The 239,402-nt window shown below is 38.7% G+C and overlaps 1 protein-coding gene across 17 annotated transcripts; it reads left to right on the top strand.

Annotated features, from left to right (window-relative positions):
- The first annotated feature begins 107,000 nt into the window (after window positions 1-107,000).
- Window positions 107,001-229,632, top strand: CSNK1G3 (casein kinase 1 gamma 3). Of its 17 annotated transcripts, none has more exons than XM_004008672.6 (14): window positions 107,001-107,385; window positions 141,695-142,120; window positions 152,213-152,253; window positions 157,648-157,717; window positions 170,170-170,318; window positions 172,446-172,680; window positions 184,046-184,131; window positions 184,250-184,334; window positions 191,228-191,373; window positions 196,445-196,537; window positions 200,341-200,436; window positions 210,492-210,598; window positions 211,112-211,135; window positions 226,857-229,632. In XM_004008672.6, exons 2-14 carry the CDS (start codon window positions 141,943-141,945, stop codon window positions 226,909-226,911), a joined length of 1,365 nt encoding a protein of 454 aa, XP_004008721.1. In that variant the 5' UTR covers window positions 107,001-107,385; window positions 141,695-141,942; the 3' UTR covers window positions 226,912-229,632. The 17 variants fall into 17 exon arrangements, with proteins under 17 accessions (XP_004008721.1, XP_042106229.1, XP_012033604.1 ...); XM_042250295.2 differs by having other exon boundaries at window positions 191,225-191,373; XM_060415657.1 differs by lacking the exon at window positions 107,001-107,385 and adding an exon at window positions 107,646-124,215 and having other exon boundaries at window positions 191,225-191,373.
- The last annotated feature ends 9,770 nt before the right edge of the window (window positions 229,633-239,402 follow it).

Here is a 239,402-nt window from a genome sequence, read left to right as displayed (position 1 = left end):
CCCCACAGTAAAGAGACATACGAGGCTTCATTCCAAGTTTCTCAACCTAGCAGCTTTGTGGCTTAGCCAAATCACTTTGCCCTGAAACTCGGTTTTCCCATCAGTAAACCAGGGTTAAGTAGTCCTCAGCTCACATGATTTTTGTGAGGATTAAATGGTATTGCCTCTTTTAAGGGCCTAGGATGTGATGCAATCTCTGAATATGATAGCCATTTTTATTATGAATGTAGAAAGTGAAAGTGAAAGTGAAGTCGCTCAGTTGTGTCCGACTCTTTGTGACCCCCCGGACTGTAGCCCTCCAGGCTCCTCCGTCCATGGGATTCTGAGAGATAATTTATTCTGCTATTATTTTGTAGTTTGTTCCTCTTCCGGTTTTTTAAAGATAACCAGATCTTCTATACTTATGCCTATATTTATGTTCTACCCCTTCTGCTTGCCTTTTGTGAAAAATCACAGCAGAACATTCCAAAGTCAGATACTCCTGAGGTCAGGCAGGTGCTGTTAACTAGTGCAATGGGCTGGGCTTGGCCTGATCAGAAGAAAGGAGAGCACTTCTCTTCCCCTGCTGGTTATTGTCATGCAATAAAAGCCAGATTTTCCAAATTTCCATAAGCAGCTAACATTTATGTGAACTCAGTGGTAAAGAGTCTGCCTGCCAATGCAAGAGATGTGAGTTCAATCCCTGGGTTGGGAAGATTCACTGAAGGAGGAAATGGAACCCACTCCAGTCTTCTTGCCTGGGAAATTCCATGGACAGAAGAGCCTGGTGGGATACAGTCCATGGGGTCTTAAGAGAGTCGGACAAGACTGAGCACACGCAACACCCACCCTCCCACCCCCACTTACTCCCTCTCCCTGTTCTAAACTCATTAAAGTGGTCATCATAGCTGTCCCTGGAGGGCAGAGGAAACAACGTAGTAAGGGAAGGAGAAAAGATTGCCTTCAACTGGGAAGAAGAAGATGAAGGGGAGTGTGGAAGGGACCCACATTCCATTTCATGACAGAATCTTCAGGAGGGGACTGAGAACTTCAGCTCAGTTCAGTCGCTCAGTCGTGTCCGACTCTTTGTGACCCCATGAATCGCAGCACCCCTCCCTGTCGATCACCACCTCCCAGAGTTCACTCAGACTCACGTCCATCGAGTCAGTGATGCCATCCAGCCATCTCATCCTCGGTCGTCCCCTTCTCCTCCTGCCCCCAATCCCTCCCAACATCAGAGTATTTTCCAATCAGTCAACTCTTCACATGAGGTGGCCAAAGTACTGGAGTTTCAGCTTTAGCATCAGTCCTTCCAAAGAAATCCCAGGGCTGATCTCCTTCAGAATGGACTGGTTGGATCTCCTTGCAGTCCAAGGGACTTTCAAGAGTCTTCTCCAACACCACAGTTCAAAAGCATCAATTCTTCGGCATTCAGCTTTCTTCACAGTCCTACTCTCACATCCATACATGACTACTGGAAAAACCATAGCCTTAACTAGACAGACCTTTGTTGGCAAAGTAACATCTCTGCTTTTCAATATGCTGTCTAGGTTGGTCATAACTTTTCTTCCAAGGAGTAAGCATCTTTTAATTTCATGGCTGCAATCACCATCTGCAGTGATTTTGGAGCCCCAAAAAATAAAGTCTGACACTGTTTCCACTGTTTCCCCATCTGTTTCCCATGAAGTGATGGGACCAGATGCCATGATCATCATTTTCTGAATGTTGAGCTTTAAGCCAACTTTTTCACTCTCCACTTTCACTTTCATCAAGAGGCTTTTAGTTCCTCTTCACTTTCTGCCATAAGGGTGGTGTCATCTGCATGTGTGAGGTAATTGGTATTTCTCCCAGCAATCTTGATTCCAGCTTGTGCTTCCTCCAGCCCAGCGTTTCTCATGATGTACTCTGCATAAAAGTTAAATAAGCAGGGTGACAATATACAGTCTTGATGTACTCCTTTTCCTATTTGGAACCAGTCTGTTGTTCCATGTCCAGTTCTAACTGTTGCTTCCTGACCTGCATATAGGTTTCTCAAGAGTCAGGTCAGGTGATCTGGTATTCCCATCTCTTTCAGGATTTTCCACAGTTTGTTGTGATCCACACAGTCAAAGGCTTTGGCATAGTCAGTAAAACAGAAATAGATGTTTCTCTGGAACTCTCTTGCTTTTTCCGTGATCCAGCGGATGTTGGCAATTTGATCTCTGGTTCCTCTGCCTTTTCTAAAATGAGATTGAACAGCTGGAAGTTCATGGTTCATGTATTGCTGAAGCCTGGCTTGGAGAATTTTGAGCATTACTTTACTAGTGTGTGAGATGAGTGCAATTGTGCGGTAGTTTGAGCATTCTTTGGCATTGCCTTTCTTTGGGATTGGAATGAAAACTGACCTTTTCCAGTCCTGTGGCCACTGCTGAGTTTTCCAAATTTGCTGGCATATTGAGTGCAGCACTTTCACAGCATCATCTTTCAGGATTTGAAATACCTCTACTGGAATTCCATCACCTCCACTAGCTTTGTTCATAGTGATGCTTTCTAAGGCCACTTGACTTCACATTCCAGGATGTCTGGCTCTAGGTGAGTGATCACACCATCATGATTATCTCGGTCATGAAGATCTTTTTTGTATAGTTCTTCTGTGTATTCTTGCCACCTCTTCTTAATATCTTCTGCTTCTGTTAGGTCCATACCATTTCTGTCCTGTATCGAGCCCATCTTTGCATGAAATGTTCCCTTGGTGTCTCTAATTTTCTTGAAGAGATCTCTAGTCTTTCCCATTCTGTTCTTTTCCTCTATTTCTTTGCAGTGATCACTGAGGAAAGCTTTCTTCTCTCTCCTTGCTATTCTTTGGAACTCTGCATTCAGATGCTTGTATCTTTCCTTTTCTCCTTTGCTTTTCGCTTCTTTTCTTTTCACAGCTATTTGTAAGGCCTCCTCAGACAGCCATTTTGCTTTTTGATCCCTGTTTCCTGTACAATGTCACGAACCTCTGTCCATAATTCATCAGGCATTCTATCAGATCTAGTCCCTTAAATCTATTTCTCACTTCCACTGTATAATCATAAGGGATTTGATTTAGGTCACACCTGAATAGTCTAGTGGTTTTCCCTACTTTCTTCAATTTAAGTCTGAATTTGGTAATAAGGAGCTCATGATCTGAGCCACAGTCAGCTCCTGGTCTTGTTTTTGTTGGCTGTATAGAGCTTCTCCATCTTTGGCTACAAAGAATATAATCAATCTGATTTCAGTGTTGACCACCTGGTGATGTCTGGTGATGTAGAGCCTTCTCTTGTGTTGTTGGAAGAGGGTGTTTGCTATGACCAGTGCATTTTCTTGGCAAAATTCTGTTAGTCTTTGCCCTGCTTCATTCCGCATTCCAAGGCCAAATTTGCCTGTTACTCCAGGTGTTTCTTGACTTCCTACTTTTGCATTCCAGTCCCCTCTAATGAAAAGAACATCTTTTTTGGGTGTTAGTTCTAAAAGGTCCTGTAGGTCTTCATAAAACCGTTCAACTCAGCTTCTTCAGCGTTACTGGTTGGGGCATAGACTTGGATAACTATGATATTGAATGGTTTGCCTTGGAAACGAACAGAGATCATTCTGTTGTTTTTGAGACTGCATCCAAGTACTGCATTTTGGACTCTTCTTTTGACCATGATGGCTACTCCATTTCTTCTGAGGGATTCCTGCCTGCAGTAGTAGATATAATGGTCATCTGAGTTAAATTCACCCATTCCAGTCCATTTTAGTTCGCTGATTCCTAGAATGTCGATGTTCACTCTTGCCATCTCCTGTTTGACCACTTCCAATTTGCTTTGATTCATGGACCTGACATTCCAGGTTCCTATGCAATATTGCTCTTTATAGCATCAGACCTTGCTTCTATCACCAGTCATATCTACAGCTGGGGATTGTTTTTGCTTTGGCTCCATCCCTTCATTCTTTCTGGAGTTATTTCTCCCTGATCTACAGTAGCATACTAGGCACCTACCTACCTGGGGAGTTCCCCTTTTAGTATCCTATCATTTTACCTTTTCATACTGTTCATGGGGTTCTCAAGGCAAGAATGCTGAAGTGGTTTGCCATTCCCTTCTCCAGTGGACCACATTGTCATACCTCTCCACCATGACCCGCCCATCTTGGGTTGCTCCGCAGGCATGGCTTGGTTTCATTGAGTTAGACAAGGCTGTGGTCCTAGAGTGATTAGATTGACTTGTTTTCTGTGATTATGGTTTCAATGTGTCTGCCCTCTTGCAACACCTACCGTCTTACTTGGGTTTCTCTTACCTTGGACATGGGGTATCTCTTCACGACTGCTCCAGCAAAGCGCAGCCGCTGCTCCTTACCTTGGACGAGGGTTATCTCCTTACTGCCACCCCTCCCGACTTTGAACGTGAAATAGCTCCTCTAGGCCGTCCGGCGCCTGCGCAGCCACCGCTCCTTGGACGTGGGGTCGCTCCTCCCAGCTGCCCCTGACCTCGGATGCAGGATAACTCCTTTCGGCTGCCGTCCCTGACCTCAGACGTGGGGTAGCTCCTCTCAGCTGCCACCCCTCAGGCGTGGGGTCCTCCCGACTTCTGCCCCTGACCTCGGAGTCAATTTATAGCCCTCAATGTATCGCACTTGCCACCAGTTCTCATGCCCCTAATTTGACACTGAATCATCAAACTCACTAGAATTCAAGGAACCGTGGAGCCTGGGCTGATAGACAGCTGAACAGAGACCAGCAAGGGCAAAAACTTCCAAGGCCAGTCTTTGCTCAGTGTTAGCGCCCTAGAACCTTTGCACAACACTCTGTGAGGGGAGCTACAATGATAACTGAGACTGAATTTCTGCCTGTTGGAAGGAACTTCGAACTGAAGTTAAGAGTCTAAAGAAAAGCAATATTTCTGGCATGCATACGTGCTTGCTAAGTTGCTCCAGTCATGTCCAGTTCTATGACCCCATGGACCATAGCCCGCCAGGTTCCTTTGTCCAGGGGATTCTCCAGGCAAGAATACTAGAGTGGGTTACCATGCCCTCCTCCAGGGGATCTTTCCAACCCCAGGGATGGAACCCTCATCTCTTGCATCTCCTGCATTGGCAGGTGGGTTCTTAGCCACTAGCCCCAGCTGGGAACATATCTGGCACTCCCTCCTACGTGGAGTAAGTTTCATGGGGTTACTTTAGGCTGGGATGAGCTTTGAGCCACTGAGTCATGGTAAGTTGTCACAGCGGCTCTCTGTGGGGCAAAGTGTAAAGGGTGGGAAACTTCCCCCTACTCCAGAGAGACCAGAAGAGTTGGAGACACTTCTGGAGCTCTGGGGAAGGGCTGCAGGCCAACAAAAATGCCGCTGTCTTGCTTTGGAAAGACTACGCTATCTGTAGAGTGCCCACGTCCTAGGGGCTGCTGACTTTAAGGGGTCCCTTTAAACATCATAGAACAGATGGTAGACGCTGGGATGAAAGAGCTGCCATGGGAACACTGTGACATCGAGAAACAGTACGTGACATTTTGGGACTTTGCTTCACCTATTATGTAATGTCTGATGTGTGTTGATATTTCTTTCCTTCTAAAAAGCTCCCTTTTGAAACACTGAAGCCAATACTGGAGGAGGAGCTTGTGCCAGCCTACTCAGCTGTCTGGTGGCAAAATTCCCCAGGCTTCTGGGTGATTGGCCCATAGAAGTCTGACTCCACTAAATAGTAACACAGAGTCTTCTGTGCTACAAGAAATTCCTGGCACAAGAGCTCTGTTTTTTGCTGCTATTACAAGTATATCTGAAGGGAATAAAACCATCCTCTACCTCACTGTGTTATAGTGAACCAACAACAAATTACATACCAATAATTACAGCCCCCCACCCTTGAATTAAGAGAAAGTTTCTAAACACATGGCCTGGATTCAAAGAAAACAGAAGCCTCCTTCTCACATGCATCCCTAAGCCATAACGCAGCAGCTTCCCCAGGCAGCAGCTAGCAAACTTTGTCATACCACAAACGGTACAACAAAACTCTTATCCCATGTGATTCCGCATAAATCACAGTACTGTCCCTCCTGAATTTTTGCGTGTATCCCTGCTGCCAATGTAATACTTTGTGTGTGCATAAGTGAGTACTCTTCCCAAGCAGTAATGAGCATAGCAAGGTAACAGGATATTGCATGGGGATTTCACTTGTTGCCATGGAGTTGACACCCGTGAACCAAAGGATGGCAAAGAGGTGTCATCTGTCCATCTTTCTGAAGAGCACCCTGGGCAACTCAGGTCCACACCCCTCTCTTAGGTCTTGTAAGAGGTGACTACAACAGCTTTGCTACCCACTACCATCAGTCCAGCTCCCAGCTAACACTATATTCAAAATGGTGGGCTGAGGGGGAATGAGTGATAAGCCTGACATCCTTCCCATTGTAGAGTGGAAATAGCCACACACACGCACACCCCTGCCCGCCTCATCCTAAGACAAGTAAAAGGTGGCGAATCCGAAGGAACTTCTCAGAGACATGGACAGACTTGCTGGTCAAAGCTCATTGTGGATACTTGAGTTGGAAGGACATAGAGACTCTGTGTGTATATATGAGAGAGCGAGAGATGGAGAAATGGGAGAGATTCAGATTCAGATTTTGTTGCGGCAACAATGTAGAGGGAGATTCCCATGGTTGAGATGAATATGGTGGTAGGTCACTTTGATGGAGATATTTGGTGTCCACAAAGAGAGGCCATAAAGTGAAGAGGCTGCAACCACCAGAGGCTGTGGGGTCTAGAATCTGAGGTGGGAACAGATCTGGTTTCAGAAGCATTTGAGCAGGAGTCAAAAGTGACCAAGTCAGGCTGATCTCCCAGAAGAGAATATAGTGCACTGGAAAGCCCCCCACATCACTCCCACCAACATCGCCCCTGGAAAACTCACATACATATCCCAGGAGAGACTCAGCATTTAGCTGGGAGCTACTCAGAAGGCCTCAGAGATAGATGGATCTTGAACTAAGAAAGAACGACAGGCAAGGGAAGACTGACATCTGATACTTGCAGTCTTTCTCCATCTTTGATCCCAATTCTTTGGAGGAGAAGGGGTCCCAAAAGAAAGAGAGGTGAGGGTGTAGGACAGCTGATCCCATTCCTTTCCCAGTCTAAATTACTTAAATGCAAGCTTCAGTGGAATGGGGAGGTTGGGAGCCAATAAGATTTCAAACATATGAATAAGGTGAAGTTTTAAACTGGAATAAGTTGAATTAAACTGATATTTTAATAGCTGAATGATCAGAAAGCTGTAGGGTCTGACTAAGCTGTCTTGAAGGGATGGGAGAAGGAAACTCAATGTTGCATAGTTGAAAGCAATAATTGGAGAAACATGGAACCATTCATATTTCTACACTGACCTAAGCACTGATTGTTGAAGAAATCAGTTATTTAATAATAATATTCTATTGACTCTTCTGATCTTTCCAGCAGCAGAGTAAAGCACAGGTTGGAGAGTAAACCAGGGGGTTTTACTACTTTTTAACAGCTGAGAAAATCTGAGGTTGGGTAACTTGAATAATTTGATAACAATCAGATGTCAGGGTGTCTGAGTGCTTCTGTTAAGCCAGTGATGTTCAAATGCCCTGAAAAGTGAAAAATGAAAGTGATAGTCACTCAGTCGTGTCCAGCTCTTTGTGATCCCTTGAACTAAACCCACCCGGCTCCTCTGTCCATGGAATTCTCCAGGCAAGAATACTGGAGTGGGTTGCCATGCCCTCCCTCCAGGGGATCTTCCCCACCCAGAGATCGAACCTGGGTCTCCCGCATTGCAGGTGGGTTCTTTACCACAGGAGTCCCCAGGGAAGCCCCCTACCAGGTACACCTATGACCTGAGAGCATGAATCAGTGCTGGGGCCCTGGAGTCGAAACTTCTTTACACTATGGATGGGGCAACAATGTTAATAAGCAGTAAGAAATGAAAACATTGTTTTTATATTAAAATAAGTGTGAAACTGTATGGATCCCAGAAATATTTTGCATGATTTTCAAAGACAGAGCATAACACTTCAAAGAAATTTGCTTTGGAGGATACTTTCAGCCTCCAGGGACTTCCCTGGTGGCTCAGTGATAAAGAATCTGCCTGCAACTTGGGAGACAGGTTCAATACATGGGCTGGGAAGATCCTCTGGAGAAGGAAATGGCAACCTGATCCAGTGTTCTTGCCTGGAGAATCCCATGGACAGGGGAGCCTTCTGGGCTCAGACATTGAGCGACTGTGACTGTTAGTCGCAATTAAGCGACTAACACACTTTCAGTCTCCAATGCCACTGCCACCCCCCCAACCCTGGCCCGCCAACTCCGTTCATGTCAGCCCTCCTCTCCAGCTGGTTGTTTACTAGACCCTTAGAAAAGGGCCTCACTTATATTCTTGAGCTAGATTCATATCTTAAAAGCTATTTGCAATAATGAAAGGAGGAAACATAATGTCTTTTTGTTGTTGTTCAGTTGCTAAGTTGTGTCCAACTCTTTGCAACCTGTGGACTACCTCGGGCCAGGCTTCCCTGTCCTTCATTAATTTCTGGAGCTTGCTCATCTCATATCCATTGAGTCTGTGATGCTATCCAACCACCGCTTTCTGCCATTAGAGTTGTTTTATCTGCGTATGTGAGGTTGAATATAATGTCTAAGTGGAAGTAATATCATACTTCCACATAGCACTCTATGAGGTTGAAAAGCAAAAGTGAAAGCCGCTCAGCATGTCCAACTCTTTGTGACCCCGTGGACTATACAGTCCATGGTATTCTCCAGGCCAGAATACTGGAGTGGGTAGCCTTTCCCTTCTTCAGATCTTCCCAACCCAGGGATCGAACCCAGGTCTCCCACATCACAGGTGGATTCTATTCCTGCTCAGCCACAAGGTTAGCCCAAGAATACTGGAATGGGTAGCCTATCGCTTCTCCAGCGGAAGTTAGAGAAGATTAAAGACTAATTATACATTGAAATCATCATTATTTCAACGTAGTAAATGAAGTTCTGAGGTTGGTTGACTTTGATATTCTAGTCATGCTAGATTTAAATGGTTGGACATTTAGCTGAGAGGTGCTCTTAGGACTGTTGAGTGTGATAACAGAACAATAGTGTACTCTGCAAATTTTTACAATTGTGAATTGGTTTTTTATCATAAAAATGACTACTGTCCCAGACAAATTTGAATACAAGGTAAAAATCAGTGGGGTTTTTTTTTTTTAGTTTGTGGCTAAAAACTGCAATGTCAACATTGACTGACTTATCCTCACATTAACCAGAAATATATAATCTTCCAAATATCAGTGAATGTAAATCCCAGTAAGTTAGAAAGCATGTCTATCTTGTTCATTATCCTATTGCTAGTGCTTGGAAGAGCGTCAAGTCAATTTGTAATAGAGGCTCAATAGATTCTTGCTAAATAAATAGAGCCAAATTTACTGCAATCATAGAATTATATCTACACCAGTGATAGAGAGTAATGGAGATGTAATTCATCCAAGTGTAGAGTACTAAAGTGAATACATAATTTAGTACAGGTCAAGAAATGTAGTCTTGAAATTTTCCTGATCAGATTGCCACAGTCATTCTCCAATACATTAAAAACACTTTGTAATCCGCTTGATCTCAGGAACTTTTAACAATATGAAAAGAAATAAAAAAAAATAATTTATTGAACTGAACTGTGTGTGTGTGCATGCCCACTCAGTAATATCAGACTCTTCAACCCCATGGACTATCGCTCACCGGGCTCCTCTGTCCATGGAATTTTCCAGGCAAGAATACTGGAGTGGGTTGCCATTTCCTCGTTGCAGGGGATCTTCCCAGCCCAAGGATCGAACCCACATCTCTTGTGTCTCCTGCACTGGTAGGCAAATCCTTTACCACAGGGCCACCTGGGAAGGGCTTACTGTAGTACTTTGGGAAAGTCTCAAAGGTCAAGATGACAGTAATGAAATGATTTTGCAAGGATGTCAGAGATAAGAGTGACTGAATTAGCCTTGAAAAGGATAATTATTCAACATGTGTTAAAAGGAGAAAAAAAGAAAAATCTAAGAAAAGGAAAAGGAGATATTAAACTACTGTGTTTCCTTAGTGTCCTCACTGGCAGTGCCATAAGAAGTCTGAGAAGGAAAAAGGAATACTCCATCAGGGAGTGAGAAGGATAGATAAAACAAGGGAAAAGAAATATTTTAATAGACTTCCACAGAATTCTTCTTTATAGTTTTGTCCACCATCCAGCAGTAACAAACTGGTTTCCATCATCTCTATTAACCAATATGAACACACCAAAATGATGGCTATTCAGCAGGGTGAAGTTAAAAGGACATTTTATAACTTGTTTGTTACTATTTTCTAATTGGAAATGGTAATAGCTTTGGTATAGTTCATTCCAAATCTTTAACAAGTCATTATATAAGTTGAACAAGTGCCAATAAAAGACAATCTATAAATTAAGTTCCATGGGACAGGATCTTATTTGTTTTATTTTCTTTATCTCCAGGGTCCAAAATAGTGGTTGACACACAGTAGGCATTTAATAAATATCTGTTGAATGAACTGACAAAACTAGAATGTATTTTAGCCAGCAGATGGACTCTAAACCTAACATGATATGACATATTTGACTAATATCCTCCATTATAAAGTAAATTTATCAAAATATTAAATATTTTCTTAGAATATTTACTTCTTCAAAATAAAATACTATAATACTATTTTGTTATATTTAGCTAGTAGCTTACTTTTGTCAAACTTTTACACTTCATGTGTTTTTTTTTAATGTAGAAATTAAGTTTTCAAGGACTTTCTCTTATTTCTTAAGTGGACCAAATTAGAACCATAAGATTCCCAGGAGTTTCTTCAGATTTCAAATACCCAACTTCGCATTGCTATCTAGCCTGGAAAATTTACCTCTGAACTTAATCAGGGCAATTATATAAATTTATCATATATCTCTGTTCCATCAAGTTCACTGTTTTTTTTTTAAATTAATGTAAGCTTCTAAGTTTTAGGAAAACTGAGCAGACATTCCAGAGCTTAAATTGGTTTCCATTTAAAAAGTATTAAATGATATAACAAATGCATTGCAATGGAACCCAACTATCAGTCCATCCAAATGGTTAATTTACCACTTCTCAGAATAGAGCTGAGGGAGTGCTCATTTTACACACAGGGCCAGGTTTCTTTTCTTCTTGTCCTTTCCCCTGAAGGTTTTCTGCCTAGATCAATTAACTTTCTCCCCACCCAGCCTGGTTCTCAAGAGTATGGGTGCCTAATGTTATCATTTTGATAAGAAAAAGGTGGAACTTCATAGTAGTTCCCTGTATTCATTAACTTTACATCCATTTAAATCAAACAATTTAATCTGATATCCAATAATGAGGCAACTATTCCATGCATTTTTTTTTCTCTCCTTCTCCCTAAATCAACCATGGTTATATAAAAAGATAGTAACATATCCAGATACGTTATTTACATTAGTCAAAACTTCACTCATTGGGGTAATTTGTTTATAAATCTTCCTCCTAAAACAGTCTCATTGGATTAAAATTTTGGAAACAGAACCTATAAATCAGCTTATATTAGTTATTTGGACTTTATCAGCTACTGTTTTCTCTGTAAAAATCTCCTATGTGAATCAAACACACAAAAAATAGTTAATTTAATACATTTCCCTTAATTAAAGAGCTTTCTCTTTCAGTGAAGCTCTTTCTTTTTTCTACTTTCTTATGTCAGCAAAATAGAAGTCAGTTTAAATCTAGATGATCAATATTCAGCCAGCTTGTATACTTTGTTTCTTCTGTGGCTACATGCTATTATAATATGTAGGAAATATGAATCTAGCAGATTAAATGCAAGTAATAATGAAGGAAGAGAAGGCAATGGCACCCCACTCTGGCACTCTTGCCTGGAGAATCCCATGGATGGAGGAGCCTGGTGGGCTGCCGTCTATGGGGTCGCACAGAGTCGGACACGACTGGAGCGACTTAGCAGCAGCAATAATGAAGGATAGATGCCAAAGCACTTATGGATCTGTAGTCTGCAGAATAATTACTGCTGAATTTAATGGAAAATGGAAATGTCCAAAATAAGTATCTCTGAAGGACAGAAGATTTTCTATCAAAATATAACACAAGTTTTCCATAATCCTTTTGGCATCTAAGTAATTTTCAAAACATATACTTGTAGCGCAGTTACCTTTCTGCTAGAAAACAATCATTTGAGTCACCTTGCATTTGTTTTTTATCACCTCCTCCTCTTCCCATGCCCCTAAAAGGTACTGATTTCTTAGACATACAAACTATGGAACAAAATATGAAACTTCACCAAAGAAAGAAAAAATTGAGTTCATTTTTTTAAATTACCTGCTTCTATTTTTTTTGTTATTAACGTTATTTTTAAACATTTCAATAAATGTAAAGGAATGAATTATTTGAAAAGGACCACTAAAAAAATGTAAGGATTGTTTTTATAAATAGTTATTGAACGCTCTTCAGTGTAATTCTTCAACTTGATGATGTGACACGTAAATTATTCAGGAAAAAATGTATCTTAATCACTTATCAGCAATCATATTTTAAGATTAGATCTCAAGGACATTGCAGGTAAAACGTAGTTTAAGCACAAATCCTATTATTGAGATTTGCTTTAAGATCTTTGGTATTTTGTGATTGTTAAAAGCCTTTTATAACCAACCATATTTTATGCTGTATTTAATGGAAACTTTTAGAATGAATATTTAAGATGCTGTTAAAAGTGATTAACTTAAATCAATAATTACAGAGAGTCAAGCAGCTTCTCTTTCTTTATTATTCCAGCCTGGGAAGACTTCACACTAAAATTATAAAACTGTATTTTGAGGAATTCTTCTATATTACATATATTGTATCAGTATGCTTTCAGCTTCAAGAGGTGGAAAACTTGACCCCAACTGGCTTATAGCATTAGACAATGTTTGTACCTGGTACTTTGGAAGTAGAGAGAGCTTCAGGGTTCATGCAGTCCCTTCTGGTGTGTTATTTGTGCTCTTTGTTTTATTTCATCCTCAATCAGCATCACTCAGTGGGAAGAGACTGTAATAACCCAGAATGATTTCCAGAGAAACAGCACCTATCAGAGGGGCTTTCTCCTAACACTGAGGACATTCCTTTTTAAGCAGCTAGAGTCTCATTGGCTCACACTGTCCCTCAGGCTCATTTCTGAACAATCCTATGGCCAGGGGAATGTCACAGCTGACTTGCTTAAACCAGACACTGTTGCAAGAGTTTCAGATTCACTTTGAACCAGCCAGGCCTGACCCTGAGGCTGGAGATGAAGTCACATTTCCCTGAAGCACATGAACTGTGGAGAAAGGACAGCAAGATAGGATACAGTTAGGAAAGGAGAAGGGAGAATGGACTAGCATTAACAAAGTTCGTGGGCTTCCCTGATAGCTTAGTGGTAAAGAATCTGCCTTCCAGTGCAGGAGATATGGTTCGATCCCTCAGTAGGGAAGATCCCCTGGAGGAGGGCATGGCAGCCCACTCCAGTATTCTTGCCTGAGAAATCCCATGGACAGAGAAGCCCGGCGGGCTACAGTCCACGGGGTCATAAAAGAGTTGGACGTGACTTAGTAACTAAACAACAATAAAACCAACAATGTTTAGCAGAATAAAGCTTTTTTTTTTTTTAACAGGTAGTTGCCTGCGATGTTGAACTACATAGTCAATAAAAGATAACAAAATAACAGAAAGCAGTAATTACCCATGTGGGGGATATCGGAAGCATCTAAAAATATTTTTTTTTATCAAAGTTACATTCCCCTCCCTATTCTGATCTGTACCTGTATGAGGCTCTTTTACTTGTCACACTGAAAATTAGTTACTGTAGGGAGCCTTGTTGGATCTGAAGGATGACCACATCAAAATTACTGAGAAATATGGCTGTAGAAAAAGCTTTTTAATGTGAGGGGCCAAAAACAAATGCTTGTACAGGAATAAAATAATGTAGTTGGTTGTTCATATTTCATCCTGATGTCAGCCTCTTTTCACTTGCTGTTTTGGTTTCACAAGTCCACAAGTCCTGTGATAAAGACTGTTATTGTTTTTGTTTTTTAAAAAAACAAAAACGGATTTCACTTAGCCTAGTGATAATACGGAAAGCAGCCTAACTTGTATTGTTTCATTGACCCTGTATCTCATCTAAGACTATGTCTCTTTGGTAGAGGTTCAAGACTAAGCATTGCCATCCTTTTTCTCATTAAAAAAAAAAAAATGCAGACATGATTTCTTAAAAAATCCTGGCCAGCAGTAGTCACCTTTTTACATGGTATAGACGTCACCTTTGAAACATTTGAATAACAGAATTTTTTTTTACATAAGCTAATTTAATGGTTTCTTCTTCAAATTTTAAACAAAATAAAAATTCAGTGCAGAAAATTAAGATACCTTCATACACTTGCTGGGAATGGAAATTGGTATAGCGACTGTGTAAAACATTATGGAGGTTTTTCAAAAAACTAAAAACAGAACTAGCATATAACCCAACAATCCTGCTTCTGGGTATATATCTGAAAAAAATGAAAACACTAATTTGAAAAGATACAGGTATCCCAATGTTTATAGCAGCATTATTTATAATTGCCAAGTGTCCATCAACAGATGGATAGATCAATACATACTGATATAGACCCACACACACACACACAATGGATTACTACACAGTCATAAAAAAGAATAAAATTTTACTATTTGCTACAACAAGGATGGACTTGGAGTGTATTAAGCTAAGTGAAATAAGTCAGACAGACAAAGACAAATACTGTATAGGATCACTTATATGTGGAGTCCAGAATATAAAAACAGTGATTATAATAAAAAAGAAACAGACTCATAGATTCAGAGAACAAACTAGTGGTTACCAGTAGACAGAGGGAAGAAGGGAGGGGCAAGATAGGGGCAGGGGTTTAAGAGTCCAAACTACTATGTGCAAAATAAATAAGCTACAAGGATAGCTTGTATAACATAGGGAAGATAGCTGATATTTTATTAAAACTGTAAATGGAGTAGTACAACCTTTAAAAACTGTGGATCACTGTCACACCCCTAAAACTTGCATAATTTTATCAACTCTTCCTCAATTTTTAAAACTGCAAATAAAAGGTATAGTCCAAAAAAAAAAAAAAAGAACATATAGAAAAGTAAAAAGACTAAATTTAAAATCCTCATAATCCCTCTAGCTAAAGAACCATTGATAATATTACAGCATAGTCTTTCAATTACATATGAATAAACTGCAATGTGTATGTGTGTGTGTGTACAATGCTTTTCAAAGTAGTGCTTTACCAGAAACTCTGTTTTGTAACCTGTTTTCTTTATTATACCATAAGCACTTCCTCCATGTATTAATAACTCTTTTGAAACCAGTATTAAGCCCATCTCTAGTGAGCAGATAGCTTATTCTTGCAAATAAAACATTTTACAAGTGTTTACAAAGCTCAAATGTCCAACACAAACATAAGCCTAGCCTCCTATTTGAACTACCTGACAAAGTTAGTATTAAACCAGAAATCGAGAACGGAAGCTAGGAATGAAACTCCAAATTGTGAAACAAAAGTGTGACAGAGGAAACAAGCAAAGGAAAGAATTATGAATCAGATACATACTGGAATTTCCTGGAAGTTTTCAGATTCGAGTCAAAAATACTTTGTCTATGTGTGTCTGCACTAAACTTCTCTTAGTAGCTGCTCCTTAACTGAGATGAGGGCCTTACACATGTCAAGGTTGGAACTAAAGTAAAAGAGGGAGGATCTAGAGAGCAAACTTCTGTCCTGGGGAAAGAGACTGTTTAGATACTAGATATGGCAGTTGTCAACAGAAAAAAAAGGGACTGGCATCTCTGCCCCGCTCTATCCCCTCTTGGGCGCTGGTGGAGAAGAGACATCACTCTGGGAAGTGAACCAGGCCCTTGGCAGTCAGACTGATGACAATACTGGCGGTGGAGGCTCAGGGTGGAACCAGAAGTGCCATTTTTCCAAGGAGTGTCCCTTAGGTCTCTGCTTATCTTACCTGTTGTTGTTCAGTTACTAAGTTCTGTCTCTTTGTGGCTCCATGGACTAGCATGCCAGACTTCCCTGTCTTTCACTATCTCCCAGAGTTTGCTGAAACTCATGTCCATTGAGTCAGTGATGCTGTCCAACCATCTCATCCTCTGTAACCCCCTTCTCCTTTGGCCCTCAATCTTTCTCAGCATCAGGGTCTTTTCCAATGATTCAGCTCTTCACATCAGGTGGTCAAAGTATTAAAGCTTCAGCATCAGTCCTTCCAATGAATATGCAGGGTTGACTTCCTTTAGGATTGACTGGTTTGATCTCCTTGCTGTCCAAGGACTCTCAATAGTCTTCTCCAGGACCACAATTCCAAACTATCAATATTTTGGTGCTTAGCCTTCTTTATGGTTCAATTTATGGTCCAATTTACATGTTAGAGCTGCATTTCTAAGACTTCAGATCTCTTGCAGATCACCTTCCTGATTTTTTCATATCTGCTTCCTACCTGTGCCATTATGAATATTTTTATTTGAATTGATCCACTTTTTTTTTAACTTATATACTTTGTGTTAAATAAAACACATATCAACAGTTTGAAATGGAAAACAGAGTCATTTGCCACCAATGCAAATGTGGGTGACCTCGTGAGTTCAAGGAAAACAATTAGGCAAGATGCCTAGGGCTGGATGCTGGTGCTTGACAAAGGCTCTTGAGCCTAAGCCCTGATTTCTGTTTGTTAGGGGAAAAAATGTAGGGTGCTTTGCTGGAGCAGCCATGAAGAGATACCCCACGCCCAAGGTAAGAGAAACCAAGTAAGACAGTAGGTGTTGCAAGGGGGCATCAGAGGGCAGACACACTGAAACCATAATACTCACAGAAAACTAGTCAATCTAATCACACTAGGACCACAGCCTTGTCTAACTCAATGAAACCAAGCCATGACTGAGGAGCAACCCAAGATGAGTGGGTCATGGTGGAGAGGCCTGACAGAATGTGGTCCACTGGAGAAGGGAATGACAAGCCACTTCAGTATTCTTGCCTTGAGAACCCCATGAACAGTATGAAAAGGCAAAATGATAGGACCGAAAGAGGTACTCCCCAGGTCAGTAGGTGCCCAATATGCTACTGGAGATCAGGGAGAACTAACTCCAGAAAGAATGAAGGGATGGAGCCAAAGCCAAAACAATACCCAGTTGTGGATGTGACTGGTGATAGAAGCAAGATCTGATGCTGGAAAGAGCAATATTGCACAGGAACCTGGAATGTCAGGTCCATGAATCAAGGCAAATTGGAAGTGGTCAAACAGGAGATGGCAAGGGTGAACATCGACATTCTAGGAATCAGCGAACTAAAAGGGACTGGAATGGGTGAATTTAACTCAGATGACCATTATATCTACTACTGCGGGCAGGAATCCCTCAGAAGAAATGGAGTAGCCATCAGGGTCAACAAAAGAGTCTGAAATGCCATACTTGGATGCAATCTCAAAAATGACGGAATGATCTCTGTTCGTCTCCAAGGCAAACCATTCAATATCCCAGTTATCCAAGTCTATCCAACCAGTAACACTGAAGAAACTGAAGTTGAACGGTTTTATGAAGACCTACAAGACCTTTTAGAACTAACACCCAAAAAAGATGTCCTTTTCATTATAGGGGACTGGAATGCAAACGTAGGAAGTCAGGAAACACCTGGAGTAACAGGCAAATTTGGCCTTGGAATGCGGAATGAAGCAGGGCAAAGACTAACAAAGTTTTGCCAAGAAAATGCACTGGTCATAGCAAACATCTTCTTCCAACAACACAAGAGAAGGCTCTACACATGGACATCACCAGATGGTCAACACTGAAATCAGACTGATTATATTCTTTGCAGCCAAAGATGGAGAAACTCTATACAGTCAACAAAAACAAGACCAGGAGCTGACTGTGGCTCAGATCATGAACTCCTTATTACCAAATTCAGACTCAAATTGAAGAAAGTAGGGAAAACCACTAGACCATTCAGGTGTGACCTAAATCAAATCCCTTATGATTATACAGTGGAAGTGAGAAATAGATTTAAGGGACTGGATCTGATAGATAGAGTGCCTGATGAACTATGGACAGAGGTTCGTGACATTGTACAGGAGACAGGGATCAAGACCATCCCCAAGGAAAAGAAATGCAAAAAAGCAAAATGGCTGTCTGGGTAGGCCTTACAAATAGCTGTGAAAAGAAGAGAGGTGAAAAGCAAAGGAGAAAAGGAAAGATATAAGCATCTGAATGCAGAGTTCCAGAGAATAGCAAGAAGAGATAAGAAAGCCTTCTTCAGTGATCAATGCAAAGAAATAGAAGAAAAGAACAGAATGGGAAAGACTAGAGATCTCTTCAAGAAAATTAGAGACACCAAGGGAACATTTCATGCAAAGATGGGCTTGATCAAGGACAGAAATGGTATGGACCTAACAGAAGCAGAAGATATTAAGAAGAGATGGCAAGAATACATGGAAGAACTGTACAAAAAAGATCTTCATGACCCAGATAATCATGATGATGTGATCACTCACCTAGTGCCAGACATCTTGGAATGTGAAGTCAAGTGGGCCTTAGAAAGCATCACTACAAACAAAGCTAGTGGAGGTGATGGAATTCCAGTTGAGCTGTTTCAAATCCTGAAAGATGATGCTGTGAAAGTGCTGCACTCAATATGCCAGCAAATTTGGAAAACTCAGCAGTGGCCACAGGACTGGAAAAGGTCAGTTTTCATTCCAATTCCAAAGAAAGGCAATGCCAAAGAATGCTCAAACTACCGCACAGTTGCACTCTTCTCACACACTAGTAAAGTAATGCTCAAAATTCTCCAAGCCAGGCTTCAGCAATACGTGAACCGTGAACTCCCTGATGTTCAAGCTGGTTTTAGAAAAGGCAGAGGAACCAGAGATCAAATTGCCAACATCCGCTGGATCATGGAAAAAGCAAGAGAGTTCCAGAAAAACATCTATTTCTGCTTTATGGACTATGCCAAAGCCTTTGACTGTGCGGATCACAATAAACTGTGGAAAATTCTGAGAGAGATGGAAATACCTGATCACCTAACCTACCTCTTGAGAAATCTGTATGCAGGTCAGGAAGCAACAGTTAGAACTGGGCGTGGAACAACAGACTGCTTCCAAATAGGAAAAGGAGTACATCAAGGCTGTATATTTTCACCCTGCTTATTTAACTTCTATGCAGAGTACATCATGAGAAACACTGGACTGGAAGAAACACAAGCCGGAATCAAGATTGCCGGGAGAAATATCAATAACCTCAGATATGCAGGCGACACCACTGTTATGGTGAAGAGGAGCTAAAAAGCCTCTTGATGAAAGTGAAAGAAGAGAGTGAAAAAGTTGGCTTAAAGCTTAACATTCAGAAAACAAAGATCATGGCATCTGGTCCCATCACTTCATGGGAAATAGATGGGGAAACAGTGGAAACAGTGTCAGACTATTTTGGGGGGCTCCAAAATCACTGCAGATGTTGACTGCAGCCATGAAAATCAAAGACGCTTACTCCTTGGAAGAAAAGTTATGACCAACCTAGATGGCATATTCAAAAGCAGAGACATTACTTTGCCGACTAAGGTCCGTCTAGTCAAGGCCATGGTTTTTCCTGTGGTCATGTATGGATGCGAGATTTGGATTGTGAAGAAGGCTGAGTGCCGAAGAATTGATGCTTTTGAACTGTGGTGTTGGAGAAGACTCTTAAGAGTCCCTTGGACTGCAAGGAGATCCAACCAGTCCATTCTGAAGGAGATCAGCCCTGGGATTTCTTTGGGAGGAATGATGCTAAAGCTGAAGCTCCAGTACTTTGGCCCCCTCATGCGAAGAGTTGACTCATTGGAAAAGACCCTGATGCTGGGAGGGATTGGGGGCAGGAGGAGAAGGGGACGACTGAGGATGAGATGGCTGGATGGCATCACGGACTGGATGGACGTGAGTCTGAGTGAACTCCGGGAGATGGTATTGAACAGGGAGGCCTGGCATGCTGCAATTCATGGGGTCGCAAAGAGTTGGACACGACTGAGCGACTGGACTGAACTGAACTGAGTATGGAGGAATTAACAAGTATTAAAAAAAAAAAAAAAAAACAGCCAACATACCCAGACTGCCCATGGATTTCTTCAGAAGAACTGCAAGGGAATGGCATCACTTTCATGAAATGATTCACCCTCCTGGTGGCTCAGACAGTAAAGAATCTGCCTGCAATGTGGGAGACCTGGGTTCAATCCCTGGATTGAGAAGATCCCCTGGAGGAGGGCGTGGCAACCCACTCCAGTATTCTTGCCTGGAGAATCCATGGAGAGAGGAGCCTGAAGGGCTACAGTTCATGGGGTTGCAAAGAGTCAGACACGACTGAGCAGCTAACACTGTACACACCAGCTTCCTGTCCAGGGTGCACATACCTCTGTAGCAAGCACTGTGCCAGGGGAAGCCGCCCTCTGTAAAGGGATGGGGGGGAGACCCCCGTGTCACCCTTAGGCCATATTCAGGAGCTATCAGGAATTGAGGAGTTACCATAAACCCCTATACTCTGTAAGTGAAGAATAGCCTTGGCTGGGTACCTCTCATTTCTTATAAACTCTCCTGTTACAAGCTCTATTGTGTACCTCTCCACCCTCAAGTTCACATGTTGAAATCCTAACTCCCAGTACCTCAGAATGTGCCTATATTTGGAGATAGGGCCTTTAAAGAGGCAATTACCATGAGGTCATTAGGGCGGCCCCTAATCCAATATAACTGGGGTTTTTATAAGTAGAGGAGATTAGGACACCCACAAACATAGCATCACTGACTCAATGGACGTGAGTTTGAGCAAACTCTGGGATGTAGTTGGACAGAGGAGCCTGGTGTGCTGCAGTCCATGGGGTCTCAAAGGCAGACAAGACTTAGTGACTGAACAACCAACACACACATACACGCATATATGGAAAACCATGGGAAGACACGGAGGCATCACAGACAGCAGCAAGCCAGGAAACAGGCCTCAGAAGAAACCAACTGTGCCAACACCTTCATCTCAGATTTCTAGCCTACAGAACTATGAGGAAACAAATTTCAGTCATACCTGCTCTACTGTACTTTGCTATGGCAGCCCTAGAAAATTAATACACCTTCCTGCTGCTAAGTCATTTCAGTCGTGTCCGACTCTGTGAGACCCCAGAGATGGCAGCCCACCAGGCTCCCCCATCAATGGGATTTTCCAGGCAAGAGTGCTGGAGTGGGTTGCCATTTCCTTCTCCAATGCATGAAAGTGAAAAGTGAAAGTGAAGTAGCTCAGTCATGTCTGACTCCTCATGACCCCATGGACTGCAGCCTACCAGGCTCCTCCGCCCATGGGATTTTCCAGGCAAGAGTACAGGAGTGGCTTGCCATTGCCTTCCTAGCAGTACAAAATTCATGAGAAATGAATGGTGTACAACTGCTTTGACTTGTTTCCTGAAATATCACAAAGGTACTAAGGTCCAGACCTCCTGGGGAAGCTGTTTGGATTTGCTTCCTTGGGTGGTAATGGGTATTTTTAAGGTTATTGATGAAACGTAAGTATAAGGAAACTTCCACTAATATATATATATATAAGGGACCTGTTCAAGTCACGAGATTAAAAGCAAGCCTGTGTACTGTCTAGTCAAGACTATGGTTTTTCCAGTGGTCATGTATGGATGTGAGAGTTGGACCGTGAAGAAAGCTGAGCACTGAAGAATTGATGCTTTTGAACTGTGGTGTTGGAGAAGACTCTTGAGAGTCCCTTGGACTGCAAGGAGATCCAACCAGTCCATTCTGAAGGAGATCAGCCCTGGGATTTCTTTGGAAGGAATGATGCTAAAGCTGAAACTCCAGTACTTTGGCCACTTCACATGAAGAGCTGACTCATTGGAAAAGACTCTGATGCTGGGAGGGATTGGGGGCAGGGGGAGAAGGGGACGACAGAGGATGAGATGGCTGGATGGCATCACCGACTCGATGGACGTGAGTCTGAGTGAACTCCAGGAGCTGGTGATGGACAGGGAGGCCTGGCGTGCTGCGACTCATGGGGTCGCAAAGAGTCGGACAAAACTGAGCGACTGAACTGAACTGTGTACTGTTATATCATCAGGTGTGTACCTCAAATGAGGAAACAGTCTTAGGTAAAAATGGAGCCATGAGTCTGATTGACAGTATTCTTTGAGGTGCAACCGTTGCCTCAAGATGCAACTGGAATGTATTGAAATATAAGGCCCCTGTAAAATCATGTGTTTGTGCGCACTCGGTCACATCCAACTCTCTGTGACCCCATGGACTGTAGCCTTCCAAGCCTCTCTGTCAGTGGGATTTTCTAGGCAAGAATCCTGGAGTGTGTTGTCATTTGCTTACTCCAGGGAATCTTCCCAGCCTGTATCTCTTATATCTCCTGCATTGGCTTTACCACTAGTGCCATGTGGGAAGCCCATAAAATCATAAAATAGGCCATAAATGGGATGGTAATTGGGTTGTTTCAATCAGGTGGTAGCCATCTGTTCTGGTATACACATTTTAAAAGTCTGACCCTGTCTACCAGGTGGATCTGAGACCCAGTCTGGCCACTTTGAGGAGTGGCATGACTCTAGACGCTGGCAGCAAGCTTCTGATATGGAATGGGATCATCCATCCTGGCATATAGCTCTCTAGTTTCCTTTATCGTTGGAGGAATAGTCCCACTGATAGATTTTTCAGTGTGCCTGCGTGCATGTGTTCTAAGTCGCTTCAGTCGTGTTCAACTCTCTGCGACCTCCTGAACTGTAGTGCGCCAGGCTCCTCTGTCCTTGGGATTTTCCAGGCAGGAATATTGGAATCGGTTGCCATGCCCTCCTCCAGGGAATCTTCCCAACCCAGGGATCAAACCCACAAACCTCCTGCATCTCCTGCATCGGCAGGCAGATTATTTACCACTGAGCCACCTGAGAAGCCCAGATTTGTCAGTAATACACCTCGAAGACTTTTCTGTTTCCTGCTATTTCAGCTTCCTTGAGAATGAAACAGTGCAGGACCACAGAATATCAAACAGATGTTACTGCATAAACCAGATGACCCAGTTACGTCAGGGAGAACGGCCTAACTCAGCAATGCGCGGTTCCCAGGAGATATATGTTTGTGCTACACTGCTTCTCACAACTGTAATTATTTTAGTCATTTGTCTGTTAGATTTTTTTCTTTGTCTCTCCTGCTTACCTTCATTGAGATCAGGAATTTCCTGGTTGATTACCTTATCCTCATTATACAGTAGGGTGCCTGACACATAGTATATGCCCAAGAAGCATTTTTTAAAGTAATAAATGAGAGCTAAGGGCATAGGCTTCATACTTATGAGAGCAACTAGATTTGTATCTTAGGTGTCCCCTTGTGACCTTGGGAAAGTTATTTAACTTTCTGAAGCCTTAATTTCTTCACCTGTGGTTATAGGTATTACCTACTTCATAGTGTTATTTTAAGAATTCAGTGAGCTAGCATAAGAGCTTCCAAGGTTGCTCAGTGGTAAAGAATCTGCCTGCCGATGTAGGAGACTCAGGTTTGATCCCTGGGTCAGGAAGATCCCCTGGAGGAGAAATGGCAACCCAGTCCAGTATTCTTGCCTGGAAAATCCCATGAACAGAGGAGGAAGGCTACAATTCATAGGATCACAAAGAGTTGGACATGACTAAGCAACTAAGCTTATACAGAGCTAGCATAGTACCTGGCACATAAGTGCCAAGTAAATATTAATATCGTTATAATTATTATAAGATAACAAAAATGGAATCTATGTAATTGACAAAGAATGGGTTGTTTAGGCAAAAGTAGATCATGGAAATCATTGATCTCATTGCTACATTTTTTTCTTGTATGCCTTGTAAACTTCAATTTTAAAAAATCCCAACTACCAAAACATATCTTTGGAAACATTCATGATACTATACTGTACTAGTTATAAGAGTCAGAGTCTATTATTTTTATTCTAGAATGTTGGTGTTCAAATCTATTTAACCTATTTTATGCAAAATTAACTATTAATTTATTATGTAGGGTAATGAAGACATTTACTAAAAATAGTCTATTACGCTATAAAATGTATAAAATATTTTTAAACTATGTTTTTAACAGAGCATTCCATATCTTTGTCCATTATTAATTGTCTATATAGGATATTGACATTAATGCAAATCATTAGGAAAACTCCAGATTATGACTGACTTATCATTTCAGTTCACTTGCTCAGTCATGTCCAACTCTTTGAGCCCCCATGGACTGCAGCATGCCAGGCTTCCCTGTCCATCACCAACTCCCAGAGTTTATTCAAGCCCATGTCCATTGAGTTGGTGATGCCATCCAACCATCTCATCAATCTTTCCCAGCATCAGGGTCTTTTCAAATGAGTCAGTTCTTTGCACTAGGTGGCCAAAATATTGGAGTTTCAACTCCAGCATCAGTCCTTCCAGTGAATATTCAGGACTAATTTCCTTTAGGATGGACTGGTTGGATCTCCTTCCAGTCCAAGGGACTCTCAAGAGTCTTCTCCAACACCACAGTTCAAAAGCATCAATTCTTTGGCGTTCAGCTTTCTTTATAGTCCAACTCCCACATCCATACATGACTACTGGAAAAACCATAGCTTTGACTAGACAGACCTTTGTTGGCTAAGTAATGTCTCTGCTTTTCTTTTTTTGACTGATTTATAGAAGCATCTAAATGAAACTCTTCTATTTTAAAAAATGCATGTAGTAAGACATCATTTAATCACCTGTTATCTAGAAGCGAGTGTGAGTGTGTATTTTAGGAACATAAATGCTCTTTTCTCTGCTGAATATAGATGGTGTAGTTAAAGAGAGAGGCTAATGAAACCTGAAGTTCCAGTTTAGCTTTAGAGATATGTCTAATGACAGTCTTTTATGCAAGAACAAATAGCTAGTGGTCAGTTTTCTATTTGATTGCTACTTTTGCATAAAATAAAAGCTTTTAATAATGTATTTTTTACCTAGGAAACAAACTTATAAAATGCTGTGTGCTTTATCCTTAATTATTTTTCATATCTTGGATTAAAATGGATTTTACACCATGGTAGAGAATGCATGCAGACATACACACACACACACACAAAGAATATATAGTAATGGCCTGTTTTCAGAAGAGATTCACTATAGTCCATTAAAACTATTAAATATGTCTTTTTAAATTATTTTGAGGTACACCCTGTTTTGCAGAATTCTTTGAGTTATTTATATCATCCTCAAGGCACTATTTTATTATAAATAAATGTGTCACATAACTGTAGATACGTTTCGCTCATTTTCCCAAAGTCATGCAAAGCAATCTATTATAACAAGCAAATACTCAATGCATACACTGTGAGATAACACAAGAAAATTATTAGTCTTCAATCTAATTAGCAAATAAGATATTCTCATAAAACCAACAGAGAACATATGAATAAGACAGGCTTTTACATGAACACAAAAATCACTTTTTCTGATTTTATACAAACACTGGAGACTTCTCCCACATATCCTTTCTCTGAAAGACAACTAGAGGAAGAAGAAACTCACACTTTTATTTCTCATCTCGTATTACTTATGGCTCGAACAAGATGAATCATCCTATGCTTTTCAAGAGCAGAATATTGTGTCATAGACTTGCACACCGAGTAGAGAGCTCATGCTTCCCACAGAAAGGGATGAAAGAGAGAACCCGATTAAATATGATGCTGTCTCTTTGAGAAGTGTTCTTTTATAATTAGGAAAGGCTAAGAAATTTTGTTGTAGATCTGTTTCTTGGTGACCGAAATTATAAGCCTAAGTCTCTACTCAACATTTCTATACAGGAAATCCACATATATTGTAGTATATCCTTGATGGGTTAAAAAACTAATTCCCCCCAAAATTGAATCCAGTTTCAACAAACCCACATGTTATACTTCTGCTGTCTGTTTCTGACCCTTCTCTAGAGACCTCAGAGGATGACACCCATTTATTTTCTAGGCTCAGAGATGAAAAGAAAAGCTTTTATCTGCCAGTAAATCACATTCTTTAGGGACCCTGGAATAAGGCAGAACCTGGAGACTTAGTTGAGTAAGTGTCTGAATTTACTATGCTCCTCAGGAAACAATGTAGAAACATTAATTTAGGGTAGCTTGCTCTCTGGGGTGACATGGACTGCCCAATTAAAAATAATCAGGAACACACGTGGCTCTGTGATTTTCACAATGGGGGCATGCTTTTATGCTAATTTACTTTCTGAGTTCAGGTTTTTTTCTGCAAGAGATACAATAAGTAGACCTTACATACTATCATTTTAGAGTGCAAAAAAGAATTCATAGGGACCATCCACTAAAAGTGGTATACATGCATACACAAATTAGTTCTGTGTTCTTTGGTTTGCCTTGATTTTTATTGCTAGTGAACAACTGACTATCAGAAAGTGACTATTAGAAATTATTTTTTTACAACTGTCATTTGGACTCTCTTTAGGCAGTAGAAATGAAAGTCATTTAAATCATTTTATCCTAGCAATATGGGTTTTTTTCCTTAGAAGAATTTAAATAATTTCCCTGTACAGTTACGGATAAAATCTAAAATTTAAGGCTTCCAATCCCAAATGTAAGAAAAGCAGCTCCTCTAACAATTCAGTAAACTCATTTTGCTTAGTTTAACATAGAGTGAGATCTTCAGCCAACCAGGAAAATATTATCTAATAGAAGAAATATGGGCAAAGGACAAAATTAAAACAAATAATCAACAGGCAAGTGAAAATATGTTCAGCTTCAAATTTAAATAAATAGGCGTGCTGCAATTCATGGGGTCGCAAAGAGTCGGACACGACTAAGTGACTGAACTGAACTGAAACAGGCATATCACTGAAATATAATTTTTTTACCTATAAGTACTTTTTAAACTTATCAAATACCCATGGTTCTTAAGTTGGTGAGAAAATGGCAACTCTTTCATATTGGTAAGAGTTCAGTTCAGTTCAGTCTCTCAGTCATGTCCGACTCTTTGCGACCCCATGAATTGCAGCACGCCAGGCCTCCCTGTCCATCACCAACACTCGGAGTTCACTCAGACTCACGTCCATCCAGTCCATGATGCCATCCAGCCATCTCATCCTCGGTCATCCCCTTCTCCTCCTGCCCCCAATCCCTCCCAGCATCAGAGTCTTTTCCAATGAGTCAATTCTTCACATGAGGTGGCCAAAGTTAGGTGGGTACAAATCTTTTGGAGATAAGTTTGGCAAAATATAGTAACTTCAAAATATTACACAAGTTTAGAGGATTTCCCTGGTGGTTCTGTGGTTAAGAATCCACCCGCCAGTGTAGAGGACATGGGTTCAACACCTGGTCCAGGAAGACTGCATGTGCTGTGGAGCAAGTAAGCCCAGACAAGCACTACTGAAACCCATGCCCCGAGTCTGTGCTCCTCAACAAGAGAAGCCGTCACAATGAGCAGCCTGCACACAGCTAGACAGGAGCCTCTGCTCACTGCAGCTAGAGAAGGTCTGGGCTCAGGAATGAAGACCTAGCACAGCCAAAATTAATTACTTAAGAAACATACAAACAAGTTTAACCTGATAATTACAGTGCTAATAATTTATTGGAAGAAGATAATAAATCCTCAAAATTATTTTATAGGTATATAATATTTGCACATAAAAATAAGAGATTAGAATAAGCTAATTGTTAATCAATAAGAGCTATAAAATAAACAATATAACCATGTAATGGAATACTACGCAGCCATCAAAAACAACAATGATTAATTACATTTGTATCTACCTGGAAAGAAGTATAGAACATAATACAGATTTTTAAAAATAGATTATTAAGCATAATATATAATGTTATCCTTACTTTATGAGCCTATATGTTGAAAGATACCTGAAAGTATGTTACCCAAAATATTAATAGTGATTATTTCCAGGTGTTAAAATTTGCAGTGGTTTTTATCACATTCTTATTATTTTTCCACATTGTTAAAATTATTACACTGAACACACCTTACTTTTATAGTTTGAAGAAAAACCAACTGATACTTCCTCAGTTTTAAGGTAAAATCTTTCATTGATTGATGACAATGATACTTTAAAATAAAACTAGAAAACACCTCAGTTTCTTTACACTCTGTAGAAGGACATGCATATTATAATTATGCAGTATTTTTAGTAAATCGGTGTGAGCCTTTTGTGTTTGAAGCTTTGTCTGACTAAGAGTAACCAGTAAAACAGGTGTGCTAGGCAGGGTAGACCATCTGTTTCTCTTTATAGAGATTTTTTTTTAAGAGGATGGAAAAGGATTTAAAATCCATCCTCACTGACTGAAATCCTAGGAGAAGAAAATTAATACCTTTCCTGCATTGCAGCATTACCTTCTGTTGTTATTTTCAGTGAATGCATATTTAAAAACTACCAACAATACTGTTCACGAGGTTTTGGAAATACAAGCTTTGACTAAGGCCAGAATCTCAGAGTTTACTTGCCAAAGGATGTTAATTAGTAGCTGAGGTGAAGATGAAAACAACCATAACACTGAGTTCTTTTCTGAAATTGCCAATTACGATTAAAGCTCTGTGTTGTGCAACAAAGGCTTTGGGGTCTCTCGAGCAGAGAACATTTCTACCTTTCCTTTCCACTTTATTATTTCCTTCTGCTACCTGAAGACAGAATCACATTTGTGTCCCTAAGAGAGAAGTTGATAAGATTTCACAAAGGTATTACTTTTGTTTTTTTAAAGAGGCCACACAAGACTCCCCTATTAAAAAACCCATTAATGTGGTACAGCCACTTTGGAAGACAGTTTCATACAAACACACTCTTGCTGTGTGGCCCACCAGCCACAGTCCTTGGTATTTATCCAATAAGTTAAAGACTGAAACTGAATGGTATTTTCCCAAATGAGTGAAAAACTGCGATATGAATGTTTATAGAAGCTTTCTTCAGAACCACCCAAACTTGGAAGCAACCAGATGTTCTCCTGTAGATGAATTTATAAACTAACTTTACATCCACACAGTGAGGAAAAGACATGAATCTTAAGATATGGAGAACCAGAGACATTAAACGTATAACTGAAAAGATGTGAAGGGACCTTGAACACTTTTTGCCAAGTGAAAGACGCCAATCTGAAAATGCTACCTAGGATGTAATTTCAACTATGTGACATTTCGGGAAAAAGCAAATTATGGAGACAATAAAAAGTTCAGTGGTTGCCAGGGGTTTGTTGGGGAGGAGGGGAGCCAGAGATGAATAGGCAGAGCACAGGGTATTCTTATGACAGTGCAACTATACTGAATGATACAATAATGGTATTATAGATATGTCTCGTTATACAAGGCTCACGGAACGAGCAAGACAAGGAGGTGCACCCAAATGGAAACTATGGACATTTAATAACATATCAATACCGATTCATTAAAGGCACAACAGATTGAATTTGAGCAAACTCCAGCAGGTAGTGAAGGACAGGGGAGCCTGGTGTGCGGCAGTCCCTGGAGTCAACAAAAAGTCAGACATGACTTAGCGACTGAACAACAACAACAAATACACTACACTAAATTCAGACATTAACACCAGGGGAAATTACGGGGGGTAGGAATGGGGAAAGAGTATTTGTGAGTTCTTTATACTTTCCACTGAATTTTTCTGCAAAGCTAAACTGCTGTAAAACATCAGTTCAGTTCAGTTGCTCAGTCGTGTCCGACTCTTTGCGACCCCATGAATCACAGCACGCCAGGCCTCCCTGTCCATCACCATCTCCCGGAGTTCACTCAGACCCACGTCCATCGAGTCCGTGATGCCATCCAGCCATCTCATCCTCTGTCGTCCCCTTCTCCTCCTGACCCCAATCACTCCTAGCATCAGAGTCTTTTCCAATGACTCAACTCTTCACATGAGGTGGCCAAAGTACTGGAGTTTCAGCTTTAGCATCATTCCTTCCAAAGAAATCCCAGGGCTGATCTCCTTCAGAATGGACTGGTTGGATCTCCTTGCAGTCCAAGGGACTCTCAAGAGTCTTCTCCAACACCACAGTTCAAAAGCATCAATTTTTCGGCGCTCAGCCTTCTTCACAGTCCAACTCTCACATCCATCATGACCACTGGAGAAACCATAGCCTTGACTAGAGGACCTTTGTTGGCAAAGTAATGTCTCTGCTTTTCATTATGCTATCTAGGTGGGTCATAACTTTTCTTCCAAGGAGTAAGCGTCTTTTAATTTCATGGCTGCAGTCACCATCTGCAGTGATTTTGGAGCCCAGAAAAATCAAGTCTGACACTGTTTCCCCATCTATTTCCCATGAAATCTATTAATTAAAAACAAACAGGTCATTAATGACTGCTAGAGAACACTTGGATCCGTCCCAGAGTTCTGAAAGTTACTGGTGGCTTTGCTTTTGCAGACGCTGCCAGACCTGCACTGCAGCTTTGAGTCCTGAAGTGCACAGCACACCACATGAATGGTAGAGACATTGAAGAATGACATTGAATGCATACACACAAGCTGTTGTATTAATTTTTATCACATGATACATTAGAACATTCTATGAATAGCTTGAAGCCATATTTTTAAAATTTTGACACTAAATTCCTTTAAAATACCTTAGTGGCCATTTGTTGTATTCATGTCCGAGATTTTCAAGTATGAGAAACGTGATTCGGAAGATCTGAAGTGCAACACCACTATGTCTTGATAACTATGTAGTTAGAAGAGGCAGGCGTGGGTGCACGCGTGCTCAGTCGTGTCTGACTCTTTGCAACCCCATGGACTGTCGCTGGCCAGGCTCCTCTGTCCATGGGATTTCCCAGACAAGAGTTCTGGAGTGGGTTGCCATCTCCTCCTCCAGGGGGGATCTTGGGATCAAACCTTCCCAACCCAGGGAATGAATCTGCGTCTCCTGCAGCTCCTGCATTGGCAGGTGAATTCTGCACCACTGAGTCATCTGGAAAGTTCTTGAACAGACAGAGCGTATAGTATGTTCATTATTAAGACTTTTGTGGTTTTGAAATCACTTGGATGAAAACCCCAGAGGTCACAAAAATGCACCGCCCAGGTCTCCTGCTACAGCAGGCATTGTTGATGGACAGCCATCTAAATTCACCTCAGTGTTCCCAGTGGCTAAGCACAGAGTGCAGAGAACTTGCCAGTGCAAGCCTGCTCTGCCAGAAGATGGACTCATCTCCAAGGACTCACCCTGGGAATGCAAAACTCGCTTAGGTCCCTACAGTCTGAGACTTCTTTCCAAACCTCTTCGCCTTCCCCTCACCTTTCACAGGTGTCAGACCTACACTGTGGTCTGATGGCTCTCCCCGAAACTCCTGCGTCCACCCCTTTATCCCTCACAAGCATCTCCTCTGTAAATTTCCTGCTTGTCTGATCCTACCTTGGCACCTGCTTCGGAGAAGACCTGAACTAATACAAAGACCAACCCCTAACACATGGTCATTTTTATCCTTAGAAACATAAACACGTCAATGAAACTCTATAAAGCTCACACATCTACTTTTCTGATTTAAACTCTAATAGGGGCTTCCCTGGTAGCTCAGCTGGCAAAGAATCTGCCTGCAATGCAGGAGACCCTGGTTTGACTCCTGGATTGGGAAGATCCCCTGGAGAAGGGATAGGCTACCCACTCCAGTATTCATGGGCTGTCCCTGGTGGCTCAGACAGTAAAGAATCCGCCTGCAACCAGGAAGATCTGGATTCAATCCCTGGTTTGGGAAGATCCCCTGGAGGAGGGCATGGAAACCTACTCAAATATTCTTGCCTGGAGAATCCCCATGGACAGAGGAACCTGGTGGGCTACAGGCCATGGGGTCACAAAGAGGTGGACACAACAGAGCGACTAAGCACAGCATAGCACAGCCACAAAATGGGGGCTTCCCTGGTGGTGCAGTGGTAAAGAATCCTCCTGCCAAGGCAGGAGACGTGGGCCCGATCCCTGGATCAGGAAGGTCCCCTGGAGGTGGAAATGACAACCCACTCCAGTATTCTTGCCTGGGAAATCTCATGGACAGAGGAGCCTGGCAGTCTGCAGCCCATGGAGTCGTAAAGAGTTGGACACCACTGAGCGACTGACCACACAGTACAGCCACAAAACTCTTTTTGTTAAGATAATCACATATCCTGTATAATTCTCAATTTTGAAGAATACCAATTTCATTGATTATGGCTGGTCGTGTAGTTCCCAAGTAGATACTGTACCTTTGGAACTCATGCATTTCTCTCTCTCACCACTAGTATGAAGAACAAAAGTAAGAGAGAGGTTTCGATACAACCCAGGCTGCTTACTAAGCATCACTGTTTCCTCATGTAAGTGCCACTAGAATATTTTATCTTTTCCATGTAAATACAACTTGAAAACTACTCCTCTTATTATCTGTAAATGTGCGACAGAGAAGATGTGGAAACAATGAAGTTTGGCCAAGGCGCAAAGTCAGATCTTCAATGAGATTAAATTACTACAAAGCGATTGTGACACAGATGTGAAACCCAATCGATGAACTGTAATCCGTTGAAAGAAAAAAGTTATTCACAGAGAAGGAGTGGGTTGTAAAGATTCTGGAAAAAGAAATCCTTCAAGATCGAGAAAAAAGTTTGGCATTATCCAGAAGAGAGCAATGTGACTAATTGATATGAATATTCAACAACCTAGAGTAGCCATGGACAAATCGGACTGGATGAATCTAACCACTGAGAACACAAAGTTATCTCTTAGATTATTACAGCTGACTTCATATGAAAGAGAGATGTATTTGCCTTTCTCTTCTGGGAAAATTCTGACCTACTTAGAAATGATTTTTTTTAATATAAATGAATAAATCACCATTATGGACAATGTCTCAGGCTCATCTGAACTGTATCAACTCTCAATTCAGTTAAGTTCAGTCACTCAGTCATGTCCGACTCTTTGTGACCCTACGGACTGCAGCATACCAGGCCTCCCTGTCCATCACCAACTCCCAAAGTTTACCCAAACTCATGTCCATTGAGTTGGTGATGCCATCCAACGATCTCATCCTCTGTCTTCACCTTCTTCTCCCACCTTCAATCTTTCCCAGCATCAGGGTCTTTCCCAGTGAGTCATCTCTTTGCATCATGTGGCCAGAGTATTGGAGTTTCAGCTTCAGCATCAGTCCTTCCAATGAATATTCAGGACTGATTTCCTTTAGGATGGACTGGTTGGATCTCCTTGCAGTCCAACGGACTCTCAGGAGTCTTCTCTAACACCATAGTTAAATTCTTTGGCACTCAGCTTTCTTTATAGTCCAACTCTCACATCCATACATGACTACTGGAAAAACCATAGCTTTGACTAGATGGAACTTTGTTGGCAAAGCAATGTCTCTGCTTTTTAATATGCTATCTAGGTTGCTCATAACTTTTCTTCCAAGGAGTAAGCATCTTAATATCGTGGCTGCAGTCACCATCTGCAGTGATTTTGGAGCCCCCAAAAATAAAGTCTGACACTGTTTCCATTGTTTCCCCATCTATTTGCCATGAAGTGATGGGACCAGATGCCATGATCTTTGTTTTCTGAATGTTGAGTTTTAAGCCAACTTTTTCACTTTCCTCTTTCACTTTCATCAAGAGGCTCTTTAGTTCTTCTTTGCTTTCTGCCATAAAGGTGGTGTCATCTGCATATCTGAGGTTATTGATATTTCTCCCAGCAATCTTGATTCCAGCTTGTGCTTCTTCCAGCCCAAAGTTTCTCATGATGTACTCTGTACGTAATTTAAATAAGCAGAGTGACAATATACAGCCTTGATGTATTCCTTTCCTGATTTGGAACCAGTCTGTTGTTCCATGTCTGGTCCTAACTGTTGCTTCCTGACCTGCATATAGGTTTCTCAAAAGGCAGGCCAGGTGGTCTGGTATTCCCATATCTTTAAGAATTTTCCACAGTTTGTTGTGATCCATACAGTCAAAGGCTTTGGTATCGCCAGCTCTAAGAACCAGCAATACAGAATTTCTGGGTGAACAAGTACTGCTACCCATATGGGCTTGTTAGTCATCAGACTCTATACGCACATTCCTCTCTCTATTGTACACATCCTGAAAAATCATTTCAAATACAAAAAGCTTTTCCACTGCTTACCAAGACTCCAAAGAGAAGAGACCACTATGTTTGCAATGTAAGCATTTATATAAATATAAGCATTTATATGGAGAAGGCAATGGCACCCCACTCCAGTGTTCTTGCCTGGAGAATCCCATAGATGGAGGAGCCTGGTGGGCCGCCGTCTATAGGGTCACACAGAGTCGGACACGACTGAAGCAACTTAGCCTCAGCAGCAAGAATTTATTGTCAAGACCTATGGAGGTTCTTACTCTACCTGTGAGCTCACAAGTTAGCCTGGCATTGTGTCATGGATGCTGATAGAAAACACAAGATCCCCAGAACAGAGCTAACACAATAGCAATAGCCAGTGTCGGCATGTTTGTGCTGGTTACCTGAACCCCACCTCCCGCAGGACAACAGGAAGAGGGCCAGGGGACAGCTGTAACTCACAGTTGGTTGTGTTAAAGTAAAGGAACCCTGAGTCTAGGGAGCCAGAATCTTTTCTTATGGGCAGTGACCATGCCTGGGTTTTGCTCTGGAGACTGATACTGTCCTTTCAAGGCTGTAAGTAAACCCGTCCTTTGCTCCAAAGGGCAACACTTTCTATATTTTTCAGGTGTGCCCATTATGTAAACATCCTTGAGATCGTCCAGACATGAAGGGCAGTGCCTCACTTACAATAGGTACAGAAATATGAATGACCTCTAAAGAATTATCTCCTAATAAGTATGTATTGCAAAAATTCTCAGCTCTGAAAACATTAATTGATAGACTAATAGTTTGCTTCTAGAAATCTTGTCTTTCTCAGTCCTCTTAATATAAACTAGGGGTGAAAAGTTATTACCCAGTCTAGTCTACTTTAAGATAAAAGCAGATTTGTTATAATAAAAACAAAAAATGGCATATAGATATAAAATGCCATGTCCTTCCAAAAACTGACTCTTGGGCTTTCCTGGTGGCTCACTGGCCAATGCATGAGAAATGGTTTGATCCCTGTTTCAGGAAGATCCCACATGTTGTGCAGCAGCTAAGCCCGTGCACCACAGCTAGCAAGCCTGTGCTCTAAAGCCCGGGAGCACAACCACTGAGCCTACGCGCCACAGCTACTGAAGCCTGAGTGCCCTGGAGCTTGTGCTCCCCAGCAAGAGAAGCTCCTGCAGTGAGAAGCCTGGGCACTGCATCTAGAGCAGACTCCATTCACCCAACTAGATAAAAGACATAGCACAGCTAAAAATAAACGAAATAAAGAAATCGATTTTCAAAGACTCTTTTCCCCTTAATATTTCCATATTTCCATCACTGTAAGTTTTCTTAAAGATTATTTGGTTTCTGTTCTTTTCACCTTTAGAATTGCTAGAAAATGTTCTCATTTTATCTTGCAAAACAACTCACTAGTTCAGAGTCACTCCTGAGTCTTGGCTAGTTTGAAAGTTTAGCAAACTGTTATGTTGTTTCATTATTACTATAGTGGTTACAGTTTTCTTCTCCCTTCTGCTTTCAGAGCTTTCATGTCAAGCTGCAAAGTACTTTTAATCCTTCCTTGATAATTTGTACCAGACATAACGTCTCCCATCAGAGATCTGAGACTGCAGTAGAAAGGAAACTCTCTATTGTCTGTTTATGCTAATTTGAACACGCTGTCTCGCTCTCTTTTCCTCACTGAGATGTAGAAATGGTAATTTTATCTTAATTTTTTAAAAAAGCATTTTTGCATTTTACACAGAATAGGAAAGTGATTGTCTTTAAAATATAAGTGGGTAATTTTGAAAACATTCCCTGTCATAAATGGTTAAACTTGAAGGGACCATCATTTCTAAGTCTGCAATAATTGTGGCAGCTTCATTTGATGTGGATATTAGATTTGTAGGCAGTGGAACACTCTCAACTTGGAGTCTGCTTTCCTTTGTTATAACAGGCTGCTCACTGAAAGAACAAAAACGGTTTTGGCCTCTTCAATGGCTCCTTATTTGGAGGAGCAGGCTTCAGCTTGGTAACTGGAACCAGTTCTGGCTCTTGGCCAGGTTTGTCTCCTTTGACACACACATATGCAGCAGCTGACTAGAATCACAGACCCATGGAATGATCCGGTTTCATGGGTTCTCAACACTTCATGCGGTATACATCTACAAGCTCTAAGTCCCACCATAATAGGAAAAACAGAAACCAAAGCCCCAAATGCAAAACTTTCTCTGAGAAGTTTTGTCCTTTCTACCATTATGATGATATCTTAGAATTGGTTCTCAAGACCGAGGCATGTCTTCTATGCTACATCTATGCTTGTCTTAGTTGAGAGCCACTGCTGGTTTAGATGAGGAGATAGGCCTTGACTGGCCAAGGTCACACAGCTGGCTGGTGGCCGAGTCAGAACCAAGGTCCGCATCTCAACTTGGAGTCTGCTTTCCTTTTTCAAGATATTGCCTCCTGGGGCACTGGGCAGGTACCTACCTGCCCATTCAGCAACCTAACCCTGTTTTTCCTTATGCTCTGTTCTCTGGGCAGGGCTTCACTTGATGAGTGAGCTAGCCTTGGGCGTAAATCAGGCAGTTTTCATTAATGCTTAAAGGTCATTTGGGTACCATTAGCAAATGAGAGTTTAACTCAAAGGCACCCTAGCAGCCTGAAAGAATGTTTGTACTCCTATATACATTAAGCCAGAATTGAGGACCTTTAATCTAGTAATTTAACAAATAATCCAAACACTGTCTTCTCAAAACTTATTTAAGAATCTACACTTTTCCACTTGATGAAAGTTCTGTATTTCCTTCACATGTTCATTTTTGTGACTATTAATGAATCATTGATTGGCATATTCATTCATTGGCATCACATATTTTATTGAGTGACAGGAATTTCAGAATAAAGATAAATCTAATGCTCCCTGAACTCAAGTCACTGAAAATCTAGGAAAGAATAAAAAATATATAAACCAAAAGTCATTTGGCTTGAGTAAAAACGCAGTCATGTTGGAAAACCTTTTTTCCTAAAATATATTGTAAAATCCCTGCTTTTGCTACTAATATAGAACCCTATTATATTAAGATAACCAAAACTATTAAAGAAAAATGGTAATAAATATAAAATTGTACATTTCAATAACTGCTTATTAAAAGCAACATTTTCATAGTTTTCTAAGAATTCACATATATATCACCTTATTTAACCTTCCAAAAAACTCTGTAAGTAGAATATATAATAATAATATGTAATCTATCATCATTTTATAGGTGAGACACTGAAACTCAAACGTTTGGCTTCTCGCATATGGTAACCAATGCAGTTATGGTGGTCTGTCTCTCTTCTGATCTCTGCCCTTGCCTAAGGTCCTATGAGCTGGGACTAAAGCTTAAGGCAGCTTTTTAGACCCAGGCAATGTTTGGTGGGGCGGGGGCTGGGGGGGGACTGAATTCTTTCCTTTTTGCCTATCATGGGAATTCAGAAAGAAAAGTAAATTCACTTTTGCCTCTGTCTCTCAAGCCTAGAATAAAATTTGAACAGAATGTAGCCCAATGTGTGTTCTTGGCACCCTTGTCAAGGATCAGCTGACCATATAAATGTAGGTTTATTTCTGGGCTCTCTCTTCTGTTCCATTGGTCTGTATGTCTGTTTTTATGCCTGTACCATACTTTAACAGATAAACGAATAAAGATTACGTGATATATAAATACAATGTGTGTGTATTTCTTACTAAATATATATATATATATATGTGTCTGTACACATATATACACACATTCTTTTTAAATATTATTTTTGATAACTTGTTTCTTCTCCATTCTTATTCCATACATCAAGCTACCTCAACTAACCTCTTTATATTTAATTTTGCTTCACTGATTTGATAGTTATTGAGTATCTAGCTGTAGGGCTCAAATTAATAAATAAATGATTCCAGTGTTTTTATATACTGTTTAGTCACCCTCCAAAATCACTGCAGATGGTGACTGCAACCATGAAATTAAAAGACACTTACTCCTTGGAAGAAAAGTTATGACCAACCTAGATAGCATATTCAAAAGCAGAGACATTACTTCGCCGACTAAGGTCCATCTAGTCAAGGCTATGGTTTTTCCTGTGGTCATGTATGGATGTGAGAGTTGGACTGTGAAGAAGGCTGAGCGCCGAAGAATTGATGCTTTTGAACTGTGGTGTTGGAGAAGACTCTTGAGAGTCCCTTGGACTGCAAGGAGATCCAACCAGTCCATTCTGAAGGAGATCAGCCCTGGGATTTCTTTGGAAAGAATGATGCTAAAGCTGAAACTCCAGTACTTTGGCCACCTCATGCGAAGAGTTGACTCATTGGAAAAGACTCTGATGCTGGGAGGGATTGGGGGCAGGAGGAGAAGGGGACGACTGAGGATGAGATGGCTGGATGGCATCACTGACTCAATGGATGTGAGTCTGAGTGAACTCCGGGAGTTGGTGATGGACAGGGAGGCCTGGCGTGCTGCAATTCATGGGGTTGCAAGGAGTCAGACACGACTGAGCGACTGAACTGAACTGAACTAGTCACTCTTAAGTTAAAGAACCATTTATCTTTCAGCCTATTCTTAGAAATCTTTCATCATTATCAATTTATAGTAATATAAGCAGTCTCTAATTCTGACTTGGGTTTACAGGGGCTAGATGATTTTCCTAAAATAAAACAGATCATCACATATGTAACCTGATTGTTGTTAGACTCATGGGATGTCTATGATGGGACAGTGTAGTAAAGGGATAAAGAATGGGTTCCAGAGTCAAATTGCCTAGGTGGGTCTGATCTGGGGCTCTATCATTGATTCACTGTGTGATCTTAGGCAAATTATTTAATTTCTTTGTGCCTTGGTTTTCTCATGTTAAAAAAAATGGGGGTAATAATAGATTGAGGATTTAGGATGTGTAGACTGCTGACGAGAAATGCTATCTATGGTCATTGCTATGTGGGAGAACACTGATTCATTCCTCTCCCTCTTATTGCAGGAATTCAGCCCTCTATTTAAATTCTCACCAATTTGCTTCTGGGATTTTCCAATTATGGTTCTCAGGAATTCACAAGAAACTCACATTCTTCTGCTTTGGTTTACACCGCTCAAGGGCATCTTTGGACTTCTCTGCTTCTGGCCCTATAACAAGGCTAACGTCCAGCTATACCAAAGGTGCTGTCTCTAGGTGCCTCCAATGTCTGTTCCACCTGGAAGGGAAGGGAATACATCTCCTCCTATCTCCTGATGTCAGGATTTAGCCTCATGTGCCTCAGTAGACTGGCCTCTATGCCTCATGCCTTCTGCCTTTTTCCATGAGCTCCACACTTGAAGCCCTAGCTGGGGAAACAGGGATGTCTGAGGCCCAAACCCCCTTATCCTCACTACTCCCTTTCTCCTCCTCCATGAGAAATTCTCTTGAAAATGAGTTTGGGAAAGTCCTGCCCAGGGGCTCCTCAGACATGCATCCTACTGCTGTGCTTCGTTGCTCAGTTGTGTTTGACTCTTTGCGACCCCAGGGACTGTAGCCCACAGGCTCTTCTGTCCATGAGGATTCTTTAGGCAGGAATGCTGGAGTGGGTAGCCATACCCTCCTCCAGGGGAACTTCCCAACCCAGGAATCAAACTGATGTCTCCTGCATTGCAGGCGGATTCATTACCAGCTGAGCTACCAGGGAAGCCCCGGACATGCTTTGGTGGGCTCAAATCTGAACCCCAGATTCAATCAGGACTCAGATTCCCCCTACTTCGTTATGCAAAGATGCTAGTAAAATCCTGACACGCTGTTTGAGCAACCAGTGGAGAAAACTTCCTTTCAGTGCTCCCTCTTGGATAATTATACATTCCTATACCATCTCCAGTAAATATATTTTGTAAACACACTAAAGCTTTCCATATGCTTTTGTGATTTTTCAGCATGCCACTGTGCGTGTACTATAAAAGCCTGAAATATTTGCTGCTGGTAAGATAGCACCACATCCATCTACTTCCTTACACATCTTTCTATCAGGAGTACAATATTTCTCCACAATAGCATCTATTAACAAAGTTCTCAGTTCAGTATTACATCAATTGAGGCAAACAACTGATTTAATGTTACCTAGAAGGTTTTTTCTTTGAGGTTCAGAATAGCAGACAGAGAAGGAAATTAATATGCATATAGCTCTCTGTAAAACATGACGTTTTCATGAGAGTGGACAGTCACAAACTATTATTTTCTGCAGGCTTTTCCTGATGGATAATGTTTATATGCACAAATATATTTATCCACTATTTCTATAAGCTTAGCAGAGGTACAGTTGGCTGCAATTTGTACACAATAACCTGAAGCCCAACTTAAGCCCCACTCCTCATCTCCCACTAATGTGTCACATATTAGCAATTAGGAATCCCTGGTTCCACGATTAATCCTATGATGAACAGGGCACCAGAGGATGAGATAGTTATAGCATCAGTGACTCAATAGACATGAACTTTGGCAAACTCTGGAAGACGGTGGAGGACCGGGAAGCCTGGAGTGTGGCAGTCCATGAGGCTGAAAAAACTCAGACACGACTTGGTAACTCAACAACAACAGCTCTGAAAATATTGCAGTTGCTAATGTATCTTGAGGTATATCTAAAACCTCCAATTGATATTCCACCTGCTGGGTCTTCCCTTGTAGCTCAATCGGTAAAGAATCTGCCTGCAATGCAGGAGACCCAGGTTCAGTTACTGTTTGGAAAGATCCCCTGGAGAAGGAAATGGCAATCCACTTCAGTATTCTGGCCTGGAGAATCCCCACGGACAGAGGAGCCTGGCAGGCTACAGTCCATGAGGTTGCAAGAGTCGGACACAATTCAGCAACTAAACCTGGTGGTGGTTCCGGTTTTGTGAATTTTGTCTCTGAATCAGCTTTAACAGAAAAAGCCAGTGTCTTGAACCACTAGTAACAACTTGGTTTTAGAACTCTATTTATCTCTGTATTTCAAGAATGTACCTTTTTTAGTTTGACTCTAGTGAGCTTGGAATGTTAAAAATGCTTTACATAGAGGTTCTCTAATATCTGGCAATGGTGCCATTCAAGCGTACCATAAAACGAGGGGCTGGATTAGTCTGCTGTGGAGAAATTGAAGACAAGGCAGCTTCCATGAAACAAAGACTTAAGGAAAGAGAGTAAGAGAAGATACGGCTGCTTACCATCAAGACCAAGCTCCACAAGTAGCAGTGGTAGCCTGAAATGAAACACTTATACACATAAGCAGAAAGGACTATTATTCATGCACAAACTTTTCAAAACCGTGATGTCTGCACCATCATCACTGTCACTAATAACACCTTGCAAGCATTTATTTTTTTAAAATAATCTGCAAAGAAAAATCAAGATGCTTGCTTTAACATAAAAGTCGATTTTATGATACAGTAAAGCATGTATTATTTATAAGTTTTAAAAGGAAGAATAAAGCCCATAAAAGAACTTTTTTTTTTTTTTAAGTCACTTCAACCGTGTCCGACTCTGTGCGACCCCACAGACGGCAGCCCACCAGGCTCCCCCGTCCCTGGGATTCTCCAGGCAAGAACCCTGGAGTGGGTTGCCATGAACTACCTCAGTCATTCAGAGAATGCAAATATTCCTGTTTCGGTCACCCATCCTCTCTAATACAGCTCACAGGGTCTGTTGAAAGCTTCAACTAGAGTTTCTATTGCTAGGGCATAAGTTAACCTTCACTCAGCTGCCTGGAAATGACAGAGCTAACAAACAGCTGGAAGTTTCACACTTTTAGAAAAGATGGTCATCACCCTAGAATACCCTTTTGCATCTGATTATGGGCAAAGGATGAAGATTATAATCATTTTTCAATCTTGTGCAACTAGAAAGAGAGATGCTGAGCCAGACATGCTAATTTTGTTAAGGTGCCACTAGGCTGTTCACCATGGTTAAAGTCCTGTTGGTATTTCCATAAAAGAGAGAGAAGGGGAGGGAAAGAAAAGGGAAATTAAAGGAAGACAAAAAATTAGCCCTTAAAAGTAGGCTCACTTATCTGCGCTTATTACTAGCAAGGTTTTCACAATTCGACAGGGGCAGTGGAGGGGAGGAATGCCCAACTTTGTTCAACATTTTTTCAACCTATCTTTGTCCCCAGACACAAGCTCAAATGGAAGCACCCGGTAAATCACTCTATAATGTAAGTAAGTAAGTAAGTTAAGTCGCTCAGCCGTGTCCGACTCTTTGCGACCCCATGCACTGTAGCCTACCAGGCTCCTCTGTCCATGGGATTTTCCAGGCAATAGAAGTGGAGTGGATTGCCATTTCCTTCTCCAGGGGATCTCTTTGACCTAGGGATCGAACCCCAGTCTCCCAGCACCTTAAATCAAATGGGTTATTTTGTATATGAAGATGTCCCACCAAATGAATAATTTATAACTTATGGAGGTTTTTTCCCCCCTCTAAAGGAATAATAAATATTCACCTAACCATCTATATATGCTCATTCAGTCCTTGCTGATGACAAAGTCCAATCTTTTACCAGGTGATTACCTAGAGCATGGAGTACAGCGTATGATCACATGGACAGAGTTTATTCCCCATGGAGTGGGAGGAGACCCATATAGATAGTGAAGCCTTGACCTAGGACTCAATGCCCTATGACCTAGGACTCAACTGCCAACTGAACTCATCGACCAAGGAAAAAGAAAGTATTTCCATTTAGGGAACAAACCTGGATGCCCAGTACTTTCTATTGAATATTTAAGTTATCCTCAGCACTTTTTTCCAGGTTAAATAATTCTATCACTTTTATTCTTCACTCAGAAAGCTCTCATTTCAGACACTTCACAACCAATCACATCTGTGAAACTTGACTGGATCCTGATTTGAAAACTATATACAAAAGACTTTTGGGGATAATTGGAGAATTTTGAAAATGACTATATTGGGAACTTACTATTAACTTTCTTAGGGGCAACGATGATATTATAGTTTTACATGAAACAATCCTTAGTCTCCTCTTCATGGATCACAGACCTGTCAGGGCAAAAGGGCTTGTGCAATTCAATGAAGCTATGAGCCGTACAGTGCAGGGCCACCCAAGATGGAAGGGTAATAGTGGAGAGTTCAGACAAAATGTGGTCCATTGGAGGAGGGAATGGCAAACCACTCCCTATCACAAGAACCTCATGAACAGTATGAAAAGGCAAAAAGATATGATCAGAAGATGAACCCCTCAAGTCAGCAGATGTCCAATGTGCTACTGGGGAAGAGCAGAGGGCAATTACTAATCATTCCAGAAAGACTGAAGTGGCTGGGCTGAAACGGAAATGATGCCCAGTTGTAGATATGTCTGGTGGTGAAAGTAAAGTTAGGTCCTGTAAAACAACAATATTGCATAGGAACCTGGAATTTTAGGTCCATGAATCAAGGTAAATTGTATGTGCCCAAGCAGGAGATGGCAAGAGTGAACATCGACATCTTAGGAATTAGTGAGCTGAAATAGAATGGGAATGGGAAAATATAATTCAGATGACCATTATATCTACCAGTGTGGGCAAGAATTCCTTAGAAGAAACGGAGTAGCCCTCATAGTAAACAAAAGAGTCTGAAAAGCAAGAAATATTTGGGAGAAATTTTTAAAATGACAGAATGATCTCAGTTCATTTCAAAGGCAAACCATTCAACATCACAATAAACCAAGTCTCTGCCCTAACCACTGATGCCGAAGAAGCTAAAGTTGACCAGTTCTATGGATACCTATAAGACTTTCTAGAACAAACACCGAAAAAAGACATCATTTTCATGATAGGGACTGGAATGCAAAAGGGGGAAGTCAAGAGATACCTGGAGTAACAGGCAAGTTTGGCCTTGGAGTACAAACTGAAGCTGGGCAAAGGCTAACAGGGTTTTGTCAACAGAACACACTGGTCATCAGATACCCTTTTCCAACAACACCAGAGATGGCTATATACATGGATATCATCAAATGGTCATCACCGAAATCAGACTGATTATATTCTTTGCAGCCAAAGATGGAGAAGTTCTTATACAATTAGCAAAAAACCAGACCTGGAGCTGACTGTGGCTCAGATCATCAACATCTTATTGCAAAATTCAGACTTAAACTGAAGAAAGAAGGGAAAACCACTAGGCCATTCAGGTATGACCTAATTCAAACCCCTTATGATTATACAGTGGAGGTGACAAATAGATTCAAGGGATTAAATCTGGTAGACAGAGTGTCTGAAGAACTATGGACAGAGGTTTGTAACATTGTAAAGGAGGCAGTGACCAAAGCCATCCCCAAGAAAAAGAAATGCAAGAAGGCAAAGTGATTGTCTAAGGAGGCTTTGCAAACAGCTGAGGAAAGAAGAGAAGCAAAAATCAAGGGAGAAAGGGAAAGATATACCCAACTGAATGCAGAGTTCCAGAAAATTGAAAGGAGAGATAAAAAGGCTTTCTTCAATGAGCAATGCAAAGAAGTAGAGGAAAATAATAAAATGGGAGAGACTAGAGAACTCTTCAAGAAAACTGGAGATGCCAAGGGAACATTTCATGTAAGCATGGGCACAATAAAGGAGAGAAACAGCAAGGAACTAACAGAGGCAGTAGAAATTAAGAATTTGCAAGAACACACAGAAGAACTATACAAAAAAGGTCTTTATGACTGGGATAACCACAGCAGTGTGGTGACTCATCCAGAGCCAGACATCCTGGAGTGTGAAGTCAAGTGGGCCTTAGGAAGTATTACTACAAACTAAGCTAGAAGCAATGCCAAAGAATGCTCAAACTACTGCACAACTGCACTCATCTCACACGTGAGTAAAGTAATGCTCAAAATTCTCCAAGCCAGGCTTCAGCAATACATGAACCGTGAACTCCCTGATGTTCAAGCTGGTTTTAGAAAAGGCAGAGGAACCAGAGATCAAATTGCCAACATCTGCTGAATCATGGAAAAAGCAAGAGAGTTCCAGAAAAACATCTATTTCTGCTTTATTGACTATGCCAAAGCCTTTGACTGTGTGGATCAAAATAAACTATGGAAAATTCTGAAAGAGATGGGACCAGACCACCTGACCTGCCTGTTGAGAAATCTGTATGCAGGTCAGGAAGCAACAGAATTGGACATGGAACAACAGACTGGTTCCAAATAGGAAAAGGAGTACATCAAGGTTGTATATTGTCACCCTGCTTATTTAACTTCTATGCAGAGTACATCATGAGAAACGCTGGACTGGAAGAAACACAGGCTGGAATCAAGATTGCTGTGAGAAATATCAATCACCTCACATATGAAGATGACACCACCCTTATGGCAGAAAGTGAAGAGGAACTAAAAAGCCTCTTGATGTGAAAGTGAAAGTGGAGAGTGAAAAAGTTGGCTTAAAGCTCAACATTCAGAAAACACAGATCATGGCATCTGGTCCCATCATTTATGAGAAATAGATGGGGAAACAGTGGAAACAGTGTCAGACTTTATTTTTTGGGGCTCCAAAATCACTGCAGATGGTGACTGTAGCCATGAAACTAAAAGATGCTTACTCCTTGGAAGAAAAGTTATGACCAACCTAGATGGCATATTTGAAAGCAGAGACATAACTTTGCCGACTAAGGTCCATCTAGTCAAGGCTATGGTTTTTCCTGTGGTCGTGTATGGATGTGAGAGTTGGACTGTGAAGAAGGCTGCGTGCTGAAGAATTGATGCTTTTGAACTGTGGTGTTGGAGAAGACTCGAGAGTCCCTTGGACTGCAAGGAGATCCAACCAGTCCATTCTGAAGAAGATCAGCCCTGGGATTTCTTTGGAGGGAATGATGCTAAAGCTAAAACTCCAGTACTCTAGCCACCTCATGCGAAGAGTTGACTCATTGGAAAAGACTCTGATGCTGGGAGGGATTGGGGGCAGGAGGAGAAGGGGACAACAGAGGATGAGATGGCTGGATGGCATCACTGACTCGATGGACTTGAGTCTGGGTGAACTCCAGGAGTTGGTGATGGACAGAGAGGCCTGGCCTGCTGTGATTCATGGGGTCACAAAGAGTCAGACACAACTGAGCAACTGGACTGAACTGAACTGAAGCTAGAGGAGGTGGTGGAATTCCACCTGAGCTGTTTAAAATCCTAAAAGATGATGCTCTGAGAGTGCTGCACTCAATATGCCAGCAAATTTGGAAAACACAGCAGTGCCCACAGGACTGGAAAAGGTCAGTTTTCATTCCAATCCCAAAGAAGAACAATGCCAAAGAATGTTCAAACTACTAGACAATTGTGGTCATTTCTCATGCTGGTAAGGCTAAGCTCGAAATCCTTCGAGCTAAGCTTCAGCGGGAATGCGAACTGAGAACTTCTAGACATACAAGCTGGGTTTAGAAAAGGCAGAGGAGCCAGAGATCAAACTCCCAACATTCATTGGGTTATGGAGAAAGCAAGGGAATTCCAGAAAAAACATCTACTTCTGCTTTACTGACTACACAAAAGCCTTTGCATGGATCACAACAAACTGTGGATAATTTTTAAAGAGATGGGAATACCAAACCACTTGCCTGTCTTCTGAGAAACCTGGATTCAGATCAAGAAGCAACAATTGGAACCTTACATGGAACAACAGACTGGTTCAAAATTGGAAAAGGAGTACAGCAAGGCTATATACTGTCACCCTGTTTATTTAACTTTTATGCAGAGTACATCACATGACATTCCCAGCTAGATGAATCACAAGCTGGAATCAAATTTATCAGGAGAAATATTAACAACCTCAGATATGCAGACAGGATCTAATGGCACTATAACGGCAGAAAGTGAAGAGGAACTAAGCAGCCACTTGATGAGGGTGAAAGAGGAGAGTAAAAAGCTGACTTAAAACTCAACATTCAAAAAACTAAGATCACGGCAACTTGTCCCATTACATCATGGCAAACAGAAGAGGAAATTTAGAAGTAGTGACAGATTTTATTTTCTTGGGCTTCAAAATCACTGCAGATGAAATTAAAAGACATTTGCTCCTTGAAAGGAGAACTATGGCAAACCTAGACAGCATATTAAAAAGCAAAGACATCACTTTGCCAACAAAGGTCTGTATAGTCAAAGCTATGGTTTTTCCAATAGTCATGTACGAATGTGACAGCTGGACCATAAAGAAAGCTGAGCATTGAAGAACTGATGCTTTCAAATTGTGGTGCTGGAGAAGATTGTTGAAGAGTCCCTTCGACTGCATGGAGATCAAACCAAACAATCCTAAAGGAAATCAACCTTGACTAGTCATTGGAGAGACTGATGCTGAAACTGAAGCTCCAATAGTTTGGCCACCTGATGTGAAGAGCTGATTAACTGGAAAAGACCCTGATGCTGAGAAATATTGAAGGCAAAAGGAGAAGAGGGCAGCAGAGGATGAGATGTTTAGATAGCGTCACTGACTCAATGGACTTGAATTTGAGCAAACACCAGGAGATAGTGAAGGATAGGGAAGCCTGCCTTAGTTGGGCACAACTTATCAACTGAACAGTAACAACAACCCTTATTCTTAGAAGTTGCACCTGAATTACTTTGAGGTGAGGTGTGATGTCTGTAACTTTCAAGTGATATACACACATAAGTACAAGAGTGCAAATTATTAACAAAATGGTAAGCATTTGGTTATTCACTGTATTATTTCAACTTTTCTGTATTTTTGAAAATTGTCATGATAAAAATTTGAGAAAATAATTTATCTTTCACAGTTAGGGCAACCTGAAGAAAACAAACACTCCAGGCAGTGTCAAGATTAAAAATGGTGGGAAGATCCAGTTTTCCACACCCATAGGAGTCAAGTAAAATATAGTAAGCAGAGATAGATACCTGAGAGGAAAAATTCCATATAACAAACAGAGGTGAGACCTCCTCTCCCAAGTTAGGTTGCAAAGGAAAATAAATTTGATTGAATTTGTTTCCTTCATTCATTTATTCCACAAATATTTATTGAATATTTACTTTGTGGATCTAATATGAGATCAAATGATAATAAGAAATTCCTCTAGGAATTTGTAATTTGAGAAAAATCAACACTAAATATTGTGAGTTCTTCCTCGCCCAACTTTTCATCCCTTTTAACAACTCCATTGAACCATTGCTTGATACAGCTACAGCTCGTTCTCAAGCTCACCATCCTTCTATGCTGGATCATTGCAGTTGCTCCGGGCTTGATAATGCCACTCCCCTGCTTAGATTCTCCAGTCTGTCCACTGGCCTCACATCTCCATGATTAATTAGGTCTCTGATTCTCTCTCCAGGCTCACCTGTCACCACTTCATATCTAGCTCAAAAATACCTCACAATCTGAGCAGAGTAAGTCAGACAGAGAAGGAGAACTATCATATGACATCCTTTATGTGTAGAACCTGAAAAGAAATGGTACATATGAACATAATTGCAAAACAGAAACAGACTCACAGACTTAGAGAATGAACTTGTGGTTGCGGTGGGGGGCGGTGATGGGGGAGGGGTAGTTAGGGAGTTTGGGATGGACACGTCCACACTGCTGTAGTTAAAATGGACAACCAGCAAGGACATATAGCCCATGGAACTCTGCTCAATGTTATGAGGCAGCCTGATGGAAGAGGGGTTTGGGGGAGAACGGATACATGTGCATGTATGGCTGAGTCCCTTCACTGTTCACCTCAAACTATCACAACACTGTTCATGGCTATACCCCAGTACAAAATAAAAAGTTAAAAATATACCTCAAAATCTACACTCAGTATAGGTTAAATTGCCCTCCGTTTTCCAGATCGCCATGTTCCCTCTCACTTTTCCGATCTGCGCATCACATTCCCTCTATCTGAATCATGTTCGCCAACCAGCTTCTCCTCTATCTTTGCTTGTCTACATCTTACGAAGTCTTTAGGTTTCATGGTATATGTCACTTCCTGCAGGAAGCTTTCCTTGTCTTCCAAAGTTGCAACCTTGAAAATACCACCATCTACTTTCCCTATCAGTCCATTTACCACAACATATTGTAATTGCCACTTAATAGCTTGCTGCTGCTGCTAAGTCGCTTCAGTCATGTCTGACTCTGTGCGACCCCATAGATGGCAGCTCATCAGGCTCCCCCGTCCCTGGGTTTCTCCAGGCAAGAACACTGGAGTGGGTTGTCATTTCCTTCTCCAATGCATGAAAGTGAAAAGTGAAAGTGAAGTCTCTCAGTCGTGTCCAACTCCTAGCGACCGCATGGACTGCAGCCTACCAGGCTCCTCCGTCCATGGGATTTGCCAGGCGCGAGTACTGGAGTGGGTGCCGTTGCCTTCTCCGGCTTAATAGCTTAGTCAGTGTTTAAAAATTACAGCGGTGCACTTTTCACAGCAAACTCTGGCAACGTTGATAAGATAAGATAACACTGACTGGAAACATTAAATAGGTACTGAAAGAGTTTTCGGTTCTTTGTATACATGAAACCTGAAAGCCATGGGTATTGTTGCACATTGCCATGGGGGAAACTGTCTAGTTAGGAAATTCCAACAGAGACGCCATAGCAATATATTAGCTTTGTTGTGTGTGGAATTATTATATCCTTTGGAACAGGTAAGAAGTCAAAACTCAGTACAACTATGTCTGCTGTTCAGTCATGAAGTCGTGTCCAACTCTGTGACCCCCCGTGGACTGCAGCACACCAAGCTTCCCTGTCCTTCACCATCTCCTGGAGCTAGCTCAGACTCATGCGCATTGAGTCAGTGATGCCATGCAACCATCTCATCCTCTGTTGCCCCCTTCTCCACCTGCCTTCAATCTTTCCCAGCATCAGGGTCTTTTCCAATGAGTCGGTTCTTCCCATCAGGAGGCCAAAGTATTGGAGCTTCAGCTTCAGCATCAGTTCTTCCAATGATTATTCAGTGTTATTTCCTACTATCTCTGCCTGGTATGATACCATGGGCCCTTAAGGGGGACACACACATACGCACGCAACTGAAAGAAGTGAAAACTCATACTCTGATAATATGCTTATCAAGCCCACTGATTATTCATTGAACTATTCATGAGACAGCCTTTCCTGCAACCTCTGCCAATGTAAATTATTTTAATTATAACACTAGGCTTTACCGCATTACTGAGCCCACTTCTTTGCCTTTCTCTTTTGCTTTCTTTCACTTTACTCTTCTGTCATGGATTATTAATGATGGTTGGCTGTGATTTATTAGCCTTCTTGCACAGGGTTTCTTAAGTGTGTCATTGACATTAGCTAACAGCCAGTGTCATAAACCTGCCATAATCCCTGTCACGCTGTCCCCACTTAAACACCTGCTATTTTGCCCCACTTTCATTCATCACTGATATCCTTCTGGGAAGACCAAATAAACACAACTCTATTATGCTCTATTTATAGTAGTACCTTAACAGCATATTTAAAGCTTGAAGTTCAGCTCAAAGGAAGTTCAAACATAACATCGTATGTTGCTATGCATATATATTTAAATATTCCCTTTCTCACTTTTAAAACTAGTTCACATAATAAAGCAGTTGACAAGCTAAAGTGATAATTTACTCTTATTTGAAAAAGGAGGAGTCAACTAGATTTATAGTTTGCACCCTACATTTATTGTATATGTATCACAAAACATGTCTACCCAGCATTCTATCTTCTGATATTTTAAATATCCACAGTAAATGATGTCCCTAACGATGAAGCGCTTACAAGATCCCAAATATTACATTATTGTCAGTGTATTTTTAGTGTTGAGTGCATGCAATCACTAATTCTTTCTGAAATGTAATGCATGTGTTTATAGGTGGTGTAGTCTATATTTTTAACTCTAAGAATCATTAGTTTCTTTTTAGAGTGTCTGTCCTGCATGCACAAATTATCTGCTCTAGGTATTTTCCCAGTTCTCATCTAAATTTTATTTTTTGAGAACATTAACTAAGTTATTTCCAAATGTAGATAAAAACCTTCTGTGTCTGTGTTGTGTGCTCAGTTGCGCAGTTGTGTGTAATGACTCTTTGCAACCCCATGGACTGTAGCTCCCCAGGTTCCTCTGTCCATGGAATTTTCCTGGCAAGAATAGTAGAGTGGGTTGCCATTTCCTTCTCCAGGGGATCTCTCCAACCCAGGGATTGAACCCAGGTCTCCCGAGTTACAGGCAGACACTTTACCATCTGAGCCCCCAGGGAAGCCAGAGAAAAACAAATATCATATATTAATGCATGTATGTGGAACCTAGAAAAGTGGTACAATGAACCTAGCTCCAGAGCAGGAATAAAGATGTAGATGTAGAGCATGGACGTGTGCGGGAAGGGGAGGGTAGGTTGAATTGGGAGACTAGGTTTGACATAAATACATTACCATGTGTACAATAGGTAGCTAGTGGGAACTTGTTGTATAGTACAGGAAGCTCAGCTCAGTGCTCTGTGATGGCCTAGATGGGTGTGATGGGGTGGTGGGTAGAAGGGAGGTCCAGAAGGAAGGGGATATATGTATACGTATTGCTGACTCACTTCCTTGTACAGCAGAAACTAACGCAACATTGTAAAGCAATTATACTCCAATAAAAACTATTATCTCAGGTGATAAATGATTGACATCTTGTTTCACTTCTAGTTTGAAATAGTGCCTATGCTTCATAAAAAACCAAATCATTAGAGTGAAGCATGGGTATCCAGACACAAGACATTCATCTAAATGTTGATAATGCTGGAGTGGATCTCCCAAACTTATAGTACCCTATATTTGTAATTTGTCACAATTTCTCAAGGAAAGCCACTGAACTGCAATGTTTTCGTAAGAATAACCTGAGCTTGAAAAAGTGGTGACAGTGACTACGACAGAACAATCACTAACCCATAAGGAGGAATGGAGTCTTCCAAGGCATTTTAAAAAACCCCATGCATGATGATGACAACGACAGATGCTTTAACGTGAAAAACACGATAGACGTCTCTTCCAATGCCTTATAACTGAATAATTCTCAGAAGATCTGAAACAAGGGTAAAATTTAAATATTGAACGCAATGCCTTATATTTACAACTACCTATAAGTATGAAGAACTTATTAATCCCCATTATGATCATCTCCTTTCAACCTTCTTCTTCACTGACCTCTTTTTATTTTTCACTTTTAATATATGCAAGTCTCTGTTCCAGGCACACGCCAATTGTTACTTTTTTTATTTTTAATATTTTGCAGTGGTTTTTCCTCTTCCCTATCTCGCCATGATTTCCCAGCCATTTAACATACCTAGTTTTCTTTCCATACTCTGTGAATATTGGTGACTTTTCATTTTCTGTGCTATAAGCCCTCCTTTGGGCAATCTTACATACTTTCATAGTTTCAACTATTGCAACTTTCAGAACCGTATTTGCTACATCCTGGTTGCTTCTCCTCCCGTTCTCTGAAATTTTGGCACCACACTCACTCATCTCCACACCAAGCTAGGCTTTCATTCTGGGTGATTCAGTTTCCTGGTGGTTCAACACCTGCCTCACACATCTTTCCAGACCTCTGTCATCCCACTTCAGCCACACACTCCCATGACTATTCCTTGGAACTTACGATCAACTGAATATATTCCACTGTCAGAATGACTAATTCAGGTATTCTATGCTTCCCAGGTAGCACTAGTGGTAAAGAACTCGTCTATCTAATGCAGAAGACAGAAGTGATGCCAATTTGATCCCTGGATCAGGGAAAATCCCCTGGAGGAGGGCATGGCAACCCACTCCAGTACGCTTGCCTGGAGAATCCCCATGGACAGAGGAGCCTGGTGGGCTACAGTCCATAGCATCACAAAGAGTCCGACATGACTGAAATGACAGTTCGCATGCTCTGACAAAGCTTCTCTTTTTCCAGTTTCTTCCTGAACTATATTCTCACTACAATTTTTCAAAATCCTCAGTAGATCTGCAGTTCACTGACCCTTTATATTTCTCCTGACAATCAAGTTTGCCTTTATTTCTTTCTTGTAAACCCTATCTATTTTAATCCAGCACTTCATTTTCTTCCCAACATCCTAAAGTCCTTTGCCCACTTGTTATTCTATCCCACTTCCTCACCAAGCTCACTCAAGTTCCAACGTTCCCCTGGAGAAATATCCTACACTAGGCAGGTTAATGTTCGACACTTAACCTTAATCCTCACACTGCTGAAAAATATATTTATATTACGTAGGCAAGTCTCCAATTCTTTATCATGATTATTTCAAAATGTTTCTAATCACCCTCAAAACTCTGATACCCTGTCTGCCACTTACAAATTGTTAGTCACTCCCAGATTCTCTCATCTCCTACTTTACTGAGAAGAGCATAACCACAAAAGAGAGTTTCCCTCAACTTGTCACATTAAGCTTACCTACACCTGCATCCATTCTTCCCTTCCTCTGTCTTAACAAACATTTATTGTCTACTGTGTGTCAGACACTTTACTGGGAATACAAAGAGTAAGACAGATACAGTCTTTTACTCGTGAAGCTCATAGTTTGGTAGAGAAGAAATCCATTAAAGAACTATACCAATAGTTAATTAATTTGTGATCAGTGCTATGATGAAAACAGGATGCTACAAGATCCAAGGACAGTGGGGCCTGACCTATATTTAAAGTAAGACTTAAAGATAAACAGGAGTTGTTCAGGCAAAGGTATATATACATAGGAGTTCCAGTCAAGAGTACAGATAAAAGCACATCACATCCAAGGACATAAGAAGCAGCTGATGTGTCAGGAGCTCAGAGAAACCAGTGTGAGATAAGACTGAGGGCAGATAGATCCCTGTTTAACCATGCTAAGGATTTCAGCATTTTTCTAACAACAGAGGCACATTTAAGCAGGGCAATATGATTGGGTTTGTTTCTGCTTTGCTTTTTTGTTAAATCACCTAAATCTGGCATTAAGAAAAGATTGTTCAGACTTGGGTGGGGGTCAGGAGAAGTAGGAAGAGCAGAGGCCTGATTGAACTATACTGACCAGTGAGTTGTGAGAACAAGGAAATGGATTAGCAAGAGCGTATTTATCTTTCTAATTTGGTTACAAAGGAAAAGCTGGTTACTGCAAGAGGATGTGAAATCATAGGGAGGTTTGCTTTCATTTGTGACACATTCGAGTACAGATACCAGGGAGAGGACAAGAGTGAGGGTGTTATATTTGCGAAGATCAAGAGAAGCCTAAAAATCAAACTTCTTCAGGGAGCTTTCACTAAAATTAGGTACATGTATGCTTGAAAAGCCTGGAGGAGGGCATGGCAACCCGCTCCAGTATTCTTGCCTGGAGAATGCTGGCAGGCTACGGTCCATGGGGTCACAGAGAGTCAGACATAACTAAGCACAGCACAGCATCTTGAAAAGGGGGCCTCCCTGGTAGCTCAGCAGTAAAGAATCTGCCTGCGATACAGGAGACGCAGGTTTGATCTGTTAGGTAGGTAGAACAGGGAAAAGGAGTCCAAAATGGCAGTGGCTACAAGACAAGGAAGGGAAAAGCCTGCGAAAATGAAACAAAAGAAGGTCTGAGGACCGGAATGAGGACCTCAGGTAAAACAAACAACACTCCTGGCTGGCCCAGTTTACATAGGACAGGCCCAGGGAGAGATAAACATATAAACAGAGGAGCCCAAGCTAGCTCTCTCTCTCTCCCCCGCGCGCTGGGGCGCTCTTCTTCTCATGTCTTTGGATCGATGTGCCCTCACGCCTCGAAGATGGATTTTCCTGCTACCTTCTAAATAAAATAGAGCTGTAACTCTGATTTGTCTAAGAGCTATAACATGGTCCATTCGAGACCTGAGAGCTATAACATGGTCTATCCAAGACCTGAGAGCTGTGACACGCCGAGGGGGCTTTAACGTCCGTCACTCCCAATCTTTGTTGTGATGAGACAAAGAATCGAGGAACATACACTCGCGTGACAGATCCCTGGGTTGGGAATCCCCCAGAGCACGGCATGGCAACCCACTCCAGTATTCTTGGCTGGAGAATCCGCATGGACAGAGGAGCCTGTTGTGAGTTGCAGTCCGTGGGGTCACACAGAGTCAGACATGACTGAAGCGACTAAGCACAGCACAGCAATGCTTGAAAAAGGTCGCTCCTCATCCTGGGCAGAACACTGCACCCTGTGGCACATGTACGCAGTAAGTTATGTAGTTTAGTGTGAGGGAGCGACTGGCTGGGGAGACTGGGGAAGACGTGGCACATAAACTGAGCCCTGAAAAACGGGGAGACTGAAGTCATCCTGAGCCATGGTGATGGCGAGTTAGACACAAGAGGCATTTGAAGAGGAGAGTTCTGTTTCACTCTGTGACGAGGCCAATGTAGACAACTAAAACTAAAGGGAACTATACGTTTCAAACCTAGGTATGTGTGAGCTGGTGATGTGAATTTTGAACATGAAAGAGCTCATGCCCTGCTTCAGTTTCAGAGACAATCTTCTCCCTCCCTCTAGTGGAGCAGGGAATGAGGGTCAGGAGATGGAGGGAAGAGGTGAAAAGGAGCAACTGACCAACATTCAGAAGTTACCAAGCTCAGTCTCCATTTTGTGGCTTATTTCCTCTTCAGATTTCCCCAAATGGCAAATCTGCACACATTCAAGCATGTTGCTGCTGCTGCTGCTAAGGCGTTTCCGTCGTATCCGACTCTGTGCGACCCCATAGACGGCAGCCCACCAGGCTCCACCGTCCCTGGGATTCTCCAGGCAAGAACACTGGAGTGACATTGAAGCATAAGCTCAAGTTATTACCCGTTTTGGTGTGTGAGTTGGCAGAAACAGAGGAGAGCGATAAGGCCTCGTAATGATGAGGGTATGGGAAAGTCAGCACTCTCTCACTTTTGTAGTCAGAAAGGGAATCAGCACAAACATCTAGACCCAATTACTATCCCTCCCAAAGGCCCCTCTTCCCAATACCATCACAATGGGAATTAGAACTACAACATACCGATCTGGGGGCAGGGAGCCCAAACACTCAGTCCATGGCAAACGCCAGCGTGTCTTACAGAGGCAGAATGACTCCTTAATCATATTACCCATTAATTGATGCCATTATTTTTATGGGGGGGGGGACAATGAACGTTGGCTGGTCAGCATGACTGCCTAGTAAAAAGGAGATGCCAGCCAGAAAACTGGACAACACCCACTCAGTGTCTCCACTGAGGGTGGATGCTTTAGCTTACAACCCCTCTGCCTAGTTCTCATGGCAGGTGACCCTGGCTTAAAGGCTGATAAATCAGGTCATTACAGGGAGATGCCATTAGGCATGGAAGCATCACAATTGTCCCTGCTCCCCCCTCTCAACCGCTGCCACGCTCTCTGATTCCACGTTCACTAAATGGCTTCTAAATAGTAATGTGCTTCCCCACACAGATTTCCTACCGGGAAGGAATGTGCTGCTCTTGCAGACTTGAAAAGTCCACGGGATAGCTACATTTCTCTTCTCAGCTAGCTGTCATTCTCATTTACACAGACCACCATCGATGAGCTCATCTGCTCCACGCTGGAGAGCTTGAGATTCAGTACAGTTCAGGGAGGCTGATCAACTGCAAAGAGACCACCTAACTCTTTTACTCATTCATAGACTTTGACCCCTTGCTCACAGTCTCCCTCTTTATCTCAGACTCTGGCATCCCCATGGGTGATTTCAACGTCTACATGGATGTCCCACCTAACATCCTGGCCTCCAATTCTTTCACACACAGTCCAGCTTTTCCTTTGCTTTGCCTCAGCCATCTGTTCCTACAGCCATATCCTAGATCTTGCCAGCACCATCTGAGATTGTTCTACATTTCAAATCACTAACTCCTATTTCTTGGTCTCTGACCACAAGTTCTCCTTTTCCAGCTCACCAGTTCCCTCCTCTCATGTCAATAGCTTCCATAAAAGAATCAGAACAATTCAGAATTTTCTCACAGAATTTTGTAGTCATTTCCCAAAGATTTTTAGCTATCTGTTTTATGTTGTATAGCATAAAATCGACCTTGTTCATCACTTTGAAATGTACGGTTCCCTGGCATAATGTATACCACATTGCTGTGGAGCCATCCAAAGCTCCAGAACTTTTTTTATCTTGTAGAACTGAAACTCTGTACCCATTAAACACTAACTCCCTGTTCCTTCCACCTCCAGCTCCTGGCAACCACCATTCTACTTTCTACCTCTGAATTTGACTACTCCAGGTACTTCACGTAAGTAGAACCACATATTCCTCCTCTTTTTGTGACTGGCTAATGTCACTTAGCATAATGTCCTTAAGGTCCATCCATGTTACAGGATGTGTCAGAATTTCCTTCCTTTATAAGGCTGAATAATATCCCATTGTATGTACAAACCACATCCTGTTTGTCCATTCATCTGCTGATGGACACTTAGGTTGCTTTCACCCTGTGGCTGCTGTGAATGATGCTGCTAGAAATGTGGGTGCATTTATTCACCTTTTTTGTTGCTGTCAGCCTCTGAAAAGCTTTATTAATTACTCCTTTACAAATCAAGCCAGTGTTAAAATAATTCCTCAAATATTTGTCCCCTATCTTCCATCTTTGCTTTCTAAAAATGGTAACGATAACTCAGAAACTCCAGGAGAGAGTGAAGGACAGGGTATCCTGGTGAGTTGCACCCATGGTATTGCAAAGAATCAGACACAACTCAACAACAACAACAACTCAGACTCACCTTTGTGATGGTGCTTTTTGGCTAAGGTATTTAACCTTGTTAAAGGCTATTCACTGACCCTACTATCAATGGATATGCATACTCTATAATTTTTAGCTAGCTAATAAATGTTTATTAAATAGGCAAAGCTATGCAGGGGACTTCCCTAAGAGGGTTCAGACTAACAGTGGCTTTCAAATATAGTTTTTTGAAGGATTTCTCGTTAATTACACGGCCAGCTCTCCTATCCTTCAGGCACATGGGACAATTTTACTTCCTTACTGTCCTTGCAGTTAGGAGAGGTCAAGAGACTAGTTCTGGCAAATGGCTGCAAGTTGAATGTGTGTGTCTCACACTGAAGCATTGCACGTTTACTTCTGGACAAATGCTCTCTCTTCTTCTGCTGCACCAACTAAAGAGACCACTTGTTCCAGATGGTACAGCTTTAGGATGGTGGCACTGTCAACCAATGATCACTGAATGGCCATATGGAAGGCATTTTCCCTGGATGGCTGCCCAGAACCTCAACAGACATTTTGTAAGCAAGAAATAAAGCACTGAGATTTGTGGGATCATTTGTTTATGTAACATAACCTGGTCTATCCTGACTAATATAGTAGGGAGCTATTTAATCAAATAGTGGGTGGTGATATACCCATTAATCACACAGCTATTTTTTTTTTAATGAGGCTAATATATGTTGATCTAGAAAAATCTTCCAAATGCATTTACTTTAGAAAGCAATGGGGCTTCCCTGGTGGCTCAGTGGCTAAGACTCCACAATCTTCATACAGGGGGGCCTGGGGTCGAACCCTAGTCAGGGAACTAGATCCTATATGCCACAACGAAGAGTTCACGTAACTAAAACCTGGCATAGTCAGACATATAAATAACAAATATATACATTTTTCAATTTAAAAAATAAAATAAAAAACAAGACACAGAATGCAGTATATAGCATGTTATCATTTGTATAAAATACAAATAAACATGTACATAGACATTGAATACCTGCCCAGGCACAAAAAAAACTGATTAGAGTGGTTGCCTCTGAGAAGAGGATAGGAGGACAAACAGGTGTGGGAGAGAGATATTTTTTACTGTCGGAATATTTTAATGTATTTAGTATTTAATAATATTTTTAAATAATAAATGTGCCTGGATTACCTGGTCACAGTAAATAAGCTTTAAAAGCTATAACAAAAGTCTAAATTGTCTAGTTGTTAGGGGATCAGAAAGAAAAAATTAAGTTTGGGTAATCATGCAGAAATCAGATTGACAAGATTTGATAGCTTGTAAATATTAAGCATATTGCTTAGTCATCCAACTGTGTCCAACTCTTTTGCGACCCACTGGACTGTACCCCACCAAGCTCCTCTGTCCATGGGGTTCTCCCATGGACAAGAATTCTCCAGGCAAGAATACTGGAGTGGGTAGCCATTCCCTTCTTCAGGGGACCTTCACAAACCAGTGATCAAACCCTGGCCTCTTGCGTTGCAGGCGGATTCTTTACAGTCTGAGCCACCAGGGAAGCCCAGATATTAAGCATAAAGGAAAGGTAGAAGTCAGAGATGGCTATAACATGAGTTCCTTGAGGGCAAGAACTCACACTGGCTTCTTTAATTTCATTGATAGTAGGTATGGGACTGATTAACTATATGTCAATAATGGTTATGTGGAATAAATAATTTTGTCCTTTGCAATTTATATTACAGTCTGAAGTAGGAAATGGTTTTCATTTTGTACATAATAAAATTTCAATAAGTGGTTCCTTTACTTTTATTTTGGCCTACTTGTTACCTTCAACTCCACATAGCTATTTAATAAGAATATGTTAACAAAAAGATAAAATCAGACCATGGAAGTATGGAGTCAACCATAATGCCTTCACATGTATCAAATATTAAATGATTGAGACTCAAAGATTTAGACGAGTTGAAGTTGTTTGAAAATTCAGTCATCATTTTATAGAAAAATAACTTGGCTTAAAGTATGATAGCATTTATATAAATCTATTTCTGTATTTTGTTTAACTTCCAAACAATAGTACTCATTTGTTTCAAATTTTGCATAACAGATTTAATGTTTGGTTTCTTTTTCTTCTCTTCTGATTTGCTGGAATTTTGTATGCTGCCAAGTCACTTCAGTCGTGTCCGACTCTGTGCGACCCCACAGATGGCAGCCCACCAGGCTCCCCCGTCCCTGGGATTCTGTAGGCAAGAACACTGGAGTGGGCTGCCATTTCCTTCTCCAATGCATGAAAGTGAAAAGTGAAAGTGAAGTCGCCCAGTTGTGTCTGACTCTTCGCAACCCCATGCACTGCAGCCCACCAGGCTCTTCCATCCATGGGATTTTCCAGGCAAGAGCACTGGAGTGGGTTGCCGTTGCCTTAGCATTGCTCACAAGAACAATTACGTTTCTTTTCCTTGGGATTTTTAAAGATATTTTAACTGTATAAAGCATATAGTAGCCTACCATGTGTCATAGAGTGATTTCTAATCTCTCAAACATGGGGAAGAGGACAACAAGCTGCTTGGTTTTGGAGGAACCACTTTACATGTAAGGAGACCAGTATTTGCTCCAAATAAAAGTGGAAGAGGTGCAGAGAGTTCTCTCGTAACTCGATGAGGCAGAGCGGATCACCTTTCTTTTTCACAGGTAAAGGTAGCCCAGTGACCCAGAAAGAGATATGGGGGGCATTGCCCAGTTGCAGAACTCTGCCTCCCAGCAATGATGCTATGAGTGTAGGTGCAGGCAAAAGCCTGTCTGATTCTAGGGATGACTAGGTTCAATAACCAATGATGCCTGGGCAGAAATCAAGGTTTTCACATGCTGAGCATCTACCTGTGACTCAGCCTCCTTCCTCTGACCCAGAAGATTCTAACTGGTGCTTGATTCTGCCTTGCTTCAGCATGTTCTGGGCTGTTCACCTACCACACAGCTGGTACTTCGGTTTTCACCCTGACCCTTCCAATTTTAGATTTATTCCTGCTTTCCCAACATCTGACCTCATTCACAATGTTTTCCTTGCTGTTGGCACCCCTACCCCATCATGATTTATACTCACTCCTTGATGCTGCTGCTTCTGGCTGCTTAGGGAATCACTTCACCTTGACCTGCTTGGCCTTCATCTCCTTGCAGGCTCCTGCAGGCAACACCTTGCAGCGTACCCCGATCCTTCCAATGGAACCTAGACAAGTAAACAGGAGACTTTAGGAGATTGTACCCAAAAGATTCTATCATTGGTCACCACCAGTATCACAAGAAACTATGACAGTCAAATTGTCACTGCATTTGTCAGCATCATATGATATTCTGGCCCCAAAAGGAAAATCTCATGTCACTAAATTGCAAGGGGGTATCAGAAGTCTTTTGTAACCCTGAAATTGTGTTGTCTTTAATCAAGGCTTTCAAATCATTGTTTCCAACAATTGAATTCCTAGAAATTACAGATTTTTAAAAGATTTTAAAAAGATTTTTCTGTTTATTTTACTTATATATTGACTTATTTTTATATTTATACCACATACTAATTATAGTGATATAAGACAGTTGACATTTTTATTGCCTTTTCATGAGGTGAGAGAGGGGTCCCACCATCTCCAACCCGTTTATTTGTGCAGAATCCCCAGTTTGCAATATCATCTGTTGTATAAGCCACAGTAGTCTAAATGTTTCATCTTCATGTTCCTTACACTCAGGCATGTGACCAAGTGTGTTTATCAGAAATTATTCTTGAGAAATGTGGGGACATCTGAAAGTCATTCACGTGATTTATCTGGGGGGTTTATCTTAAAAGAGGAAGACAATTTTCCTCATGTATCATGTGCATGAGTGTGTGCTAGGTCGTGTCCGACTCTTTGCAACCACATGGACTGTAGCCAGCCAGGTTCCTCTCTGTCCATGGGATTTCCCAGGCAAGAATACTGGAGTGGGTTGCCATGCCTTCCTCCAGGGGATCTTCTTGACTCAGGGATTGAATCCAGGTCTCTTGCATCTTCATGTACCATCCTCCTTTACTCATTTCTCCATACTTGTAAAAAGAGTCAAGTTTAAGAATGCTTTGGAGGGATTATAAGGATGTACACAGAAGGAAAAGCCCAACACAACAAAAGATGTGCATGACTAGAAAGCATCCCAGCTGTATTCTCTGTGTATCTAAACACCTCTTTATCCTTTTGCAAGGTAGTAACTACATTTATTTTTGATAGATTCAATTCTGCTAAACATCACTGTAACTTAGGAAATCACTGTAACCATCACCAAAAGTGTGGTGCTTTTGTGGAAACTAGGAAGAAATACTCCTTCTTTAAGACACTTTACTGACATGTAACATAAAATTGTTATTATTTACTGATTTTTATTAGAACAAGACACTTTAGTACATTAAGCCCCCCAAACTAATTTCTATACACGATTCCATAACGCAAACAGTATATCTTGTATGTCACAGACATGACTCTAGTCCCATTCTTGGCTTGTTTTCCAATGGCATGTGCTGGGCTTAGTCACTCAGTCATGTCCAACTCTTTGCTCCTCCATAGACTGTAGCCTGCCCAGCTCCTCCGTCCATGGGGATGTTCCAGGCAAGAATACTGAAGTGGGTGGCCATGCCCTTCTCCAGGGGATCTTCCCAACCCATGGATCAAGCCGGAGCCTCTTGCATTGCAGGCAGATTCTTTACCAGCTGAGCTACCAGGGAAGCCCTTCCAATTTCGTGAGAACCCCCAAATGGCTAGATCAAGGCTGTTGCTTCCAATTCAGTGAAACAATACTAGTTTATCTGCTGAAAGAAATCTTTGAGCACTAAGAATGCTAAATCAGCAAAGCCCCAAGAAGGAAGGACAAGTAGGTCATTAGGTTTAATAGTGAGAGGTGCCACTTCCAATACCATCCACTGATTCCTGGACCTGTTGCTGTAGTGGAAAAACACCAAGTATCTGTCTCTGGTTCAGAGTACAAACGGCGTCTACAGAAGAGCACCCAGAGGAGTTCCCTAAGCTAGATAACTGAATATTCAATAGGTATTCTCTTACTCTATAAGGGAAGCTATCAAGGTATCCGTATTGCATTATTTCACTAAAAAGTAAACTTATTAAAAGTAGCATTTTGTGGATAACCAACAAGGACCTACTGTAGAGCACAGGGAGCTCTTGCCCAATATCATGTAGCAACCTAAATGGGAAAAGAATTTTAAAAAGAATTAGATACACCCATATGTATAACTGAATCACTTTGCTGTACGGGTGAAACTATCACAACACTGTTACTAAACTATACTGCAATATAGAAGTTTAAAAGGTAACATTTTGAAAGAGAAGTTGCTAATGAATGAAGTGTTCTCTAAATCCATAGATTGTGTTACTTGCAGATGCAGAGTAGCCAGGAAAGGCAAATTCAAATCCAAAATAAATATCCTTCCAATGAAAACAAAAACTGCCCCTTCCTGAAACAGTGTACTCTGCCTGACACCAATTGCTTGTCTGGTCCCCTTGGAGCTGTGGACCGCATCAGAGGCTCAGATCTAGTTAATGAAAATGTCAAGTTGGACATTCAGTGTGGGGAGTAGGCAGGCCAGCCTTAGTGATGGCGAGCCCATGTAGTTAAGCCCACACCTAGGTTCTACTTGTCTCAGTATGACCACTTAATGTGCTCACCAAGCAAGCACAGAGTGTCTCAGGGCACATCCAATTTTTCATTGATGCAAATATTTCATTGATGACAGTAAGTTCATGAGTTGAATTCTAAGGACAGGTGCTCAATCTCTGCTAGGACCTACTAGCTGTTTCTCAAAAGGAGAATTATTAACTCAGTAAAGAGAGCGTGCTTATGAGCCAGCACCCTACAAGCCTCTGTTATGATTTATGTACTGAAGTTGTCACAGAATTTAGAGAGAATTCCAATCTGCTATAGAAACTTTGAACCTTGTTGGATTCACCAGGTCATAAAGGAGCAGAGCTGCCTGCAGCACAGCTTGAACTGTCGGCCTTCACAGGTTCTGAGCCCCTCGAATTTGACAGCTTTGAATCAGAGCTCTACCTTAGGTTGCTTCCAAAATCCAGTGAGGTCTTTCAAGCGTCATGACTCTTCATTGGCAAAGTTGTCCTTCATAGTGACGATATTCCTATGTGCTTCAGATAAGGGGGAGGCCTATCTAAAGTCAACGCTACCTGTTTTCCTCGGTGTTTACAGCATGGAGTAATAGTGTATTAGACTAGCATGAGGCCCTACAAAATGGTGAGACATTCAGGTTTAAATTGTGGCGCAGATAACAAGAGCTGTTGTAATCCTGAGACAAGGTAAGTAGACTACTGCAGGAAGTGAAGATAAACTCCTGAGGTTTTCTTCCTATTGAGAAAGCATCTGTCAGATCAATAGATACAAACTAAAAACTGCTTTTATTTGCTCCACTAAATAAACTAAATCTGGATGGGCCACTCTGAGTTGAAAGACAGTTGTTGTTTAGTCGCTGAGTCATGTCTGACTCTTTGCAACCCCATGGACTATAACTTGTCAGATTCCTCTGTCCATAGTATTTCCCAGGTAAGAAATACTGGAGAGGATTGCCATTTCCTTCTCCAGGAGATCTTCCCAAACTGTGGATCAAACCTGCGTCTCCTGCATTGGCAGATGGATTCTTTACCACCGAGCCATCAGGCAAGCCCCTGAAAAACTGATTCGGTTTACGATAATCAACTAGATGTGAATGTTTATGAAATATTTTGGAATCCTAGGGTATTTCTGCCTAGGCCAAACAAACTACTTTGGAATCTTTTAAGTCTTTGAAGGTAGCATTTAACTTTGTATCTCCACCCCTACCTCTCCCAGCCTCCTCCCACAGATGTGATACAGCTCTTGATCTACTTTCAGATAGGGATGGGGAGCTCTAAGAGTTTTTTCTCTGAACCTTCCTACCATAATAGCTAGCGTGATCATATAATTTATCATCAAAACCAGTTTGCTTTTGATAGTGTAAAGTGAAATGAAAGTGCTCAGTTGTGTTAGACTCTTTGTGACACCATGGGCTATCCAGAATATCTCCAGATATTCCAAAACTACCCAGAATTCTCCAGGCCAGAATACTGGAGTGGGTAGCTAGTCCCTTCTCCAGGGGCTCTTTCCAACCCAGGAATTGAACCCAGGTCTTCTGCATTACAGGCAGATTCTTTACCAGCTGAGCCATGAGGGAAGCCCCTTGAAAAGGAGTATTATTAATAATTATGCCAGAAAAAGAGATACAGAGTGATCCTTCGGGAACCAGGAATCCAGTGTGGGGATTTGGCCATTTGCTGAGGTTATCTGTACTGGTACTACATTTAGAAACCAGGAAAACAACTATCAGGTAGGTTCAGGAACATACTAGGCCTCGATGAGCTGGATTTGGCTCACAATTTTATTCAAAACCTGAATGCTTTCAGTCTCCATTCTAACTAGTGAACCACACTGAGAGTCAGCTCCATTTCTTGGAATTAGTGTTAGCTTAGAGCAATGTCCAGATATCCCTGAAAGTTCTGGGTAGTTTTATTTTCCCAGTTCACAGTTACTCTAATCAAGGAAAATTTTCCTTTGTGGAAAGCTAGAAAGAAAATCATAGAACATATTTATGAAGTATTGCAAGGTCCCCTTAAATGCATCCGTGTGTTGTTGGTCAGTTGCTAAGTCATGTCTGACTCTTTGCAGCCCCATAGACTGCAGCATGCCAGGTTCCTTGTCCTTGCCTATCTCCCGGAGTTTGCTCAAACTCATGTTCATTGAGTCGGTAATGCTATCTAAACATCTCATGCTCTGTTGGACCCTTCTCCTACTCTCAACCTTTCCCAGCATCAGGGTCTTTTCCAATGAACCAGATCTTTGCACCAGGTGGCCAAAGTATTAAAGCTTCAGCATCAGTCCTTCCAATGAATAAATTTAGGACTGATTTCCTTTAGGATGGACTGATTGGATTTCCTTGCAGTCCAAGAGACTCTCAAGAGTCTTCTTCAACACCACAGTTCAAAAGCATCAGTTCTTCAGTGTTCAGCCTTCTTTATAGTCCAACTCTCACATACATACATGACTACTGGAAAAACCATAGCTTTGACTATGTGGACCTTTATCAGCAAAGTGATATCTCTGCTTTTTAATATGTGGTCTAGGTTTGTCATCGCTTTCCTTCCAAGAAGCAAGTGTCTTTTAATTCCATGGATACAGTCAACATCCACAATAGAGAATAGCAAACCACTCCAGTATTCTTGCTGCGAGAACCCCATAACAATATGATAAGGCAAAAATGCGTCCTGCATCACCTCAAAGTTTTAGGGATGTTTCTGTAGGGACTCAGGTCTGAGAATTAAGTGAAGAACTGTGACTGTTGTGGTAGCTGAACACAGGCCACTCCCAGTCAAGAGAGGCACTGTTGTTGTTACAAAAGTCAAATAGGGCCTGCGTGGCTCTTCTCTAGGGATTCTAATTATAGGCCTGGAGACAATCAGGGTCAGCGGAGGTCAGGCCCATGACTAGGATTTTCCTTGTTTGATAACTTCCTCAGGTAAGACCATTACAGAGTCTTCAAGCAAGGCAGTTACAGATTTATCCCCAGAGGGAGAAGATACTACCTTTGAGACATTCTATTCCTTCCAAATATCCCGATCCCTATTCTTACCAATCAACTCTTTTTCAATAACTGCTCTAGGTTGAACATAGGATTTATTGACCACACCAGGACAGTCTGGAGCGGGAAAGGAGATGACACGCTAATGAAAAGTATCCTGGGACTAATAGCCAAGACACGGAAACAACCTAGATGCCCATCAACAGATGGAATGGATAAAGAGAAGGTAGTACCTGCATATGATGAAATACACTCAGCCATAAAAAAGAACAAAATAATGCCAGTTGCAGCAACATGAACCCGAAGATCGTCACACTAAGTAAAAAAGAGTCAGAAAAGAGAAAGACAAAATTGGAAAGGGAAAGATAAATACTGTATGGTGTCACTTACGTGTGGAATCTAAATTACGACACAAATGAATTTATCTATGAGACAGAATCGCAGACCTGGAGGACAGACTTGCAGTTGCCGAAGGGGATTAGGGGTGGAGGAGGGATGGATTGGGAGTTTGGGATTCAAAGATGTAAACTATTACATACGGAATGGATAAACAACAAAGTTCTACTGTATAGCACAGGGAATTATAATGGTTCAATATTCTGTGACAATCCATAATGGTAAAGAATACGGAAAAAATGTGTATATATGTACAACTAAATCACTCTGATGTACAGTTAAAATTAACATTATAAATCAACTATATGTCAATGAAATAAATTTTTAAAAAAAAGAAAACTATGCTAGGACAAGAGACATCAAATATCCAGGAGAAACTGGATGTGTAATCACTTTAGCCATGCTCGTTAGGTTATTTTATGACATTAAGCATGAGGTTGCTCAGAGTCCTTTCTTCAATAGATACTTCACTTTAGATGATAATTTGATTAAATCTGAATGAATAAGCTGACAGACTACCATGCCTTAATATTAGCTAAATATTGTCTTTATGTCCAAACATGCCCGATAAACAATCCCAGATTCATTGCATTCTGTCAAAGTTCCCTGTACCCACTCACCTTAAAAACTTCTTATCAGTCAGCATTCTTAGTACCAACTGATTCCTAACAGCGAGGGTTGGGCCATCTGGATTCCCACTAGGTAACTGTTTACTTCCTAGGATGGTGTATTCTGAAACATCTAGAAGATCTGATGGATGCTTAGTAGAATCTGGAACCAATGTCAAATCACCACAAAGACAGCCTAAAAGCTCTCCCTGGGTACATTTTGGACATCTAATTAATCATGTGTTCTAATGAGCTATAGCTTATACAAAAAATTTACACTAAGCATTTGCTTTCTGCATTAATGAGCACGTAGTACTCGGTCCTTCAAACGGCTGTTCTAGTCAAAGCAGAGCACTGTGTATTTTGCAGAGCTAATATATTTAAGACTTTCATCACCCAGAATAAATGAGTGATTCCAAGCTGTGGAACAAGAGAATAAAACACAATCCCAACAGAATGGTAAATGTGACCCAAAAGTATCATTTTCATGCTTTGGAGACAGAGATTAGGACCATTCTTCTGGGTCCAGGACAGAATTTCGTCTCATCAATAATTGAAGAGTTGGATTGGGTGAACTATATAGCAGCTTCTAGCTCCAGTATTCTATGAGTTTATAAAACATTAGCTTGCAAAAACACCCGAATAATTAAATATCCCTCAATGCTAGGGAAGGATAGGTGCTTGCAAAGTTCAGGGTGTATTGTTTCTGTTTTTCCTGCTCACAAGAATGATGAGCTGGGGGGAAAAGAACTGCACAATGCTTGTCCATGCTTTAGCAGAAAGAAATCCGTGTAGCTGTAGTTCAGGAAACTGCTCAACCCTGAGTCTGGAAGATCCTGAGAAGATTGACAAGAGTGTGAGCATGCTGAGATTGAGAGAACCACCACACGGACACTGCAGGGTTTTAGTCTGGGTGTGATGTTGTTGACTTTCTTCTTTTTGCCACAGATCACACCCCTGACATGCCAACATGGATTTCACACCTGCCCCACTATGGGACTCTGCCATTTCCAACCAGGTACACATTTCCTATGGGGCTACAAGAAGTTTGTGAAAACTCTGTGGAAATAAATGTGACTCACATCCCACACATTGCACTCCTAAAAATTAAATGATGCTTCGTATTATTGCTTTGGAAAGTCTTTTAACAGTTATTTATATGACCTATCTTTGTACCTTTGATGCCAAATAATGGTTGCCTTCTTTTGGATGTAAGTTTTATTAGACAGTAAATGGTTTCAAAAAATGTAATTTTAAAAAGAAGCTGAAAGAAAATAAATATTTAGATGCAAATGTCTTCTAACTACTCTCGTAATTAAAGACAGAGTTCATCTTCTACTATGCTTGCTGGTTTTCTGTATATGACTCAGATTTGATGAATGATGAAAAACAATACTGTGAGATCAGGAAGGTGGCACTAATGGTAAAAAGAACCCACCTGCCAATGCAGGAGACATAAAAGATGTTGAGTTTTTATCCCTGGGTTGGAAAGGTCCCCTGGAGGAGAGCATGACAACCCACTCCAGGAGCTTTGCCTGGAGGCTCCCATGGACAGAGAAGCCTGGTAGGCTACAGTCCTTGTGGTCATAAAGAGTTGGACACAACCGAAGCCACTTAACAAGCATGCAAGGTCAGGAAAGCATAATTTATCCTTTGAAAGTTATTTTTATGAATCCTTCAAAATTACTGAAATTACACTTAAAGTTCTGTGATTTGATGCACCTTTATTTTGAATCCAGTTAAACTTCAGGCTTTGGGCTTTGATCTTTAACTATGAATTACTCAATGTAGGCCTCAGCATGTTCCATTTTGTAAGAAATTATTGGGCTCCACTCTGGAGTGAATTTCCCCAGGGCTGCTTTAATGGTCTGTGCTTTAATGCATGATAGTTAAAAATTTTTCCAATTTGATCAATTCCTTTTAAATTTGAATGAGATTCTGCTTCTCCTCATGTACTTAAATAATGCTATTGACCAGCAATCAGTAGGGTATACACTTTGAGTAGATTTTGGAGTTGTGGAGACTTTCAGTCACTTCTTTGACTAAAGATGCTCCTGACTGGTGACGATACTGGTTAGTCTCTAGCTGTAGAACAGAGTGAAACCCAGAAGTCCACACAGGCTCACTCTCAGCCTGGGGCACTTTGGCAGCATCTTCTAACTGTCAGCTGACACTTATTTTCATCTCTGAAGTATATCCAGGCTTCTGTTAAGTCTTGTTTTGTCTTTCAATTTCCTTAAGTTGGAACTGCTTTATTTGCTACTACTTCCTAGCTTAGGTTGAATTTCAAGCCAAGGACATTACTGCAAGAGTTGCAAGAGGAGAATGTCAATAACATATGGATTGCCAGTGAAAATGATTATGAGTAACTTCTGATACCTCTTTGTATTTAAGGCTCATTGTTTTATCTTCCCCATTTATGGCTTTATGAGTTTTTATAATGAAATTGTTGTGATTGAAATGATACTTTTCTTTTTAAAAGTCTTATGTCTACAAAAAGTTTGTAAATTCTTAAATGGTATGCTTTTATTTTTTAAATCTTTCATCATGGACATAAAAAGGATGATTTTCCTCCTAGGCTTTTCAATAAAAAAAATTTGACCATTTTCTTGCTCAGATTTATAATAAAATGGTCATGTTCAGCCTGATGTAAGTTAAAGATATTTGCTGTCCACTAAAATCTTCACTCAATTTCAGCACATTGAAAAATAAATTTTTTTGTATAGTATGATGTATTTATTTTAGATCTGATATTTCTTTCAAACTTTGACCATGAAAGAAAAGATTTAGCACACCTATGAGAAATGTTTTAAATTTTGGGAAAATCACAGAGATCCCGATCAACCTTTGAGCATTTTGGGGCTTAAGAAAATGTATTTCATTCTCTGACAGAAAGTGGGGTGGAAAAAGGTTGAGATGCAAGAGTCTGCAGGGCTTGCGAGTCTCCTGGAGAAATATGACTCTGAGGCTCTCCAAACTGCAAATTCAGGGCCATTGATCCTGACTTTACCTTTGGGAAGGCTGATTGAGAAAAGAGCCAGAATCTTGCTGTCGTCTTCAATAAAGAATCACTTATGATACTTTGGTTGTGGGCAACAGAAGTGACTTTAGTTACTGAAATGATAAAAAGTAACTCACTTAGAGGGATCCCTGATATTTCCAAGATCCAGGAAATACCAAAGACACAGACTTCAGAAAGGACAGGAACCAGAACAGCTTTGGTGATCCAAGTGCTCATCGCAATCCAGACCAAGAAATGAAATAGCACCTGTTATTTTCCTTCTCTTCATTTCTTCTTTTGAGATTCAAGTTTGAGTTAGAGAGAGGACAATTTATTTAGCTAGGGTCCTAGATCTGGGTGGGCAAGACTCTGATGGACAAACTGTTATGTTTTTATTCATGGGGGATGTGGAGAGATCGGAAAAGAAAACTAGGAGGCTATTCCCAGAAGAAAGCAAGGAAAAACCAACAGATAAACCTTACAGGCAGTATTTTTCTCATAACCATTGTCCCAATACCCTCCTTTCTCCATAACCCTATGCTGTTGACACTGTCTTCAGCCCTCCCTTCCCTTTCTTATTCTTGAGAAAGAACTGAAAAACTCTAGTTCAGCTTTGAGAGCATTAAGTGCATTAAAGAGCTCTTTGTTGGTTAGGCTTAGCCTTGTGGTTTGGTTCTAAAATAGGCTCTGCCTTGTTCTTGAGGACTTCTTGTTTCTGAGATTCCAGTTCTAGGGACCAGGGCCTTATCTTATTTCCTGGATCTGGGTTGAACCAGGACCCTGCTATGTTTCTTGCTATGCCCTCATCCCCACAATAGGCTTGGCTGCTTTGCTTCGCTTCCAGTGGATGCCTGGCACCCTGTTCCCTAATATCAGACTCCTCTGGGGCTCCCTATTTGATTGCTTCTGTATTTCCAAGCACCATACTTCTTCCATCAGAATAATTTTGATATTCCTGGTGGGATCCTAATGATGCCAACTGACTGTCTGCCAAATTTTCTCTCTTTTTCGATTAAGAATCATCTCCTCATATAGTTCTGGTTCATCCAGTATTCCCTTTTAATTCTACCTTTTAAGTTTATTTTAGTAAATATTGAATAGATCCAAGACACTAATGATAACATATGTAAGGTTTTAAAAAATACCAAATAATTTCCAATGTACTCCCCACCCGGTTTAAGAGACAGGATGCAGTGTCGTTCTCTCTTAGGGTAAATCTTTGTTCAGCTGTTAGCATGAGTCCATTTCTCCTCCAAAGTCAGGGAAACTGTTAGAAATTCAGCTCTAATAGTGCCTGTGTGACCTTAGACTGGAGCTTTAATTTACCACTCAATAGATAGAAATGTATGTCCTTCATTCAAATGCTTTCAGTGAGTATCTAACACTCTGAACCCCCTTCTTACACCTGCTCCACAAAGCTGTAACCAACCTCCATGAGCCCACTTGTCCTGTGGCAGGATGTTCCCTGATAGTTTAATTAGAGATTATTAACTCCTTTTCAGTTGAATACAAGTGTGCCTTAGAGCAGAGCCCAACAGAGACCTAGGGCTCTGTGACCACGGGAAGGAAGGCTGCACAGAGTCACACTATTTGAGAACTCATTACCAATACCCCTAAGTTATAAGATTACATAAGAAACTAAAGGTATCATTAGCTGCTGTTGTTCAGTCACTAAGTCGCCACGATCCCACGAACTGCAGCACACCAGGCTTCCCTGTCCTTCACGATCTCCCCAAGTTTGCTCAAACTCAAGTCCATTGAGTTGATGGTGCCACCCAACCATCTCATCCTTTGTCACCCGCTTCTCCTCTTGCCCTCAATCTTTCCCAGCATCAGGGTCTTTTCAAATGAGTCCATTATTCGCATCAGGTGGCCAAAGTACTGGAGCTTCAGCATCAGTCCTTCCAATGAATATTCAGGGTTGATTTCCTTCAGGATTGACTGATTTGATCTCCTTGCTATCCAAGGGACTCTCAAGAGTCTGAGTGAGTGAAAATCACTCAGTTGTGTCCAACTTTTTGTGACCCATGGACAATACAGTCCATGGAATTCTTCTCCAGGTCAGAATACTGGAATGGGTAGCCTATTCCTTCTCCAGGGGATCTTCCCGACCCAGGAATTGAACCGGGGGTCTCTTGCATTGCAAGCGGATTCTCTACCAACTGAGCTATGAGGGAAGCCCAAGAGTCGAGAGTCTCCTCCAATACAATTCGAAAGCATCAATTCTTTAGTGCTCTGCCTTCTTTTTGGTCCAACTCTCACATTTGTACACGACTACTGGAAAAACCATATCTTTGAGCAACGTGATATCTCTGCCTTTTAATGTGCTTTGTATGTTTGTCATAGATTTTCTTCCAAAGAGCAAATGTCTTTTAATTTCATGGCTGCAGTCACTGTCCATAGTGATTTTGGAGCCCAAGGTAATAAAAGCTACCACTGTTTCCATTGTTTCCCCATCTATCTGCCATGAAGTGATGGGACCAGATGCCATGTCAGTGTTTTGAATGTTGAGTTTTAAGCCAGCTTTTTCACTCACATAGGAAATTATTCTTCCCTAACTTGACCACTTAAATATCCATCCCATTTAAATATCCCTCCTGTTTAACATCAGTGTTTATTCCAGCCTTCCAAATCATTTTCCCTGTGAGTCAGTGTTTCCTTGAGTATGTGTCTCAGTTACAGAATTAATTATGCTAGATGGTTATGATTTGTTTAAATGCATCCCTTCACATTAGACAGAGCTCCTCAAATGCAGGGATCTTCCTTGCTCTTATCTTTTTATCTCTGTATCCAGCACCATGATCACTCCCAGTAGGTTCTCAATAAATGTGTGTTTCATGAAAGGTGTAGAGGCAGAGTTCAGCTTTGCTAGTCTTTCTTAATATAACTTTGATCTAAAAATAACATTTAAGTAGTATGCGTGCAAAGAATCTAGCTCTAAGATTGCTGCTCTGATACTTGAAAAGAACCAACAATCAAATTTGCACACGCAGTCCATGGAAACATACAATGGTGCCAAATTGCCTTTTTATATATAAATTTTAAGGCCCTCAGCCTACATTCCAAATTTCTACTTTACTAATATGTTCTACGTTAACCACTCCCCAGTTCAGATTCTCTGCCTCAGGCTGGCCTTGTCTGTTATTGAGTGGGCAGGGAGAATATTTTATATTCAGCCTGAAGCAGTGACCAGGAACTCTTAATGGGAACACTTACTCTACCCCTCAACTCACACCCCATACTCCCCATCCCCAGGGTGCGAAGTATCACATTAAGAGTGTAGGAAATCTCTATAAATGTTGACAGACAGAATCACACCCATAACTTAATTTCAGCTTAAATGGATATGTCCAAGTGAATTGCCACCCACATCTGAAATTTTTCTAGTATTAGGTGCTTTTTTTTTTTTTTTTCTTAAAAGAAACGCCATTCTGCTGGCCGTAGAAACTATTCAAAATTTCAACAATTGTGACATTGTCTTGCAAAGATCATTAGGGATCTTTTAAAATTCAACTTAGGAAAAAGTCTGTAAATATGTAAAATGTTGTATCTGATTAGGGAAAACAACAGAATTTAACAAATCAGATTCTGAGGAGGACATAATAAGCACTTTAACGGTTACTGTGTGTGGGTTGATTCTGCAGTGGCTGAACAGCTCAGACTATTGAAAGAGCAGTGTTTCTGTGCGTGGGTAGTGGGCGGGAAGGGATGTCCTATATGCAGGCAGCTAAGCGGCAAACATTTGTGATTGCAACGCAGAGGAAAACATTGGTAAAGCTTATGAGTGTAAAACAAGTACACAGAGACTTTCTTGTCAGCCTGCATGCATTACAGCAAGGGTCAGTAACCTAAAGTGCATGGTCTAATTCTGGCTCACTTAAGAGTTTTAAAAATCCCTGGTGGAGCTTTCACCAGCTCAAACCAGATCTGACCGGACATATGTTGGCAGTTTGAATTAATGTAACTTTCCTTTTTCCTAACCAACAGTGTACCACTCAACTTCATTCGGTTTCCTGAATTTAGAATTCAACTGGGGTTGGCTTTATATGGCTATGAAGTAGCTGACATTTTGATGAATAAATTCTAAAATTTATCATTCTTAAAATATGAATTTCTAGACTTTCTAAGGCATATTTGTTTTCTTTTTTCTATTGTAAGTTCTTGGGAGTTTAAAGGCCTTAAGAAAGCAAAACTCACTTTTTTGGGAGATGGGAAGGATAAAATCTCATTCAAAAGCACATTGAAATCTGGGAGTCATTTTTATTTTATTTTTGGGGGGGAGTAATGTTTAAATGAGAATAATTACAAATGAAGTGTAGTCAACAAAAGAACAATCTGAAAATGGAACAGCCACCACATAAGCAGTATCAGTCAAATAACAACTTTTAAATATAAAATGGGCCTGAAAATGTATGGTGGGGGTGGGAAAGAAGAGCATTTGCCAGCTGGAATACTCTGGGGAAAAAACAGGGCTCTAGGGAAAAAGACAATAGAGTTGGCCCTTGAACAAAGGGAAGGAGTTGGTTCAGGGCACTAACCCTCAGTGCAGTTATATGCAGTCAAGAATCTACATGCAATTTGTAGTCAGCCCTCCACATATGCGGTTTCCACATACAAGCTTCCACATCTGTGGATTCAACCAACTTTGGTTCCTATAGTATTTACTGTTGAAAAAAAATTTCAAACAAGTGGACCTGAGCAGTTCAAATTTGTGTTGTTCAAGAATCAACTGTTAGGAAAAGGACTCTCTTGCATGCCATTCAACTCATTCACAAAAGCAACAGGAACCATCACTTTCAGAGTCTGAACTCAGGAGTTCTGGAAAGGTTTGTCTGCAACCAGATCCTCATCCACCTTTGGTATGTCCATCCCTTAAAATGCCTTCTAGAGATATCTTGGGGGCAAGAGTGTTAGATTGTGTCCAAAAAGTTCTCTGATACAAACTACAAATATTCCTAACATGCTAAAGCAGTAAATTATTATTAATGCTGAGTCATTTCATCAAAAGAATGGAAATTCTGCAAGAATGAAGAGGAGGGAGATAGTTTTGGAATAGATACCACTGACCGGGGAGTATGAGCGCGCAAGACTGACACGGAAACGATGGGAAGGATTCTGAACTTGGAGCGGGGAAATAAGGATGGTGGGAGCTAGAGAAGTGTGAAAAGACATTTAAATTTCATTTTTTCCTAGGATAAGACTATTTTAGTTCTAGCTTTCTAAAGTTAGCGCAAGGATAATGCTTTATAGTATCTAGTAGTTTCTCTAAACACCTGATAAAATTTAAGGTGCAAAGAACACAAGGTTTAGAATTATAATTTAGGTTTAAATCACTCTCTGCTTCAGGCAAGTTAAACTCTCTGAAGCTAACTGGGGCTAGCAATATGTCTAGTGGACGTATGTGGATGGCCTTCCTGGCATTCAGTTCTCTTTTTCCTTTTCCTAAGAAAATTCCCCTGTTTCCCAGGCAGTAGCAGTTTGGGAAGGATTAAACACAATTCTAACAGTTGGCTTTGATGAGGACAAACTAATCATTTCATCAATATAGGCTAAGGTTGCTTAGAGAGACTTTAGGGGGTGGAGATGAGGCTTCTGGGATACACGCTAACTCTTCTAAGACGTCTGCAATAGTAAGGCACTCTGACGACTCTTACGTATGGTGTGATGTGCTGATGTGAGTCCTGGAATGACTGCAGCCATTTTGCTACCATAAAGGAAGCCAGCTGAAATGGATTTGATCCCCAAAAGAGGGCAAAGCCGAGAGAACTGAACAGAAATTCAGCCAGAGCAATGTTGAAATTGTACCCGAAGACTCACCTACTACTGGACCTTTTAGTTATACAAGCCAATACATTCCTTTTATTACTCAAGCTAGGTTTTGACTACATGTTCTATTATTTGCCACCAAAAGATTGCTAACCAATACGTGGATCTGATAAGATTTTTGTGAGGACTGTGGCCTAGCATAGCGCTTGGTATATAAATATTAGTTAAACTAACACCTCTCTACTAGTTTGTTTTTTTTAATTAACAAATATATGGTGAACATCCAGAATGTCATGTATTACATGACACAAAGTTCTAGGATCATGAAAATAAACAAGACTGGATCCCTGCTCTTGAGGAGTTTATGAACAACTAAGTGGTATATACTAGTCTTTCAATAATATTTGGATATCACTAGAAAAGTGTAAGTAATCAGAAACTGTGTCCTTTCATCTAGGATACAAAGTTAGGTTACCTAGAACTTAATTTGTGAATACATAAATATTGACTAAAAAGTTAGGCTATCTGAATATATTAATATTGACTATAGTAAGGTAATCTGATCATTTCTTTAGAAACAGATAAATAGCATATAATCAATGTTAACTAGGTTTTAGCTATGTTTTTCACTTCTTTACAAATATCAATTTGGTATCATTTAAAAATATAAACATTCTTCTGTGACTCAAAAAGTAATCTAGTAAGTACTGCACAATTTCTAGTATGTCTCATTTAAGTATGTATTTATTATAGTTCAGAAGAACGTGCAGATCTTTTGTAAATGCAGAAGCATTTCTTCCTAGGATCTCCAGTTGGACTACTGTTGCTACTGCAGCTAGTATTTTCTGAGTGGGAGAGTGCTATTTTTAGAGCCAGAGTACAGTTGCTATTATAAGCTTTCTTAAGAGTAGTAATACTTACCAGTGACCATTACTTAAAATTTGGTTGGCTTCTGAAGTGATTTAAATTTGCTTCTTGATAGTTTGGGGAACAATACGTGGTATATGATTATGATTCTTCTTTAAGTTATTCTTACACTAGCATCACACTGAATTGGGTATTATAATAATTATTTATGCAGTATAACTTTGCAAAGTTGATCATAGTAATTTTCCTTTGTTATATCACTCTTTGCAAAGGGGAGCACCTACTCTAAGTGGGGGGATTATTCTCAAAAGTGAGTTAAAATGTACCAATAAAATGTTTAAAATTGATGAATGATATAGCAACTGGACTGGTTTCAAAAATAACAAGTGTTGGACACAAGCTATGTCTAAAATCATTTTCCCTATTATTTCAAAGCAATCCATTTCGGCCAGAGAAAGTACTACTCTCTTTAGCAATCTCAAATGTTGGCCTATTTAATTGAAATTTCAATGAGGAGTTTCAGTGAGTAGTATCTGATTTCACTTTCACAGGCAGAGGTTAATCAATAAGGAGTGCATGCACTCAAAATAGTTTCTCTTCAAGGTAGGAAATAAATTCATGTAATGCTCCCTAAGGAAGCAACATGTATTTCCTACAAATGATGATTAAAAGAAAAGATAAGGCAGCAAGATAAGAGGCAAACATGTTATCGCCACCTGATGTGTCATTCAGTCTATTGTTGATGAATGAAGTGTTGTTTGCTTGTCCAGCAGATTGAGCTAAACTTCTTTTTGAATCTGCTGACTGATTGACTGACAGTACAGTTGTTCTCCAAGTTTCACCGATTTTTCATAATCCATAATTAAATGTTGGATATTTTAAAACTTTGTTTTATATTAAAAGTATGAAGCAGAGAGGTAAATACCAAGAAAAGACACGCTGGCCAGCACCTATTACAAAGGAAAGACCTTTGTTCCCTGTTTCAATGTTGGTTGGTTTTTGTCTCTTTTCTCATTCGCGCTGTATCAGCTTCAAGTCAATTCCAAAGATGAATGGTTCTTTCTCCTCTGTTCCTCATCATCATATTAAATCCTTGTCTGCTTATGCAGAATTCAAGTAATTCAAGGACTTCTGGGACTGAGTCAGTCCTTGTGCATCTGTGATTAAAAGTGAAGGTCACTTCCAGATAGGATAAGATGGTGTAGACCTGTTTCTCTCACTCCTCCCTGCTAAGTACAGACATTGACCCTAGAAATGGTGCATGAGACCACTGAAGGAGACATGTGAAATGTGTTTAGAAGAAAGCAAGGTGGTTTGTGACCCTAAGATTGTAGGAACAATATAACTGTAGGAACAATAGAATCCCCCTACCCAACAAAGGAAGGCCATCCAGACCCAGGATACCTTGATTTTTCAACTTGGCAATAGTAGGCAGCCCAGTGGGCCCATTCATTTCCCAGATTCCCTCTGACAACACCACATAAGCCTGACACCACCAGCAAGTGAGATGTATTGGGAACACTGCTAGGAACAGGTGACCAGAGGAGGTAGCCTCCTCCCCTTTGCTGGGCTTGAGATTCCCATTTTCCATTGAAAGATATTAAGGCAGGCAGGCAGAGCTCGCAGGAGAGACCCAGGACGGTAGCATGGTCTGGGAAGTCTCTTTGTCCTCTCCTTCCTCCCCTCTGCAGGGGAGCAGGTGGGGATGGGAAAGGGCAGGAGTGATACTTTTCTTCCAGATGATAGATGAAAGAAGAACAACAAATTTTATGAGGGCCATATTATCCTGATGCTAAAACCAGACAAAGGTAGCACCAAAAAGCAAGCAAACAACAAATGTACAGACCCATATTTCTCAGGAACCTAAATCCTCAACAAAAATCTGCAACAAAATATGGGAAACCAACAATATGTTAAAAAAAATTATACCATGATCAAATGGCTCTTATTCCAGATATGCAAGCCTAGTTAAATATGCAGAGCTCAATCAATGCAATCTACTGTTTTATCACCAACAGTAATAATGGCATTTCAATTAATGCGGAAAAGCATTTAGTTACAAAATCTAATACCCTCTTTATGATGAAAACTCTCAGCAAATTAGGAGTAGAAGATAATTAACACAACCTGATAAACAGCATCTACAAAAACCCTACAACTCATATCATACTTAATGGTAGAAGACTAAGTTTAAGATTGGAGCTTCCCTGCTGGCACAGGGAACACAGCGGTAAAGAATCTGCCTGCTGATGCAAGAGACGTGAGTTCCCTCTCTGGGTGGGGAAGATCCCCTGAAGGAGGAAATGGCAATTCACTCCAGTATCCTTGCCTGGAAAATCCCATAGACAGAAAAGCCTTGTGGGCTACAGTCCACGGGGTCTCAAAGAGTCAGATACAACTGAGCACAGCACTCTCTAAGATCAAGGTAAGGAGATCGACTCTCACCATTTTAATCAACATATTGCTGGAATTTTTTTTATAAGTTATTGCCACTGTGATAGGCAAAAAAGTATAGTTTGTAAAAGAAAACAATCTGTAATGTCAGGTGAAATGATTGTCTACACAGAAAATAAGAAGTCTACAAAACATAACCCTACAAATTCCTAGCACTAGAAAGAGTTCAACAAGATGGTTCAAGATCAACACACAAAATGAACATGCAGAAGTCACAATTTAGAACACAATACCATTAATAATTTCTTCAAAGAAAATACTTAGATGTATACTTAAAGACATGTCTAGACTTTATATGCTGAAAATTATAAAATACTGATGCTGGGAAATCAAAGCAAAACTAACTGAAAGGAGGCAAATACCGTATTTATAGATTGTAAGACTCAACTGAGTAAAGATGTCAATTCTCCTCAAATTCATCTATAGGCTAAATACAATTTGTACCAAAATTCCAGCAAGAATTTTGTAGTCATAGACAAGCTTATTTAAAAATTCCTATGGAAAATCATAGGCCCTAGAATAGCTTAAAATCACTACAAAAAATAAAGTGGGAAGAATTACTCTACTTGGTATTAAGTGTTTTTACATAGTCATAGTAATGAAGAATGTGGTATTGGCAGAGGGATACACAATAAGTAGTAAGTACTTTTTGAATAAGTAAAGCAGAACAAAAGTGCTCAAACTTAATGCCTATATAAACATTAACTCAAAAAGAATCACGGCTTACATGTAAAATGTGAAACTGCACAACATCAATCAATCAGTTTTTGGCTTGTGGGATCTTAGTTCCCTGACCAGGGACTGAACCCTGGGCCACAGCAGTGAAACTGTGGAGTCCTAACCACTGGACCTGGTAGTTTAGTTGGTAAAGAGACCACCTGCTGTGCACAAGACCCAGGTTCTGTCCCTGGGTTGGGAAGATCCTCTGGAGTAGGAAATGGCAACCCTCTCTAGTATTCTTGCCTGGAGAATTCCATGGACAGAAGCACCCGGCAAGCTACAGTCCATGGAATCACAAAGAGTCAGACATGACTAAGCCACTAACAACCACTGGACCACCAAGGAATCTTCTAAATCCCAATCCCCTTATAGAAGAAAACAGCAAAGAAAAAAAAAAAAATCTTTAGGATCTCAAGGCAGGAAAAGACTTCTTAGACATGACACCAAAGCATTTTCCATATAAGGAAAACTTGATAAATTGAACTTCATCAAAATTTTAAAATTTGCTCAGAGAAAGATCCAGTGAAGAAAATGAGAAGACAAGGGAGAGACTGGGAGAAAATGTCTGCAAAATGCTTATTTGACAAAAGACTGGTATCTTTAATATATAAAGAACTCTCAAAATTCAATACTGAGACTTCCCTGGTCTTCCTGTGGCTAAGACTCTATGCTTTCAGTGCAGGGGGCCTGGGTTCAATCCCTGATCAGGGAACTAGATCCCACATGTTGCAACTAAGAGTTCATATGCTCCAACTAAAACATCCCTTATGCTGCAGTGAAGACTGAAGATCCTGTATGCCCCAACTAAGACCTAGTGCAGCCAAATAAATACTTAAAAAAATCCTCAATAGTAAAATACCAAACAACCCAGTTAGAAAGTAGACAAAAGACACCAACAGTTATGTGATCAAACAAGTATATAGACGGCAAATAATCACATGAAAAGATATTTAACATCATTAGCTTTGGGGGAAACGCACATTAAACAATAAAGAGATACCACTACACACCTCTCAGAAGGGCTAAAATTTTAAAAACTAGGAACAGTACCAAATGTGGGTGAGAATTAGAGTATGAATCACCCATACTGATGGAAATGTAAAATATTTCAGCCACTCTGGGAAATAGCTTGTCAGTTTCTTAAAAAACTAAACATCTAATTATTGATATCATATGACCTAACAACTGTATTCCTGGGCATTTATATCAGAAAAATGAAGATTCACAATCATACAAAAACCTGTACTTAATGTTCACAGTAGCTTTATTCATAATAGCTACAAACTGGAATCAAACCAAGTGTCCTTCAATAGATAAGCAGTTACATAAACTGTGGTAAATATTATATGGTACATAGTACTACTTTGGAGAAGGCAATGGCACCCCACTCCAGTACTCTTGCCTGGAAAATCCCATGGATGGAGGAGCCTAATAGGCTGCAGTCCATGGGGTCCCTAAGAGTTGGATACGACTGAGCGACTTCCCTTTCACTTTTCACTTTCATGCATTGGAGAAGGAAATGGCAACCCACTCCAGTGTTCTTGCCTGGAGAATCCCAGGGATGGGGGAGCCTGGTGGGCTGCTGTCTATAGGGTTGCATGACTTAGCAACAAAAAGAAATGGACTATTCAGTTAAAGTTGAAGAAGTAGTAGAAGGAGAAGAAGGAAAGAAGGAGAAGTAGTGGAAAAACAGGAGACATCTGTGAAGTAGAAGAAAAAGGATGAGCGAAAAAAAAGCATTAATGAAAAACCACTTTCTGAGGAAGAACCATGCACCGGCATAGCAATTGCAGGCCCAGAGAAGAAAAAGGAAAAAAAAAAAGAGAGTTAATGATGACTACTGGAAGGAGCCATTCTTTCAAAGACTTCATAATCGAATCACCTGGATATATCATGCATAAGATTCAGTCAGAAATATACCAGAGATGCTCTCTAAAATAATCAGTGGGAGGTTAGATGAAACAAAATGATTAATCATCAATAGCATTTCATATCTACTTGTGCCTTGACGTCAACTCTGTTAATTTTATTATGTCACCATTTCTTAGAATATCTGCTATACAAATAAAAATATTTTCTTTGTATTAAGAAAAGAAACGGACTATTGACAGATGCAACAACTTGAATGAAACACCAAGAAATTAGGCTGAGCAAAAAAAACCCGTCCTGGTGGATCCTTCCCTGCAGTGAGGGAAGGACATGGAGGCTCCCTTTCCTGAGATCTCAGAAGTGACCTGTGATGGAAAAGTCCAGTACTGGTCAGCCTATGGGCCTGTAAAGAGGAAAGAGAAGACCAGGAACCAGCTGTCCTGACCAACTAGAGAATAGCAGGCAGGAGCAGGGTGGACTGGACGGGCCTGTTGAAAATAAGCCTCAAGAATGCAAGCGACTATGCTGCTCAGATTCCTTTTCACCCCTGGAGTATGACAACCTGGGTCTGAAGGGCCAGCAAGTTACCTTAGAAGTCACTCGAGCGTCTCCTTGGAAACCACACGTCTTAAATCCTGATGTTAGGCAAGAGGCAGTTCAGGACCCCAGGCTTTTCCTTGCTGAGAGCCTGGGAGCGAGTGACGTCCTGCTCTGGCCCGCTCAGACTCCTTTCTGTGGACTGCCGCCGCTGGGCACTCACACCTGTGAGGACTTCCCAGGGCACGAAGCCCAAGCAGGCCAGAGAGGGCCTGTTAACTGGCGGTACTAGAAAGATCTCCACCCTTTCCTTTCCTATTTAAATCACCTCTTTTCTTCAGGTGAAGACCTTTGATGATTGAAAGGGGAGGAGAAAAGTGTTAAAGAGAAACATATGCTATTTTATTATCAAATATTCTCGAAGACACTTCTAGGCTTTAGTCTCAATAAATAACTCCAGGTCCTCTACTTTTCTAGTGGGACAAGTTTCAGTCAGAAGTTGGCTTCATAGAACCTGAAGTTTACTCACCCAAGTTCAAAAGGCACTTAAAAAAAAAAAATTAGAAATTACAGTGAGTAGCCTTTTCCCAAGCTCACTGACATCTCATACTTTTGGGGTTTATCCCTGCAATGCGTTAAACTACCCCAAATCCTTGGAAGATGGAGGTCATTCCAATCGTTGGAAGATGGAAGTTAATTTCTCATCCAGTGAAAAAACTGAAATGTATTATAGTTATAGTTCTTGGAGAAGGAAATGGCAACCCACTCCAGTGTTCTTGCATGGAAAATCTCATGGACAGAGGAACCTGGAGGGCTACAGTCTATGGGGTCGCAAAGTGTCGGACACAATTTAGCAAGTAAACAACATAGTATTTAGAAAAACCTTTATCCTAACCCATGTTCCTTCATCAACGGACAAGATAAAGAGCAAGCCTGGCTCATCTGCTAATCAAAACAGCTGTGAACCTTAGTGATGGCTGTGGCACCTCCTCCCCTTTCCACACACATGTGTGCCTGTTGCCCATCGCAGCAGTCTTGAGTTTCTTTATTGGAGGGGGCTGTAGGGAAGGCCTCTGTGAATTGTTTAGAGGGTAATTCTGCTGTTTTGCTGTTGTTTTTTAGTCATTTATTTGTCTCTGACTCTTTGCCATGCCAAGTACTATATAGCCTGCCAGGCTGCTCCTGTCCATGGGATTTCCCAGGGAAGACTACTGGAGTGAATTGCCTTTCCCTTCTCCAGGGTAATCTTCCTGACTCAGGAATTGAACCTGCGTCTCCTGCTTAACAGAATGCTTTACCGTTGAGTCACCTGAGAAGCCCAATTCTGCTGAGTATTGAAATTTTAGGAAGTAGTCACAACATAAGGATCAGGCACAACTGAGCGACTTCACTTTCACTTTTCACTTTCATGCATTGGAGAAGGAACTGGCAACCCACTCCAGTGTTCTTGCCTAGAGAATCCCAGGGATGGGGGAGCCTGGTGGGCTGCCGTCTATGGGGGCGCACGGAGTTGGACACTACTGAAGCGACTTAGCAGCAGTAGCAGCGGCAGCAGTCACAAGATAGAGCATTCCCAAAAGGTGTTTTTCTAATCAATGGCCGTCTCAAGAACTGGGACCTTTGAGCAAAGAGAAGGAGACATCACTTAGCATGTCAGAAGGTTCTTGGCTCCTGGGTGCTTTCCCAGATGTTCATTCTTGGGCCTGCCTTTTCACTTAGCCTCCTGAGGCATCTAGCTGATGAATGTTTTCTCTCTGGTGGGAACAGTAATGTCCTATAAATTCTTGGTATGAAATTTTCCACGTCAAACTCATGTTTGCCTTAAACAACAACAACAAAAAATAGCCCATGCCCAAAGGTTACATACTGTATGATCACATTTGTAAATATTTTTGAAATAACACAATTTTAGAAGTAAGGAACAGATCACTGGTTGCCAGGGATTAGAGTGAGGAGGATAGTTTTGAGGAGAAGGTAGGAGAGAGATGAGTATGTTATAAAATGGTAAATTTTATTTTTAAAAAGGGGGGTCCTTGTGCCGTTCGGTATTATTGCTGGTCATTACATGAACCCACACGTTGTATATATTCAATGTCATATAAAACTTCACACAAACACACACACCCAGAGGCACAGACCACAAATGAGTACAAGTAATCCTGGGGAAATTTGAATAAAGTAGGTGGATTTTATTAATGTCAATATCTTGGTTATGATGTTATGCCATAATTTAGCAAAATGTTATCACTGGAGTAAACTGAGTGTAATATACTGGGATTTATATTATTTCTTATAATTGTGTATGAATCTATCATTTGAATAAGCACTTCAATTAAAAGAAGTGAAAGTCAGATTTATAACTTGAAGCTTGAAGTTGGTAAATGTGGGACAATCAGAAGTTGATTGCAGGTTTATAGATTTTAATGATCTAATTTTAGATACTGGAAAACATAAACAGAATAATTTGAGATAGTTTTACATAGACATTCTACCCATAAGGGATTCCATAAGGTAATTAGGATATTCATCACTACCCCTTAGCTTTAGTGGAATTCATGCTCTTCCAACAATGTTCTTTGAAGCCTCTGAAATTTAATGTATTCAATAGTACTTGGAAATTGGTTGATATAATTTTTAATGTCAGTGACTGGCAATTTTTTCAGGTGTTTCTGAAGGGAAAATTCCTGTATAAATTTAATTTCCTCCAAATATTTTTCATTTGCAAGGAGTAATCTCTCCTTGTATTCAAGTTTCGTGTTCTTCTCCAGAAAACATAATTTTTAATTAAAGTATAAATTATAAGGAAAGCATAGCCTATACTCCAGCTATTTTCCATTTTTGTCCTGAACCGAGTCATGATGTAGTCCTCTGAGACATTACGTTCAGTATACTGCCAAATTTATCCTTTTATAATAATCAAGGTCATTGTAAAGAATGTATAATATAAATCACTCCAAGATATACAAAATATCACCTGTTCAAAGCCATTTTCAGCACATTTTCAAGAGGCGTCCCATAAAGCAACTTTCAAATATGAACTTTTGGGGTGATGCTTTATAAGATACCTTATCTTCCCTTGTCTCCCTTAGTATGGGTTTGAAGAAAGCTCAAAGTGGATAAGATTAAAATATCAACTTGTGCTAACATTCTCATTTTTTCTCCAGAAGATGAATACATAGAAGTGCTCAGACCACAAATAGATAAACTTATGTCTGACAGTCGGGGAAGGCAATGGCACCCCACTCCAGTACTCATGCCTGGAAAATCCCATGGACGGAGGAGCTTGGTAGGCTGCAGTCCATGGGGTCGCTGAGTCGTACACGACTGAGCGACTTCACTTTCACTTTTCACTTTCATGCACTGGAGAAGGAAATGGCAACCCACTCCAGTGTTCTTGCCTGGAGAATCCCAGGGACGGGGGAGCCTGGTGGGCTGCCATCTCTGGGGTCGCACAGAGTCAGACACGACTGAAGCGACTTAGCAGCAGCAGCAGCATGTCTGGCAGTGGGAATCCCAGGTGGCACAGTGGCAAAAATAAGTCTGCCTGCCAATGTGGGAGATGCAAGAGATGCAGGTTCAGTCCCTGGGTTGGGAAGATCCCGTGGAGTAGGAGAGGACCACCCACTCCAAGATTCTTGCCTGCCAATATGCTTTTGACCACTATGTGGTAACAATTGTCACTTGGGCTTATTCCTGAGATTCTGGCCCCATTCATCCATCATGTATAGAAACTTATTTAAGGGTTTGAGTCTAACCTGGGCTAGGTCTGTGGTGGTAAAAAGGATCCTAAAACCACCATTACAGCAAGATTAAATTAATGTGTAAGAATGCAATGGAGTTAATTCAGATCCGTGTGTGTGTTAGTTGCTCAGTCGTAGGCAGACCAGAAATTACATGCCTAAGAGTCCTTCAGTTTAGTAATGGTCTGAGTCAGCAAGAATTCCCTGGGCACTCCCACCTGCAAGAGTCAGTGGAAACCAAATCAATTCTCTGAAGCGTGTGCAACTAGAGGGGCGGGCATGTTGCCAATACAGTCTCTCTGTAGAGATCATCTTGTTATGACATCAACCGTAAGAGAACTGTCAGCCCATGAAAGACAAAGCAAATGCAAAGGGATCTGTTAATACATAAAATGCATAGACCTTGGTTAAGATTTTGAAAATACATATGCATATTAGATATTTTGTAGTTGGTGTTAATTTTATAGATTTTATAAATTCAATTACTATTTGGACTTTTAACAGGCCTTGTTTTGTTTTACCTTTTAATCTTTTCAAAATATACCCCATAGCCTTTAAACTCTTGAGAGTTAATTAAATTACAATTAAATGGTATACTCAGCAGCAGAGAACAATTTCTTCAATTAGGAAAGTAAAAGAAGGGCTTTATTTTCAGGGTTTTCGTTATAAAAAGGATATCATTAAAGGAAGGATGATTTTGTGATTCCTAACTGATAAAGTGTAAATGGAAAAAAACCTGATCTTGACCAACATCAATATCCAGAATTATTTTCTGTAACCTACATTAACACCAAGGAATATTCTTATTATGGTAATGAGTCAGGCTGAAACAGTAGTGGTAGACAGCCAATTGTTAAATAATGAAGAATTTTTGTAAAACAGCTGATGTCACATTGATAACTTGAAATTGGCCATGGTGGGAATATTTAAGTTACGAAAATTAGCAAATTCTACAAACCACCGAAAGCTCCCCTTTCCTCCCCAGAGAGCCAGTTGTTAAATAGCAGCGTACAACTGGAGTTTACTCATACTGGTAGAGAAAGTGGCTTATTCATCTGTGATTTTGAGGAGGAAATGAGGGAGGTCCTACACATCTTAAAGTAACTTGTTAACTAGTTTGCCATGATAAGCATTAGACCATTGTTGGATAGATAATTGTATCCAGAGAGTCAGTCTGATAGTGAATTACAGAAAGCTATAATAAATTGTTATATTGTCTTGTACAATTTACAGAACTCTCAACGTGGTTGGTGTCCTTTGATCTTTACAACCATCCTAGAGAGCGGGTTTCATTACTATTCTCATTTTATATGTGTGGTAACTGAGGCTCAAGTGGTCTTAGTATCTTTTTTGAAGGTTACACACCGGTGATGAAACTGATAAACTTACACTATACCTGTGTATCTAGCCGTAGAATACCTTCCACTGTGTTGTGTTTCGGGCTTCCCTGAACCAGTTTAGCCCCAGGGGTTTGCTTTCATCTCGAGTGCTGCTTTAGACCTCCATCTGTCAGCAGCAGTCAGGGAATTAGAAACCACTCTAGGTATTTCAGGGCTTCCCTGGCAGTTCAGATAGGAAAGAATCTGTCTGCAGCAAGGGAGACCCAGATTCAGTCCTTGGGTTGAGAAGATCCCTTGGAGAAGGGAATGGTAACCCACCCCAATATTCTTGTCAGGAGAATTCCCTGAACAGAGGAACCTGGCGGGCTACAGTTCGTGGGGTCCCAAAGAGTTGGGCATGACAGGGCAACTAACACTTTCACCTTCTAGGTATTTCTAGCCTTTATGAAGGCTTTTTTTTTTTTTAAGAAAATTTTATAAGGTCTGGAAGATAAAATAAGGAAGGTGATATCTGCTGCTGCTGCTGCTAAGTCACTTCAGTCGTGTCCGACTCTGTGCGACCCCATAGATGGCAGCCCGCCAGGCTCCGCCATCCCTGGGATTCTCCAGGCAAGAACACTGGAGTGGGTTGCCATTTATCTAGAAGTCAGTAATTGTAGGAAGTTGCTCTCACTCTCAATCTTGAAGATATTTGGAAAGCTAACTTTGTTCAAGAGTCACCTTAGCAACTCCTGTTTTTCTAGTTAATTAGTGGTTTGTACACTTTAGGGTGGGTCAGGTTGGAGAATAGGAAAGGTACTAAAGAGGTCAGAGAGAAGTTATCCTACCAACTTTGTTCTATTGTAGGTGAAAAGATCCACAGTGAAGTTGATTAGAACCAAAGAATGATTTTAGAATTAGCTCAAGGTCTAGAAGGGGGATTAAAGTGGAATTAGTTTCAACACATTTAGATCTGATTTATTTTCCAAAGACAAAGGTGCCCTTACTTCCTATCTGAGAACGCATGATATTCTTCAGAATCGGTTTCAAAGTGATCTGGGAGTCTACAGTTTGTATAAAGAGATGTAATTAAAGGTGAAAAAGAGCCATTTACTACACCAAAGACCAACAAAACTTGGTCTAGAAGTCTTTTACAGTTCAACGTGGTTGAATTTATTTGCTCACATGAGGCAATGCAGAGCCAATGCCAGTGAAGGATGGATGGATAAGACACAAAGCAAAAATGCTTCACAACAAAACAACTACTCATTTTTCTGTTGTATATCATATACATAAACATATTTACATATTATATGCATATATATTACATATTATATGCATACATATTATATACACTATGTGACATTTGTTGATTATGTATTATTCAAAGGCATATGATATTATACACATACGCACACATTTAGAATGTAGATAGCTACAAACTCACAGCGACACCCTACATGATTGCCGACCCCACCCGCGATCTTGTCCAGCCTCAGCCAGTGGCCTGGCGGCAGTCTCATGCCACAGTAGAAAATCCATAAAGCATATGATCTACTTGCAGACAGTAGAGAGACATATGGGAAACTCACATAGTGAGACCACAATGCAGAGATCGTGAAGGGAGAAATTATGTTTGAGGTAAAAGAGGGTAAGAATTAGCCCTTTGGTGGGACGGGAATGTCAACATCATCAGGCTAGGTCATTTGAAATGCATTTTGTTTTTCAGGAGCTGAAAATTTGTTAACTCACAATAGATTCATTTTACTCACATTTCTCAGGCTTGAGACATGACAAAGATTTAAGTTGATTCTCGTATTTTTTTTTACCTTAAACTTTCCAGGCTATTAGAATCCTTGTTGCTTCATTTACTTGTATTAAGTAGAGGACAATTTTAGACAATTTTCGATCTTAATATGCTTCTAAGTTTCCGGCTCCCTAACATCTGTTCCCTCATGTTTCTCAACCCAGGGGTTTGATGTCTGTTTAAAGGATAACTGACGTGGCATTCACTAAAAGGAAACACGATGAAGAAGGTGGCGGTGTTCTCCAGCTCTCCCCACAACGAAATCATACCCCTTTGTTGGAAGGCAGTCTCTGTGAGTGGTATCAAATCACCAGAAAAAAAGCTCTGGCTTTACCCTCAGCGTCAACTGGAAAGACAGGGGGACTTTATTTTCTGATCATTTGACATTTGATAACCTTCATTTAGGGGCTTCCCAAGTGGCACTAACTGGCTGGCAAAAGCAGGAGGTGCTGGAGACATGGGTTTGATCCCTGAGTCGGGAAGATCCCCTGGAGGAGGGCATGGCAGCCCACTTCAGTGTTCTTGGAGAAGAGACTGGCAGGCTACGGTCCACAGGGTAGCAAAGAGTGAAAACACGACGGAAGCAACTTAGCATGCAAGCACAACCTTCATTTAATATTTATTCGTTTATTATTTTGGCTGCATTGGGCCTTAGCAGTAGCATGCAGGATCTTTTGTTTTGGCTCACGGGCTTAGTTGTCCCTTGGCATGTTAGATCTTAGTTCCCTGACTAGGGATCCAACCCGGGTCCCCTGCACTGAAAGGTGGACTCTTAACCTCTGGAGCACCAGGCGAGTCCTGACAACCTTCATTTAGTCTCCTGAAAGCTTCCATCTTTGAGAAAGAAAAGTTGTGTGCCATAACACAAACACCTAGACTATTAAACTATATTCCGACTCTCACAGCTCTCGGCGCCTTCATTACTACCTCTCTGCTCCTGGTCTTCATGTCGTGCATGAACTGTTACAATAGCTTCCTTAATGGTTGCCCTTTCAGCCTAATTCCTTCAGAGCAGGCAGAGAGACCTTCTTCAGATGTAAACTGAATTATGCCAAGTGAAAAGTGAAAGTGTTAGTTGCTAAGTCGTGTCCAACTCTTTGCCACCCAATGAATACTGGAGTGGGTAGCCATTCTCTTCTCCAGGGGATCTTCCCAACCCAGGGATCAAGCCCAGGTTTCCTGCATTGGAGACAGACTGATTATCATCTGAGCCACCAGGGAAGCCTGAATTATGCCAAACTCCTTGATAAATCCCCCAGTGGCTTTCCTTTACATTTCTCATTTGTAAAAATGGATTTAACAACAATGCCTACTCACTGAGGTTCTGAAAATTAAATAAGTATGTGGTATATAGTAGGTACTCAATAAATGCTCCATAGTATCATTGCTAATATTATTACATTTGTTCAACGTGTAATGAGTTGATAGTGATTTGCTACTTAAAACATTTTTTGAATTACTTGTGATGTTTCAGTTGATAATTTTTTGGAAGCATCATTAACCATTGCTAAATAAATAGTCCCAGCTACTACACATTTTAGAATGCTGTATATAATACAGAATGCATATGTGGAAAGCAGCTTCATATGCAAATGACTGCCTGATCCTGCTTATTTGTTTGGGTTTGTATTTGAAGATGGTGCTTCCCAGGTGGCTCTAGTAGCAAAGAACCCGCCTGCCAATGCAGGAGATGTAAGAGACTTGGGTTTAATCCCTGAGTCGGGAACATCCCCTGGAGACGGAAATGGTAACCCATTCCAGTGCTCTTGCCTGGAGAATCCCATGGACAGAGGAGCCTGGCGGGCTACAGTCCACAGGGTCGTAGAGAGTTGGACACAAGTGAAGAGACTTATCATGCACACATATTGGAAGATACTATTTTTTCTCTTGTAAAACACTTCAAGAGCGCATTACTCCTTCTTTATGGTCATCTGAGTCTTGTACCTCAGTTTTGTCTGCTCCGGAAGATGAATACATTTCTCTTCTGGGTGCCCCTCAGGAACCCCTAGTGTGAAATTCAGGAGAGCCACGTTCAGGTCTGAATGACCCAATCTTGCCTGGAGAATCCTATGGACAGAGGATCCTGGCAGGCTACAGTCCAAAGGGTTGCAGAGTCAGACACAACTGAAGCGATCCAGCACGTGCACACACACACGCACACACACACCCCAAATATACTCTCCAAATTTCGGAAAAAACTAAGAATTTTCATGGAATGTGCAAAATAAATAAACAGGCAGTATCATAATTCTTTTTCACATATTTTCTATATTGTTTCATTATCCAAGGAACCAAGGCAGTTTACAAAAATACTTGCAGTATAACAAGATAAAAATAAAAGAGAGATAACATAACATATGGAGAAGGCAATGGCACCCCACTCCAGTACTCTCGCCTGGAAAATTCCGTGGACGGAGGAGCCTGGAAGGCTGCAGTCCTTGGTGTCACTGAGTGAGACACGACTGAGCGACTTCACTTTCACTTTTCAGTTTAATGCATTGGAGAAGGAAATGGCAATCCACTCCAGGGTTCTTGCCTGGAGAATCCCAGGGACGGGGGAGCCTGGTGGGCTCCCGTCTCTGGGGTTGCACAGAGTTGGACACGACTGAAGTGACTTAGCAGCAGCAGCAGCAACATATGATAACATACACGATATAAGATTATTCCAGAGTTGGTTCACCAACATGCTTGTCAAAAGGTACATGGACTGCCTAGAAATAGGCTAAAAAGTTGGTTCAAGACTTCCTGGAAGTCAGTGCTGGAAGTAAATATAAGAGTTAAATGATTTATGACACCTGTAAGATGAAAACAAACCAGTTCTCTAAAAGAAGTATAGCTCTACCTGGTATTGTAACATAAAAGGAATTTGTTTCTTGGGCCCTCTTATAAATGAAATCATATGGTATAGTAAATATCATCCTTAATATATTCTGATAGTAACTGCTCTAATGAGTTTCATAAGGCTGTTTCTTATAATATCCCTCAATATCAGAAGAAAAACAGAAAGAAAGAGTTTGGTAATTAAAACAAGTCTATGAAGGTGTTTTTGAGGTGGCAGGGGTAGAGACACAAAATAGTATGGGCCAAATACATAGGACTAAATCCAGTGATAAACTTGAGAGTATTTGTAGAAATTGAACTGTATAATTTTTAGAAAAGCCTCCAAAAAGTATTTTTTAAGATGAATTTTTCACGTCATGCAAACAAGCGGCTTAAAGTTATACTATCAAATGTATGTCTCTCTTGCTAATTAATGGCAGACATATTAATTAGATGGACATCCTCTTATCAAAGCTAAGGCTAATCAGTACATGTTAGAACAAACACTAAATTCAAACAATGTAACTTCCTATTGAATCCCTAAGGATCAGTTCAGTTCAGTTCAGTCGCTCAGTTGTGTCAGACTCTTTGAGACCCCATAAACCACAGCATGCCAGGCCTCCCTGTCCATCACCAACTCCCAGAGTTCACTCAGACTCACATCCATCGAGTCAGTGATGCCATCCAGCCATCTCATCCTCTGTTGTCCCCTTCTCCTCCTGCCCCCAATCCCTCCCAGCATCACAGTCTTTTCCAATGAGTCAACTCTTCACATGAGGTGGCCAAAGTACTGGAGTTTCAGCTTTAGCATCATTCTTTCCAAAGAAATCCCAGGGCTGATCTCCTTCAGAATGGACTGGTTGGATCTCCTTGCAGTCCAAGGGACTCTCAAGAGTCTTCTCCAACACCACAGTTCAAAAGCATCGATTCTTCGGCACTCAGCTTTCTTTATAGTCCAACTCTCACATCCATGCATGACCACTGGAAAAACCACAGCCTTGACTAGATGCACCTTTGTTGGCAAAGTAATATCTCTGCTTTTGAATATGCCATCTAGGTTGGTCATAACTTTCCTTCCAAGGAGTAAGCGTCTTTTAATTTCATGGCTGCAGTCACCATCTGCAGTGATTTTGGAGCCCAAAAAAATAAAGTCTGACACTGTTTCCACTGTTTCCCCATCTATTTCCCATGAAGTGATAGGACCAGATGCCATGATCTTCATTTTCTGAAGGTTGAGCTTTAAGCCAACTTTTTCACTCTCCTCTTTCACTTTCATCAAGAGGCTTTTTAGTTCCTCTTCACTTTCTGCCATAAGGGTGGTGTCATCTGCATATCTGAGGTTATTGATATTTCTCCCAGCAATCTTGATTCCAGCTTGTGCTTCTTCCAGCCCAGCATTTCTCATGATGTACTCTGCAGAGAAGTTAAATAGCAGGGTGACAATATACAGCCTTGACGTACTCCTTTTCCTATTTGGAACCAGTCTGTTGTTCCATGTCCAGTTCTAACTGTTGCTTCCTGACCTGCATACAGATTTCTCAAGAAGCAAGGCAGGTGGTCTGGTATTCCCATCTCTCTCAGAATTTTCCACAGTTTATTGTGATCCACACAGTCAAAGGCTTTGGCATAGTTAATAAAGCAGAAATAGATGTTTTTCTGGAACTCTCTTGCTTTTCCATGATCCAGTGGATGTTGGCAATTTGATCTCTGGCTCTTCTACCTTTTCTAAAACCAGCTTGAACATCTGGAAGTTCATGGTTCATGTATTGCTGAAGCCTGGCTTGGAGAATTTTGAGCATTACTTTACTAGTGTGTGAGATGAGTGCAATTGTGCGGTAGTTCGAGCATTCTTTGGCATTGCCTTTCTTTGGGATTGGAATGAAAACTGACCTTGTCCAGTCCTGTGGCCACTGCTGAGTTTTGCAAATTTGCTGGCATATTGAGTGCAGCACTTTCACAGCATCTTCTTTCAGGATTTGAAATACCTCAACTGGAATTCCATCACCTCCACGAGCTTTGTTCGTAGCATTGCTTTCTAAGGCTCATTTGACTTCACATTCCAGGATGTCTGGCTCTAGGTGAGTGATCACACCATCGTGATTATCTTGGTCATGAAGCTCTTTTTTGTACAGTTCTTCTGTATATTCTTGCCACCTCTTCTTAATATCTTCTGCTTCTGTTAGGTCCATACCATTTCTGTCCTGTATTGAGCCCATCTTTGCATGAAATATTCCCTTGGTATCTCTAATTTTCTTGAAGAGATCTCTAGTCTTTCCCATTCTGTTGTTTTCCTCTATTTCTTTGCATTGATCTCTGAGGAAGGCTTTCTTATCTCTCCTTGCTATTCTTTGGAACTGTGCATTCAGATGGGTATATCTTTCCTTTTCTCCTTTGCTTTTCACTTCTCTTCTTTTCACAGCTATTAGTAAGGCCTCCTCAGACAGCCATTTTGCTTTTTTGCATTTCTTTTCCATGGGGATGGTCTTGATCCCTCTCTCCTGTACAATGTCATGAACCTCATTCCATAGTTCATTAGGCACTCTATCTATCAGATCTAGTCCCTTAAATCTACTTCTCACTTCCACTGGATAATCATAAGGGATTTGATTTAGGTCATACCTGAATGGTCTGGTGGTTTTCCCCACTTTCTTCAATTTAAGTCTGAATTTGGCAATAAGGAGTTCATTATCTGAGCCACAGTCAGCTCCTGGTCTTGTTTTTGCTGACTGTATAGCGCTTCTTCATCTTTGGCTGCAAAGAATATAATCAATCTGATTTCGGTGTTGACCATCTGGTGATGTCCATGTGTAGAGTCTTCTGTTGTGTTGTTGGAACAGGGTGTTTGCTATGACCAGTGTGTTCTCTTGGCAAAACTCTATTAGCCTTTGCCCTGCTTCATTCCGCATTCCAAGGCCAAATTTGCCTGATACTCCAGGTGTTTCTTGACTTCCTACTTTTGCATTCCAGTCCCCTATAATGAAAAGGACATCTTTTTTGGGTGTTAGTTCTAAAAGGTCTTGTAGGTCTTCATAGAACCATTCAACTTCAGCTTCTTCAGCGTTACTGGTTGGGGCATAGGCTTGGATTACCGTGATACTGAATGGTTTGCCTTGGAAACGAACAGAGATCATTCTGTTGTTTTTGAGATTGCATCCAAGTACTGCATTTCAGACTCTTTTGTTGACCATGATGGCTATTCCATGTCTTCTAAGGGATTCCTGCCCACAGTAGTAGATATAATGGCCATCTGAGTTAAATTCGTCCATTCCAGTCCAGTTGGAAAGAATGCCTGGGATATAGCATTGTTAACAGTTGGAGAATGTTTGCTAAAAATAATTATTAATAACTATTTGTGTACTTACATGGCTGAAAAGACCAGCATATATAAGAAAGCCAATTGTACACAAGTAAATATTAGTTTTTTTGGTTTAAAGATTCTCTCATTCATTGAGACTTGACATTTGGAATAAGAATGGATTAAGAAGTATTTAACTACAGACCATAGTCATTCTCTGACTGGTGCTGTGTCTGTGAGTGTTAAAATCACAAAGCTGTGCTTAGAAATAGGTCTTGATTTTCTCTGAGCCCTTTTCTATCCATCCTTCATATGTATAGAGTTGGTCTAGTTCAGCTTGCTATAAATCACTAATTTAGGATCCCACTTTCCCTGCTTGCTTTCTCCCTTCCTCTTTTCTTTCTTCCTTTCCTCCTTCTTTCTTTCTTGGCCTAGACAGGTTCAATCTGGAGGAGCAGCAGTAGTGGTAGGAAGTAACCCCTCAGTTGGACAATTTGTGCCGGGATCTCCTTGTTTACTTCTTGTTACATCATGAAAAGATCATGAAAAGCAGCATAAATTCATGGACTTTGGAGTCAGACATATGTATTGAAATTTTAGCTCTGCCATTCACTAGTTGAGTGATCAGAGCATTGCCTAGACTGTCTTCTCTTCGAGTCTGACTGCTCATCTATGAAAAGGAGAAAGTGACACTTACCTACAATACAAGAGATGGTTTCTAGAAAGTGCCTGACTCTTTTTGTTCAGGCACTCAGTAGTTGTTACTTCCACTCTCTCCCATTTATTATTATGCTTCCCTTGTAGCTCAGTTGGTAATGAATCTGTCTACCATACAGGAGACCTGGGTTCAATTCCTTGGTCGGGAAGATCCCCTGAAGAAGGAAATGGTAACCCACTCCAGTATTCTTGCCTGGAGAATCCTGTGGACAGAGGAGCCTGGCAGGCTACAGTCCAAGGGGTCGCAGGAGTCAGAGATGACTTAGTGACTAAACTACTCAAGCTTATAGGCAATATTGATAAAATTATACTAAAAGTGACATTTATAAGTGGATCCTTATCTCAGCAACTGGAGTTAGGCTTTATTTCTGTAAAAAGAACTCAGATCCTTCTATTTGACCTGGTACCTGTGGCAGGCAGAATAATTGTCCTCCCAAAGATGTCCACATCCTAATCCCCAGAACCAATGAGTGAATTATCTCACACAGCAAAAGGGGCTTCACATTAAGTGAAGGATTTTGAGACAGGGATTATCCTGGATTATTCCAGAGAACTCAGTGCAATCACTGGAGTTCTTATAAGTGAGAGAGGAAGGCAGGAGAGAATCTGAGGAGATGTGAAGATGGAAGTAGAATTTAGTGTTATGTGATGCTGGCTTTAAAGGTGGAAAGCAGCCAAGAGACAGGGAATACAGGAAGCCTCTGGAATCTGGAAAACACAAGGAAAGGAATTTGCCCCTAAACACTCCACAGTCTTGCCAGCGATGAGATTTCAGCTCAGTGATAACAATTTTGGATTTCTAACATCCAGACCTGTAAGATAGTAAATTTGTGTTGTTTTAAATCACTCAGTTTGTGGTAGTTTGTTACATAGCAGTAGGAAACTAATATTGTGCTATTCTCTGTTTGTCTTGCTTCCAAAGGCTCTGTTACTTGTAAAGTGTGCAGGCTAAAGGTACTCACTGCAACTAAATTGGGCTCATTTGGAGACTTTTCAGTGGATGGAGTTAAGAAATATTTATACAAAATTCCTCTGAGTTCATGATGATATTTCTCATCCAAATTCAGGATTATTGGCTGTTTAGGTGGTCTCTTTTTTCATCTCTATCAATATCAGAGATGGTAGAATAAGATACTGTAATTATTCATTTTGCTTTATCCCACATTACACATATAACAGTCTCAGAAAAACAGCAACATTACCAACATTACCATTACTATTACCAACAACATGATTACTGGAAAGTTAAAAAAGAAAAAAAGAAATATTTTTGCATTATTTTGTCCTTAGGATAAAATCTATGAGGGATGTGTAGTCAGATTACTTTATCTTAAAATCACTTGGGATTACAAGCTTGAAAAAAATCAATTTACATGTACAGGATGAAAATCATCATCCTTTTCCTCTGTTTACCAATCATGACCCCAAAATCTACCAGATAATTATTTTCATTTCTTTGGATAATGTTATATCCAAAAGAATGAAAGTAGAGTAATAAACTCTACTGAGTTTATTAATAATTAGTCTTTATTATAACAATTGTATGTAATTGGGTTTTTCTAATATCTGGAAATGAATTCTAAAGCCAGATTCTATTTTCTTTTTTGAAATTTTGGTCATGACTGTTTCCTTTTCAACACCATTGATGGATTTTTATTTTGGATATAAATGTATTTATTTTAATTCGAGGCTAATTACTTTACAATATTGTATTGGTTTTGCCATACTTCAACATGAATCCACCACGGGTGTACACGTGTTCCCCATCCTGAACCCCCCTCCCACCTCCCTCTCCATACCATCCCTCTGGGTCATCCCAGTCACTGATAGGTTTCTAGTGAGATGTCAAGGTTTGGTTTAAAAGCATGATGGAGGAAGCTGAGGACTGTAGCTTTGGTTTGGAGTACAAACACTCCACAACTAGATTCTCTTTAGTATTCCAAACCTAGGATTAAGTTGATTAGATAGCTTCCAAAAACAGGGGATGAGCCTTCCTAGGTGGCTCAGTGGTAAAATAATCTGTGTATGAATGCCAGAGATGTAGGAGATGCCGGCTCAATGCTTCGGTTGGGAAGATCCCCTGGAGAAGGAAATGACAACCCACTCCAGTATTCTTGCCTAGAAAATGCCATGGACAGAGGAACCTAGCAGGCTACCATGGGGCCACAAAGAGTCAGACACGACCAAGAAACTGAGCACATACATACACACATGAAAACAAGGGATATCCCATCACTAAGGACCCCAATAGCTGTAGTGATTTTAGGCTACAAAATCTATTCCATTGTAGAGAGACCACATTAATGTCTCTTTGCTGACACGAGTCCAGAGCTGAAGAGTAGAGGTAAAATATGGAAAAGCAAAGAGATACAAGATGACTCTGGCTTTCATTGTCCCAAGTGTAACCTGACAAGTGCACACTAATATATTCAGACTAACAGGGCTAGAAAGCAGCAAGTATTGGCATTTGGTTGAAGTTTTTTCTTAGTTAATATCAAGTCACCCAAGCTGACAGAACACAAAGCATTAAGTCACAGTCCAAAGGGTTAGGTCTGCAATTGGCAGGGTTTCAGCCAGAAGCTTAGGTAGAGCTGCCTGGTGACTGGAGCAGCTGCACTGAAATACAAAGCTCTGGCAGGGTGTGGCCAGTTTTGTCAATTAGGAGAATACAAACCTGAAGCCAGGGAACCTCACAACAGTGAGATAGTCAGAGATTATATTAGAGCAAAGCCAAAGAAGTGAACCAGGACTGAACTGCAGTTCAGAATTCAAGTATTCTCGTGGACACAGAGCCAGGCCACAAAAGAAAGAATATAAATAGAAGAGACAGTGGCGAGCTGAACCAAAAGACAGGAATGAACGCCTAGTAGTCAGGATTCTTCAGCTGCAAACAAAGGAAACATTCTGGTAATGCAGGCGAAACAAAATTGAATGAAAAGCATTGCCAGCCAAGCGGGGAGGGGAGTTGGTTGTCGTGGGTGGTAAGGTTGGTCTAACAGAATTAACAGGAAGTGGGAAGCAGGAGGGCCAGGTTTGGGTAGGATCTAAAATGCTCCAAAGGCTGGGAAGTAGGATCATAACCGCTGTTTGAGAGCATAGATCACAGCCTTAACCCTAAACCCAACCTTAACTGTGTGGCCAGAAGGCTGCATTTAGATGGAGTGTGACTGCAATTGTTTTCAGAGTCCATGTCTCTCTGCTTAAGATTTAAACAGGGCGTCCATTGGCATTGTTTGGGCAATGTGTTCTCCTATTACTCTTCCCCCACCTGATAACACACCTGTAGGGAGCCAGAGCCCCCGGTCAAAGAATACCGTGAGTTGGAGAAAAATTATCAAAAGGAAATCTGGGTGCCATTGTTGTTGTTGTTGTTCAGTCGCTAAGTTGTGTCTGATTCTTTGCCTCCCACCCCCCACCATGAACTGCAACACGCCAGGCTTCCCTGTCCTTCACTATGAACATCAGTGGCACCCACAACAGGAAAGGGTAAGCAGATGCTGGACAGCTAATATGCCATGAATGTCCAGGTATATGTGATAAAATCAAGAAAAATAGGGCCTAGAGCAGATTTAAATAATGATTTGCTCTGGACCACAAATTCAGTTACATAATTCTTGGGCCTTAAAGCTATAAAACAACTTGGGGTCCGATATTTTCAGCAACTGATTATCACTCATGTTGACCTAGAAAATGCAGTTTCCTAAGGGTCACATGGTGACTAGCAATGACCATGAATTTAGTGCTTTCTGTATCCTAGGTACTGTGGTAAGTTGATATATCATTGCATTTAATCTTCCTGATATCTTTATGATGCAGATATTACAGATTGATTTTATAGGTGAGCCAACTGGGGTTTCTGACAACTTAAATTGTTCAAGGAAGAGAAATGGAAATTGAAAAGTAGTATAATTCAAATTGTAGAAGAGTTAGAATGAGGGCTAAAGAAAAGTGAGGTTCTAACTAAGGTATCCTCCCACGTCAGTTTTAACTTTTGTTGACCTTGAGATCTTGTTCAGTCAGATATAGTATCAGCAGCATAATAGGAACAGGTGGGAGGATGAAACTATGTAGAGAATTCAGCAGTACCACTTGGTGAGGAGAAGGATGAAGCGAAGATCAGGGGCAGCCAAACGTGACAGAGACTCAAGAAACATACTTAGACACAGATTCTGACCCCAGTCAAGGTAGTCCTTTGTTCACTGTCCAAAGGGCACATGAAGTTCAGACACGGCTTAGATGAGCTTTGGAAACAATGTAGTGCTACGCAGGAGAAGGATACAGTAATCCGGTAAGCCCAGTCAGGAGGTGATATTTAAAGAAGTGGAGTCATTGGAGCCTCAGAGCGGGACCATAGCCAGTGACCTAGGGTCTAGCCTGAACTTGGTTTAGTGAACAATTTTCCACCCCAAGTTTATACCTTTTCTACATTGGACGGGGCTCTGGGAGAGGGTACGGTTTTTTATTATAAAGGGAAACCAAAGGAGAAGTCCAGGACTAGAGACTGGGAACCATTATAGGGGTAACAGAGAAGTGGCCCAGTTGGAAGGCTGCTCTCTAATGCAGAGCTCCTCCTTGGCATTCTGCATCTTCAGCTGGAGGACTGCGTGATTCCTGTGGGTGGGGCCGATGAGACACTCAGTCTTGGTCACGTTTGGCCCATGAGCTGGGATGGGCTCTTGAGGAAGATATTGGGGAATATAACATGGAAGGGGGCTTCCCTGGTGGCTCAGACAGTAAAGAATCTGCTTGTAATGCAAGAGACCTGGGTTCGATCCCTGTGTTGGGAAGATTGCTTGGGGAGAGGAATGGCAACTCACTCCAGAATTTCTTGCCTGGAAAATTCCATGGACAGAGGAGCCTGGCAGGCTACAGTTTATGGGGTCACAAAGAGTCGGACATGACTGAAGTGATTATCACTTTCTACAAACATAACCATGGAAAACAAAAGCAGACCAGGGTGAGGAAAATGGAACGGGGACCAATGATTATGGCCATCTTTAAACTTTGGCTTCATATGTGATCCAGAATTCAAACTGCTATTGAGACTATTACAAACAAACAAACATAGCTTTAGTTAATTCTTCCATTTATCACAAAACAGCATCCTTTGAATAGACAAACTTGTTTAAAAGCTGCCAAAATTCAGGTCTGTTAATGGCAAAAACAAAAATGAAATTGCCTGCCTAGGGATTTAACTTCTCTTTTTGGCAAGATACTTTTAGCACTTTTCAGGGTGTTTGTACTCCTGTCTTTATTTACTGAAGTACTTTCTCTTACAAATGCATTCTTTCATCTGTGAGGTTTTAATGTTATGTTGTTTACAAATTGTTTTTTCTTATTTACATCCTGTCTAACCTTTAGATTCTCTTTCACTTATAGATGATACACTATATATAGAAAGTATTCCTTTCAAGAGTGCTACAGATTGAATTGTGTCCCCCCGCCCCGCCCTCCTCCCCAAATTCATATATTGACACCCTGTGCGTGTTTGCATGCTAAGTTGATTCAGTCATGTCCAACTCCTTGTGATCCCATGGACTGTAGCCCACCAGGCTCCTCTGTCCATAGGAGTTTCTAGGCAAGCACACTTGGACTTCCCTGGTGGTTCAAACAGTAAAGAATCTGCCTGCAATGCAAGAGACCTGCCTTTGATCCCTGTGTCAGGAAGATCCCCTGGAGAAGGGAATGTTGACACTGTAACCCCCAATGCGGTAGCATTTCTAGATGAGACCTTTTGTATATAGTTAGGTTTATATGAGGTCACGAGGGTGGGTCTCTCATGATGGGATTGGCGCCCCTTTAAAAAGAGGAAGAGTGACAGATTGCATGCATCGAGAAAAGGTCCTATGTGTTCATGATGACAAGGCAGCTAGCCATCGGAAAGCCAGGAAGAAAGCCCACGGATCGACCATTCTCACACCCTGGTGGCCAGACTTCCAGCTTTCAGAACCGTGAGAAAAATTTCTGTCGTGTAAGCCACTCAGTCTATGATATTTTTACATCAGCCTGAGCTAAGACAAGGAATCTGAAAGATGTGATTATAAAATACAATACTGAAGATTATGACTATAAAATACAATAAAACCTCTCAGAAGCGTTCTTTGATTCTTCTATTTTCATTTTTGCCAACTACAGAATACTTAAAATAATTTTCTTGGGCTGTGTAAACCGGTGCCTTGACCCTTTCTGACTTTACTCGTGTAACAATCTGAATGAAAGGTTGCTAAGTGACAGCTTTCCCCAAACCTGACCTAGCTGCTGTCTGTGACTGGTTTTCTCCCAGAATCCTTCCCGTGCTGCCCCTACTTCAGGCTTGACTGGAGAAGAGCTTATTTTTCTATTCTGAGTAGAACATGCATCTATGCTCCCAGGCTCTGGCTATTGCTAGTGTCTCATTTTGCGTTCTTCCTGCTTCTACTTGACCATATTTTAATGTTTCTTTCCCTCTTTTTTAAAAAATTTTTAAGAAAATAAATGTTTTTTGAGGCCACATACCTTAAATTTTTTTCTCCTTCTAGTTTTATTGATATATAATTGATGTAGAGCACTGCGTAAGATTAAGGAGTACAACACAATAATTCGGTTCACATATACATCAGGAAATAATTACCACACTAAGTTTAGTGAACATCATCTCATATAGATACAAAATAAAAGAAAAAAATTTTCCCCTTTAGATGAGAACTCTTAGGATTTACTCTCTTTACAACTTTCATATATAACATACAGAAGTATTACTTTAATTATGCTGTACATTTAGCAGTTATTTATCACATAACTTCCAGTAATAAGACTATTTACTTTTTCATGTTTTAAAATTACATTTATTTATTAATGGCTGTGCTGGGTCTGCGTTGCTGTGTGCGGGCTTTCTCTAGCTGTGACGAGCAGGGGCTAGTCTCTCGTTGTTTTGCGAGGGCTTCTCATTGCAGTGGCTTCTATTGCAGAGAACAGACTCTAGGGCACACCAGTTATAGTAGTTGCAGTTTGTGAGTTTCAGCAGTTGTGGTACATGGGCTTAGCTGTCCCATGGCATGGAACTTAGACCAGGGATCAAACCCCTGTCCCCTTCATTGGCAGGTGGATTCTTAACCACTGGACCACCAGGGAAGTTCCATTCATTTTTTCTTAATTACACCTGTCCTCCACATAAATGAATGTTTCCTCTATTTTTATTTTGAAAAGTTCTGGTAAAGCTTTTAATCGCATTTTGTAGTTTATATTTAACAGTTTATCACTTGTACATCTTGGGCAAATCAGTTTATCTTTTGAGACCATCCTTCTTCTTTCCCAAGAGGGCAAAAAATAATATCTGCTATATTACTTCATAAGCTATTGTCAGAATCAACAGAAAGAATCATATACATCAGAGTTTGTGCAAACGTTGCTTGTTACATTGTTAGTTGGAAAATATCTGCCTGTATGTAACTCAGCCAGGTTGGCCACATAGTTGATGAGTGAGTGAGTGTGTGAGTGAAAGTCGCTCAGTTGTGTCTGACTCTTTTCAACCTCAAGGATACTGGAGTAGGTAGCCTTTCCCTTCTCCAGGGGATCTTCCCAACCCAAGGATTGAACCCAGGTCTCTGCAAGTGGATTCTTTACCAGCTGAGCTACCAGGGAAGCCTTACACAGTTGATACACTACACCAAAGTAGAGTGTAGATTAATGAGTCTTCGGTGCTCATTTATATTTTTAGGGTATTTCTTGACCAATATGTGCAAAACAAGTTTGGCTTGGGATAATATTTTAATAGCATGTATGAGGGGCAGAGGAGAAAATGATTATAACACAGATCTATATGTTAGTGCTTATAATCTTTAATGATATCCTGGGAACTTGTATTTTTTAAATTTCTCTTTTGACAAATGCTTTTTTTTAAAAATCATATCCTACAAGTTTTTTGCTTGAGAGAAAGAAAAGTAGGTAATTTTGTGGAAAGTAAAGCTGGCCATTTTTTCTGCGATTTTAAGAGACAAAAAAGGAAATGGAATAGCTTTCCGGCTTTTGAAATTCTGATTGAAGGCCTTATTCCTAAACTCTCTGGTTGTATGTGTGTGTCTGTGTGTGTAAATTGGCATGGTTAGGTAACACTGCTGCTGCCGCTGCTAAGTCGCTTCAGTCGTGTCCAACTCTGTGCGACCCCATAGATGGCAGCCCACTAGGCTCCTCTGTCCCTGGGATTCTCCAGGCAAGAATACTGGAGTGGGTTGCCATTTCCTTCTCCAATGCATGAAAGTGAAAAGCCAAAGTGAAGTCGCTCAGTCGTGCCTGACTCTTAGCAACCCCATGGACTGCAGCCTACCAGGCTCCTCCGTCCACGGGATTTTCCAGGCAAGAGTACTGGAGCGGGGTGCCATTGAGTGTGAAAAGAGGTGAGAAGAGATACAGTAACAGAAATAAAGACTCAAAAGATGTAAGGGAGATATTGGAATATTTATACTATTAAAGGCACCCAGAAATTTTGCTTTCTCTTCCCTTCTCAAATTCCCACTTGATAAATTGTTTTTTCCTAAGGAATTCATGATAGTCTTAGAGTGAAGTCATTTTGAAGTAACCTCCTGCCTTGTTCTAAAATGTGTGGATAAATCTGCTTTTATCCTGTTTTTCATAATAACAGTTGTTGCATGCCCAAATGATGGGATGAATATTTGCTTATATCTATAGAGACATAAGGGCTCAGCAGTAGAGTCTACTTACAATGCAAGAGACTGCCTACAGTGCAGGAGATGTAGGTTCAATTCTTGGGTCAGGAAGATCCCCTGGAAAAGGAAATGGCAACCCACTCCACTATTCTTGCCTGGGAAATCCCAGGGACAGAGGAGCCTGGCAGGCGACATTCCATGTGGTCACAAGAGTCGGATCACCACCACCACAGAGATATAAATTCAACAAAATAAAGTTCTGGGTGATAAAAAATGTGACACTGCTTTGGGAAACATGAAAAATATTAGTAATAATATAAACACCTAATGAGTAGCAAATGCTAGGAAACGTGGTGAAATTAACTATAGATAACGTAGCAGATAAAAATGATGATCTGCTTATGTTGAGACATCATGCTACAGAACAAAGAGTTTTGGTTAAGATGCCTGTAATTTGATTATTCTCTCTTTAACATAAGTTATTTTTGTATTGCCAATTTTTTCTTAGAAGTTAATAGAATTGTAAGAAAACATTATTGACTTCTTACTTAGGTTACCAGCCAATTTTAATCTATAGGAGCTTCTAGGTCAAATTTTAACAAAAACAGTCTTTACTGAAGTGTTTAAAAACATAAACATTTATTCCAATCCAGATATAATTTAAAAATGTGACTTGATCTAATTAAATGCTTGTATTTCTTAAACATTTATCAGACTTTGATGTAGAGGTGTTCTTGATCTAAACTGAGGTTTTTGAGGTGCAGAGTATAAAATGGTTTGTTAATCGCTGATGACAATATTTACAGTTCCCGAAATGCAGACATTTCTTCTCCATTTAGTGAAATATGCTTAATTCTGTTTCTTGTCCAGTATCTGGTCCTGGAATATATCAGAACTGTGGAGATGTGTTATTTTAGGCATATTATTCCCAAGCCTGAGGATGCACAAACTGTAGTTGCTTTTGAGTCTCTATAAGGATGATGGTAGTGTGGTAAACACAGAAGCAGTCCTTACTACCACTGTTCCTTTATGACAGGTGATACCAGTCACTTCATAGCCTCTAGTCTGGGAAAGCATGAGAGTAAAGAGGTGAAAAAGAGGTACTGTTGTACTACAAAACCAAAAACGGCATCTTTCCATACTAACAACCCCTCTGAACGTTACACATCGATTCTATTGGCAGCCTGCTAAAGTAGAAAGGGAAATGAGATAAATTCTCAATCATTTTAAAGTGCATTTGTTTAATTGAAGCCTTTCAAGTATTTTTTGTGGTGTGTGTGTTTGTGAGAGAGACTGACTCAAGGTTTCCTTGATGCAGCAAGTACACTGAAAATATAAAAATAAGTGTGACTTTTCTTCATGCACACCTTTATGTCTGACTTTTGAAAGGACTTTAGACAGTTTCCAAGAAATGACAGTTTCAGAGTCCTCTACAATGCCTTCATGGTGGATTTCCACAGAGGTCTCCTATAGTAACGTATTTTCATCCCAGATAACCAACCATAAGAAAAAGAATGTAATCTGCCTTCCCTGTTTGGGCAGAGTAGACTGGATGGAGAACAGAGTTAGAATCGGTTTCAATTTGATGAATTTGAGTGATGCTTGGTTTCCAGGAACTTCAGATTGGCTAGATAGATAATATTACACAGATAACAGTAATTATAACAGTTACCACACTGTGTAGTTGAGAGGATTACTTGAGCTCACAAATGACTTCTCTGTAGACAGCAAATGGAATGCAAACGTGAGCCACAATTTATATTTCTAAGCGTCTGAATCCTTGATACAGCACTGGAGTTACAAAAAAGTGGGGGAAAACGTCAATCCAGTGATGTCATTCCCTGAGCCCAGGCTTTCAAATTCTTTGGCACCTGGAGGGGTGTGCTCCTCACACCCAGCAAAGCCTCGGCAACCTGACTTGGCACAATGGCGCCCTTAGGCTCTCTGCTCATTCAAGCAGAGGGGGACTTTTCATTCCTCCTCTAAACCATGAGCGATTTTCTTCCAGTTCTCGCCAGAGATCTAGCCAAACCTCTTCTCCCAAGGCCTCACCCAGGGAAACAGACGCGTAGCCACAATTACTCCACGATCTCTACACGCACCACGGGTGCGGAGGTGGGGAGGGAGGCGTGGCTTGACTTTTATAGGCCTTTCCAGCCAATGAGCAAGCTGCTTTTCTTCCGGTCGGCAAACCGACCAATCTGAGCAAGTCGGTGTAACCTTCGGCTGTACTCGGCTCTTTTCGCTGATGCGGGCAGCTCTAGGGGCGGCCGCCGCTGGAGAGACGCTTCCCTTTTTTATTTTTTTTTCCCCAAGCGTTCACTTCCGGGTCCGGCGCCGATCCGGATGCCCGAGGCAGAAGGATGTTTGACCTCCGGATAAGCGAGGAGGCGCCGCTGTGCATTCATTGCCGGCTGCATCGGTGGCGACAGCAGGGGCCCGGGCGGCGACTCTCCGGCCACAGGCGGCGGTAGGACGCACCGACAGTAGTGAGGGGACCGAGTCCGAGCCGAGCTGCGTTACCTCCCTCGCTCGCTCCTTCCCCCTCTACCTCGCTCGCTCCCTCCCTGCGTGGCTCTCTTTCCTCCTCCGGCCGCCGGCGGGTGCAATGTGCCGCCGCCGCTGCCCCCGCCGCCACTGACTGACGGACCGGGGGGCGCCGCCCGCGCCCGGGACCGACCCGCCGCTGGCGGCCGCGCCTCTGAGGTAAAGCCCCCTCGGCGTTGGCGCCTGGCTGGGCGGCCCCGGCCCGCCGGCAGCCTCGGCGCGGCCGCGGCTCCCTCCTGCCCGGGTGGGGCTGGGCGGGCTGGGGTCCCGGGCTGAGTGGGGTGGGGTAGGGTGCGGCGGGGGCGGCGCCGCCAGCCGGGGCCTCGGGAAGGGGTGGGCGAAGAGGACCCGGGCGGGGGCGCGGAGGCGCGGGGCTGGAGGGGGCCGCGGCCGGGGGGCGAGGGCGCCGCGGGCTCGCTGGGCAGGGAAGGGGCCGCGGGCGGCGGGCCGGGCTGGCCGCAGAAGTTGCCCGAGTCGTGCGGCGCGAGTGGGGACCGCGGGGAGGTGGGCGAGACGGGAAAAGGCAGGGGCTTTTGTGGGGAGGTCGGGAGTGCAGCCCCCCAGCGCTCCTCGATTTTGTCCAGACAATTCCCTTCGGAGTAGGCATTTTAGGCAAGAGGGTGGGAGCTATCGGTCGGCTGGAGGGAGGGATCAGGGGCTAGCATTCATTTCAGGGAGAAACTTCCCGATAGGGTATTTGTTTCCAGGTTTGGGAGGGGGGCAGGGATTTACCTATTTGTTGGAGCTTTTGACTTTGCTCAAAACTTACCCAAGGCATTAGTTGCTGGAACAAAATTACTCTGATGGTTACTGTTGGGGTGCTGGTTTGTTTGTTTATCCCACTTGCTAGGGGAAGTGACACACAGAAGCGTCGGCTCTCTTGGTCCACAGCCCCCCACGTTTCTTTTCTGCGGGGTGGTGATGGAGATGTGTGTTTGCTTCTGGGGTGGGGTAGTTAGGCCTGTGTTAGGATGGTTCCACTTCTTACAGGGAAGGAGGAAAAGTAAATGGGTGGAAGAGAGTGTGTGTGGGAGATGGCTACTGTTGCTGCCATTGTGCGAGTTAGTTTTAACTCTATTGTAATGAGTGCCTAGGCTGGTCAGCAAGTGACCCTTTTTTAACCTTTGGTTTTAGAACATCGACTTTAATTGAACAATTAAAAACTACTGATTTTTCGTAAGTTAAGAAAAAGTCAGTACTTAATTTCTTTTACGTTTGCAGTTACTTCTTGTGATAGGAATGACATTGGCCCACACAGATAGTGAAAGAGGTTAAGCTATATCTGATTAGAATACTTTTTAAAATTAAAAATATCTAACTAGTAAAGCCATGTGTATGTTTTTGAAGAATATTTGCTTTCCCTATAAATAAGCAAATTGTGAAAGAAAAGTATCATAAAAGTTGCAAGATGTGAGGCCAGTTTAAGAAAACATTTCCCACCAAAAATCAGATCTGGTTTGTGACATTCTTCGTAACTTTTTGGGGGGAGGGAAGTGGAGAGATAGTGTATTTTATAATTATTCCCAAACTTTTGCTCTAACTATATTCTGAGCTAAGATAAATTATCTTCATATTTTATTTACATTAACCATATAGTTTGTACAAAACATGAAAATCATATTTATGGGAATTGGAAGAAAGATGTAATAAAATAAATTGCATAGCTTTGGTATAGATTCAGAGCGGAGTGTATAGACACTTTAGTATTCAGGGAGTTTCCTTTTCTGGATATGCCTCAGGTATATACCTCAGTAGTTCTTAGAATGGGGAACAGAAAGTTTAATGTTGATGTATATGAGACTTTTGGGGGAATCTTGGAAAATGATTTTCTTTTTAACTGATGATTTAGTGTGCTCATTGGCCAAGAGGTAGTTAACCTAAAAATTAATGAATTATATAATTATTGACATTTTCATTGTTAGATTTGCAAGCATTAACTAGTAACAAAATCTTCAGCACATGAAGTGCATTTATTCCTTCAAATGAACTAGGATTCAAACAAAGGAATAGTTTAGTTCAAACTGAAACTTTACTTTGTGCAAGGGACTTTTACTGTGTGTTGAGGATGAAAGAGTGGGTAGACACATGAAGAGGAATTAGATCCAGTTAGTTACCTTTAAGGGAAAAGCAGACAGGCACAGAATAATTGCAACACAGGACTCCTGTGGGGCTTATTAGAGATGTACGGAAGTGTGGGGGTGGTGGTGATGGTGTGTGTGTGTGTGAGACAGAGAGACTAATTTTTGACTGGGAATTACAAACGAGTTTAAAGCTGGTAATACTCCTTTTAGGCCTTAAAATATTTTAATGGTCAAAATGGTTCTGTGTGTGTAGCCGCAGTATTTTTGTAGTTGAAGGGAGCAGTTGAGCACGGACATGTTGGTTTGCTATGGTGGGGCCTGTTGAACTGGAGGTAAGGCTCTGTGCCAGGAGGTCTTTATGGGAAATGAAGCTATAAAATTAGGTGGTGATCAGTCCATGGACATCTAGAATGCCTTGTATTTAAAAATGAATCAGTTCACCATATGAAGATCCTAGGATATAGACTCTAAGGTGATAGGGAGTACCTATGAAAATAAGGCTAGTAAGTTTAAAGGAAACAAAGTATAACAGAAGAGTCAATTTGTTATCCTTCATGCTAATAGAGGAGAGCCAGAAGCCTATATGAAACAGTTTATACATGGCTTTGTCATACTTCTTTACTTGCTTTTGGATATGAGTGTGTGGTAATCTGGCAGTTGGTTATATGAAGTAAATCTAGATGTTTAAACATGTGACTTGGAAAGAAATGGGAATCTTTGCATTTCTTCTCTGGGTCCCCTCTGTAATCCCCTTCATGCTGATAATAGATCATCATTCTGGCATGGGTTTTTGCTTCATATTTTTTCAGACTGGAACAAGTGGTTGTTTAGTTTCCAGGAGCTTTCTAAAAGAATATAACAGACTAAATAGAGGGAATGTGAAAATAATAAGCAACAAAATACAGGTCTTAGGATAGTTATATTATTGTTAATACATTTTAAGGTGAGATTTGCTATGGATGAAGTGAAATGTGAGGAATCTACATAGGATGAGAATTGACTGTAATAGTAAGATGACAACATGAGAAAATTCCACAGTTCTAGATAAATATGTACAAGGTTTTTAGTCATCTTAAGTATCAACAACTCTAAAAAAATTTAACCCCCAATTTAATCATTATCAAAGGAGTGCCTTAAAAATATTACCCTTACGACACTGGTGTTTAATCATCTAGTCTTGATAGTTCTTATTAACTGTTCCCTTCTTAGTGTTCAACAAGGACTTACTTAATAACTGAATTTGTATCTCAAATCTCCCAATAATAACAGTACCTGTTACAATTTATTAAATGCCCACTTTGTCTGTGGACCTTAAATGATACTGTTATAAGACAGCTCTATGAGTTAGGTGGTATAACGCTTGCTTTCGACAGTAGGAAACGGGTCTTCTAGAGTTTACGCATCCTGTTTAAGGTATATCTTGGGAGTAGCAGAGGGCATATTTAAATCTTTTTTTTTTTTTTTTCCTGGCTTTGCAGTGTTAGACCAGTGATATCTTCCCTAATCTTTCATCATCTTCCTTTTTGTGTTCTCTTATGCAGTTGGCACTTAGCAGTATTGATTAGTGTTTTTAGTATGTGATTGGGTGTTGTTTTTCTAAGATGTAATTTCTTTGGAAATGGTGGTTTGGGGATATCTGTAGTTCTCTAATCGCAGAGTCTCTAGGAGCAGAAGATATGGTTCTAGTAACTTAAGCTATTGCAGAGTATCATTTTTGTGACAATCTATAGGAAAGAACCATACATGGGATTATTAATATGTAGAAATCAAGTGTGTATTATCTATTAATGTAAAGTGACTTTGGAGAGCCTCTGAACTAGTCAGGAAACATGGAATGAGACAGAAACGTGGAGATGGGTAAGTTTTAGAGACAGTGGAGACTGCTGTTAGCCATGATCTTTCCAGCTCCCTTCTGAAAGTTGAGATTTAGGAACTGTGAATATTTGGGTTTCTATTATGGGATGTAAGGAAGATGCATAGTGATTTGTTCTTTAACCATATTAAGTGACTGCTTATATTCTCTTCTTCTTATCCCTGCCAGTCATCTTAGTTCTGAGCATGAAGTTTTTGTGTATTTGGTAGATAAGACACATTTTGATCATTTTCTTTACTAATGACATATCACATAGTTATAATTTAATTTGATGAAAATCTATCTGTTATATCCAATGACTATACCATATCCACGTTTTTTTTTTTTTTTACAGCTTTTACTGTAATTAGGTAAAAATCTCATGATAGATGCCCTCTTTCTTAAACACAAGTTTCTGATTTTTTTTTTCTTGTCAGTTGTCAGACTTTTAACTGTATTCAAATTTATTACATATATTTAGCCGATTAGGTGCTGAACTGCTTTCGTTAGCTGAAAAGAGTGGGGATAGAGTTTCTCTGCCATTATATTTTTCATCAGGATTGAGAAAACTCGTATGAAGTGCCAGGATGTGATGCCTGGCACATAGTAGGCACTGTGCAAGTCTTGTCTTAAACATAGAAGTTGCTGATGTATATGAATTGTCAGAGGGTTGATTGGTGCATAGAATCAGCAAAGACTATTAGGGATAGCCTATTACAGGAGAATCTCTGAACTCACCTCTCTTTAACCCACTCAAAAGATTGTTGTACTCTTCATTCATTTACTGTTTGATGTCCAGGCTACATTAAAAGGCAGTCGACTACCCTCTAGTTTCTTGAACTTTTATTCCCATCAGTTACTGTATACCTTGTATACCTACCAAGAATCATTTGTCTTTGTACCCAACAAATTGTTACAAAGACAAATGATTCTTGGTAGGTATACAAGGTATACAGTAACTGATGAGAATAAGAGTTAATGGCGGTTGTATGTCTTGTTGTAATTACATAGTTTAATGAAACATTATTCAGTGAACTATGAAGGTAAAAAGATGTTTTTCTTGAGACCCAGTGGCTGCTTTGAAAAGCAGTTGAGTAATAGAGTAGTTGAAGTCAATTATAGTTAAAATACTTTTAGGTGAAATAACTTAAATGATTAGGGGAAAAAACCCTAAAGATCTTAGATTTCACAGTAAGATTCTTCAGTAAAATTGCTTTTAAGTGTTGTGAGATGTCTTTCCATGTTTAAGAGACAGAAGCTAGAAATCACAGGTGATATACTATGGGTGTGGTTTTTGCAAGAAAATAAATAGGACTACAGTCTGTAGACTTATGCTTGAAGGAAAGGCCTTGGCAACCTGCATTAAAAGACTGTTTTGTGATTGTTTTAGTGTTGGTGGCATTAAACTGTTTAAAGTATGTAGATTTTTTATGATTCCCCTTTTTTAAACTCACTATGAACTGTTGGTTAACAATAGTATATTAAAGAGGTATCTACTTCTGAAACACCTCTTTTATACTCACAGAGATTTACTTAACAGCATCCTCTTTTAAAAAAGAGAGAAATACTGGTCTTCCTGAGCATACAGTCATTCATATTTTAGGATGAATTGTTCAATAATCAACTCACATGGTGTCCACTTGTTTTCTGATACAGTCCCTCATCTGATTTTCTGTGTTCCCTTTCAGCTGATACACAGTGTCAGGGATGGATAGAGCCATTTGTAATTCCACCGTCTCCTCACCCTGAGTGGGGACTGCAGGAGTGAGTTGGTAGAGGAAATTGTCCTTTGGAAGGGGAAATGCCATCCCCTTGATGTATACCAGGAGCTGTTGAACTTGGTGCAAAGCGTGCTCGTCTAACAGCTTATGGTAACTACTCGCCTTTCCTGTCTAGCTCAGCCCAAGTGGAAAGGAAGGCATGCAGGTGTAGGAGAAGAAGGTCCAAGTTGGAGAAGGAAAGGTAGATGGGGTATACTGTTTATCTTGGTGTCACACATTACAGCACCAGAAATGCAGTAGCTTCTGAAATGGAACACTGAAGTGTGAAGGCAGGGCCAGTTTGTCAGTGTTGGCTAGCTCCTGTGTAATTGACTTGTCTCTGCTTTCCCCTGTGTATGGGGTTCTTCCTGCTGCTGGTAGCAGGATCCTGGTGCGTTGACCAGGACGTCTTTTGCACAAGCCTACCTGCAAACTTTCCCCTTCCTGTTTTTTTTTTTTTTTTTTCCTTAAATTTTTGTTTCTTTTGGCTGTGTTGGGTCTTTGTTGCTCTGCATGGGCTTTCTCTAGTTGAGGTGAGTAGGGGCTACTCTTTGTTGCGGTGCATGAGCTTCTCATTGCTATGGCTTCTCTTGGGCTGAGCACCGGGTCTAAGTGTGTGGGCTTCAGCAGTTGCAGCTCCCAGGCTCTAAAGCACAGGCTCAGTAGCTGTGGCGCACTGGCTGTCTTAGTTGCTCCGTGGGATGTGGGATATTCCTGCACTGTGGATAGAACCGCTGTCCCCTGCGTTGGCAGGCAGATTCTTATCCACCATACCGCCAGGGAAGTCCCTCTTCATGTTTTATTGACCAGAATTGGATCACATACACTTCTAAACCAGTTGTGATACAGGGAACAGGGTTACTGTAGTGAGTTTCTCCCCTGCAGTTGGGGATGGGGCCACATTTCCCTGAGTTACATGGTGGAGGGAGGATGTTTTAAAAAACTATGGGAAGGAAGAATATGGGGGAAATGGATGTTACAGAGGCAATCAATAGTGACCACCACATCTGCTTGTTTAAAGGATGAAAATAAATAATGCATACAAATGCACTTTGAACTTTAAAGTGTTGTGCAAATGTAACGGATGAAAGATTAGAAAGCTGTTTCTATGTGACTGTCTTAAATATGCTCAGGTATGAATGTTTTAGGAGCTGAAAACACTGCTAGTTTCTTACTGACTAACTTTCGATTCAATAAAATCAGTTATTACTTTTTTCATGGAAAAAAGCTATTTTAACTTTCATACGGCTATTTTAACTTTAAACTAAAAACTTGTACCTCTAAACTTATTTAAATTTTTTGGTGTGTTGTTGCCTTCCTTCCTGGACAAAACTTGCCCAACGTCTTTGATCTCATCAGATTTCTTTGTGACACCTGGAGGAGAGTAAGATGCCTTGAGGAAATGGGAACTTATCAGTCAGAAACGGTTGGTTCATTTTGAGTCAATGAATCTCATTGAGGTAGGAGGGAAAGATGGGTGTTATATTATCTTGACCACAGCTACCCTGGCCACCCCCCCCCCCCCGAAAATTGTAGGGCCAGAGGAGAATCACAGACTTTTAGAACTGAGTTGTGGAAGGTTGAAATGCTTGTCATGTACCTGGTTAATAGAACCCTCCTGTCCTCATTGATAGGTTGATAGGTTGATGCTCTTTCTGACCAAAAAGGGAGAGGCTGTGAAAAAATTTGTATATTTTGCAGTTTTGCTTAGGACCATGGGCTAGTTATGTAAAGCAGTCAGCCAAGTACCTTTAAAGTTCTCAGGGTTTGGAAAATTTTAGACAGAATTGAAGTGTATGTGTGTGTCTGTGTGCATATGTGTTTAAATAAAACAAGCAAACAGACAAATCTTTTAATCTTCTCTCAAGCAGTCCACAAAAACAGCACACTTGCATTTCCCCTCCCCCCTGTCCACCACACACAAAGTAACCGCCCCCCCCCCCCCCGCTGCCCCCCGCCCCCCGCCCCCACACACACACAAAGTAACCTCAAACCTGGCCTGCTGAAATGGAAAGGCAGAGCAGACTGAGTGCTTGGAACAGTTCTTGTACTTTTAGTTTCAAGAAAGTTATCTTAAAGATTTCTTTATTGTGTGTGTAAAAGAAAGAAATTGTGTGTGTGTGTGTTTATGGGGACATATATGGAAATACATGTATGTATAAATACATAATTAGTATACATTAATTATTATAATTCTAATCCCTACAGTGTTGTTGTAAACATACAGAGTAAATCCATCCATCCCCTGGAAGGATAGTTACGTTAATGACTTTTATAGATAGATTTGGGATGATTTTTATTTTTACACTTTTTATACTTCTCTGTATCGTTTGGATTTTCAGCTATGATTGTGCATTATTTGACCATCAGAAAAAAATGCTGAGTTTTTTTATTTGAGGGAAGAAAATGAAATTTGGGGATGGGATGTTTTCTCCAACCTAGAATTTACCATAGTCCACTTTCATTGTAAATTACCTTGAATAGAGTGTGCACTGAATGCACTGTTATGTTGTAATAGCCTTTATTTTAAAAAACGGGGCTTGTTAAAATTATGTTTCTTAAAATTTTAAGTTGAAATTAGCTGTATGAGACCATATGATACAAGAACATACTATAAAAGTAGTAGACTTCTGAATTTTTGTAATTATTAATTGTGTTATCTATTTTAAACTTGTTTGGTCTTCGATTTCAGGTGGTATACTTGGCAGGGTATCAGAGTATGATATATTGGAGTCAAAGTTACAGTCAGAATTTCCTTTAATAAAAAGGGAAGTGAAAATTTATTTTTCCCCTTACACCCAGTCTGTGTCATGTTTATTTTCTGTTTCTGTGAAATACTTATTGCAATGAATACTTTCAGGCGAATATAGTAGGTAATGTTACAGGGAGAGAAAATGCCTGATATTTCACAATATGTATGGCTATAAAGCCTTTTCATAAAATCCTAGTTTGGCATGTAAAAATAACCTAGCATTGTTTTGGAGGTGAAACTTGAAAAAGAAACTGGTATTTGTAGATGCATATTTTTATAAAACATTATTTTATATTCTTTTCTTCCAGGGATGTGAAAACTATTAACATTCCCCCCTGCACCTTCCAAAGTGTAAATATTAAAGATGTGGAATCATGTAATGCCAGTTTTTATTTTTTTTAAATGGTAGACTATTTACTGAATTCATTTTCTGTCATATGAATGTCAGGGCATATTATTGCTAGTATTTCTTAATATATTTAAGATTCTGAAAATATTAGAGTGGTTAAAATATCAATGTAATCAGCCCTTGAAACTTATTTTTTTGAGTATTCTCTGATAGTCTGTTGAAAGTTGATTACTGAAATACGTGTTGTGTGTTTATATTTTGCTAATCTAAATACTCTACTAATGAAAGTTGTTTTTTGAAGGCTGACTGAACAATAAAATTCTGAGCACTGGGAATGAGAACATCAAATAAGTTAAAATAAATTTTACTATATTCACTTTTTAAAAAATCTCCCAACTGAAAATTAATAATCTTTTTTTTCTGTGACAGAATGAAGAAGAGAACAAAATTGGGCAATTTTAAAGATGGTGCTTTCAGTCCTTGCTATAGGGCTGGGAGTGCTAATACTTACGAGTAGATGAGAGAAAGAGGTTGTGGAGAAGGCAGCTTGTTCCAGTGGTTCTCAGCCCTGACTTCACATTAACATTTTCTGTGGAGTTTCAAAAAACGACAGATATTGGGATTCTACCCATGCTCTTGAATCTGGGGATGGGGCCAGGGCATTGATCTATTTTAGGATTACTACAGGTGATTCCAGTGTGCTTCAGGGTTAAAAATGACTGGTTTCATTTTTGATGTACTCTTAGCTCTTTTTGAAAAAATGACTTCCTTTTATTTTCAGATTGTCTTTTTAATCAGGGATGGAGGTGTAAAGACAAGAAAGAAATGCATAGAATATATATGCAAGAGGAACAGGTTAATGAAGTGAGTCCTCTTCAGGGTTTCACACTCAGAATCCTTAGTGAGGCTACTGTATTGCTTGTTCATTAGCATCTTTTGAATAGTATAGCACCCCAATTAGTGGAGTTTTGACATTTGGAAAATTTGTTAAAGGAAATTTATCAGAGTAAATTAAGGCACCAATTCAAATTTCACTAGAAATCTTTTTTTTTTTTTAACTTTTTATTTTGTATTGGGGTATAGCTGATTAACAGTGCTGTGATAGTTTCAGGTGAACAGCAGAGGGACTCGGCCATACATCTACCTGTATCCTTTCTCCCCCAAACTCCCCTCCCGTCCAGGCCACCAGGTAACGTTGAGCAGAGTTCCATGTGCTATACAGTAAGTAGGACCTCGTTGGTTATCCATTTTAAATATGGCAGTGTATACATGTCCATCCCAAGCTCCATAACTATCCCTTCCTCTCATCCTCCCCACTGGCAACCCATAAGCTCCTTCTCTAAGTCTGTGTTTCTGTTTTGTAAGTAAGTTCATTTGTATCATTTCTTTTTAGATTCCACATGCAAGGGCTGTCCTAGGATGCTTCTCCTTTTCTGTCTTACTGCGCTCAGTATGGCACTCTGTGAGACTATCCATGTGGCTGCAAATGGCATCACTTCATTCTTTTTAGTGGCTGAGTACTATTCCACTGGATACACATAGCACAGCTTTATCCAGCCCTCTGTCAGTGGACATTAAGGTTGCTTCCATGGCCTGGCTATTGTAAGCAATGCTGGAGTGAACATTGAGGTGCATGTATCTTTTTGAATCATGTTTTTCTCCAGGTATATGCCCATGAGTGGAATTGCAGGGTCATACGATAGCTCTGTTTTTAGTTTTCTGAGGAACCTCCATTCTGTTCTCCATAGTGACTGTACCGATTTACATTCCCACAACAGTGTAGGAGGCTTCCCTTCTCTTCCCACATCCTCTCCGGCATTTATTGTCGGTTGGTTTTTTGATGATAGCCATTCTGGCTGATGTGAGGTGATACCTCATTGTAGTTTTGATTTACATTTCTCTAATAATTAGTGGTGTTGAACGTATTTTCATGTGCCTGATGGCCATCTGTATGTCTTCTTTGTAGAAATGTTTACATACGTCTTCTGTCCATTTTTTGAGTGGGTTGTTGGTTTCAGTGCTGTTAGATGTTGGAGATGTTTGTGGATTTTGGAGACTAATCCCTTATGGGTTATAGAGTTGCTCATGGTAGTCTCTTAGGATCTTTGGTATTTCTGTGGAATCAGTTTAACTTATCCATTTTCATTTCTAATTTTATTGATTTGAGTCCTCTCCCTTTTTTCCTTGATGAGTCTGGCTAAAGGTTTATCAATTTTGTTCATGATTTCAGAGGACCAGCTTTTAGTTTCATTATCTTTGCAGTTGTTTTGTCTCTTATTTCGTTTATTTCTGCTCTGATTGTTTAAATTTCTTTCCTTCTACTATAGGTTTTGTTGTTTTCTTTAGTTTTTTTAGGTGTAAGGTTAGGTTGTTTATTTGAGATTTCTCTTGTTTCTTGAAGTAACATTGTATCGCTGTATAACTTTCCTTTTAGAGCAGCTTTTGCTGCATCCCATAGGTTTTGGACCATTGTACTTTAATTTTCATTTGTCTCTAGGTATTTTTCTTTCAATTTCCTTTTTTATTTTTTCAGTGACCCATTGGTTGTTTAGTAGCATGTTGTTCAGCCACCACGTGTTAGTGTGTTTTAGAGTTTGTTTGTGGTTGTTGTAGTTTATTTCTAATCTAATAGCATTGTGATCAGAAAAGATGCTTGCTGTTTCAGTTTTCTTAAGTATACCAAAGCTCACCTTGTGGTGTAGCATGTGGCCAGTCCCGGAGAATGTTCCATGTGTACTTGGGAAGAATGTGTAGTCTGCTGCTTTGGGATGAAATGCTCTTTAAGTATCAGTTAAGTCCAACTCGTCTAAAGTGTCATGTAAGTGTGTTTCCTTACTAATTTTTTGTCTGGGTGATCTGTCCATTGATGAAAGTGGGGTATTAAATCGCCCACTGTTACTGTGTTACTGTCAGTCTCTCCCGTTGTTGTGGTTAGTATTTGCCTTACATGTTGAGCTGCTCCTTTGTCGGGTGGGCTTCCCTGGTGGCTCAGAGGTTAAAGCGTCTGCCTGCAATGTGGGAGACCTGTGTTCGATCCCCTGGAGAAGGAAATGGCAACCCACTCCAGTGTTCTTGCCTGGAGAATCCCAGGGACGGGGGAGCCTGGTGGGCTACAGTCCACGGGGTCGCAAGGAGTCGGACACGACTGAGCGACTTCACTTCACTTCACTTCTCTGTTGGGTGCATATGTGCATACGTGTTCAGTCGTGTCCAGCACTTTGCTACCCTGTTGACTGTAGCTTGCCAGGCTCCTCTGTCCATTCGATTATCCAGGCAGGAGTACTGGAGTGAGTTCCCATGCCCTCCGCCAGGAATCTTCCTGACCAGGGATCAAACCCTAATCTCCTGCATCTCCTGCACTGGCAGGTGGGTTCTTTACTCACTAAGCCATTTGGGAAGCCTATGTTGGGTGCATATATATTTATACTTGTTACATCTTCTTTTTGGATTGAACCCTTGGTCATTACGTGTAGTGTCCTTATTCTTCTTGAAATCTTAAGAAACCTAAGTGATAAAAGCAGCCCTGTCTTTAAAGTTAGTGTAAGAATGTTACTCATCAAAATTTGATTAGTTTCGGGGTATTTTTATCATATTTGCAATATTGTTGAGTTTTACTTTTCATGGAACATAAGGATGGAAGGAGCCTTAATGGTTTTTTAGTGTAATTGTGCTTCCGCTTTACTCTTTTTTACCATTGTTTCTGTTTTTGCCCTTGGTGGAGATAGTTTAGTACTTCAGTTATAGTATATTCTTCATGTAGTATATTATTTATATCAGATGTAGTCGGTAAATGTATACCTGTAAGTACACTATGATACTAGGGTTTTATGGTTATTGTATCTTGTCATTTATGGCAAATCAGGTTCCAAGGTGACTCATTTACTGCTCCTCCCTAGGTCAGGAACACTCTTCCTGGTTATAGCATTTTTCTTTTTTTTTTTTTATTTTATTTTATTTATTTTTTATTTTTTTTTATTTTATTTTTTTTAAATTTTTTTTTAAATTTTTTATTTTTTTTTATTTTTTTTTTAATTTTTTTTTAGCATTTTTTCTTATGACAGAATGAGAGCAAGCCATTTTATGAGTTCAATACATTAAATTCCATTCAATGAACATGTTTTTCATAGTGGCAAATTTGGATGTGGCATTTCATCTATCAATGTCAAGGGTTAGATATTTGTAAACTGCCCTGATAGGAGAATTTGTGGTAGAGAAATTTAAGAGTGGGTACAGTGTAGGGGGCTTCCTTGGGAGCTCAGCTGGTAAAAAATCTGCCTGCAATGCAGGAGACCCTAGTTGGATCCCTGGGTCGGGAAGATCCCCTGGAGGACAGCATGGTAACCCACTCCAGAATTCCTGCCTGGAGAATCCCGTGACAGAAGAGCCTGGTGGGCTATGGTTCGTGGAGTTGCAAAGACTAGAACACGACTGAGTGTCTAAGCTCAGCGCAGCGGAGTGTAGAGGAGATACGTGTGAACCATTGGGAGACTTTTAGAATTATTTTGAGTTCATCAATATACTACAAGAAAAGCCGTGATAAAGAGGTTACCAGTTACATCTTGCACATATAATTAGTAACGGATTAATGGGTACTCTTCAACAGGACCACAGTTTCTTATCACTAGTTTTGACATCCCAAATGCCCTGAAAAAAATTTTTCTTGGTATATATGACACAAATTGGTTTTCTTCCCAAATCTTGTTAACTGTCTTTATTTCACGTGAATGTGGGTTTCACTGCAGAAATAGTAAGTGCCTAATCACAGTGCCGTCTGAGACTTCTCTGTGCCATTCTGCTTTCTCTGTGGGTATTTCAAAGTGCATAGTATTTACACGCTGTATCACCTGTCAAAAATGCCCTGAAATTCTGAGTTCCAGAATGATTGGCTGCAAGAACTTTGGAAAAGGAACGGTGAAACGGCATTGATTTGCTTCTGTCGTTTGTTTAGGATAGAAACTACTCAGTATCTTACTCCTCTGAGATGGAGTTTGAGTAAGATCCTGGTAAACGTCTCTTATTTTTTACAGTTGTAAGTATGTGGATACCAAGAGGCACTTTATTGTAATCTAGGTTTATTTCTTTAGCAGTTGTTGAAAGCTTTTCTGGTTTTTTGACAACCGAGTCTTCTGGGGCCCATTGTGGTCCCAGAAGCATCGTGTAATTAAGATGCTTGAGGTGGACAGTGTTTCGGGTAGCTTCAGCATAGCTGAGCGTTCATCACACTCTCTTTGGTCCTTGGCATTAAGTCAGTTTACCTCTGTAACTCATGGTAATTTCATGCCACAACACCTGCAAGCACCCCTCTCTTTTTCATATCTTGGCTTCCTTTTTCATAACAGAAAGTAGAAGGGGTGTGGTTGCAGTGCCTCTGTTTTAGTTTCCTTAAACTTCCTTAATTTGTTTTTAAGAGTTCACTGCAAAAATCTTTATACCTACTCTGGCTTCTTCGCCTCCCCGCCCCCCATCCTGTTTCTTTTTTTCTTGATTACTTCCCTGCCCCCTTCCCTTTAAAATAATATTCCTTAGGCAGAGAAGTTCATACTTACGGTATTCTGTATCAGAAAAATACAGAAATTTGTGTGCTGAAGAGGGGACAGAAGTAAATGTGCACATTCTGTTTCCCTAAAGAGGACCTTTTTGTAGGGGAGTGAGTATTGTACTGCTTGTGCATGGATAGCGTTTTGTGTATGTAATCTTTGCTTTCTTTCCACCCTTAGATACTCAAGGGTAATGGTGTGGTGAGCACTGTGGTACATGTATTTCTGTGTTTACTATGATGCTAGACACCTTAGGAGAAGGCAATGGCAACCCACTCCAGTACTCACTCTTGCCTGCAAAATCCCATGGATGGAGGAACCTGGGTGGCTGCAGTCCATGGGGTCGCACAGAGTCAGACACGACTAAAGTGACTTAGCAGCGGATACTTTAAGGTGTAGATCCTCTTCCAGGTGGCTCAGTGGTGAAGAATCTGCCTGCAGTGCGGGAGATGCAGGTTCAATCCCTGGGTTGGGAAGCTCCCCCGGAGAAGGAAATGGCAACCCACTCTAGTATTCCTGCCTGGGCAGTCCCGTCCCATGGACGGAGGAGCCTGGCGGCTACAGTCCACGGGGTTGCAAAGAGTCAGACCCGACCAAGGGACTAAGCACACGTAGCGTGCTTGGTCACGGGCACTTGCTGTGTCCTCTGAAAGCACTGTGATTCTCCTGGAGGACAGATTCAACGTTGTGTTATGGTTTGTTTAAGCTGTGTGATGTCAGGGATTGTGATGGTTTTATCTGCCATTTGTATTTCCTGTGTTTGGTATGTAATAGGCCTCTAATGATTACTTCTTTGTTGAATAAATTAATCATTTCTTCTATTAGGGAGAATTTTTTTTTTTTGGTAGGGAGAATTTTAACATGGAAGAACCTTCATTAATTAAATCCCTCCTGAGGCACCATACTCATCCCAGACCAGTTTAGTTTGAATCATCACAGTTGTATAAGACAAACTTCAAACAAGTAAATTGGGCCTAGTTTAAATAAAGTGGTAAACACACCCCTCTGACTGACTGACTCAGGCTTAAAAGTAGAAAGATACATTATAGAGAGATTTTTGAAATGAAAAGCATTCATGGGCTAGCTAGAAAATTTAAAGGAAATATTCTATTTTTTTGAGCATTTCAGTTAATTATGATTTTGTTTTAAGATATTTTTTATATTAAAGTTTTTCTCTCTAAGTTCACACAGCAAACTTCACTCCCCATCACAATCAAATTAGAAAAGTTTCATCACACTAGAATATTCTCTCGTGCTGCCCCCTTTGTACTTAAGCCCTTCTCCCACTCTAACCCTGACAACCACTGCTCTCTTCCTGTACCTTTAATACCATGTAAATGGACTCATGTGGTGTGTAGCCTTTTAAATCTTTGTTCTTCCACAGTGCAGAATGCATTTGAGTTTCATCCATGTTGTAGTGTGTATCAGTCGTTTCTATTTGCTGCTAGGCAATAATCCATCATACGGATATACTTCAGCATATTTATCCATTCACCAGTTGAAGTACTTGTTACTAGTTTTTGTGATCATGGATACAGCTGCTACAAAACTTTGTATGTGGTTTTGTTTTTGTGTGTGAATCTAAGTTTTCATTTCTTTTGGGTAGGTTTCTAGGGGAATTGTTAGGTCATATGGCAGGTATGGCTTTCCTGGTGGCTCAGACGGTAAAGAGTCTGCCTGCAGTGTGGGAGACCTGGGTTCAATCCCTTGGTTGGGAAGACCCCCTGGAGAAGGAAGTGGCAATCCACTCCAGTATTCTTGCCTGGAAAATCCCATGGACCGAGGAGCCTGGCAAGCTACAGTCCATGGGGTCTCAAAGAGTTGGACACGACTGAGCAACTAACACACACAGATGGCAAGTGTATGTTTAACTTCATGGCAAACTGTCAGACTCTTTTCTAAAGCATTTTGTATTTCCACCAGTAATGTAGGAGAGTTCCACTATAATCAGTTCCCAAAATTTAAATTGGCTATATTGAGTTACTCTAGTAATTTGTTGGTTTGATTGTATACCAGAATATCTTGACAGTAACATTAATTCTGAACATGATATTTTTATAGTTGTAGATCTGTTAGAGATAGTGATTTCAGGAAGTCTCACTTTTCAGTGAATATAGTCTTCCGTATGGTTTGGAACTATTTTTTCTTGCTAAGATCATGCAGCCCTGATCTTTGTTACAAACAACAACAACAACAACAACAACAACACAAACCCAAAAAACAAAAAGCAAAAATCTAGGCCTTAACCCTGGTGTTCATATTGGAGATTAAGGTGCCTTGGGATCAACTCTGTCTCTAGCTTCAGGTTTACAACACTTACTTTGGGGACGGATTCTTTTGGTTTGAACTAGGCAGAAGAAAATCCTTCTCATGGAGAAGTGATTGTACTTTCAGCTAGTTTCTGTCACCTGTTACATGTTTCATTCCACAGTTTTGTAGAAGTCAACTTATTTATGATTTACTGTCAGTTATACTAGTTGGGGGCTTCCCTTGTAGCTCAGACAGTAAAGACTCTGCCTACGGTGCAGGAGACCTGGGTTTGATTACTGGATTGGGAACGTCCCCTGGAGAAGGAAATGGTTACCCTTGGAGAATTCATGGACAGAGGAACCTGGCAGCCTACATACAGTCCATGGGCTTGCAAGCAGTGAGACACGAGTAAGCAGCCGACACTAACTATACTGATAAGTCCTTTCTGCAGTGAGGGTTGACAATATTAACTTCATAATTGGAATTTTCAAATGCTAATACCCTTGAATGACTCTTTTAAATCTGAGGCCTTTGCTTACATTAAACTGTTGTTTTTAATAACATATTTTTATAAATTAGGAAACAAGCACTGTGGTTAAGAAAGAATATAACTTTGTTATGGGAACCATCCATGAAATAGCTGTTGACTTTCCTGAAGTGTTTTCTCATTTATGTGGTATTATTAGGGGACAACCTGTTAGATGAATTAGAAGTTTGTATTTATAGTTAAATATTTTATTAAAATTGTTTTAAATGGTAAACTTCACACTGTAGTACTGTTTTCTCAGCGTTTTCTAAGCATATTCAGATCTTGCTGATGCCCGGTTCTCATTCTAAACATCAATTACAAACTGTGCTGTTATGCGTAGATACCAGAATTTATTGAAGTTGTATAAGGTTGCCTTCTTCCTGTTCTGTCATGTTTTTATAAGTCACCTGAAATTTTCCAGTTTGATTTCTAGTGTAAACTTGTTAGAATTATGTTAAAATGGAGTTTAGTGGCTCTTATTAAGTGAACAGAATATGCATTTTATGACCTCCTTTAGTGAATTTTTTTTTCTTCTGACTCACAGCTATGTCTTGGAGAGCTGAAATTACAGTATCAATGATCTTTGACTTGTGAGGTGTTATTCCACTTGCTTGTAGTATCTCTCAGAGCCATAAATGGCCTGCCTGCCCTCTGATACCTTTTTCTTTCCTTTATTTGGAAAAGAGATGATCATATAAATTATGAGTAGCTGGTGGGCTGCAGTTCATGGGATCTCAAAGAGCTAGACACAACTTAGCGACTAAGCAACAGCAACAACAGGGTAAATACTCAATAAGTATTTGTTGGATGAAAGTAAGTGCCCCCAAATGGAACGTGATGTTTTCGTTGATGGCTTGGAGTTTAACATCATTCCTGTGATTGAGATTTGTAGTCAAGTTTATGCTTAGAGATAGTGAGATGCCCTGCTCTTAGTATAAATTTACTATGATGTCTACTTGATGTTTGATTTCCATCGTGCGGGAGATGAGAGTGATTGGATGTGTTTGTAAGTGACATTTTCAAATTAAACATTCCCTCCTCTTTCAAGTATGGAGACTCACTAGCAATGGTAAGGGATGTTACCAGTGGGAGTGTAAGTTCACCTGTGAAATTCAAGAGGAGGCACATATCCTCAAAAGACATTCTGAGGGCCTATGGAACAGTCATATCCTAGTTAGCTAGAGAACAATCAGATGTGGATAATTAGAAAATTTACTTAATTAGACTTTCAGTAATATTTATATATTTTATGAAAGTTGAGATTTTAATACAATTTCCCATAAAATTGACTTAGTTATAGCTGAATATAGTATGTTCTGCTACTCCTTTGCTATTATGTTTTATGCAGTAGCTTTCAAATTTAGAAATATTTTTGACTACAGCACATAGAAAAATATTTACCTCAACTTAGAGAAATATATTTTGCATTGTATCCTAGTGTTATGTATATATTCATATAAGGAGCCAAAACAAAATCTCATTAAACAAAACTATTCTTACTACATTTGTGCACTCTGTTTTCTTTCTTTTTTTGATACTATTTTATTTGAAAAACTGTTGCTTAAGACCTATTTGGGTCTTAAACACCCAGTAATGGGTCATTATCCACAGTTTGGAGAACACTGTTGTCTAATAGAACCGATGATAAATTTTGAAGGCTAGAATTTTCTGGGTCTTAACAGAAATATACAAGGGACATCACTGAAATCAGGTTTTGAAAATCTAAAGTGTTGTAGATGCTAGTTACTAAACATTTCTGAGATAAAATAAGTTTCTGTGGTATGTAATTAGAGAAATTGATTTCCATTTTTGTCATTACAGTTAATGATTTAGCTTTCAAAAATAAGTGTTTAGTCTTTTCTTAGACAACTACAGTTGAGCTCATGCCAGAAACCAGTAACTGGGACGCTTGCTGCTAACAGAAGCATGTGATGTAATGGCTAGCCATCACATCACAAATATCCTTACTCATTTAGATTTTGGAGAAGCTTGGAGACTTGTAGTACTGTCATTTTTATAGAGACTGCATTAGGCATTTAAAACACTGAATGGCTCATTTTGTGTATGGATTTTAAATTTAAGATAAAGCAGGGAGAAATCAATGCTATGACAACTAACTTGTGAAAAAATTAAATAAAAATTTCTATTCCATGTGATTTTTTTATTTGCAAAGAATATTGAATAACACTCTGAATGTGAAAAGATACCTGTAGATACTTTTAATATTTAATATTACAGGTACATGAAAATTCTATATTGATTACAACATATTTTAGAAGATAGTTTCAGTTCATTTGCTCAGTCGTGTCCAACTCTTCGCAGCCCCATGAACTGTAGCACGTCAGGCCTCCCTGTCCATCACCAACTTCTGGAGTTCACCCAAACACAATGAGTCGGTGATGCCATCCAACCATCTCGTCCTCTGTCGTCCCCTTCTCCTCCTGCCCTCCATTTTTCCCAGCGTCAGGGTATTTTCAAACGAATCAGTTCTTCGCATCAGGTGGCCAAAGTATTGGAGTCTCAGCTTCAGCATCAGTCCTTCCAGTGAACACCCAGGACAGATCTCCTTTAGGATGGACTGGTTGGATCGCCTTGCAGTCTAAGGGAAGATAGGTAGAGTACTAATAATTATTTTAAACAATTTAGAACTGATCATTAATGTTAACTGGAAAGCTTTAGCTAGCTGTATGGCTTTTTATGAAGTAGAACATGCTATACTAATCTGTTCTCAGATTACTTTGATTTATCTATTTGCAACTTAAAAGAGGTCAGTTGGCTCTGTAATGTCCTAAATTATTGGGCCATGCAGGTTAGAGAATCTGATTTTCTGTTTTTTGTTTTGAAGATTCATCAGTGATCATCAAATTAGAAGTATGCCTGTGACCTACATTTTCATTCATATAATCAGATTATATCTAATGTTTTCTGTATTTAGCAGCTCATTTTTTATCTTTATTAATGAATGATACTCCATCAAAATTATAATTGTTTATGAAAGAAAAACAATTGATTATTCATCTGTTCTCAAGGATAATTTCAAAATGCATCCCTTAGATAAATTCTCTTTTTAATATAGATATTTAAGTAAGTTAGTATGCTGAAAATTATGATAGAATCAGCCATTATTTAAAATATTTTGTTACCATTTGTGTGCATTCATGTTAACTTATGCACATAAAATGCATAGTTTTTCTTTTTGGTTGTATAATGTTCAAGGTTTCAGTTAAAAGAAGAATATGTCTTATAGAAATTAAAATATCCTTAAGCCATGTGAATCACTACCTTGTATTATGAGAACTTGTAAACCAGGGATATTTCTGTGAAACTGTCTTTTCTCAATAGTTTTTATTTCTATGGTTGCCCAATTTTAAAGTCTTGAAGCTGTATTTTCCTATTCCTTTCCTTGTAATTTTTTAATTTAAAGCATCTTAGAGAAGCATCTTTGTGGTCTTTTCATAAACTAGTGTAATTTTAATGGACACTCTGAATCTTATCTCCTCATATTTCTGGTTTTGCTTGTCTTCCCAAAAGCAGAAAAATTCTGTATGGGTATTGAACTGCATGTTATCCATTTCACGTGTTAGTATTACATCCCAGTTCAGTCGCCAAGTCATGTCCAATTATTTGTGACCCCATGAACTGCAGCACGCCAGGCCTACCTGTCCATCACCAACTCCCTGAGACTACCCAAACTCATGTCCATCGAATTGGTGATGCCATCCAACCATCTCATCCTCTGTCGTCCCCTTCTCCTCTTGTCCGCAGTCCCTCTCAGCATCAGGGTCTTTTCCAGTGAGTCAACTCTTCGCATGAGGTGGCCAAAGTACTGGAGTTTCAGCTTCAGCATCAGTCCTTCCAGTGAACACCCAGGACTGATTTCCTTTAGAATGGACTGGTTGGATTTCCTGCAGACCAAAGGACTCTCAAGAGTCTTCTCCAACACCACAGTTCAAAAGCATCAATTCTTCGGCACTCAGCTTTCTTCACAGTCCAACTCTCACATCCATACATGACCCCGGGAAAACCATAACCTTGACTAGACGGACCTTTGTAGGCAATGTACTGTCTCTGATTTTGAATATGCTCTCTAGGTTGGTCATAACTTTTCTTCAAAGGAGTAAGCGTCTTTTAATTTCATGGCTGCAATCACCATCTGCAGTGATTTTGGAGCCCCTCAAAATAAAGTCTGACACTGTTTCCATTGTTTCCCCATCTACTTCCTATGAAGTGTTGGGACCAGATGCCATGATCTCCGTTTTCTGAATGTTGAGCTTTAAGCCAACTTTTTCATACTCCTCTTTCACTTTCATCCAGAGGCTTTTTAGTTCCTCTTCACTTTCTGCCATAAGGGTGTTGTCATCTGCATATCTGAGGTTATGCTTTCCTGGTAAATTCCACCAAATGTTTAAAGAAATGACATCAGTTTTACTCTAACTCTTCCAAAAAATTGAAGAGGAGGGAACACTTTCAGACTTGCTTCTTGAGTCCAGCATTATTATCCTGATACCATAGCCAGGTAAGGGCATGACAAGAAGAGGTCACAGGCCAATATCTCTGGTGAATATAGATGCAAAAGTTCTCGATAAAGTATAAACTCAGTGAATTTAACAGAACACCTGTAAGATATATACCATGATCAAGTGAGATCTATCCCTGGGTGCAAGGATGATTCAGCATACACAAATCAATACATGTGATATGTGACATTAACATAATGAAGGATAAAAATGGTCTGATCATCCTAATAGGTGTATAAACAGCATCTGACAAAACTCAAGTTCCTGTATGATAAAACTCTCAACAAATTAGATAGAGAGGGAATGTATCTCAATAAAGGTCACATGTGACAAGCCTACAGCTAACATCTTACTTAATGGTGCAAGAATGAAAGCTTTTCCTCTGTGATCAGGATGCCCACTCATGCTTCTATTCAGCATAATTCAGGGGGTCCTGCTGCTGCCGCTGCTAAGTCGCTTCAGTCATGTCTGACTCTGTGCGACCCCATAGACGGCAGCCTACCAGGCTCTGCCGTCCCTGGGATTCTCCAGGCAAGAACACTGGAGTGGGTCCTAGCCAGTGCAGTTTGGCAAGAAAAAGAAATGTACCCAAGTTGGAAAAGAAAAAGTAAAATTGTATTGTTTGCAAATGTATACATTTGCAAAATGTTGCACTCAGTTATCTACTGAGCGATGAAATTTTACCTCACATACTCCCTCATCCCCTTTTGTCTTTAAATGTTTGGGTAGTTATTATATTTACTTCATCTTTTGCTCCCCCTTGACACTTTTGTTCTTACATTTCTGTCTTTTTGTCCTAGCAAGTTTTGCATTATCTCTTTAATCTGTGCTTAACTAAGATGCAGGTGTTCATATCCCTGTCCTTCCCGCTACCTCTTCTACTCCGCCTTAACAGCTGAGCGTCTGTCAGTTGCAGTGTTACTTTAACACTGGAAAAATTTACATTTTCATCAATAACATTTTATTTGGGGGGGATAAAATTGATTCTAAAAGCTGAAACTCAGTTAACCTTGCTTACACTCTTAGAGGGGCTTCCCTGGTGGTGCAGAGGTTAAAGGGTCTGCCTGCAATGTGGGAGACCTGGGTTCGATCCCTGGGTCGGGAAGATCCCCTGGAGAAGGAAATGGCAACCCACTCCAGTATTCTTGCCTGGAGAATCCCATGGACGGAGGAGCCTGGTGGGCTACAGTCCACGGGTTGCAAAGAGTGGGACACGACTGAGCTTCACGTTCACTTTCACCGTCTTAGAGCTTACGGTGGAATGCCTGCGTTGGCTTTTCTTTGTTTTCCTTTGCTGCATCTGCAGCATGTGGGATGTCTTCCCCAAACAGCCGCTGAACCTGTGCCTGCTGCAGGGGAAGCACGGATTCCCAACCACTGGTCAGCCAGGGAATTCCCTAGGTTTCTTCCTTGATGAGCCCCAGGGCCCTTTTTGCTATAGCTCAGGAAAAATTTCTTAATTTCCTCTGTCCTTAAAGCTGACTTATCTTATTAGTTGGAAGTCAGAGGTATTGAATTGCTTCTTTCTGTCTCTGTTCCTTTATTTTTTATTTCTTTATATTTTTCTTTCACATAATAGGATTGTTTTCCTGCTTTGGTTATTTCATATAATATGGCATTATTTTCTTACTCAGTGTTTATTATTGTCCTTCTCAAAAGTCACTGAGGATTTTTTTTTTTAAGTTTTCTTCCTTTTTCTGAATGGTGTACCTCCCTGTATTTTTTAAAATTTGCTTTTTGGGGGGCGCATTTTTCTATACTATTGTTACTTTTCTTCATGAATCTAGTGATTGTCAGTTCATATTTGTGAAGGAGTGGTCAGGTTACTATTTCTGGGCAGATGGCTTGGGTTTTCTTTGCCATTCTGTTTGCTCTGCTGCCTTTTTCTGTATCAGCCTCTTGAATCTGTCTACACAGATGGGGCTTATTGACCAGCATATTTCACATAGGGTAGACACTCAGGGAGCTATAGCCAATATCATACTTAAATGATAAAACAATGAGCTCTTAATCAAGACTAGGAAAAAACACAAGGAAGTTTGTTCTCAGATCTTCCATTCTACATTGTACTGAAGAACTAGTCTTTTGGCAGGGGGTTCTTTAAAATGCCACCTTGGTTCAAATTAGGATCTGACAACATTGAGGTACTGTAGAGACAGTACAGGCTGGCAGGAAGGGACAGACTGTACCTGCCGATCCAGACAGAAAGGCAGACACAGTTTAGACTTGGGGAGGTCAGAGAATTGGTGGAAACATCGTCAGAGTTTAAGTGGGTAAGAATGGGAACTCAGGAATCTGACTCCTTGTGATCATGTTCTCACTATACCATTTATTAACTTGATGATGCTGGTCAAGTTGTGTAATTGTTCTACATTTTAGTTTCCTTATTGGTGAAAATAGGGATTGAAATAGTATCTTATAATTGTGGGAACTGATGAGCTGATCTATTTAAAATATGTAGCAAATTAAGTGCTTAGCAAATGGCACCTGGAGAGATTTTATGTAAAATCCAGGTTTCTGGATTCTTCTTGAAAAATTTGGACGGCTAATGGTCCTGAATGGTAGCAGTTGTTTACAGCTGAGTGATAGCCGCCTCTTTTAATTGGAGTATTTGCTTTCCAGATTGCTGTAGCCCCCAGTACTACTTACTGTCTCACACTCTGTTTGACTCACTCTCTTTATGGTACCTCTTTGGGCATTTGGATTTGTGACTTCTGATGTACCAGTTATTAACTGTAGCTTAAAGGATATCTGCAATTTTCAAAACTGATTTTTCTTTGGTGTAGAACGAATCAGCACCAAAGGCACAAACAGACCGTATTAGAAGAGTGATTCAGGCAAGGGGACGCTGTCACATACAGGCCGTTCCTGGCAGTGCTTGTAGCATACCGGTTGGTGAGGTTCAGTGAGTGCATCAGGTGAATGAAGAGGCCGATGCTGGGGGCGTGGTGATAGGCAACTGGGAATGCTCTAGGTAGGAATCATACCAGCAAAACCTGAAAATGTTTAGAGATAGAAGAAAACTCATTTCTTAATCTGTAGTAGCTATTAACTGTCCCAGGTGCCTGACTGTATGCTAGGTTCAGAGATCACCAGGTTACATATAATGAATCCTTGTCATCAAATACAGCAGACAATTATAATAATGTGTGTAATGTAAGAATAGTCTCAGAAGTCTCTTAGTGTAATCCTCCTATTTCATAATTATTAAAATAAGCTTAGACAGATTAGGCCTTGCCTAAGGCTTTATGACTAGTTGAGATTCTAAGACTTCTTTTTTTTTTTTTTAATACAGTGCTCTTTCTAGTACATAGCCAGGCAGGTAACATCAAAGAGGTTTGGAAGCAGCTAGCAGGGATTCCAAGACCTGGGAGAACTGATATATTGGAGCATGGTACAAAGATTGGGAGTTGGGTGTGAAAGAAGGTTATGTTGCCTTATTTAAGACTTATTCTTCAAAGATTAGAGCTGTAGATTCTTCTTAGGGGTGTGAAGAAGTGGCCATTTTGGAGAAGTCTGTGTGGGAAGGAACTGTTGGTAGCTGCTGGGAACTGTCGACACCATGTAGGACCCGAGGGTGGCCTCTGCCTGAGAGCCAGCAAGAAGCTGACACCATCAGTTATACACTGCAAGGGTGTGAGTTCTGTCCACAATCTGAAGGAACTTGGAAGAAGATTCTTTCCCATTTTCACCTCCAGATAAGAATGTTGTCTAGCTGATCTTTTGATGAAGTCTATGAAATCCTGAGCAAATGCCTCAGCTGAGTCGTGCCCAGAGTTCTGATCCACAGAAACTCTGGACTAATAAATGTGTTGCTATAAGCTGCTAAGTTTTTGGTAGTTTGTTCCACAGTAACAGAAAACTAGTACTTTTGGTCATGTCCAAGTATATTATATTTTTTAGTGTCGTTACATAATAAACACAGCACTCTGCCATCTGATTTGAAATACATAATCCACACTCCACTATGCCTTAGAAGCATGAAAATCACTGCAGTTTGTGGTTTTCTGGCAGCACTGTGAAATGATAAGAGTGCCCCACACAGTCTGACAACTGTTGTCTTGTAGCATGAAACAGCTTTAACAATGCATAAATGACTTAGTATGGATTTATTCTTAATGAAAGTTTGTTTATGAACACCTACATTTGAATTTCATATAATTTTCATGTGTCACAAAATACCGTTTTTCCTCCAAACATGTAAATATGTAAAGACCATTCTTAGTTTGTAGACTGTGTGTAGTGGACAAGAGACTGGATTTAGCCTGCAGGCTGGAGTTTGCTGACCACAACTATAGGCTGACTTGTCTATACTAATACTGTTTGATAGATGCAACAATAGGGAAAATACTAGCACTCTTTGGGATCGTTAATAAAAAAATATTTAATCAAAAATTCTATTTAACTATATTAAACGACTAAAAAAATCTAGTAAGACAGGTTTGTGAGCAGTTTCTTGAATGTGGTGAAAAGAATGGAGTAAAATAGGAAGCAGCCTCATTTCTCACTAACCACTAAATTGTATACTTTGATTATTCTTTTTTCCCCACTCATAAATGATATAAGTGGCCGGTTTCCATTGATTCTTACTAATAGGATTCTTATTAATAGGAATAAGTTCAGTTTTGGGAAGAGTTATTTTGTTCCATTTTCAAGTACAGTTTTAAGCTATTTGATCACTTCTTCCTGTCTCAAAGTTTCTTCTGGGGAAGGAATTTGGGGCTGTCTCTTGACTTTTCCTCCTGCCTTCTCAGCCATTCATTAAGCTGGCCCTTGATCCTCCAGGGTCCAGGTGAGCGGAGAGTTATGAAAGGGAAAAGGCAAAAGTTTTTCAGTGGATGATATGCTTTCAAATGCTGTTTCTTTTGTGAGGAAGTTGTAGTTCGTCAGAGGCTGTAGACTGACCTGTAAAACAGACAGACCTGCAAGTATTGCTGTAGGTAAATATATTCATGCACAGGCCTTACAAAAAAGAGTTGGATCGTATAGAACAAACTGAAAGTAATGTTTACATCTGAGGAGAGCAAATGGGATGAAGGAAAAGACGTATGGCCATCCCAAGGGTATTTTTACTTTGTGTTTGAATTCTTACAGCATGTAGAATGTATTTTGGATATTTGGTAAATGAAAAGGTACATATTGAAAATAGCATGAAAAATTGCAAATGGGAAGGAAATTACTTTCTTCTAAATAGAAAAAGTTGTAGAAGGGCCTTTTTCGTTGTTGTTGGTTGGTTGTACCTTGTGGCAGGTGGGATCTTAGTTCCCCAACTAAGTATTGAACCCACACCCCCCTGTGTTGGAATGGTGGAGTCTTTTAACCACTGGACTGCTAGGGAAGTCCCCTGAAAGGGCTCTTTTAAAGAAAACCTTCTAAAATACTTACATGTTCATTAACCTTAAAAAGCTGTAGTGTTTTCACTTTGAGATGTAGCATTATTTTTGGAGTGGATTATTTCTAAAAAATCATGTTTTGAAGTATTATCTACATATAATAAAACACATAGATTTTTAGTTTGATGAATTTGTATAAAGGTATGCACTTGTATAATCCCCTCCCAAGCACAATAGAGAATATTCCTTTCTCTGGTAAAGTTTCCTTATGCCACTTTCCAAGCTTTCAACCACTCTTGGCAACAACTGATCTGATTTCTATCACCACAACTTATTTTTGCTGATTCTAGAACTTCATTTGATGAGAATTGTATCATATGTACTCATTTGTGCCTGACTTACCTCAATCTCATATCTGAGAGATTCATCCATATGGTTACATATATCAACAGTTCTTTCCTTTTTATTTACTGAGTAATATTCCACTGAATGAATATATCAGTTTGTATATCTGTTCTCCTGTTAGTAGATACTAGGGTTGTTTTCAATTTTGGCTGTTACTGATTTAGGCTGCTATAAATACATGTGTACGAGTCTTTCTCTAAATATATGTTTTAATTTCTCTTGAGTAACTACCTAAGAGTGGTATTGTTAAGTCATTAGATAGGTGTATATTTTACTTAGAATAGACTATCAAACTTTCTTAGGATCGAATTTGTACTATTTTATATTCTCATTAGGAATTGAGAGTTTTAATTGTTCCTCATTCTTGCCTGGAGTTTTCTTTCTTGGGAGGTTTTTGATTACTGATTGCATATCTTTACTATTGTTCTATTGAGGTTTTTCTTTTTTTCCCTAATGATTCCCACAGTGATCACGGTGAGGCAAGACCAGAGTGGGCCTCCAGGAAGCATCGGGCCAGACTGGGGCAGCTGGAGGTCCACCTCGGACTTCGTGAAGCATCCTGCCAGACTGGAGAAGCTGGAGGTCCACCTCGGACTCTCATTTTCCCGCTGGGAAAACCATAGGCTTGAGGGCTCTGTGGGTGTGATGCTGTGCCAGCCTTGGGGGGTGCCCAGTGTGGTCAGAATGTAGCCACTCTTGCTTCTCTGTCTCTCTGGTTCGGGAGGGTGCTTTGGCCTCAGCCCCTGGGTTCTGGGGATTTCTTTCAGTGGTGTCTTGCCTGTGGATAGTTGCTAGTTGGTCTTGTGAGGGGGACTGAAGTTGGGGATGACCTATGTTGCCCTCTTGATGTCATCTCCCTATAAGGTTTTCTGCACACACAATTACAATGTCTCTGAATAACAGTAGTTTAGCCTTTTCCTCTTCACTTTTCATGCCCTTTTGCATCTCTTCTTAACTTACTGTACAGGCTAGTTCTTCTGTACGATGTGTTGAATGGAAGAACTGAGAGCAGACATTCTTTTGTTTTCTCCTAGTCTTGATTAAGAGTTCAGTGTTTTACCATATAAGAATGATGTTGGTTATCTTTTTTTTTTTTTTAAGGAAAAACCCCTTTATTAGGTTGACGTTTGATTCTCTTTCTGAATTACTGAGAGGTTTTAAACATTAACGGGTTGAATTTTGTCAAATGCATTTTATTGTCTGTTGAGATACTTTCTTTTTTTTTCCTGTTAATTTGTTGAATTTCTTTCAAATATTAAATCTTAACATTTCTAATATTAGAAATACGAGATCAGAGAGTATACTTTAATGTTTTAGTTACTTGAAACTTGATAGCATATGATCTTTCTTGATGAACATTTTTGAAAGGAAATACTATTCTTCAGTTTTGGGATATTGTATTTTATAAATGTCAGTTCAGGGTAGTTGATATTTAGATCTACTGCTTCAATATACATACTGTTATTTTTGTCTCCTGCTTTATCAAACAACAGTGAAACAACAGTGTTAACATTTCAACTATGGTTGTCTTTTTCAAATAGTTATTTCAAACTAATCCTTACTTTAAAGTCTTTCCTTCATTTTGCTCATTTATATGTCATTTTAGTGATTTTTCACGTTTTTCTGTTGAGTTGATACTTCTGTTACAAAATAGATCTCTGTATCTTTGGAGATTCTCCCTTGTTTCGATGTTTGCTTTGTATGATAATGTTATAGCCTCTAAGGCTTTGTATACTTCACGTTTGCATTGTTGTTCAGTCGCTCAGTCATGTGCAACTGTTTGTGACCCCATGGACTGTAGCACACCAGGCTTCCCTATCCTTCACCGTCTTCCAGAGCTAGCTCAAACTAGTCCACTGAGTCGGTGATGCCATCCACCCATCTCGTCCTCTGTCATCCCCTTCTCCTCCTGCCTTCAATCTTTCCCAGCATCAGGGTCTTTTCTAATGAGTCGGCTCTTCGCATCAGGTAGCCAAAAGTATTGGCACTTCAGCATCAGTCCTTCCAGTGAGTATTCAGGATTGATTTCCTTTAGGATTGATTAGTTTGATCTCTTTGCAGACCAAGGGACTCTCTAGAGTCTTCTCCAACACCACAGTTCAAAAGCATGAATTCTTCAGCACTCAGCCTTCTTCATGGTCCAACTTGCACATTCATACACGACTACTGGAAAAACTACAGCTTTGACTATATGGACCTTAGTTGGCAAAGTAACATCTCTGCTTTTCAATATTGCTGTCTACGTTGGTCATAGCTTTTCTTCCAAGGAGCAAGTGTCTTTTAGTTTCATGGTTGCAGTCACCATCTGCAGTGATTTGGAGTCCAAGAAAGTAAAGTCTGTCTCTGTATCCATTGTTTTCCCATCTGTTTGCCATGAAGTGATGGGACAGAATGCCATGATCATAGTTTTTTGAATGTTGAGTTTTAAGCTAGCTTTTTCACTCTTCTCTTTCACCTTCATCAGGAGGCTCTTTAGTTCTTGTTCGCTTTCTGCCGTAAGGGTGGTGTCATCTGCAGATCTGAGGATGTTTGCATAGTATATCTTTCTATTATTTCACTTTTAGTTTGTCTGTGTCTTTGTATGTAAAGTTGTTTCTTAGAGACAATGTATAGTTGGATCTTGTTTTTTTCTTTTTTAAAGTCTTTTTGCTTTTTATGGGGAGCTTTATGCTTTTTATGGTCCATTTTCCTTATATGTGTGTTTTTAAGTCTATTCTGTTGGTGTTCTCCTTTTTGTCTCATATCTCTTTTATTTCTTTTGTTTTAATCAAATGTTTATCATCCTACTTTATTTCTTGTATTGTTAGCTATTTCTACTGCAGTTAATTTTTAGTGTTTGGGTATTACAGAATGCATTTTTAATTTGTCATGGGCTGCTTAAAATTAATATTGAACCACTCATTCTTAACAAATATAAGAATCTTAAAAAATAATGTAGTTCTGTTTACTGTCTGCCCTGCCATTTAAAATTAATATTTAACTACTTCATTCTTAACAGATATAAGACTCTTAATATAATTCCATTTGCTTTCTGCCCCTGCCATTTCTGTTATCATTTATTTATTCTACTTCCCCATATCTTATAAATGACGCTAAGAAATTATTTGTGCTTTAACAAGTAATTTATCTTTTGAGGAAATGAATACCCATTCATTTCCCATTTCTAGTGTTCCTCATTTCTTCATGAAATTTCACATTTCTTCTGGTATCATGTGATTTAATTAAGCTTAATGGATTATTTAAAAAGTATTTCTTGTGGAAGCATGCTGGTGACTATTCTTAGCTTCCTTTATCCGAAGATGACTTTCTTTCATTTTCAAAGACTGATTTTACTGGGTGTCATGTTCTTGATTGAGTTCTCTTCCTCCTTGCATTGCTTTGAACACATTCTCCTGTTTTCTTTTCGGTCTCCATTGTTTCTGATAAGTTTTGAAGTTCACCTGTGTGTTGTGGAGTTTTCCTCTGTCTGCTTTTAGGACTTTCCCTTAATTTTTGGGTTTTTGCACTTTGATGTACCTAGGTTTAATTTTCTTTGTATTGATTGTTTATGGAGTTGCTGAGTTCCCCCATTTTATAGGTTAATGTTTTTCAGTGAATTTGGGAAATTTTCCACCATTATTTCTTCAAATATTTTTTTCTGCTCCATTCTCTTTCTTTAATGTAGTAGAACTTTAATAGCTACTTAGTAGTTTTGAAGTCCTGTCTTCTAATTTCAGCTTCAGGGTCATCTTGGAGTCTGTTTCCTTTGATAGCTCTATTTCTGACTGCATGTCACATTTACTGATTATTTTCATGTCTGATAATTTATAACTTTATGCTAGACATTATGAGTTCAGCATTGTTGAAAGTCTGTTTTTGTTTTTGTTTTTTTCCCTTTGTCTTTTTAATTATGTCAAGTTTCATTCTGGAATGCAGTTAGTGTAGTTGGAGATATTCTTAATCCTCTCTAGGCTTGGTTTTAGGCTTTAGGCAGGCTATTCTAACTAGTCCTTACTCTACAGTATGATCCTTACTGTTAAGACGTGGTCTTTCTGGTATCTCAACTGAATTCTGGGATATTAATGAGGTTCCTCCACCATGACTAGGTAGGAACTTTAAGATGTCCTGGCACTCTATAGCTGTTGGTATCTCCATTCTTCATTTAGCCCGAGAGTAGTTTGTCTGCTAGCCTTGTTTCAGCCCTGTCACCTCCTACCCCTAAAACTGTACAGCTCCCTCACCTTCAGTACTGTCCTGCAAACCCCACTAGCTTCAACACCCCAAACTCTGATCGCGGGGCACTGCCTGAGTCTCCACTTCCCTGTGCTGTAGTCAGAAAACTCTCCCTAGCTGGAGATCTTGAGTGAAGGCGGAATTCACCTTCTGTGTTTCTATTTTCTCAGAGATCGCAGTTTGCTCTGCCTATTATTCAATGCTTCAAAATATTTGTCCATTTTCATAATTATGTACAGCAAGGGGGAGGTTCAGTATTAGTTACTCTATTATAGAAAGTAAACAGTATATGTAAAACTCATTAAATTTTATTTATACCAAATGGATGCTTACATTTCATCTGCAATATTAAGATGATGGCAGATATAATAAGAAACTTTATAAATAGATTATTTGTTAAGAATAATTGCATATTTGGTGGGTTGCTAAAATTAATCAGAAATGTACTATTTATTTCAAACCTTGTTATGATTGCTCCATTCCCATATGTAGTTACAAGTAATAAATATTTGAATAAATGAAGATCAAATAAGAATGTATATTTGCTTATAGTTTCTTTTGTTGTGCAGAAGCTTTTAATTTTAATTAGATCCCATTTGTTTATTTTTGCTTTTATTTTCAGTATTCTGGGAGGTGGATCATAGAGGATCCTGCTGTGATTTATGTCGGAGAGTGTTTTGCCTATGTTCTCCTTTAGGAGTTTTATAGTTTCTGGTCTTACGTTTAGATCTTTAATCCATTTTGAGTTTATTTTTGTGTGTGGTGTTAGAAAGTGATCTAGTTTCATTCTTTTACAAGTGGTTGACCAGTTTTCCCAGCACCACTTGTTAAAGAGATTGTCTTTACTCCATTGTATATTCTTGCCTCCTTTGTCAAAGATAAGGTGTCCATAGGTGTGTGGATTTATCTCTGAGCTTTCTATTTTGTTCCATTGATCTATATTTCTGTCTTTGTGCCAGTACCATACTGTCTTGATGACTGTGGCTTTGTAGTAGAGCCTGAAGTCAGGCAAGTTGATTCCTCCAGTTCCATTCTTCTTTCTCAAGATTGCTTTGGCTATTCGAGGTTTTTTGTAATTCCATACAAATCTTGAAATTATTTGTTCTGGTTCTGTGAAAAATACCGCTGGTAGCTTGATAGGGATTGCATTGAATTTGTAGATTGCTTTGGGTAGTATACTCATTTTCACTATATTGATTCTTCTGATCCATGAACATGGTATATTTCTCCACCTATTAGTGTCCTCTTTGATTTCTTTCATCAGTGTTTTATAGTTTTCTATATATAGGTCTTTAGTTTCTTTAGGTAGGTATTCTGAATGGGAGAAAATAATAGCAAATGAAGCAACTGACAAACAACTAATCTCAACAATATACAAGCAACTTATGCAGCTCAATTCCAGAAAAATAAACGACCCAATCAAAAGATGGGCCAAAGAACTAAATAGACATTTCTCCAAAGAAGACATACAGATGGCTAACAAACACATGAAAAGATGCTCAACATCACTCATTCTCAGAGAAATGCAAATCAAGACCACAGTGAGGTATCATTTCACACCAGTGATCCAAAAGTCTGCAAGCAATAAATGCTGGAGAGGGTGTGGAGAAAAGGGAACCCTCTTACACTGTTGGTGGGAATGCAAACTAGTACAGCCACTATGGAGAACAGTGTGGAGATTCCTTAAAAAATTGCAAATAGAACTGCCTTATGACTCAGCAATCCCACTGCTGGGCATACACACCGAGGAAACCAGAATTGAAAGAGACACATGTACCCCAATGTTCATTGCAGCACTGTTTATAATAGCTAGGACATGGAAACAACCTAGATGTCCATCAGCAGATGAATGGATAAGAGAGCTGTGGTACATATACACAGTGGAATATTACTCAGCCATTAAAAAGATTACATTTGAATCAGTTCTAATGAGATGGGTGAAACTGGAGCCTATTATACAGAGTGAAGTAAGCCAGAAAGAAAAACACCAATACAGTATACGAACACATATACATGGAATTTAGAAAGATGGTAACGATAACCCTGTATGTGAGACAGCAAAAGAGACACAGATGTATAGAATGGACTTTTGGACTCTGAGGGAGAGGGAGAGGGAGAGGGTGGGATGATTTGGGAGAATGGCACTGAAACATGTATACTATCATGTAAGAAACGAATCGCAAGTCTATGTTTGATACAGGATCCAGGATGCTTGGGGCTGGTGCACGGGGATGATCTGGAGAGATGATATGGGGTGGGAGGTGGGAGGAGGGTTCAGGATTGGGAACTCATGTACACCTGGGGATATCAGTGTATGGCAAAACCAATACAGTATTGTAAAGTAAAATAAAGTAAAAATAAAAAATTAAAAACAAAACAAAACAACTTTATTGTCACAGGAAAAAAAAAAGAATGTGTATTTGAAAAGCCCTTGAAAATTATTAAATGTATGAACATGTGAAAGATACTAAACTGTTACTAGTTTGCAAAATGTATTCTCTTTTCTTGCTTTTAAATTGATATTCCTGTATTGACTTATTGGAATTCTTTGAATTTGTTTTTGTTTTTTTTTTTAATTGGAGTGATTCTAAGCTGGAAGGTCTAGGCTAGTGAATGTATATTGGCTTATGAAATACTCAATACATTTTTGTTATTTTTATTTATTTTTTTAAAAGTAAGCAAATCACTGATTTTGCTTGGTTTTGTTTTTGTGATCCCTTTGGTATTAAAGTATGGGAATAAAGGGTAATGATTAAGAGTCTGCTGAGGTTTGATATTAGTGGGCGTTACCTAGTAAGTCCATTGCCTGAACTTTAGTTACATTATTACTTTCTGAAACATGGTTTTTAATTCTCTGTAAGCTGACTAACTTTCTTTTCTTAATATTCTAGCTCTCTATCAATATCAGCTCACATCATTGAAAAAATAATTCTGAAGACATGTTTTGCTGAAAAGACAGCTGAGAAAAATTTTACGAATGGGATGAACACGTGCCAGTTCATTGACTACCTACTGCAATTTGAATGTTAACATCACCCACCTGGTACAGTTACCTAGTGATGTACCAGTTCTCACAATACCCTATTTCAGTGTGCTTGTCTTGATTAAAGAATTCAAAGTGGAGTACCGCAAACTTGATATGGAAAATAAAAAGAAAGACAAGGACAAATCAGATGATAGAATGGCACGACCTAGTGGTCGGTTGGGACATAACACTCGAGGAACTGGTTCTTCATCCTCTGGAGTTTTAATGGTTGGACCTAACTTTAGAGTTGGAAAAAAAATTGGATGTGGGAATTTTGGAGAACTACGATTAGGTAAGACTATTTTGTTTATTCCATAATAATGGGAGCATTTTTTTAAAAATGAAGGGTACTTTTTAATGAAATGATTTAGTTAGTTACTTGTTTAATTGTTTCATTGTTGTGGTAATTTTAAAGATTACAGATACTAAGAGTTTCTGTGTATTTGTATTCTCATTTGTGGGTTATTTCTTAGTAAGAAAACAGTGTCTGTTTTCTTCAGATTAGCCGTCCAGATTAAAAGAAAAAAGAAAGTAAATGAAAAAGCTCTAGCAGGATGAAAGAGATACCAGGGGAGTCTTTGCAGTGTACTCTTTAGGAATGATATTTAGGCTACTTTTTCTGATTGGAAAACATTTAGTAACTGGTTACTTTAGTAACTGCCTACTACCTTTTCTGATTGGAAAACATCTAGTAACTGTATGGCTTAAAGTTAAGGTAATATCCTCAAGCTACATCAGAAATCAGTGCAGTTTGCAGTGTTATAATTTATTCCCCTCTTCCCCCATGTATGTCCAGAGTGGTTTAGAAATCTATATTCTTACCAAGGAACACAAAGTACTGATTCAGTTTATTCGTATAATCAGGTAAGTTTGGGAAACATTGGTCTACTTTAACCTCCTAACTCAGGGAAGGTTTCTTGACACATGTCACACATCAATTTAATGATGGCCTCATGATCCAAACCTATCTTCTTAACTCCTAGTGCAATGAAGATGTGGTTATCTTCATTGAAGAGAAACAAGAAGGAGGACAGCATGGTTTCATGGGAGTCAGTATTGAGGTTCCTTGAGGGTTGTCTGGTTAATACACCAGCATGAGTATAAACTTCTTTAAATAAAAAGAAAAAACTTAGCTTTGCAATTTTCATTAGATTCAACCTTGGTGTTATAAAAATATATGCAATTGTATGTTCATCTTCTCAGCTACTTCTCTTTATCATCTTGTAAAACACTTTGAAAGAAAAAGTTTTAGTCTCAAAGAGTATCAGACTCTTTGAGACCCTTATGGACTGTAGCCCACCAGGCTCCTCTGCCCATGGAGTTCTCCAGGGAAGAATACTGGAGTGGGTGGCCATTCACTTCTCCATGGAATCTTTCTAATTCAGGGATCAAATCCAGGTCTCTTGCATTGCAGGCAGATTCTTTACCATCTGGGCCAAAAACATTCTAATTTTTAGTTACTCCTTCATTTCATTACTGTTTTATGTAGTTAATGTACATTAAATCTTTGAATGAAGCAATCTAATAAAAGGTAATGACATTTTATACATATGATGTGTCTAATAGACTCTTCTGCATTTTAGTAAAGACTCAAATATTTGAAAGGGTGAATGTTTTAAATTTTATTTTTTAAAAGGTATTGTAATGATACTTTGAAATTCTTAAACTGTTTCTGATTTTGGCACTAAAAAAAAGCAGAAATTTACTTGTCTGACCTTGAATTATACCCATCCATCCATTAAAAATTTATCACATGTCTGCAGTATTATGTGTGAAGCATGATTAGACACTGATGATACATTGGAAAAATATAAAAATTGTCTCTGCCATTATGGAATGCATAAGTCATTTAACCACATGGGGCTTCAAATTTGTCAGTTTTAGAATGGAATTATTTCTGCTTCCTGAATTACTGTGAAGATTAAATTTAGATAACAATATAAAAGAACCAACATTATCCTTGCCTGTTTCAGGAAAGCAGTGATTGTTCTCCTTTAAAGGATATCAAGATATTTGTTATTAAGATTATAGCATGTTGTATGTATATTTAAATTTAATATAAATTAGTTTTCTAGCTGTATATTATGACATATATATTTTTACTTTGTCACTCTCTGTGTATATGACTATAGTACTATAGTATTTTGGCATTTATTATTCAGAATCAATTTCATATAATTTATTTCAAAATAACTATATATATATACACACACACAAATCTGTGTGTGAATGGATGTATATCTGTGTATACACAGAAAAGAATCTAGTGGAACATTTTAGCCAGGGCATATGAGAAAACTGTATTACTCCTATATACTGAAACTAACATGCTGTATACTGAAAAAAAAACAGCAAAATACCCCCATTCTTTTGCAGTCTGTGAATAAGCAGGAATAGGGATAAGATGACTTACTAGTCTATCCATCCATCCATCCATCCATTATCATCTATTTATATCTAATCTACCTGTGGGTTTTTATTGTATATTTGTGTAGATTTTATTTAAATGTTTCATCTATACGTGTTACTGTTTCAATACTTACGATACATGTAACATGTCCTTTTGCATAATTATTTTAATCATTTTTTTTCTTAGTAGACTACTAAATAAAGGGAGGTTTTATTCCCTTTTAAAAAGGTTCCAGGTGATTTCTCTGTACAGAAAGAGTTGTTATAATTGTCATTTTTTTCTATGATAAATGTGAATAAACATGTTTATTTAATCTGGATAAACATGCTAATATTAAAAGCTGGTTTGAATTCTTAAACTGCTTTCTTTAAAACCATGTAAATAGACATTGATTTCTGGCACTAAATTTTTTGTGATTAGTATTGAGTAAGAAAGAGTATAGAGTATATATGTTATAGGTAAGTGATTGTCAAAAAAGATGCTATTAGGATCTTGGGCTGGACGGTGTTTTGTTTTTGTTTGCTTGTTTGTTAGAACACTGTCCCATACACTGTGTGGTATTTAGAACTTCAGACCTCTTGGACACTAAACAAGGGTTGCATCTCCACATGCAGCCCCAGATTCCTTCCCCCCAGCCCCCACTCCCATTTCCAAAAGCCCCAAGAAGAGACACTATTACCCTCTGTTGAAAGTACTTCTATGGAGGATTACTAAAGAAAGAAGGAAATGGCAACCCACTCCAGTATTCTTGCCTGGAGACTTCCATGGACAGAGAGGAGCCTGGCAGACTATAGTCCATGGGGTCGCAAAGAGTTGGACACGACTGAGTGGCTAACAGACACACATACACTAAAGAAAGAAAGCCGAACATAAACAATTTGACGTGAGATTAAAAAGAAAATAGTTAATCTTTTAAAAAATCTAAAATTAAGTTTAAGTAAATGTGTTTACTATCATTTTTATCTGTATTTTTAATTGTAAAATGGTGAATTGATATTTTTGGTTTTATTTTATCCTTGTATTGGTAGTAAGGCTTGCATCCAGCATGTTGGATATATTCCTAGCTTAGACAATTAACCAAAACCCCCAGAAATGTTTTTAACAGGTACAGAATGAGACAGAACAAAGCTAGCTAAAATGTGGGGTTATATTGTATACATTTTTTTATTTTCCTGTGTATTATGAGGCTTTAACATCTGAAGAAAAACCTTTCTGGTCAGCCATATAGACCTCTTACTGTGGATGTATTCTAGAATGTGTGGAATACAAACCAGCTAATATAACATTGATTTAATAATGAAAAGAAACCAAAAAACCTCAAATCCTTTCACTCTGTTGAAAGACTGCTCCTCTACAGGATAGCCAGTTCTTCAAGATAAAAAAAATTGGGAGCATGCCTTTGATCTGCAAACTAACCGATTTAGAGCCATACCTCCCTCCTCTCTCTGGCCCCTGCATTCCAGGAGGCAGTCTTCCTGAAGGCATCCCGTGGCAGAGTACAAGACAGTTAGAGAAACTGCCCACCGAAGGTTAACAGAGTTATTCAGACTAGTCACTCCTAAGATATTTACCCTCCCCTATCTTGCTTTTACTGCAGAAATACCAAAGATCTTGGCCAAAGCTCTACCCTTGCTCCTGTCTTCTACCACCTGACCAAAACATGGTATTTCTTCTGTGTCTCCTCTCGTAGCTATGCCTGGCTGACCATCACGTGAAAGAACAGAACGAGGGTGTTATCTGTTGTTTTATGAATTACCATACCTGAAATAAGATATTGTAAATTTTGATAGAATTAAGTAGACACAGAAGTTTTTATAACTTTTTATTTTTGTTTAAGAATTGTTTTGTTGAAAATTCTGCAGGTCTTACCATATGTATCAAGTAAATATACAGATTTGAGTGGATTCATCTTTTTTATGTTTATTGACTTTCCTACATTTATTAGCTGAAGCTTAAACTTTTTCTGAAAAATGTAACAAGGAGTTAGGCTATAATGCTATAAGAAAGAGATCCTAGCATACAGTGGTGTTAGGCGAAGTAGTTTCTTTCTTTTTCACATAACACAGGCCAGAAGAACAGCACCAAGGGCTGTCAGGGTATCTCTGCACCCTCAGTATGTGGCTTCAGTCTCGATCTGTGAGTTGTTTACTCCCATTGTTGCTGTCTCCAGACACCCAGCCAGGAAAAGGGCCAGAAGATAATACGTTCATTCTCTCAAGTGGGCAGTGACATGCCTTATGTTGACTCATATCTATAACTTAAAATCACATGTCTGCACCAACTGAAAAGAGAGGCTAGAAATGTAGTCTAGCTGGGCAACCATTTTAGGCCGTTCCTTTACTAAGGAAGGTGAACAAGGATATTTCAGTTGATTAGTAGTCCCTGATATAACCATATATGGAATTTCTGTAGAACATAGTTTTATAATAATGACCATTCAAATATCCCAATATTGGTAAACCCATCTTTTCAAGTTCTTTATGGCACAAAGTACTATTTATTGGAAACGTCTTTTGAAATTGGATTAAAACTTCAGTGAACTGGAACCAGTTTACTTGGCGCCTTCTCTTAATTGGACTTCCTCCATACACGCACTCCTCTCTCTTGCTTGTATTGTACCCACAAACATATACTTTGTGCATTGAACATACATTGTTAGTTTGTTCATATACATACCAAATATGGATTGAAAAGCCGATTATTTAAGGGGATGCCTATACAAAGTGGATCATTGAAAAAGCAAGAGAGTTCCAGAAAAATGTCTACTTCTGCTTTATTGACTATGCCAAAGCCTTTGACTGTGTGGATCACAACAAACTGGAAAATTCTGAAAGAGATGGGAATACTAGACCACCGGACTTGCCTCCTGAGAAACCTGTATGCAGGTCAAGAAGCAACAGTTAGAACTGGACATGGAACAAGAGACTGGTTCCAAATCAGGAAAGGAGTACTGATATATCAAGGCTGTATATTGTCACCCTGCTTGTTCATCTATGCAGAGTACATCATGAGAAGTGCTGGACTGGATGAAGCCCAAGCTGGAATCAGGATTGCTGGGAGAAATATCAGTAACCTCAGATATGCAGATGACACCACCCTTATGGCAGAAAGCAAAGAAGAACTACAGAGCTTCTTGGTGAAAGTGAAAGAGGAGAGTGAAAAAGTTGGCTTAATACTCAACATTCAGAAAATTAAGGTCATGGCATCTGGTCCCATCACTTCATGGGAAATAGATGGGAAACAGTGGAAACAGTGACAGACTTTATTTTTGGGGGCTCCAAAATCACTGCAGATGGTGATTGCAACCATGAAATTAAAAGATGCTTGCTCCTTGGAAGAAAAGTTATGACCAACCTAGACAGCATATTAAAAAGCAGAGGCATTACTTTGCCAACAAAGGTCCATCTAGTCAAACCTATGGTTTTTCCAGAAATGTATGGATGTGAGAATTGGACTATAAAGAAAGCTGAGTGCCGAAGAATTGATGCTTTTGAACTGTGGTGTTGGAGAAGACTCTTGAGAGTCCCTTGGACTGCAAGGAGATCCAACCTTGCAGGAAATCAGTCCTGAATGCATTGGAAGGACTGATGTTGAAGCTGAAACTGCAATACTTTGGCCACCTGATGTGAAGAACTGACTCATTTGAAAACACCCTGATGCTGGGAAAGATTAAAGGCGGAAGGAGAAGGGGACAACAGAGGATGAGATGGTTGGATAGCATCACTGACTCAATGGACATGAGTTTGAGTAAACTCCGGGAGTTGGTAAGGGACAGGGAAGCCTGGCGTACTGCAGTCCATGGGGTAGCAAAGGGTTGGACCTGACTGAACTGAACTAAACTATGCAAAGTGACAAAAATGCAGTAGTAATATTCAATCATGGCTCCTTTTTATAACCTTCAAAGTTCAGTGAAATCGCTAATATTCAAAAAAAGAAAATCCTTTTAGGATTTAGTTCTTTCTTCTGTGGCTTAAAAGTAAACATTTGACCATGTAAATGAAAACAAGAACAATATTTTTAGAAATATTTTGTTTATTTTCATTGTATGGAATCTGTGTTTAGACTTTTTGTCCTATAAATATTTTTTCTCTATGTGGTTATGAATAAATATCATATACAACACAAAATAATTCTGAGATGATAATGTCTTGATGAAATATAAATTCCATTTTTGAATTAAAATTTTTTCCTTTGTTAGACACTCAGGATTTAAGTGTTCCTCAAGATTTAAATTTTTCATTGTATCATTAAATTATTCACTACGCCAATTTTATACATCATGTATTCTTAAAATATATATGGTTACATCTAAATGCGGAACTAATTGGCTAAAAAATGGTATGTTTTCCAAAATGTTTTTTAATTTATGGGCTCAGTGAGTACTTTGACTGCAGCTTAGCTTACACCACTTAGGTACTCCTATTAATCTCTGTCTTTGTGATCAGTGTAATAGGTTTATGAGACTTATGCTACTTAGCATTAGAATGAACATTATTTTTCCCCCACTCATTTTTATAAAACAGGAACAAAACTCAGAAGAGCATTATAATATTTATATGAACAAACACTACTGTACAGTGTTGGCAGTGGTTCTGACTATTTTTGCTATGATATTCTTTGTTACAAGTAGTCTTGCTGTTTGGCCATACAACTCATTGACTGTAAGGCAATCTAAAGGGTAAGATAACTGGTTGACAATTTGGTTTCAGTGCTTCAAAAGATAAAAAAAAATCTGGTTGACAGTTTGATTTTGAATGGTTGACAATTTGGTTTCATTTCTCCACAGATGCAGTGCTTTCATGGTTTCTTTTTTTCATTTTATATTGGATTATAGTTTATTTACAATGTTGTGTTAGTTTCAGGTGTACAGCAAAGTCATACAGTTATTTTTACAGTCCCATCACTTCATGGTAAATAGAAGGGAAAAAGTGGAAGCAGTGACAGGTTTTCTTTTCTTGAGCTCCAAAATCACTGTGGACAGTGCTGCAGCCATGAAATTGAAAGATTCTTGCTCCTTGGAAGGAAAGCTGTGAGAAACTAGACTGTGTATTTAAAAGCAGAGGTATCACTTTGCCGACAAAAGTCCATATAATCAAAGCATGGAAATGAGACTTGGACCATAAAGAAGGCTGAGTGCTGAAGAATTTATGCTTTCAAATTGTGGTGCTGGAGAAGACTCTTGAGGGTCCCTTGGACTGCAAGGAGATCAAACTAGTCAATCCTAAAGGAAATCAACCCTGAATATTCATTGGAAGGACTGATGTTGAAACCAAAACTCCAATACTTTGGCCGCCTGATGTGAAGAGCTGACTTATTGGAAAAGACCCTGATGCTGGGAAAAATTGAGGGCAAGAGGAGAAGAGGGCGGCTGAGGATGAGATGTTAGATAGCGTCACTGACTCAATGGACATGAATTTCAGCAAACTCTGGGAGATAGTGAAGGACATGGAAACCTGATGTGCTGCAGTCCATGGGGTTGCAAAAAGTCGGACATGACTTAGTGACTGAACAACAACTTTGGCTAATTTAGATACAATTGCTTGTTCTCTAATGCCATCTTTACCAGGTTTATCATGCAGTTAGAAATTGGAGGCTAAAGAAGAATCAAGCTCTTCGTGTCCCCTACAAAAGAAATGGTTACACGATTCCTGATGAGTGTAAGTTTCTTGAAAATGGTCAAAATTTTTGCTGTTTGATAGTGGAGAACATGATGGAGACAGTTCTTGTATTTGGTACAGCATCTGCTGCAGGCTACTGCTAAGTCGCTTCAGTCGTGTCCGACTCTTTGTGACCCCATGGACTGCAGCCTACAAGGCTCCTCCATCCATGGGGTTTTCCAGGCAAGAGTACTAGAGTGGGGTGCCATCACCTTCTCTGTGGTAGAGCATCTAGCTTAGTTGATTTGGTGAAATATAAAGAGTGGGCATGTGTTGGAACATTTAAATGTAGTGCAGTGATTTATTACCAGTTATATAGGTTACGGGGCTTCCCTGGTAGTGCAGAGGTTAAAGCATCTGCCTGCAATGTGGGAGACCTGGATTCGATCCCTGGGTCAGGAACATCCCCTGGAGAAGGAAATGGCAACCCACTCCAGTATTCTTGCCTGGAGAATCCCATGGACGGAGGAGCTTGGTGGGCTACAGTCCACGGGTCACAAAGAGTCGGACACGACTGAGCGACTTCACATTCATTCATTCATATAAGTTACACCTGGAGGAGGCAATGGCACCCCACTCCAGTGCTCTTGCCTGGAAAATGTCATGGATGGAGGAGCCTGGGAGGTTACAGTCCATGGGGTTGCAAAGAGTCGGAGACAACTGAGCAACTTCACTTTCTTTTTTTACATAGGTTACATGTATTGATAATCAATAGGAGCATCCCTCGATTATTCATTTTATTTCCAGGGAAATCTGGACAGACTTAGTGCAGAATTTTTTTATATCATAGAGAATTTAGGTCCAATATGCGATCCTGAATCCTTAATGTTTGACAAAAGAAGTATCACCTTTTCTCAGATAGACCATAATAAACTATTATCATGAGTCTTCACAAATTTTAACTGTTTTTTGTATTTTCATTTTCACAATAAAGTCTTTAAAAGATTTTTTTTACGGTTTTTCATGTGTCATTGTGTCCTTTTTAATGTTTATTTGAAATTTTATTTTTCTTGTTTTTTATGGCAAAATTGCCTTAAGGGCCGTTAGCTGGGCTGTGAAATTGCTTGTGGCAAAGAGTCTTATGGTGAAAATACTGCTCACTGTGGCAACATATCCAAGACTGAAATTTTGTCTAGAAGTTTTACTGCCATTCATCAGCTACTGAACAAAATGAAGTTAGGAGTATTATGTTGGAAAAAATTGTATGTGTGAGAGTTGATGGTTACCTATTTTATTCAGTAGTCAGTGTAACCAGGGCCATTTACTATCACAGTTAAACAAAACAACTATCATTGTTCTCTTTTTCTTCAGAAATTCAGAAATCAAATATTCTATTTTTTATCCTTTTAGCTATACTTGTAAAGAAGTACATGAATTTATGTATCACATTATCTTTATATACTCAATTCTCCATAGTGTTTTACTTGAACTACAGATACTGACCCTGTGGAATTTTCTAGATTATTTTCAACTTGCTGGTTTCAATGATTAGTGTAATTTACTTGGATTCTTTACATATTAATTATGTTAAATCTTTATTCTGATTTGTCTTCTATTTGTTCTTTGTATAGGTTTTTTGACTTAAAAAAGTATAAAGTGTTTTAAGCTATCAAATCTGTATAAAATCTTCTGATCTCTTAATCTTTTTCCATTTTTTTTTAATGCTCAAAAGGCTTCTATATACTGGCCTGATAAATATTTTTTCTTGTTTTATGGCTTATATCTAACTTTTTTAAGGTAAGTTGCTAATAACACTTCTTCCCCTCAAAGTAACTAGTTTGTCAAAGCCAGTTATTAAATAGTATTTCTAAAATTTTGTTTTATTTTAAATGTATTCCAGATTTTTCTGTATATTTACTAGATTATGTAAGAGCCCTATTAAGATCACATCCGATAATAACAGAGGATTTAAAATGAGGTGGTGATTGAAAAAGGAATTGTGTAGTCTTGTTTCTATATACTGTTCTGGTTTTGAAACTTAGTAGTGTGTTTGCCTATTGATTACTTCCTAAGTGGTACACAGTATTCTAACAAAATAAGAGTTTTTCTATTTTTTTAAAAAATAAATAGGCTGAAGTATTTCTTAGTCTTACTTTTTACTCTGAATCCACGTGAAATACTAAATATTACTGAGTTGATCATAAATTTAAATATATCCCTGTTATTGAGGTTTCTGCTAAATAGTTGGAAGCAAAAATCTAGATTTTATTTAAATGTATTCTGTGCTTCTCCTCCCATCCCCCCAGAGCAGTTTTACATAATATATCTTTAAAAATTCACTTCTGGTAGAATCTGACATTTTTCTTTCTTTTTCAAGGGAAAAATTTGTATACAAATGAATATGTGGCCATTAAATTGGTAAGTTCATGTTTCTTATTTTTCCTCAATCATTTTCTTGTTATTTCTTTAATGATTAAGTTGCATTTTCACTAGTTTTTTCCTTATCATTTGTAACTTGAGTGTTTATTTGGAAAGTATGAGGCATAACTGATTTTTTGTTATTAAGCTTCTAGCATCATCGTGCCCCTCAAGTGTATGGTAATGTATATGTAAGATATCTGTGTCTTTCTGCATTATAATAACTTAATTCTTTTACTGTGGGAGCATTATAGAATCGAATTCTTAAAATTTGGCACTGCTTCAAATTTGCGGAAGCTGATGTACTGGCATTTTTAATATGCTAGAAGTTAGAATGCCTTGCATGATTCAAGCATTTGGACAAAAGTGTCTTTAGTGTTTAGGATTACATTATTTGGAAATGTATTTCCAAGTAGCTTCCAAAATCTTTTCTGTTTGTGTTTTATGTTTGGTAAAACTGGATCTTGCTTGACCTTCAGGGATTCAGAAATTCTTGATGTGAGTGGAGGTTAGCCAGGAAAGCAAACTCCCAAGGGACTGATTTGAAGTCCTAAAGAAGCTTGGTATGACAGCTGTAAGGCAGCTTTTTTTTCTTGGTGTAGTTGGTATCTGGGAATTTTTATGACATATAACTTTGTTCTGGTGCAAATTTACTATTTGATTTGCCTGCCAGGTTTCCCTGAGGTTGAGCATGGCTTGTTTGGCTTCCCCAGCCTGCCTGCCAGTCTTGATCTTGTTTCTGCCAATATAACCTCTGTTATTAGGGTGATGTGACTACAGAAGAGCCTATTCAAGTTGGAGAAAGTGAAAAAACTTTGGGGATAAGATAGAAAACTGTAATTTAAGTTAAAAAGCACAGTTTAAGTATATTTGTGAGTGTAAACCAAGTTTCACTGGAACAAATGCTGTCTATTTTTACTGGAAAATAAAAATGCACAGAAGGGGTTGTGGTGCTACTGAGATGGACTCACTGACATGTGAGTTGGGACTGGCATTTACCTGGCATGAGTTCACCTAGGTTTAAGTTCTGGTCCTTGGTTTTTATGACAGAAAATCTGGTTAGGTTGTCTCCTTAAAATTGTCATTGTTAATCAGAACTAGATTCACAGTATCCATCAATTCAGTCAGTCAAACAAGCTCTCAGCTATAAGTCTTTCAAAAGAGTTAATTTCTAACTTACAGTGAAGGTATTTTACTATTATGGGTCCAGAATGCCCACAACAGTATAAATCATGTTTTCTTTCTGTAGGCTGATCTACATAGAATATTAAGTTAAAATTACAAAAAGAAATTTACAAGGTTCCCTCATGAGTGTGTAGTCAGGACAAGGGGAGTTAGTTTGTGTGAATCACAATAGGGAGGCCAGGATGCAAGGAATGGGCACTGCTGACTTTTCTTTTCCCGTGGTCTAGGCCAGTGTTGGGAGTGGACATGGCACCCTAGGATGGCAACACCTATAATCTTTGTTATTGATGGCTTGTAGTGAGTAGTTCCACTCACGGGAGCACGTGAATAATACTTAACTGATAGGTTAGGGCAAATAAATCTTTATGTCAAAATAGGAGCCATGCTAGGCTCACCTTTACTTGTCAATTTCAGTCATTAACTGGTGAACCTTAGCTCCAGTTATTTTCAGATTTGAAACTTGTTTACCCTGTTGACATCTTTGATACCTTACTAAACATATACTATGTCATCTGTTAGCCTTCCTATGTATACACTACAAGTCACTTGTTTAAGTTTACCTTCATGCTGTATCACTGTTCCCGTATTTTTTTTTTTAATGTCAAGTTTTTTTTTTTTTTTTTTAATTCTGGAACCTATTTATTTATTAATTTATTTTTGGCTAAACTGAGTCTTTGTTGCTATGGGAAGGCATTCCCTAGTTGCTGTGGGCAGGGGCTGCTCTTGGTTGTGGTGCGTGGGCTTCTCGTTGTGGTAGCTTCTCTTGTTGCAGAGCATGAGCTCTAGATGAGCAGGCTTAAGTAGCTGTGGTGTGTGGGCTCAGGAGTTGTGGTTCCCAGGCTCTAGAGCACAGCCTCAGTAGTTGTGGTGCATGGGCTTAGTTGCTCCACAGTATGTGGGATCTTCCCAGACAAGGGATTGAACCAATATCCCCTGCATTGGCAGGTGGATTCTTTACCACTGAGCCAATGGGGAAGCCCCCTTTATTATTTTTTTTTCTTCTTTTGTTTTTTGACATTATTTTTCTGCCTTGATTTGCCCCTTGTTAAAGGACAGTGATCAGAACTACATATAATAATGTTGTTATTCAATATTCTTTGGGAGAACTGAAAGTATTTTTATATCTATATGTGGCATTTTGAGGTTGAAGTATGGTATAGAGTTATGCTTGCCTCAGATTCATCCAAAAATGTATTGGCAAGATAGAAAATTTTTCATATAAACTGTTAAGCCATGGTTGGTACTTAGTTTCCTAAATATTTGCATGTGTGTGTGTGTATGTATGTATGTATTTATATGTGTATTATATGTATATACATATATATAATGTTCTTATATATTTTTTTATCTTATATGTTTGTCTGTTTGTATCTATTGTCTGTTTATAGAAAACTACATAATTTTGTTCAGAACCTGCCTTAAAAGTAACCACTTGAAAATGTTGTATCTGTATACCTTCAGTACTCTTTTATTTTTGTACCTTGGTACAAAGGCGTTATTTGAAGACAGTGGTGTTCATTCAGAAAGCAAACTTTAGGGACTAATTTCAGTTTTGTTATATATCCCATATAAAGGTTTACACACTTATTTAATGTTACCCTAGTTCATATTGATAGTTTGCTTCAGGTTAATTTGTTAACTTGATCTCAGCCACCACTCTCATATCTTGTTTGCTCAGTTCAGTTCAGTCGCTCTATCATGACTCTCTGCGTCTCCGTGGACTGTAGCATGCCAGGCTTCCCTGTGCATCACCAACTCCCGAAGCTTGCTCAAACTCGTGTCCACTGAGTTGGTGATGCCATCCAACCATTTCATCCTCTATCACCCCCTTCTCCTCCTGCCTTCTGCCATACAATAAATGACAGGTTATTATGTATCTTGTTTATAGTTACATAATAACCTGTCATTCATGAATAATGAAAAATTCATCCTATGGTGAGGTGACTGTTCTTGTATGGTGGCACAATAAAATTTTAGTGCTAGTAAGGTATTGGAATCAAGCTAAACTGACTCTACTAAATTAGAGAGTAGATAGATCTGGGTTTCTGTTTTTACCTAGGGAATATTAGTGATTGAGTGAATTATGTGTTTTACTTGTGATTGTCTACTTGGGTATCTTTTTATTACATGTTATGGTTATATACTTTAATATAGTTAACTAAAGAATCCCACTGTATGGAAGTGCTGTTTTAAGTCATATACATGTATATAGAAATAAAATGAGAAAATATTTTATCTATCTTTTATAAACAAGGGGACTGAAAAGTACCGAAAGATTAAGTAAATCTAGCAAGTAGTGAATTTATGATTCACACCCAGCACAGTTTAATTCAGTGCCTCTGCCTTTACCCTGCCATCCTGCCTCTCAAGATCTAAGTTGATTGTTTTCTCTTATAATAATCTTATGATTATAATTGTTCCACTGGGATTTTACAGCTTCCTTATTTGAAGTCTTTGTCGTTGGTTCTTTCATTGTGGTATATCCAAGTATAAATTTCTTTTTAGTTACTCTGTTTGGAATTCACATTCCTCTTGACTCTGGTTTGTTGTCTTTCATCAGTTCTCACATTTATTTCTTCAGTTATTGCCTCTGCTCACTTTTCTTTCTTTTCCTTATCAATTGCATATTAGTCCTCATTATATTGTTCAGCTCTTTAATCTTTTTTTGTGTGTTTTTTTTCTTCCTGCATAATGCATTTTGTATAATTTATGTAGATACATTCTACAAAATTTTCTCATTCTTTAGATATTTTTCTGTGTCCCAGTTTCCAAATTCTTTTTTGCTGTTGTGTTAGTGTGTTGACAGATTGGTTTTAAATTTTGGTTATTTTTGTTTTTTTGTACTTCTTGAAGTTTTGTTGGTTTTGTTTAAATTTTGTTGGCTTGTTATATACTTTCCTGTTGGATCTTGTTCACTTTTCCCGTGTTATTACTCTGTTATAGTTTTGTTTCCTACAACTATTTTCACACATTTATATCTTAAATTTACTTTGCTTCTGTTTATGTTCTGTAAGTGCGTGTGTGTTTGTCTGTGTAGGTATAAATCTCAAAAACATGATGTTGAATGAAAAGTCAGACACATACATATGAAACATATATTGTACAATCTTATTTGCATGAAATCCAACAACAGGCAAAACAAATCAAAAGATGATAGAAGTCTGAGAGAAAGGTGATAGAGAAGCGCTAAAGGCTTTTTGAGCTAGTGGTTGCAGTTTACAAAGCTCATGAGCCTAATATTTAGAAATTGTGTGTTTTACTGTAAGCTGTTCAGTTCAGTCCAGTCGCTCAGTTGTGTCCGACTCTTCGCGACCCCGTGAATTGCAGCACACAGGCCTCCCTGTCCATCACCAACTCCTAGAGTTCACTCACACTCATGTCCATCGAGTCGGTGATGCCATCCAGCCATCTCATCCTCTGTCGTCCCCTTCTCCTCCTGCCCCCAATCCCTCCCAGCATCAGAGTCATTTCCAATGAGTCAACTCTTCTCATGAGGTGGCCAAAGTACTGGAGTTTCAGCTTTAGCATCAGTCCTTCCAAAGAACACCCAGGACCGATCTCCTTCAGAATGGACTGGTTGGATCTCCTTGCAGTCCAAGGGACTCTCAAGAGTCTTCTCCAACACCACAGTTCAAAAGCATCAATTCTTTGGCGCTCAGCTTTCTTCACAGTCCAACTCTCACATCCATACATGACCACAGGAAAAACCGTAGCCTTGACTAGACTGCTATACTCCACCAAATTTTTAAAAAATGTATTGTTGCTACTGTCAAGATTTTCCCATCTCCATCATTGTTCTTTTTTACTTTTCTGTAATGTCACTTTAACCCAGAACCTTTCCATCAGAAATATATAGTGTAGAGGGCACAGTAATTCCTGGGAACAGGAGAAATAGAATCAGGGCCATCATTGCCTTAGTCAAAAATATTAACAGTATACTTTTCTTCAGGGTCACAGAGTCAAACATAGATTTCCCTAATGCTTATCTAATAGCTGCTTAACCTTGTATATGTTTATGGCATTAATTTATTTTACATTGTACTTAAAGTTGATTATTATCTGGATTTAACCTTAGGGAGACAAGGATACCTAATAGAGTGTTACACTATATGAGAGCTGACATCAAGATTTGTAACATCGGAATAATTGGAGCCTAGTGATAGTTTAATAACATATATTTTTTATTGTTGCCTTTTTTTTTAAAAATAGGAGCCCATGAAATCCAGAGCACCACAGCTACATTTGGAATACAGATTCTACAAGCAGTTAGGATCTGGAGGTAAAGTCTTATTTTAATTTTTAAATTTGTAATAAAATGAATTATCATGATAGTAACTCTAGTTTCAAGGAATACTATGTTAAATTTAGTTAAAAGTAATACTTCTTAAGGCTATAGTTAGTAGGTTATTTTCTTACTCACTAGAGTCTTCCCTTTTTATTTTAAATATGCCATTTTTGGAGCTGTTTGTGTTGGTACCAATAGAAATAGAGAACATTGTGAAAAAATTTAATTGGGGAATATAAAGTTCATATAGTTTCCAGACTCTTAGCCTTTTTGCTGGTATTATAGTTACTGAAATGACTTATGACATAGCAGTAGGCTGAAAAATGGCCCCTTAAAAGATATCCATATCACAGTCCCTAGAATCTATAAATGTGACCTTATAGCAAAAACTTTACAGGTATGAATAAGTTAAGGATCTTGAGATTAAAGATTATTTTGGGTTATCTCTCTTCAGTTCAGTTGTTTAGTCGTCTCTGACTCTTCGTGACCCCATGGACTACAGCACGTGGGTTATCTGGGTAGCCCCAAATGCACAGTAAAAGAGAGTCAGAGGAACGATTTATGTAACAGAAGAGAAGGCCAAGTGGCTACGAAGGCCAGGTGGCTACAGAGGCCAAGATGGGAGTGATATGGCCAATAAGCTAAGGAATCCTGAAATCCTAGTGTAGGATTGTCCCGTAGAACCTCTTTGATTCAGCCTGTTGAAACTGATTTCAAATTTTTGGCCTCCAGAACTGTGAGAAAGTAAATTTCTGTTATTTTAAGCCATAAATGTGTAGTAATTCCAGTGGCTGTAGGAAATTAATGCCAGTATAGTTTTACATAAACTATAAATCTAAGTGAGAATGGATATTTTGTTCCATTGGAAAAAAAACTAACGAGAAAATTTCCTATTTTACGTTGTATTTACTTCATGTTAATGTTTCTCTCAGCTCCACTTTTCATTTCTGTTCTACTAACTGTAATGATTTTTATATGTACAGTGTCTTACCAAGTAAGGATATTTTGTTTTCCCAGATTCAACAGAATGGAATTTTTTCAGGTGTCTTTTTGTAAGCTCATGTTTACCTTCTGCTTGGTAGAGCTGTACATTTCTTAATATTATCAATTTTGCATTCTTTTCTTTTTCCTTAGAGCATGCTTTCCAAATGAGTCATCATTGTGGGGACACTAAGTTGACATTTTGTAATAATAGTTTTATCGTTATAAACTTTCTATAGTGCGTGTTTGAGTCTGATACAGACAGTCCTCCAGGACTTATCAAAATTATCACTGACAATTGAGATTTAAATAATAAGAGGATACAACTAATTATATGTGAAACTATACATATTAGTTAGGACTAGTAAGTGACAGAAAGCCCTAAGAAGCTAAGTGGGGAGGAAAAAGGAGTTTATTGACCACGTACTGTAAATTCAGGGAAAAGACTTGTTTATAAGACATTGCAATACTGTCACCAGAGATGTTCTTTAATTTGTCTCTGTGCTCTGTGTGTGTAAGCAAATGTGTAAGCTTTGTTCTCTGATTGGCCCTTATGAAATGACAGAGACGCTTACCAACAGCCTAGCTTAGCACTTATAAAAATATCTCAACTAAAAATTTCAGCAAACGTTCTAGAACCGAATTGTAATGGTTGCCTGAAGTGGGGAGGGAGGGATAGTTAGGGATTTTAGGAAGGTCATGTGTATACTGCTGTATTTAAAATGGATAACCAACAAAAAACTACTATATAGCACGTGGAGCTCTGCTTGGTGTTATGTGCCAGCCTGGATGGATGGGGGTTTGGGAGAGAATGGATGCGTATATACATATGGCTGAGTCCCTTCACTGTTCACCTGAAATTACTACAGCATTGTTAATTGGGTACAAGTTTGAACTTCGGGGAAAAAAGGTATAGCACCAGAAAAATAAAAGTTCTAGGACTGAATCGTACTTATTTTGTATCTAGTGATTTAGTCACTTTGAATTTGATTGCCCAGGCTTGCATCTTGTGCTCATCTCAGGCACTATCTGAAATCCAGGGGCCGAGAATAGGGAGAGGTGGTTGTCTCATGGGAAACTGTGGTGTCACCAGAAGAAGGAAGATTGGATGCTGGAGACCATGTGTTGAGAACTGCTGAGCTAGGAGTGTAAGCTTTGGTTCTAAAAGTTAAGAATGCCTGAAAGCAAAAAATTTCCTTGGAAAAGAACATAACCTATGTGCTAATTCTATAGTTAGTTTTTCTAATCAGATTTCAGTTTTTCTTGATCAGATCTGTAGAGTTTAAACTTCCTGATAAGAAAATTAATATTGATGTGCCTGCATTCTAAGTTGTTTTAGTCATGTCGGACTCTGTGCAACCCTGTGGACTGTAGCCCTCCAGGCTCCTCTGTCCATGGCGATTCTCCAAGCAAGAATACTGGAGTGGGTTGCCATGCCCTCCTCCAGGGGATCTTCCCGACCCAGGGATCGAACCCATGTCTCTTATGTCTCCTGCATTGGCAGATGGGTTCTTTACCACTACTTCTGTTCTCATCCTTCCTACGTGAACAATAGGGACCTGAAAATGGAAAACATCATGACAATGATTCTTTCAATAACATGCTTAACGGTTGCCCACCTATAAGGAACTGAAGTACCAAGCAGTATTAAAAGTGTAGGATTTCCATATGTTATTTTGTGACTTAATTGATGGTGTTTTATCACATAAGTGAAATGCTGAAATATAAAATTAAGTGTGAAATTTATTTTGGGAGAGAGATGGTGCAGTTGTACTTTCAAGTAGTGTGTGAGTTTTGTATTCTTACCCATTCTTGAGCGTTTCTTGGGAAAAAAATATACTTGTCTCCAGTGTTGGGGATGCTAATAAGCATCACTGAAAATTAGTGATGTTAGAAGTTATCAGAGTAACTTTTGTCAGCCCACAATCAATGACTTTTTGTAGTAGTCTCAAAAATGCTTTTAGAACAATTGAAATTAGGTGGACTCTAAGTTTATAGTTGAAAGTTCACTGGATGTAAAAACAAATACAAAAGCTTGCTTTTGCCCGTTGAGTTGGATCGTGTTCATGCTTTTTAGTAGCCAAAAAACTTTGATCAGGAGACACAGCTAGTAACTTAAAACCTCATTACTCTTTGTCATCAACCATCTCTCCAGAGCCGCTCTTCCTTCTTGCCCTCCTGTCCCTCACCTCTCCCTTCTGGTCTTGCGTATCGTATTTATATTACTGTGGTTGTGTTGTTTTGTTTGGTGCTTGTTTATTAGTTGCAGCTTTTCCTAATTCATAGCAATTTGATTTGTTTGCTGTTAGAAAACTGCCCAGCCATGACCTGGGAAATGGAATTTTAGTTTGGCTTTTACAGTGCTTGCTTTTTGCTTTGTACTCTTGATTTTTTAAAAGATATGTAACTCTGATCCTGTACTTCAGTGACAGAATTTGTGTTGAAATACATTATCCATTATATTAGTAGTTATGTAAGAAGTTTTTGCATTCATTGACTCATGAAGCAATATGTATTTCAAACAGTTATTTAGAGTTAGATCATTTTTTTTTTGTCCACCAGAGATCTGTGCTGAGTCATTTTAAGGTAAAATTATGCTGAATGGTAAAGCTGAGGTGTTTCTATTCATATTGGAGACTAAATATTTAATTTACTCAATGAAATGTAATGCTCTTTATGGAATTTAGCCATCTGGATAAGGTAGAGATAAATATTTTTGAGACTCTTTGAAACCATTAAAGAAAGGAAGTTTTGAAGAAAATGGAAGCAGTTCTCACTTGTTCCTTTATTGATCTCTTTCTCAGTATTATTTTAGAAAGCCAGATATATTATGTGTATACCTTGCTTGAATGTACATATACAACTGCCAACAATGAGTTGGCTTATATAAATTCACTTATGTATATGTGTTTTCAATTCAGAAATTCTATGTGAATAGTTATGAACTTTGAATTAGGCTTAATAGACACATTTGAAGATGGGAGACTTAAAGGTTGGGAAAAAAGAAAAGTTGGTAATTTGGATAGCAGAACTAGTGTAGAAAACTTTGAAATGCAGCCTTAGAACAAAATAGCAAGGCAGAGTAAATCTGGGCCTTAGAATGGGAGGTATGGTGGGAAGGGAGAGGAAGGCAAAATTATATGATGACAGAGTCTGAACACTACACAGTTGACCCTTGAACAGTGTGGGTCCACTTATACATGGATTTTTTTCAATAGTAAGTACTTCCCTGGTGGCTCAGACAGTAAAGAATCTGCCTGCAATGCAAGAGACCCAGGTTCCATCCTTGGGTCTGGAAGATCCCCTGGTGAAGGGAATGGCTACCCACTCTAGTATTACTGCTTGGAGAACTCCATGGACGGAGGAGCCTGACAGGCTACAGCCCATGGGGTCACACAGAGTCAGACAAGACTGAATGACTAACACTTTAACTACAGTACTACATGATGTAAGGTTGGTTGAATGGGAGGATGTGGAACCACAGACACAGAGGATCCGAAACATGTATATGGAGGGCCGACTATGAGTTATATGTGGATTTTTGTGCAGTGGGGTCAGTGCCCCTAACTCCTGTGTTTTTCAAGGGTCAGTTCTACTTTGCTTAATTCCGAGGAGCTCCACAATGAAGTTCATGGTTAATAAGAATAGAAGTAAGGCTATATAACTTTGAATATTAGGGAGAGTGTTTGGGAAATACTTACTCAGTTACAGTTAATACTTGGATTAAATAAATGTGGCCTAAATCTTTTTTCCAATTTGTTTTTCTTTGTCGTCCTTGAAGAGTTTTTTTTTTTTTAAGTTATTGAAAGTTTCAGCATTATAATTTGACATCTGTACAGGCATTCCTTGTTGTGTTGCACTTCACCAGTATTTTTTTTTTTTTTTTTAATTACAAATTGGAAGTTTGTGGCATCCCTACAAAGACCAAGTCCTTGGCGCCTTTTCTCTAACAGCGTCTGCTCACTTCATGTCTTTGTGTCACATTTGGACAATTTTCACAGTATTTCTGACTTTTCTGAATGGGAGCTTCCCTTGTAGCTCAGTTGGTACAAAATCTGCCTGTAATAGGAGACCTGGGTTCGGTTCCTGTGTCTGGAGGATCCCCTGGAGAAGGAAATAGCAGCCCACTCAGTATTCTTTCCTGGAGAATCCCATGGACAGAGGAGCCTGGGAGGCTACAGTCCATGGGGGTCTCAACAGCCGGACCTGACTGACCGACTACACCACCACCATCAGACTTTCCCACTATTATTATGTTTGTCCTGATGAACTGTGTACAGTGATCTTTAATGTTACTATCACAACTTGCTGAAGGGTCAGATGATGGTTAGCATTTTTTAGCCATAAAGGGTTTTTAAGTTAAGGTATGTACATTGTGTTTTTAGACATAAATGCTACAGTGTACTTAATAGACTTCAGTATAGTGTAAACACAACTTCTATATGTACCATGAAACCAGAAAATTCTGTTTAAATTTATTTTGATATTCCTATTATTGCAGTGGTCTGGAACTGAACCCAGAATATGTCCTAAGTGTGCCTGTACACACTACAAAGTGATCATCCCCACATTTCTGTTTACCATCCATCACGGTACAGCTGGCTCCCCTTACCCATTTCACTCATTCCCCCAACACCCTTTCCCTCTGGTAACCAGTAATCTAATTTCTGCATCTGTGAGTTTTTTTCTGACGTATTTTGTGTATTCATTCATTTCGTCTGTTTTAGATCCCACACATGAGTAAAATTTTGTGGTATTTGTCGTTTGCTAATTTCACTTAGCATAAAACTTTCAGTGTCCACCCGTGCTGTCACAGATGGCAGGATTTCCTTCCCTTTTTGTGGTGGAGTAGTGTTCCTTCATGTGTGTGCACCACATCTGCTTTAGCCACTCATGCGTCCATGAACACTTAGCTTATTTCTGTTTCTTGGCCATTGTAAATAATGCTGCAGTATTTAGGGGTTCATGTGTCTTTTCACATCGTGTTGTGTTTTGTGGATAATACCTGAAGTGGAAATAGCTGGGTCAGATGGCAGTTCTATTCTTAATTTTTTGAGGAATCTCAATGCTATTTCCCATACGACTGCACCAATTTTCAGTCCCACCAACAGTGTACAAGGGTTCCCTTTATCCATATCCTCTCCAGTATTTGTTATTTTTTTTCTTGTTGATAATAGCCATTCTGACAAGTGTGAGGTGATCTTTCATTGTGGTTTTGATTGCATTTCCCTCATAATTAGTGATGTTGAACACCTTTTCATGGGCCTTTTGATGTGTCTTTAGAAAAATGCCTATTCAGATGCTCTGCCCATTAAAAAAAATAAATTAAATTTTCAAATTCATAAATTGAATTTTTTCAAATGCTTTTTCTGAGTCTGTTGAGATAATCATGTGATTTTTATCCTTCATTTTGTTAATATAATGTATCATGTTGATTGGCTTGCAGATGTTAAACGTTCTTGCATCGCTGGAATTAATCCCACTTGATCTTGATGGATGATTCTTTTAATGTATTGCTGGATTTGGTTTGCTAATATTTTGTTGAGGATTTTTGCAGCTTTGTTCATCAAGGATGTGTGTGTTCAGTCGCTGAGTTGTGTCCGACTCTTTGTGACCCCATGGACTGTAGTTCGCCAGGCTCCTCTGTCCATCGAATTTTCCAGGCAAGAATACTGGATTGGGTTGCCATTTCCTACTCCAGAGGGTCTTCCTGACCCAGGGATCAAACCTGAGTCTCCTGTGGTTCCTGCACTGGCAGGTGGATTCTTTACCACCGTGTCTCCTGGAGAGCCCTCATCAAGGATATTGGCCTGTTGCTTTTTTTAATGGGGGTCATTGTTTGGTTTTGGTATCAGAGTAACGGTGTTTTCCTGAGATGTGTTTGGAAGGTTTTCTTCCTCTTCAGTTTTTGGGAAGAGTTTGAGAAGGGTTGGTATTAAATCTTTTTGAATGTTTTGAATAATTTATTGATGAAAGCCATCTGATCCGAGACTTGAGTTTGCTGGGAGCTTTTTGATTACTCTTTAAGTCTCCTTACTAGTAGTTATTCTATTCAGATTTTCTGTTTCTTCATGATTTAGTCTTGGGAGCTTGTATGTTTCTAGGAATTTTCCATTCTTTTTAAGTTGTCTAATTTATTGATATGTAACTGTGCATAGTGGTTTCATAATTTTTTGTATTTCTGTTGTATCATTTGTAATTTCTCCTCTTACAGTTTGATTTTGAGTCCTCTTTTGCTTTTTTTTAAGATTAGTCTAGCCAAGGATTTGTCAGTTTTATCTGTTCAAAGAACTAGCTCTTGTTTCATTCATCTTTTCTACTGTTTTTTAAATGTCTTTCATTTATTTCCCCTCATATCTTCCTTCCTTCTAATTTTGAGCTTCATTTATTTTTTTTTGTTTCCTTTAGGTGTAAAGTTATATTGTTTATTTTGGATTTTTCTTGCTTCTTAAGGTAGGCCTGTATTGCTATGGACTTTTCTTCTTTGAACTGCTTTTGCTGCATCCCATGGAGTTTGGTATGTTGTTACGCTGCTTCCACTTGTTTCTAGGTATTTTTTAATTTCCTCATTGACCTATTGGTTGTTTGGTACATGTTGTTTATTAATTTCTATGATTTTGTGCTTTGTGGTTGATACTTAGTTTCATAGAACTGTGGTTGGAGAATATGCTTGATATGATATCAGCCTTTCTGAATTTATTCTGAGACTTTGTGACCTAATCTATGATCTGTCTTGGAGAATGTTTCGTGTGCCCTTGAAAAGAATGTATATTTTGGTGTTTTTGGATGGAATATTCTATATATTAAATCCATATAATCTAACCCATGATTTAAGTTTGTCTTCTTTCTGATTATTTTTTTCTGGGTGATCTATCCACTGATGTAAGTAGGGTGTTGAGGCCCTCTGCTATTACTGTCTGCTTTCAGTTTCTCCTTTAGGTTTGTTAGTATTTGAGCTGTATATGTTAGTCCTCCTCTACTAGATGCACATACGTTTATAAATGTTTTCCCTTTTTCCTGGATCGACATCTTTATCATTATGTTTGCTCTGCTTTGTCTTTTATAGTCTTTGTTTTAAAATCTTCTTTCTCTGATAGGAGTGTAGCTAGTCCAACTTTCTTTTCATTTATGTTTGCATTGAAATGTTTTTCAATTTCTTCACTTTCAGACTGTGTGTATCCTTTCTCCTGAAGTGAGTCTTGTATAGACAGCATGTAGATAGGTCTTTTTTTTTCCTTTAAATTCAAACAGTCCCTCAGTGTCTTTTAATTGGCTGTTCTAGTCCATGTACATTTGAAGTAGTTCTTGGTAAATATGTACATATTGTCAGCTTGTTAATTTTTTTCTCGTGGTTTTGTGGTTCCTCTCTGTTCCTTTCTTCTCTTTTCCTCTTTGTGTTTTGGTAGTTTTCTTCAGTGTTATATTTACATTTCTTTCCATTTTCTTTTTTGTATTTACTACAAGTTTTTTTTCCCAGTGGTTATTATAAGAATTACATAGAACTGTTTATATAAGTAGTAGCCTGTTTTAAACTGGTAGCACCTTAAATTCCAAAGCTTTATCTAACAAAATAAAGTTTTTCTCAATGTTTGATGCTTTAGATGACATATATTGTCTCTTAATGCATCCACTGTTATTGGAATTTAATTTAAATTTACTGCTTTTTGTCTTTAAACTACAATGTTTGCTTTATACGTGATTGATACACTACCTTTATTATGTTTACCTTTTCCAATAATATTTTTTACTTGTGTATGTTTTCTTATTATTAATTAGTTCTTTTTCTTTTCAGCTTAAGAAACCTCTTCAGTATTTCTTATAGGGCCAGTTTAGTTGTGATGAACCTCTTTAAGCTTGTGTTTATCTGGAAAACTCTTCATCCTTTCTTCAGTCCTGAGTGATAAACTTGCTAGATGGAGAATTTTTGGTCGAAAGTTTTTTCCTTTGTAGCACTCTGAATACGTTGTGCCACTTACTTTTGGCCTGTAAAATTTCTGCTGGAGAGTCTGCTGATTATCTTATGGGATTTACTTTGTAGGTAATAAGTTGGTTTTCTCTTGTTTTTAGGAGTCTCTCTTTATCCTTAACTTATACCGTTTTAATTATGACATGTCTTGGTGTATATTTGTTAAAGTTAATCTTTATTGGAACTCTCTGGAATTCCTGGACCTGGATGTCTTGTTTCCTTCTACAGATTAGAGAAGTTTTTAGCCATATTTCTTCAGATGAATTTTCGGGCCCCTTTTCTTTCTTTTCTTATTCTGGGATCTATGTAATGCAAATGTTATTTTGCTTTATGCTGTCTCAGTGGTTTCTTCAGTTAATTCCACTTTTTAAGATTCATTTTGCTTCTCTGTCTGGATAAGTTCAGTTGTTTTGTCTTGCAGCTCACTGATTCAGTCTTTTACCTCATCCAGTCCACCACTGAACCCCTCTAGGATATATATGGTTTTAATTCAGTTATAATTTATTTGGTACTTTTCTGTGTTTCTGTCTCTATGTTAATCCATTCTCCTCCTGAGTTCGGTGAGCATCTTTATGGCTTGAAGCGACAGGAAATGGGTTATTAGAGATTGCTAGATTAAGAACATAAAAATACTTTTCAGTGGCACAGAGGCAGGAGGAAACATCTTAGAAATATTTTTTAAAACTTAGTAACTAAGAGCTATTGATAAATCTTAGTTGTATCACTAGGCTGTTAATGTATATAGCATAGTAAAAGCCATATGTCAGAGTTAGAATAATTAATGAGTCTCTTATCCACTATTTCTGAGCCTTTTGTCTTTTTTACACATCATATGGATAGATATAACTCAAATATGGTATGAATGGCTCTAGTAAGAACCCATGCTAAGGTGGTGGTTTAATTGCTAAGTCGTGTCTGACTCTTGTGACCCCATGGACTGGAGCCTGCCAGGCTCCTCCGTCCATGGGATTCTCCAGGAAAGAATAGTGGAGTGGGGTTGCCATTTGCTTCTCTAGGGGATCTTCCTGATCTAGGAATTGAACCTGGGTCTCCTGCGTTACGGGCAGATTCTTTACCAACTGAGCTACAAGGGAAGCTCCCATTCAGAAAAGTCAGAAATACTGTGAAAATTGTCCAAATGTGACACAAAGACGTGAAATGAACAGATGCTGTTAGAGAAAGGGCACCAAAGACTTGCTCTTTGTAGGGATGCCACAAACTTCCGATTTGTAATAATAAAAAAAAAATACTGGTGAAGCTCAACAGAACAAGGAATGCCTGTACAAATGTCAAATTATAATGTTGCACACCTGAAACTTTTAATACAGCAACAACAACAAAAAAACGATTCAGGGACAACAGAAAAACTTGAATTGGAAGAAGATTTAGGCCACATTTATTTAATCCAAGTATTGACTGTAACTGACTAAAGTATTTCTCAAACACTCTCTGTAATATTCAGAGTTATATAGCCTTACTTCTATTCTTATTAAGCATGAGCTTCATTTTGGAGCTCTTTGGAATTTAGCAATGTTGAGCTGACCCTTGAAAAACACAGGAGTTAGGGACAGTGATCCTCTGCACAGTGAAAAATCCACATGTAACTCGTGCTCGGCCCTCCATATACATGCTTTGGATCCTCTGTGTCTGTGGCTCCACATCCTCCCATTCAACCAACCTTAACTCATGCTATAATGATTCTTTTGGCAGGGGAAAATGTGTGTGTTTGTCTGGGGTGTGGTGCAGGGTGATGATAGACACATGAGAGTGTATGTATATATATGGGAGTGTATCTTTATACACATGGGAGTGTATGAGAATCTCTGTTTTTGAGGAGGGGACCATGTATGCAGTTTGACTGTGTCTCCTTCCTCTGTGCCTATCATGACTATATTATGTTACCTTCCTATCTTCAGCTGTCCTAACACCTCCCTCACAGTCACATTTCAGGAAAAATTGGTCTTTTCTAAACTATTGATATTATAGTTAAACTGAAGTCTACTTGAATAGTTAGTATTAAGACAGACTAAGAACCTAATTATCTTGGCTTCCAGTCCAATGTTTTATTTTGCCCATGTAGTACTTACTATGCAAAATGATAGAATAAACAGTAAGAGTGAAATTGCATTCCTTATGCTCTTTATTTTGAAAAGAATGAGGGAAGGTTTTAGTATATTTTAGAAAGTTTTTTCCCTTCCAAAGCCATTACACAAAACAAAAAACACTTGTAAGTAAAACTGAGGAATTTAAGATGAAGTTGTTCATTTCCTCAAAACAAATAGATGCAGTATTAAAATAAAATGATCACCTATTATATGTTAATTTGTTGGGAGTCTTAGTTCTGAAAATGAAGTATATGAGAGGTTCAAGAGGAAAGGGATATAATGTATATCTGTATCTGATTCATGTTGATATATGGCAGAAACCAATACAATATTGTAAAGCAGTTATCCTCCAGTTAAAAACAAACAACTTTTAAAAATACATGAAAAAGTAAAAGTAAAGTACATTTGATTTTCTGTGCATGCAGGCTTTATATTTGGAGTTTGTATTATTTTGTGTTCTAGCATAATGAATTATTTAGTAATTAGTGATACAGAATAAGAAACTTTATTGTCTTCTTCCAGTTTCTGTGGAGTCTAGGCATAGTTTAGCTTTGTCCTTTTTTGAGGGTCCTTCTAGGTTTAGATCAAGGTGTGACCCTGGCCTGCAGTCTTTTCTGAGGCTCAGAGTCTTCTTCCAGGTTCATTGGTATTTTCAAAATTGACTTTTTCGGGGCTGTGGGACGAAGCTCTCAGCTCCTAGAGCCTGCCCACCGTTTTCTGGCATGTGGCCATCTTGTGCATCATGGTAGTTTGTTTATAACGTCAGCAGAACTGCTCTGCTGCTTTTGAATATTTCTGACTTGTAGAATGGCTTTTAAAATGTCTTACCTGATTAGGTCAGGTGCATCGGAATAATCTCCCTTTTGATTGAACTCCAGTGACATGGCCCTTAACTATGTTACCTTTGCCATATAATACAGCCTAATGATGAGAGGAAAATCTGGGAATCTTGCCCATAATTGGAGGAGAAGGATCATACACCGGAGGGATGTGTACATCAGAGGATGGGAATCTTGGGGTTGATCAAAGAGTGCAGTGGCTCCTTTTTTTTCAGTACAAATAAGATCTTTCCTGTGTGCCAGACATTTCTGTAGGCCATGGAAATAATAAGGCTCAAATGCACAGTTCCTTTCTGTGGTGAAGTGATGGAGACCAGCAGTGAAGCAGTGTTTATAATGTAGTTTGCAGTGCAGGTGGAGCAGAGGTGTAACTTGGCTCCCTGTGATTCACGAGGGAGGAGGCTGGGTCAAGAAAAGTTTGAACAGAAAAAGTAAAAATCCTGCTACAGTTCTTTAAACTATAGAATATTTAAAAAATTGTGTATTGATTTTCTAGGAAGCAAAGTTTGATATTTAAGATGAGGAAGTTATTAAAGTCCTTCTTCTTTCCCCCAGATGGTATACCTCAAGTTTACTATTTTGGCCCTTGTGGTAAATACAACGCTATGGTGCTGGAACTACTGGGACCTAGTTTGGAAGATTTGTTTGATTTGTGTGACAGAACATTTTCTCTTAAAACGGTTCTCATGATAGCTATCCAACTGGTAAGTAAAGCAGGATGTTTTGAAGCTGCTAGAACAATTGTATGGTTCCACTTTGTTACTAAGTTACATTAAAAGTTAAAAGTTCTGCAACATTGTCATCCACAGCATTCAACCTAATAAAAATATGTCTACTTTTCATATTGTCTTGTAAGGATGAATGTAGCTTAAAAGAACTGATTTAGATATTTTTTTGTATGAAAAAATTAGTATCGTATTGCTTTAAGATTCGAATGCTCAGTTTGAAAATTAAGTTTTTTCCAGCACTCTTTTCATGTCAAAAATGAATACTTAGGGAGGTTCAAAAGGGAGGAGATATATGTATACCTATGGCTGATTCATGTTGAGGTTTGACAGAAAACAATAAAATTCTGTAAAGCAATTATCCTTCATTAAAACAATAAATTAAAAAAATGAAAATAGCAAACATAGGTGATATAGAGAAAAGAGAATTCTCGAACATTGATGGTAGTAATGTAAATTGGTATAGCCACTATGGAAAATAGTATGGAGATTTCTCAATAAAACTAAAGAAAGACCTGCCATATTGGGGGAAAAAAATGAATACTTAAAGAAGAGAACTCTCAGAAACACAGGTTTTTAATCTCAGTAAATTAATGTAAAATGGCCTAGGAAAAGAAGAAACAAACTAATGAGGGAGTCTTCGGCATCATTTAAATTTCAGGGAGCCTATGGGGAAATACGGAGAAGGCAATGGCACCCCACTCCAGTACTCTTGCCTGGAAAATCTCATGAATGGAGGAGCCTGGTAGGCTGCAGTCCATGGGGTTACACAGAGTCGGACACGACTGAGTGACTTCATTTTCACTTTTCACTTTCATGCACTGGAGAAGGAAATGGCAACCCACTCCAGTGTTCTTGCCTGGAGAATCCTAGGGATGGGGGAGCCTGGTGGGCTGCCGTCTATGGGATCGCACGGAGTTGGACACAACAGAAGCGACTTAGCAGTAGCAGCAGCATGGGGAAATAACTTAGAGGATAATTTTTAAGGAAGTTTCTAAACAAATGTTAATAAGTATATGTTGCAGAAGTCTTAGAATTGTTTTTATCTATTGATTTTTTTCACTTCTGCAGATTTACCCTGTAAAAGTATTCAGGTGTACTTAAAGCTTTTTGTCCAGAGATGTCTATAATAAAGTGGGAAACAACCCAGATGCACAGAGATAAGTTAGTTGAATAAATTATTATTAATGATAAGATAATATGTAGTCATTAAAAAGTGTTTATTAAAAGAATATTTCATGACCTGAAAAATGCTCATAACACATTGTAAAAGAACATTTCATCACCTGAAAAATGCTCATAACACATTGTAAAAGTATAGGTCATAGAATGTTGTGTATATATATGACCCAAAATTTGTTAACAAACTAAAATGGCTTGAGTGACTGTGTTCACTTACATTGTATTGTGAATCATGATTATTACTGAATGAAGCACTTTTATTTACTTATTTGTAATGTTTTATTTTGTGACAATTTATACAGTGAATATTGAGTAATTGTAAAGCAAGGAATAAAAATGTATTATATTATTATTAGAGTTGTATTCCAAAGTTTTCTAGTTTCAGTATTTTTTAAAATGTTTAATATGTAAGAAAAGTAAATTATGAAAAATAAAAATATGACTGAAGGGTGCTCTGTTAACTGTTTTTAACAGTTAAACTCTCTTAAGTTTCTTTAGTGTAATTATAAAAGTTTTTCCATTATTGAACTGAAAAGGAAAAATAAATGCAGTTTCCTGAATATATCTGTTTATACTTTTAAGATTTTGTATTGGTAAATCTGTTTGATTGTATAAGGTGGCACCATCTGAAAGTTTTGATTAAATCAGTCTTCCTGATATTAAAGGAATTCATAAAATTCAAGCATTTCCATTTATAAGTGCCCAAAATAGAAAAAGCAGAGATTTTTAATCATAATTGAACATGTTTTTGAGAAACTATGGAGTGATAACATGTTGCTTTTAAGGGGCTAAAACAATTTCTGTTTTGTTTTTTTTTCTTCTTTACGTTGTTTTCATTGTGAAAATTGTCTTGCCGCTCTCATCCTATTTTATGCTAGTCAAGCCTAAAATAAAATTTCTTTTTTTTTTCTTTTTTGCATCAAGATTTCTCGCATGGAATATGTCCATTCAAAGAACTTGATATACAGAGATGTAAAACCTGAGAACTTCTTAATAGGCCGGCCGGGAAACAAAACCCAGCAAGTTATTCATATTATAGATTTTGGTTTGGCAAAGGAATATATTGATCCAGAGACAAAGAAACACATACCATACAGAGAACACAAGAGCCTTACAGGAACAGCTAGATATATGAGCATAAACACACATTTAGGGAAAGGTATGTTTACCTTTTGTAAGTATGGATGTTTGAACTCAGTATACTGACAAGTGTGAGTTTTTATTTATTATTATGGTTCGATTTTTGCAGGTTACAGTTGCTTCTATTGTAATTTTTATTTATCTCATCTAGACTGTACTTTCCCTTGTATTTGATAAGTCTTTTAAAGTAACTTGTTTAAAATAAATGGATGACAGATATCCTTAAATTCACTGTATCTTTTTTTTTTGTAACTTGAAATATTCAACTTTGATACACTTACGGTGATCCATTTGATTATTTCTGTTAAAAGAATGTCAGAAAATACTTAATTTTAACTGAATTTTAATGTGTATAAAGACTTTAGCTCTCTGATACAGCTAGCCAGGGAGATAGCAACCTGCCCTAATACATTGAATACTGAGAATACATATCTTAGAGGTAACTGTTTACTTTGTACTATTATTTAACCTTTTAAAGAAGATCCCTTATTTGTATAAAGGATAAAATAATATCAACTGCACAGAATTTCTTACAGCTCTTTCTCCCTTTGGTTCAAGTTCCAGTTCAGGATCACATATTTCATCTTTTTGTCATATCTGTTTAGTCTCTTTTCATCTGGGACAGTTCCTTGCCTTTCTTAATGGTTCACAACCTTGACATTTTTTGGAGTGCAGGCTGTCTTGTAGAATGTCCTGTGTTTGAGGCCATCTCATATTTCTTCATGATTCTATTTGGATGTGCAGTTTAAGCACAGATATCATAGAAGTGATATGATCTCAGTGCATCATGTCAGAAGGGACATGATGTCACCTTGGTTCCAAGTAGCTTTGATCACTTGCCTGGGGTAGTGACTGCTAAGTTTCTGCACTTAACAGTTTCTTATTTTCCCTTTGTATTTAGAAAACGTTTTCTAAGGTGAGTTTTGAGATTTTGGAAATAGGTTTGTTTCTCATCAAATTTATACCTACTAGATTATTTTTTGATTCCTTTCTGATTCCTTATGCATTCTAGTTTACATTCTAATGTAGGCAAAGGCTGTCCCTTCTTCCCTTGCTTGTTAACTTATATAAGCATGGACTCATGGATTCTGGTATAATTGGATGTGTTATAGTCCATTGCTATCATTATATCGTCATTTATTTTGAAGTGCAGATTGTCCCAAATTTGGCTGCTGGTTGCTCTGCCGTGCTGGCTCTGCTGTTCCTTTGGCATGTTCTCATGACTCTTGGGAAACGTCTTTCCTTTTTTATGCAGCATGTTGTTCCAGGCTCATCTTATAGCTTTTCTACTCTAGCCCAGATACAACATTTTCTAAGCAGCCCTGGGTCCTTTTATTGACTAATAAACACATACACACATAATAAAACTAGGAAATGTGTGTCTGTTTTGATTTCTACCAGCAGCAAATGGGAGTTCTGTTTGTTTCACATTCTTGACAATATTTGGTATTGTCTGTCTTTTTCATCCTAGCCATTTTACTGAATATCTGTCGTGCTGTTTTATTTTACTGTGACTAACGGTTGTAAGGACTTTTCATGTGCTTATTGACCATTTGCATATCTTCTTTTGTGGTGTGCACGTTGTTTCATTGCTTACTTTTAGGATTCTTTACATATTCTGGATATGAGTCTTTTGGCAAATGTATGCCCTGTGAACATTTTTTTCTAATCTGTGGCTTGTCTGTTCATTTTCCTAGTGTTGACAATTGATGAGCAAAAGTTGTAAATACTTATGAAGTCTAATTTATCAATTTTTTCTTTTATGATTACTACTTTTCAAATCCTAAGGAATCTTTGCCCATTATAATGAGAACATGTTGTGTTTTCTTCTGCCACCTAGAATTCATTTTTTGTGTGGTGTGAGATAGGCTTGAGATACTCTTTTTGTAATACTCTTTCCCATTGGATTACTTTTGTGTGTTTTTGAAGAAAATTGGTTCTAGGTTGTGTTTACAATAGTTTATTCTTAAGTCTTAAGCCTTGGTCAGATTTCATATCATAGGAACTCTAACTTAAGTTTCTGCTTTTAGATTCTGTATCTACCATGTTACTCATAGAGAGAAGAGACAGGAACGTAAATTGATCAGTATCACTTAAAATACAGTCACAGTTTGTTCAGAGCCTTAGAAGTCATCTCATCCAGCCTCTAGCTTAGGTCTTAGCTGCTTCTTTAACCATTCTCTCCAGACCTGTCTGCTATCCACGGTTGTTTGCTGCTTCTGCCTTTCAGCCTAAATAGCACATGGCGTCTTCCCTGACAGCTGATAGTAGACTCTTGATATTTTTTCAGGTTTTTGGAGTACCTGAAAATGTAAGTTTTCCTTTTTTTTTTTTTTTTAAGTCAGTAGTATTTATATTTCAGGTGGTATTTGTGTGAGTGCTTTTCAATAACAAACTTTCCTGATAGATTTTAAAACATGTTTGGGTAGATATACAGCTTTCAGGATTGTGTCTTCTGTTAAAACCAGGCACATCTATGTTTATATGAACAGTGTCTGAGAAATTTTCATTTCATAGAAGTTGTTAAGACTAATTTATAACAACTAACAAAGGTTCGCTTTATTATGAGACATGAAGTCATGACTTCCTTCTGGCCTGGTGTTCTTTATCTGAACAATGGTAAATGTAACAGGATTCTATTTGTAGAAATGGCAAAGTAGACTGATATGTTTGCCCTTGTTAAAAAAAACCTTCAGAGCTTGGGAAATGGCATTTAACTATTATAATCTCATTTTTACTCTTCTTTCAGGAAGCAAACACAAAATTATTTATTTGGCAAGTTCTGCAAAGAACAAAAGCTTTAAACCTTATTTTCTCTCATTTGTAAAAGCTCTCATTCTCAGTTTTGATGTAGAATTTTGGAATGGATGGTAAAAATATAAAATTTATTTGACAGATTATATGCGTTCCTTTTTTTAAAATTAAGAATGAGCTAATGTAGAGTGAGTTTGAGTGCTAGAGTTAAAGCATTTTATAAGTTTGAAGAGGCTGTGAACATGAAATAGTTAGTGGTGTTTTGAGTTTAGAGCAGTTGGCTTTGTGAGGAATCAGGAAGAGATTAAGAACAATGAAAAAGTGACCTTTTAGTGCTGATTTTAATGTATGTATATATGATTTCTTCCTTTCCTACTTTACTGGGACTTTGGTTGTTGCTTTTAAAGTCTTCTTATTCATTCATTCACTTTTATGCAAACAAGGACTTCTTACTTACAGGAACTTTTCAAAGTAGAGAATTTGGTCAGGGGAACATTTGTTCAGGTTTATATGTAATTTTCTTTTGTGGAGATGGACACTGTATCAGATTCAAAAAGGAAAAAGTTGTCCCTTAATATAAAATGGAGGAATAGTGTTAAGATCACATTATAGAATTTAGTATCTTTATTTCTGTGGTGTATGCATGTCTGTTGATCTTAATTAGAAGATTTATGTCTAGAAGGAAGATATAGTGATTCATTTGTGTAATATTTTTCTTGTACTTGCTGAAGTCACTGATCAAGATGAAATCTCAGTAAAGCTGCATGTGACAAATGTTGATTTCCTTGGTTTGCTTTAATGGAAGCATTCTTTAGTACTATCAGGTTGAATTATTTTTAATTGCATCTCATCAAGTATCTTCTTTTTAATAATTTTTAAAATACTTTTTTTTCTCAAGTGCTTTGAGCCTCATTTTATAATCTTTCTTTGGATTACTTTTTGTCTTTTTTTTCCTATTGGAGTCATTTGAAATTAAGTAAATACTATGTTTTTCTCCTTAGTAAGTGTCTTGAAATAAACTTGTCTTTTATTTTTAAATATTACTGAGTATTCATGAGTTAAAAGACTAGGATTTGAGGAATAAGTTGTCAGTTGCTTTGTAATTGTTAAGAAGAATCTATGTTCCAAAGAAAAATGGTATTTTAATTCCCTCAGTGAAAAGTGCTCAGAATGGGAGAGAAGTAATCACAGAATCATAATTTTTTCATTCAGTGATGCAGTGTGTATAATTTCCAGCTAATTGCCCCAAATCCTGAGACCTACTCCTGAAGCCTCCCCAGACAGCTTTTTAACAGTTTAAAAGCTTGTGTTTTCATTTTTCCATTACATTTTAACAGTTTAAAAATATATTGCACAATTCCTTGCTTTTTGAAATAAAATATAATAAACCTAATTGGTGTTTTCTTGATATTTCAGTGTCATAATTTTTGTATGATTGTTGTTCTTAAGTGATACCCTCAAGATCACTTAGAGAGTGTTAGGATGTATATTTAAATAAGTTTCGAAAAAGTGCATTTAAATAGTTTTGTATTTTTTAAAAATAACATTAATTTTTAGAGCAGTTTTAAATTCACAGCAAAATTAGGCAGAAAGTACAGAGGTTTCATTTTTACCCTGTCCCCACATGTGATCACTGTAACACGATCACACCAAAGTGGTACATTTTTGATAATCAGTGAATCTGCACTGATGCATCGTTATTGCCAGGAGTCTGTAGTTTACTTTGGGGTTCACTCTTGGTGTTGTGTATTATGTGGGTTTGGACAAATTTATAATGACATGTGTCTGCCTGTAGTATCCTAGAGGTTAGTTTCACTTTCTAAGCATCCTCTGTGCTTCACTTAATCCCTTCCTCTCTCCAGCCCCTGACAACCACTGGTCTTTTTCCTGTCTCCATAGTTCTGCTTTTTCCAGATTCCATATAGTTGGAATCATACAGTATGTAACCTTTTCAGATTGGCTTCTTTCATTTAGTAAAATATAGTTAAATTTCCTTCATGTTTTTTCATGGCTTGATAACTCATTTCACTTAGTGTTGAATAATTTTCCATTATCTGGAGATAACACAGATTATTTATCCATTCATCTACTGAAGGATCTCTTCATTGCTTTCAAGTTTTAGCAGTTATGACTAAAACTGCTGTAAACATCCTTGTGTGGTTTTTGTATGACATAAGGTTTTCAGCTCCTTTGTGTAAATATAAAAAGCTCAGTTGCTTCAACATGTGGTATGAGTATGTTTAGTTTTGTAAGAAACCCCCAAATTGTCTTCCAAAGTGGTTACCATTTTGTATTCCAACTACCAATGAATGAGAGTTCTTATTGCTCTGCATTCTCACTAGCATTTGATATTGTTAGTGTTCTGGATTGGTGGTGCAGAGGTTAAAGCATCTGCCTGCAATGTGGGAGACCTGGGTTCGATCCCTGGGTTGAGGAGATCCCCTGGAGAAGGAAATGGCAACCCACTCCAGTATTCTTGCCTGGAGAATCCCATGGACGGAGGAGCTTGGTGGGCTACAGTCCACGGGTTGCAAAGAGTTGGACACAGCTGAGCGACTAGACTTTCAATAGGCCTGTAATGTTATCTTGTTTTAATTTGCATTTCCTGATGCCATGTGATGTGGAGCATCTTTTCATATGCTTATTTGTCATCTGCATATCTTCTTTGGTGAGGTATCTATTAAGGTCTTTGGCCCATTTTAATCAACTAGGTTATTTTCTTATTGTTGAATTTTAAGTGTGTTTGTCTCTTTCAGATAACAGTTTTTTATAAGATGTGTCTTTTGCAAATATTTTCTGCCAGTCTGTGGCTTATCTTTTTATTCTCTTGATGGTATTTTTTTGAAGTTTTAATGAAGTCCAGTTTATCAGTTATTTCTTTCCTGTATTGTGCTTATAGTATTACATCTTAAAAGTCATCACCAAACCCAAGGTCATCTAGATTTTCTCCCGTGTTATCTTCTAAAAACTTTGTAATTTTGTGTTTCATGTTTAGGTCTCCTATCTAATTTAGTTAATTTGAATCGTGAACAGTGTAAGTTCTGTGTCTAGATTCATTTTCCTACATATGAATGTTCAGCTGTCTTGGCACCATTTGTTAAAAAGACTTATCTTTGCTCCATTGTATTGCCTTTGCTTCTTTGTCAAAGGTCAGTTGACTGTGTTAATGAGAGTCTATTTCTGGCCTCTGTATTCTGTTCATTGATCTATTTGTCTGTTCCTTAGCCACTACCATACAGTAGGTCTTGAAGCAGTGTTTTTTTTTTCTAAACAGATTTTTATCCCATCACCTATGTTTATGATTACTTTTTGTTACTGTGTGTAGTACACCTACTGCTGGCAGCACTTTCTCATCTTTTGTTTTGCTTCTTGTAACCTGATAGCCAAACTTATTGGAATTATATCTAAATTAAGATAACTAGATTTTTAAGAGGACTTAAAACGTATTTTTTCTTTATGAATTTTTGATGTTGCTAGATAAGGTATTTGGATTAGTGGGTTGTTGCTGAGAATTGTCTTGCATAATTATGCTTGTCTTTTTTCTTTTGAGTTTGTGTTTTCATTTCTAAGAAACTCAGTTATGTGATTTTGAAAAATGTGAATAAGCTCAGTGAATCTTATGAGAGTTGTTGTATTTTTTTTTTTATGAGATGCCAAGGAAAAATAACTTTAAACCTTTAGAAGGAAATAGAAAGTGAAACTTTATTTGCTTGTAGTGATTTTTGTTTTTATATTTTGGTTACATATAAACAATAAACTTTCTTTGGTGAGAATTTTTGTTGTTCAGCTCTCTTGTCATGCTTGTATTTAGTTTAACTTATATGTTTTTAGCCTCATTTTTTATTTTTGCAGGGAAATGCAGTAATAGATTTATTTTTGGAAATACACATGCATATATTAGAGAGTTTCCTACCTTTTAGTGGGACTTTTGATATTTTGGGGTGGTATTTTTCTGTTGAAAATTGAATAAAGATTCAGTTGCAATGGAAACAATGCTAGGTAATAAGTCAGTTTTAAAAAGAGGAAAATAATGTTGAGTTGCATGAGTAGGATTTTTAAATAGAAAAGCATTGTAGAGATTTGTAATAAGCATTTGATTAATTGATTGACTCTACCTTGTTTTCTGAAATGAAAAAAAGTACAGACACATGATCTGAAATTCTGCATGGTTTTGAGCTAGTCCCAATCATTCTGAGCCTTAATTTCTTTATTGGGGGATTACTGATACTTTGAGTATAGCTATAACTTTAAAAGATCATCTGTGTGAAGCACTGACACACACTAGGCTTGTAATATGTGTTGGTTGTGTTACTTTATGTGATACATATATTCCCGAAGAGCAGAATTTTAATTTGACTCTTTATATAACTTTTAAATTTATTTGAGAAACTATTTAACACATTATTGACTGGGAGATTTTTGCAGAAACTAATGGCTGTGGCCAGTGATTTGTTAGTTAAGTGAATATTGAAGCTCTCTGGTCAATAATGTTCAGGTTACAAAAGATGTATTAATATTAATAATGTCTCTGGCCAAAAAGTTGTTAAAATAACAATAAGTTGTTAATGATACCTATTATAAAGAAAATTGTCACTTTTTAATGTTTTAGTTGGTCAAAGCAAGAGTTCCTATAGTAAAGATTCTGCCTTTGACAAAAACATCCATTTTCAAATGATCCTTTGTAGTTAACTAATTTAAAGATGGTGAACAAGATTTAATATGGGCGAAATTACCTTTGGGAGAATTTTTTTCATCTAACTCAACTGTTAAAGACCAGAGGAGGTATTCTTTAGTTACTGTGTTTCAAAAAGAAAGCCCTCTTCATGACTTCTGTTACTGCACAGTGAAATTTATTTTCAAATTTGTCAGTTGGTGATAAAACAGAAAGAAAGGAATTATCAGAGTAAGGAATATTTCAGACCGAGTTTTGGTAATAGGGTTATTTTAATAGCTCCTATTTATGGTTTGAATTTTTAAATACTCTGTAGGTTATAAGACTTCTGTGAGACAAGCATGTAGACAAGATCACTTTATGATCTTGACTTATTGTCACTGTGATAACTAAACCTCCCCTTGGACTGAATCAGTGGAGAATTGCCTTTATGACCAGTTCTTCTTAGTAAAAATCCTACTGTAAGGCTCAGTATGCTTGTCCCTTGGTATCCACAAATTGGTTCCAGGACCCTGAGGATGCCAAAACCTAAGGATGCTCAAGCCCTTAATATAAAATTGCATAGTATTTACATATAACCTACACACATTCTCCCATATACTTTAAATCATCTCTTGATTATTTATAATAACTAAGACAATATAAATACTTTGTAATAGTTGCCAACCCTTGGCAAGTTCAAGTTTTGCTTTTTGGAACTTTCTGGAATTATTTTTTACAGATATTTCAGTCCATGGTTGGTTGGTTGATTCCACAGAGGCAGAACCCATAGATATGATGGGCCCACTGTATTTATATATTGCTTAGCATTTAGTCTTTAAAACCATATACTATAATTATTACAAGCAATACTGCAAGGTTTTGCTTGTATTTTGATAAATTTATCCCCACATTTCATGTTTTCTGATGCTATTGGAAATTTTATTACTGTTCACATTCATTTTCCAATTGTTCATTTCTAATATAGGAATACATTTAATTTTATATACTGACCTTGTATCATATATCCTTGCTAAAATTCATTTACTAGTCCTAACATGGTTTTTTTTTTTTTTTTTTTTGTGGATTAGATTAGGATTTTCTACATATGCAGTCATATTGTCACCAAAGAAAAATAGTTTCACTTCTTCAGTTATAATCTGGATATCTTTTAATTTTTTCTCTTTCTTTTGTTGTACTGACAGGAACTTCTAGTACAATATTGAATAGAAAATATGAGTGAACATCCTTGCTTTGTTCTGGATCTTAGGGATGCCTTTTCCTCACAGAAGTATTTTTGTTTTTTTCATAGAGGACCTTTTTCAATATGAAGAAGTTTCCTTTTTTTATTTGAATGAGAGTTTTTTTCTTTAAATCATAAATGCATGTTAGCTTTTCTCAAATACTTTTTCTATATTTTTTGAGATGTTCTTAAGATTCATATCCTCTTTTAATTTTAGAGAGTTATACCAATTGATTTTTGAAAGTTAAACCAAACTTCAAGTCATAGAATGACCCTGACTTGGTCATGGTTTACTTTCTTTTTAAGGATTTTACATCTGTGTTAATGAGAGACATTTCCTGTAGTTTTCTTTGCTTGTAATGCCTTTGGCTTTGGTAACAGGGTAGTGAATTAAGTTGGGAGGGTTTCCTTCTCTTCTGTTTTCTGAAAGAGTTTGTGTAGAAATGGTATTGTTCCTTAAAAGTTTAATAGAATTTACTAGTGATCATTTCTGGGCCCATAGTTATATTTGGAGATTATAAATTAAATTTTGTTTAATACAAAGCTGTCTTCATCTTGAGGTAATTTTGGTAATTTATAGCTTTCAAAATACTTGTCCATTTCATCTAAGTTGTTGAATGTATTGGCTTAATGTTAGTTTGTAACCTTCCTTTATCATCTTTTTATTGTCTGTAGGATCTGTCCGGATGCCCCCAGATAATAGTAATTTGTGTTCTTTCCTTTATCCTAATGAGAGGATTAATTCTATTGAACTTTACAAATAACCAGCCTTTGATTTCAATGTTTTTCTTTACTGGTTGTCCATTTTCTCATTATTTGTTTTCTAATTTATCATTATTTTTTCCTTTCTTTTACTTATTTTGGGTGGTGTTGGTATAGACATAGATAACTGAATCATAATACAGTTCTGAAATAGACCCATACATGGATGCTGAATTGATTTTTGAGGATAGTGCAAAAGTTGCCCAAGGGGAAAAGACAGCCTTCTCAAGAAACTTTGTGAGAATAACTAGGCATCAGTATTGAAAAAAATGACTCTAAACCCTTACAACAAAAGAAAACCGGAGAAAAAGACTTCAAATGATTCATAGATTTAAATGTTAGAACCAAAACTATAGTATTTCTTGAAGGAAAAATAGAAAATCTTTGTGACCTTAGGGTAGTCAAAGATGTTCTAGTTAAGACATAAGAAAGCGTAAACAATAAAACAACAACAAAGACGTCCAATAAATTGGGTTTCATCTAAATATAAACTGTTGTTCTTTGAAGGATACTGTTAAGCAAATGAAGAAAACATGCTACAGTGTGGGAGAAAGTATTTGCAAAGCTTGTATCTGAAAATGACTTCCATCCAAAATACACAAACAGCTCTTTAAGATTTATTATAAGACAAATAATATAATTTTTAAAACATGAGTACAGTGTCACAACATGTCACAGAAAGATGTGAATGACCAGTAACAACATGAAACAGTGTTCAAGATGCTGTCCCCAGTGAAACTCAGATCACAGTGAGGTGATACTTCATGGCCATTGGCATGGCTGAATTGGAAAGACTGACCATACTAAATGATAGGTTCTGGAGCAACTTGAAGTCTCATGTATTGCTCATGGAAATATAAAATGGGACAATCCCTTTGGAAAATAGTGTGTACATTTCTTACAAAGCCAGAGACCTCTGTTCTCCTGTGATGTTGTCAGGTGAGAGGATAGATGTTGATTAAATGAAAGCACAGACATGTTTATTAAAACTGTAACAAGTGTTTCAGAAGACAATTACAGAATATTCCAAGGTTGTGTAGTAAAAATTAAAACATTTTTGACCCTTTCACTCTAGTTCAGATCTGTCCTTTGAAAGGTTTGCTTTTCCTAAAGCATTTGGTACTGCTTGGATAGTCTCAGTGTTCATTTGGATGAAACATCTTGCACATGAACATGCTCTTATTAAACTATTATTATCTCCTCTTACTTTTAGCATGTTTGTATTTTAAAATACTAACAAAAATTAAGCATTTAGCTCAAGTGACAAAAAAATTAAAAAAAAATTCACTCAGCAAATATTTGTAAGTGCCTCCCTGAGTCTTGGTCTGTTATTATATCATTCAGTTATATGCTACACAACATTTTGTTACTAGAACAGTAGAAACTTGAAAATGGCAGTTTGTTCTGGTAGCATATTTTTGTTGCTGCCAGAGGAGTTACTACCATTGGAATGTGTCAAACACAAGTGCTTTTAAAAATATATTGTGCAATATATTAATGGTATTTAATGCTAATGGAGAATATGGTATGTGGGATGGGATTTTTGTGCTCATTTAAGTTTAGGAAATGGAGGACTAAAGAAAGTTAAACATTGTTAGTTCTAGGTATTTTCACAATTTTTAATATGTTATATTCTAAATCTTGTAAAATGGAGCTGTAGTACACAGTGACTCTGTTTTTCATCATGGAACCCGTTCCTCCTTACATTATTTGTAGGAACAGATGTTAATATTTAAGGAAAAAAATAAATCTCCAGTAGCATGTAAAAAAAAATCATAGTGGCATATTTTTTAAATGTATGATAATTTTACTGTAAAACCATTATTGTTTAGACATGATTAGATTTGTATTTTATGTACTGAACTTTGAGGAATTATCAGGGATTAATTTACATGTAAGGAAGGAATCATTTTTCCATTCTTGCATCCTTTCCTGGGAAAGGAAAATTAAATTTATGTTTCTCTTATATTTCAGAACAAAGTAGAAGAGATGACTTAGAAGCGTTAGGTCACATGTTCATGTATTTTCTGAGAGGCAGTCTTCCTTGGCAAGGTTTAAAGGTAATTGTTTTTGTGTTTCTTTATTGAATTCAGTAAGTTATTAATTTATTAAGATACTTTCTTCTAAGTATTTAATTTTAAAATTACTTCTCAAGAGTTTTTTTTTTTTCTATTTTAGGCTGACACATTAAAAGAGAGGTATCAGAAAATTGGAGATACAAAACGAGCCACCCCAATAGAAGTATTATGTGAAAATTTTCCAGGTAATGAATAATGCTGTATTGATACATGTGCTTATTATACACAGAAAACTGTAAGTGTTAATTGTCATTACTTAAGTTTATAAGTACTTTTTTCATGCTTAAAAATATGATTTAAAGGATGTCAGCATTTGATACATAGACCACAGGGGCACTTTACATATTTGCTTTGTAAGATGGTATTAATGGAAAAAAATCCTTCTAATAGTGTTGGCCAGTACCAGCTAAAGTAGTAGTTTCTTCAACAACATACTTTCAAGAAGTTGAAATATTTGCTCATAAATACCAACTGTAAAGTTTTGGTATCCAGTTTTAGTCATTTGAATCTCAGTATCAATCTCAAAGGATGTATGTGATATATGATGTAGTCTAGTTTTCCAAGTACAGCAAAATCTACTAACCTTATTACTTTTAGGCTAATTTTTTACTTTATGAAGATAGTTTTGTTCTCATGTACCTTTTTGGCAACTCACATGAAGTCATTCAACAAAAATTTACTCAAGATTTCTAAATTAATTAATGGATAAGAGTAATGTGTCCATAATAAGTTAAAATACCTGTTATAATATGTTGTTGTTCAGTCCCTAAGTCATGTCCGACTCTTTACGACCCATTGGACTGTAGCATACCAAGCTCCTCTGTTTCCCACTCTCTCCTGGAGTTTGTTCAAATTCATGTCCATTGTGTCAGTGATGCTTTCCAACCATCTCATCCTCTGTGGCCCCCTTTTCCTTCTGCCTTCGATGTTTCCAGCATCTCGGTCTTTTCCAGTGAGTCGGCTCTTTGCGTCTGTTGGCCAAATATAGGGCTTTAGCTCCAGTGAATAAACAGGGTTGATTTCCTTTAGAATTGATTGATTAGGTCTTCTTGAAATCCCCGGGACTCTCGAGTCTTCACCACTGCCACAGTTCGAAAGTATCAGTTCTTTGACACTTAGCCTTCTTTATGGTCTCTCATATCTGTACGTAACTACTGGAAAAACCATAGCTTTGACTGTATGGACCTTTTGTCAGCAAAGTGATGTCTCTTCTTTTTAATATGCTGCTAGGTTTGTTACAGCTTTCCTTCCAAGGAGCAAGTGTCTTTTAATTTCATGGCTGCAGTCACTGTCCACAGTGATTCTGGAGCCCAAGAAAATAAAATCCGTCACTGCTTCTACTTTTTCCCCTTCTATTTGACAGGAAGTGATGCTACTGGATGCCATGATGTTATTTTTTTGAATGTTGAGTTTTAAGACAGCTTTTTCACTCTGATCTTGCACCCTCATCAATAGGCTCTTTAGTTCCTCTTTCCTGTGTGCTGTTAGAGTGGTATCACCTACATATCTGAGATTGTTGATATTTCTCCTGGCAATCTTGATTCCAGCTTGTGATTCATCCAGCCTGGCATTTGCATGATGTACTCTGCATAGAATTTAAATAAGCAGGGTGACAGTATACAGCCTTGTCATCCTCCTTTCTCAATTTTGAACCAGTCCAGTGTTTCATGTCCAGTTCTAACTGTTGCTTCTTGGCCCACATACAGTTTTCTCAGGAGACAGGTTAAGGTGGTCTGGTATTCCCATCTTTTTAAGAATTTTCCACAGTTTGTTGTGATCTGCATAGGCAAAGGCTAAAGCAGAAGTAGATGCTTTTCTGGGAGTCCCTTGCTTTCTCCATGATCCAACAAGTGTTGGCAGTTTGATTTCTGGTTCCTCTGCCTTTTCTAAACCCAGCTTGTACTTCTGGAAGTTCTTGGTTCACATACTTCTGAAGCCTTGCTTGAAAGATTTTGAGCATAGCCTTGCTAGCATTCAGTTGCGTATATCTTTCCCTTTATCCCTTGCCTTTTACTTCTCTCCTCTCCTTAGCTTCCTAATCCTTCTCAGACAACCACTTTGCTTCCTTGCATTTGTTTTTTCTTTGGGATGGTTTCAGTCACTGCCTCCTATGCAGTGTTATAAACCTCAGTCTATAGTTCTTCAGGCACTCTCTCTAGTGAATCTAATCCCTTGAATCTATTCTTTGTCTCCACTGTATAATCATAAGGGATTTGCTTTAGGTATAGTGGTTTCCCCTACTTTCTTCAATTGAAGCCTGAGTTTTGCAATAAGAAGCTCATGATCTGAGCCACAGTCAGCTCCAGGTCTTGTTTTTGCTACCTGTATAGAGCTTCTCTATCTTCAGCTGCAGAGAATATAATCAGTCTGATTTTGGTGTTGATCATTTGGTGATGTCCATGTATAGAGTTGTCTCTTGTGTTGGAAAAGGTGTTTGCTATGACTGATGTGTTCCCTTGACAAAATTCTTTTAACCTTTGCCCTGCTTCATTTTGTATTCCAGGCCAAACTTGTGGATAACTTTTTCTTTTTGCATTCCAGTCCCTGAGATTATGAAGGGCTTTTCAAGTGGTGCTAGTGGTAAAGAACCCTCCTGCCAATGTAGGACACTTGAGAGATATGGGTTTGATCCCTGGGTTGGGAAGATCCCCTGGAGAAGGAAATGGCAACCCACTCCAGTATTCTTGCCTGAGAAATACCATGGACAGAGGAGCCTGGCAGGCTACAGTCCTTGGGGTAGACTTGCAAAGAATCAGACATGACTGAGCAGACATACACAGAGCCTAATTATGAAAAGGACATCTGTTTTTGGTGTTAGTTCTAGAAGGTGTTGTTGGTCTTCATAGAACCAGTCAGCTTCAGCTTTTTCAGTATCAGTGGTTGGAGTATAGACTTAATTATTGAGATGTTGAATTGTTTGCCTTGGAAATAAACCAAGATCATTCTGTCATCTTTGAGATTGTAGCCAGATACTGCATTTTGGACTCTTTTGTTGACTTTGAGGACTGCTTCATTTCTTCTAAGGGATTCTTGCCCATATAGTTGATATAATGGCCATCTGAATTAAATTCACCCAAATCTTGTCCATTTTAGTTCACTGATTCCTAAAATGTTGATATTCACTCTTGTCATCTCATCTTGACCATGTCCAGTTTACCTTGATTCATGGACCTAATATTCCAGGTTCCTATATAGTATTGTGCTTTTTTTTTTTTTTTACGTAATTGGAGGCTAATTACTTTACAATATTGTGGTGATTTTTGCCATACATTGACATGAATCAGCCATGGGTGTACATGTGTCCCCCCATCCTGAATTCCCTGCCCCACCTCCCCCTGCACCCCATCTCTCTGGGTTGTCCCAGAGTACCAGCTTTGAGTGCCTTGCTTTATGCATCAAACTTGAACTGGTCATCTGTTTTACATACGGTAATATACGCATTTCAATGCTGTTCTCTCAAATTGTCCCACCCTCGCCTTCTCCCACAGAGTCCGAAAGTTTTTTCTTTACATCTGTGTCTCTTTTGCTGTCTTGCATATAGGGTCGTCATTGCCATCTTTCTAAATTTCATATATATGCATTAATATACTGTATTGGTGTTTCTCTTTCTGACTTACTTTGCTCTATATAATAGGCTCCAGTTTCATCCACTTCTTAGGATTGACTCAGATGTGTCCTTTTTCATAGCTGAGTAATATTCCATTGTGTATATGTACCACAACTTCCTTATCCATTTGTCTGCTGATGGACATCTAGGTTGCTTCAGTGTCCTAGCTACAGTATTGTTCTTTACAGCATTTGCTTTACTTTCACCAGCAGACAGAACCATAACTGAGCATCGTTTTCCGCTTTGGCCCAGCCGCTTCATTCTTTCTGGAGCTATTATTAATTGCTCTCCACTCTTCCCCAGTAGCATATTGGGCACCTTCAGACTTGGAGGGCTCATCTTCTAGCATCATATATCTTTCCCTTTTCATATAGTTCATGGGATTCTCCAGGCAAGAATACTGGAGTGGGTTGCATTTCCTTTTCCATTGGATCACGTTTTGTGAGAACTCTTCACTATGACCCATCCGTCTTGGGTGGCCTAGCATGACATGGATCATAGTTTCATTGAGTTATGCAAGCCCCTCCACCGTGACAAGGCTGTGATCCATGAAGGGGGTTGTGATTTATGCAGTAACAGTCAATGAGAACAAAACTTGAAGGTAGAAGATGGAGCTTATATTCAGTTCAGTTCAGTTCAGTCTCTCAGTCGTGTTTGACTCTTTGCAACCCCATGAATCGCAACATGCCAGGCCTCTCTGTCCATCACCAATTCCCGGAGTTTACTCAGACTCACAGCCATCGAGTCAGTGATGCCATCCAGCCATCTCATCCTCTGTCGTCCCCTTCTCCTCCTGCCCCCAATCCCTCCCAGCATCAGAGTCTTTTCCAATGAGTCGACTCTTCGCATGAGGTCACCAGAGTAGGTTGCTGCAAAAGTAATTGTGGTTTCAGACCGTGAATTTAAATCATTGTAACTAGGCTCTGACACATCTTTTTTAATCAAAATAGGAACCATTACAGACAACACAGTTTTGTCCACGAGAGAGAAGTTTGTTTATTCCTGTAGCATAAAAATCCGTGCTTCCAGATTGGATGAAGTCTTGGAAAGCATTTTCTGCCTCCTGCTGATGGAAGCATTTTCCCTGCAAAAAAGTCATCGAGATGCTTAAAGAAGTGGTTATCGGTTGGCAAGAGGTCAGGTGAATATAGCAGATGAGGCAAAACTTCTTAGCCCAGTTTGTTGACCCTTTGAAGCGTTTGTTGTATGATGTGCAGTCAGGCGTTGTCATGGAGAAAAATTGGGCTATTTTTGTTGACTATTGCTGGCTGAAGGCATTTCAGTTTTCAGTACATCCATTTGCTGAGCATACTTCTCAGATGTAATGGTTTTGCCAGGGTTCAGAAAGCTATAGTGTAACAGACCAGCCAGCATCAGACCACCAACCAGTGACTGAGCATTTTTTGGTGCAAGTTTGGCTTTGAGAAGTGCTTTGAAGCTTCTTCTTGGTCCAGCCACTGAGCTGGTTGTCTCTGGTTCTCATATAAAATTCAGTTTTTGTCGCATGTCACAATTTGATTGAGAAATGGTTTGTTGTTATAGAGTAAGAGAAGACAGCACTTCAAAACAGTAATTTTTTTGACTTGCAGTTGACTCATGAGACACCCACTTATTGAGCTTTTTCAGCTTTCCAGTTTGCTTCAAATGCTGAATGACCATAGAATGGTCGACATTGAGGTTTTTGGCAATTTGTCATGTAAGTTGTAGGAGGATTAGCTTCGATGATGCTCTCAATAGGTTGTTGTCAACTTCTGATGGCTGGTCACTGGGCTCCTCGTCTTCAAGGTTCTTGTCTCCTTTATAAAACTTCTTGAACCACCACAACAATGTATGTTTTTGTTAGTATTTCCAACGCCAAATATGTTGTTGATGCTGCGAGTTGTCTCCACTGCTTACAACCCATTTTGAACTTATATAAGAAAATCACTTGAATTGGCTTATTGCCTAACATAATTTCTGCAGTCTAAAATATGTATACAATAAAAAGCAAGTAATTAGTCATTAGCAAAAAAAATAGTGAGGAATGTGCATTAAAATGATGTATAACCGTACTTACTTAAGAATGTATTCCAATATCCAATGGCAGTGTTCAGCCATGCAAAACCACAGTTACTTTTCCATCAACCTAGTGTCTCACTTCAGTGTTTGCAGGTTCTCTTGTACAGCGCTGGCATTATTACTGTAAAAGTATCAGCAGCGTAGTCTCAGGTAGCCCTTTTTCGAGTTTGCTTTTTCAATTCATTGATAGCAAACTTTAGTTATATGTTTTGTTTTCTTGCTATCACATCTAGAACTGGAAGATTAAAAAAAAAAAATCACTTGATTATATAGTACCAAACATTTTAGCTATAGGCAAATTGGCTCTACATTAAGAAGCTTGTACACATTTCTGCAGGAATATGGGAGTGCCAGAATAAACTAGATGATTAGCTAGAAAGTAGAATATTGGGAGTGCAGAGAAGGCAATGGCAACCCACTCCAGTACTCTTGCCTGGAAAATCCCATGGACTGAGGAGCCTGGTGGGCTGCAGTCCATGGGGTCGCACAGAGTTGGACATGACTGAAGTGACTTAGCAGCCGCAGCAGAATATTGGGAGAGTCACCATGTAATTGGGTTGGTGCTACTTTCGTGCCTCTTAGGCTATGGGTTACCCTGTTCTTAACAGCTGCCATGAATAAATTGGATCAGCTAGGTATAACCTACCATCTCTTATTATAGTACTCACATGTTAAAACTGTTTTACTGATTGCTCACCATTTTGCTTTTTGATTTTTATGACTTTTTCTTTCTTTTACTTCTGGAAAAGATGACCTTTTAAAACATATATATCTCTAATGCATTTGGGAATTATAATACCATTCAATTATGTATTACCAAATATTTGTAACTTTTATGACCAGAAATTAATAAAAGAATTAAACTGTTCTCCTGAATCTGTTTTAGCTCTATTTTGCTAGATCTGTTGGGTAGAATACCATTTAGCCTAGGTTAAATATTTGAATCCTCTTTTGGTCAGTTAGTATCTGTCACAGATTCTAAAGGAAATCCAGCAAACGAGTGCAGATGCTTTCACATAAAAATCAGCTCCCATCAGTATTAACAGTATGAGCTGAGTATGGTGTTTTGTGATTAAATAATTATGCATTGTTGAAATTTCTATTTCAACCTTCAGTACTATCCAAGGTTTCTATTAAAAATATTATTTTTTAAAAATTTCAGCCTTTTCTAATGAAATGAAGCAAAAATAATACTTGTTAAATCTCAGGTTTTTCTTTTGTCTCTGATTCCTTTCCTCCCTTCTTTTCACCCTTTTAATTTTATTGTTATTAAGTTCATAATATTTTAACTGATAGTAGAATCTTGCTACTTTTTCATGTGTTCTGATAATACTTGTCCTGTTATTTATAATTTTATTATTAAATGTATATAGAAAAGTTTAATCAGAGTAATTTTTATTTTCCTTCTAGAAGAAATGGCAACGTATCTTCGTTATGTAAGAAGGCTAGATTTTTTTGAAAAACCAGATTATGACTACCTAAGAAAACTTTTTACTGACTTGTTTGATCGAAAAGGATATATGTTTGATTATGAATATGACTGGATTGGTAAACAGTTGGTGAGTACTACAGGCTGTATAAGAAAAACAAAAGATTATTTGTAGTACTTAGCTTCCTTTTTCATAGTAGAGATCCTTTATTTGAAGAAATGAGAACAAATGAATTTTTATTTTGAAGTATAGTTGATTTACAGTATAAGTTTTAGGTGAACATCATAGTGATTTAATATTTTTATAGATTATGCTCCATTTTATTACCGAATAATATCTATATTTTTCTATGCTGTACAGTGTATCCTTTTCGCTAATTTATTTCATAGATGGCAGTTTATGTCTCCTAATCCCCTACTCTTGTCTTGCCCCTCCTCTGTTTTTTCTCCTCACTGGTAACCACAAGATTGTTCTCTATATTTCCAAGTCAGTTCCTTTTTTGTTATATTCATTTGTTTGATTTTTAAGACTCCACATGTTAATGATAACAAGAGTATATTTCTCCTAAGCATAATACTCTATAGTTCCAGTCACATTGTTGCAAAGGGCAGAATTCCATTCTTTTTTATGGCTGAATAATAGTTTATCATACAGTCTAGTTCAGTCGCTCAGTCATGTCCGACTCTTTGCGACCCCAGGGACCACAGCATGCCAGGCTTCCCTGTCTATCACCAACTCTTGGAGTTTACTCAGACTTATGTCCGTTGAGTCGGTGATGCCATCCAACCATCTCATCCTCTGTCATCCTCTTCTCCTCCTACCTTCAATTTTTCCCAGCCTCAGGGTCTTTTCAGATGAGTCAGTTCTTTGTATCAGGTGACCAGAGTATTGGAGTTTCAGCTTCAGCATCAGTCCTTCCAATGAATATTCAGGGCTGATTTCCTTTAGGGTGGACTGGTTGGATCTCCTGATAGTCCAGGGGACTCTCAAGTGTCTTCTCCAACACCACAGTTCAAAAGCATCAATTCTTTGGTGCTCAGCTTTCTTTATGGTCCAGCTCTCACATCATACATGACTACTGGAAAAACCATAGCTTTGACTAGACGGACCTTTGTTGGCAAAGTCATGTCTCTGCTTTTTAATATGCTGTCTAGGTTGGTCATAACTTCTCTTCCAAGGAGTAAGTGTCTTTTAATTTCATGGCTGCAGTCTCCATCTGCAGTGATTTTGGAGGCCCAAAAAAGGAAGTCTGTCACTGTTTCCACTGTTTCCCATCTGTTTGCCATGAAGTGATGGGACCAGATGCCATGGTTTTCTGAATGTTGAGCTTTAAGCCAACTTTTTCACTCTCCTCTTTCATTTTTCAACAAGAGACTTTTTAGTTCTTCACTTTCTGCCATAAGGGTGGTGTCATCTGCATATCTGAGGTTATTACTGTTTCTCCCAGCAGTCTTGATTTCAGCTTGTGCTTCATCGAGCCAAGCGTTTCTCATGATGTACTCTGCATATAAGTTAAATAAGTAGGGTGACAGTATACACCCTGACGTACTCCTTTCCCGATTTGGAACCAGTCTGTTGTTGCATGTCCACTTCTAACTGTTGCTTCCTGACTTGCATACAGATTTCTCAGGAGGCAGATCAGGTGGTCTGGTATTCCCATCTCTTTCAGAATTTTTCACAGTTTGTTGTGATCCACACAATTAAAGGCTTTGGCATAGTCAATAAAGCAGAAATAGATGTTTTTCTGGAACTCTCTTGCTTTTTCTATGATGCAATGGATTTTGGCAATTTATTCTCTGATTCCTCTGCCTTTTCTAAATCCAGCTTGAACATCTGGAAGTTCACGGTTCACATACTGTTGAAGCCTGGCTTGGAGAATTTTTGTACATTACTTTGCTAGTGTGTTAGATGAGTGCAATTGTGTGGTAGTTTGAGCATTCTTTGGCATTGCCTTTCTTTGGGATTGGAATGAAAACTGACCTTTTCCAGTCCTGTGGCCACTGCTGAGTTTTCCAAATTTGCTGGCATAGTGAGTCCAGCACTTTCACAGCTTCATCTTTTAGGATTTGAAATAGCTCAGCTGGAATTCCATCACCTCCACTAGCTTTGTTCGTAGTGATGCTTCCTAAGGCCCACTTGACTTCGCATTCCAGGATGTCTTGGTCTAGGTGAGTGATCATACCATCATGATTATCTGGATCAACAAGATCTTTTTTTATATAGTTCTTCTGTGTATTCTTGCTATCTTTTCTTAATATCTTCTGCTTCTGTTAGGTCTGTACCATTTCTGTCCTTTGTTGTGCCCATGTTTGCATGAAATGTTTCCTTGGTATCTCTGAGTTTCTTGAAGAGATCTCTAGTCTTTCCCATTCTATTGTTTTCCTCTGTTTCTTTGCATTGATCACTGAGGAAGGCTTTCTTATCTCTCCTTGCTGTTCTTTGGAACTCTGCATTCAAATGGGTATGTATATCTTTCCTTTTCTTCTTTGCCTTTCTCTTCTCTTCTTTTCACAACTATTCGTAAGGCTTCCTCAGCCAACCGTTTTATTTTTAATCTCTTTTTCTTGGGGTGGTGTTGATCTTTGCCTCCTGTATAGTGTCACGAACTTCCGTCCGTAGTTCTTCTGTAACGTTTCTTTTTAAGATGTTTATGTTTTATCTTCTTACTTTTGGCTGTGCTGGCTCTTCATTGCTACACAGGCTTTTCTCTACTTGCGGAGAGCAGGGGCTGTCTCTAGCTGCAGTGTGCTGGCTTTTCATTGCAGTGGTTTTTCTTGTTGTGGAGCTTGGGCTCTAGGGCTTGTGGGCCTCAGTTGTGACACATGGGCTGTAGAGCACAGACTCAGTAGTTGTAGCACTCAGGTTTAGTTGTCCCAAGGCATGTGGGATCTTCTGGATCAGGGATTGAACCCATGTCTCCTGCATTAGCAGGCGGATTCTTTACTGCTCAGTGACCAGGGAAGCTCCTCTCCACATCTTCTTTGTCCATTCATCTGCTGCTGGGCACTTAGGTTGCTTCCATATCTTGGCTGTTGTATATAATGCTATTTTGAACATTGATGTGCATAAACCTTTTGAATTAGTTTTTTTGTTTTCTTGGGGTATATACCCAGCAGTGTAATGCTGGATCATATGGTAGTTATACTTCTGGTTTTTTGAGGAATCTTCATAATGTTTACCACAGTGGCTGTACTCATTTAAATTTCCACCAATAGTGCACAAGGGTTTTATCCATATCCTCACCAACAATTGTTATTTTGTGTCTTTTAATAATGGCCATTCTGACAAGTGTGAAATGATGTCTCATTATGGTTTTGATTTTAATGTCTCTGATGCTTAGTAATGTTGAACATTTTTTCCTGTATCTCTTAGGCATCTGTATGTTTTCTTTGGAAAACTATCTATCCAGATCTGCTTATTTGTTGTTTGTTTTTTTTGGTACTGTATGAGCTGTTCATAAATGTTGACTATTAACCTCTTTTCAGTCATTTCATTTGCAGATATATTCAATAGGTTGTGTTTTCATTTTGTTGATGGTTTTCTTTGCTATGCCAAAGCTTTAAAGTTTAATTAGGTCCCATTTGTTTATTTTTGCTTTTGTTTCTTCTACTGTAAGAGACCCAAAAAAATATTGCTACAATTTAAGTCAGAGTGTTCACTTATGCTTTCTTCCAGGAATTTTGTGGTTTCATGCATAAAGGTCTTTAATCTGTTTTGAGGATATTTTTGTATATAATGTTAGGATATTCTGATCTCATTCTTTTGCACACAGCTGTCCAGTTTTTCAGCACCACTTACTGAAGAGACTATCTTTTCTTGTTTGTATACTCTTGCTTCTTCTGTCATAGATTAATTAGGTTAATTGACCATATATCTGTGGGTTTATTTCTGAACTCTCTTTTCTGTTGACATGTGTGTCTGTTGTTAAGCCAGTACTGTGCTGATTTGATTACTGTAACTTTGTAGTATAGTCTGAAGTCAGGGAGTGTTATATCTCCAGATTTGTTCTTTTTTCTCAAGATTGTTTGACAGGGTCTTTTGTGGTTCCATATACATTTTAGGATTGAGAGTAAATAATTTTTAAAGGATTCATTCTTTGAGTTTTGTAAAAATGGAGAATTTGGAGTCTGCTTTTTAGAGTAATGGGTTATTTTGAATGTTTTACTTTTGATTTAGTTCTTAATATCAAACATACTTTTTAAAAATACAGTATTCTAGTGATTACTTTAAAAGATCAGCTAGTTTTCTCTTCAGTCATTGCTCAAGATATTCATAATTTTAGAATATACTTTAATTATTCTAGCAGTGTTAGGTTATTTTGCAATAGACTGATACTTAGGTATCAGAGCAAGTTTAGGTTTCTTTATCTATAAAAACTGCCCCCAAAATTTGTCTTGATCATAACTATGGGATGAGTGTCATTATTTAAATGAACACAACATTAAGTTCTTTTTTTGAAGAGATGACTTAAAAGAAATCAAATATTTATTCTCACCAGTCTTCTTTTTAAAGAATAAGAACGCCTTACAAAATTTACTTTAATTTCAGTTCACTGATACCAAATTTTGTCCATATTTGGAACTACCAAGCTTTCAGATTCAAGTACTTTTAAACAGTTGACTTACTTAAATGTTTAATCTGTATTTTCCTTAGCTCCAAAGTGATTTGAATATATATTGTATCTAAAATGCAAACCTGAATATACTTTGATTAATGCATTTATTATGAAATTTTGAATTATATTTGAACATTTAAATTTTATAAAAGTCTCTTCTGAGTTAAAATATTGACAGTAACCAATTTTATTAGCTTATTTAAAAAATTATTCCCTTAATTTTCATAAAGTACTTTTTTCTGTTTATATGTTGGCTTTGGAAATGAGAGACATAAACAAATACATTTTGTTTTTTTTGTAAGAATTAACCTAAAACGTAATGGTAACATTAAAAGGTCTTTTGTTGATATGAAAATAAATACTTTATAAACTACTGAAATATTTTTAAGCTGCTTTAAATAGTAGTTATAATTTCTTGCTTTAATTTGGTATATTTAACGACATATTTTAGGGAAGATACCTTTTCTTAATTAAGGCTTCATGTAATAGTATCTTATTATTTTTTTATTATGTTAAGGTTCTAAATAATTTAAAATAAGACTTCTGAAGTAGAATGCATTGATGCTAATTGTTATTGTGTCACAGCCTACTCCAGTGGGTGCAGTTCAACAAGATCCTGCTCTGTCATCAAACAGAGAAGCACATCCACACAGAGATAAGATACAATCCAAAAATCAGGTTTGCTGTCCTTTTAGATATGAACTGTCTTGATTTATTTCTGTATTACCTTCTCACTGTTTATCAATGCATTTGGTGTTTTATCATGCCCAGATGACAGCTTTATAAGTTGTGCATGTGTTTGCACATGTGTGTATACGTACGTATATATACATATTGAATGATTGAAATACATATCCTTTTCTTCTATAAAACAGACCATATACAGGCATATTAAGGATAAAAATGCACATATTTTCAATGCATAGGCTATTTCCCCTAATGTTCACATTAATATTGTTTAATCACAAATCCTGATTAATGGTGTTAGTATAAACTTTGAGAATATTGTTCTGTTATAATGGAAGTATTTGGATACCCTGTTGGAATGAATTGTAATAGTAGTTGTTCTTTCTAACTGTAGTCCAGTTTAGTGTAATAAATTATTTACTGAGTTCTGTTGTTTGAAAGCTACTGCTCTCCACATTGCAGAAATGCAGAAGTAAGGAAAAACATACAACCAGTGAGAAATGACTTTGTAATGAGTGGCTAAGAGCTCACTGAACCTCTGGAATCAATCAGACCTGGATATGGCAGGTTACTCATTCACTCAAAGCCTCAGTTCTCATCTATAAAATAGAAATAATGCATGTTAATTCCTAGCATATAGTAAGCATTCATTAAGTCTCAACTCTTGTGGCTGGTGTCCTTGTTATCATTATTACAATAAATTCACAAATAACTACATAACAATGCAGAATAAACTGTACCATGGGAGATACATTAATAAAGTGACATAGAGGATCATTGGAATATGTAGGATTTATATGCAAACGTGGTTTTTGAGATGAGCATGAAGAATGAATGGAATTCTTAAAGGCAGCCTAAGGAATAAGAATTTTGGAGAGAGTGAGCATTAAAAAATTAGAAGCCAAAAGTTTAAAAATGTGGAATATGTTTGAGGAGAAATAAGCAGTTGATTTGGAGCAGAGAGCAGGTTCAAGACAAGATATAGAAGATTCATTGAAGAGTTGTATTTTCTGGGTAAGATAAATTGGAAGCTGTTGAATTTTTGAGCAACATTTTCACTCGTCTTTTTTATATAAAGAAACCTTACTGAATCCATTTTTGACAGAGAATTTTTGCTGTTACATTGAATTAAATGGTATCTTTAGAACTTTCGGTTATAACCCTTTTTGGAGAGGGGTAGTGTGCTCTCTGTTTTGTATTCCATCAGGGTTGAGCTGAGCGTTAAAAAAAGACATCAAAGAAGAAACACACTTACTAAAAATCATAGTCAAATAAAATGCTACATTTAGGAAGTATTTATAGTTTTCTGCTTTGAAGTATACACAGTTTAAAAAAGATTAGTTTTATAATTTTGCCTTAGAAAAACTGGGCAGTAAAGGGTCTTATATATAAATTACATCCAGTATAAATTAAGAGACATTGATAGCTTGAGTACTCTGATAAGATGCTGTATATAGAAAGAAATGGGAGAAGTGAAGACTTTGAGTATGTGTTTTATAAACCAGTTAATTTCTCAAATGTATGTGGAACAAGACCAGTAATTCATGTTCTGCGAGGATCTCTACTTGAGCTATTAGGTATTGTAATAAATGAAACTGTTCTTTTATTGTTGAATTAAATTATTCTTGAAATAAATTTAAATATTTTAAAGTTTTAACTTTCTACCTGTTTCAGATATGTCTTGCTAGCTCTTTGCTAGCTCACTGAGGGTGGGAACTGTATTTCATTGATGTAGTCCTTCTTGCAATAAATGTAGGGAGTCAAATTTTTTTTTTTTTCAGGAAATCCTTTAAGATAGCCTATATATTGAATTTGCAACCTAGATATGTAAATATGTTTCTTATCATGATAGAAACATTGTATATCTAGAAAAAAAATTTCTTAACTTATCTGTGTTGCAGTAAACAGCTTAAGTTGTGTGATAAATCAACAGTTCATAATCCCCAAGGTTAATTCTTTAAATGTCTGAAACCTTTGTAATATCCCCAGATAAACAGTTTTAACTTAGAGTCAATGGTTGAAGTTCAGGGGATCTTGAAATTTTACAGGCAATGTTGGGTGGATGCGAATGTTTATTCTGAGGAGAGGTTGCATAGCTTTTGGTGTCTTCTTAAAAGGTCCATGATTCCCAGATGTTGCCTGCTGTCCCATGGTCTTATCTAATTTATTTCACTTTAACCTACAAGTCAACTGAATTCTGGTGATAAATTTGGAGCATTTAGTGAAGGGACATTAGAATTGTCATAATTGTTTTGATGACATATTTTATGCCACAGAGTATGTAGTTTTGTATCGTACAATTTAATTTAGGAAGCTTAGTGCCAGAACATTTATTCTCTGTGTTTACTTGATTTTAACATCTCTTCTCCTAAAAGGTTACTCTGGCCACTGATATTCTTAGTCTGCATATAGCCCAGTGTACTTGACACTTTGTGGCAAGATTTTCCTTACTTTAGTTGAAAAAGAAAGAAAAGAGCCCTGAAGTCTTTAGCTGCTGCTGCTGCTGCTAAGTCGCTTCAGTCGTGTCCGACTCTGTGCGACCCCATAGACGGCAGCCCACCAGGCTCCCCCATCCCTGGGATTCTCCAGGCAAGAAAACTGGAGTGGGTTGCCATTTCCTCCTTCAATGCATGAAAGTGGAAAGTGAAAGTGAAGTCGCTCAGTCATGTCCAACTCTTAGCGACCCCATGGACTGCAGCCTACCAGGCTCCTGTAATTGTGGTAATGAGCTAGGTAGTAATATTGGGAAAATAGTAGGCTCTCAGTTTGAATCCCAGGTGTACTGTTTGCTACTTTGTGATGTGAAAGAAGTATTTAAAGTCTTAGTGTCTTCATCAGTAAAATGAGCATAATACTTTCTGTCTCAAAAATGAGATAACACATATAAAGCAGCCAATGCAGAACCAAACGTGTGATAGAAACTTAAATATTGTATTCCTTCCCCCATAGTGGTACTGTCCACATTTTCCTGAAACATAGAAGTTGCTCCCTATTAAGCCGTTACTCAATTCTTTTAGTAGATTATTATTTAGTTTGTGGTTATTGCCATACAGGCTGGCCAGGTCATCTAAAATCTTCAAGAATTATCAGCCTGTTTCATGGAAATAGGTCTCTTAATTTGAACCAGATGAAAAAAAAAGATGAAGGAAGCAAAGGGATTCATATATGAAAGATTGTCACTTAAAAAATTTGTTTTTCATATCTATTTGGTATTCTGTATAGCAGTTCTTATTTTTCAAGGAACTTTTCTGTTTTCTTGTATTATCCTCACAGTCAGAAACAGTGTACTAAGCAAGAAGAGAAAATTTTTTAAGTTTTCTGAGACCTTAAGTGTGGCTATTTAAGTAATGTCTTTTTTTTAAACGTTGTTGGAAGTAGTTTTCTTATCAAAAAACCAGTGGGGACCTCTACTGTAAGAAAATATAGTGGATAGCTTTTTAGAACATTTCATAGTTTATGGAGTGTTTTCTTGACCACGTTATTTTTACCTCTCTAGTTTTTGTTAACTTTATTTATAAAATTAGAGAGTGGAGTCTATGATATCTAAAGTCCTTTCACTTCTAAAATTCTGTGGTGCTATTTTATTTTTGTGGTTGATCATTATATAATTATACCAATTTCATTGAAATCTCTCCACATTCACTATGCAAAGATAACTGCATCTGTGACTCAGAATAGTAAGGGTTTAAAAATTTTCCTTTTATACATTTGTTTTCTATATTATTAGGATGCGATGTTTAACATTTTGGGTTTCTCTTCTTCCATGCATGCCACATGCATTAAATAAATGGCAGTCGACAGACCACAGGGCAGCTTGGGACTCCCAGCAGGCAAATCCCCATCATTTGAGAGCTCACCTTGCAGCAGACAGACATGGTGGCTCGGTACAGGTATTTTCTGATTTTTGCATGAGTGATTATTTCCCAGATTTATACAACTAACCCTTTTTGGAACTCATGGCATGATTTCTTATCCTAATGAACAACTTGTTGCTGAACTCTCCATAATTCTATTCCTTTGAATTTAACCAAAAAAGAAAAATTAACATGGTCTAGCAAGACCACCTAAGGGATACTAAGATTTTGCCTTTGTTCATTTTTGCAAGCACATGCAACAGTATTTAAGTAAGTTGTACTGAGAACAAGTTAGAAAAACAAAATATATTATTGAACTATCTGTTAAACTTTTTTGTCCAGTAATAAGCTCAGTCTTTTTTAATGCTTTAAGTAATAGAACATTTTTATATCTTATCCTTTCATTATTTTGCTTCCTTTAAACTTATTTAAGCAGTTATTTAACATTTTCATTCTCAGTCCTTAGAATGTATTTTCTGATTAATTGGTCAAATAAACATGACCCCAGTTTTACAATGACATATTTTGTTTTATTTGGATAAAGTAAAACATGGAGAAAATCATTTCAAGGACAGGTATCTATAAAACATTTCCCTCTATTTTCTGAATATTTATAAAAGTTTAAAGTTGTCCCTTAGTCTTTTGATGTGTTCCTTTCCCCCCCTTTTCTATACATTTAGAGATAACTACTATATTCTTCCCTTAAATGCCCCCCTAAATTTTAATCTTTTATATGTATTATAAAAATAGGAAGAGATTACTGAGTCTCTTATTTCTTTTAAAAATGTCAGTTTAAGATAATTTGAATGCTGGCTTAAAGTAATTGAGATGAGAAGTGTTCTCTCAATCCATTTCAGTCTAAAACCTATTTTTGATTTTTTTCCTCCACATACTTCGACTTGAACAATTTTTTGTTATATTTTACCAAATTTATATTTTTCTTCATATATATTAATCTGAATCCATGCTTGGTTTTATTCTGTCTTGATTTGAACTCTGAAAAAGCCAATTCTTAATTAAATCTTATGAGTTATCATGTTTTTCCCACCTTTAGCTTTTAGAGGTAGTTTAAATTGTGAAACCAACTTTTATAGAATTTTGTAGTCTGTGGAACTTTCAGTTATGTATTAACAGAAGAATTTGAATAGTGCTGTCAAATTTTGGAGTGAGGGATTCAGAGGCAAGGGAGCCTGAGAGGTAAAACTTTTTTGTGATCTAAATTCATATCATTGGAAAAGTTAATTGAGGAATTTATGTTTAATTTGCATAAACACAACTGGATTGTGTATGTATCTGTATACATTTACGTGTTTCTAAGTGTTGTATGTTTTTATAGCACGTGTCTTGCTCAGGGTTCAGGGAAATCTATAACAAGATACTGTTAGAAAGCTTTCCTACTACTTCTGTACCAATGCTGCAAATTTATCAATAGTTCTTTCTTTTCTACTTTGTGGAATTCCCAAAGATGGCTCATGGGATCTCTTTGTACTGTCAAAGGGTGAATGAGTTTCATTGTTGGCTAATCATTCCAGTATTTTATTCTATTTTTTCACATATTCTCAAAGATATATTTTAAATCTGCTTATTTCTCGTCTTTCTAAAACTTTTCTGCCTTATAAAGATTGCGTCTGACTTCATTATAATATTTAGTAAGTGATCACTTTACTATTCTGGTAAATCCGTAAATGAGTAAAAATTTTTACACTATTTTTCAGTTACTTCCTGAATTAACTTGATGTGATGAACATTAAGGTAGTTTTACTGTTTAAGGTAGTTTTACTGTCATGGAAAATTTGCTAGCAGCATAGTAAGATCATGCATGAATCTTGCTGCATCGCAAAATGTTGTTATGTATAATTTAAAATTTGAAAAGTTACGACACTGGCATAATTGGACTAATGAAGTGGTAGTCTAAAAATTAATAATAGTGAGAGGAAGTAAAGGTATCTTAACCTGAGCTAATATGATTATTCTAATAATTGAATACTATATTTTACTTTGAATGAAAGAAGAAGGGAAAGCAGTGTGTTGTTTTCATTCTCATCATTTGATAAGGGAAGATATAAAGAGAAAGATCTTTTTACTAATACACAGTATGAGAAGAATTTGCCTTGAGGTTCTTTGTTTCATGGTTGTTAAACCACCTATTGGACAAAGTTTCAGTCACTGGCTTTGCAAGGTGTGGGAGACCTGGGTTTGATCCCTGGGTTGGGGAGATCCCCTGGAGAAGGGAACAGCTACCCACTCCAGTATTCTGGCCTGGAGAATTCCATGGACTGTCCATGGGGTTGCCAAGAGTTGGACACGACTGAGTGACAAAGATCTTACATGGCATTTAAAAACTTTTCCTCAACCAATACTAAGGGTGTATCATCAAATAGTTTTCAGGAAATACATTTACAAAATAAGTAGATTGCTATCTGGTATACGAACACTTCTTGCCTTTTTGACCTATAGAAAAATCCTAAATCACTATTTCACATATGCCCTTTGGAGTCTCTATTTGAACTCCTTATCTTTTCAGAATTATTATATATATATTATAGGTCAGATATATAGGTTACCAAGTTGATTTATTTGTGGTTAGCAGCATAATTTCAAATTTCATGCCTTAGATTATTCATCATAACACGGGGATATTAATGATAGCTTTATTCATGGTTTTGTGAGAACTTTTTAAAAAAGTATTTAGCATAGAGTCTAGGGCTAAAGAAGTACTAAATAGTACAATCTTCTATTGCTTTGGCAAATTAAGAAGCTTGACTAGTATTAGTATTGACAGTACTTCTCTGAAAAGTGAAGTATAGAGATGTAGCCAAAAGAATGCATTGTGAAATGGGGTTTATCTAATTTTATTCTGTCTCTTCAGTTAATTTACTCATCAGAAGGATAATGCCACCTATTTGATAGACTTTCCTCACTTAAGAGATTAAGAATAATATTCAGATATCGTGAAGTCTGTATTTTCAATCTGTTCTTGGCTTGTATGTGATTTGGAAAATTTCCTAGGGGTGCAAGTGAATCACTGGTAATAAATACGGTTGAGAAGCCTAGACCTACCACTTCCAGTTTCTTGCCTATTCATTATACAGCAAATATATATAAATGTCTAACAGGTGCTTGGCACTGTGCTAGTAGGTTCTCTGACTAAAGGAGAGAATAACAGATACAGTGTCTAGAGCTTTCAGTTAATGGGAAGAGATAATAAACAGGTGGTATGATAAGTGGAGAAAGTACAGGGTGCTATGAGAATATGTAGGAAAAGCACCTAACTTGGATTTAGCAAGTTCAAGTTTCCTGAAAAAAATATTATTTATATTTTATTTTTTCACATGTTTTCAAAGTGAAGAATCAGTAGGACTTAGCATTTGAAGAAGGTAGAAGGGGTTAAGAGAGGAGTGTACCAGGCAGAGAGAACTGTGTGTAAGATTGTGGAGGAGAGGGAGACAGATTGAGGAATTAAATGCAGTTCTGTCAAGCTATTGTGTTTTGAGAAATGAGGCTGACAGGCAGACAGGAGGGGAATTGTGAAGGACCTAAAAGTTTTGTTATTAAATTTGGGTTTTGGTCTAAGGGTATTGGGTAGGCATAAAGAGAATTAGAAGTAACTTGATTAGCATTTAAAGAGATACTTTTGAGACCAGATGGAAGGGAGACAAGTCTAAGGTGGGGCCACAACTATCAAAAGTCGACAGTTGAGAGATGATGGGTAGTGGAGATGAAGAGAAACTAAAGGACTTGAAAGACAGAAGATACAATTTAATTGGGTATGCAACTTGAGGGAAGGGGAGGGGTCAAGTTATCCTTTTTGATAGGTTTCTACCTGGCAAATCAGGATTTCCAAAATGAGGTTTTAAAATGTACCACTGGCAGCAGATAGTACTAGTCTCTAATTCCACTGTGTTGAACTTTTCACTGTAACACAGTTCATGGAGCTCTATGCTAACTAAACATCTGATCTGTAAAAGCTGAGAGGTCATGGCAAGCAGAGGGAAGAAGACAGCTGTTATGGGCACTACTCAGAGAACTATTTTACTTGGCGTGGCATACCTTCTGACTGTTGGAAAGCTCCTCTGCTTGTCCAGCCTTTCTTTTTTCATGTAAGGAAGTGTGTGACACTGGGGAGAAAGGGCAGAATCGCAAGTGGTGCAGATGTGTTTTACAGCCAGGCACTGCTGATGAAATGAAAGAATAATATTACTTGTTATAATAAGCAGTCTGATATTTTAGTTGTCATCACTTCAGAAATGCAGATACAGGTGATGATAACAGAAAAAGAATCAGACAAACATATCTTGAAATGATAAAACATACGTGGTTAAAAGTCAGGAGTAATAGATGTCATATCTGAGTCAGTTCTCCTTTATGCTAATTGTTAATGCAGGTCTTTTCAAAACATTTCAGATAATCAGTTTTAGTTTTCTTTTTCAAATTTTTGAAAATACTGAGGTCCTAACAAGGAAAAAAAAATTGAGTAACTACAACAGTCATCTCTTTTATTTTTTGGGGGTACTAAAGTCTGGAAAAGAGAGGTTTGTAGAATGAGAGAAGTTACATGCCTTTATTACATAAATAATTTCCAGTTCCTCCTTTTTTTTTTTTTAATTTTAGTTTAGGAAATCCCTTGTTTAGTTACAATTGGGATAAATCAGCATTACACATTTGTTTTGGTACTCTTTTTTCTCTTTTCTGGCAGTAAAGAAAGATTTTAATAGCTACTGTAGTAGGGAAGAGAATATAGTGTAAACTGAGCTTGCTCTACCCAAAACAAGAGGCAGGAGACTTTTGGAATGGTTGGGATTTTGTTGACTGAAAAATATATTCACAATCTAAAAGTTGAAAGTTTTGTTATATTGAGTGGGAATTTTCAGGACGTCAAGCCTGGAGGCAGTATCTTAAGTAACTCTAAGAACTGCTCTGAGGAGGGGAGGGGAGAGCTAGGATATGATATATAGGAGTTTTGCAGCAAAGGGCTGGTAGTCTGAACATTGAGAGTGAAGTCACTCAGTCATGTCTGACTCTTTGCTACCCCATTGACTATAGCCTGCCAGTCTCCTCTGTCCATGGAATTCTCCAGGCAAGAATACAGAAGTGGGCTGCCATTCCCTTCTCTAGGGGATCTTCCTGACCCAGGGATTGATCCCGGGTTTACTGCATTACATGCAGATTCTTTATTTTCTGAGCCACCAGGAAATGAAAGAAAACCAGGTATCTCATGGTAAGGAATTTAACACTTTTCCAGTATCATTTGCAGTAACATCTTAAAAGACTGGGATACTCAAAGAATAGAGTGCTGTTAAGTCTAAGTGAATATTAGATCACTCAGAGATCTAATAGAGAATCCATTTTGGTTTCTCTTTGTTGAAAGTCACTGAGAAAGTCACTGGGCCTTTGGGTCATCAGTTGGAATATTAATTATATTTCTGTAGCTTTTAGAATATGTTAGAAAGCTGGTTTCATACAGTCATGTTGAACCCTAGTACAGGTCTAGTAAACTCTTTGAAAATTACTTTTTTAACCATATCTCGTTTACTAGTGTGCTCTCTTATAGATGCCTCTAGAAAAAGCTGAGTGTCTTAAGTAAAATGTTTTCTTTTTTTTAGTATTTCTAATATATTTTTTGACTAGATGAATATTTATTTCATTAATATAGTGTACCTCTACTGAGCATTTGATAACATGCTCACAAAACTTCAAATAGAAGTTAGGAAGATAGTATTCTAACGAATTTGAATTCATTCTATTCTGAAAGTAAATTAATTGGCATTTTAACATCCTTCAGTACTTGTCTTTGTACTCTCTATGATAATGATTTCTTTGGAATTAGATGGGGCAGGCAGGTGTTAATGAACCATTATTTTTCGCCCTTGCTTAGCTACAGGCTTTTTGCCCACTGCCTCCCATTTAACTCTGATATTGTGAGAGTGAAACTGTAGCCTAGTTACCTTTTTTTAAACCTCTTAAAATGAGAATTACGCTAAGTTTCTTATCAAGTGGGAATAACAGTGAAAATTTCTTTAAGAACAAGAACAGCAACAACAAAAATCCTATAAAATAGCTGAATTTCCTTTTGAAACGTCAAACCTGAAAGCATTTGTGACGTTTAGATTTGTTGTTTAGTCGCTCTGTCACGTCTGACTCTCTGCAACCCCGTGGACTGCAGCGCGCCAGGCTCCTCTATCCCCCACCGTCTCCTGGCGTTTGCTCAGACTCGTGTGCATGGAGTTGGTGATGCCATCCAACCATCTCCTCCTCTGAAGAAAGTAGCCTGATGAACACTAAGGTTGCAAAGATTCTGATGTTCTAGTTTGAATTATCATTCTAGAAATGTCACCTAAGTGGAATCATTCCTCAAAATTTGGCTTACAAAAATAATTTTTGTTTGTTTGATCCTTTGCCTTTGGTTTCCAGGAAGATGTTGACACATTGTTTATAATATCATGTCTTTGTTTCTTCTTGTAAGATCTGTGTAGAAAAGACCACTCGTTTTCGGAAACACTTTTAATGCCTGATTCACTCTTAGGTCATTGCTGTTAAGTAGGTCAGCTTAACAGAACTCTTGTTACCACATTGATTGTGTTCTGACCTTGGGCTGGTGGCTTTTACTCAGAGGGTTAGGGAATCTGAGGAGCCCAGGAAAAATTACATTTAAATTTTTATAAAGTCAGATGTTAATTTCTTTCTAATCTGATCCTGATCAACCATGTAGAATGAAATTTGAAACATTTCACTAAAATAAAATTTATTGAAGTCTGATATAACTTTGTAATGAAATTATATGAAATGAAGTAAATCAGATTATATAATTATAATGCGTGTATAGGTGCTGTTGCATGGAAATTTAGAATACTGGAGTTTCAAATTTTCATTTATGCTGCTTAAGAAAGGGAAGACACATCAGAGGAACTGCCTATAAGTTGATGGTGTAAGGAGTGTCCTTCCAACTATGTAGGGCCATTGAACAAAAAGGGGTGGGGGAGAAACCTGTTGACTATCATGTTAAGGAAATAAAAGTGGAAATAGTTCATTGAACTGTTAGTTATCAACTACATGCAAGGCACTCTGCTAGTTAAAAGTGATGGAGAATAGAAGAGTATGGGATAAGAATTCTGCTTTTTAGCTTCTTTCCAGTTCAAGGTAGAGGCTCTGACGTTTTAAAAATAAAGAAGCCAATTATATTCAGTAATGAGAACAAATAAGTATCTTTTCACATTTTCAGAAAGAGAGAAGATTGGCACAGTACCACAGAGTATGACAGAAAGGAGGAAGCAGGTGCCCCAGAAGCTGAGAGGGTGGCTTAGGACTATTCCTCCCGTTGAATTGCCTCTAAAGAGGATCAAGGCAGCTTTGTGTTTTCAGCTGCAGGAACAAATGCAGTGCTCATTTCTTAAGTACTTGTTCCATATAGGCTATAGGAAGTGGAACTTGTATAAATCATGACCTAGTCTAGATACATTGATTGATTTCTGGTTATCTTCCTTGAGTTGGGGGGAGAGGGCCTATTTCTCTACACTGACTGTTAAGTCTACCAGGACAGAGATGTTTTTCTGTATTGTTTACTCTGGTATTCCAAGTTCCTAGAAGAGTGCTTGCATGTTGTTGCCTTTTAGAGCTTAAACTTTTTATATATAATTTTATCTAATATTTCTGGCCGTGTTGGGTCTTTGTTGGTACGCAGGCTTTTATCTAGTTGCAGTGTGCAGTGGCTACTCTCCAGTCGTGGTGCGAGGGAGGCGGCTTCTCTTGTTGCTCAGTATGGGCTCCAGGGTGCCTGAGCTTCAGTGGTTGCAACACATGGGCTCAGCAGTTGCAGCTCCCAGGCTCGAGCACAGACTGAAGAGTTGTGGCACATGGGATTAGTTGCTCAACAGCCTGTGGGATTTTCCTGGGATCAAGGGCTGGACCCATATCTCCTGCTTTGGCAGGTGGATTCTTAGCCACTAAGCCACCACAGAAACCTGGAATTTAAGTTTTAGAAATACCGGTCTCTGTAAATGGAAGTGTTAAGTCTACTAGTCACCTGTCAGCTCTGACACTTAGACTTTTGTTACATCATAAAGAGATCACATAGAGAAAGCATCAAAAATGAGTTTGGGAGTTTTGAGCCTGGAGGTCTGGGAAGTGGGTAGGGCGTTAGTAAAAGTAGAGACTATAGGAAACGTAACCGATTTAAGAAGGAATATGATAAATTTGGTTTTAGAAATAATGAGGTGCCAAACTTCATCTAGCTAACTAACCATGTAGGTGAGTGGTTAGGCTTGGGGAATCCTTTTTGTAAAGGTAATAGTTGAAGCCGTTCTTTAGGTTAGACTGATGGTAATAATGATGGCCACCATTTATTGAACTCTTACTATATGCCAGTTACTGTATTTTATATGTTAATTTTATTTTCTATTCATATCAACCTTATTAAACAGATAACTTCTGTTTCCAATTTCATAGTTGAGAATACTGAGGTTTAGCAAGGTAAGGTGTCTTCCCAGAGTCACATAAGTGGTAAGTGGTAGAACTAGGTTTTGAATCTAGCTCTATCTCACTTCAAAGTCATTAGCTGGTGCCAAGTGATAGATGTACAGGCAAATGAAGACTGAGCAAAGACTACTAACATACTTTTTAGGAACTATTGGCAACCTTCAAGAAAAACCTCAATTTGAGTTCTGATATAGGGTCAGAGTATACATTGGGGGGAGTTAAGGAATAAATAGGGAATTTTATAAAAATATAAGTGGTAAACTAAGATGATTGTTTTTTTATTAAGTTTAGAGGAAAACAAGAGATAGGACAGTAGAGAGACTTTGTTGGACCAAGAGAATGTGGGAGTGTTATGATTTTTATCTTGCTTCACGCTTTCATACATGCATGCATATATTCATTTATTCCAACAAATATTTATTGAGTGCCTTTTCTGTGTTACATAGAGGTGAGGAGATCTCTCAGGAAATAACAGAAGGCTCTTGCTGTTATGGAGCTTAATTTTAATAGAGTTTGGGATGGGTATTAAGAAACTCATCAGTCAGTCAATCAGAAAAACATCACTATTGATAAATGCTCTACAAAGAATTACAAATGAAGTATAACATGTACGAGTGTTTCTGAACAAAAGTTCTAGATTATATGTTGAAAAAAATCCTGTTCTCTGAGAATCTGAAAGATAAGAAAACAGCCAGTAAGCAAGAAGAGAATTAGGGAGTGAGAAAAGATAATGCCAAGGCCTTAGGTAGAAATAAGCTTGATGTTGTATGGAGGCTAGTGAACAAAGGGAAAGTGCTATGAGATCAAAGGGGTAGACAGGATTGAGATCTTGTGGGGCTTTGTAAATTGGAGTAAAGAATATAGATCTTTATTTCAGATGAAACCATAAAGTTGACATTATAAGAGTTTTAAGCAAAGAGTTATGTGTTGCCTAATTTACATCTTAAAGGAACATCTTGGTTGTTGTGTGGACAATCCATTAATGGGAGGTAGATACAAATAAAAGCTGACCAGTTGATCGGTGTTTGCTCTTCTTCTTTCAAGAGATAATGGTGCTTTGGCCTGCGGTTCTAGTAGTCTTAAGAGTGGGGAGGACCCAGTTAGGTTTGTGGTTTGTGTCAGGGAGGATTTAACATCATCTGCTGATGGTTTATGTCAAAGAGAGGAATCACAGTGATGCCTAGATTTAGGGCTTGAAAAACTGGGTGAATGAATGGACACAAGTGAGGGTGAGACCTGAGCATGATTACCGACTGAAATGGAGGATCTGTTGGAAGAACAATATTAAAGTTTCCAAAGCAAATAGTTCATGATGTAACAAAGTACCAAAGGAGCTGGGTACCCAAAAGGGAACTGATTGCATTAGCCTTACAAACCAGAGGACAGCAGACAGGACAGAAATTTCAAGATGACCAGGAAGTAAGTTGAAAAGCAAGTGTTGAATGACTTTATCTATAATATAGACCTGTTAATATATTTAGTTATGAACAACTACATACTAATTGTTTTGTGGTCTTCATATTAACTTTCTAATTTAAATACTTTAATTATGTTTATCATTGTAAACATTACTTTGTGTGTGTATACATATATATATTTTTTCTTTTTCTTTTTTGCAGGTTGTAAGTTCTACAAATGGAGAATTAAACACAGATGACCCTACTGCAGGACGTTCAAACGCACCCATCACAGCCCCTACAGAAGTAGAGGTGATGGATGAAACCAAGTATGTATTGGTCTTGCTTGATTTAGTCCCTTTTTTCCTTAAACTGTGCATGTTTGAGACTTATAGTCATGTGCAATTATTTAAGGAAATTTCTTTCAAGGAATAGGTGCATGCAAAACAAATTGGTATATTTAATTGTTTTAACCAGTAAGTTTTAAATAGTGCTGTTTCAGTAAACGTTTTAATAATACAAAAATAGTTATTTAAGAACTGTGCTCAAATTCTTATTTAGAGTTAACAGCATGTTTTTAGCTTATTAGTTTTAGGAATGTTGGTGCATAAAAATTACTGCTGTACTTTAGAGGCATATTTTTTTCTGTAAACATAAAAATATTAATTTTGTGGTATGCTGCATGTATTAATACTAGTTTATATTAGTTGTTTTTTGTTAAAATTATAATAACTCTGCTTGGAAAAAAATTAAGCATGAAAACAATGTGATAATTTCAGTGTGGGCAGTTTCTGATGATATCTCTCTCTTTCTCTTTTTCCTTCTATTTTTTTTGTGTTTAGCTGCCAGAAAGTGTTGAACATGTGGTGAGTTCTCAAGTGTAGGCAGGCAGAAATAGCTCCGTTGACTATAATCTCAAAGATTTAGCACCAGTTTGTGTCTTTAAAAACAAACTTTTCAACATAGACATTATAATTGGTAAAAGTCATACAAAAGTCTTTAATATCATTTACATTAACTCTGAAAAGCAAGAAATAATTGAGGAGCTCTTTTGCCTGCTGCAGCTTTTTTGTTTCAAGTGATGTAGATGAAACATTTGGGGGCACTTTTTATTGAGTAGATGATACACCAGTCTTGCTTGTGCTTATGCATTTGTTTTGTAACACAATGCATTATTTGCTTTTAAAAGAGGCAAGTTTTTGAGTTAAACTTTTTTTCCTATTTGTAATTGTTAAATGCACCTAGCAATAATATCACTAAACCAGTACTTCACTTGCTAATTATATTGCTGTTAAATACACATACTATGCATTATTAAATTTCATGATAAACTATAGTAAGAGAGTGTTATGAAAAATCCTCATCTAAATAGTAACTGCTAAATACAGATATTATGAAAAATAATATTCTTATTTGTTGCAATAATACTGAACTTAAACTATTTATTGACACTTGCCTTTAGTTATAATGCCGTGTTTAAAATGCTTCCCTCGATTTTAGGACAAATTTTGAGTTAGCCTTGGGGTAAATAATGAAAGTTGTTTAGATTAGTAAATTGTGTAACATTCTACTCATGTCTAAAAGGAACCTTATATAATTTTTAAGACAATGCTCATTTATTGACTGAAAGATGAGGAAACTTTTGCGGATATTTCTGTTTAACAGAGTAATGAGCAAGTGTCCCTTTTAACCAGTTTGACTGTGGAATTTATTCATAGTCAGTGTGACTTAGTTTTGGTGGATTTCAGGATATAATCAGTCAGCTACATACTGCTGTATTTTTATGTCAAAAGTAAAAAACAGTTATAGGTGCTGGTGCAATCCCAAGCACAGTTATAAAAGGGGGTGACATAAGGCAGATAGTAATGCACATGGCCTTTGCAAATAAACGTAAGTTGTAGAAACCTACTTCTGCCACTGTTTCCTTCTTCAGGCTTGTTTCTTTTCCTGTAAAATGAGACTAATAATATCTACCTCGTAGGCTGTTGAAAAAATTAAATGTACTAAAGCGCTGGTATTTTGTCTGGCACATGGCGTGGCAGGTACTCACTTGCCATTATCACCCCTTCTGTTTCTCTGTTTGCTGCCAGTGACCTCGTTCATCTTCCCAGGCTTGTGCTGCTTCCATCAACATTCTCTGTTTTTACTTCCACACCCAGATTCTTCACTGAAACTGGCCATTCTGTGTTCTCATCCTCCTAGAGATCTATTTTCCACCAAATCTATTGCATTTTTTCCATGTATTCATTCAGTGTTTACACTGCTTGGATTTCAGAAATAATGATACTATCCTTGCTTTTATGAAGCTCACTCTTCAGCAGGGATAATTGCAGCTGTTTTAGCATTTATCAGTGTATGATAAATATTGTGAAAAAGGTCCCGGTAGAGTCGTTTGACAGGATGATCAGAGAATGCTTTGTGGAGGGGGCTTTGAAGAATGGGTAGTAATTTATTTAGTTGAGATGGGTGTCAGTGTGTATGTTTATGGTTTGGGTTTCTATCTGTAGGTGTTGGAAGATAAGAAAAAAGGAAGTGGCGGGGGGAGCGGGGCGGGGAGACTCTTTCTAAAGGGAGGTTCTCTTTTGCATAGAACAGCAAGTCCAGACCACTTGGCTTGGCACCAGGCCCTTCATGGTTGCTCTGATCTGTCTTTCCCAGCCTCATTTTCCATTCTGAATTCTGTGTTCCATTAGTTTCTTAAGTCTGTCATTGATATGTTATTCTCTTTATCTATCTCCCACCTTTTAAAACTTCTTGAAGTGAAAGTGAAAGTTGCTCAGCCGTGTCTGACTCTGCGAGCTCATGGGCTATACAGTCCTTGGAATTCTCCAGGCCAGAATACTGGAGTGGGCAGCCTTTGCCTTCTCCAGGGGATCTTCCCAACTCAGGGATCAAACCCAGGTCTCCCACATTGCAGGCTCTTTACCAGCTGAGCCACAAGGGAAGCTCAAGAATGCTGGAGTGAGTAGCCTATCCCTTCTCCAGGGGATCTTCCTGACCCAGGAATCGAACAACCGGGGTCTCCTGCATTGCAGGTGGATTCTTTACCAACTCAGCTATCAGGATTTCTTAAAAACAAGGCCTTTTTTATTGTAAGATCCGTAAAGCCTCAATAAATTATTACTAAATAATTGACTACATAATGTAATGTATCCATGCAATGTACTGTAAGTTGACAATATAAAATAAAATTGAAAACATGATGCAGTGTGACATAAACCAGACATAAAAGGCTATACATTATAAGGTCCATTTATGTAAAATGTCCAGAATAAGCAAATATACAGAGACAGAAGATAGACAGTGAACGCCGGGAACAGAGAAGAGGAATAGAGGAGTGCCTGCTGGTAGGTTATGTGGCTTCCTTATGGAGTGAAGAAAGCATTTTGAAGTTAGATAGTGGTGAGAGCTGAAAAACCCCTTGACTATATTAAAAAAACATTGTATTATATGCTTTAAAAAGGTGAATTTAATGGTATGTGAATTATATCTGAATACAGCAGTTATCAGATACAATGGCATCCCATTCCAGTGTTCTTGCCTGGAGAATCCCAGGGATGGGGGAGCCTGGCGGGCTGCCGTCTATGGGGTCGCACAGAGCCAGACATGACTGAAGCGACTTAGCTTAGCAGCACAGCAGTTTCTTTAGAAAAATAGATAGCAATCCATGAATTCAGTGTAGCTTTATTCTAGATGGGTTACAGAAATTCTCAGAACTTCCCAAACTGTTCATTAGTTGGAAATTCTTTTTAAACATATAACATTTTGTCCTGTCTTTGATCAAGGTTACTCTAATGTTCCTACAGCCTCATTATTGCATTCCTTATACCCTCTTAAAAGTCTGTGATTAAGAAATGTGAGCATAATTTCTTTTCCAAAGTTGGGTCTAATGCGTCTCTTCTCTTTTCCACAATTTTCTGGGTAGCTAGGGACCGGCTTAGAATTCTTTTTCAGAATCTGTTTGCTACTTCCTTCTTTTCTTCTTACCTGTGAGTGGCAGAGGTCTTTCTTACCCCATCTCATAAACTGAAATGTATCCTACAACAAATATTTTAGAATCTCAAGTTTACGTAAATGTATGATTTCCAAATGATGGAAAATAATCTCTTCCCCCAAGATAAAGTGGCTCCTTCAATAGTAATGAGATTTTGCCTTCCTTTTTTTTTTTTTTTTTAACTGTAGTGGAGAATTTTTTAAAACAGGTGATACAAATGACAGGACCCCCATCATTTTTTCTAGGAATTTAGGAGGCTAAGGCTTCAAGTTTAGTTACTGAGTTTTGAAGTATTATGAATTCATCTTTTTTCCTTCGTTTCTCTGTTTCTCTGCCCAACCCCCCACCCCCCATTTTCTGTCATTTACTGAATAGTTGTTGTGTGTATGGTGATACAATGATTATGAAGATAAGTCAGGACCCTGTTTTCCATTAGAGAAGGTAGTAAGTACACCAGAGACTTTCATGTAGCGTAGTTCTCAAACCTGGCTTGATATCACAATCATCTGGGCAGTTTTAAAAATATGCCACTACTTAGGCTGTGTATTCTCAGTGGTGGTGGGGTCTGGTTGCCAGTATTTTTAAAATGCTTTTAAGCTGATTCTAAGGAATAACCAGGATTGAGAATCACCGATCTAAAACAAGGTGTTATAGGGTTAACGCTATGGAGTTCAGAGACTGGGTATGCATTTCCAGCTAAAGATCATAGAGGTCTTTGTGGGTGAGGATACATTTGCCAGAGTTCAAAGATGAGTATGATTTGAAAAGGGGAATGAGGGTCAGAGAGAAGAGATTGTGTAACAACGTGAAGCAAGGAAAAAATGGGTAAGTTTGAGTAGTGACCCCTGCAAGCAGAGTGTGATTGTATTAATGGGAACTGAGACAGGCTGAGTGCCTAATCTCAAAAGGCTTTAGTAACAAGGTTAAAAAAAAAATTGGACATTATCTTTCTTAGCACAAGAAAGCACTGTGGGTTTTAAGCCAAGAAATGGTATAATCAGATTGAACCTTAAGAAAATTATTTTGTTGCCAGTTTTGAGGCTTATGTCACTTCCTGGGCTTCAGGAAATCTCCCTTCCCTCCTTCCTGCTCTCTTTTCCTTCCTTCCTTCTAAGGTACAGGCTGTCTGGAAAGGAAGCCTAATGTAGGATGAGACTGAGAGGAGAGTAGAAATTCATTGGAACCAAATTTTTAAAACTGATGCCTTAGGACAGTGGAGAACCATTGCTGAGATTTAAGAGGAAAGGGCATGGCCATATTTATGATGAGGGAAGTTTGGATGGCAGATTGGAGAGAGGTGAGTCTTACATGAAAGTCACTTAAAAGACTCTTAACAGTGGTGGAGGCAGGAAGGTATAAACTAAACCAGCATGAGAGGGTGGGCAAATTGTGAAAGTTATTTCAGGTTTGAGATACTTACTGCATGGGGATGGAAAGGAAGAAACTGAAGGTGCAGTTTCCTTGTTAGCGTGGTTACATGCATGGTCTTGCTCTCTGATCTAAACCCTACTTGTCTAACCAACTAGTTTCTCATTTTTATCATTGAGAAACCTAGAGGAATGAAATTACATTTCAAGTATAAGTTTTAAGGGGAAAAAAATCCTTTGGCAGTGAATTAAAGTTTAGGTGTCATGAAAAATACTTCCTACATCCTCTTCAACCAGAGGAGGAGAGGCTAGGTTCTGGGGTCCTAAGTGCAGAGGGTATGGCAGGTACCAACAGTCCCTCAACTGGATACCGATGAGCCAGTGAGTTATTACAGAGGCAGATAAGAACTTCAGATCCAGACAGAGGAACGTGCTTCAGTTTCTGGGTAGACTTTTGAGAAGATAGTTTATGACACTATATATGGAATTTAGAAAGATGGTAATGATAACCCTGTATGCGAGACAGCAAAAGAGACACAGATGTATAGAATGGACTTTTGGACTCTGAGGGAGAGGGAGAGGGTGGGATGATTTGGGAGAATGGCACTGAAACATGTATACTATCATGTAAGAAATGAAGCGCCAGTCTATGTTTGATACAGGATATAGGATGCTTGGGGCTGGTGCATGGGGATGATCCAGAGAGATGGTATGGGGTGGGTGGTGGGAGGGGGTTCAGGATTGGGAACTCATGTACACCCGTGGTGGATTCATGTCAATGTATGGCAAAACCAATATAGTATTGTAGAGTAAAATAAAGTAAAATTAAAAATTAAAAAAAAAGAAAAAAAATAAACATTAAAAAAAAAGAAAGTTTATGACATAGATCCGGGAAGACAAGCCATGTTTTACAAGAAGAAAAAGGCAGTCAGTAATGGGGAAATGGTGGTGTGATGTCTGTAGCAAACTCTTGGTTGTTCCCATTTATGTTTTCTACAGAGTTTAGGACTTTAACCCATTATCATTTCTTATTTCCTCTGTAAACAGTATGTGAAGCAACAGTGTTCATCAGAAATAGAACTTAATGTTTATTCCCAAAGGATTTAAGAGTAGAGTTGTTGCTTCAAAGATTGTAGGCTAGCCTCCAAATGATCTGCTTAGAAGCGTGACTCTGACTTGTGAGAGCATTTTGGCTTACTGGAACCACACAAGGGATAATCAAGAAAGAGCCGAGAAAGAATAGAATCATTGACAGGAACATGATTTAAGTGTCTGCTCAGCCTAAATCTTTTCCCAGGGTAGTTGTCAGTCTAGATCTGAGGAGACTCCATATGAGGTATGAACAAATGGATAAGAAAATGTAGTAGTCACTGAACAACAGGAGAGAAAATGTCTTTGAAAATTTTAAAAGTATAAGTTATTTTCTAAGACCAAATAATTGGACTTATTGATAGAATAACTTGGTCACATCATCTGTGAAAATTTCTGTATATGCTAATTCCTGAAATCTTTGCTATTATTACAATTATTGTTTCCGATAACTACCCTCTATACCCCCCCTTCAGCTGTACCAAGTTAAAAGTATATGGTTTCATTTTATGCATTTGGCCTGCTCTCATGTAAATTGATGACATGGTGTCCACTCTGTCTCTAGTGCTCAGCTCCTTGCATCCAGGACAAGGCCTTGTTGGAAATGGAGATGTCGGAAGTTGGCCTGGTAGTTGCATCTGGAAAGCAGTGCTTCTTGCGATTCAGATTCCTTTATTAATTTAATTCCTTTATTGATCATTTCCCTCCAGAAAAGTTTCCATGGGCACTGTGATACCTATATTTTGTAATATTTCATTAGAGTTTGTGACCCAAGGATAAGAGCTTTGGCTTTAAAACATGGTTTAGGATTTTGACCAGGTTCTTACTTTAGAAGTCAGTTTATTTATGAGGCAAAATTTACATTTATTCAGTAGATATTAAATTAAAAGTACCAACTTTGTGTCTATTTGTGGAATGTATCATGATCAGGACCTTAGGAAATTTAAGGTTTTTGTTGTTCAGTCACTAAGTCATCTCGAACTCTTTGAAACCCCATTGACTGCAGCACACCAGGGTCTTCTGTTCTTCACTATCTCCTGGAGTTACTCAAATTCATGTCCATTGAGTTGGTGATACCATCTAACCATCTCATCCTCTGCCACCCTCTTCTCCTTTTGCCTTCAGTCTTGCCCAGCATCAGGTTCTTTTCCAGTGAGTCAGCTTTTTGCATCAGGTGGCCAAAGTACTGGAGCGTTAGCATCCATCCTTCCAATGAATATGCAGGTTGATTTCCTTTAAGATTGATTGGTTTGATCTCCTTGCTGTCCAAGGGACTCTTAAGCATCCTCTGTAGCACCACAATTTGAAAGCATCAGTTCTTCAGTACTCAGCCTTCTTTATGGTCCAACTCTTATATCCTTACATGACTGCTGGAAAAACCATATGTGGTCTAGGTTTGTCATAGCTTTCCTTCCAAGGAGCAAGCATCTTTTAATTTTGTGGTTGCAGTCATCATCTTCAGTGATTTTGGAGCCCGAGGAAATAAAATCTGTCACTGTTTTTACTTTTCCTCCATCTATTTGCCTTGAAGTGATGGGGCCAGATGCCATGATCTTAACTTTTTTAATGTTGAGTTTTAAGGCAGCTTTTTCACTCTCCTCTCTCACCATCATCAAAGGCTTTTTAGTTTCTCTTCATTTCCTGCCTTTAGAGTGGTGTCATCTATATATCTAAGGTTGTTGTCATTTCTCCTGGCAGTCTTGATTCCTGCATGTGATTCATCCAGTCCGGCATTTCCCAAGATGTACTCTGCGTATAAGTTGAATAAGCAAGGTGACAGTGTACAGTCTCGAGGGACTCCCATCCCGATTGTGAAGCAGTCCATTGTTCTATGTCCATTTCTTGCTTCTTGTCCCGTAATCAGATTTCTCAGGAGACCGGTTAGGTGGTCTGGTGTTCTCATCTCTTTAAGAATTTTCCACAGTTTATGTGATGTACACAGTTAAAGGCTTTAGTGTAGCAGAAGTAGAGGTTTTTTTAGAAATCTCTTGCTTTTCCTATGATCCAACGAATGTTGACAATTTGATCTCTGGTTCCTCTGCCTTTTCTAAACCCAGCTTGTATATCTCCGAGTTCTCTGTTCACATACTGCTGAAGCATAGCTGGAAGGATTTTGAGCATTATCTTACTAGCGTGTGAAATTAGCACGATTATATGGTAGTTTGAGCACTCTTTGGCATTGCCCTTCTTTGGGATTGGAATGAAAAGTGACCTTTTCCAGTCCTGAGGCCACTGCTGAGTTTTCCAAATTTGCAGGCATAGTGAATGCCATGCTTTCACAGCATCATCTTTTAGGATTTGAAATAGCTCAGTTGGAATTCCATCACCTCCACTAGCTTGGTTTGTAATAATGATTCCTAAGGTCCAGTTGACTTCACACTCTAGGCTGTATGGTTCTAGGTGAGTGACCACACCATTGTGGTTATCTGGTCATTAAGACCTTTTTTTGTATAATTCTTCTTTGTCTTCTTGCCTCCTCTTCTTAATCTTTTCTGTTTCTGTTAGGTCCTTGCCATTTCTGTCCTTTATTGTGCCCATCCTTGGCATGAAGTGTTTCCTTTATATCTCCAATTTTCTTGATGAGATTGCTAGTTTTTCCCATTCTGTTGTTTTTCTCTATTTCTTTGCCTTGTTCATTTCAGGAGGCCTTTTTACCTCTCCTTGTTATTCTCTGGAATTCTGCATTCATTTGGGTATCTTTCCCTTTCTTTCCCTTACCTTTTGCTTCTCTTCTTTCCTCAGACATTTGTAAAGCCTCCTCAGACAATCTCTTTGCCTTCTTGCATTTCTTTGGGATGGTTTTGGTCACTGCCTCTTATACCGTGTTACAAACCTCCATCCATAATTCTTCAGGTACTCTGTCTACCAGATCTAATCCCTTGAATTTATTTGTCACTTCCACTGGATAATCATAAGAAATTTGATTTAGGTCATATCTGAATGGCCTAGTGGTTTTCCTTACTTTCTTCAATTTAAGCCTGAATTTTGCGATAAGGAGCTCATGATCTGAGCCACAGTCAGCTCCCGGTCTTGTTTTTGCTGACTGTATAGAGCTTCTCTATCTTCAGTCTGATTTTGATATTGACCATTTGGTGATGTCCATGTGTAGAGTCATCTCTTGTTTTACTGGAAGAGGGTGTTTGTTATGACCAGTGTGTTCTCTTGACAAAACTCTGTTAGCCTTTACCCTGTTTGGTTTTGTACTCCAGGGCCAAACTTGCCTGTTAACCCAGGTGTCTCTTGAATTCATATTTTTGTAATCCCTGGTGATGAAATGACATCCTTTTTTGGTGTTAGTACTAGAAGGTCTTGGAGGTGTTTGTAGAACCGTTCACCTTCAGCTTCTTCGGCATTGGTGATTGAGGTAGACTTGGATTACTTGTTGAATGGTTTGCCTTGGAAATGAGCTGAAGTCATTCTGTTGCTTCTAAGATTGCATCCAAGTACTGTATTTTGGACTCTTTTGTTGACTGTGTGGGCTACTCCATTTCTTCTAAGGGATTCTTGCCCACAATAGTAGATATAGTGGTCATCTGAATTAAAGTTGCCCATTCCCATACGTTTTAGTTCACAGATTCCTAAGATGTTGATGTTCACTCTTGCCATCTCCTGCTTGACCACATCCAGTTTACCTCAATTCATGGACCTAATATGTCAGGTTCCTGGGCAGTATTCTTTACAGCATCGGACTTTACTGTCACCAGCAGAAACATTCACAGCTGAGGGTCCTTTCTGCTTTGGCCCAGGTACTTCATTGTTTTGGGAGATATTAGTAATTGTCCACCACTCATCTCAGTAGCATGTTGGACGCTTCCAGACCTGGGGGGCTGATCTTTCAGGGTCATACGTGTTTGCCTTTTCATACTGTACATGGTGTTTTTGCAGCAAGAATACTGGAGTGGTTTGTAATTTCCTCTTCCAGTAGACCCACAGACCATGATAAGGCTATGATGCATGAAGGGGAATGTGGAGGTAGATGATAAGCAAATAAATAAATTAGTATTAGTACTGTGTACTGAGAGGAAAATTAAACAAGCTTGTCAGAGTGGTCTTATGCTAAAAAGTGTTTTAGACAGAGTGCTGAGGACAATTGAGATGAGTCCTGATTTATTAATGACTAATAAGTGAACCGTGAACTCCCTGATGTTCAAACTGGTTTTAGAAAAGGGAGAGGAACCAGGGATCAAATTGCCAACATCTGCTGGATCACGGAAAAGCAAGAGAGTTCCAGAAAAACATCTATTTCTGCTTTATTGACTATGCCAAAGCCTTTGACTGTGTGGATCACAATAAACTGTGGAAAATTCTGAGAGAGATGGGCATACCAGACCACCTAACCTGCCTCTTGAGAAATCTGTATGCGGGTCAGGAAGCAACAGTTAGAACTGGACATGGAACAAGAGACTGGTTCCAAATAGGAAAAGGAGTACGTCAAGGCTGTATATTGTCACCCTGCTTATTTAACTTCTATGCAGAGTACATCATGAGAAACGCTGGGCTGGAAGAAACACAAGCTGGAATCAAGATTGCTGGGAGAAATATCAATAACCTCAGATATGCAGATGATACCACCCTTATGGCAGAAAGTGAAGAGGAGCTAAAAAGCCTCTTGATGAAAGTGAAAGAGGAGAGTGAAAAAGTTGGCCTAAAGCTCAACATTCAGAAAACGAAGATCATGGCATGTGGTCCCATCACTTCATGGGAAATAGATGGGGAAACAGTGGAAACAGTGTCAAACTTTATTTTGGGGGGCTCCAAAATCACTGCAGATGGTGACGGCAGCCATGAAATTAAAAGACGCTTACTCCTTGGAAGAAAAGTTATGACCAACCTAGGTAGCATATTCAAAAGCAGAGACATTACTTTGCCGACTAAGGTCCGTCTAGTCAAGGCTGTTTTTCCTGTGGTCATATATGGGTGTGAGAGTTGGACTGTGAAGAAGGCTGAGTGCCGAAGAATTGATGCTTTTGAACTGTGGTGTGGAGAAGACTCTTGAGAGTCCCTTGGACTGCAAGGAGATCCAACCAGTCCATTCTGAAGGAGATCAACCCTGGGATTTCTTTGGAAGGAAGGATGCTGAAGCTGACACTCCAGTACTTTGGCCGCCTCATGTGAAGAATTGACTCATTAGAAAAGACTCTGATGCTGGGAGGGATTGAGGGCAGGAGGAGAAGGGGATGACCAAGGATGGAATGGCTGGATGGCATCACAGACTCGATGACGTGAGTCTGAGTGAACTCTGGGAGATGGTGATGGACAGGGAGGCCTGGTGTGCTGCGATTCATGGGGTCGCAAAGAGTCGGACATGACTGAACTGACTGAACTGAACTGAAGACTATAAATGGAAAAGAAATGCAAAAAAGCAAAATGGCTGTCTGAGGAGGCCTTACAAATAGCTGTAAAAGAAGCGAAGCGAAAAGCAAAGGAGAAAAGGAAAGATATAAGCATCTGAATGCAGAGTTCCAGAGAATAGCAAGAAGAGATAAGAAAGCCTTCCTCAGCGATCAGTGCAAAGAAAGAGAGGAGAACAACCAAATGGGAAAGACTAGAGATCTCTTCAAGAAAATTAGAGATACCAAGGAAACATTTCATGCAACGATGGGCTCGATGAAGGACAGAAATGGTATGGACCTAACAGAAGCAGAAGGTATTAGGAAGAGGTGGTAAGAATACACAGAAGAACTATACAAAAAAGATCTTCATGACCCAGATCATCACGATGGTGTGATCACTCACCTAGAGCCAGACATCCTGGAATGTGAAGTCAAGTGGGTCTTAGAAAGCATCATTATGAACAAAGCTAGTGGAGGTGATGGAATTCCAGTTGAGCTATTTCAAATCCTGAAAGAAGATGCTGTGAAATGCTGCACTCAATATGCCAGCAAATTTGCAAAACTCAGCAGTGGCCACAGGACTGGAAAAGGTCAGTTTTGTTTGATTCCAATCCCAAAGAAAGGCAGTGCCAAAGAATGCTCCAACTACCGCACAATTGCAGTCATCTCACACACGAGTAAAGTAATGCTCAATATTCTCCAAGCCAGGCTTCAGCAATACGTGAACCGTGAACTTCCAGATGTTCAAGCTGGTTTTAGAAAAGGCAGAGGAACCAGAGATTAAATTGCCAACATCCACTGGATCATCGAAAAAGCAAGAGAGTTCCAGAAAAACGTCTATTTCTGCTTTATTGACTATGCCAAAGTCTTTGACTGTGTGGATCACAATAAACTCTGGAAAATTCTGAAAGAGACGAGAATACCAGATCACCTGACCTGCCTCTTGAGAAATCTGTATGCGGGCCAGGAAGCAACAGTTAGAACTGGACATGGAACAACAGACTGGTTCCAAATAGGAAAAGGAGTATGGGAAGGCTATATATTGTCAAGGAGTACGTCAAGGCTGTAATATACCCTGCTTATTCAAGTTATATGCAGAGTACATCATGAGAAACGCTGGGCTGGAAGAAGCACAAGCTGGAATCAAGGTTGCCAGGGGAAATATCAATAACCTCAATATGCAGATGACACCACCCTTATGGCAGAAAGTGAAGAAGAACTGAAAAGCCTTGATGAAAGTGAAAGAGGAGGGTGAAAAAGTTGGTTTAAAGCTCAACATTCAGAAAACGAAGACCATGGCATCTGGTCCCATCACTTCATGGGAAATAGATGGAGAAACAGTGGAAACAGTGTCAGACTTTATTTTGCGGGGCTCCAAAATCACTGCAGATAGTGACTGCAGCCATGAAATTAAGATGCTTACTCTTTGGAAGAAAAGTTATGACCAACCTAGATAGCATATCAAAAAGCAGAGACATTACTTTGCCAACAAAGGTCCGTCTAGTCAAGGCTATGGTTTTTCCAGTAGTCATGTATGGATGTGAGAGTTGGACTGTGAAGAAAGCTGAGTGCTGAAGAATTGATGCTTTTGAACTGTGGTGTTGGAGAAGACTCTTGAGCGTCCCTTGGACTGCAAGGAGATCCAACCAGTCCATTTTGAAGGAGTTCAGCCCTGGGATTTCTTTGGAGGGAATGTTGCTGAAGCTGAATCTCCAGTACTTTGGCCACCTCATGTGAAGAGTTGACTCATTGGAAAAGACTCTGATGCTGGAAGGGATTGGCGGCAGGAGGAGAAGGGGATAACAGAGGATGAGATGGCTGGATGGCATCAAGGACTCGATGGACGTGAGTCTGAGTGAGCTCCGGGAGTTGGTGATGGACAGGGAGGTCTGGTGTGCTGCGATTCATTGGGTCGCAAAGAGTTGGACACGACTGAGCGACTGAACTGAACTGAACTGAAGACTATAAATCAGCTGTTTTGATAATGAGTTTTAAGAAATCAGCTGCAAGCTTCATATCAGTGTCCTTCTTCTGTAAGTATATCAGATTTTGAGAACATCTATGTTCTCTGTAGGGCTTCCCTGGTGGCTCAGAGGTTAAAGCGCCTGGCTCCAATGCGGGAGACCCAGGTTCGATCCCCTGGAGAAGGAAATGATAACCCACTCCAGTACTCTTGCCTGGAAAATCTCATGGATGGAGAAGCCTGGTAGGCTACAGTCCATGGGGTTGCTAAGAGCTGGTCTCTACTGAGCGCCTTCACTTTCACATTCATGTTCTCTGTGTGTGGATGCATTCATATTGGATAAAGCAGTGCTGACCTCTGGTGGTTGTCGGTTTAATAGCATTGCCGGCTCTAGTTGGGCAAGGATGTACTCTAGTGGGATTTACTTTTAAAAAATGGATGTCTCTTTTTAGATTGCTTTGATTTTAAAAGGTTTCTACAATTATCATGCATTTTAAGATCTTATTTAATCTTAAATAATGCTTAGAGTAGTTTTCTGTATTCAACAATACTTATACAATAGAAAGAAAGATTACCTAGGAAATAGGAAGAACTCAACTCTCAGAACTGGAAGCAGGTTAATAATGATAAAAAATAAATGAATCAGACAAGGCGAATCGCTAATACAAGTGTGGAAAATCTGAGCCGTGAACTTGTTTATCAAAACATCTATGAAAGCCCCTTTTCCAAAAGGTTATTATGTAAATCTTTCAACACTTTTTTAGTAGAAAACTTTTTTTAGAAGGACATACTTTGGAATTTGAAAAGACAGCCTTATTAAAAATAGTGAACATTGTTAATAAAGCTTCATATGAAACAATGTTTCTATTGACCTATGATCATATTATTAAATTTAATCTTCTAAATATTTGGTCTGGTTTCTTTTAAATACTGATTTTTTAACATTTGCTGTTTATAATATGGGCATGTTCTAACTCTTTTCTAAGTCTTTAATTGAAGAGTTCTTTTTAGAATAATGATTTTTATCTCCTAGTAGTTTTCTTATGAATAAATGTATTTATTTTTAATTAAAGGATAATTGCTTTACAGTATTGTATTGGTTTCTGCCAAACATCACCATGAATCAACCATAACATATGGTATTCCTAGTAGTTTTTTGTTTTGCTTTTTTATTTTAGAAAATATATGTAACATATTTGAGAAAGTATTAGGTAGCTGACAGAAAAATTTGACTTTCTCTTCTAAATGTATTGTGCCTGAAGTCTTCTTTTACAGCAGCGTCTCTTTGTAAGACCCTTGATTGAGTAATTTATTTCTATTCTGTGTGGTAGTTATCTCAATAATAATAAAACTCATAAAGACTGATAACAGCACATATTTCTAGTTGAATCTTTATCAGCTGATATATACAATTTTAAATTAGTTACATTCCCTAGTCTAGTCATTATGTGCTATTTGAATGCAATTTAAAAAGTTGGTTTTGAATGCTCCATAGTGATTTCTTAATCATGGCATAAATCACAGTAAATGTTGAAATCATTTTTTCTAAACATAATGTGAGCTGAGAGTGTGTGTAATTTAACTGGACAGTGTGGGGCTTTGTTTACATTTATTTCACAGAAATACATAAAAGATATCTAGCCATTATTTCATTTGCAATGATCTTTTGCTGGATAGGACTCCTGAAGCTACATGGTCTCTTTCATGCTTAGCTTAAAAATGTTTCAGTTAATATCCTTTGCAGAAGGTGGGCTGGTAAGAATTAAATGAGTATCTTGGTAAGGACTTCAGTGGGCAAAGAAAAGAGCCTCTGTGTATGTGGCACCTGTCATCTTGGTATTTTGATAGATTGACTTTAAGTATGGAAGGGGGAGAAAGCCAGACCTTTATTTGAAGGAATGATAGAGTTTTAGAGTACATCTGTGCATTTGTTTTGTTAGTTGGTAATCAGTGATTCTCGTTTGACTCTCTTTTCATACCAGCCTCAGCATAACTCTGCATGTGATGCCTCTTCTCATAATTAGGAGAATTCACTGTGAGAAAAACTAGTACCTTCAGGGATCATATACAGATTTTGTTCATCTAGGCATGAAAACCAGATATTTCTTTAATAGAATTCAAAAACTGAATCAGTTTTCAGTTATGAAACTAAATCACCTTGATTATGTTGTTTTCCATGTTAAGCATAATTTTTACCTTAATTAAAAAAACGTGATAAGCTTGACCTTCTTTAACCCCTAAAGAATTAAAAATGCCAATATTAGCATTTTTATTCTAGTTAATGTATTTTTTTCTCTCTTCCACTTTGTAAACATGATGGAGCATATTTGTTGAAGAGTATTTTGGGAATTTCTCTCTTCGTTTTTGAAATCTAATTCTTAATGAAAATAAAATCCCCAATATTAGGGTCATTATTGCTGTTCTAACATTGGCTTCCACAATCATATTCCACAATCAGGAAAAAAGAGAAAGACTACATAAGATCAACTTTATACATAGCATACAGTTGGCAGAAATTAGTATCTAAAATAGGATGTGGTGGGTCAGTTGGGGTTCAGAGCTTTATGGCTTTTTAATTAGTCTTGGTGCAGAGCCTTTTCAGTTTAGTGGCTCCTTTTAATATTGCATAGAATGTCTTGCTATTCTAAAAAGGCACATTGATGAAATGATAGTAGTAATTGCCATTATTTCACTAATATGTATGCTTCATTGGTGTGTTCACTGTTTGCTGCACCAGCCTATGGCTTTTATGATCATTTACATTAACACACTAGAGTTCATCCTTATTTTGCAATATCCTAGTATTTTTATAGTAAAAGAAGTATTTCTCTCCATCTGCAGGTGCTGCTGTTTTTTCAAACGAAGGAAAAGGAAAACCATACAGCGCCACAAATGACTCTGGACACAGACAGATCATGGGGAGTTACTTATGTGTTCATCTGCTGTCTTGTGATTAAAATCATCTCTGTAGTGACCACAGATATTTTCAAGGACTCACTCTTAGAAACAGAAATGTCATACTTTCATACTTCATTTTGTGGTTGTCTTACAGTCTTTTTTTTTTTTTTCCCTAATTTAACTTTTATGGAAGCTTTAAAGTTTTGTCGAAACATGAGTGCTTTGCCCATCAGTGAATGGAATGGACCAATGAGGTGGTATTGATGACTCACACCGTTCTATAGAATATTTTTCAGAAGCTCTCCTCAAGTTATAGAAAGCAGTACAGTATCTGAAATGTCAACCAGTTATATACCTAACCTGTTTTTTTTTTTTATAACTTCTATAAGAGCATAATCAAACAGGAATTTTCTCCTGGCGGATAAAGCAACAGAGAAAACAGTTGCCCAGATATTTAAAAGAAGTTATCCCCTGAGAAGTTCATTATCTTTGTGACATCTGCATTGATTTCACTGTTACCAATGGTACTGCTATTCATGAATCACATTGACATTCTCTCTGTGAAATCAAGGTACAGTCACTGCCCAGAGGTACTGAGGAAAAAGCTCTATGGGTTCAGCCGATGGTGGTTGGTAAAATGAATCATAAAATAGCGTGGTTCATACAAGCTCTGCTTTTGTTGCACCACTGTGTGAAGTACCGTGTTGCCGAAGTGGCAAAAGCGCTTATTTTTTAAAAATGCGAAATGTTTGTGTAATGTAACCTTATGCTTCCAGATAATGATGTATGTTAGACAGCAAGAAATGAATACTTTGAGAAATGAGATATGTTGGCGTTTTTGGAGAAATACGCTAGGAGAAGGAATAAATGTGAATCTCACCGCATCGTATGAGGTTGAAGTCTAAGGAGATCCCACTGGAACCTGCTGCTGAGTGTCTACATTCTCCTTAAGCAGAAAACTTGGGATGTGCCACGCAAGGGTGTCTGTTTATTAATTAGTTGCTCTTTGATTAAAAAGAAGGGGCCCCCCCCAGCAATAAAAACGGGGTCCCCCATTGCCATCTGTGCACATTAGTCTCTTGTATTCAACTTTGCTGGTTCTCTGGAATCTTCCTGCTTTTTAGTATAATTTTGATGATTGAAAACTATTTTGGAAAGGATGGGTCAGGTGCTTTGTCCCCATAGTCTTTTGAAGTGCCTGCATATGAACAAAGAAACGGTTCTGTTTTAAAAAAAATAGGAAACTCATTCCATTTTTCAAGAATGTTTTGTTTTAAGCCATACAGACACAGGTTATACTTTTGTCACATTTTCCTAGCCAGAATTTTCAAGGAGAGTTAAGACAAAAAGACTGGCTAGAAAGATAATTGTGTTGTTCAGATCTCACATTGACCTTCCGTCTATGAAATTGTTACTTACTCCTTCAGTGCAGCCCCTTCTTTTTGTCTCTTAAGTGCGTGCCTCTGGGCAAGCTTATTTATTTTTACTGTTTCAAGGTAACATTTAAAATGTGTAATTAAAGTAAATAAATCTACATTTTTGACTTCATTATTGCATTTCCAGAAATTTGCTTGTACTTTGTAATTTATTTTCTTATTAGCCAAAAGTTCAGCGTGTTGTTTTTGATGAATTAGGCACCCATATGAATAGTGCAGATCAGGATGTTGTTTGTCATCGTCGCTTGGAATCCTATAAATGATCTTTATAAGTTCTTGATTTTAAAGATCTACACTCAGCCTAGAAAACATATACTGTATAATTTGGTCAACAGTTTCCATTTTATATTTGTATACTGTCATGATGTCTTAAACTACAGGAGTTACATACTGAGTTTTCATTTTTGTTTGCTTTGAGCAAGGTAGATGGATGTTTTAGCCATTATAATGTGAAACCACTTCTTTCTTTACAGTATTTGACCAAATTTGTGTGTCTATGATATTTGTAAATACATGCGATATCTGTATTTCTTATCATAAGCCTGTTTAGTTTTATTCTCAGTAGGGTTTTTGGACTGTACAGTGTTTATATGATCTGAACTCCTTATACATAAGAAGGTGTGTATATTAATCCAATTATGGACTTAAAATATTTTAAAAGTATAAATACCCTTATTTGCTGCAAAGACCAGTGTGTAGACATTTGCTTTTTAGCAATATTTTTAAGTGCTCCATTTTAATGCCAAGGAATAAGTCTTTTGGCGACACAAACTGGTCAATAATAGGTAATGCAGGTATGTTCAGGTTAAGCCAACAATGTTTTGCATTTTTATGCTTCTTTTCTGTCAACACTAATGAAGTCAACATTGCCTGAATGTCTGAATAATGAAACACATCCCTGTTTAAAAGTATGTAACTGAAAAAGAAATAAAAAATAAAGGTAGTTTTTTTAAACTTGCTCTTTCCCCTTTCCTCTGATCATGGGTAAAATAATGCCACTCACTAACTGAAGATAGAAAATTTTAAAATCCAGTTTATGTGAATAAATTTAGTATATGTGAAAAGCAGAGCTGAAGGAACTTTCTTTTGTGTTTTTGATTTTTGTTTTGCTTTGTTGGAACTCTATTGTAAGCAGTATGTAGCTGGGTGTATCCAAGCTTTCTTTAATGAAAGTTTAAAAATTTTTTTTTATTTCTCTGAACTCTTTAATAGAGCAATTAATTAGAACTAATGCCATTAATAAACAAAGGAAATAAACTGTATCATTTCATTCCTTTTAAAAAGTGAAGTCATACTATTATGTTTCCAGAAATGAAGTATTATTGCTCCAGTTTGAAGTGAATGACTTTAAGATCATTGCAGATGCAGAGCACATATCTGTGGCAGTATCTCACAGTTCATCATTGTGCTGTTCGCTCTAGGGGGTTTTACAAGATGCTGCTGTGCTTACTGAAAGATGGCAAAGGTAAGGTAAGTCAAAGCAGCAGTCTGAAGTCCATATGTGTCCACTAAGCACCACCATTCAGAAACAGTAAGAAGATCTGGAGATCAAACATAGCATAGGTTAAGCATGGGTTAAAAGGCCCTATCTAGAAATAAATGACCTAAGATTAGAGTTTGACCTGAATGATTATATAGTTGCATTAGTCAGCACCCTTGGCTTTGCAAGTGCTGGAAACCTCACTTGGCTTCAGCAGTAGGCATACACATTATTGCATTTGAAAAGTCCATTCATAGGGGTGGCTTCCGACATGCTTGATCCTGGTGTAAGGTTCAGGAATCTGACTTACTCTATATCTCTCCGTTTTGCTTCCTACCCTTCTGTTTTCATTGTCAAGGGGATTTTATATGCGTGATGGTAAAATGACCACACAACAACTTCAGACTACTGCCTGCTTCATAACCTCAACAAAGGACAGTTTCCCTCAACAATTTTAACAGAATCCTGACATTTATTCCTTCATTGATTCACATGCCCACCCCAGAGCCAATTACTGTGGCCCAGAAAATGTTGTTCTTCCATCTTCACAGGACACATTGGACTGAGAAATGAGGGAGAAGGGGTGTTCCCAAAAGAAAATGAGGGTAGTGTTATCAGAAGGAAAGTGAATGGATTCTGTGCAGCAAAATCTAGATATTAGCTCTCATGGTGAGAAAAACAAAATAGAGTGTAAAGGGAAAAATAATTGCTTTAAATTAGAAAATGTTTCTATTATTGAGACATAGTAGTCTGAATATGTTACTGAAAATCACTAATACACATTTGAAAAATGTTTTGGACTTAGGTAAAAGTGGATGTCGTAAGTACCATAATTGATGTGTTTTTGTTTAGTTTTTAAAGGTTTTTGTGATTACCATTGGATTAGTAGAGTGAAAAGCTGATCTTTCTACTAGAGAAAAAGTAAATGGAGTTATAAGTTTTGCTGATGTTTGGGATGATGAGTTTCTTCTCTGCCCATCTCTAATATGGACCCACATATTATTTTCTTAGGAAATTTACTTCATAGGAATACATGGATCATAACCAAAGAAAGGACTACATATACAAGTATTATCAGGTAATACTGCTGGAATATGAAAATGGTTTTAGAAGGAACAGTTGTTCACAGGAATGTTTACCATACTGTGATTTTACTTAATATGAAAAACAGTCTTGCACTGCTCTAGAGTGGGGTTGGCAAACTTTGGTTATATGGGACCAAAGGCAAAATTGCAGTTTTTATATACTTGCATAATGAGAAAACAAATTTCCAGTAGTTCTGTATTGAGGAAGTTCAAAATACATATGAACACTTGAGTACAATTTTTTTGTAATACAAGTCTACTGATAAGACTTGAGGTATTTTGAGAGGATAATATTTCACTTAGGAGTTTGAAATTGATTGCAAATGATCGTCTGTTATGCTGATCTGTATTGTGATTTTATATATTTCATCTTTGAAAATGTCTTCAGATAGATATTACCAAATACTGTATCAGTCCATATGTATATGATTTTATTAGAGCGTATCCACCATTAGGAAGGTGTTTCATACAATTTTCTTAGATTCTGCCCTTGATATTTGCCATTGACAAATCATCACCCTGCAGATTAATTACTTCGTATTGAAGATTAGATGGATGCTCCTCATTTGTACAGTTAAGTGGATCCAAAAATGTAGCTTTATCCACTGAAATTGTGTAGGAATGGATATCCTGCTACTTGTTTTAACTTGACAGCATAGGAAGTGGATAAAGTGGGTTGACATTACTTGTGATTTAAACAGGATTAGTTTTGTCATAATGATTTTGTTGCAGTATAAATTTCACATATAAGTGCTGTTTTGCCTCATAATTTTTAAGTTGATTTACTAAGAAACGTTGCCAAATCTGCTGCAAACCTAATTTTCAAATCTATTCAGTATTCATTAATAATAGGTGAAGATGATACCTATTCAGGAAAAATTCAGTGTTGGTTCTGAGCTCAAAAAAAAAAATTGCAATAAAACTTTCCTACTAATATCAAACTGCTGTGTAGTTGGGCAAGTCAGGATATTCAGTTTCTATTCCTAGCAAAAACTTAGTGGAAGTAATGATAGATAAAACTGCAAGAGTGAATGAAATTCACCACTGACTTAACTAGTTCAATAACATGACAGATTCAAATAGTTCCCCCAGAATACCTACTGATGAATCATGTAATACATAAAGATTGATTTTAAACATTTTACACTTTCACAAGCTTTGTAAATTTGCCCAGTAGACCATTTTCTACTCCATATGCCGGTACCACCATGAAGTTACAGCGTATCCTCGCAGACACCACTTCAGTTAGCACTGATGTTTTCTCAAGTTCTTTAAAAATCTTTTCTCTTAAAAAAAAAAAAAATTTCTCTATTGGAGTTGTTCCACAGAGTCTATTCACAGAGGCCAATTCCTGAGTTACTTTAAGCTCCATACTGACTTCTCTTGTAATCAACAGCTAGGCAGTATTGGTAACATGTATTGACTCATGAAAAGCCAAATCATTTGCCTTGTTTTTTAGTTGACAATTGGTGTCTTCAGGCACCTGTCCTTGCTCAAAAACTAGTGGTCTTCAATGTGTTTATTTTCTCTGGACACACTTTGTAGCTGCTGCAGTCAAACACAATTTAATTAACTTTAACTCACCATCAGTGAAGAACTTTCTTTGCTTGGCTAACAAATGAGCCACTTGGAAAGTAACTTTGGTTGCACCTTCATTCTCATTTTTTGTGTGTTTGAAATAATTCTATTGTGGTAAGATATTCTGCTTTAAAGTTTTAATTGTTCTTACTATTGCTTTCCTTTGAGTTGGGAATATTGTGATGAGTGCTTGGTCTGGTAATGTGAAAATAAATTGTATTCTTTTAACACAGCTGAAGTGTCACTGCATAATAAACATGTGCTTTGCTATTCTAATTTTGTAACAAAATAATCCACATTACACCGTGCCTTAAAAAGCACAACACTCAAACTTCACTTTACTTTTTGAAATATGATTAACCTGCATTAGTAATAAAAGTAATAAAATGTTTGTATGACACTGTGTAGTACTTGAAATGCTGTCAAATGGTCACTGTGTCCCTGAGGTGTGTAGTGTGTTGAGCAGCAGTGTAAAGTAGTGAGCACCACATATGGTCTCTGCCACAGCTATTCAGCTTTGCCATCATAGCTTGAAAGCAGCCATAGACAACATGTCAATGAATGAGCATGGCTGTGTTCCAATAAAGTTTTATTGATGGGTACTGAAATTTGAACTTTATGTAGTTTTTATGTATCATGAAGTATTCTTTGGATTTTTTTCTACCATTTAAAAAATGCAAATACCATTCTTAGTTCATGGGCCAAATGAAAGCAGGAGTTGGACTGGATCTGGCTTGCAGACCATGACTTGCCAATTTCTGTTCTGGACCACACTGGAAAGATTTGGATGTTTGAAGTTAGTTGTTTTTTTTTTTTTTTAAACCTAATTGAGTGACACAGTAAAAGGAGGGGTCATTTTGAAATAACCTGAAGGATTATGATAAAGAAAATGCTCCGTAGTACATTGGGGAGTTATAAATGAGATAATTCAGTCTCCCATTTGAAGCAGTGCATGGTCTTAGAGCATGAATTTGGGGACCAAAGAAATGTAATTTGATTTGCAACTTTTTCACTTGTGTTGTGAGAACTGTGGCAAGTTACTTAACTTGGTAGCATCAGTTTCCTCACCTCAGATTGGAGTAAAGCTTTCTTTGCAGCACGTCTCTTGAATTGTAGCAGTAACATTTATAAGAGCTGTCAATGCAGGCTGCCATTTACCATTCCTCTCATGATACAGCATATTTGAAAACTGAGCAGCACCTTTATTTCTCAAGCAGAGTGTGTGCTCTCTGCTTTTTGAGACAAGACTTTGGTCTGGTATTGATTAAACTGTGTCTTAGATTGAAGCTGTCGTTCCTATCTGTTTAACAATATTTGTACCCTGATTTTATCACGTTGCACAATTGGCTATTTTGACTCGTAACAGCATTGATAAGTTAAAAATCATTAATTCTGTACCTTTAATGATAAAAATAACACAACAGAGGCCAAGGACAAAGCCCTGAGTCACGTCGCTGTATTCCTGCTTGCTTTAAGCTCAGTATCAGTCCAGTAACCTAAGAAACGATGCCTAGGTGGGCTGTCTAATGTGTGACAATCCTCTGCCATTTGGCTACCGTGAGCTGTTTACGTTTTTCTGAAATCTGGGTGAAATGAACCATTTAGTCCATTTCTTTGCTCTCCCATTCTCGTTATTCCATCTGAAAAAGGAACTGGATTTAGTTCGTAATGTCTTTTCTTAATGAATCCATGTTTACTTCAAAGATCACCATTTCTAATACTATAAACTGCCTTTTGACTAATTCAGTCTAATCTTATTTGGAATCCACATTATTGACCAATCTGTAGCTGTATAGTCCATTCTTTTGTTTTTTTTCTTTTAATAGAAATTTCATTTCCAGTCTAGTCTTTTTGCCTTGCTCCGTGTACCATCTGCAAAATCTCTCAGGATGATTTTGTCCGGGTCTGGAGACTTGTTTGTACCTATGATGGACCTCATTTCCTTCTTACTTTTCCCCCTTATCACCCACGTAACTTTCTAGGCTGAAGATTATTCTTGATTTAAAAAAAAAAATTCTAAAGAAGCTAAGTCTTACATTATCCTCGTAACCATTTCCTTACATTTCTCCCTACACATAGTTTATAAAACCATTTTTATTGACTTGAGCTTTTTTTTTTTTCTTTTAAGAAATTGTCAGCTAATTGGGAGAGGGAGGATAAAGATTTTACCATTTCTTATATTCATTAGTTATGCATACTTGACTTCCATTCTTTTAAGAGTTTAGCTTGTCAGAAGAGACATTCTTTTGCAAGCTTGCTCCTTCCCCCTCCCCTTATAGAGTCATTTTTGATTGCAGAACTGGAATCAACAGTCTGAGTTCTCTTCACCAGCCTTGAAATGATCACATTCTCTCAAGGTTCCCAAACGTTCCACTTTATCAGTTAGTGCCTTCCTGTTGGTCATTTTGGCAGTCCAGAGTAGTAGTTTCAATATTTGCCATTTCCTCTATTTCCTGGAAGGTTTCCCAGATGGCTCAGAGGGTAAAGAATCTGCCTGCAGTGCAGGAGACAGAGAAGACATGGGTTCAGTCCCTGGATTGGGAAGATCCCCTAGAGTAGGAAACCGCAACCTACTCCAGTATTCTTGCCTGGAGAGTTCCGTGGACGGCAGAGTCTGGCAAGCTACAGCCATGGAGTCTCAGTCCGACAGCACTAAGCATGAATACCTGACTTCCTGGAAGACTAGTTTTTTTTTTTTTTTTTTTTGGCATATAAAGAATCATCAGATGCTCTGGTTTTGGTAAAAGGATTTTTAGACAATTGAAGCTATCATGACCATGTGTTTCTCAGTTCAGGGCTTTTAAAGTTATGTATTTAACAGCTTTTTTTTTTTTTTTTTTTTAATAGCACCTTCTCTACAGGTTTGGTTGATAGAAGACCAAAAGGGAGCACTGAGAATTGAAAGTGCTTACTTTTCATATTCTAGAAAGGTAAAGGCTGTTCTACAGTCAAAGACCCAAATTGTGAACAAGTAACCACTGGTAATCAAGATAACTTCCAATTAATTCACAAGCTCTGAAAGTGAATCAGCAACATCACGCCATTGAGTCTGGTTCCCAAAATGAGCAAGTCAACAGCAGCCTTGTGAAACTGGGCAGATCGATGACAACCTTAGGTTTGTGGACTACAGCTGGTCAAAATTGCCTTGCTCCAGTGACCACACCGCAGGTATTTATCAGCCCTTTTGGTTTCCCTAAATCCTGCTGCACCATTGTAAATAGTTTCTGTATTACATTCTTCTCTATTACTCTGTGTTATCTCTCCTCTGTAAAGCTCTCCCTCTCCCCCGCCATTGAGGACACAGTGAGGAGGCAGCTATTTTCAAGCCAGAAAGAGAACTCTCACCAGGAACTGAATTTGTTGGTACCTTGATCTTGGACATCTCAGCTTCTAAAACTGTGAGAAATAAATGTTTATTGTTTAAGCCACCCTGTTCATGGTATTTTGTTATAGCAGCCTGAACTGATTAATACAGGAACTGTTCAAGAAAACGAACTCCCTGGTTTTCGTGAAAGTGATTCTGTTAGCCTTTGACATCTTTACTTGAAATAATGGATTTGGACGACATTGTGATCTCTAAAGTAGAGGTTTCCACACCTTGCTGAGTGTAACAGTCACTTATAGATAGTACATTTTTTTGAAAGAAAACCCTTGGGCTCTCTACTCCTAGTGCTTCTGATGGAGGAAAAGAGTTAATTAGAGGAGTTAAGAAGTTCTTTAAGGAGTTCTTAAAGGACTCCTCTAATAATTCTCATCAGGTTTGGGATGCATTACTTTGAAACAACTGCTCTAAGTTGTCCTTGAAGGTGGTGACTTTTAAAAAATATGTTTATTTCACTACACTGGGTCTTAGTTACAGCACTCAGAATCTCTGATCTTCTTTGTGGCGTGCAGGGTCTTTTTAGTTTGGCATGTGGAATCTAGTCCCTTGACAAGGAATTGAACTGCAGTCCCCTGCACTGGGAGCACGGTATCTTAGCCACTGGACAACCAGGAAAGTCCTGAAGGTGGTAACTTATTAGGTAAACTTCTGAGAGTTGGTTACTGAGATGGCCCTTTAAAATATTCTCTTCCAGGGTACGGTACCTTAGTACTGTCCGTCAGGTGTTTCTGGTCCTCCCCTCCTCCGGACACATGATAGTACTGTACTTCCTGCTCACTTGTGTTGGGTGAGGCCATGTCACTCACCACCTAGACCATTGACCTCTGACTCCTCTCAGCTTTTTAGCTCCTGACTGGCCTGCCTCCACAGACCTGGGCCAACACCCGTCCAGTCTCCTGTTACATTCTTGACTCAGTGAGCAAACACCGTCAAGGGGGTTTTGACACAAACAAACCCCCCCTCACTGATCGTGGTCCCTCATCCAGTTATTCTTCTATTTTTTCCCTTTTTGGCGAGGCATCTCGACATTTCTCCCATTTCTCTTGGCAAGAAAGAAGAGTTACAGTATTATCCTGTAGTATTCCAGTGGCTGAGTCATTGTGTAACATGATCACTGCTTGGCCCTTACAGGTCTTGCCTCTATGTTTTGCTTTGAGGTCCAAGACTGTGATGGTAAAAGCTATATAGTATTTACTGCATTTGAAAGAAATTTATGTTTAGTCTTGTTTTGTGAGCATCCATGGTTAAGTATGTTCAGATGTAAGGAAAAGTAAAAAACTGTTAGAAGTCAGGTGGTGTGATATTTAGGGGAATTATGGGCTAAAATCCTTCTCTTCACCAGGTCCCCAATTAGTTAATAGGTTCTTGTCATAAGACAGAGAGTGAAAAGTTCAGAATACCAAGGGACAGATTCAGTCAGAAATGCCCTTTTGCTTTGCACTTAATATAATGTGGTTATTAGATACTATCCCCACTAGATTCTCAATTCTCTGCTGATGTAGCTTCTTTCCTTGAATTATTCAAAAAGCTTAAAGAGTGAAAACAGCCAAATGAGAGAAATAACTCTGTTTAAGTTCCATGATGTAATCTGGTCACTGCTTCATTTTTCATACACCAAAGAACATCAACAAAATGATGATATTCAAGCTCAATTTTACCTTTCACAGGACACTGAGAAATAGATTTTCTCTCTTCTCTAATAGAAATATTCAAAGGTTCTCATGCCACAGAGAAAGACAAAATGATTAAAAATGATTGCTGGTGGTGGTTTCCTCCCCTGGTTATAGACTATATAAATTACTCCTGGGAACAAAAGAGCATGTTTTATGCTGCACTGCTATCCAGGAGATGGCTCATTTTTATCCCAGAGGAAGGAAGGATGGCCATTTGGCCAAAGACCAAGAAACCTTGGCCAAGTTTTCTAGGAGGCCCTTGACAAAGATAGGCCTGGACAAAGAAGGGAAACTTTTGTTTATTAAATAATTTTTCTTTAAAAGTGGTCAGGTTGTAAATGAATTTTGTTTTAGATTTTTTTCCAGCATTTTGCAAATGAAAATTTAAAATCAATGAAATGAGTGAAAAGATGAAAAAAACAGAAACTTTGGAAACAGGTTCCTCTCCCATGAAGCCTGGCTGAGAGAAAAAAATAGAGGAATAAATGGATGTTTTGCTTGTGTTTTTATGTTTGGAGCAGCTCGAATGGGTTTGTTTGCTGGGGTAATACTGTCAGTGAAGATGAGGTCATAGCTACTGGAGAGAATGATGTAGAAGAAAGGAAATCCCTGGGGGAAATGAGCTAGGATTCCAAAGAGAAAGGAAAGTGGAAAGGAGAAAGGGCTAATTGGGAGGGATGATACAGGCTTCCCTGGTGGCTCAGATGGTAAAGAATCTGCCTGCAGTGTGGGAGACCTGGGTTCAATCCCTGGGTTGGGAAGATCCCTTGGAAAAGGGAATGGCTACCCATTTCAGTGTTCTTGCCCAGCAAATCCCATGGACAGAGGAGCCTGGTGGGCTGTAGTCCATGGGCTTTCAAGAGGTGATATGTGTGAGGGAGGTGAGAAAATCATACAAGTGATTGGCTGTAGGATCTATGTTGAATTAAGATAAAAATGAACCAGGAGGGAGGCTGCCTGTGGGTTGCTTTTTATCTGGAAGAAAATGGAGCTACTGAGGGTGGTCCTGAAGAAAAGTTCAGTTCAGTTTAGTCAGTCTGTCAGGCCTCCCTGTCCATCACCAACTCCTGGAGTCTACCCAAACTCATGTCCATTGAGTTGGTGATGCCCTCCAACCATCTCATCCTCTGTCATCCCCTTCTCCTCCTGCCTTCAATCTTTCCCAGCATCAGGGTCTTTTCAAATGAGTCAGCTCTTCACATCAGGTGGCCAAAGTATTGGAGTTTCAGTTTCAACATCAGTCCTTCCAGTGAATACCCAGGACTGATTTCCTTTAGGATGGACTGGTTGGATCTCCTTGCAGTCCAAGGGACTCTCAAGAGTCTTCTCCAACACCGCAGCCCAAAGCATCAATTCTTCGGTGCCCAGCTTTCTTTATAGTCCAAGTCTCACATCCATACACAACTACTGGAAAAACCATAGCCTAAACTAGATGGATCTTTGTTGGCAAAGTAATGTCTCTGCTTTTTAATATGCTATCTAGGTTGGTGATAACTTTTCTTCCAAGGAGAAAGCGTCTTTTAATTTCATGGCTGCAGTCACCATCTGCAGTGATTTTGGAGCCCCCAAAAATGAAGTCTGCCACTGTTCCCACTGTTTTCCCATCTATTTGCCATGAAGTGATGGGACCAGATGTCATGATCTTAGTTTTCTAAGTTTTTCCAAGCCAGACTTCAACAATACGTGAACTGTGAGCTTCCAGATGTTCCAGCTGGTTTTAGAAAAGGCAGAGGAACCAGCGATGAAATTGCCAACATCTGCTGGATCATCGAAAAAGCAAGAGAGTTCTAGAAAAACATCTATTTCTGAAGAAAAGAGCAAGCATAATTACTTCAAACTTAATTTTGTTATATGA

Source organism: Ovis aries, chromosome 5 (genome assembly GCF_016772045.2).
Source record: "Ovis aries strain OAR_USU_Benz2616 breed Rambouillet chromosome 5, ARS-UI_Ramb_v3.0, whole genome shotgun sequence".
Taxonomy (NCBI): Eukaryota; Metazoa; Chordata; class Mammalia; order Artiodactyla; family Bovidae; genus Ovis; species Ovis aries.
The sequence above is the reverse complement of the archived record's forward strand: the minus strand, read 5'-3'. Positions and strand labels throughout refer to the sequence as shown.

Excerpts from the sequence above, each read along its gene's own strand:
- CSNK1G3 (XM_042250295.2), top strand. The coding sequence starts at position 141,943 with ATGGAAAATAAAAAGAAAGACAAGGACAAATCAGATGATAGAATGGCA. Across the intron at positions 172,681-184,045 it reads AAACACACATTTAGGGAAAG|AACAAAGTAGAAGAGATGAC; the intron begins GTATGTTTACCT and ends CTTATATTTCAG. Across the intron at positions 210,599-211,111 it reads GAGGTGATGGATGAAACCAA|CTGCCAGAAAGTGTTGAACA; the intron begins GTATGTATTGGT and ends TTTTGTGTTTAG.